This window comes from Pristiophorus japonicus, chromosome 10 (assembly GCF_044704955.1).
Source record: "Pristiophorus japonicus isolate sPriJap1 chromosome 10, sPriJap1.hap1, whole genome shotgun sequence".
In the NCBI taxonomy this organism is placed as follows: Eukaryota; Metazoa; Chordata; class Chondrichthyes; family Pristiophoridae; genus Pristiophorus; species Pristiophorus japonicus.
In genome coordinates, this window is record NC_091986.1 from 37,172,812 (window position 1) to 37,461,169 (window position 288,358).

Here is a 288,358-nt window from a genome sequence, read left to right on the forward strand (position 1 = left end):
ACATAATTAAAATTAATTGAAATTAAAGTTAATAAATATGTTCGAAAAAATATATATATTTCCCTTTTTTTTACCTTTGTAATTAGGGTTTAAAATAAGCTTACCTTAGTGGACAAGGTTTTTAATGTAAAAATGTGTTTTTAAATATTATTTTTATATGTTTGTTATATGTTTTTATATGTTTTAAAACTCTTATGCTGGTAAAAAGTAGGCTATGCTCCTACTTTTACAAGGCACAAGAATTTTGAGGACATTCGCTGGGCAAGAGATGGGCAAATAGCGCAATCTTGCCCATGCGAATGTCCTTGCTGCCGAGATGCGTGTGATCTTTCAAGCCAGAACTTGACAGATCGGAAAAGCTGGTTTTCAGCACATGCACATTGTGCCACCAAAAGCCGGATTTTGCGATGCCTTCCCGGGTCCGTATCCACTCCGTACAGACCCGGGGTGGCTGGAATTTCATGCCCAGTAATTCTGGTGCCATTGTCAGACATAGCGATATCATTTAATGACCTTTAAAACAGAGGGCAGGGACAATTTCATCTTTCATAATCACATTAGGTTATTAGCCATTCACACATTATCAGTTACCTCAGCTGTAAGTCCTAGAACATCTGCCATTAAGTTAAAAAGTTATTCCCCAGCCTGCCTGTCTATATCCAACCAAAGTGTCCAGCTGACAATTAGGAGAAAGGTGTTAGGAATTGCTTCTGTGATAATGCACTTGAAGTGACTATCTTATAACCAGGATTGTAAAGTATATTCTATCCAGCTTGAAACATCTCCTCACATTAAATGCAACCACCAATAAAGAATCCATAAATAATCCTGGGAGCAGGTCCATGCACCTCTTGTGTCAATACCGCTTCCTCCTCCTTCCCTGTACATTATGGCTCGCTCGGTGACGCCTCTTGATGCGCATCTTCCAGGATGTGTGCGTGGTGCACTGGTGCTTGCAAGTGTTGGTGAAAGGGACTCAGAGGTGAGAGTGCTAGCATTTAGCACTGCCATCATACATAAACAGCACTGTGTCCTTCTGATTCAGGAAGTCCAGTATAATCTTTCAGAGATACGAGAATGCTATAATTTTGTGCCCTATTCACCTTATTCGGTAAACAACTGACTTCTCAAATGGCTCATGAGTGACTTAATGAATTAGTGATAGAAGTTAATTACAATGTTTTCACCAGAAAGCTCCCTATGGTGCCAAACTGGCGGCAAGATGATTTAGCTGCTCTGTGAAGCCGTTGAAATGTGACCACAGAATATCTCATAGTTACCTTCCTTAACTTTAAGTATACAACTCCGAGAAATCCTTTTGTTGCATTAAAAAAGGTGTGAATATAATGTATCCCCCCCTCTATTCATTTTAAATTGATTATGATCTGTGTTGCAGACTTTGATCAATTTTTGTTGTTGCTGCAGTGTAAACAATTTCACTGATTGATCTCTGCTCACAAACAAAAATAAATCTTTCTCTGCTTCTTTTCAGCTTTCTTTAGCTCTTTTTGTTGCCTTCTCGCCTTCTGGTATGTCTCCAAATATTTTTTTCACCCCATGGCACTCAGATATATCTTTAATCAACTGCAGGGATTGTCTTCACACAAAACACTACTCCCTTGTTTGAATTCAATACAACCCTCTAAGCTCTCTGAGTTCCTCCTATTCTGACCTCTTGCGCATCCCTGATTTTAATCGCTCTGTGGGTTCCATGCAGCCGGTGAGCCAGCTTTTAAATAGAAAAACCACGCATGCATGGAATTTTGAATGGCCCGTGCAGCTCGTTAAAGGGGCTGAGCGGTCCAAAAAAAATTAGAGGGAATATTGCTCTCTACCTCTTTTTCCTCCTTTAAGGCAATTCTTAAAACCTACCTCTTCGCCCAAGCCTTTCGTCACCTGCCCTAATTTCTTCTTATGTGGCTAAGCGTTCAATGTTGTTTTATAGTGTTCCTGTGAAGCGCCTTCAGACGTTTTACTATGTTAAAGGCGTTATATAAATAAAATTATTGTTGTTTCACTCTCCCTCTTTCTTTAGCTCTTCCTGTTGCCTTTTCACCGACTGGTATGTCTCCTAATGTTTTTTCCCCATGATACTCATATGTATCTTTACTCATCTGTAGGGATCTTGGGCCCAAGTTTCCCTAAAAATAAATTATGGTGCTCACTTACCTGGATGCCCGTTTTTATTTGGTCCCTCAGCGCTGAAAATAAAACAACAAAGTCTCCTTCCACCATACGCACCTTCTGGCGCAACGCACAAAGAAAAAAAAATGTTTTAAACGCACAACGCATGCATGTTGCACATGCGCACAAAAAAAAAACTGTGCATGTGCTGTACAATGTATAAAAACAGCACGTGGGGACTGTGTGGATCACCATTGGAAATCCATCGGTGGCAGAGGTGGATTTGCAGTTAGGAAATACAGCTCGGATCGCGAGTTGGCTGCAATCGAAGGGCGCAGAGAAGGCAAAAGGGGCAGAGACCGAGCCGGAGAAGGGGAAGCAGTAAGGGTGAAGAGATTTCTCGCAGAAGAAATTGAGCCCCTGGTAGACTTCATTGCGAGTAGGTGGGAAGTTATTGAAAACAAGGGGAGCTTTGGTAAAAAGAAACTTAAACCCTCTGTACTCGCAAATGTTTGGGACCAGATCATGGTCGAGCCTAATGGAATGTCCATCAGCCCGAAAACCGGTGCACAGCTGAAAAAGAAGTGGCAGGACCTCGGACAAGCAGCGATTGTAAGTAATACGTTATATTTACACTTATTTGGGTTTTAAGCATATGTATATTTATGCACTGCAATATAATTTGCAAATGTGATGTGTGTGTGTGTGTGTTTTCAGAAGGTCCCTCTCTTTAAAAGTTTCATTTTCATTTTTGCAGAAGATGGTGTCACAGATCAACTGAGAATGGTTTCAAACTGGAGGAGGTCCATCAAGTAGGCTGCAACTTACAGCCGTGGAGCAGAGGATAGTGTCCATGATTAAATGTCACAGGGGAAGACCAACCATCAATGCGGAAGCTGGTCCCAGTTTCCCAATTGAGGGTAAGTCCTGCAAATGACACAGTCTGGGTTGGCTAAATATTACGTACTGCATGTACTGCCTATGCTTCTCAATACTGCTAACCTGCCATCTATCTTTTGTTTCGCAGAGGTTGAGCATCAGGAGGAGACAGAAGGTACACCTGAATTTGAAGGGAAGAATGTTCAGGAAACCGCCACTCCAGATATTCCAAATCACGAGAATGAGGGACGGTAGAAGACGTCAATGACGATGATGTGGTCACCTTGGATTTGGAGATAATGAACCCCTTGCACATTCCAAGCCCTCTCATGAGTGTGTCAAGTGATGGGGCTTTTCTAGGTGTGATGTCTGGGGCTCTGGGTCCAGGTGTGTCGCAGCAAGCCACACCTGCGAGACATCAAAGGAGGGTGCACTGTAGACCTGATGCAGAAAGAATGGATTCGGAGAACATAGGACATATTGTGGGGATGAGCGGGGAGAACATCCAACAATCACGCTTGCTCCTGAAAGCCATTGGTTGGGTGAGGGCAGTGTTAGGGGGTCTATCATCACAGTTGGAAAGATTTTCGGGACACTTGAGCGAGGTTGTAGCAGCAATAGGGGAGGCTAACCCAGGCTGTCATTGATGCGAGGAACACTTCTGCACCAAAATCAAGGGTTGATCCGAAGGCTGAGGATGATAATGAAGAGCATAGAAACATAGAAACATAGAAAATAGGTGCAGGAGTAGGCCATTCGGCCCTTCGAGCCTGCACCACAATTCAAAATGATCATGGCTGATCATGCAACTTCAGTACCCCATTCCTGCTTCCTCTCCATACCCCTTGATCCCTTTAGCTGTAAGGATCACATCCAACTCCTTTTTGAATATATCTAACTAACTGGCCTCAATAACTTTCTGTGGTAGAGAATTCCACAGGTTCACAATTCTCTGAGTGAAGAAATTTCTCCTCATCTCGGTCCTAAATGGCTTACCCCTTATCCTTAGACTGTGACCCCTGGTTCTGGACTTTCCCAACATCGGGAACATTCTTCCTGCATCTAACCTGTCCAATCCCGTCAGAATTTTATATGTTTCTATGAGATCCCCTCTCATTCTTCTAAATTCTAGTGAATATAAACCTAGTCAATCCAGTCTTTCCTCATATACCAGTCCTGCCATCCCTGGAAACAGTCTGGTGAACCTTCACTGCACTCCCTCAATAGCAAGAATGTCCTTCCTCAGATTAGGAGACCAAAACTGTACACAAGCCATACCTGCGAGGAATCAAAGGAGGGTGCACTGTAGACCTGATGCAGAAAGAATGGATTCAGAGAATATAGGACATCTTGAGGGGATGAGCGGGGAGAACATCCAACAATCGCAATTGCTCCTGAAAGCCATTGGTTGGGTGAGGGCAGTGTTAGGGGGACTATCATCACAGGTGGAAAGATTTTCGGGACACTTGAGCGAGGTCGTAGCGGCAATAGGGGGGCTAACCCAGGCTGTCATTGAAGCGAGGAACACTTCTGCACCAAAATCAAGGGCTGATCCTGAGGCTGAGGATGATAATGAAGAACAACTCGGGCCTGCCACAATGACACATTTTGGCTCTGTCCCTGTTGTAACCAGCAGCAAGAAATGCCGCAACAGAAAAAATCCGGATTAAACTTGTGTTTAAGGGTGCCAAGGAAGCAGAGGTCTACCGCCACGCGCGGAGTAGCGACATCTACTGGGGCAGGATTGGTGCACAGGGCTAAGGAGGAGGATTGATGGCTTGCTTGTTTGATTTTTGGTTGGTCTGGTTGATTGCTTTTTATAACGCTTGCCACTGCAATCATTAAAGTTTTAAAGGTACAAAGGTTTCAATATAAGTCGTGTTAAGCTAATTACCACTGCTGTACAAATGTTTAATAAACATATTTATTTTGAACTTTTAACCTGACTCCTGCACTTCATTTCTTAATGCTGAACTCAAATATATTGTAGGATAAACAGACACAACATGTAAAATGGCCTCAACCCTTGGAACATATTAGTTTAAATGACCCAGGGGCAGGTTCCACTCCTAAGGTGTTCATGGATCCTAACTTTTTCTGGGTCACTGATACATGCAAAGCAGGACCATGGTGCATGTATCAGTGACCCTGACCCAGTGTGAAAAGATCCATGAACAACTTTGTACAGGAACATGCAAATTAATATCCCCACAAATATATTGTTGTACATTATTGTCCACCTAAGCACTCCAACACTTTATTTAAACATGGTGTGTGGGTTTATTTAATAATAATGTAATTTATTAGAAATCACTGCTGCTTTTCCCTGAGCCTGGAGTGACTTGGATTGTCTTGTGTGTGTCGACCTTGAGCCAGGGACAGCAGCAGGGCCACGTGGGTGGAGGACCTTCGGCCTGGGATAGCAGCGGTTGCAGTCGAGGAGGAGAAACTGCAGAAGGCTGCCCTTGCTACTCACGTAGGAAATCTTCATTTTGCCAGCTTCTTTGCAAAAGCTGATGGATGTCTCGGAAGATGGGTTAACTTTGAAGAATTTGGGATCATGGAAAAAGGTGCAAATTATTTTTTTTTTATGGCCCGAATGCAGTTTGACATCGCAGGAGCAGTATTCTTTGTAAGTTTTCATTTAACATTTTTATTTTTATACTTAGGTACTGGTGATGCAGTATTTTATATTGTGCTGATGGTTAAAGGTTTAGTGAGGGAGTCCATTCGGCCGGGGATAGGAGCGGGCCAGTGAGGGTTTCTCCAACTGAAGGTCGGGTTTTTTCCTACGGTGATTATAGACTCTGCGTCGGGTTCAACATTTTCGTAGGGTGGAAATTTGGCCTTAAGGCCAGAAATGGCGCGGGAACCTTATTCACAGGTACATCAGTGTCAAGTTGCTGGTAGTACACGCCGGCGCCCCAACACTGGGGAATCTTTGAGCTGGCTTTCAGCGCCAAAAAAACTCACTGGACGCCGAATAAATGCCGCCCAGTGCTGGGGAAAATTGGGGCCATTGTCTCCACACAAAACCCTATTCCTGTGATAGAATTCAATTAAACTGCCACCCCACTACTTATTTTGCCCTTCCTTCCCTATCTCCCCCTGCACACCATGGTGCTGCCTTATTCTGGTGTTTTTTTTAATATATTGCACCTCGTTCACTCTGGTTTTTAAAAAAAATCTACAGTGCACTGTGTCTGACTGTGTAAGTGCAATTTCAAGTTTAAATAATTAAAGCCTTCCCTATCTCGCCTGCTAATGTTGTCACCAGGAGTATAAAGTTGCTTGTCCTGTCCAAACACAACCCATGTCTCCTTTATAGCTACTACATCATATATTTCCATAGTTTTTAATGTCTCCAAATGGAACTGTCCCCAGCAGTCACTCAAATGTTATGCGGTGGGGGGGGTATTCTGGACATGATCAGTGGGATGAGGTGTGGAGTCCAGGAAAAGGTAGGCCCAAGGTTTCCTGGACTTCTCGACAGATCTGGCAGCTGGGGAAGCCATCACTGCTCCATCCCATTCAGGTCTCCTAGTAATACATGCAGATCGGATACCAATGATATATTTTTTATTTGTTTATGGGATGTGGGTGTCACCAGCAAGGCCAGCATTTATTGCCCATCCCTAATTGCCCTCGAGAAGGTGGTGGTGAGCCACCATTTCAAAGGGCAGTTAAGAGTCAACCACATTGCTGTGGGTCTAGAGTCACATATAGGCCAGACCAGTTAAGGATGGCAGAGTTCCTTCTCTGAAGGACATTCGGGAAGCAGGTGGGGTTTTATGACAATCCAGTAGTTCTATGGTCACCATTACTGATGCTAGCTTTTTATTTCAGATTTTATTTAATTAACGGAATTTAAATTCCCCAGCTGCCGTGGTGGGATTTGAACTCACGTCTCCGGATCACCATTCCAGGTCTCTGGATTACTAGTTCGGTAACTTAACCACTATGATACAATATCATTGGACCCGATCTGCATATTTAAGTTAGGACCCTGCTACCTTCTTGCAGGAGTCCCTCTCACCTGCTCGATAGACCAGGTTAATATCACGACACGTCGGGAGGGCAGCGGGATCGGAGGAGGTAAGTAATTGCCCTCATTTTAACTCCCACCACTCTCTCCCCCCACTAACTGGGTCTGGTTTCCACCAGATGTGGGGGGGGAGGTTAAAATTGGAACAACTGTTCCGATCTTCTCTCCACAAATGTGATGCGCCCATTATTCTCTCTCTCCCCCGCTCTGCCCCTGGCAATCCCGTCCTCCTGCCACCAAAGCACTTCTCTCTTGGCTTCTTCCCTGCCTCTTCCTCCCTGAACACACTTCTCCCCTCTCTTTATGCCCCCGACTCTTGCTCTGAAGCTTCTGTCTCCTGATGCTGCTGCTAGTGAGTGATTGACACCACTGCCCACTGCGTGTGGGCATTGCGGAGTTTGCTGAGCGTGTACAGTGGCATCAGTCATCAAGGGCACGAACACCAGAAGGCCTAATCTTGAAGGTGGCGCTCAGCTCAGGGGCCTTGCCCACCTTCGTTGCTGTGTTGTGAGTGCGGACACATGAACTATGCCCCACTACGCAGACTGTTGGCATACATGCATAAATTGTGATGGTAAGTAGCATAGCATTGCACGTGATATCTTAACTGCGACTTTACTGATGAATTAACAAGGTTAAAGTAGCTTGTTTTGAATTGCAATTAAGTCAAATGCCCCTGAGATGCATCCAAGTACTTGAATGTTAGGGCCCCAATACATTGTGCCATCATACTACCACTCCTGGCACTAATCCTGAATAAGCTTGAAGTGAATAAAGATCATATTATGTACTACATGAAGTATAACTATTTATAGTAATCACAGTTTACAGGGTCTAAAAATGAACAGATGTTTACAGCTAAGGTGCAGTGTGTATTGGCTAGTGATGAATATTTTAATTAATTGAGTGTTCGGCAGCTTCAGAGTAGCCACTGTTAAAGTTTTGAGGCACTATCTTGCCATCTAAGACACTGGCATATAAGGACACTGTCACTAGATTACCAGCTATTAGATATCGATGTAACTATTTATACTGCACATTTTTTGACAGACAGGCGACAAGCTCTGCCTGGGGGGAGAGAGAGAGCGAGGCTGGGGGAGAGAACAAGGCTGGGAGGGAGAGAGGGAGAGGCTGGGGAAGAGAGAGGCTGTGGGGAGAGAGAGAGAGAGAGAGAGAGGCTGGGGGGAGAGAGAGAGAGGCTGGGGAAAGAGTATGAGACTGCGAGGGAGAGAGAGAGCGATGCTGGGGAGAGAAAGAGAGAGAGGCTGGGGGGAGAGAGAGAGAGGCTGGGGAAAGAGTATGAGACTGCGAGGGAGAGAGAGAGCGATGCTGGGGAGAGAAAGAGAGAGAGGCTGGGGGGAGAGAGAGAGAGGCTGGGGAAAGAGTATGAGACTGCGAGGGAGAGAGAGAGCGATGCTGGGGAGAGAAAGAGAGAGAGGCTGGGGGGAGAGAGACTGGGTGGGGAGAGAGAGAGAGAGGCTAGGTGAGAGGGGCTGGGAGGAGAGAGAGAGGCTGGGGGGAGAGAGAGACTGAGGGGAGAGAGAGAGAGAGAGAGAGACATGGGTGGGTGGGGGGTCGGAGGGGAGAGAAGGAACTCAGGTAAGATGGATCACGTTCTTCCAACCCACTACAAGGGACATCTTTGGAGTGGATGATATCCAAAAGTCACAACACTATCACTATTCACTTCATACCCAATAAGCCTGTTAACAATCCGTACACAATGCCCCATCTATGGTGGGAGGAGGAAGGTTGCAATTGTGCTGGGGTAAGGCAGTTTGGCTGGGGGAAGGCTGTACTTGGACTAGGGTAAGGCACTTTGGCTGGGGGAGGTATGTACTTGGACTGGGATAAGGTACTTCGGCTGGGGGAGGGATGTACTTGGACTGGGATAAGGTACTTTGCCCGGGGGAGGGATGTACTTGGACTGGGATAAGGTACTTCGGCTGGGGGAGGGATGTACTTGACTGGGATAAGGTACTTCGGCTGGGGGAGGGATGTACTTGGATGGAGTAAGGCACTTTGGCTGTGGGAGGGATGTATTTGGACTGGGGTAAGGCACTTTGGCTGGGGGAGGGATTTATTTGGACTGGGGTATGGGACGTTGTCTGGCCCTTGCAGTCTTCTGGGGAGCTCTGTTCTCTGTTGCTTCAGGAAGTCAAAGTGGGTCGAGTTACAATTTGCAAAGTCAGTGAGACCTTTGGAATGGGCGGTTCCAGTGACACATTCCTGTGAAACTTCAGGGTGTGCCTTATCCTCCAAGAGGACCAATCAGAAACAAAAGGTGGAGCATGTTGGCCATTTTGGCAGTACAAGTAAACACGTCCATTAGATATATCTGAACTGCCTCGCCCCTCCCTATCTCTGTAACCTCCTTCTGCGCTCCTCTAATTCTGGCCACTTGCGCATCCCGGATTTCCATCGCTGCACCATTGGCAGCCATGCCTTCAGCTGCCCAGGCCCTAAGTTCTGAAATTCTCTCACTAAACCTCTCCTTCTCTTTCTCTCTCCTCCTTTAAGATGCTCCTTGAAACCTCCCTCTTTGAGCAAGGTTTTGATCACCTGTCCTAATATCTCCTTATGTGGCTAGGTGTCAAATTTTGTTTAACAACGCATCTTATGACGTTTTACTACATTAAAGGCATTGTATAAGATGGAGTATAATGTTGGAAAGTGTAAGGTCATACACTTTGACAGAAAAATCAAAGAAGATGTTATTATTTAAATAGTGAAAGATTGCAAAGTGCTGTAGTACAGCGGGACCTGGGCGTACTTGTGCATGAAACACAAAAGGATGGTATGCAGGTACAGCAAGTGATCAGGAAGGCCAATGGAATCTTGGCCTTTATTGCAAAGGGGTTGGAGTAGAAAAGCAGTGAAGTCTTGCTACAGCTATACAGGGTATTGGTGAGGCCAGACCTGGAATACTGTGTGCAGTTTTGGTTTCCACATTTACAAAGGGATATACTTGTTTTGGAGGCAGTTCAGAGAAGGTTCACTAGGTTGATTCCGGAGATGAGGGGGTTGACTTATGAGTAAAGGTTGAGTAGGTTGGGCCTCTACTTATTGGAATTCAGAAGAATTAGAGGTGATCTTATCGAAACGTATAAGGTTATAAGGGGGTTTGACAAGGGCGATGCAAAGAGAATGTTTCCACTGATGGGGGAGACTAGAACTAGGGGCATAATCTTAGAATAAGGGGCTGCCCATTTAAAACTGAGATGAGGAGGAATTTTTTCTCACAGATGGTTGTAAATCTGTGGAATTCGCTGCCTCAGAGAGCTGTGGAAGCTGGGACATTGAATAAATTTAAAACAGAAATAGACAGTTTCTTAACTGATAAGGGAATAAGGGGTTATGGGGAGCGGGCAGGGAAGTGGAGCTGAGTCCATGATCAGATCAGCCATGATCCTATTGAATGGCGGAGCAGGCTCGAGGGGCCATATGGCCTACTCCTGTTTCCATTTCTTATGTTCTTATGTTCTTATAAATTTAAGTTGTTGTTGTTCTTCGTGTTCTTCAGAAATAAGATTTCCTCCTTGTGATTCAATGAGTAAATATTTTTCAGGGGTTGAGTGCATGCTGAGTTACTGACAAGAAGTGGTTGGACATCCTGGACTTGAAGTGTGTTTGCCCTTTCATGAAACCATGGCTGTTCTACTACATTCATAGAATTGCATAGAATATCCAGCACAGGAACAGGCCATTCAGCCCCAACAGTCCATGCCGGAGTTTATGCTCCACTCGAGTCTCCCCCCGTCTTTTCTCATCTCAGTCTATCAGCATAACCCTCTATTCCATTCTCCCTCAGACGCTTGTCTAGCCTCCCCTTAAATGTATCTAAACTATTTGCCTCAACCACTCCCTGTGGTAACGAGTTCCACATTCTCACCACTCTCTGGGTAAAGAAGTTTCTTCTGAATTCCCTATTGGATTTCTTGGTGACTATCTTATATTGATGGCCTCTAGTTTTGCTCTTCCCCACAAGTGGAAACATTCTCTTTGAATCTACTCTATCAAAAACTTCCATAATTTTAAAGACCTCTATTAGGTCACCCCTCAGCATTCTCTTTTCAAGAGAAAAGAGGCCCAGCCTATTCATCCTTTCCTACATGCATTGCCCACTTTTGCCATTTGAAAATATGATGCACTATGAGGATCTTTGTGAATGGAATAGTTAAAATATTGAAAGCCTGCTTTAAGTGTGTACTTCAATATTGTTTACAGGCAGTATTAATGATAAACTCCTGCAATTATTTATAGTCCTTTTTCCGCTGCTTTGCCTGACACCAATGATTCAACAACTACAACAGTAGCTTGCATTTATACAGCACCTTTAACATAGTAAAACGTCCCAAGGTGCCTCACAGGTGCATTATCAAACAAAATGTTGACACTGATCCACATAGGGGCGCATAACGACAGGCGACCGAAAGACTGGTCAAAGAGATAGGTTTTAAGTAGAGCATTTGGGGCCAAAATGTCCCCCTTTTTAAGTCCGAGGTGGTAACGGGGCGGTGCTGCCTTACCGACCGGGGGCAGGTGGCAGGGCCGATCCATCCGCAATTGATCCCGGGCCGGGGGTGGCGGAAACGGGTTTCTGCCGTGCCCCAATTTTCCGCCCCTGTTGGCTACGTCCTGGCCCCTTATTTCCCGGCAGTGACCCCTTTTCTGCCACGCGGGGGAAATTGCCCCAAATTGGCAGTCAGTGCCGCTGACAGATTCAAATTATCCTTCCAATTTCCCCCCCACAAAGACGGAGTGAGAAAAGAAAGACCCACATTTAAATAACGTCTTTCACAACCTCAGAATGTCCTAAAGCACCTTACAGCCAATGAAGTACTTTTTTGGAGTGTAGTCACTGATGTAATGTAGAAAATGCAGCAGCCAATTTGCAAACAGCAAGATCCCACAAACAGCAATGTGATAATGAACAAATAATCTGTTTTAGTGATGCTGGTTGAGGGATAAATATTGACTGGGACACCGGGGATAGTTCCCCTGCTCTTCTTCGAAATTGTGTCACTATGAGATCTTTTATGTCCACCTGAGAGAGCAGACGGGGCCTCGGTTTAACGTTGCATCCAAAAGACAGATGAGATGTAGGCATACTGGAGTCTGTTACCATTGGACAAAGGCAACCATCCACTACCTCATCCAAATGGTGACACTGGGTGTCAGCAGGATAGTCAGCTGGGACTATCACCACCGAGCCCAATCCTGGTCTAACACGGCAAGGGAGTACACATTGGGCTGGATTCTCGCAAGGTTTGCGCCCGGGTTTTCGCCGCGATTTGACCCTCCGTGACAAAAACCCAGTCGCAAAGTCCAGGCAGGGTCCTCGGGTACCTGTTTGCGGCAGCGCTTTCAAGTACCGTTGGGGAGAGGTGCGCCGATGTGCAACGACTCAGATTACATTTGCGTCCGAGTTTCGTCTCTCTCCTGACCCGTACGCCACGCCCAGAATAGCGACAGGTTAAACCTGTCAGTGCAGCTCTGCCAGCAGCAGTAAGTATGAAAACCTGTAAAAAAGGTAAGTTAAATGTTTAATTTTTAAACTTTTTTCTAACGATTACATAGTTAAGGGTCTTGTAAATGTTTTTGGATTATTTTTCGGAATTTATTTTTTCTTTTTTATCCCCCTTCCAAGGCCTCTCTCACAGCGCTCCCGGCCCCGGACTAAAGTTGCCGAAACTCGCGGATTGCACCGCAAACGCTCATGCAACGCCCCCCTTACCGATGATGTAAAGGCCGAAAGTTTGGGCCAAAAACCGTAGTGCAGCGAAAACCATAAGTTTCATGTATCGCTACTGCTTTCGCCGAAAAATCCCAAAAGCTGAAAATCCGTCCCGAAAAATGGTACAACACTGAAAAGTGCAGAGGAACAAAGGGACCTTGAAGTGCAGGTCTACAGATCCCTGAAGGTAGCAGGCCAGGTAGATAAGGTGGTTAAGAAGCCAGAAGGAATATTTGCCTTTATTAGTCAATGCATAGAATACAAGAGCAAGGAGGTGATGCTTCAACTCTGTAAAACACTGGTTATGCCGCAGCTGGAGTACTGTGTGCTGTTCTGGTCACCACATTACAGGAAAGATGTGATTGCACTGGAAAGGGTGCAGAGGAGATTTACTAGAATGTTGACCGGACTGGAGAATTTTGGCTATGAGGAAAGATTGGAGATGCTGGGTCTGTTTTCTTTGGAACAGAGGAAGCTGAGGGGAGACCTTATTGAGGTGTATAAAATTATGAGGGGCCTGGATAGAGTGGAAAGGAAGGACCTGTTTCCCTTGGCAGCTGGGTCAACAACCAGGGGGCATTGATTTAAAGTAATTGGGGGGAAGTTTAGAGGAGATATGAGGGGAAATTTCTTCACCCAGAGGCTGGTGGGAACTCACTGCCTGAAATGGTGGTAGCGGCAGAAAAACTCACCATATTTAAAAAATACTTTGATGTGCACTTAAAGTACCGTAACCTACAGGGCTACGGACCAAGACCTGGAAAGTGGGATTAGGCTGGATAGCTCTTGGTCGGCCGGCACAGATACAATGGGCCAAAATGCCCTCCTTCTGTGCTGTAAATTTCGATGATTCTATGATGATTGACACACACACAGGCTCTGATAGTGACAGGGGTGGGCTTTCTGAGCGGAGGGACAGAGTTTAGGTCACATTTACTCCACAGAGTCCGTCTTTTTTTAAAACCAAGCCCAGAAGTCAGCCTGATTTGACGACTTGGCTTGCAATTGGGCGGGGAACACTTAGTAGCAGGCCGGAACTGCAGGAGCAAATAAAGAGCCTGCTGTTGTGTCGGTGAGAACGTGGAGGTTTCTGATCCCCGACCCCGCGGGTGGGTCCGATTCCTGACCTCGGGAGGTCATTGGATGTGGAGAGTCTAATGGGGGAAGGGTGCAATGCCAGGGAAGCAGTTGAGGGCAAGCACTCCTGCTCCTCCTGGCCCACAAGCAGTGCTATAAAGGCACTTATCTTTTCACTGAAGTTGTCCTCACCTTCCTTGAGCTGTCAGTTTCCCCAGCCCCGGGAAACCCGGCCGCCAAGAGTTAAACCTGTAAACTAGGTTAAATGTGGGGCACCCAGGATCATTATAATATTTAAATAGACAACCTGCTTCCTGGGAGTAGGTTAGCTGCCTGCCCCTTGACCCGTCTCCATTAAACGGAGTCCATTTGGGGTCCATTTTTAGATTTAAAAATAATTTACATCTCACCTGACCCCAAACCACCCATTAAAATTACCCTCATAGTTTCCAGCAAGAGTCACTGTACAACCAACAGGGGTGAGGGATCTTTGGACATTTCTTCATAGTCCTGAGATATGTGGTAAATTATAATTCTCCCCATACCTCGCTTTCTAAGATAACCTAACTCAGGGATCAAATCTGTGACCTTCCAGCTGTTAATGGGTCAGAACCACAATAAATGGTGCGGTTCTGTATTGAGCTATCAGAGACCCATCTCCAACCATTTCAATGGCTTTATTAAACTATTTTGCTGCTATGGTTACGGTTGCACATTGTTTATTTTTACCGGCATGAATTGACAGCACCAAATATGATAATAATTTGGAGAGCGCTTACTTTTTCTCATGGCATAATCTATTTCTGATTGATATGTACTTATTTTTAATTTAATGCTACAGTACAAGCTTTGCATTTAAAAAAAATTGTATATGTATAATGCACTAACACCTTATCAAAACACCAGGGCTAATGTATGACACGTCAAATGTATGACACGTCAAAAGGCTGTTATTTTAAAACTTCTCAACCACTTTCTAGCTTTTAATTAAATAAAAGTAATTATTGTATCTAAATGCCAGTAAACGAATTAACAATTAAATAGTTCTAATGAGGCTTCAACATTGTAATAAGGTGTAAATAACTACACACGTTACAAGCAGTAAATGTCGACAAATAGTCTGGGGCAATTAACACTTGGAAATTGTATTGAAATCTTACTCAGATATAATAAATTGGGCATTTGAAGGCTTTGCTATATTACCTACAGCTTGCCGCAAGTATGGTATTTGGAGAATGAGTCCATAGCCTACAGTCCTGAACTTAATTTCCTTTTGCTGTTAAACTGCCTCATTATTCTTTGTTATATTTCTCCTCCACCACAGCCATTCATCTCACCTTCCATCAACACTGCAGATTAGGCCAGGTTCGGAGCCTCCAATACAAAGGAAAAATACTGCGGATGCTGGAAATCTGAGCTACAGAGTTAACATTTCAGGATGCTGCCCTCCTGTCAGAACTGGAAAAAGTTAGAGATGTAACAGAATTTAAGCAAATATAGAGGCAGGGAAAGTTGGGTCTAGGGGCGGGGAGGGGGATAAAGGCCAAAAAGGGAAGGTCTGTGACAGGGTGGATGGCAAGAGTGATTAATTGGCAAAAGGGATGAAGCTGCAAGGGAAAAAGGGGTGGTAATGAGACAAGTAAAGAAACCAAAATGGGTCTGGAGGAAAGAAAGAAAGATTTGGATTTATATAGCGCCTTTCACGACCACCGAACACTTCAAAGTGATTTACAGTCAATGAAGTACTTTTTGGAGTGTAGTCATTGTTGTAATGTGGGAAACACACAGCCAATTTGTGCACAGCAAGCTCCCACAAAAAGCAATGTGATAATGACCAGATAATCTGTTTTTCTTATGTTGTTTGAGGGATAAATATTGGCTACGACACTGGGGGTAACTCCCCTGCTCTTCTACGAAATAGTGCCATGGGATCTTCCACTTGGTTTAACATCTCATCCAGAAGACGCCACCTCCGACAGTGCAGCGCTCCCTCAGTACTGCACTGCAGTGTCAGCCTAGATTTATGTACTCAAGTCCCTGGAGTGGAACTTGAACCCATAACCTTCTGACTCAGAAGCGACTGAGCCACAGCTGACACAGCTGAAGAGGTGTAAATGGCACAACAAAATCATTATCAGCACCTGCTGTCCGAAAAAATGGGGATAGTGATTCTAATCTGAAATTGTTGAACTTGATGTTGGGTTTGGAATTGTTGGAACTTTCAGTGTCTGTAGGACTGATCTAGTCAATGGCCTGATTTGGAGGAGCTGAATGGTTGGGGCATCAGTGTCTATCTAGCAGAGCCACCCCAGTGCTGGTTGACTGATTCATGTGTCATCCAGCACTGGAAATTGTACTTGTCGCCCTAACTCCATTGTTATTGTTCCATTGCTATTCTTATAACGTACGGATTCAAAAATTGTGGTTGAAGAAGTGCATGAGAACCAATTAAAGTGAAGGGCCTGGCAGAACAACTCATGTATGCTCCCAAACTAGATATACTGGGGCCATGTGTTCTTGGATATGGATCTAACGGCTATTGTGCATTTCTACATTTCTGTCACCTTGCATTCTCAGATCCCCTTTAAATAAATATTTTGAGAATGTGCGTCTGATTGCAGATCAAAACCTGTTTAGGAGCCCATCAGATCAAATACAGTTGATTAAAAACTGACTGCAAAAGCTTCTATAGATATGTGAAGAAAAAAAGATTACTGACATGAATAGAGAACTGGTTGGCAGACAGAAAACAGAGAGTTGGAATAAACGGGTCCTTTTCAGAATGGCATGCAATGACTAGTGGGGTGCCGCAGGGCTCAGTGCTGGGATCCCAGCTATTTACAATATATATTAATGATTTAGATGAAGGAATTGAGTTAATATCTCCAAGTTTGCAGATGACACTAAGCTGGGTGGCGATGTGAGCTGTGAGGAGGACGCTAAGAGGCTGCAGGGTGACTTGGACAGGTTAGGTGAGTGGGCAAATGCATGGCAGATGCAGTATAATGTGGATAAATGTGAGGTTATTAATTTTGGTGGCAAAAACGTGAAGGCAGAATATTATCTAAATGGCGGCAGATTAGGAAAAGGGGAGGTACAACGAGACCTGGATGTCATGGTACATCAGTCAATGAAAGTTGGCATGCAGGTACAGCAGGCGGTGAAGAAGACAAATGGTATGTTGGCCTTCAGAGCTAGAGGATTTGAGTATAGGAGTAGGGAGGTCTTACTGCAGTTGTACAGGGCCTTGGTGAGGCTTCACCTGGAATATTGTGTTCAGTTTTGATCTCCTATCTGAGGAAGACATTCTTGCTATTGAGGGAGTGCAGCGAAGGTTCACCAGACTGATTCCTGGGATGGCATGACTGACATGAGGAGAGACTGGATCGACTGGGCCAGCATTCACTGGAGTTTAGAAGGATGAGAGGGGATCTCATAGAAACATATAAAATTCTGATGGGACTGGACAGGTTAGATGCAGGAAGAATGTTCCCGATGTTGGTGAAGTCCAGAACCAGGGGACACAGTCTAAGGATAAGGGGTAAACCAGTTAGGACTGAGATGAGGAGAAACTTCTTCACTCAGAGAGTTGTTAACCTGTGGAATTCTCTATCGCAGAGAGTTGTTGATGCCAGTTCCTTGTATATATTCAAAAGGAAGTTAGATATGGCCCTTCCGGCTAAAGGGATCAAGGGGTGTGAGAGAAAGCAGGAAAGGGATACTGAGGTGATGATCAGCCATGATCTTATTGAATGGTGGTGCAGGCTCGAAAGGACGAATGGCCTACTCCTGCACCTATTTTCTATGTTTCTGTGTTTCTATGATGTATCCATTAATGATGCTATGGAGTATTGGAGTCAGAATCACAGTCACAGATTTGAAGCCTCTTCTACCATGTCTAACCAATTCAATCATTATCTGGATCCATTGCACAAATCTTTCAGGGAGGCAGGGCAAGTTGATCAGGCTGTAAAAAAACGCATACAGAAACTTTGGCTTTATAAACAGAGGCATAGAGTCTAAAAGCATCAAAGTTATGCTAAATCTTTATAAAATGCTGGTTAGGCCCATGCTGGAATATGGTGTCCAATTCTGGGCACATCTCTTTTGGAAGGATTTCAAGACCTCAGAGAGGTGCAGAGGAGATTTACGAGTACCAAGGATGAGGGACTTCAGTTACGTGGACAGACTAGGGAAGCTGGGGTTGTTCTCCTTGGAGCAGAGAAGGGTAAGGGGAGATTTAATAGAGGTGTTCAAAATCAAGAAGGTTTTTGATAGAATAAATAAGGAAAAACTATTCAAAAGGCAGAAGGGTCTGTAACCCGAGGACTCATACATAAGGTGATTGGCAAAAGAAACAGAGATGATGTGTGGAATTTTTTTATACAGGAAGTGGGCTCCTTGTGTGCTGTATGATTGTATGATTGTAAGATTAATAGATGGTTTGGGCTATCGATTAAGAACAAAGAAGTAATATTTTTGTCTCGTATACCCATTTTACTTATTGTTCTTGATTTTTTTTTCTAACACTAAGGGCCTGAACTTGGTGGAAGCTAAGTTCCACCCAAGTGCTGCCCAAAGGACCGCTGAGATACCTGACGGTACTTTGGGCGGGAGTTTCATTGAAAAGTTGGAATGACCGCCTGGCAGCAAAAGAGCGACTTACGCCCTGATCCTGGGTGGCAGCGGGCAGGAGCTCCCAATCTAGGCTGCAAATGCAATCCTTGGCAAAGTACCGCCGAGGATTGAGTTGGGTCCAGGGAGGGGGGGAACACATAGAAATTAAAATTTACACAAAAAAAACACTGGAAAACCTTCAAGGGACCCCATCTACCTGAATTGCTGCAAAAAAAAAAATAAAAGAAATTTACTAAACTTTTTTTGCAGGTCTTCCCACTTACCACTGGAGTTATACCTGCCTCCACTCGCCAGTCCTTCCCCCTGCTGCCACCGACTCCCGCTTGGAGCAAACTGGCAGTTCGGTGGGTGGGAGGACACTTACGCACATTGCGTGCTAGCGGATATCAGCGGGCGGTTCCCAGTGATTTTCCCTCCACACTGGGAGGCTGCTACCAAACTGGCACCAAGGGGAGACCGCCCAGAAAAATCGGTGGCAGTGGGCGGAAGCAGGCAATGAGTCCACCAAGTTCGGGGACTTAGAGTAGTAGCTCTTGGAAGGGGGAAAAAGCATTTAAAGAAAGACAGAAAAAAAGAACTTGGAATTTTCATAGTGCCTTTCACGACCTCGGGAAGTCCCAAAGCGCTTCACAGACAATGAAGTACTTTTGAAATGTAGTCACTGGTGTAATGTAGGAAACAACTTTGTTGAAAGGAATATTTAGTGATGCATAGGTGGAATACGTAGAGCCGTGACATGTGTTGCTCATGTAGTAACGTCATAATGACCATCAGCACAAGGGTTTGACACGTAGTTATCTCATCAATATTGAAGAAAGAAAGAATGCTTTGGAATATATAACGCCTTTCATGACCATCGGACGTCTTGACAGAATGAGCGGCAGGGATACTGTAGCATACTAGTTATATTACTGGACGATTAATAATTTAGAGGCCTGGACTTGTGATCTGGAGACATGAGTTCAAATGCCACTACAGCAGCTGGGGAATTTAAATGTGACAATATTATTTGATGTTGGTTGAGGGATAAATATTGGCATGGGGAATTCCCCTCTTCTTCAAAACAAAAGCCATTTTAATGTCCATATAAGTTGCGAAGCATTTTGGGATGTCCTGAGGATGTAAAAGGCGCTACATGAATGCAAGTTATTTTTCTTCTTTTATAACTTCCTATAAACATTACCAGATTGCATTGGCATTGAAACAAAAGGGCAGAGTTCCCTCTTATCGTCTTGAGCATAAAGGATCATCTATGCGCAATGGACAACTGGACAAAAGGGTTTACATATATGCGACAGAGCCTGCTGGATTTTTTGTCCATTTAGATTAAAGGACAGAGAAAATAGACTTGCTCCTGCATAAATGTCAGTGAAATGTACCAAGCCTCATTTTTATATAATTACTACGCATTACATTATTGAATTGAAGCTCTCACGCAGAATGTGCAAGAACAGTTAATGTTAGTCAAGGCTCAGAGTTGTGTGATTTTTCTGGTGATATAGATTTGAAATCCATTTCAGCAGCTAACCTACCATACCTGATCTGGAAATACTTGAGACCAGGTGCATGCAATAGGAAAAGATTCCACTCCTAAATTCCAGGAACTCTCGCTTGTAAAGCACACAAGATTCGCCCCTCCCTCTCCAATCAATGCAGTCTTGAACATTTTTAGCTTTGCTTTATTTTAAAAATAAATGAAAACAATGATAACTCCACATAGAATGGACGGGATCAACAAATATATCACTGGCTCTGTCACTGCACTCACCTCTGTGTGTAAACATGTTAAAATATCTCTCAAGACACCTGATCATGATACTCGTGTCACTGTAATGCCTCGATTTTAAAATTTTCCTGCTTCTAATTAACTCTCTCCATTGCTTCGCCCTTCCCTATCTCTGTTACCTCCTCCAAACCTGCAACCATCCGAGATCTCTGCATCCCTCCAATTCTGGCCTCTTGTGCAGTCCCGATTTTCATTGCTCTACCATTGGCAGTCGGCATTCAGCTGCCTAGGTCCAAGCTCTGAAATGCCTTCCCTAAACCTCTCTACCCCTTTATCTCTCTCTCCCCCTGGAGTATTGTGTATAGTTTTGGTCTCCTTGCCTAAGGAAGGATATACTTGCCATAGAGGGAGCACAACAAAGGTTCACCAAGCTGATTCCTGGGATGGGGGATTGTCCTATGAGGAGAGATTGAGTAGACTAGGCTTATATTCTCTAAAGTTTAGAAGAATGAGAGGTGACCGCATTGAAACATACACAATTCTTACAGGGCTTGACAGGGTAGATGCAGTGAGGAGGTTTCCCCTGGCTGGGCAGTCTAGAACTAGGGGTCACAGTCTCAGAATAAGGGGTCAGGCATTTAGGGTTGAGATGAGGAGAAGTCTATTCACTCGGAGGGTGGTGAATCTTTGAAATTCTCTGCCCCAAAGTGCTGTGTAGGCTCAGTCATTGAGTACATTCAAGATAGAGATCGATAGATTTTTGGATATTAAGGGAATCAAGGGATATGGGGATCGGGCAGGAAAGTGGAGTTGAGGTAGAAGTTCAGCCATGATCTTATTGAATGGCGGAGCAGGCTCGAGGGGCCGTATGGCCTACTCCTGCTCCTGATTCTTATGTTCTTAAGACGCTCCTTAAAATATACCTCTTTAACCAAGCTTTTGGTCATCTGCCCTAATATCTCTTTATGTGGCTCAGTCTCAAATGATCTTTGATAATGCTCCTGTGATGCGCCTTGGGATATTTTATTATATTAAAGGCGCTATATAAAAACAAGTTGTTGTTGTTGCTCCAGCAACGTATTTACAGTCTTATCTCATATTTATTTTATGTTTTCATTCAAATATTTAACTCTAGGTTTCTTGCCATGAGGAATGATGAATTAGGGAAGTTTTCTATCATTGAGCTTGAAAGAAAATGCGATTACTGGGAAACAAACTGGGTGTTATTGCCAATTACATCTAGTCAAAATGCAGCTATTCAACATCATTTACTGTACCACAATAGCCACTGATAGCATCTGCTGCTGCTAATTTCTTACTTGCTCTAAAATATGCAATACAAGTAACACTGAGTGGCTCCTCCAATGAGCTCTGCTTCATTCAGATTAGGCAGTAGTTCCTGACTGTGCTTTCATAATGTGCTGACCTGTACTCTGAAAGAAAGCTGGCCAGAACCTGTCATTCAAGCTAGCATAAGCCTGCAGTATAAGATTTAACCTTTTACACTGCAATCTCAAGCCAAAATGCTGATCTGTTCATTGTGGCCTTTACGAAGGTAAACCTTCATCGAACATGTTTTAAGGACTAAGTTTTGTTTTCTCTGCTGCTATAGCACAGGGCAGATCAATGAAATATTAACTTGTTGAACATTCATTATAAGACCAAATGAACATAAGAATTAGGAGCTGGAGTAGGCTATATGAACTTTTGAACCTGTTTTGCCATTCAATAAGATCATGGCTGATCTTCTACCTTAACTCCACTTTCCTGTCCAATTGCCATATCTACTTGATTCCTCTAGAGTCCAAAAATCTATCTCTCTCAGCCTTGAATACACTGAACGACTGAGCATCCACAGCCCTCAGAGTGAAGTAATTTCTCCTCATCTCAGCCTTAAATGGCCGATCCCCTATCCTGAGACTTAGACCCCTAGTTCTAGACTCTCCAGCCAGGGGAAACAATCTCTCAGCATCTATATTAGCATTATATTGCTAATACACTAGCATTCTTCCTTCCAAATATTTTATAACTGTTCACACTTCTGCCCTAAATGATGCCACATTTTTCATTACCTAGTGACAGCGATGTAACTTAGAGGCTGACACCTGTATCTGCTGAGGCTTGTGTCTGTGTGATATTACTCCCAGTCTACCAACATATCGCTTCCTCCACACTAAAAATCAGTAAGTTCCTGAGTGATAACAAATATACATTTATGAGGTCTGTAAAATAATTTACATATTCAAGGTTGATCAATTGCTTCAACTGTGTGTTCGCCCTGTAATGATTCATTTTTTTAAAATTTGTTCACGGGATGTCTGTGTCGCAGGCAAGGCTAGCATTTATTGCCCATCCCTAATTGCCCTTGAGTGACTTGTTAGGCCATTTCAGAGGGCAGTTAAGAGTCAAACACATTGCTGTGGGTCTGGAATCAGATGGCTTAATCGTTCATCGATATTATGCATTTGCTATTCAGTGATAACACTCTGGTGAAGAGCCTTGCAAAGTATTACCTGGTTAAAGGCGCTATATAAATGTAAGTTGTTGTTGATTGTACCTCTGAAGTTGGCAGCACGATTCCAAAGCAAGTCATGCAGCTCTCCTGCGGTGAGTAATTATTATGTATCGAATAACTCCACGAGGCTAAGTACAGTGAGTTAGTTCAGGCATGACCTTACTCTAGTTTATTTATTCTCAAAGTGAGGATTCAACATGGCTGCCAACATTACATACACAACTTGCACTTGTCTGCCAGTGACCATTAGGACTCCAACAGTCGCGCCCTCCAGTGGCAGGTAAAACCCAGTTAACATACATAACATCATTCCCCCCAAAGTCCTTGGTACAGGTTGTATTTACAAGTTGAGACGGTCCGGGACCTTCCGCTCCCTGGTTGATCTTCTCAGTTTGAAACCAAGCTTGGGTGAGTTAATAGGACCATTGCTGCATTGCGGACCAGTCGGTCTGACGGGAATGTCGGGGATGGTAGGTTCATCTTCATCAATGACACAAGGGTCAACTGATGGTTGGATGTGTGTTGGTTGGTCGATGGTGATATCATCTTCAGTTTGTTCTGGGTTGTCTGTGAATCGCAGTTTGGTTTGGTCGATGTGCCTCTTGCACGTTTGGCCATTTAACAGTTTGACTACAAACACCCTGCTCCCCTCTTTGGCCAAAACCGTGCCAGCAACCCACTTTGGACCATGACCATAATTCAGGTCAAACACAGGGTCATGAACAGCAATGTCACTTGATACGGCCGTGCGATCGTGGTACTATTTCTGCCGTTGCCTTCTGGTTTCGACATGATCATTGAGATCCGGGTGTACAAGGGAAAGCCTGGTTTTGAGGCCTCTCTTCTTTAACAGCTTGGCAGGAGGGTCCCCGGTGAGCGAGTGCGGTCTCGTCCGGTAACTGAGCAGAATGCGGGACAGGCGGGTCTGTAGGGAGCCGTAAGTCACATGTTATAGGCTCTGCTTAATGGCTTGGACAGCCCGCTCCGCTTGACCATTAGACGCAGGTTTAACAGGGGCAGACCTGACATGCTTGATGCCATTACGGGTAATAAACTCGTGGAACTCCGAACTGGTGAAACACGGTCCGTTGTCGCTGATGGGCAGGCCATGGGTGGTGAACATGGCCTGGAGGCTTTCAATAGTGGCTGTGGATGTGCTGGATGACATGATTAGCATTCAATCCACTTGGAGTAAGCGTCCACTACCACTAAAAACATTTTGCCGAGAAAGGGACCGGCAAAGTCTATGTGGATCCTTGACCACGGCTTGGATGGCCATGACCACAGACTTCGCGGAGCCTCCACAGGTGCGTAACTCAGTTGCATGCAAGTGTTGCACTGATGCATGCATGACTCCAAGTCCGAGTCAATGCTGGGTCACCAAACGTGAGACCTGGCAATGGCCTTCACCATGACAATGTCTGGGTGGGTACTGTGTAAATCTCACACAAAGGTTTCCCTGCCTTTTTTTGGCATAACAACTCGATTACCCCATAACAGATAATCAGACTGAATGGACAATTCATCTTTGCAGCAGCTATAAGGCTTAATTTCATCCTGCATTTCCCTGGAATGGCAGACCAATTTCCATTTAGGACACACCTTTTTATGCTTGACAGTACAGGTTCCTGGTTGGTCCAGGTCCTAATTTGGCAAGCCATAATGGGTGACCCCTCGCTCTCGAAGGCATCCATGACCAGCAGCAAGTCTGCGGGCTGTGGCATCTCCACCCCGGTAGTGGGCAATGGTAGCCGGCTAAGCGCATCAGCACAGTTTTCAGTGCCTGGTCTGTGGCAGATGACATAATCATAAGCGGATAATGTCAGTGCCTATCTTTAGATGTGCAACAAGGCATTGGTGTTTATATCTTTGCTCATAATGAAATGAGCGGCTTGTGGTCTATTTCAAGCTCAAACCAAAACCCAAACAGCTTTTGGTGCATTTTCCTAACCCCAAATACGCATGCTAAAGCCTCTTTCTCTACCATACTATAGGCTCTTTCAGCCTTAGACAGAGCTCTGTATACGTATGCAACTGGTTGGAGTTTGCCTGATACATTGGCTTGCTGGAGCACACAACCGACCCCAGATGATGAGCCGTCGCAGGCCAGCACTAACCGCTTACATGGGTCATAGTGTACCAGTAATTTATTGGAAGAGGGCCTTTGAGACTGGCCTTCTCAAAGGCTCTGTCTTGAGACTTGCCCCAAACTCAGTTGTTACCCTTTCTCAGCAACATGTGCAAGGGCTCTAACAATGTGCTCAAACTAGGTAGAAAGTTACCGAAATAGTTGAGAAGACCCAGGAACGAACACAGCTGCGCCACACTCTGGGGTCTGGGTGCATTCTTGATGGCCTTATCTTCAAGTTCACCTGCTGCAATCTTTCTCCCCAATAATTCAACTTCTGGTGCCGTGAAAACGCACTTAGAGCGTTTTAGCCTGAGTCCCACTCTGTCCAGATGATGTAGAACCTCTTCCAGGTTGTGCAGTGTTCGGTGGCATCACGACCGGTGATCAGGATGTCATCTTGTAACACCACAGTTCTCGGGACGGACTTCAGCAAACTCTCCATGTTTCTCTGAAATATGGCTGCCCCTGAGCGAATTCCAAAAGGGCATCTGTGGTATAGAAACAGTTCTTTGTGCATGTTGATGCACGTCAGTTTTTTCGATGATTCGACCAGCTCCTGTGTCATGTAAACGGAGGTCAAGTCCAAAATGATGAACGACTTCCCCCCTGCAAGCATTGCAAACAGGTCGTTAGCCTTTGGTAACGGTTACTGATCCTGTATCGAGACTCGGTTGATTGTTACCTTGTAGTCACCGCAGATCCTGACCGTGCCATCACTTTTCAACACTGGGACAATTGGACTGGATCATTCGCTGAACTCGACTGGTGATATGATTCCTTGCTGTTGAAGTCTGTCCAGTTCGATCTCGACCTGCTCCCTCATCATCTACGGAACCGCCCGAGCCTTGTGATGGACGGTTCTTGCATCCGGACCTAGGTGAATCTGCACCTTGGCTCCCGTGAAGTTACCGATGCCTGGTTCGAACAATGAGGGAAACATGCTCAGCACTTGAGCACATGAAGTGTCATCCTCTGATGACAAGGCTTTAATATCATTCCAGTTCCATTTAATTTTCTCAAGCCATCTCCTGCCGAACAGCATTGGGCCTTGCCTGGAACGATCCACAACGATAAATCATGCACAGCTCCATCATACGATATCTTTACTGCCGCTCTGCCAATGACTGGTATGAGCTCTTTGGTGTAGGTAAGCAGCTTCGCATTGATTGAGCTCAGTTTAGATCTTTTTGCCTTAGTGTCCCACAGATTTTCGAAAGCCCTCTGGCTCATTATTGACTGACTTGCACGCGTGTCCAATTCCATGGATACTGGAACCCCATTTAATTTAACTTCCAGCATTATCGGAGGACTTTTGGTAAAAGAATGTACTCCATACACTTCTTCGTCCTGTACGGGATGGTAGAAAAGGAAGCGCTAGCATGTGTATATGCAGTAAAATAAATGCACCAGTACCTGTTTGGCAGGAAATTTGTGCTGGAGAGAGATCACAAACCCCTAACGTCCCTTTTGGCTGACAACGAGGCCAGAAATGCGAATGCATCGGCCCGCATACAGAGGTGGGTACTTACGTTAGCCGCCTATGACTACACAATTCGACACAGACCGGGCACTGAAAACTGTGCCGATGCACTCAGCAGGCTACCACTAGCCACCACTGAGGGGGCAGCTGAGCATGATGCTGAGATGGTCATGGTTGTTGAAGCTTTCTAAAGCGAAGGCTCACCTGTGACAGCCAGTCAGATTAAAGTCTGGACAAATAAAGACCCGCTACTGTCTTTAGTTAAGAAATGTGTCCTGAATGGGGACTGGGCAGCCACCTACAGGGCATGCCCTGAGGAGTTTAAACCTTTTCATAGGCGTAAGGATGAACTCTCAATTCAGGCCGATTGCCTACTGTGGGGAAGCTGAGTAGTCATGCCCCAGAGGGGCAGAGAGGTGTTTATCAGAGAACTTCACAATGAGCACCCGGGCATTGTCATGATGAAGACAATTGCCAGGTCACACGTTTGGTGAACCGGGATAGATGCAGATGTGTTCGCAGGTGCAACATATGTGCTCAGCTGGGCAATGCACCCAGGGAAGCCCCCTTTAGCCCCTGGTCCTGGCCCACCAAGCCATGGTCACGCATCCATGTGGACTACGCAGGTCCTGTCATGGGAAAAATGTTTTTGGTTGTAGTAGCTGCCTACTCCAAATGGATTGAGTATGCCATTTTAAATTCAAGCACAACCTCTGCCACGGTAGAAAGTCTACGGGCAATGTCCGCTGCCTATGGTCTACCGGATGTCTTGGTCAGCGATAATGGCCCGTGCTTCACAAGCACTGAATTCCAGGACTTCATGGCAGGCAATGGATCAACTATGTCAGAACGGCATGGTTCAAGCCAGCCTCAAACGGCCAGGCGGAACGAGCAGTGCAGATAATCAAATAGGGGATGCTCAGAATCTAAGGGGGTTCCCTACAAAGCCACTTATCGCGCCTCCTGTTGGCCAGTAGATCCCGACCACACTCGCTCACAGGGGTTCCACCCGCAGAGCTGCTAATGAAAAGGATGCTCAAAACCAGATTATCCCTTATACACCCTATTTTGAAAGAAATTGTTGAGAACAGGCGTCAGTCACAATGTGACCAGCATGACAGGAATGCGAGGGCGCGATGTATTGATGTCAATGACCCTGTTTTTGTCCTTAATTACGTTGCAGGGCCCAAATGACTTGCAGGCACTGTGATTGCCAAAGAGGGGAATAGGGTTTTGGTAGTTAAACTTACCAATGGACAAATCTGCCGCAAACACGTGGATCAAACTAAAAGGAGGTTCAGCAACCCCATAGAAGAAGCAGAGGAAGAACACGACGTAGCATTTACTCCAGCACAGGTGACCGAACACCGGAACCAAGTGGAGGAGAGCCCAGTCACTATGGGCAGTCCGGACAGGCCTGAGGCACCGCAAACAGCAGACACTCAGGCCAGTGCCGAACAACCGGAGCCCCAACTCAGGCGCTCTACACGGTAGCGTAAAACACCAGAGAAACTTAACCTGTGATCCCAATAAGACGTTTGGGGGGGAGGTGATGTCATGTATTCAACTGTCATTGTAACCCATGTATAAGCTGACCTAAGTTGTATACCTTGAGCACACTGACCACAGTGGGAGACACTCCTAACCTGGACTTTCCGGTATAAAAGGGGAAGCTCCACCCACTATCTGCCTCTTGAGGTCTTGGTAATAATGGTAACTGGTCACAGAGTGATCTTTTCTCAAGTATGGGCGTCATGTGCATTTATACTGTATAGTAAGGCCATATTAACCACAATCCAGCCCGCAATCCAGCTCCCTCCACGTCTCCGAGTTAAAAATCTGCACACAAAGTCAGAGATCAATATCATGCTGTTGCCCTATGTACCATGAGTGATGTAATACGAGAATCTGAGGGGGAGTGAATTACTGTGTAGAGAGGGTTAAATAGATGTTGTTTAGTATGCCTATTCAGCCCAAAGCAATCAAAGAAACCGTCGTAATAAATAACACAGCAATGCATCCATTTAATAGATGTTTTACCTTTCTTTTTGAGCTGTTGACTGTTGTGAATATCTTGAATTGGCTTCAATAGAGACAATACTGTGTGGTTTATTTACATGACAATTAGGATTTGCTACTTTTTTTTATAAGCCCATTTAGCCTGGAGCTTCATTGTCACTTGGTAGTCTCGCAGACCAACTTGGCAAGCTCAGCGCAAACATTCAGTTCAGATTAGCACCTGGTTTGCAATATTTACCATTCCTATTTTCGAGGCAACTTTATGCTGTAAGATTTGGGAGTGGGTGTGTGAAATTCATCGGTCCATCTTTTAACAATAATAGCTGAAGTTGTAGGATTTAAATAGGATTTTACATAATCTCCATTTAAATTATTAACCAGCAGACCTTTGACAGAACAAACCTGTATTGGAGCTTTATTTTCAGCTCAGATTTTTCCCTTCAATGAATTTGACTTCAAAGTTCCAAGTCTGCCAATATTATATTAAGATTATTGTAATCACATTGCAGCATAGTGATTTTTAAGGCCTGTGGATGCAACATTATAATCACATTGTAGAATAATCATTTTTTACAGCCTGTGGAAATGGCATTTTAATATAAATTCTATCCTTCAGTTCTAATGCCTTTCTAAACCATTGCAAAGGTAGCCTTCAGCTAATGGTCATCCACTTGATGTACTTTTTAATCCTCTTTTCTTTTCTCCAGTATGTGTCTTTTCCTCCTCTTGTCATCTTCTTCTTTCGTATGGTCATAGCAAAGCAAATAAAATGTCAATATCTAAGTCGGATATCCAGACCAAAGCTTCTGGTGTAACAGCGTGAATATCTTGTAGGCTGCCTGTGAATTTACTCTGAGCGCAGTGCTCAATGATGTGCCCCAGGGTCTGATTAGGAGATCCGCAGTCACTTGATGGGAATGCTTTAATCTTCCATCTATGGAGAAGGTGGCAGCATCTACCATGGCCGGTTCTGATGCTGTTGATGGTCGTCCACTGTTCGCGAGGAAGGTTTGATCTTTCAGGTTGTGCTGTGGGGTCCTCCATAAGGAATCCATTCTGTATGCCAGAGTTCTTCCAAGCATTTCGCCATCGGTCATCAAGACTGAGGGGAGATTGCTGAAGGGCTTCGGCGACAGCCCAAAATGGCCTTCTAGATTTGAGACAGGTTGGTGGTAGGTTGTTCAAGTCAGTCTGGATCGGCATGTCTTTGTTGGTGTAGCGGTTGTATTCTCTGGAAACTGCATATTCGCGGCGTAGGTATGGTGGTGCGATGTTTGCAAGCACATGCAGCCAAGATGCTGGTGGCGATAAAAGCATACCGGTAATAATTCTCATAGTAGAATTCAGCTGGACATCAACAGATTTGACCTGCGGACTTGATAGCCATGCCAGAGAGCAGTACCTTTCTTGTTAGGTTCACCCGTGGTACAAATTAGGGGAACAAAATGACTAAACATCCACCCTGCTTTGAAGTCTCTGCCAATGTCACTCATGAACCTGGTATCAGGAGAATGCGTATTGCTCCTGTGTGTTCTCTTCCCCTTGCTTCCTCTTCAGGAAGCAAAGACTAGCCTACCTGGGAGGGGAACTCAGCTTTGCAAAAACCATCACAAGGTAGTGCGAAAAATCTACCAATCTGCGGCATTGTATGTAAGTGAAATATAGGAATTCAATCACAGATAATTATTATCATAATTTAGTCAATCCATCAGATACTCATCCAATCTAACATAGGTTCTGGAAACTAAGAAAGAACTTGCATTTATATAGTGCCTTTCATGACCTCGTGATATCCCAAGATGCTTTACAGCCAATGAAGTAATTTTGAAATCATCATCATCATAGGCAGCCTCTCGGAATCGAGGAAGACTTGCTTCTACTCTTAGCATGAGTTCTTAGGTGGCTGAACAGTCCAATACGAGAGCCACAGTCCCTGTCACAGATGGGACAGATAGTCATTGAGGGACTGGTTTGCCGTATGCTCTTTCCGCAGCCTGCGCTTGATTTCTGCATGCTCTCGGCGACGAGACTAGAGGAACTCAGTGCCCTCCCGGATGCACTTCCTCCATTTAGGGCGGTCTTTGACCAGGGACTCCCAGGTGTCAGTGGGGATGTTGCACTTTACCAGGGAGGCTTTGAGGGAGTCCTTGTAACGTTTCCGCTGCCCACCTTTGGCTCGTTTGCCATGAAGGAGCTCCGAGTAGAGCACTTGCTTTAGGAGTCTCGTGTCTGGCATGCGAACTATGTGGCCTGCCCAGCGGAGCTGATCAAGTGTGGTCAGTGCTTCACTGCTGGGAATGTTAGCCTGGTCAAGGATGCTAATGTTGGTGCATCTGTCCTCCCAGGGGATATGGAGGATCTTGCGGAGACATCGTTGGTGTTATTTCTCCAGCGACTTGAGGTGTCTACTGTACATGGTCCGTGTTTCTGAGCCATACAGGAGGGCGGATATTACTACAGACCTGTAAACCACGAGCTTGGTGACAGTTTTGAGGGACTGGTCTTAAAACACTCTTCCTCAGGCAGCCGAAGGCTACACTGGCGGTGTTGGATCTCGTCGTCAATGCCTGCTCTTGTTGATAGGAGGCTCATGAGATAAGTGAAGTGGTCCATGTTGTTCTGGGCCGCGCCGTGGATCTTGATGACTGGGGGGCAGTGCTGTGTGGCAAGGAAAAGCTGCTACCCGCCACCACCTCAGTAAGACCCCAACATTGCACGAGGTAGAAAAAGCCATAAGAGAGCTAAAAAACAACAAGGCTACAGGAGCGTATGGAATCCCTGCTGAGGCACTGAAGTATGGCGGAGAGGCACTGTTGGCGCGAATACATGACCTCATCTCTCTCATCTGGAGGGAGGAGAGCATGCCGGGAGATCTTAGAGATACAGTGATCGTGAAATATAGTTACTGTTGTATCGTAATCTACCAGCGAGAGAGAGAAAAAGGAACAAAGTTTGTAGTAATGAACTACAACTCTGTTTTTTCCCCACACCCCACCACCCGCACTTTCCAAAAATCTCAAATTAACATTAAACACAAGTTAGATTTAAACCTAAGGAAAATCTTAAAACAACAAAGAGAATTAGACTTAAGGTTTAAAATCATTGGCAATTTATCTTTTTAAAATACTTATACCTGGTAGATTGAAGCTAAAAAATCACGTGAATATTTGTAACTTTATTGCAGATTTTGCTTCTTGACAAATGAGTGGTTCCAATGGGCCTATTGCGGAGAGTATAATGTAAACTTGCATGTAAACTGGGTGAAGAATAAGGATGTTAAGTGTATCTTCCACCACCCTGTGGCAGTTCTGAATTATTGCATACTGCACACCTCATTAAACCCGACCTAGTATAGTGACCACATTTTGCTTCTGTAGAGTGTAGTTAAAGTCGGTCATTATCCACCACTTTCCATTGATGCAAAAACAGTTTTGGATACACGCAAAATGGGAAGGATTCAAGTCAGCAACATGACTCCTGCATATTCTAAAAAGAGAAAAGAAAGACTTGTATTAATATTGTGCCTTTCATGAATTCAAGGTGCTTTTCAGCCAAAGAATTACTTCTTCAAGTGTCATTGCTGTTGTAATGTAGGAAAAGCAGCAGCCAATTTTGCACACAGTAAGGTCACATAAAGAACAATGAGATAATGGCCAATTAATTTGTTTCTGTGATTGTTATGTATTGATGTGTGTATCGTCCTGTATAATAAGCACAATGGTACACCACAGAGGGCGCTGTGGTGGGAGACCTGAAAGTACCTGCAAGAGGCAGTCTAAAAGGCTGACCACCACACCTGAGAGTCACTCTGGAGCTGTTCGATAAAGGACGATGGTCACAGCAGTTAGATTAACACCAGACCGTGTGGAGTCAGTGATTTGTGTGCTACATACACTACATTGGCGACAAGGAAGAGGACGAATTCCATGCGACCATGGCTACTCTGGGCTCGCTAAAGGATTTTACCGTGGGCAATGATTGGGAGGTCTTTACGGAAAGGCTCGAGTACTACTTCACAGCAAACGATCTGACGGAGGACACGAACACACTGAGAGAGAAGCGTAAGGCGATATTGCTCTCCAGTTGTGGCGATGAGGTTTACTCTCTCGTCAGGGATTTGCTGGCACCCGGGAGCGCCAGGGACAAGTCATACGAGGAGCTGACTTAACTCATTTGTGACCAGTTGAAACCGAAGGAGAGCATCCTCACGGCCAGATACAAATTTTACCATCACTGCAGACCCGAGGGCCAGGATGTCACCAAATATGCTGCGGACCTCAGGAGACTCGCGGCGCGTGTGATTTTGGCGCACACCTTGACGAGGCTTTGCGGGATATTTTCGTCATGGGGATTGGCCATGAGGGCCTCCTTCACAAGCTGCTAGCCACGGAACCCACAGTCACTCTGACAAAGGCCATCACCATCAGCCGGGCATATATGACCTCGACTTGCAGCACCAAACAAATGATCCACACAGTCTCGAACCCGGCAGGCACTGTCCACAGGATAGCACCCACCATGGACAAAACTGCAGAACATGGCTCTGCCCGGGGCAGAGAGCGCGGACTTCGGGGTCCTGGAACTCAGAGTCCGCTGAGGGGGGCCAATCAAGCAGCACCATGCTGGCGCTGTGGCGAAAGCCATGAGGCTCACCAGTGCAGGTTTGCGGAGTACACGTGCAATACCTGCCACCTGAAAGGCCACCTTCAGCGTATGTGTAAAAGAAATCGGACTTACCATGTGGCAGAGGAGATGGGGGATGATCCACTGTTCAGCGAGGAGCAGGCAGAAGAAGATGAGGTGTTGGGACTGTATACGTGCACCGACGATTCGCCCCAGTGATAATAGAAGTAAAAATCAACGGAGTCCCTGTGAGTATGGAAGTTGACACAGGCTCGGGTCCGTCGTTGATGAGTCAGAGAACTTTTGATAAACTGTGGATTAACCCAGCTGCACAACCCAAGCTGGTCCCGATCACGGTGAAGCTGTGTACCTACACCAGGGAACTAATACCTGTTCTTGGCAGAGCGGAGGTGCAGGTATCCCACGGGGATGAGGCACACGGTTTACCTTTGTGGGTCGTTGCAGGCGATGGGCCAACGCTCCTTGGCCGGAGGTGGATGGGGACTGGGAAGACTTCACCACTCCACAGGCTGCTGCTCCCCGGGGTGCTGCCGTGCCCCGGGTCCCCAGAGAGCAGCACTGACCGAGCTGGAGCTGCAGCCTCAATCCACCCACAGGTAAGCAGAGCAAGCCCCAGCCCCGGACCTCAAACCACAGAGATCCTGCAGAATTAGCCCCCACAGGCAAGCAGCCCTGCAGAGGCGGGCCGAGTGGGGGGGGGGGCGGTGAGCCGGCGGGGTGCTGCGGGCGGGGTGCGAGGGATCCAGGATGGCCGGCGGATCGGAGGGGCCCATGCAGATGGAAAGTCAGGCGGCGGCAGCAGCTGGAGGTCGACTGCCACGACGGCCACAGAGGAGGCCGCTACAGTGGCCGCCGGAGAAGCGACGACGACGGCCGCAGGAGAGACGGCAAGTCAGGGGGGAGCGGAGGGGAGCGGAGGCTGCGGCGGCGGAGGGCATCCGGAGTAGCGGAGAGCAAGATGGCGGCGACCTCATGTTCAGAGCAGCAGAGCATCAAAGATGGCGGCGCCCGAGGAGAAGTCTCGTGGAATCCTGCTGCATCAAAGATGGTGCCTTAAAAAGGAAATGCACCCGGGAATCTTAAAAGGGCCTTAGCACATGGTGGTCTCCACAAAGTGACTTCTGTAAGGCAAGAGCGAGTCTAAAATGAGCTATGTTGATGTGAGATGACGGATTTATAATAAGAATTAATATTTTAATGCTGAATGGTCACCGTGTTTGTCTAAAATAATGGATATGAAGTACAATTAATGATAAGAGCTAATAAGGAAATCAGGGATCCGTTACCAGTTAATAACTATTTAATGTAACTGCTCAGTGTACCCGCAACCCGTTGACGCAATATCTGTACCAGATAACATGTACCATACAAACGCACTGTCTATGCATACCTGCCTTCCGTTGGACAAACAATGTCGAGATCCCTGGCAACGGCTTCGGGACTGGGGGGGTGAAATGAGATGTTATGTATCGATGTGTGTATCGTTCTGCGTCCTGGGGGGGAAGTGAGATGTTATGTATCGATGTGTGTATCGTTCTGCGTCCTGGGGGGGAAGTGAGATGTTATGTATTGATGCGTGTATCGTCCTGGTACCTTAAATGTATAATAAGCACAATGGTACACCACAGAGGGCGCTGTGGTGGGAGACCTGAAAGTACCTGCAAGAGGCAGTATAAAAGGCTGACCACCAAACCTGAGAGTCACTCTGGAGCTGTTCAATAAAGGACGAAGGTCACATCAGTTAGATTAACACCAGACCATGTGAAGTCAATGATTTGTGTGCTACATACACTACAGTGATGTTGTTTGAGGGATACATGCAGGCCCAGGACACGGGGAGAACTCCCCTGCTCTTCTTCGAATAGCACTGTGGGATTTTTCATATATAAGATACAGCACAGAAACAGGTTATTCAGCATAACTAGTTTGTGCTGTTATACCACCCAAGAGTTTTAACATCTCGTCTGAAAAACGTCCCTTTCAACAGTGCTGCACTCCCACCATACTGTACTAAAGCAAGAGTTACCACACCACTGTCAGTTGTGGCTCAGTGGGTAACACTCTTGCCTCTGAGTCAGAAAGCTGTGGGTTCAAGTCCTGCTCCAGAGTCTTGAGCATATCACACTGCCACCCAACTTAGTGCCATCTGAAAATTTGGAGATACTACATTTAATCCCCTCGTCTAAATCATTAATGTACAATGTAAACAGCTGGGGCCCCAGCACAGAACCTTGCGGTACCCCACTAGTCACTGCCTGCCATTCTGAAAAGTACCCATTTACTCCTACTCTTTGCTTCCTGTCTGCCAACCAGTTCTCAATCCACGTCAGCACACTACCCCCAATCCCATGTGCTTTAACTTTGCACATTAATCTCTTGTGTGGGACCTTGTCGAAAGCCTTCTGAAAGTCCAAATATACCACATCAACTGGTTCTCCCTTGTCCACTCTACTGGAAACATCCTCAAAAAATTCCAGAAGATTTGTCAAGCATGATTTCCCTTTCACAAATCCATGCTGACTTGGACCTATCATGTCACCTCTTTCCAAATGCGCTGCTATGACATCCTTAATAATTGATTCCATAATTTTACCCACTACCGATGTCAGGCTGACCGGTCTATAATTCCCTGTTTTTTCTCTCCCTCCTTTTTTAAAAAGTGGGGTTACATTGGCTACCCTCCACTCCATTGGAACTGATCCAGAGTCGATGGAGTGTTGGAAAATGAGTGTCAATTACATCCGCTATTTCCATGGCCACCTCCTTAATTACTCTGGGATGCAGTCCATCAAGCCCTGGGGATTTATCAGCCTTCAATCCTATCAATTTCCCCTACACAATTTCCCGACTAATAAGGATTTCCCTCAGTTCCTCCTTCTTACTAGACCCTCTGACCCCTTTTATATCCGGAAGGTTGTTTGTGTCCTCCTTAGTGAATACCGAACCAGAGTACTTGTTCAATTGGTCTGCCATTTCTTTGTTCCTCATTATGACTTCCCCTGATTCTGACTGCAGGGGACCTACGTTTGTCTTTACTAACCTTTTTCTCTTTACATATCTATAGAAGCTTTTGCAGTCCATTTTAATGTTCCCTGCAAGCTTCCTCTCGTACTCTATTTTCCCTGCCCTAATCAAACTCTTTGTCCTCCTCTGCTGAGTTCTAAATTTCTCCCAGTCCCCGGGTTCGCTGCTATTTCTGGCCAATTTGTATGCCACTTCCTTGGTCTTAATACTATCCCTGATTTCCCTTGATAGCCACGGTTGAGCCACCTTCCCTTTTTTATTTTTACGCCAGACAGGAATGTACAATTGTTGTAGTTCATCCATGCGGTCTCTAAATGTCTGCCGTTACCCATCCACCGTCAACCCCTTAAGTATCATTCGTCAATCTATCCTAGCCAATTCACGCCTCATACCATCAAAGTTACCCTTCTTTAAGTTCTGGACCATGGTCTCTGAATTAAATGTTTCATTCTCCATCCTAATGTAGAATTCCACCATATTATGGTCACTCTTCCCCAAGGGGCTTCGCACAACGAGATTGCTAATTAATCCTCTCTCATTACACAACACCCAGTCTGAGATGCCCCCCCCCCCGACCCTAGTTGGTTCCTCGACATATTGGTCTGGAAAACTATCCCTTATGCACTCCAGGAAATCCCCCACCACCGTATTGCTTCCAGTTTGGTTCGCCCAATCTATATGCATATTAAAGTCACCCATTATAACTGCTGCACCTTTATTGCATGCAGCCCTAATTTCCTGTTTGATGCCCTCCCCAACATCACTACTACTGTTTCGAGGTCTGTACACAACTTCCACTAACGTTTTTTGCCCTTTGCTGTTCTGCAGCTCTACCCATATAGATTTCACATCATCCGAGCTAATGTCATTCCTAACTATTGCATTAATCTCCTCTTTAACCACCAATGCTACCCCACCTCCTTTTCCTTTTATTCTATCCTTCATGAATGTTGAATACCCTTGGATGTTGAGTTCCTAGCCCTGATCATCCTGGAGCCACGTCTCTGTAATCCCAATCACATCATATCTGTTAACATCTATTTGCACAGTTAATTCATTCACCTTATTACGGATACTCCTTGCATTAAGACACAAAGCCTTCAGGCTTGTTTTTTTAACACCCTTTGTCCTTTTAGAGTTATGATGTAGTGTGGCCCTTTTGGTTTCTTGCCTTTGATTACTCCGCCTTCCACTTTTGCTTTTTACCTTTCTACCATCTGTTTCTGACTCCATATTACTTCACCCTGTCTCGCTGCATAGGTTCCCATCCCCCTTCCATATTAGTTTAAACACTCCCGAACTGCATTGGCAAATGTTACCCCCAGGACATCAGTTCCAGTCCTGCCCAAGTGCAGACCGTCCCTTTTGTACAGGTCCCACTTTCACCAGAACTGGTTCCAATGTCCCAGGAATTTGAATCCCTCCCTCTTGCACCACTGCTCAAGCCATGTATTTAGTCTAACTATCCTGCTCCCTCTACTCTGATTAGCACGTGGCATTGGCAGCAATGCAGAGATTACTACCTTTGAGGTCCTACTTTTTAATTTAATTCCTAGCTCCCTAAATTCAGCTTGTAGGACCTCTTCCCACTTCTTATCTATATCGTTGGTACCTACATGTACCATGACAACTGGCTGTTCACCCTCCTTTTCCAGAATGCTAGATAATATCCTGTTACTTGGGCTTTGGCAGTTCAGTGTGAATTTTGAAAAGTACATGTGCAGTTGGTTCGGGGGATGATTTTAAAAATAGTGTTCTTTTTTTATTCATTCACGGATGTAGAATCGCTGGCAAGGCCAGCATTTATTGCCCATCCCTAAGTGCACTTGAGAAGGTGGTGGTGAGCTAACTTCTTGAACCGTTGCAATCTGTGTAGTGAAGGTGCTCCCACAGCACTGTTAGGGAGGGAGTTCCAAGATTTTGACCCAGCGACGATGAAGGAACGGCGATATATTTCCTTATCCTTCTAGGTGGTAGAGGTTCTGGGTTTGGGAGGTACTGCCGAAGAAGCCTTGGCAACTTGTAGATGGTACACACTGCAACCACGGTGTGCCGCTGATGGAGGGAGTGGATGTTTAAGGTGGTGGATGGGGAGCCAATCAATTGGACTGCTTTGTCCTGAATGGCATTGAGCTTCTTGAGTGATGTTGGAGCTGCACTCATCCAGGCAACTGGAGAGTGTTCCATCATACTTCTGACTTGCGCCTTGTAGATGGTTGGAAGACTTTGGGGAGTCAAGAGGTGAGACACTTGTCGCAGGATACCCAGCCTCTTGACCTGCTCTTGTAGCCACAGTGTTTATGTGGCTGGTCCAGTTAAGTTTCTAGCCAATGGTGTGAGATATTAGGAAGGTGCAGATGTTCCTCTCGCAATGTTAAAAATGAAACATCTAGAAGCATATCACTGTGCTTGCATGCGATGAGTGCAAAGTGCAACAAGCTGCTGCTACCAGCAGTATAACTTGAGTCTGCAGACTGAGGGCTGCACTTCCAGGGGCCGAAATTCAGGCCCACCAGAAACCTGGCGCACCTACTATCTTTTTGGTGCCATTACCGCCGTTATGTTTGCGACGGCCAGTCGATCGATTTTCACTAATTTACCGTCCGGCGGTAATGACTGTTGGGAATCGGGAGTTTGCAGCGGTGCGGATGGATTGATTGGAGTGGAGTAACCGAGGGGAAATTTACCCTTCTGGTAATTTGCAGCAAATGAGCTAGCTGCTCCCTGGCCTTAAAGGCCAGGGTTTGCAGTGAGGCCCTGAGGAGGGAAGGAGTTGTGTTGAGGGATGGCTGGTGCTGCTGGACCAAAAAGGACAAGTAGATTTTCGGATGCCGCGTTGGAGACCCTGATGCAGGCCGTGGAGGGAAGGAGGCGAGTTCTGTACCAGACACGGGGAGACCCACTCGCCTGGAAGAAGATTGGTGTGGACGTCTCCGGGACCTCCATTCATAACCGGACCGCCACGCAGTGCAGAAAACGGCTGAACGACATCATCCATCTGATGAAAGTGAAAACCTGTTCCACCAACTGCTGACCTTGCATCTGCGAGCCTCTCCTTCATCCATCTCTTATTTCCCACCTTCACTGTACAGTCACTGAAGCAGTCTTTCATTGCTGACACCTCTATATATATGTGTGGGTTTGTGCAATGGAGGCTCCCTCTCATCTCACAATTACAGCTGCATGTCAGGGACACACGTGCACTCATTTCTGATGCATCATCAGAGTGGTGCTCACCAACCATTCTATGTTTTGCAGGCCAAAATTGCATACAACAGGATGGAGCAAAGGAGGACTGGTGGTGGCGAGCCCCAGCTCCAAATCCTCAGACCCTTGGAGAAGAGGGCTGAGGCGCTCGTCGGGAGATATGGTGCCTTCCCTGTGACCATTGGTACTGGTGATGCCGATGTGGGTAAGTGACGTGCCTCCTTTAAAGCTATCACTCTCTGACTGCTCCAGCGCCTACTGTGCCTTTCCCTCTGAAAGTCTGTTAGTTGCAGCCTCCATGTGTCAATCCCCTACCTCCCCCTCTTGGCAGCTCTGCTCCCATTAATACTTGCAGATGAGAGGCCGAGTGGCAGCACAGGAGACAGTGAGGCATGACATGTGAGACCAGTGCCAGGCCTTGATGACACCCTTGAGGACATCAGTACCGAAATGCCTAATAACAGCATCGAGGACATTGAGGGCTCCAGCCTTGCTGACACCCTGGAGTGCACTCCATCTTTTGGGGACCTCAGTGATGAGAAAGAGGAAATGGAGGACACTGCCGGCAGCACCACGTCACTGCTTCCACCCACACGCGCAAGCTCAGATACTGGGAGAGCGTGGTCTGATCCAGTTCAGATTGTGCAGGGGTTTGCACTGGGTGTTGCACTGGGATGTAGAGGGCTGCAGCATGGTGACGGGGTTAGACAACCTCAGGTGCCATCTCTCCGGGGGGGGGAGTCCGCAACGGAGTTCTGCTGAGGAAGACTCAGACAAGCCCATCGATGTAGGGCTTATGAGAGAATGGTGGAGGACATGTATTCCCAGATGTTGGGGGCACTGACACGGGCGCCAGAGAGGCTGTCGGAAGTGATGAGGAGCGTGGAGGAGTCCGCCTCTCACATAGTCAACAGCTCTACGCATTCCATGGAGCCCATCATTGCCAGTGTGCAGGCGATGGTGGTCTCCCAGATTGTCTATGCAGATCCAGCTGTGGGACTGCAAACTGTAAGTGATGTGGCAGCTGATATTGCAACACAGGCGCGAGGGAACGAGTGTATCGATGCTGGTTTACAGAGGTTGGTGGCGGCCCTGGAAGCGCAGAATGGTCTTATGCACTCTGGGCAAAAGGCCATGGAGCAGCAAACTGCTGCCATGTCTGCTGGCTTAGACACTCAGGCTGCTCTCATGCAGTCCCCGCTCGATGCTCAGTCACCTCAGTGTTGCCTTTGCGGCTGGGTCCACCACGGGCTAGGGGGGACCTTCCGGTGTGGCACCACAGCCCCGACCTGAGCTCCCTCAGATTGGTGGTGCTGGTAATGTGCTGCCCCAAGTGAGTGACTCAGGCTCCTCGGGCCAGGATAAGGATGATGTGCTCCCTCAGGATTACAGCATTCCTGGCCCCAGGCCTGTCACTCCACCAGCGCCTCCATGCATGGCCTCGCTTGAGCCAAGCCAGATAGGACCCTCCCAGGAGGGTGTTGACCAGCCTGCAGCCGACCCTTCCAGGCTCAAAGCTGGACGAGGGTATCCGACAAGGACATCTGCAGCTTCCAGACAGGTAACACAGCAGCCTTCCCAGACCCATGAGGCAGCCACGGGGAAAAACTGAGGCGTAGTAGTAGAATAGGCACGCATTGAGAGGGGTTATAAAGAAATGAACAAGGGTGAGAAATGATGTTGTTGTGTAAGTTTTTTGGTCTGTTTTTTGTTCTGTTAGTTTTTTGCACTGATTTGGATGATATCATAAATCTTTATTTTTTGCACCTATATCTGGGCAGGTGTCTCATTTGAGAGTAGGCAATTATGTATAAAGGCACTCATTGGGATGGTGATGGAAAATAGAAGCTGAAGGGTCATGTGGGGATAAAATTGTGAATCGAGCAGCAATCAGAGATCTCTGCACCTCCGTTGCAGGGTTGGGATGGCGACGACGTCTCCTGGCTGGATGGCGAAGTGGATCCTAGTCCTCTTCCTCCATCTCCTCCTCCTCCTCAGGTGGTACTGCTGGCTCGACCTCCAGCGGCTGGCCCCTCATATGAAAACACGTTCAGGAGAGTATTGCAAAGCACCACCAGAGCGGTCCAGGCAAGGGAACCTCTGTTTGACGATCCCGATGCAGTTCTCGATGATGCACCTGGTCCCAGAATGAGCGTCATTGTAGGCATGCTCAGCCGCTGTCCTGGGGTTCCAAAGTGGAGTCAGCAGCCAGGTGGACAGGGGATATTCCTTCACCCCAGGCAGCCAACCACAATCCTGGTTTGGCCCGGTGAAGATGGTGGGCACACTGCTCTGGCTCAGGATGAAGGAATCGTGGCTGCTGCCTGGATACCTGGTATCAACTGCCAGGATCCTGTGTTGGTGGTCGCACACCAGCTGCACATTCAGGGAGTGGAATCCCTTTCTGTTCATAAAGAGTTCGGAATGATTCAGTGGCACCCTCAGGCCAACGTGTGTGCACTCGATGGCACCCTGCACCCTGAGGAACCCTGCAATCCTGACAAATCCGACCTGCCGCTCCACCTGCTTTTCCCTGGTCAACAGGAAGCAGAAATGTTGGACTCTTCTCTTATACAGAGCATCGGTCATCTGCCGGATGGAGCGATGGGGGGAGAATTGGGAGATGTTGGATATGTCTGCAGTTGCAGACTGGAAAAGGCCCGTTGCATAAAAGTTGAGAGCTATGGTGACCTTGGTCTCAATGGTGCGAGCTGTCCTGAACCTTGTGTGAGGTTGCAGATCTAGCCACAGGACATTGCACAGCTCCCTCAGTATGTCCTTTCTAAATCGCAGCCTTCGCAAACATTGCTCATCACTGAGCACCAGGAAGGAGAACTGTCGTTGGTACACCCTTTGATGGTAGGGCCTCCATCCCCCAGGTCTGGGCACCTCCAATGGCACCTGACTGATCGCCTTCTCCCTGTTTCTGCTGATGTTCGGGAGCCTCTGCAGGCTGCTGCTGGCAAGGCTCCAGGCCCAGTATCTGGTGCGGGGGGTCAGCGTACCTGACCCTCTTCCTCATGCCATCTTCCTGGCCACCCTCTCTACATGGAGGTCTGCGGCCTTCTGCAGGCACTTCTCCATATTGGGCAGCCATGACTGCTGGCTCCCTTTCCTGCTGCCTCTGTGCCCGTTGCTGATGGCGCCGCCTTCTCCTGCATGCTGCCCTGCCTCTCGCAATGTGCACAAGGCATTGCCCTGCCAACACCGAGCTCATTCTGTCTACAGGCTCGACCCTCACAAGCAGGCCTCTGTGGAGCAGAGTATGAGGCCCACAGGCCATGACTAATCAGTGAGAGTGAAAAAGTATTCTAAGCTCTCAAAAAGTTCTCAAAAGTCCACTGCAGGTTTAGTAAATGCTGCAGAGAAATCCGATAAAGTTTGCAAAAAAGTACCCGATCGCACAAAACCTCCGTTCTCCTCCTCTGGTGGTCTATTTGCAGCCCGGCAAAGTGCACCGACCCAAAAGGCTGGCAGAGGCACTGTCACAAAAAAAGCGTGTTTTTTTTATCCTGAAAATAGGTGGTGTGGCGGAACGGCAGCGGTGCGCACTTCAATGACATCATTACGACCGCAAGCTCCATATCTCAGCGTAAGCCTGGTGTTTGGGGTGGAAGTGGACACCGCCCCAAAAACTCCCGCGCCAAATATGGGTCACGGCGGCGAATCGACTGCAACGTGGAGGCCACTTGATTCCTCTGTATGGCCATCGCAAAACAGCGATAACGGGCCTTATCCGGACCTTGAATTTCGGCCCTCCGATATCAATCTCCTACCAGTAGGTGTATCATTGAAATAGTCAAAGTAGTAATTTCCAAACTAAGTTTTTGGGGAACATATAGATAGCAACTAAATCTCTAATATTAAGGACTGAATACATTGCTCCCAGGTGATGTGAAAACAATGATTTAGGCCGCAGTTATCTGGGTTATAATTTATTGAAAGACACCATGCAGTTGAATTTCCTGGGGCCTCTTCTTGCTGTACTGCCTGAACCCTGACAGAAACCACACTTAGGTGTGCAAATGGATTTGTCGCTGAACTTTTGATGAAGTTATGACAGGGCAGCGGGCAGATTCCTGAGATAATTCCCTCCCCTTGTGCACACATTGGCACACACTTTTCAATGAATTGTCAGGAGTTCCCCTTTCTGATGACCCTGGTGATGTTTCCTCCTCTCAGCAAGTCCAGGTTTTAGGTACTTTTCCATCGAGCAGCCTTGTGGCTCCTCACACTGCACTGTGGGAAGTAGGACGTTAGTTTGCACAACTGCAAGTTCTTAAATGATGGAAGATTTCTTCTGCTCACTATCTGTAGCAAAGTTTTCTGAAAATAGTGAACAAGGGGACTTCCACACTATAAGCCACCAATCTCAGCCATGTCATTGCAGGGAGGCTGCAAGTGCAGACCAACCATTTTGCCATAGGTCGGAGAGGTAACAGCAGGACTCTGGTGCACTCCCCAGCGTTGGGTTATACAACATGGCTCCATCTGTGCAAATAACTGTCAAAGAGAAGGTTGAGGGGTGACCTGGTAACGGTCTTTAAAAGTACAAAGTGGTTCAACGGGGGAGACGCGGGGAAGATTTTTCCACTTGTGCGGGTGTCCAAAGCTAGCGGCCATCAATTTCAGATAGTCACCAATAAATCCAATAAGGAATTCAGGAGAAACTTCTTTACCCAGAGGGTGGTGAGAATATGGAAATCGTTACCACAGGGAGTGGTTGAGGCGAATAGCATCGATGCATTTAAGAAAGAAAATCTTGCATTTACATAGCACCTTTCAAACCTCGGGATGTCCAAAACTAGATATGTACATGAGGGAACAAGAAATAGAAGCATATGATGATAGGGTGAGATGAAGTAAATAGGGTGGGAGGAAGCCCGTGTGGAGCAGAAACAATGGCATAGACCTGTTGAGGTGAATGACCTGTTTCTGTACTGTAAATTCTGTGGGCCCGAACTTGGTCAGAGTTCCGCCCACAGCCGCCGAGATTCCGCCCGAAAACATTTTTTTTCACAGATTCCTCAGGTACCACCCATCTGCCGCCCAGGTCCCACCCGGCAGGAGATTCCTCAGCGAACTACCGCCGGCGCAACTTGCTGCCGCCCGCCCATGCCGGAGGCTCAGAAACAGGCATTTTCCTGGTGCATGGCTCTCTAAGATCCTGCTCCCACCCACCAGAAGGACCGCTGGCAAAAGGCTGGTGTGAGCTGGCTGTGAATCGGACGGCAGGGAGAATCGCTCAGAGTGCTGCAGTGCTGCACATCCCGGGCAGTGTCCATATGCTGCACATCCCGGGTAGTGTCCATATGCTGCACATCCCGGGCAGTGTCCATATGCTGCACATCCCGGGTAGTGTCCATATGCTGCACATCCCAGGTAGTGTCCATATGCTGCACATCCCGGGTAGTGTCCATATGCTGCACATCCCGGGCAGTGTCCATATGCTGCACATCCCGGGTAGTGTCCATATGCTGCACATCCCGGGCAGTGTCCATATGCTGCACATCCCGGGCAGTGTCCATATGCTGCACATCCCGGGTAGTGTCCATATGCTGCACATCCCGGGCAGTGTCCATATGCTGCACATCCCGGGCAGTGCCCATATGCTGCACCATTATCACAGGCTCAGAATGAGTTATCTGATCGACCTTAAACTGCACAGAATGAGTTCAGACATGTAAAGGAAAAGTTCTCCGTTGAAGGGAAGGTGAGGTATAGGAAGCGGCAATGAGTTCCAAAAGATGGTAAAGGCTCAAGGGAGATGCCCTACAAGGGTTTTTAGACCATTGCCGGCAGAACAGAGTTATTGACAGAATGTGAGTGCACAGATGGGATGAGCTTCTGTCAGAGTAAAGAGGCAAAAACGAGAACATGTAATGCTCTGGCAGGTCGCAGCATGTGATAGTGAGAACTGCATCACCTCAAATATAGAAGACGGAAAAAGATATATAATGGACTGCAAGGTCACTGAGGAAGATGGGACTCCGCGATGATGGACCTAAGAAAAAGTGGACTGAAGTGGAAACCTTAATGTGTGCCCTGCAAGTAATGCAACTGTCTCTCATTGAATGGCAGCCTTCTTGCATTGGTGACCCTTACTTGTGTTGCAATCGCCTGATGACAGGACCCATTAAACAGTCGCATCGTATGTGGAGGGCAAGAGATTCCTCATACAGCAGTAAACCTGAAGGAGATTTGTATTTTTCTCAGAACGCACCCCAGATAATGTAAAACTGAGACACTGACCAAGAGTGGGTGAACAATATGACTGGATTGAATAGTGCAGCATGCCAAAGTGACAGAACATGCAATCCAACATATATACAGTTGTTCCGAGACCAGTAAAGTGACATTGACAACGACCAATGTTTGACAACAGCCATAACTTGATGAGGAATAAAGAACATATCCACCACCAAGACCCAACCCTCTACCCACTACCACCACCTCATGGCTTGCCACGAGCATCCCGGGTGAAGTCTTTATACCGGCGCTCCAGCTCACATACATGCTCCACCAGCTCATTATCATTGAACCAGGGAGCTCTGGGCTTGGCTCCATCAGACTTCTTGGAAGCTTTTTTTTGCACTCATTGTTACTTTCCTTGATGGGTGGCTGATGATGAATTTGTATCTCTCTCTCCAAAACTGTCCCCTCTCCAACTGGCAAGTGCAAGTGAGTACGCAGCTTTTATGAGCATGCACAGCTGTGCCATCAGCCCTAATCGCAGCAAAAGTGATGTCATCGTCCAGAGGAATCTAAAAAAAACAAGTCTTGCACAGTGTCTGCTGTGGCTCAGTGGGTGGCACGCTTGCTAGAAGGTCAGAAGGTCACGGTGTTCAGAGACTTGAGCACATAAATCTAGGCTGGCACTCCAGTGCACGGCCTGCGATGTTATCCGCGTTGAGAGACCTGCACCTAGCGCCAACCGCTCCCGCTCCTGCCTGCTGACTCCTGCCGACTGCCGCTACCACTGCCGCCACACAACTGTGGCGAAACTTGCTCCCGACTGGCCCCAACAGCAACGTGCGGCAAAAGGTATGTTCCGCCCTGGGACCGCCGAGAAATGGGCGGGCCTAAGTGTTGACCAAATTCGGGCCCAATGTAACTTACTAAACAAAAACATTAACACAGCAAAGCACATTTATCTTCCTCTCCATTTCTAGGGGATACATTAATTGAAGATCACTCTGGAATCGGGTTCCACCCCATAAAGGCTTAAATGTACCAGTTTGTTGCTAAAAAACAAATGATCTGATCATTAACACATTGCTATTTCTGGGAGTTTGCTGTGCGCAAATTGGCTGCCATGTTTCCAACAGGGAATTATAGACCGGTCAGCCTGACCTCAGTAGTGGGTAAAATAATGGAATCAATTATTAAGGATGTCATAGCAGCGCATTTGGAAAATGGTGACATGATAGGTCCAAGTCAGCATGGATTTGTGAAAGGGAAATCATGCTTGACAAATCTTCTGGAATTTTTTGAGGATGTTTCCAGTAAAGTGGACAAAGGAGAACCAGTTGATGTGGTATATTTGGACTTTCAGAAGGCTTTCGACAAGGTCCCTCACAGGAGATTAATGTGCAAAGTTAGAGCACATGGGATTGGGGGTAGTGTGCTGACGTGGATTGAGAACTGGTTGTCAGACAGGAAGCAAAGAGTAGGAGTAAATGGGTACTTTTCAGAATGGCAGGCAGTGACTAGTGGGGTACCGCAGGGTTCTGTGCTGGGGCCCCAGCTGTTTACATTGTACATTAATGATTTAGACGAGGGGATTAAATGTAGTATCCCCAAATTTGCGGATGACACTAAGTTGGGTGGCAGTGAGAGCTACGAGGAGGATGCTATGAGGTTGCAGAGTGACTTGGATAGGTTAGGTGAGTGGGCAAATGCGTGGCAGATGAAGTATAATGTGGATAAATGTGAGGTTATCCACTTTGGTGGTAAAAACAGAGAGACAGACTATTATCTGAATGGTGACTGATTAGGAAAAGGGGAGGTGCAACGAGACCTGGGTGTCATGGTACATCAGTCACTGAAGGTTGGCATGCAGGTACAGCAGGCGGTTAAGAAAGCAAATGGCATGTTGGCCTTCATAGCGAGGGGATTTGAGTACAGGGGCAGGGAGGTGTTGCTACAGTTGTACAGGGCCTTGGTGAGGCCACACCTGGAGTATTGTGTACAGTTTTGGTCTCCTAACTTGAGGAAGGATATTCTTGCTATTGAGGGAGTGCAGCGAAGATTCACCAGACTTCTTCCTGGGATGGTGGGACTGACCTATCAAGAAAGACTGGATCAACTGGGCTTGTATTCACTGGAGTTCAGAAGAGTGAGAGGGGACCTCATAGAAACGTTTAAAATTCTGACGGGTTTGGACAGGTTGGATGAAGGAAGAATGTTCCCAATGTTGGGGAAGTCCAGAACCAGGGGTCACAGTCTAAGGATAAGGGGTAAGCCATTTAGGACCGAGATGAGGAGAAACTTCTTCACCCAGAGAGTGGTGAACCTGTGGAATTCTCTACCACAGAAAGTAGTTGAGGCCAATTCACTAAATATATTCAAAAGGGAGTTAGATGAAGTCCTTAATACTCGGGGGATCAAGGGGTATGGCGAGAAAGCAGGAAGGGGGTACTGAAGTTTCATGTTCAGCCATGAACTCATTGAATGGCGGTGCAGGCTAGAAGGGCTGAATGGCCTGCTCCTGCACCTATTTTCTATGTTTCTATGTTTCTATTACAACAGTGACTACACTCCAAAAGTATTTCATTGGCTGTAAAGCGCTTTGAGATGTCCAATGGTTGTAAAAGGCGCTATATAAATGCAAGTCTTTTCTTTCTTTAGCTCCTACCCAACTCCTAATCTGCTGCCACATTCAACTGAGTTGCAGTTTACTGTTGCCATCCACCTGAGCTATAATCTTAACTTTATGTGTCAGCTGTGGCTCAGTGGTAGCACTCTTGCTAGGAGGTCAGAAGGTCATGGGTTCAAGGCCCACTCCAGAGTCTTGAGCACATAAATCTAGGCTGACACTCCAGTGCACTACTGAGGGAATGCTGCACTGTCGGAGGTGCCATATTTCAGATGAGACATTAAAACAAGGACCTGTCTGCTCTCTAAGGTGGATGTGAAAGATCCAATGGCACTCTTTCGAAGAAGAGCAGGGAAGCTTTCCCTGGTGTTGTTATGTATGAAGAAAGAGTCAAACTGTGAGCTCAAAGTAGAGTGTGACCTTAGTATTTTATTGCAGTTCTCCAGAGTGCCTCTCCAACCTGTGAGGCCTCCTTACATACCTGTGCTCCCAAGGGACTATGGGATCCCTTGGGACTCCAATGGATGAGCCCTCTGGTGGCTGTACAGAGTATATACACGTTACCGTATATAACACTCCCCCCCCCCCCCCCGCCAAAGTCAACAGTGTAACTATTTACAAGGTGAGTCGATCTGGGGCCCTTCTTGCCCTGGTTGATCGTCTTGGGGCAAATGCTGGTATTGGTGAATCATCTGTTGGGCCCTCGCTGAGCTGCTGTGCAGCTGGCCTTGCTGGGCTGCCTGGTGTGGTGAGTCCTGCAGGGCTGCTGTGGATGATGGGTTCTGCTTCGTGGTTAACCACTGTCTCGGTTGTCACTGGTGTGTGTGTTGAGGGGTCAAAGAAGGTAGGGTCCAAAGTGGGTTGCTCAGGATAGTCCGTGAATCTGAGTTTGATTTGGTCCAAGTGTTTCCAGTGAATAAGTCCATTTGAAAGTTTGACCTGAAACACCCTGCTCCCATCTTTGGCCACAAAAGTGCTGGGAAGCCACTTGGGACCTTGTCCATAATTCAATACAAATACAGGATCATTGATTTTTACTTCGCGTGACACATTTGCGCTATCATGGTTATGTATTTTGTTGAAGCTGCCTGCTCCCTACCTGTTCATGGAGATCAGAGTGAACTAACGAGAGCCTTGTCTTAAATGCCCTTTTCATGAGCAGTTCAGCAGGTGGAATCCTAGTGAGCGAGTGGGGTCTCATGCGGTAGCTAAGCAGGACTCAGGATAGGTGAGTCTGCAGTGAGCCTTCCGTTACCCTCTTCAAGCCCTGCTTGATAGTTTACACTGGTCTCTCTGCCTGACCATTGGATGCTGGTTTAAATGGGGCAGATGTGATATGTTTGACCCCGTTGCGGTTCATGAATTCTTTGAACTCGGCACTGGTAAAACATGGCCCGTTGTCGCTCACCAGGACATCGGGTAGCCCATGCATGGCAAACACGGCCTGCAGGCTTTCAGTGGTGGCAGCGGACGTGCTTGCCGACATTATCTCACATTCAATCCATTTGGAGTACGCATCTACAACCACAAGGAACATTTTACCCAAGAACAGGCCTGCATAGTCGACATGGACCCTAGACCACGGTTTGGAGGGCCAAGACCACAAACTTAGTGGTGCCTCCCTGAGTGCATTGCTTAACTGCAAGCATGTGTTACATTTGTGCACGCAGGACTCTAAGTCCGCATCGATACCGAGCCACCACGCGTGGGATCTGGCTATCGCTTTCATCATTACGATGCCTGGGTGGATGCTGTGGAGGTCATTGATGAAGGTGTCTCTGCCCTTCTTGGGAACCACTACCTGATTTCCCCACAGAAGGCAGTCTGTCTGTATAGAGATTTCATCTTTGCGCCGCTGGAATGGCTTTACCTCTTCCTGCATTTCCACTGGGACACTGGATCAGCTCCCGTGAAGCACACAGTTTTTGACTAGGGACAGGAGGGATCCTGACTCGTCCAGGTTCTAATCTGTTGGGCTGTGACAGGTGATTGCTCATCTCAAATGCTTCCATAACCATGACTAAATCTGCGGGCTGCGCCATTTCCACTTCGTGGTGGGCAATGGCAGCCTGCTGAGAGTTGCGGCACAGTTTTCTGTGGCGGATGGCGTAGTTTTATGCGGATAACGTGATGCGGGCCGATGCATTAGTATTTATCCCCTCACTCTCGGAAAACAGGGATATCAGTGGCTTATGGTCAGTTTCCAATTCAAATTTGAGCCTGAACAGGTATTGATGCATTTTCTTTACCCCATAGACACACGCTAATGCTTCTTTTTCAATCATGCTGTAGGCTCGCTCAGCCTTAGACAGACTCCTGGATGCATAATCAATCAGTTGCAATTTCCCAAAATCATTAGCTTGCTGCAATACACACCCAACGCCATATGATGACACATCACATGCTAGTACAAATGTTTACATGGATCATACAACACATGCAAGTTGTTTGAGCATAACAATTTTCTAGCTTTTACAAAGGCATTTTCTTGGCTTTTAGAAACATAGAAAATAGGTGCAGCAGTAGGCCATTCAGCCCTTCGAGCCTGCACCACCATTCAATAAGATCATGGCTGATCATTCACCTCAGTACCCCTTTCCTGCTTTCTCTCCATACCCCTTAATCCTTTTAGTCATAAGGGCCATATCTAACTCCCTCTTGAATATATCCAATGAACTGGCATCACAACTCTCTGCAGTAGGGAATTCCACAGGTTAACAACTCTCTGATTTGTGATATATTCACAGAACACAGCACACACAGCTTCCTAACATGGCAGGCAGCTCTCTCGGAAATCTCCGTGGTTCTATTTATTATTAACCCTGCACTTGCAGTACACAATACGTCCACATCCACAGTGTGGAGCTACAAACATGACAAGCTTACAGACATTACACTTCTCCCTCCTTAATGAAGAAGTTATTATAACGAACTTCATAAATAACACAGGATATAAACGTATTTTTTTCCATATTTACAAATTTATCATTAACATTTGTTTTCTGTTTCGAAGAGAATACCTTCACTCTCGAACAGAAACTTCCAAACACGGTGTCGAATCTAAACTCATTCGAGGCTCATCCTGAGGAGCATTTTCCTCCATGGAATTTCCTTGATTTTCATTTGAACTCACTCTAACTTCAGGCTCTTTGTTTTCCTGACTCGGACTCAGACTTTCATTCTGATTCTCTCCTGGATTTGTTTCCAGTACATTGGATTTAGGATTTGCTACTGGTATATCAAAACTATCTGAGTCAGAAATAATTGAATCATTCTCACCTTCAACTCCTTCCATGTCTGTAGGTAAAATATGATCAATATGAACGAACCTAACCTGTCCATTATCAAACACCTTTCCCAAATATGTGTGAGGACCAAATATCTTCACCACTCTTCCTGGTAACCACTTTAACCATTTATGGTGATGGTTCTTCACTCTCACCTTCTGGTTTAATTTCACACTTCTCTCTTTGGGGGACTCTGGGGAGGTACCAGTGGATTGGAAAGCAGCTAATGTAACGCCTCTGTTTTAAAAAGGGGGCAGACAAAAGGCAGGTAATTATAGGCCGGTTTGTTTAACATCTGTAGTGGGGAAAATGCTTGAAGCTATCATTAAGGAAGAAATAGCAGGTCATCTAGATAGGAATAGTGCAATCAAGTAGACGCAACATGGGTTAATGAAGGGGAAATCATGTTTAACTAATTTACTGGAATTCTTTAAGGATATATCGAGCATGGTGGATAGAGGTGTACTGATGGATGTGGTGTATTTAGATTTCCAAAAGGTATTCGATAAGGTGCCACACAAAAGGTTACTGCAGAAGATAAAGGTACGCAGAGTCAGAGGAAATGTATTAGCACCACACAATCTTACCTTACCATCGGACTTAGGTACAACAACAATGGGTGTAGCCCAATTACAAAGATCTATCTTACATATAATGTTCTCAGTCTCTAGTCTTTTGAGTTCTTGCTCAACTTTCTCCTTGAGTGCATATGGTACGGAACGTGGCTTGTAGTAAACCGATCTAGCGTCCTTCTGCACCCTGACACTTGCCTTGAAGCCTTGGATCGGACTGCCCGTTTCGCAGAACAGCTTCTGATACTTCTTGATAACCTCATCCGTTGATGAAAATCTCGCTTCCACACACAAAATCTCACTCCAATCCAGCTTCAGTGAGCTCAACCAATTTCTTCCTAGTAAGGCAGGCTTATCTCCTTTCACTACTATTAGAGACATGTTCTGAAATTGATCTTTATATTTCACCGGTACGGTGATACGACCTCCCACAGAAATTTTCTCTCCCAAGTAGCCCCGCAGCTCTATCTTGAATTTCTCCAGTTGGAAATCACGCAATTTATCATGGTATAGTGACTCTGGTACTACACTCTCGGATGCACCCGTGTCAATTTCCATTGATATCTTGAATCCCGCAACATCTATGATGCTTTTGATGCTTTCCAAATCGCTGTCCGTTAACCTCGTGCTCCTGATGACGTGTAACTCTAACATCTCCTCGTCCTGCTGTTGTTCTTCCATGCTATGCAGTCTCTTGGGATTTCTACTCATAGTGTTGAACGCTGGACTTATAGCTTTAAAAACTGGTTTACCCTTCAGTCGGCATGCCTTCGCAAGATGCCCAGTCTTTCTGCAGAAGAAACACTCTACCTTCACGTATGGACAACTTTGAGCAATGTGTTGTCCCAGGCACCTGTCGCACGACTTTGATGCTTTGTTAAAATTTCCACTTTCTGAGACTTTCAGCCATGTCCGTCTTTTACTTTGAACCTGCAGGTGATTTACCTCGGTTGACTGACGACCATAATCATTATTTAATTCTCGTGAATATTGTTCGTCCATGCCCATCAACCTCACTGTCTGACAAGCAATCTCAAAAGTCAAGTCATCCATCATCAATAACTTCCTTCTGATTGCATCATTTTTCACTCCACAAAGAAAACGATCCCATAATGCTCGGTTTTGAAAGTTTCCAAAATTACAGTGCATCGATAGCTTTTTTAATGCTACGATGTAAACACTGATATTTTCATCAGCCTTTTGATTCCGAATCCCAAAACGATAGCTTTCAGCAATTTCTCATGGTTTGGGGTTATAGTGCTGCTCCAGCTTTGTTAAAATCTCTTTAAGCGTTGTGTCCTTTGGCTCGTCAGGCACAAGCAGATTTACAAGAGTGTCATATAATGCCGGACCTGCCTCCGATAAGAAGATCGCTTTCATACATTCCAACACAGCCCCGGGTTCTGGACTGCATTGTCTGGAACTTCGATTATGTTATTTGCAAAGAAATACGATTCTAGCCGATCCACATATGCTTTAAAACATTCCCGGTCATGTCTATATTCACCCAAATGTCCTACTACACCTGCCATTTTATTTTTTCGCTGTTCACACCATGTGCTGTATTTTACCTCGGATTTTGTAGCTTTGTTCCAAAGACAGAAACTTCCACAGTCTCTCTATCGGTTGGCTGAATCCTTCACCAACAAAATTTAAGCTTTAAATCATCCAAAAAAAATCCCATCTCAATCGCCAAATGTGATATATTCACAGAGCACAGCACACACAGCTTCCTAACATGCCAGGCAGCTCTCTCGGAAGTCTCCGGAAATCTGCCTGGTTCTGTTTATTATTAACCCTGCACTTGCAGTACACAATACGTCCACATCCACAGTGTGGAGCTACAAACATTACAAGCTTACAGACATTACACGAATGAAGAAGTTTCTCCTCATCTCAGTCCTAAATGGCTTACCCCTTATCCTTAGACTGTGTCCCCTGGTTCTGGACTTTCCCAACATCGGGAACTTTCTTCCAGCATCTAAACTGTCCGGTCTCATCAGAATTTTATATGTTTCTATGAGATCCTCTCTCATCCTTCTAAACTCCAGTGAATACAGGCCCAGTCAATCCAGTCCCTCCTCATACGTCAATCCTGCCATCCCGGGAATTAGTCTGGTGAACCTTCGCTGCACTCCCTCAATAGCAAGAATGTCCTTCCTCAGGTTGGGAGACCAAAACTGAACACAATATTCCAGGTGAGGCCTCACCAAGTCCCTGTACAACTGTAGTAAGACCTCCCTGCTCCTATACACAAATCCCCTAGTTATGAAGGTCAACATACCATTTGCCTTCTTCATCGTCCCATAACCATTCGTCCCCTTTACGTAGTAATGCATGCAGTGGTTCTAACAGTATGCTGAGACCTGGTAAGAAGTTACCAAAGTAGTTCAGGAGTCCTAGAAACGACCGCAGCTCTGTCACATTCTGTGGTCTCGGTGCGTTCTTGATTGCCTCAGTCTTTGAATCGGTGGGCCTGATGCCGTCCGCCGCGACCCTCCTCCCCAGCAACTCCACTTCAGGTGCCAGGAAAACGCACTTCGAGCATTTTAACCTGAGCCCCATGAGGTTGACTCGACTAAGAACCTCCTCCAGGTTCTGCAGATACTTGACTGTGTCCCGACCTTTAACCAAGATGTCATCCTGGAAGACAACGGTGCACGGGACCGACTTCAGTAAGCTTTCCATGTTTCTATGGAATATCGCCGCCGCTGAATGAATTACAAACGGGCATCTGTTATAAATGAAGAGACCTTTGTGCATGTTGATGCAGGTGACGCTCTTCGATGATTCTTCAAGTTTCTGCGTCATGTAGGCTGAAGTCAAATCCAGCTTCATTAACGTCTTTCCTCCTGCCAGCGTTGCAAAGAGGTCGGCGGTCTTTGGTAGTGGGTATTGGTCCTGCAGGGAGAAATGATTGGTAGTTACTTTGTAATCGCCACATATTCTGATGGTGCCGTCTCCTTTGAGGATTGGGACAATTGGACTGGCCCATTCGTTGAATTCGATCGGTGAAATAATGCCCTTATTTGCAGCCAATTTAGCTTGATCTCTAGCCTTTCTCTCATCATGTATGGTACTGCTCTCGCCTTATGATGAATGGATCACGCCCCCGGAATTAGGTGGATCTGCACTTTCACTCCTTGGAATTTCCCAATGGCTGGTTCGAACAGCGAAGGGAACTTGTTTAAGAACTGGGCACACAAAGTGTCGTCAGCGGGCGATAGCGCTCGGACATCATCCCAATTCCAGCATATCTTTCCCAGCCAGCTCCTGCCAAGCAGCTTGGGACCATCGCCCGGTACCACCCAGAGTGCGAGCTTGTGCACTGCTCCATCATAGGAGACCTTTACGGTAGCACTGCCAATTATGGGAATCAGTTCCTTTGTGTAAGTTCTTAGTTTCATGCAACTTGGAGTTAAGACTGGCCTTGAGGCCTTGCTGCACCACAATTTTTCGAAAGTCTTTTTGCTCATGATGGACTGGCTTGCGACTGTGTCCAGCTCCATTGACACTGGCAGTCTATTTAGTTCCACATTCAGCTTGTGGTAAATGTGTGCACCCCATGTACCTCTGCCTCCTCGGTCTGAGGCTCTGGTTCTTCATGATCCGCCATGGATCTGTCCTCCACTGCAACATGGTGGTTTGCAGGATTAGCAGGATTTGCAGCTCGCCTGCACATACGTTGGAGGTGTCCATTTGTTCCACAGCCCAAGCAAACGTACCCTTCGAAGCGGCATGAATGGAAATGATGATCACCCCCGCAGCGCCAACAAGGTGTTAATGACCTTGCATTCATCACCCTTGATGGTGGACTCTGAGACATCTGCGGACGTGCAGCTGCAGGCATGTGTCACCTGCCCTGTATGTTGCGATTTGAAAACAACATCAATTTTTTAGCAATCCTTGTAGTAGCACTTGTTTGCTGAGAGACTTGCTTAGTATTGTCACTGGTGGCAATGAATGCCTGGGCTGTCACTATGGCCATACTCAAGGTTGGGGTCTCTGCAGTCAAAAGTTTGCGAAGTATGGTTTCATGGCCAATGCCAAGTACGAAAAAGTCTCTGAGCATGTGCTCCAAATGTCCTTCAAATTCACAATGTCCTGCAAAAGGCGTCTTAGCTCGGCAACATAACTCGCCATTTCGTGGCCTTCAGACCTTTTGTATGTGTAGAACCGGTACCTCGCCATCAGAATGATTTCCTTTGGGTTCTAATGCGTCTGGACCAGTGTGCACAAATCATCGTACAATTTCTTCGTGGGTTTCGTTGGAGTAAGCAGATTATTCATAAAGCCATACGTTGTTGCCCCGCAGACGGTGAGGAGAATTGCCCTTCGTTTGGCCGCGTTCTCTTCTCCATGCAGCTCGTTGGCTACAAAGTATTGGTCGAGTCGCTCCACAAAGGTTTCCCAATCACCTCCCTCTGAGAATTTCTCCATGATGCCCACTGTTCGCTGCATCTTTGGGTTCGCTATCTGTATCTTGTTGCCAGTTGTTATGTATGAAGAAAGAGTCAGACTGAGTACTGTGAGCTTAAAGTAGAGTGTGACTGTCGTCTTTTATTGCAGGTCTCCAGAGTGCCTCTCCAACCTGTGAGGCCTCCTTAAATACCTGTGCTCCCAAGGGATTATGGGATCCCTTGGCACTCCAGTGGATGAGCCCTCTGGTGGCTTACAGAGTATATGCAAGTTTATATATATAACAGGTGTCCTGGCTAATATTTATCCCTTAATCAACATAACAAAGCAGATGTTCTGGTCATTATTACGCTGCAGTTTGTGGGAGTTGCTGTGCGCAAATTGGCTGTCACATTACAACAGTACTACACTCTAAAAGTACTTTATTGGCTGTAAAGAGCTTTGAGACATACAATTGTCATGAAAGGCGCTATATAAATGCAAGTCTTTCTTTTTTATTTTTATCTATTACACAGATGGTGAAGAAAAACCTGTCCAGTCAAATCTCCATGATCTCTGAGAGCCTTTACCACAATAATTTCTAACGTAATTAAGAAATCACATTCAAGTTATGTGTCGAGGGGTTTGCTATTTTTTTATTCATTCACGGGATGTGGGCATCGCTGGCGAGGCCAGCATTTATTGCTCATCACTAATTGCCCTTGAGAAGTGATGGAGAGCCGCATTCTTGAACCACTGCAATCCGTGTGGTGAAGGTTCTCCCAAAGTGATGTTCGGGAGGGAGCTCCAGGATTTTGACCCAGCGATGATGAAGGAACGGCAATATATTTCCAAGTCAGAAACAGAGAAACATAGAAAATAGGTGCAGGAGTAGGCCAATCGGCCCTTCAAGCCTGCACCGCCATTCAATAAAATCATGGCTGATCATTTCTCAGTACCCCTTTCCTGCTTTCTCTCCATACCCCTTGATCCCCTTAGCCGTAACGGCCATATCTAACTCCCTCTTGAATATATCCAATGAACTGGCATCAACAACTCTCTGCGGCAGGGAATTCCACAGGTTAACAACCCTCTGAGTGAAGAAGTTTCTCCTCATCTTAGTCCTAAATGGCCTACCTCTTATCCTGAGAATATGTCCCCTGGTTCTGGACTTCCCCAACATCAGGAACATTCTTCCCGCATCTAACCTGTCCAGTTCCATCAGAATCTTATACATTTCGATGAGATCCCCTCTCATCCTTCTAAACTCCAGTGAATAAAGGCCCAGTTGATCTAGTCTCTCCTCAAATGACAATGCATCCATCCCTGGAATCAGTCTGGTGAACCTTCGCTGCACTACCTCAATAGCAAGAACGTCCTTCCTCAGATTAGGAGACCAAAACTGAACACAATATTCCAGGTGAGGCCTCACTAAGGCCCTGCACAACTGCAGTAAGACCTCCCTGCTCCTATATTCAAATCCCCTAGCTATGAAGGCCAACACACCATTTGCCTTCTTCACCGCCTGCTGTACCTGTATGCCAACTTTCAGTGACTGATGAACCATGACACCCAGGTCTCGTTGCACCTCCCCTTTTCTTAATCTGCTGCCATTCAGGTAATATTCTGCCTTCGTGTTTTTGCCCCCAAAATGGATAACCTCACATTTATCCACATTATACTGCATCTGCCTGCATTTGCCCACTCACCTAACCTGTCCAAATCACCCTGCAACTTCTTAGCATCCTCCTCACAGCTCCCACCGCCACCCAGTTTAGTGTCATCTGCAAACTTGGTGATATTACACTCAATTCCTTCATCTAAATCGTTAATGTATTTTGTAAAGAGCTGGGGTCCTAGCACTGAGCCCTGCGGCACTCCACTAGTCACTGCCTGCCATTCTGAAAAGGAACTGTTTATCCCATCTCTCTGCTTCCTGTCTGCCAACCAGTTCTCTATCCACGTCAGTACATTACACCCAATACCATGTGCTTTGATTTTGCACACCAATCTCTTGTGCGGGACCTTGTCAAAAGCCTTTTGAAAGTCCAAATACACCACATCCACAGATTCTCCCTTGTCCACTCTGCTAGTTACATCCTCAAAAAATTCCAGAAGGTTCGTCAAGCATAATTTCCCTTTATAAATCCATGCTGACTTGGTCCGATCCTGTCACTGCTTTCCAAATGCGCTGCTATTTCATCCTTAATGATTGATTCCAACATTTTCCCCACTACTGATGTCAGGCTAACCAGTCTATAATTACCAGTTTTCTCTTTCTCTCCTTTTTTAAAAAGTGGTGTTACATTAGCTACCCTCCAATCCATTGGAATTGATCCAAATTCGATCGACTGTTGGAAAATGATCACCAATGCATCCACTATAGGGCCACTTCCATAAGTACTCTGGGATGCAGACTATCAGGCCCCGGGAATTTATGGACCTTCAATCCCATCAATTTTCCTAACACAATTTCCCACCTAATAAGGATATCTTTCAGTTCCTCCTTCTCAGGATGGTGTGTGACTTGGAGGGGAGTTTGCAGGTGATGGTGTTCCCATGCGCCTGCTGCTCTTGTCCTTCTAAGTGGTAGAGGTCGCGGGTTTGGGAGGTGTTGCTGAAGAAACCTTAGCAAATTGCTGCAGTGCATCTTGTAGGTGGTACACACTGCAGCCGTGGTGCACTGGTGGTGGAGGGAATGAATGTATAAGATGGTGGATGGGGTGACAATCAAGTCGGCTGCTTTGTCCTGGATGGTGTTGAGCTTCTTGAGTGTTGTTGGTGTTGCACTAGGCAAGTGGAGAGTATTCCATCACACTCCTGACTTGTGCCTTGTAGATGGTGGCAAGGCTTTGGGGAACTAGGCGGTGAGTCACTTGCCACTGAATGCCCAGTCTCTGACCTGCTCTTGTTGCCACAGTTTTTTTTTGGCTGGCCCAGTTAATTTTCTGGTCAATGATGACCAACAGGATGTTGAAGGTGGGGGTTCGGTGATTCTAATACCGTTCAACGTCAAGGGTTAGACTCTCTCTTCTTGGAGATGGTCATTGCTTGGCACTTGTGTGGTGTGAATGTTACTTGCCACTTATCAGCCCAAGTCTGAATGTTGTCCAGAAAGAGGATGCCTTTTAGAACCACCTGTGAATTACAGGACACAATTCAATTCAACAGCAACAACATGCCTTTATATAGCACCTTTACCGCAGTAAAAGATCCCAAGGCACTTGTATTCAGACAAAATTTGACAGCATGCAATACTGTTTCTGGCTTTTAACTAATGATGCTGGAGATACTAAAAGCTCTGACTCAACCCAGATTCTGGGAATTTCTTCATCTCATATCTTCAATACTCCCCCAAGCTGTTCTTACACATCAGAAATGGGGGATGTGCATCAAACATCAGGCACTGACCAAGACAAAGAGATTTGCTGTTTGAAAAACAAAACAGTGTCAAGCCTCGTTGGCAACTGAGGTAATGTGTCTCTATTCATCCCCAACAGCCTCCTGCTGAGATCTAATTACAGCATCACTTTGGAATTGTGACCAGCACTGAATACTTGAATAATCATAACCGTATATATTTAGTCATTCACTCCTGACAATGATTTTTCATAATTGCTTAAGATCATATGTACAGTATGCTGTTGATATCATGTCCAGAAATGGTAAAAATGTAATTTTTGAAACATTTGCTGCCAGAAATTAAAATTATACCTTAATGCACCATATGTTTATTGGACCAGTAATCCAGAGGCCTGGATTAATAATCTGGAGACGTGAGTTCAAATCCCATCACGGCAGCTGGGGAATTTAATAATTAACAATTAAATAAATCTGGAATAAAAAGCTAGTATCAGTATTGATGACCATGAAACTACTGGATTGTTGGAAACACCCAACTGGTTCACTAATTTCCTTTAGGGAAGGAAATCTACCGTCCTTACCTCATCTGGCCTAACATCATCATCATCATCATCATAGGCAGTCCCTCGGAATCGAGGAAGACTTGCTTCCACTCTAAAAATAAGTCCTTAGGTGGCTGAACAGTCCAATATGAGAACCACAGTCCCTATCACAGGTGGGACAGATAGTCTTTGAGGGAAAGGGTGGGTGGGATTGGTTTGCCGCATGCTCTTTCTGCTGCCTGTGCTTGATTTTTGTATGCTCTCAGCGATGAGACTCGAAGTGCTCAGCGCCCTCCCGGATGCACTTCCTCCACTTAGGGCAATATTTGGCCAGGGACTCCCATGGACTCCCAGTGGGGATGTTGCACTTTATCGGGGAGGCTTTGAGGGTGTCATTGTCACGTTTTCTCTGCCCATCTTTGGCTCGGTTGCCGTGAAGGAGTTCCGAGTAGAGCGCTTGCTTTGGGAGTCTCGTGTCTGACATGCGAACAATGTGGCCAGCCCAGTGGAGCTGATCAAGTGTAGTCAGTGCTTTAATGCTGGGGATGTTGGCCTTGTCGAGGACGCTAACGTTGGTGCGTCTGTCCTCCCAGGGGATTTGCAGGATCTTGCGGAGACATCGATGGTGATATTTCTCCAGCGACTTGAGGTGTTTACTGTACATGGTCCATGTCTCTAAGCCATACAGGAGGGCGGGTATTACTACAGCCCTGTAGACCATGAGCTTGGTGGCAGATGTGAGGCTATATGTGACTCCAGACCCACAGCAACGTGGTTGACTCTTAACTGCCCTCTGAAATGGCCTAGCAAGCCACTCAGTTGTACCAAACAGCTACAACAAAATCAGCACTATGGGAGTACCTTCACCACATGGACTGCAGTACTACAAGATGGCAGCTCACCACCACCTTCTCCAGGGCAATTTGGGATGGGCAATAAATGCTGGCTTTGCCAGCGATGCCCACATCCCATGAATGAATAAAAAAAATCTCACGAGTAGCGATGTCTAGCTTTGTCTCCACTGTGTCTGTAATCCAGGGCAGGCTGAGCTCACATGGACTACCTTCATGTTTGTGATAGGCATTTTGCTGTTGATTATTAAGTTCAGAAGTTTCTTGAAAGACAAGACAAGCGGCAACTTCATGACATTTACAGCTCAGCCTACATGCTGTGCTGCACATTGTTCAGAAACACCACGTTGCACATCATCATAGCAGCGTCCATTCTCAAACCTGCTCAATCACATTCCGCCTTGGCTACACTGTAACAGCTCTGTTAGACTCACGTGCTTGAAAAAAAGTGGATATGTGTGTGTGATGTCACCACATTGTGCAGTGCACAGTAATGGCAGCACTGAGCACCTTTCAGCACCATTCAAGCTCGCCAGAGAGACGGTGTAAGTGTTGCAATCGGTCTCCAGTTTCTTAAGCAGGACAAGTTTGGCTTCCTCCTGTCGTAGCTCTTTCTTTAACTGCTTGCTGATTCTCTCTCATTCTTCTGGGGTGCTTTTCATAATAGCATCCATATTTGCATTTTCTTGGAGAAGTAAGGAAACAATCGGGTTAGGTTTTTGCTCCTTGTGATAACTCAATGAGTGATTCTGAAATGTATGAACAATGGGTAATGTCAGGGCAGGATTATCCTCAATTGAGACATCTTCCGTTGTCAAAACCCACTGCCAGTATGCTCCCAAATAAAGAAAAACCATTTGACCGAAATGCTGAAATGAGGGCCATATCCTCATAGAACCATGTACCTAATTCAGTGAGTTCCGCTGCAAAGCATGCATTGGCCAAGAACAGGATTGTTCCTGGTTATGATGGTAAAATATCTTAAGAATATTAACTGGCTAGACTTACTTACTGGTTAGGTTACTAACTGGCTAGACTTAATAACTGATTAGTTTACTAACTAGCTATGCTTACTAATTGGTTAGGGTTATTAACTGATTAGTTTATTAACTGGCTAGGCTCACTAACTGGTGAGGTGACTAACTAGCTAGGCTTACTAACTAGTTAGGTTACTAACTAGCTAGACTTACTAACTGGTTAGACTTTCAAATGAAGGATGGTCGATTGAAGAGATGCAAAAGGCATCCAGCAGCCTGGATTTGACCCCCTAAAAGAGTCAACAAGATAAAATATATAGAATAGAGTACTAATCGACTGCAGCATTTTAGTGTTGATTATTCACACAATCTACAGGCCTTCAAGTAATTTCAAAATGGACTAGATTGATCAAATATATTACACTTCTTTATTGCACATTTGAGATTGATTTAGCACAGCCAGTGTTTCTATTGTTGCCTCTTCAAAAAGAACACGGGCTACATGTCTGGAAGATGTACTACTTTATTTTATATCCAATCAATATGGGCAGCCACAAGGGACACATTTTGCATGATTTAAATAGTGCGACAGATGTGTTATGCTTAGCCAGAATATTTCTGATTTATATACTGAAGACAATAAGTCAACTGTTCCTGTCTGACCATCAACAGAGGCAGTTGGATTTGTTGGCTGGAATTACCGAGTCATTGTGAACTACATTACCTCAAGGTAAAGGAGTAATTTGTGTTGGCGGATTATACACCACCCATTACAACAACAGCAGCAACAATCTGCATTTATATAGCGTCTTCAAGATAGTAAAACGTCCCATGGAGCGTAATCAGATAACCTTTTGCACCGAGCCACATAATGAGTTATTAGGGCAGGTGACCAAAAGCTTGGTCAAAGTGATAGTTTTTAAGGAGTGTCGTAAAGGAGGAGAGAGAGGTAGAGATGCGGAAAGGTTAAGGGGGGGATGGGGAATTCCAGAGCTTAGGGCCCAGGCAGTTGAAAGCATAACACAATCTCCCAAAAGTGTAGTACTGCCAATGAATATATTTACTGTATTTGCTTTGGTTGGCTGGATGTCCATCATGCAGGAAAGCCTGTCATGTAATCCAGAATCTTCAAACCAAACTAGTGAGTATTCCACACAAGTAGAATTTTGAATTGCTCAATATGGAGTGCTTACTCCAAGTTTCCATTTTTAATGGTCAGCTGTTTTCAATTATTAAATTTTCAGCAAAAGAGGACCAGAGATATCTGGAATCAACCAGAATTTGTGTCCTTAAACTATGCTTTTCCACTTGATGTAATAAGCAGGCAGTGTAATCCATCTTACCTATTTGCAGTTATATACACAACTTAGTATAATATGACTTGGGCACCGGCTTAGTCCATGGAGCAGGGGGCTAAGTTCTTTCTGTGGATAATTTTATCCAAAATGGCAGCATGAAAGAAAGATTTGCATCTATATCAAGAATTCAAAGTACTTTTAATACTTTGAAATAGCGTTATTGCAGCAAATGAGCCAATGTGAAAATGAAATTTCTGATTTTGTATTCGTGATAAAGTTATTGACAGGAAGAATCTTGTACCCCTGTCTTGTACTGATGAGTTCCTAGTGAGACTCTTTTAACAATGAGTTAAAATATGATTAGAGACCATAATGGTGAACATTCTTCCCAAAAGGTATAGCAATCAAACTGGCAACTTTCAATGTATTGGGCCTACTGTGCATTTTACAGGTAATGCGGAGTGGTGGGGGGGATGCGACACTCATCTCAACTAAATGTGTTGTTGCACTCATTTACTATATAGCAAAATATTAAACTATTATAAGAATTTTGAATACAAAATTATGCAACTACACAGCAGGCCCATAGGAAAATAAAAATGATCACTTCCTGCGGTTGCTCATTGCCGGAACTGGAAAACTGAAGAATCCCCTTGTAAAACCAATAAAAAAGGAGGGAAGAACAATCTCTCTTAGGTAATCCACCAGAGTCGAGGATGACTTGCTTCCACATTAAGATGAGTTCTAAGGGGACTGATGAGACCAATGCGGGATCTACAGTCTCTGTCACAGGTGGGGCAGACGGTGGTTGGAGAGACGGGTGGATGGGGTGCTTGATTTGTCGTAACTCTTCCGCTTTTTGTGCTTGGCTTCCACGTACTCCCGGTGAAGAGACTCGAGATGTTCGGTGCCTTCTCGGATGCTCCTCCTCCACTTTGAGCGGTCTTGGGCCAGGGATTCCAGAGAGTCGGTGGGGATGTTGCATTTTTTTCAAGGAGGCTTTGAGGATGTCCTTGAAGCATTTTCTCTGCCCTCCAGGGGCTCACCTTCCGTGACTTTGCTTGGAATAGAGTGCTTGTTTTGGGAGTCTAGCATCGGGCATACGGACAATGTGACCCACCCACTGGAGCTGTTCGAGTGTGGTCAATGCCTCGATGCTGGGGATATTGGCCTGAGAGAGAACACTGATGTTGGTAGGCCTATCCTGCCAATGAATTTGCAGGATTTTGTGGAGGCAGCATTGATGGTACTTCCCAAGTGCATTGCGGTGCTTGCTGTATATAGTCCATGTCTTTGAAACATATAGGAGGGTAGGTATCACTACTGCTCTGTAGACCATAAGCTTGGTGCCAGGTTTAACATCCTGGTCTTCGAACACTCCTTTCCTCAGGCGGCCAAAGTCTGCACTGGAACACTGAAGGTGGTGTTGGACTTTGTCATCTATGTCTGCCCTTGCTGATAGTAGGCTCCCAAGGTATGGGAAGTGATCCACATTGTCCAAAGTCTCATCGTGGATCTTGATAACTGGGGAGCAGAACTGTGTGGCGGGGGCAGGTTGGTAGAGGACATTTGTTTTACTGATGTTTAATGTAAGGACTAGACTCTCGTACACTTCAGTGAAGGTCAACGATGGTTTGGAGTTCAGACTCCAAGTGTGCGCAAACGCAAGTGTCATCTGCATATTGTAATTCAATGGCAGAGGTTGGGGAAACCTTGGATCTGGACTGCAGGCGTCGGAGGTTGAACAATTTCCCGCTCGTCCTGTAGATTAACTCCATTCCAACAGGGAGCTTGTAAAGGGTGAAATGAACCATTGTAGCGAGGAGGATTGAGAAGAGCATTGGTGCGATGACACAGCCTTGTTTGATCCCAGTCTGCACGTGTATTGGGTCTATGGTGTACCTGTTGACCTGTTGGTAAGAATCACAGCTTGCATGTCATCGTGAAGCAGGAGGAGGATGATGAAGAATTTTTGAGGAGAGCCGAATTTGAGAAGGACACTCCATAATCCCTCGTGGTTGACAGAGTCGAAGGCATTTGTGAGGCAAAGAAAGCCACGTACAGATGTTGATGCTGCTCCCTACATTTTTCTTGGATTTGTCGAGTGATGAAGAAATATAAGTAATAGTTAAGAATACAGATACTCTTTTTACAAAAAGGTAACTCGTAACATAACTGGCACTCCAGAGGGAGTGCTGGGGTGTGTGTATTCTTTGATAAGACATTGAACCAGCTTCCTTCCACTTGTTCTGATGTAACATTTCAGATTTCAGAAAGAAAGACTTGCATTTATATAGCACCTTTCATGGTGCTTTTCAGCCAATGAAATACTTTTTTTGAAGTGCAACTACAGTTGTAATGCAGGAAATGCAGCAGCCAATTTACAAATATTGGTAATAATCTGCTTTAGTGATGTTGGTTGAGGGATAAATATTGGCCAGGGCACTGGCGATAACTTCCTTGTTCTTCTTTGAAATAGTGCTACAGGAACTTTTACGTCCACCTGAGAGGGCAGACGGGGCCTCTGTCAGTGCAGCGCTCCCTCAGTACTACACTGGGAGTGTCGGCCTAGATTTTTTGCACTCAAGTCTCTGGAGTGGGACTTGAACCCACCACCAACTGACTCAGAGGCAAGGGTGCTACAAACTGAGAGACTGGCTGACACACGCCTAATATCTTGGGAGTTCCTACATTACTTGGCATCAATTCAACTCCATGGCATTATTCGAAGATAAGCAGGGAATTAGTTAAATGTCCTAGCTGATGTTCAATTCCTCAATCAACACTGCCACAAACAGATTCATTGTCATGTCACTCATCGCGCTGATAGTGGGATTTTGCTCTGTGCAGAGGAGCTGCTGCATTTGCCCACATGGCAGTAGTCACTGCACTTCCAAGAAAAGCCCAGTGCTCTGAGACATTTCTGATAGCCTTTACTATTAGCTTCTGAACAAATTCGAGCAATGTCACGATTTCAAACTTGTTCTACGAGTCTTTTCACCAAGGTGAACACAGGAAAATGTACAGAAAATCTATCTGGGAAGTACAGGAATAAATCCATATCATACTATATCTGATGGCATCATCTTTCTGAATGTTACTTTTATGGAGATGACATCAGAACTGCGAACAGATGGTACTCTCATAAAAAATTGTAACTCTACAATCTGCGCATCAATTTAGTTCCCATTTAGAATTAAAATTTGCTTCTAATTTTTATCAATTTAATTTTAATTACTTGCCTAACATGCAGTGCAAACACACCAAATGATGAGGAGCCATGAGATATAAAATGTAGCAGGGCGGGATATAAATCTTAGCTTCGGCATCCTCTGTGTGTACAGGAGTAGCCTGATCATGAATTGGGAGAATTGGACATAGCAATAGAAAAGGCTTGCTTTGCAATGACAAATGCGTTAGAACACATTTTGCAACATACATTCTCTCAGCTTCCAGCAGGTTGAAATAGAGAGACCAGATACGTCCGTGCTCTCTGAAAAGATTTTCAAATTAATTTGTAGCCGTGTTATTCTTTAGTTTGGTTATACGCGTATGTTTTGATCTTTTAATCTCCTTTACTACATTGGATTACATGGGATAAACAGCACAGAAACAGGCCATTCGGCCCAACCAGTCCATGCTGGTGTTTATGCTCCACTTGAGCCTCCTCCCGTCTTTCCTCATCTAAATCTATCAGCATAACCCTCTATTCCCTTCTCCCTCATATGCTTCTTTACCCTCCCCTTAAATGCATCTTTACTATTCACTTCAACCACTCCCTGTGGTAGCAAGTTCCACATTCTCACCACTCTTTAGGTAAATAAGTTTCTTCTGAATTCACGATTGGATTTCTTGATGACTATCTTATACTGATGGCCTCTAGTTTTGCTCTTCCCCACAAGTGGAAACACTCTCTCTGTATCCACTCTATCAAAACCTTTCATAATGTTAAAGACCTCTATTAGGTCACCCCTCAGCCTTCTTTTTCAAGAGACAAGAGATCCAGCCTGTTCATCCTTTCCTGATATGTATACCCTCGCACTTCTGGTATCATCCTTGTACATTTTCTCTGCACCCTCTCCAGTGCTTCTATATCCTTTTTGTAAAATGGCGACCAGAACTGTTAACAGTACTCCCTGGGGCCGAAAGTGTACATAGTACTCCATGGGGCTGAAATTGGTCGTTGCATAAGGTCTGCCCATTTCGCGGCGGTATGTCGGTGGCGCGTCGTTTCACACCGCCGGCATAATGCCGAGACCGAAGAGGATAAAATTGGTCAAAATTTTTTCGGCGCTATGTTGGCAGTATGTCAGCGGTCTGCAGCGGGAGGTATGTATCCTAGTAGTCGAACCAGATCGACCTTCTATTCAATGGGTGGTGCAGCACTGACTGCGCATGCGCAAATTTTTAATTTCCGCTTATTTTACAGAAGCGTTTTACCTGCGATTTCAGGGGTCAGGGGTCACCCGCGCATGTGCAGTGAGTTGAAGAGGAGGGAGAGAGAGTAAAAAGCAAGCTAGTCGATGGCCAGTTACTTGAAAAATACACAGCAAATTGCAAATATATTCCTAACAACTAATAATTCTTCAGTTTGAAGATTAAGAAGAGATATTTTACAAAGCAAAAATCATAAAATAGAAAGATTATGGCAATGTTAAAAAATAAATCAAAGCGCAGGAGCATCGAGAAGTGCGGGAGGTTGAGGGTGCCCGCCTTTGATGAGACGGAGTTACCTGTCCTTCTGGAGCATATAACAGAGAGGTACTCTAAGCTAACGAAGGGTGGTCGTGGAAAGCCCCCCCCAAAGGAGTACAACTGAATATGGGACAACATCGGGAGGCTGTGACCTCCACAAGTACCATGGTATGCACCGAGGAAAGGTGCAGTAAGAGATGGAACGACCTGCTGAGGGTAGCAAGAGTAAGTAATGATTTTATTTATGCAGCCACCCATGTGCCATGTACCATGTAAATGTAGGTTCAGTGTCACACGGATGATTTTATTTATCTTAAGGTTACGGCGTATTTGTGCTTTTCAGGCAATGACAAGAAGATCAATGCAGTGTTTTTTTTATGAGTGTGTGTGTGTGTGTGTGTGTGTGTGTGTGCTTGCGATGTTAAATGGATTAAAGGTTTTAACTTTGATTTACTTTACTTTCTGCAGAAGAAGACATATGCAGTAGCAGCCGACCAGCGGCGCACAGGGGGAGAACCCACAACCCAGGAGCCTCACTGACATTGAGATCTGTGCTCTGTCCCTGGTCGGGGATAGCAATCGTGCCACCACCAGCATTGGAGCTGACCCACTCACACAGGATGGTAAGTTGAATAAAATGCAGTCTGTGTTGCGGTCCTATCATGTCATGTAATGTAACTGTAACTGTAATGTTGGCCTGATGTAATGTAAGTTTATTGCACTGTAATGTTGGCCTCGTGATGTACTGCAATGTTGGGGGCATGTAACGTAATGCATAAATGTATTGTCTGTCTGCGATATGTAATGCAGTAATGCAGCAGTGGTGGACATTTAAGTAAGACTGCGATAAGTCACTGTACTATGTATTCATGTAATCCTGACTCCTCCCCTGGTGCAAAGCTTTTTTAAATGTTGTTTTGTACTTCCAGACTCAGATGATTCAGACCACAGCGACACAGAGAGACCAGACGAGAGACCCACTGCTCCACCTCTGGTGTCACCCAGCCTTCTCCCGACTTCACCCCTGGCAGACATGATGAAGACGAAGAGGAAGAGGAAGAGGAAGAGCCGCTGATCCTGGAGCCAGTGGAGGTGGAGGTGGGGATGGAGATGAAGGAGGATACACCAGTTCCATGTTGGCCAGCTGGAGCAACCTCCACCATGGAGTCTGTATTCAGGGGAAATCCCCCATTGCTCCTCTGATTCTGCGGGACCAAGCCGTGCGCAGCAAGGCACCCCCAGTGTTGCAGCGCCTTTGCCGCAGCGACAGAGGTTGGTGCAGGAAAGGTTGTTTGCTGCACGTCAGATAGGCGCGTACCAGGACATGGTGCGTCTGTCACAGGCCAGTGTCAACATAGGTCGAGAGCTACTCAAGGCCATGACTACAATTCCCACAAACATCGCGGCTCTATCAGAGAGGCAATCGGAAGAAAGGTTGCGTATGATCACCGCGATGGAGCGAACCACCGACGCCATCAAAGCCATGCGGCAATCAACGAGATCGGGACCTGGCGCGGAACTGCTCTGTGCCATTTTAGTCAGGTCGACAGCACCTGAGGGTGGGGAGCTGCCAGCAGATTCCAGCCCTGAAGCCTCGCCTTCCACATTGCGAGTTTCTCCTGAGGTCCCATTTATTGCGCCTGCAATGTCTGAACCCCAACGACAGCAACAGCTCGCGAGGTGCACTGCTGTGCACCGGCTTGGTATCATCCACAGGGAGGTCTGGGCTCAGGGGCAGTGGGAAAGGGAAAGCAGGAGTAAAAATGGGGGGAATAGTCCCAAGGGTGGTGTAGCATGCATGCGTGGACAGGGTAGAGGTCATGGCCGAGGAAAGTAAAGCGTTTTTTTGTTGTAATTGAAGTTTGATTTGTAAAAGTTTATTAAAGTGGTTAAAGTTTTGTTAAAGTTATTATTAAAGTTATTACCTTTATTTTATAATTATAAGTTTTACAAAGTTTTAAAATTGTTGCATATTTTTTACATTTTTACATAAACGTTTGAATTGAATTTAAGCACTTGTAGAGTGTCAAACTCTTGGGGTAACATTCATCAGGTTCCCAAAATGCAGCTCTCCACATTCATTTATGAGCTGCTGACGTAATAATTTTACAGTGGCATACACTCCGCATGCCCTCCACTGTGGTGTGGTGTGGGAGGGCGTGGGGGGGGCGGGGGGGTGTGGTGCCATGAATTCATCTGGAAGCTCCTCCTCATTCCCCTCCCCCTCATTGTCCTCTTCTTCCTCCTCCGTCTCCTGCACTCTCTCCTCAGGTGGTCCCGCAGCCCCCTGTGGCAATTCCTGTGACCGCATGATTGCTAAATTATGCAACATGCAGCACACCACTGTGAACTGAGCAACCTGCTCAGGGTAGTATTGCATCCTGCCTCCCAAGTGGTCCAAGCATCGAAACATAGAAACATAGAAACATAGATAATAGGTGCAGGAGTAGGCCATTCGGCCCTTCTAGCCTGCACCGCCATTCAATGAGTTCATGGCTGAACATTCAACTTCAGTACCCCATTCCTGCTTTCTCGCCATACCCCTTGATCCCCCTAGCAGTAAGGACCTCATCTAACTCCTTTTTGAATATATTTAGTGAATTGGCCTCAACAACTTTCTGTGGTAGAGAATTCCACAGGTTCACCACTCTCTGGGTGAAGAAGTTCCTCCGCATCTCGGTCCTAAATGGCTTACCCCTTATCCTTAGACTGTGACCCCTGGTTCTGGACTTCCCCAACATTGGGAACATTCTTCCTGCATCTAACCTGTCTAACCCCGTCAGAATTTTATATGTTTCTATGAGGTCCCCTCTCATTCTTCTGAACTCCAGTGAATACAAGCCCAGTTGATCCAGTCTTTCTTGATAGGTCAGTCCCGCCATCCCGGGAATCAGTCTGGTGAATCTTCGCTGCACTCCCTCAATAGCAAGAATGTCCTTCCTCAGGTTAGGAGACCAAAACTGTACACAATACTCCAGGTGTGGCCTCACCAATGCCCTGTACAACTGTAGTAACACCTCCCTGCCCCTGTACTCAAATCCCCTTGCTATGAAGGCCAACATGCCATTTGCTTTCTTAACCGCCTGCTGCACCTGCATGCCAACCTTCAATGACTGATGTACCATGACACCCAGGTCTCTTTGCACCTCCCCTTTTCCTAATCTGTCACCATTCAGATAATAGTCTGTCTCTCTGTTTTTACCACCAAAGTGGATAACCTCACATTTATCCACATTATACTTCATCTGCCATGCATTTGCCCACTCACCTAACCTATCCAAGTCGCTCTGCAGCCTCACAGCATCCTCCTCGCAGCTCACACTGCCACCCAACTTAGTGTCATCCGCAAATTTGGAGATACTACATTTAATCCCCTCATCTAAATCATTAATGTACAGTGCAAACAGCTGGGGCCCCAGCACAGAACCTTGCGGTACCCCACTAGTCACTGCCTGCCATTCTGAAAAGTACCCATTTACTCCTACTCTTTGCTTCCTGTCTGACAACCAGTTCTCAATCCATGTCAGTACACTACCCCCAATCCCATGTGCTCTAACTTTGCACATCAATCTCTTGTGTGGGACCTTGTCGAACGCCTTCTGAAAGTCCAAATATACCACATCAACTGGTTCTCCCTTATCCACTCTACTGGAAACATCCTCAAAAAATTCCAGAAGTTTTGTCAAGCATGATTTCCCTTTCACAAATCCATGCTGACTTGGACCTATCATGTCACCTCTTTCCAAATGCACTGCTATGACATCCTTAATAATTGATTCCATCATTTTACCCACTACCGATGTCAGGCTGACCGGTCTATAATTCCCTGTTTTCTCTCTCCCTCCTTTTTTAAAAAGTGGGGTTACATTGGCTACCCTCCACTCCATAGGAACTGATCCAGAGTCAATGGAATGTTGGAAAATGACTGTCAACGCATCCACTATTTCCAAGGCCACCTCCTTAAGTACTCTGGGATGCAGTCCATCAGGCCCTGGGGATTTATCGGCCTTCAATCCCATCAATTTTCCCAACACAATTTCCCGGCTAATAAGGATTTCCCTCAGTTCCTCCTCCTTACTATAACCGGAAGGTTGTTCGTGTCCTCCTTCGTGAATACCGTACCAAAGTACTTGTTCAATTGGTCCGCCATTTCTTTGTTCCCCGTTATGACTTCCCCTGATTCTGACTGCAGGGGACCTACGTTTGTCTTTACTAACCTTTTTCTCTTTACATATCTATAGAAACTTTTGCAATCCGTCTTAATGTTCCCTGCAAGCTTCTTCTCATACTCCATTTTCCCTGCCCTAATCAAACCCTTTGTCCTCCTCTGCTGAGTTCTAAATTTCTCCCGGTCCCCAGGTTCGCTGCTATTTCTGGCCAATTTGTATGCCACTTCCTTGGCTTTAATACTATCCCTGATTTCCCTTGATAGCCACGGTTGAGCCACCTTCCCTTTTTTATTTCTATGCCAGACAGGAATGTACAATTGTTGTAGTTCATCCATGCGGTCTCTAAATGTCTGCCATTGCCCATCCACAGTCAACCCCTTAAGTATCATTCGCCAATCCATCTCAGCCAATTCACGCCTCATACCTTCAAAGTTAGCCTTCTTTAAGTTCTGGACCATGGTCTCTGAATTAACTGTTTCATTCTCCATCCTAATGCAGAATTCCACCATATTATGGTCACTCTTCCCCAAGGGGCCTCGCACAACGAGATTGCTAATTAATCCTTTCTCATTACATAACACCCAGTCTAAGATGGCCTCCCCCCTAGTTGGTTCCTCGACATATTGGTCTAAAAAACCATCCCTTATGCACTCCAGAAAATCCTCCTCCACCGTATTGCTTCCAGTTTGGTTAGCCCAATCTATGTGCATATTAAAGTCACCCATTATAACTGCTGCACCTTTATTGCACGCACCCCTAATTTCCTGTTTGATGCCCTCCCCAACATCACTACTACTGTTTGGAGGTCTGTACACAACTCCCACTAACGTTTTTTGCCCTTTGGTGTTCTGCAGCTCTACCCATATAGATTCCACATCATCCAAGCTAATGTCCTTCCTAACTATTGCCTTAATCTCCTCCTTAACCAGCAATGCTACCCCACCTCCTTTTCCTTTTATTCTATCCTTCCTGAATGTTGAATACCCCTGGATGTTGAGTTCCCAGCCCTGCTCATCCTGGAGCCACGTCTCTGTAATCCCAATCACATCATATTTGTTAACATCTATTTGCACAGTTAATTCATCCACCTTATTGCGGATACTCCTTGCATTAAGACACAAAGCCTTTAGGCTTGTTTTTTTAACACCCTCTGTCCTTTTAGAATTTTGCTGTACAATGGCCCTTTTTGTTCTTTGCCTTGGGTTTCTCTGCCCTCCACTTTTCCTCATCTCCTTTCTGTCTTTTGTTTTTGCCTCCTTTTTGTTTCCCTCTATCTCCCTGCATTGGTTCCCATCCCCCTGCCATATTAGTTTAACTCCTCCCCAACAGCACTAGCAAACACTCCCCCGAGGACATTGGTTCCGATTCTGCCCAGGTGCAGACCGTCCGGATTGTACTGGTCCCACCTCCCCCAGAACCGGTTCCAATGCCCCAGGAATTTGAATCCCTCCCTGCTGCACCATTGCTCAAGCCACGTATTCATCTGAGCTATCCTGCGATTCCTACTCTGACTAGCACGTGGCACTGGTAGCAATCCCGAGATTACTACTTTTGAGGTCCTACTTTTTAATTTAGCTCCTAGCTCCTTAAATTCATTTCGTAGGAACTCATCCCTTTTTTTACCTATGTCATTGGTACCAACGTGCACCACGACAACTGGCTGTTCTCCCTCCCTTTTTAGAATGTCCTGCACACGCTCCGAGACATCCTTGACCCTTGCACCAGGGAGGCAACATACCATCCTGGAGTCTCGGTTGCGGCCGCAGAAACGCCTATCTATTCCCCTTACAATTGAATCCCCTATCACTATCGCTCGCCCACTCTTTTTCCTGCCCTCCTGTGCTTCAGCACTTCAGTTGTCTTTTCGATAATATTACGTGTGGCTATATGGCTCTTATTATATTGTTGTTCGGCTTCTGTCTGAGGGTTCCGCAGGGGGGGTCAAGAGCCAGGTGGTGAGGCCGTACCCTTTGTCCCCCAGCAGCCAGCATTTACCTTGTGGCTCAGAATTCAACAGGTCAGACACAGTGTTCTCATGCAAGATGTGCGCATCATGGATGCTCCCTGGAAAGTTGGCATTCACTGCCGTTATGCGCTGTGTATGGTTGCAGACGAGCTGCACGTTGAGGGAGTGGAAACTCTTATGTAATGGTGCTTGCAGGGCAATATGGGTACAGTCAACAGCACCTTGCACCTTGGGGAAGTCGGCAATGTGTGCAAATCCCAAAGCCCTGTCACTCTGAGCCTCCCTGATCATTGGGAAGTTTATAAATTCCATCCGACATTCATACAGTGTTTCGGTTACCTGTCGAATACACCGATGAGTAGCGTGCTGAGAAATACAGCATATGTCCCCAGATGATGCCTGAAAAGAGCCAAATGCATAAAAGGAAAGTGCCGCAGTCACCTTCATTTCGACAGAGAGTGCAGTAATGTTGGTGGTACTGGGCTGCAGGTCTGCCTTAATGAGCTGGAAAATCTCATCGACCACCTCTTTTCGGAAGCGCATCCTTCGAACACACTGTCGATCGGTCAGGTCCAAGTATGAACGCTTCTCCCTGAAAATCCTTTAGGGGTAAGGCCTCCTCCTCCTCATCAGTCTGCAGTCCATTACCCTTATAACTCTGCTCAATAAACCTTCTCACATCTGAATCCTCCATTAGACAGGTTGTCAGCAATACAGGCTGAGATAGTACAGGCCCCATTCTTTTTAAATCTCCACAATATATTTTGATTAAAAAAATATAAATAAAATGCCTTCTATTTTAGTAAGTTACTCAGTAACAATAAAAATACATTTTCCAATCTAAATCGCACTGTAAAATCACTGTTCACCTCAGAAATACAACGGTGCTGCTTTTGCTGACAGTTCCCGATTTCCAAAATGGCAGCTCCGAGCACTACCACCCATTCCCGCCCACTTAACATCATATAAAACTACCGTTTCCAGGGCGGTATGCAGTTCCAGTGGTATGTCGGCGGAATGCGATGAGAAATGGACTTTTTGGGCGGTTTGCGGGCGGTCCTGCACAGTGGACGGTGTGCATACCGCTTGGCAGTATGTCAATGATGAATTTTCCACCGAGCGGTATGTCGGCGATATGTAGCCGTTTTTTGACCAAAATCGCATTTTTGAGTGATACACCGGCGGTACGCGAGTGCTAGGGGGCGGTATGTCAACCAATTTTGGGCCCTAAGTGTGGGTCTAACCAATATTTGATATAGGTTTAGCACAACTTCCCTACTTTTCAATTTTATCCCTCTAGAAATCCCTGCTGCTTGGTTTGCTTATTTTATGGCCTTGCTAACGTGTACTTAATTAATATTTATTCCAAATTCTTATATAACATAAGCTTTATTTCTGAGATCTTAAATGGGATCAAAAGAAATGTCAGTTTTCAGTAAATGATCTTGAGTCAACTTCTATATTTTATCAAGTTACATACCTGGTATCCTGCAAGGTCGATATAACACTTCACAGCCTAATATCTTGGGAGTTGCTGCTTTACTTGGCATCAATTTGCAAGATCAGCTGAAACAGTTGCCAGAAAGTTAGAATCTCCATAGAGGACAAACCATGCTAGATTTCCATATCACAACAGTGACTGCACTTCAAAAAATACTTTATTGACTGTAAAACGCTTTGGGAAGCCCTGACATCGTGAAAGGTGCTATATAAATGCAAGTCTTACTTTATGAATGTCAGTCAGTGAATGGCAGGCAATAACCCAATCATAGGGTTCTGTTGAATAGTAAAATGTTTACACTTTGTTATTACATTCCGCAATTCCACCTAAACTTCTCGATTCGATCACTAACATGTAAAAAGAAAAAAAGACTTGCATTTATAAAACGCCTTTCACGACCACCGGACGTCTCAAAGCACTTTACAGCCAATGAATTACGTTTGAAGTGTAGTCACTGTTCGCATAGCTGACACTGACATGTAATCCACAAATATTCATCCTTTATTACTGTACAGGTACACGTCTCGAATCCGGCTGTCCGAAAACTGGAATTGTCCAAAAAGCAGACATTTTTGAGACAGCGAAGATGGCAACATCAGGTGGTGAGGGACGAGGAAACCAGTAAAAACTGGTATAAAGATGCAGTGCCAGGGGTCCGCGGGTGGTGAGATTTGGCGTGACTTGGCAGGCAGCGAGGAGCAGCGTGAATCGACAAGCAGAGAGGATTGGTGGATCGGCGGGCGGCAAGGAGCACCAACAGCAATGTCGGAAATCCGTATTAATCCGAAAACCGGCACGGTCATGGTCCCGAGATTGCCAGATTGCAGACGTTGGGCCCGAAATTCAGTACCACTGGAAAGCTGGTGCTTCCCCCCACCTTTTTGTGGCCATTAGCGCAGAAATTGTTTCGTGGTTGGGCCACCCCATATTCAGCTCCAAAAATGAACAAATGGGTTCCAGCGCGAATGAACCCTTCCAAAATGGATTTTTCAGCGGTGTGGCCGTCTTAATTTAAGCGTTATCACCAGTGAGAAATTCAGCATGCAGGTAAGGGTTTCTAACGCCAGTTGCTCGCTGGTCTTTTTAAAGGTCAAGGTTTGCAGCAAGGCCCTGAGGGGAGAAGGAGTTTGGAAGGATGGCTGATGTAATAGGTGCAGGGAAAGCCAACAGGTTCACTGATATGGAGCTGGAGACACTGATGTACAGTGCGGAGGACAGAAGAAGAATACTTGTTCCTGAAATGGGGAGACCTGGCAGATCGCCAGTACATAATGCATGGAGGGAGATTGCAGGGGAGGTGTCAGGCACCTCCATATATGTGAGAACTCACCCTCCCAGGAGGGTGCTGGCCATTCTGCACCCCGGCCCTTCCAGGGTGGCGATGGGTCGACACCTCCTAGCTCTGTGGCGATGGGGATCCTCCTCCTCCTCAGGTGGTACTGCTGGTTCGACCTCCAACGTCTGTCCCCTCATGGTGGCCAGGTTGTGCAACATGCAGCAGACCACGACGATTATGGAGACCCGTTGAGTAGAGTACTGCAAGGTGCCACCAGAGCAGTCCAGGCACCGGAATCTCTGCTTAAGGATGTCTATGCACTGCTCGATGATGCACCCGGTGGTACAATGAGAGTCATTGTTTGCATGCTCTGGCGCTGTCCTGGGATTCCGCAGAGGAGTGAGCAGCCAAGTGGACAGGGGATATCCCTTGACCCCAAGCAGCTAATCGCAATGCTGATTCGGGCTGGTCAAGACGGCGGGCACACTGGTCTAGTGCAGAATGAACAAATCATGGCTGCTGCCTCCCTTGCCCACTGCCTCTATATACATTTCTGATGGCGACGCCTTCTCCTGCGTGCTGCCCTGCTTCTGACCAGGTGTACCAGGTGTCGCCCTCCCAACACTCCTCCCATCCTCAGGGTGAACACTGCCAAGCAGGTCTCTGCAGCCCACAGGCCTCCAATAAAGTCAGACCTGAAAATTGTACAAAAGTCTGTGCATACCTCTGAGCAGCACTCAGCAGATTGAATGGAGCTAAAAACAATTAATAAAACTATATGAAAAGATAAATACAGTGGATGATGTAATCTGAAATAAAATCACTATCAATTAATAAAACATGAAAAGATAAATACAGTGGATGATGTAATCTGAAATAAAAACACTAAAATTAATAAAACTATTTCCCTACCAAATGGCCCCGATCACGGCAACACTCCAGCGGTGTGGCGTTCGAGCACTGCATCGAATACCTTGCAGGGGCACTGCTGGGAAAAGTCTTACTTTTTTGCAGCTGAAAATCGCTGTCCTAGACGCTTTTCAGCGGCCCACACACTGCAGAGCCCATCGCTAGAAAATTACCTTTACAGCGGCTTCACCGCGCCATTCCCAGCGGAAGTGCACACCGCTCAAATCCCACGTGAGCTGAATATGGCTCGGGGAGGGAAAAGTACCCGACCGCGGCAGCCGGTCAATTTTTTTGATCGATCGCCCAAACTCCGCGGTAGTTGTCCCTTCGGGGATGTTGAATTTCGGGCCTGCAGCGTCTACATATTGATTACTACTCAATAGGTTTGCAATGATTACATCATTCTCATTAATGCTTCTGCTGCAGATATATTTGAATGTTAACCACAATGGATATTACTTTGGTTCAACTGTTAAAAAAACATTCCTCTTGTGTCTTTCACAACCTCAGAACATCCCAAAGCATTTTACGGCCAATGAAGTATGTTTGAAGTGTAATCACTGTTGTAATGTAGGAAACGCGGCAGCCAATTTATACACAGCAAGCTCCCACAAACTGTTTGCCTTCTTGCTGCTGGTTAGCAGATCAGCCATGGCTCAGTGGGTAGCACCCTTGCCAGAAGGCTACTGGGTTCATCATCCTACTGAGAGACTCGTGCAAAAAATCTAGGCTGACACTCCCAGTGCAGCGTTGAGGGAATGGAGAAGATGTCCTTCAGATGGTGGATGGTCAGCATACATATTATAGTAGTGTTCCTTCCTTATTGTGTTTTTTGTGTTTTCCTACATAACAGCAGTTGTTGAATTTCAGTGTAATTCACTGTATGGAAGCACTATAAATAAGCTGCTATTCAAATGCAGGTTGTAATTTAACAGACAAGAGATCCAACAGTAAGTTGCATTTATATAGCGCTTTTAATGAAATAAAACATTCCAGAGGAGGGTTATCAAATACAATTTGATGTTGAGCCACATAAGGAGATTTCAGGACAGGTGATTAAAAGCTTAGTCAAAGAGGTGGGTTTTAAGGAGTATCTTAAAGGAGGAGAGAGAAGTAGAGAGGCGGCAAAGTTTAGGGAGGGAATTCCAGAGCTTTGGGCCTCGGCAACTGAAGGCACGGCCGCCAATAGTGGAGTGAAGAAAATCGGTAATGTGCAATAGGCCTGAATTGGAGGAGCACAGACATCTCGGGGGGCTGTAGGGTTGGAGGAAGTTACAGCGATGGGAAGGGACAAGGCCATGGAGGAATTGGAAAACAAGAGTTTTAAATCAGTGTGAACATAAAATTGTTCACGAACCAGTGCAATCGAGCAGTGCAATAAAACATAATACTATTTTGTTTACATTAAAAAGTATTCCTTAATGTATTTAAGAGCGGTAACTTGGTGCAGTTTTATTAACACAGCAGAAAATGGGTTTCTCACAAAATACAAGTCATTTTTATTCAGAATGTCTAGTCCATCACTTATGAGTAACCTGATTTTAAATATTTTAAAATGACTTAAAAAAACCCAATACAGAACCATTAACTAGTTTCATTGGTGTACCGTAGTCAGTTTTTTAATAAATTAAATCTTTCTTAATATTTAAAATCATTTAAAACATTCCTACTGGTGCTTTTGCTCCCCCACCCCCAAACATAGTCTTAATTTTGATTATCATTTTGATCTGGGGTGTGGCCAGTATCGTGGGCGGGGCCGGCTTTGGGCACGATGGTTTTTCAACCAGTGTTACAGAGTACGGAAACTAGATTTAAAATTCCGCCATCTTTTGCGCTAGTTTGGCCACTTTCAGGTGAGTTGCGCTGGAAGAGTCTACGCAAACAAACAGCAACCAGAATGTACATAGATACAATATGCCTTTCATAGTGTATAGCAGCCCTGTGCCTGGCTTTATTACTTCATTACCTTGAGAGTTCATTGAGATTGTGTGCCTGATCTCGGCTGATGACAAAGCTGCAGGTTTATAATGAAGGCTCCCTTTCCCCTGCCCCCAAGCCAGCTCACACACTGAGCGGGCAGCAGTAAATTACTTGCTTGACATATGTGCTGACTTTTGATTTTCAGTTTAACTCTGCTGGAAGATTTATGTGAGATGCTGTTTTTTACCAGCCTCCTGCTTGGCAGCCCCTGATAAGAACCAAAGAAAAGAGGTAAAACCTTTAACAGTAAAAACCTGATTGGATTAAATCGCTCCCTGCCACTTGTGCTGGCCCAGTTATTGCATTGTGTTGAAGGTGCACAGCAAATGTAGATCTGGAGAAAGAAAATGAGGCAAACAAGTGCTCATTTATCGTAGGAAAACTAGAGAATTGCCAAGCTGAATCGGGATAAGCGATCAGCTTATTTTGTTTTGAAAGTCATAGGAACTGGAGTAGGCTATTCAACCACTCGAGCCAGTTCCGCTATTCAACGAGATAATGGCTGATCTGTAACTTAACTCCATTTTCCTATCTTGGTTTTGAAAGAAAGTCTTGCAGTTATATAGCACCTTTCATGACCACCGGACGGTCCAAAATGCTTTACAATTAATGAGTTTTTTTGATGTGTAGTCACCGTTGTAATGTGCGAAACGCGGCAGACAATTTTCACAAAGCAAGCTCCCACAAATAGCAATATGATCGAGATATCTGCGCTGCTCTAATTCTGTCCTCTTGGGCTGTTGGATGTTGGTTTTCCACTCTACTTTGACTCATAGACCTCGGAAATTATAGGAAGGGCTCCACGTAAAGCAAAGTTTAGGCTTAAACCCAACTGTTTGTTTATTGCATAAAAAACAACCAAAAATTTCAGAACAAGACTTCTTAGTGATTGATGAAAGACATACAATCACCCATCCAGTCAGTTGCTGCTGTTGTCGATTGTAGGCTCATGGAGCTAGGGAAGATATTGGGTCCCAGCTACTTGCTTCTCTCCTCCTTGTGTTTCCTTCTCGTCTCTTTCTTGGTCTTCTTTCCGTTGTTCCCCTTCGTGGTCATTGTTCCTTTGACCTGTTGTTCTGAGTCCTTTTACTTCTGTGAGCTCCTTCATATATATTCACTTGATTATATGTCTCCTGCTGGGCTGCTTTCAGTTAATGCGTCTGGATGAGTCTCGATGGCTGTGATGATGGGTCTGGATCTGTTTGGATGGCCACAATTCGCACCTCGTTCTGTGCAGGGAATCAGCAGGCCAAAAGATAACTCCTTATCTTTTGTGCTCCGCTATCCAAAAATGCATGCCTTGAGGGATCTTTTGTGGTCCTGGATTTTCACAGACTTGTAGTTTCCATGGGGAACTGTTTTTTCCCCTCTGGCCAATTAATCCATGGGCTTCTCTGCTTGATTTTATCAAAACCCTTTGTCTCGATGTTAATCAGGTCTCGCTCCTGACCGCAGAAATTGCATTAATCAGTTATGAGTCACCACCTGCACCAGGCTGGCACACTTTCTCCTGCCCAATAGTCCCACAGGTTTTTTTAAAACCGTTTTAGTCTGTGGCCTCTTGCTGTGCCTTGATCATGAAACGTGTAACCCTTACACTTCCTCCTTTAATGCCTTTGTTATAAACTCAGAGACATTACTTTAGGTGGCTTCTTCTTCTTTACCTTGAGTCTTCTTGGGTGTATTGCAGTCTTCAGTCAAATCTCCACATTACATTCTTTTTACAACAAAATAACATTTGGCCTTAATCCATCTGACTTAAGTTTATACTTTTACAAACACTTTGGCCTTGGTTCATTTAAATAACCCTTCAAGATTCCCTTCCCTTGTCTTTTGCTTTAATTTACAGGACAAGACGAATAGATACAACACTATTATTAACTGTACAATTACTAACAAGTGTGATACAATTCAAACCCAGGGGGATCACAATATTGACTCCCACATCTCACCGTGGAGGGGCAATCATTTCCTCGATTTCCTCCCTTACTTTTTCGTTCTTTTGGTATAACGTGTAATAATGTTTGTGGGACAGTTTGATGTTCTTCAAAAGTTCAGTCAGATGTTCGGGTAACAGTGGGATATCGTATCCAAAACGCGATATATACCCCTGGAGGTTCGGTAAAGTATCGTTGACTGCAATACTGATATGTTTGTAGTCTGAGATAGGAATTATCCTTTCTTGTGCTACTTGTGTCCCTACCTGGGCTTTGAAGCAAAATGTAGAATCTTTCACTGGGCACCAAGTGTCCTGGTGTACTCTGTACCGACTTTCGCTGGTGGTGACACAGTATGTCCCGTTCCCCTTGTACACAACCTGGGGCGGGACATGGTTGTGAGCCGTCACTTCCAAGATACAGCTTATAGGTTGCCCGTCCCCGTACTTGAACCCACATACCAGCGGGTTGAAAGGATTCAGATGATAGGGGCAAAATACCACATGTGTACCTCCTCTCTGACATCCCTTCAGACTAGCATCGGTTATTCAGTCTCCCAATTTCACCACATACCGAGGGGTTTTATGATGTTTAACATGTACCACATTCCGAATTACCCCAATATTTTCCACCCGGTATACCGGTACGGGATGTTGTGACTGATCCAACACCGGTATTCTAAGCACTATCCCCATTATAGACTGTTTACTCTGACCACAGTTAACCAGAACTGGGTACGCTTCGGAGGTTGACCATAGCTGGTACGAATTCAGGAGGTTATTGTCGACACTCAAAGCTTTTAGGTGCTTGTTACTGACCCATGATGGTACATGACCTTGTTTTAAATCCTCTAAAATACTGCGTTCTTCATTTAACAACCAAGCTCTGTGCATGACACACACGTCATTTTGAGCAGCCTGATCGGATGTGTTTCTATCCTCCTTTAATAAAGCATTAATGGTCTGAGCAAGTGTCTCCATTTCAGCTATCATCTCCTTCAAATCGATTGTCATTACCTGGTCTTCCTGTAGTTTGTGACCCTCTATGTCACTACCTTCCCCCGGTATTTTCTTTAACTGGTCCCTTAAGGTATTTACTTGGACTTGCAACTGCGCGTTGTCTACACAATTGACCAGTGATGTCCCTGTATTAAACGCTGCAGCCACGTCAGTCATCAGTCCCCTTTTTCGTCTCCCCCAGCCCGTCTGGCTTATTGGTTTGCAGACTTCCCCCTAACTTTCATCCCCGTAATTCTTCTGATAGAATTGCTTAAACATTTCTCTTAACAATCATTCAGATAACTTTTCCGTTTCTGTTGGGCACCAGCGGGCTAATTGTAACTCTGTTAAATTCAGAATAACTGACGCTACTTCATAATACACAGTGTGATACAACATTTTCCCTCATGGGATTAACACCAGCCCATTCTTAGGTCTGGGTGTTCGAACAGAACATGGAACTTCTTGGTTTGGAATCTCCAGCATTTTAGGGAGAGGTTTCAATCTTCTCGCGATCAGCTCGGTTGCAGTGACTGCTTTTGAAGGGTTCAAGGTCACACAAGAATCAAAACCCTGCTTCAAATTCATATCCGACCCAAAATCCTGCCATTGTTGTTTAAAAACAATCGCCACACCTCCCCTGCACTTGTGGATTGATCCAACCACACAGACATAAAACCTGTTATGTAATGATGTGTGTATCGTCCCAGTACCTTAAATGTAATGTAAGCACTATGCCACAACACAGAGGGCGCTGTGGTGGGAAACCCTGGTAGTACCTGCAACAGGTGCTATATAAGGCTGACCACCACACCTGAGAGGCACTCTGGAGCTGAACAATAAAGGACGAAGGTCACAGCAGTTAGATTTACACCAGACCGTGTGGAGTCAGTGATTTGTGTGCTACATACACCACATTGGCAACGAGGAAGAACTCCACACAACCATGGCTACTCTGGGCTCGCTAAAGGATTTTACCGTGGGCAATGATTAGGAGCCCTTTACGGAAAGGCTCGAGTACTACTTCACAGCAAACGACCTGACGGAGGACACATACGCACTGAGAGAAAAGCGTAAGGCGATATTGCTCTCCAGTTGTGGAGATGAGGTTTACTGTCTCGTCAGGGATTTGCTGGCACCTGGGAGCGCCAGGGACAAGTCATACGAGGAGCTGACTGAACTCATTCGTGACCAGTTGAAACCGAAGGAGAGCATCCTCACTAACAGATACAAATTTTACCATCACTGCAGGCCCGAGGGCCAGGATATCACCAAATATGCTGCAGACCTCAGGAGACTCGCGGCGCCGTGTGATTTTGGCGTACACCTTGACGAGGCATTGCGGGACGTTTTCGGCATGGAGATTGGCCACGAGGGCCTCCTTCACAAGCTGTTAGCCACGGAACCCACAGTCACTCTGACAAAGGCCATCGCCATCAGCCGGGCATATATGACCTCGACTTGCAGCACCAAGCAAATAATCCACACAGTCTCGAACCCGGCAGGCACTGTTCACAGGATAGCGCCCACCATGGACAAAACTGCAGAACGTGGCTCTGCCCGGGGCAGAGATCACGGACCTCAGGATCCTGGAACTCAGAGTCCGCTGAGGGGGGCCAATCAAGCAGCACCATGCTGGCGCTGTGAAGGAAGCTATGGGGCTCACTGGTGCAGGTTTGCGGAGTACGCGTGCAATACCTGCCACCTGAAAGGCCACCTTCAGCGTATGTGTAAAAGAAATCAGACTCACCATGTGGCTGAGGAGATGGGGGATGATCTACTGTTCAGCGAGGAGCAGGTAGAAGATGATGAGGTGTTGGGACTGTACACGTGTACTGATGATTCGCCCCCAGTGATAAGGGAAGTAAAAATCAACGGAGTCCCTGTGAGTATGGAAGTGGACACGGGCTCGGGTCCGTCGTTGATGACTCGGAGAACTTTTGATAAACTGTGGATTAACCCAGCTGCATGACCCAAGCTGGTCCCGGCGAAGCTGCGTACCTACACCAGGGAACTGATACATGTTCTTGGCAGAGCGGAGGTGCAGGTATCCCACGGGGACGAGACGCACGCTTTACCTTTGTGGGTCGTTGCAGGCGATGGGCCGACTCTCCTCGGCCGGAGGTGAATGGGGACGGTCCGTGGGAGCTGGGAAGAACTCACCACTCCACAGGCTGCTGCTCCCCGGGGTGCTGCCGTGTCCCGGGTCCCCAGAGAGCAACACCGACCGAGCTGGAGCTGCAGCCTCAATCCACCCACAGGCAAGCAGAGCAAGCCCCAGCCCCGGACCTCACACCGAGATCCTGCAGCCTCAGCCCCCACAGGCAAGCCCCAGGCCTGGACGTCACACCGAGATCCTGCTGCCTCAGCCCCCACAGGCAAGCAGCCCTGCACAGAGGGGCCTAGTGAGGGGGGGAATGAGCCGGCAGGGTGCGAGGGATCCAGGATGGCCGGCGGTTCGGAAGAGCCCCGCCGAGGAGCTGTTAGCGTTGGGCGGCAGCAACAGCTGGAGGTCGGCGGCTACGGAGGCCGCAGGGGACGCGGCAAGTGCGGCCGCTGGAGAGGCCACGACGGCCACAGGAGAGGCGGAAAGTCAGGTGGCAGCGGAGGGGAGCGGAGGCTGCGACGGCAGAGGGCATCCGGAGCGGCGGAGAAGAAGATGGCGGCGGCATCGTGTCGGAGCAGCAGAGCATCAAAGATGGCGGCGCCCAAGGAGAAGCCTCGTGGAATCCTCCTGCATCAAAGATGGCGCCTTAAAAAGGAAATGCACCCGGGAGTCTTAAAAGGGCCTTACCAAGAGGTGGTCCCCACAAAGGACTTCTGTAAGGCAGAGCGTGTCTAAAATGAGCTATGTTAATGTGAGATAGTGAATTTATAATCAGAATTACTTTTTTAATGCTGAATGGCCACTGTATTTGTGTAAAATAATGGATGAGGTACAATTAATGATAACGGCTAACAAGGAAATCAAGGATCCGTTACCAGTCAATAACCAGTTAATGTACCAGATAATATGTACCATACTAATGCACTGTCTATGCCCACCTGCCTTCCATTGGACAAGTGTGATGTTATGTAATGATGTGTGTATCGTCCCAGTACCTTAACTGTAATGTAAGCACTATGCCACAACACAGAGGGCGCTGTGGTGGGAAACCCTGGTAGTACCTGCAACAGGTGCTATATAAGGCTGACCACCACACCTGAGAGGCACTCTGGAGCTGAACAATAAAGGACGAAGGTCACAGCAGTTAGATTTACACCAGACCGTGTGGAGTCAGTGATTTGTGTGCTACATACACCACAAAACCCTTGTTCCTTCTTCCACCATTTCTCCCAACACAATTTCGCCCTTTCTTTTGCTACTGTGGTCCGCCTGTTTGAACTATTACCCAATTTCTCCAATTCTGTGGATGTATTGATTTTCCTCCTGTCTGTTTTCCGTAACCACCACCACCCTCCCATGGGGGTACTTCCTTTACATTCCAGACAAACTCGTCTACCCTCATACACCCGTACCTTTCTAGTCACGATGTTTACCCTTGGGCAGGATACTGATACCTCCCCAAGTTTACCCTCGGTTTGTCTGGAGTACTTGGTCGAATTTGACCCTAACCACCCTGTCCAACTCTCAGTGTGAGCACAGGCGTTTGTGCCCTTGTTGCTCCGTATTGCTCCCCCTTGAGTTACAGTGAGGCCCTGTTCCTCCCATACACCTGTATGTAAGGAATGTCTCGGTGTCTCCCTAATCTCCCCATCCTACTATAATCAGGGCCACCCACATGCTCATCCACAATGTCCACCTCATCTCGTATCCTTGGCTCAATTTGCTTCTATAAAGACAAAATGAAAAAATAACCCTGTTCTGTGAGGGATCTCCCCCTCACAGGTCCTTCTTCAGTTATACACATATGTACATCTACATGATTTAGATCACTGCTTTTCTCTTCCTTTATCCCAATGGTTGGGCTTTCGGAGATCCAGGGGTGGAGATGGAGGAGATGCAAGGACACCCTCGGTCGCGGCACCCAACCACTCCATCATAATGTTCCGTCCCTTACGTTTCCATCATCATCATTCCACAGCATGGGTGGATGGCTTACTTTAATCAAACTCATTGCGGTTCCTTGGGCCTTGGCCCACTTTTTATTTTTCTCTCCGGGGTTGTACAGCTTACTGAAATCACTTTATTTATTTTGGCAGCTGGATCGCATCGACCATATGGCTTGCCTTGTCTACTATATTATATGGTCCTTTTTACAATGGGTCAAATGCCCCTACTCTGGCATAATTCCTGATCCCCCTACCCTCCATTTCTGTGTAACCTGGGGTTCCAGCAGCAGTTTATTCTGTTGATGCTGCCTACCCATATTGTTAGCTGCTTCCCAATGCAGCCCCTTCAGAGTATCGTACAGATCTCTGACAAACCTCACCCATGTAACCTCTTTAATCTGTGTTTCGGTCAGGCTGGCGCTGATATATGAGTCGTAGTCCTCATCAATCTCCCTGTCATTAGCGCATACAGGAAGTGTCCCATACTTTTAGAGAGACTGGCTCGGTGATTCATCAGTAATAGGGGGAGGATCTCATCCCATTTCTTTGGGGTGTCTCCTATCGCCTTCCTAAGCCTCTCTTTTAAGGTCTGGTTTGTCCTCTCTACTGGACCTGACGATTGGGAGTTATATACCACATGCAATTTTCCCTGTATTCTTAACAGCTTTAGGATGGCCTGCATGACCACTCTGGTGAAATGACTTCCTTGATCTATTTCTGCTATCAGGGACAGTCCCCATTGAGAAAATACTTCTCACACTAGAATTTTTGCTGTGACTAATGCGGTGGTCTCCCTACAAGGAAAAGCTTCTGCCCATTTTGTGAAAAGATCTACTAACACCAGGCAATATTTATTGCCTCTGCCTGAGGTGGGCAGTGGCCCAATGAAATCTATTTGCATAGACTGCCATGGCCCCTTTACCCTCCTCCTGTGTCCCAACGGAGTCTTCCTCTGATGGGGTCTGGATTGTTTCTGGCCCTGGATATCCAGTCCCTGGACACCCATGAGCTAGCTGCAAGAATTCTTCCCTGCACTGCCCAGGCACGATCCAATTGTTTCCTTTAAATAGCATTCCCTGTCTTACTGCTATTTCTGCAGCTCCTAAAGGTGCCGCTACAAGTTTCCCATTTAACTTGTCCCTAATCACTACTCCAAGGTCGCATCTTGTAGCTGAGCCTGTTTAAAATCAGGCGGCAATGATACTTCTTTGGGCCCCTCGCTACCTGTTACAGCCATGATTGTCAACAGTGATATGGGTCCCAAGGTGTCCCTTGTCCTGTCCCTGTTTTGGCCAATGTGTCAGCTTTCTCATTCCCTTCCCACTTGGGTTCTGTCTTGGAGTGCGCTTTGACCTTTTGGATGTATTAATCCTTCTGGTCCCTGCCTGTGACGTCCAGAATGACTTTTAACAAAGGAGCTGTCACCAATGGCTTCCCGTCTAAGGACTTAAACCTTCGCCTAGCCCATATTGCGAAATACTCTGTACAAGATTTACAAGTGAACATGGAGTCCAAACATATCGTATCAGGAGTTGGAAATTCACTAGGTAGTGTGACCACATACGCTACGGCTGCCAGTTCGGCCTGCTGTGCACTTAAAGTGTTGGGGAGCTTATGCCCTATTCTGTCCCTGCCTCTGGATCGCCAGTCCTGCAGCCTGTTTTTCTCTTTCTGTTCGACACTGAACTAGACCCATCTACATAAATGTCTCTGCCTGTCGGATGTTCCCCTGCTCTGAATCCCACATCTACATCCCACACTCCTTCCACTGAACACACATGAGCTGCTCCCAGGATATGCCAGTTTCGGGGCTAGCTTTGGTTCGCCTAGCAATTCTACCTTCAGGTCTAACTGAGTAAGCAACACTTTCCAGGGGGCAATCCTGTTACTGTTTACTGTCCCATCTTTCATCCTACCGTCCAGTAACATTTGTGTTGGGGTGTGACAGGTCAGTAGAGTCACTGTAGCTAACCTTGTGAATGACCAAAAATGTTTTACTGCCCAAAGAGTTACTATAGATCTCGCTCGCAATTCAAAAAGATCTTTTCTACTTCTGTGAGAACTCGGGAGGCATAGGCCACCAGTCTCAGCTTGCCATGTTGCTCCTGGAGTAACACTGCACTCAAACTGTCCCCAGTAGCTGCTGCCTCCAGACTAAAGTCCTGGTCCCCATTTATTGCTCCCAACGCTGGTGTCATCTGCAACACCTCCTTTAAATGAATGAAAGTTTCCTGACAACTTTCACTCTATTCCCACTCTATTCCTTTCCGCAACAAAGGAGCTGCCGTGGCTGCATATTATTCAGTAAATTCCCTGCAGTAATCCGTTATTCCCAGAAAAGACCTTACCCCAGACATGTCCTTAGGAACTGGTAGCTCCTGGACTGCCTTTCTCTTAGCTCCATCTATAGCTCTCTTTCCTGCTCTAATGGTCAATCCTAGAAACTGCACCTTCTCTTGGCCGACTTGGGATTTCTTCAGTTTCGTTTAAAAACTGATTCTTTTAACAAATGCAACAATTCATTCAATCATGACCCATGGTCCTCCACACTTTCGGAGAATAACAACAGGTCATCCACATATTGGACCAACCGATCTGGCTAACCAAAACATATTAATATCTCGGCCATACTCTGGTGAAAGATTGAGGGACTGTTGTGAAACCCTTGTGGAAGACATGTCCAGGTGGACTGCTGACCCTTAAAGGTAAATGTAACTTTATACTGGTCCTCCCGTCTCAGGGGAATGGACCAAAACATCTTTGAAATATCCAGCATGGTAAAAGTTGTTGTGGCAGCAGGGATACTCCCTATCAAATCTGCTACCACTGCTACCGTGAGTGCACAAGCTGGAATATTTTTATTCAGGACTCGGTAATCTACCGTGGCCCTCCATGAGTTATCGGGCTTCTTTACTGGCTATTGGGGCGAATTTACATGTGTGGCTATGGTTCTTAACACAACTTGCTCCACCAGGGAATTTATAGCAGTTTCTAAATCCATTTCTGCTTCCCGGGAAAATTATACTGTTTCTGGGGCCGTGTCATCGGGTCTCCGTCTATCTTCACCTTTAGCCCAGTTACTCTCCCACAATCATGCTTGTGCATTGCAAATGTATCTATATTCTCCCGTACATGCCCTTGATACCTGGCCGGAACGTTATTGACTAATCTCTCTAATTCATGACTCCCTTTTGGCTTCATCGTGCAGGTGCTGCCTTTAATCTGTACTGTTCCTGGGAATCACTACGATCTCACCTATCCTATCTGCACCAACTGCCCCCCATCGACAATTTGTAATGTCTGTAAGCTTGTAATGTTTGTAGCTCCACACTGTGGATGTGGACGTATTGTGTACTGCAAGTGCAGGGTTAATAATAAACAGAACCAGGCAGATTTCCGGAGTCTTCCAAGAGAGCTGCCTGCCATGTTAGGAAGCTGTGTGTGTTGTGCTCTGTGAATATATCACATTTGGCGACGGAAGATGTGATTTTTTTCGGATGATTTAAAGCTTAAATTTTGTTGGTGAAGGATTCAGCCAGCCGACAGAGAGACTTTGGAAGTTTCTGTCTTTGGAAAAAAGCTACAAAATCCAAGGTAAAATACAGCACACGGTGTGAACAGCTAGAGATTAAAATGGCAGGTGTATTGGGAAATTTGGGTGACTATAGACATGACCGGGAACGTTTTAAAGCATATGTGGATCGGCTAGAAATGTATTTCATTGCAAATAACATAATCGAAGTTCCAGACAATGCAGTCCAGAACCGGGCTGTGTTGGAACGTAAGAAAGCGATCTTCTTATCGGAGGCAGGTCCAGCATTATATGACACTCATATAAATCTGCTTGTGCCTGACGAGCCAAAGGACACAACACTAAAAGAGATTTTAATGAAGCTGGAGCAGCACTATAACCCCAAAGCTTTAGAAATTGCTGAAAGCTATCGTTTCGGAATTCGGAATCAAAAGGCTGATGAGAGTATCAGTCATTATACCGTAAACCAGTTTCTAGAGGGTAATGTCCCCTATACATTACCGAATATAGAAGATTTGTTCACAACACTGACAGGTGGTCAGATCTTCTCAAAACTGGATCTTCTGAATGCCTACTTACAGCTTGAACTAGATGAGGAGTCCAAGTTATGTTTGAATATAAATACTCATCTAGGCCTATATCAATTTAATAGGCTACCGTTTGGAGTGTCTTTTTCCCCTGCCATATTCCAAGGGGTGATGAACCAGATTTTACAAGGTATTGAAGGTTAGTCTATTATTTGGATGACATACTAATTTCAGCACCAAATAGGCAAATTCATAATAACATATTGAATGAAGTCCTCAAACGGCTAGAGAAGCACAGAGTACGAGTGTCTGCTCGTAGGTGTGAGTTATTTAAAAACTCAGTAGAGTACTTAGAGTACAGAATGGACAAAGGTGGTTTACATCCCAATATGCAAAAATTGGATGCAATTAGAAATGCACCCAATCCCAGGAATGTCACTGAACTTCGTTCATTCTTGGGTCTTTTGAACTATTATGGGAAGTTCCTACCAAATTTGGCTACAGTATTACATCCACTGAATGAACTTTTGAAAAAACAGGTCCATTGGAGGTGGTCAAAAGAATGCGATACAGCATTCAAGGAGTGTAAAAGAAAATTGGTAGAGAGCACCATGTTAGTTCATTATGACATATCTAAGGAGATTAAGCTAGCATGTGATGCCTCTCCATATAGAGTTGGGGCAGTAATCTCTCATGTATTAAGTAGTGGGGAGGAGAGACCAATTGCTTATGCTTCACGCACTCTCAGTGCCAGTGAGATTAATCATGCCCAAATTGAAAGGGAAGCTTTGGCATTCATTTTTGGGGTCAAGAAGTTTCACAAATATTTGTATAGTCGTAAGTTTACCATCATTATGGACCATAAGCCCCTAACAGCAATCCTCCATCCAAAGTCCCCAGTTCCAACATTAGCTGCAGCCCAAATGCAGAGATGGGCTTTGATTTTGTCAACATATACATATGATATTGAATACAGACGATCAGCTGATCACAGTAATGCTGATGCAATGCCTAGATTGCCTTCCCCATCACAAGTTACACCCGATAGGAAAGAAGTGTTTTATTTTTCATATATTGATGAACTGCAAGTCACAGCTGAAGAGATTGGTAGAGCAATCAAACGTGACCCAGTGATGTCAAAGGTGTATGATTATATTGCAAATGGATGGCCAAACCAGGTAACAGACAAAGATACACATCCATTCTTCATTTGTCAGAATGAATTATCAGTCGATAAAGATTGTATCATGTGGGGTGCAAGAGTGGTTATACCAAATAAATTCAGGTCCAAATTATTAGGAGACCTCCATGACCAGCACCTGGGAATGTGCTTGACCAAGAGTTTTGCACGCGATTATTTATGGTGGCCAGGTCTTGATAAAGATATAGAGTACATTGTGAGTCAGTGTACGACATGTCAATCGGTAAACAAGCAACCACCACCAGTACCATTACAGCCATGGAAATGGCCTCCCAGGGTGTGGCAACGGCTATATATTGATTTTGCTGAGTTAGAAGGACAACAATTGTTCATTGTGATTGATAGCCATTTGAAGTGTTTCCAATGTGTAAAATAACAAGTAAAACATTGGATATTTTACGAAAATTATTTTCTTCATTTGGCCTCCCTGAAGAAATTGTTTCAGATAATGGACCACAATTTCGTTCAGAAGAATTTGCACAATTCATGAGCAAAAATGTTGTGAAACATACCAAGGTTCCACCATACCATCCTGCTTTGAATGGTGCAGCAGAGCACACTGTGCAAATTGTAAAAAGTGCCCTCATAAAACAAATGTTAGATCCTAATCCAAGGAAACGACAGTTGTCATTGGATCACAAATTGGCTAATTTTTTGATTACATATCGAAATACTCCTCATACAACTACTGGTAGAACATCAGCAGCGTTGTTTCTCAAATGACAGCCACGAACCAGATTCTCGTTGTTAAAGCCAAATTTGGCACAGTCCGTAGAAGAGACACAATAAGACAGAAAGAGAATCATGATAAAGGTAGAGTAAAAGAGAGAAGTGTGAAATTAAACCAGAAGGTGAGAGTGAAGTACCATCACCATAAATGGTTACAGTGGTTACCAGGGAGAGTGGTGAAGATATGTGGTCCTCGCACATATTTGGTAAAGATGTTTGATAATGGACAGGTTAGGTTTGTTCATATTGATCATATTTTACCTGCAGACATGGAAGGAGTTGAAGGTGGGAATGATTCAATTATTTCTGACTCATCAGATAGCAAATCCTAAATCCAATGTACTGGAAACAAATCCAGGAGAGAATCAGAATGAAAGTCTGAGTCCGAGTCAGGAAAACAAAGAGCCTGAAGTTAGAGTGAGTTCAAATGAAAATCAAGGAAATTCCGTGGAGGAAAAGTTCCTCAGGATGAGCCTCGAATGAGTGTGAAATCAACACCATGTTTGGAAGGTTCTGTTCAAGAGCGAAAATATCCTCTTTGAAACAGAAAACAAGTGGTCAAGTTAAATTTGTAAATAAGGAAAAAAAAATAAGTTTATATCCTGTGTTATGTATAAACATGAAAGTTATGTATGATGTTTGTTATAATGGCTTCTTCATTAAGGAGGGAGAAGTGTAATGTCTGTAAGCTTGTAATGTTTGTAGTGCCACACTGTGGATGTGGACGTATTGTGTACTGCAAGTGTAGGGTTAATAATAAACAGAACGAGGCAGATTTCTGGAGACTTCCGAGAGAGCTGCCTGCCATGTTAGGAAGCTGTGTGTGCTGTGTTCTGTGAATATATCACACAATTGTTCTTCATATCCACTATGGCGTGGTGTGCCAACATGTAGTCAGCCCCGAGAAGTCCCGAACCAGGCTGTTCCCTCTTCATTAAAATGCATTCCCACTTTGTTGTGTTAGCTCCTAATTCTATGGTTAAAGATTTTGACACTGCCCCAGTCTGTTCGTTACCTATAAAGCCTGCCAGTGTAAATGGGACTCCGCTCAACCACAGGGAATTGGTCGGATTCGGTGAGTGGACAATCGTGCTAGAAGCTCCTGTATCTACCAGATACCTTTCCCTAATGGTTTCCATCTTTACATCTACACATGGCTTGTCCCACTCATCGTAGGTGAGTGGACACAAGTACTCTGGCTGGGTGCAACGTCAAAGTGGAAGTGCTGACGCATTGGGTCGCTTTTCACCCACTGCTGCGTCCAGCTTTCCTCCACCCTTGCCCATAACCTACTGTAATGTGGCCACTAAAACCTGTACTGGGTCGTCGGCTGGCTTCCTTTGGCTCTTCTCTGCCTCAGCACTTTCGCAAACTGGCGTCACTCCACTCGAGAGCCTACAATCCTTGCTCCAGTGTCCCAACTTCCCACCCTCTGGATCGACCCACATTACCTCCCTCTTGTCTCCATTCTGTCTTTGCCCTAACATCTCTTACTTCGTGCACTTTCCCTTTTTGTTTCTCCACTTCCCCTTGTCTGGAATTAAATACTAGAGTCAATCTTCTCAATACACCTGCCTCAGTATTTTGGAGATGGTCTGCGTCAAACCATGCTTCGACCTTTGCTCTGAGCCTTGGTAAACTCTTAGCCATTATGGTTCTCAGCCAATAGTTTCTGGGTTCCCCTAGTAAACCTGCCCGTATCAGATTTCCTCCAGTGGCCCTTAAATAAATAGGCCACAGTCTATCTGCAAACATATCGGGTGATTCGTTTACTTGCTGCCTAGTCTGTTCTACCTGCCAGAATGGACGACCTTGACAGTACCCTAACATTGCCAAGATTTCCTCCTTTAAGCCCTGTGGGGTCCCTCCACCTAACTTGGTGGTTGTTGACAAACTCTGATATAGCTTCCCTTCCAGGGAGAGCAGTGTTAACTTCAAGATCTCCTCCTCGATGCAGTTATTGATACCCCCTATCTGCTCTATGTTGGCAAAATGAACGAAGGCAACCGCTCCTTGCTTTAATTTTGCCATACCCGTCAGCATCTCCTGCAGTTGAAGCGGCGTGTATGGTATCACATAATCGCTCTGTAATGGTGCTGGACCACCATTTGGTGGGGGTGGACTGAATTTCTGCTGTCTTAGGGGACACATCGGTCTCGGGGGTTCCGGTGCCTCGGGAGCCGGCCGATGCTCACTATACTGGGGCCCATCGTCTGGTTCCTTCACCTCTGGGTCCCAAACTTCCTCGCCTTCCCCGGGTGCCAGAAGACAAACCATCCCTTTGGACCCGTCTCACTCTGCCATTCACTGGCGGATCTCTTCTTTACAAGGTCCGTGATCTGCTCTCTCGTAACCTAGTTTCTGTGCTACCTGATATGCTACTTTTATCTTTTTTAGCTGTTCTTCTGCTTCTTTGGCCCTCTCTAAGTGCCTTTCACTCTGCTCGATGTAAACCTGCTGCTGCCTTTTTCACTCGGTCACCTGACATTGCAAATATTCGAGGTGATTACACGCCATTTCTTCTTTAATACTTTGGTCTTGCTTTTCTCTATTCAAATGGCTTAGCTCACCTTTTAATTCCCTACTCTCATCCTCCAGCTATCCTACATTTTCCCTTAACAGTTGCATTTGCTTCTCCAGGCACATGAGCCAAATCGCCTTCTCTTTTGATCCTTTGTGGTTACTAATAACCATCCACTCTGCCGCTTTTTCCTGCAGATCCCCAGAGTGTAGCATTTCTCATGCCCATGGCTGCCAAATGTCCAATTTGTTGTATATATATGCAGCTACCTTTGTCATGAATCCTACATGTTTACTGCTGGTACTATTACACATGATGTACCACCAGAGCGCACTGCAGTGGGAGACTTGTAGGTTACCTGTACAGGTGTGCTAGGCCTAGTATAAAAGGCAGACCACCATGTGTGATCCTCACTCTGGAGTTACAAATAAAGGACTAAGGTCACTTCAGTTCACGTGCAACACATTGCCTCATGGAGTCATTATCAGCGCATCTAAAGAAATAACAATTGCTATTGAGTTTACAGACCTTCACGCGAAAATGGCTAACTTTGGTACGTTGCAGCAGTTCGCCGATGGTGATGATTGGGATGCCTTTGTGGAAATGCTCAACCATTTCTTCACAGCAAACGACCTGGCAGCCGACAATCCGGCCACACTGGCTGATAAGCGCAGAGCTATCCTGCTAACCAGTTGTGGGCCCACCGTCTATGGCCTCGTCAGGGACTTGCTGGCACCAGCGAAGACAACGACCAAGACGTACGAGGAGCTAGTAATGCTGATCCAAGAACAACTCAAGTCCAAAGAGAGCATCCTCACAGCCAGACACCGGTTTTATAGACACCGACGGCCCGAAGGCCAGGAATTTGCAAAATATGCTGCAGACCTCAGGAGGCTGGCAGCACCGTGTGATTTCGGCGACCACCTCACCAAAGCGCTGTGGGATATCTTTGTCATTAGAATTGGCCATGAGAGCCTTCTTCATAAGCTACTATCTGCGGATACCACAGTCACACTGCAGAAGGCCATCACCGTGAGCCAGACATTCATGACCTTGACCTGAGGCTCTCGGCGGATGACTCATCCTCAGGACTCAAACCCGACAAGTACTGTACACAGAATGGCGCCTTTTAGAGGCTGGACTGTAGAACGTGAATCTTCTCAGGGGAGAGAGAACAGGTCCCCGAGTCCCTTAACTCAGAGTCGGCGAGGGGGACTAACCAATGCAGAGAGCAAAATTCACCAGAAACCCCCCCTGTGTTTGGGCTTATTCGAAAGGAAATTTAATTTGGGACTATCTACCAAAAAGTTTGGAACTCTAAAGTGCTTATGGAAGAAACTACAAACTTTAATAGAATTATGAACTTTTACAAGACAAATTCAAGCCTGTGGGCGGACCGAGGGAACAAAAGAAGCCCACTTGATTATTGGAACTGTCTGGGTGTGAGGACTGAGGTAACCTGTCTGGAAGAATGGGTATTTGGAAATCTTCCTCCACAAGCGACATTACCATCACAAATCACCCAGAGGTGGATCCGCATCAACATGGGCCTGGACAAACCATTTCAGCATATACATCACAAAGAGGTCCAATCCAGCCTGTATGCGAAAGACATTGCAATTGCCAAACTAATATTTCCATCAGGAAACAGTTTTCGAACATCAACCCACCCAAGACATATCAACTTTAACGAGCCCGACAAAATATTACAAAGAAGAACCAAGCCCGCCAAAATTATACAAAGGATTGTGAACAGATTGGGCGGCAAGATTAGAACACTGAAATCATATAACTGGCCATTGTTTTCAACAGAGGTTCGACGAAGAGAGAGAGAGGAGAGAGGTGGTTGCTACTACCTCATCAAGACAAGGAGAAAAGCCAATGGGACAGTTGTAAAACTAACTTCTCCAGCCTCGAAGTCTTGAAGTCCCGAAGGAAGGAAGAACATCACCATCTATCATTAACTATCAAAACTAGTGGGGTACCGCAAGGTTCTGTGCTGGGGCCCCAGCTGTTTACACTGTACATTAATGATTTAGATGAGGGGATTAAATGTAGTATCTCCAAATTTGCGGATGACACTAAGTTGGGTGGCAGTGTGAGCTGCGAGGAGGATGCTGTGAGGCTGCAGAGCGACTTGGATAGGTTAGGTGAGTGGGCAAATACATGGCAGATGAAGTATAATGTGGATAAATGTGAGGTTATCCACTTTGGTGGTAAAAACAGAGAGACAGACTATTATCTGAATGGTGACAGATTAGGAAAAGGGGAGGTGCAAAGAGATCTGGGTGTCATGGTACATCAGTCATTGAAGGTTGGCATGCAGGTGCAGCAGGCGGTTAAGAAAGCAAATGGCATGTTGGCCTTCATAGCAAGGGGATTTGAGTACAGGGGCAGGGAGGTGTTGCTACAGTTGTACAGGGCATTGGTGAGGCCACACCTGGAGTATTGTGTACAGTTTTGGTCTCCTAACCTGAGGAAGGACATTCTTGCTATTGAGGGAGTGCAGCGAAGGTTCACCAGACTGATTCCCGGGATGGCGGGACTGACCTATCAAGAAAGACTGGATCAACTGGGCTTGTATTCACTGGAGTTCAGAAGAATGAGAGGGGACCTCATAGAAACATTTAAAATTCTGACGGGGTTAGACAGGTTAGATGCAGGAAGAATGTTCCCAATGTTGGGGAAGTCCAGAACCAGAGGTCACAGTCTAAGGATAAGGGGTAAGCCATTTAGGACCGAGATGCGGAGGAACTTCTTCACCCAGAGAGTGGTGAACTTGTGGAATTCTCTACCACAGAAAGTTGTTGAGGCCAATTCACTAAATATATTCAAAAAGGAGTTAGATGAGGTCCTTACTACTAGGGGGATCAAGGGGTATGGCGAGAAAGCAGGAATGGGGTACTGAAGTTGAATGTTCAGCCATGAACTCATTGAATGGCGGTGCAGGCTAGAAGGGCCGAATGGCCTACTCCTGCACCTATTTTCTATGTTTCTATGTTTCTAAAAGGATTGGTAAGCATAAGTCCCTGCCTGCCCTAGAGTCTAACCTAGCTAGAATTAGGTATTGGGAGGTGGGAGGTATAATTTTACTGCAAGCCCCCTTGAATGTGTAGTGTATGGTACTTTATTAGAGTGATTATAAGTTTGACCTTGTACCTTTTCTTCTATTGTTCTTTATTAGAATGATTGTAAGTTTGGCCATGTATTTTCTTACTCGAGTAATAAGCCTGTATTACCCTGACTATAATAAAACCAAAGTTTGTTGCATCAAACCAGCGTCCTCTGCACTTTTGTCACCCCCCACCCCCAAGTAAATCCAGAGTGCAGAACCCAAGGGAGGGGGAGCGATTTGAAACCACTCAAGTTGGTCAGAAGGGAACCTGAGCAGCTCAAAGAGACCACACACCACACACATCACCCCCCCCTTACACCGAGTAGCTCCATGCTGGTGTTGCGGAGGGAATCACAGGGCTCACCAGTGCCATTTTAAAGACTATGTGTGTAACGGCTGCAGCACAAAGGGCCACCTCCAGCGAATGTGTAAAATAAATATGACTCACTGTGTTGATGGAGTCAGCAGATGGCCATGAATCCAGGTGGATTGTGAAATGATAGTCAGAGAGGCAGCTCAGCCCCACAATGAGGTATATGGCATGTTTACCTACACCACCGAATGTTCTCTGTTGAGGATGGAAGTCACGGATAAATGGCATTCCAGTCTTCATGGAAGTGGACACGGGGGTGAGCCAGTCAGTAATGAATCAAGAAGCATTTGAGACGCTATGGGTCAATCAAGCTGAACGACCCAAGTTGGTCCCGGTTCAGGCAAAGCTGCGCACCTACACCAATTAACTTATCCCAGTCGTTGTTAGTGCAGATGTAAAGGTACTCCATGACGGCACGGTGCACAAGTTACCCCTGTGGATTGTTGCAGGTGATGGAGCAACGCTACTCGGACGAAGGTGGATGGAGAAGATCCATTGGAGTTGGGAAGATTTTATCCCTCCAGCGATCGACGTCCCCCACGCTCAGAGGTAAAGCAAGCCCTCACCTGAGGTTGGATCCGGCACGATAGAGCAGGCCAGCAGAGCACCCGAGGCACAGACCACTCAGCACGACTGCGTGGAGATGATCAAGCTGTGACGACCCGAATACACCTTCCAAGCTCCAGTGGCAGGACTCCGGAGGAAGAAAATCGGATCCAAAGGTGACTTCCCAGCCTTGGTGGCAGAACCCGGGGAGAAGAGGACCACCACAGTCAACATCGTGCATGGAAGAAAGATGGCGCCCAAACCACGAGGTGAGGTGCTGAAGAAAAAGATGGCGGCGGCCAGACCACGAGGAGCAGCGCTGATGGAGCAACATGTGGCACCAAACGGAGAAGAGGATTGGGGTAAAGATAGCAAGGTTCTCTTAAAGGAGGCCTGCAACCCACCACACTTAAAGGGACAGTTGCACATTCTCAATCAATGTAATAGCAAGTGTGAGTTCGATGCAAAATATATAATTGATGATCAGAGTTGTGTACATGCAATAAGCAAAGAAAAGTCGCGCAATTGCGATCGGAGCTACAGGTTATTTACAATGAATAATGAAACATTGTGCAATGTAGGATTTCAGCTGCATTTAGTCAATGCAGGGAGCACACAGGTCCAGCGAGCTACCCAAAGCTGTAGCCTACATCCCTGGGACCAGAGTGATGCATCACAGTGTGTGGCCACAAGCAGCTAATACATACAAGCTGCAGGGCAAGCGATCTCAAGAGGGCAACGGCACCGCTAGCGATATCCTGCTCCTGATCGGCTCCACCTCTCAGGCACCCGATGGCACCAACCACCACGAGCCTGAAAGAGCAAACTGCACTAAGGTGCAGCCCCCAGACCCTATTGCCGCCAAGGCCATACCCGGGAAGGTTCACCCGCAACGGTTCTCCCAAATGGGACCGTGACCAACCAGGGTCCCAAACCAAATAACGCCCAGGCAAGCGAGTCAGCAGTTCCCTGTGCACTGCTAGATGACTGCTCCTCAGGGAGCAGCAGCGACCCAGGGTGAAAGGAGAGGACAGGGAGGTCGCAGGCATCCGTGAACCTGCCTGACGCTAGGAGCAATACCAAAAGCCTCGCGAGCAGGCAACTTGAGCCAACCGGGTTCCCACTGCCAGCACTGGGCACCGCGCCACCACCAGACTGCAGGGACACCATCCAGCAGTTCTGGCACTAGCTTGTCCTCACGCACCGGTGCTGACCCCAGCACTGACTCCAAGTGTATATCACGTATGTACCTCACCAGTCAAATGTACTTGCCTCACAACGGTAGCACGATCGTAATGCTGTAAGTGCAAATTTTTCTTTTTGGACCTGAATGTATATGAATGTAATGAGCCACCGGCACAAATGTGTCGGTGGGCGGGAAGGGCGGGGGGAGAGAATGGAGTGGTCATGGATGCACAAAAAGAAACCACCAGCACCTCGACTGCCAAGGAAACACCATCCACTCACCCAAGATGGAAACGACCCTCCAAGGGTCAACCAGATAGCGCTAAGCCCAGAGCACAGTCAATGCATGAAGGCAATTTGCACTAAGGACTTAGGGGAGAGTGATGTCATGTATCCTACATGTTTACTGCTGGTACTATTACACATGATGTACCACCAGAGCGCACTGTAAGTTACCTGTACAGCTGTGCCAGGCCTAGTATAAAAGGCAGGCCACCAGGTGTGATCCTCACTCTCGAGTTACAAATAAAGGAATAAGGTCACTACAGTTTAAGTGCAACACATTACCTCGTGGAGTCATTATCAGAGCATAATAACATTAGCCTCCATGGACTTCCTACGACTACTCTTAGCCGCTGGCTCTACCGCATTTTGCTGCGGTGGATTCATTACCAGTGCCTCTGGCTGAGAAATGATCCCTGACTACCTTGGTCTCCCCTGATTCCACCTCGCAGTGACCTGTGGTTACTGTTACTCAGGCTTCTCTCTGTGGCTACGCTAGTCGACCCGAAATTACTCGAGCCTATCCGAGACTGTTTATCTCCTCCGGTTGCCCTCGACACCCTTAAGATTACCTCACCCTTCTCTGTGACTGCACCAGTCAACTTGAGCTTACTCCAGCCTACCCGAAACTGTTTCTCTTCTCCGGTTGCCCTGGCCATCCGTGAGATTACTTCTTGCCGTCTGAGACCCCTTCACAGACTACCCACAATGCCTTTTCTCTGTGGCTACCCTAGTTAACCCAAGATTACTGCAGCCTACCCAAGACTGTCTCCCTCCTCTGGTTTCCCTAGCCACCCTTGAGATTACTTCGGTCTCCCTGAGACCCCTTCGCAGACTACCTGCAATTATTTTAGCTGACCGGAGATTTAACCAAACCTCCCCAGCGTTTCTTGCCCTTGATTTGTGTCCATGATCCTATTCCAAACTCCGAGGTCCTGCCACGGTCAACATTTTACCTCGGGTGTTCATTTTCCACTCTGATTCATAGACCTCGGGAATTACAGGAAGGACTCCACGTAATGCAAAGTTTAGGCTTAACTCAACTGTTAGTTTTATTGCATAAAATAATCAAAAAATTACAAAACAAGACTTCTTAGAGATTGATTGAAGACATACAATCACCCATTCAGCCAGTTGTTGCTGTTGTCGACTGTTGGCTCGTGGAGCTAGGGAAGATGTTGGGTCCCAGCTGTTTGCTTCTCTCCTCCTGCTTGTGTTTCCTTTTTGTCATCTCTCTCTTTTCGTTGTTCACCTTCGGGGTCGTTGTTCCTTTGACCTGTTGTTCTGCGGGATTGTTCTGAGTTCTTTTACTTCTGTGAGCCCCTTCATATATATCCACTCGATTATTTGTCTCCTGCTGGGCTGCGTCTGGATGAGTCTCGATGGCTGTGATGATGGGTCTGGATCTGTTTGGATGGCCACAATTCACACCTTGTTCTGTGCACAGAATCAGCAGGGCCAAAGATAACTCCTTGGGCTAGAACTTGCACTTTTTGCATGCTTAACGGCCACTTAACACCCATTTTACCTCTGAAATGACGTATAACGCCCATATATCGCCCACTTAGCCACAAAATGGAAACTGACACCCATTTTAGGAAACTTATCACCGAGCATTACTTTCCCCATGTGCTTAACGCCAGAAAAAAAATATTACTGCCCGCCCACTTATTTTGGGCGGAATCATCAGAATGGGTGAAATCAACGCCCATAATATCACCCAGCGTTAATTTCCACCCAGAATTAACGCCGAGATTCAATATTAACGCCTGCCCACGTTTTTTTTGTCCTGAAGTGCATATTTACCAAAACTAACGCCCAGCAGGTCGGCAAGCGTCAATTTCACCACCTCGCACATATATCGCCCACAATATCGCTTGCCCAAAAAAACGGCCACAAAAAGTGGAACTGTTATGAATCAACGCTAGTGGTGTAGCTGGCAATTTTTAAATCCCACTCTTACATGAGGAGCTGATATCAAAAAGATTTGCCTGAAAAAGCATTGATGTGAGTGACATCGCTGATGCACTGCGGTGTGTGTGCAGCTCAGACATCAATGGTGCCCATCACCTTGTTAAAGTTTACGTTGATTCATGTTAAGTTGTATTTAACACTTTCACGTTAAGGAATCACCAGTGTGTAACAGTGCAGCTATCTGAGACAATGCGCAACAAGGTTATGTTCAATAATGAAAATGTTATACCAACATTGGTCTGAAATCATAAGCATCACAGGCAATAACGCCCAACCCCCGCCCACACCCCACTTTTTCCACCATTGACATCAATCACATGTTCCACATGTCCAGCAACACAGAATACAAAGGCAAAGCAAGAGCGTGGGCCTCAGCCCCCATACATTGCAATAAATTGCATACACACAGATGGAGATATAACACAGCCATCACCTATGCACTGCATCTCACTTTCCTTCCCCCCTCCCCTTCTTCTCCCCACCTCTACCCCTTCCCCTCCTCGCTCCAAGGCGCCTGGCTGAAGAGCTCCTCAGGCAGTGCCTCATTGGGGGGAATGAAGGCAGATGCAGCGGTTGCAGGGTACGGGAGCAGGGGGGTGCTGAAGGAGCAACATTCTGTGATGCAGAAGCAGGATCTTGGTCCTTGCTCTCATCTGTCATTGACAATGTTGGTGCAGAACCTAGGGGTGGTGTGCCGTGCTCGGGAACCACTGAGAGGCCTGTGGCAGCAGTGTTCCTGGCTATCGCATCCAGGGGCTCCGCCATCCGCAGAATGTACTCGGTCATGGTGTCGGAGATGGTGGCCAGCTGTCAGGATATGCTCCCCAATGCTTTGATGAGCTGTTCATCAATGTCTACAGTTCTCCTGGACAGCTGTACCATATCTCCGCTGTCATGTGGCTCACATGGCACAGACCTGCCGTGTCCACGAGGCCTCCGCGGGGTTGCCGCCGTCCTGGGGACAAATGGGGTACCCTGTGGTGAGGTGCTTGGGCCTGGTACCTCCAGAATGGAGGCAGGAATGACCAGAGGACCACGAGATGGCCTTGGGGTGGAATGGCTTCTGGAGCGTGGCGATGGAAGTTCCTCGAAGTCCGCGCTCTCATCCATGGAGAGCAGACCCAGCAGATTGATGGTCGAGAATCGGACCTCCTCAGCACCAGATGTAGTAGGATTATCCGCCGATTCCTGCACTGCGCCCCCACCTTCTGGCCTCTGTGGTCTTGTCTTGGGACGCGCTGCTGGCTGAGCTGAAAAACACAAATGCGGTTTAGAGGAAAAGTGGGTGCTAGGGTGACAAGGTCAGTCCAGCGTTACACACAGCATATGCACAACAAAAGCACCACCGCTCTCAAAATCATTGCGGACATCACATTTCATGACCATCAACACATTTGCATTCCAATGATTTTCATGAGGTCATCATTATTCATATGACAATTTAAAAAATCATCTATCATATATGATTGTTCGGATATGAGTGGGTATGGTATGTATTGACTTTAGATCATACAATGGTGCAAGCTTTACTCACGTGGCATCAATTCAGGGTCTGCAGATGCATCCATGGCTGCCCGGGTGTGGTTCCCCACGAGTGCGAACACATGCTCCTCCATGTCACTGATGTCGCTGGGGACTGTTGGCCCCCCGACCCGTTTGCTTCTGCACAGACCTCATCGTCGCTAGCTTCATCTGTAAAAGGTGACAGGACGACATGGCATGAGAGCATTGCGTGATATCATTGCTAGGTACTGTCACAGACACTGATACAACACACATAACCGACAGATATAATCATGATTATTATGATAACTATCATTGTTTACCTAAAGATATACACTGTGACTGCAGGCTTTGACTACAACATTCCCAGTAAAAGTGAAAGACCTCACATCTGCTGATAGTCACTCATGACTGTTACAAATCAAATTATATAAATACATAAGTACATGTAAATCAATGTAATATTTACTCTTACAGATCCCACAAGGTTGTTTCATTGTGTGCAGCATTGGTTGCCCTCATGCACCTCGTTGGTCGTCGACGAGACCATCTCTGCTATCTCGGTCCATATCTTCTGGTATGCCTTTGGGGTGGGCTTCTCACGCCCTCCCTGTGTCAAATCATCCCAGCTTAACTCGACCTCCTGCAGGATGGTAGCATTTGCCTCGTCCGAGAACCTCCTGGCTCTTTTGCGCCCTCCAATATGCTCCTCTCCCACCTCACTGCTCTCTCCTGCGTCAGTCTCCACAGCGTGCTGTGATGCCTCCTCCTCTCTCTCCATTATAGGCCAAATTCGGTCAAATATGTGGCTGGTAACATCTACTTTTTGTTTGCCTACCTGCTGTGTAGCTCTAAAGTCTCCCTCCTTCCTCCCAAAGCAGCCACACCACACCCAGCCATGCCTTCAGTCCCCCTGAGCTCCCTCTCTCGCTGTCTTCTCTTCTGCGCATGTCATGATGACCCTTTGACCTCTAGAATCGCGGGAATCGAGCATTGCCATGCCATTGCTAAGGACGGCCACACTTTACAGCAGAAGGTCTAAAAAATTTGACGCTAACGCCCATTTTATATCGCTAGCAGTAACACACATTTTCAAAAGTGGAAACTCGGTGCTTTGAGAATGGGCGAGAAGCCGGTGATCTGAAAACCCTTTTTTAAAGCCCACGCCAGAAATATCACCCATTTTTGGGCAATAACCTCAAAAGTGCAGGTTCTAGCCCCTTATCGAAAAATGCACGCCTTGTGGGATCCTTTGTGGTCCTGGATTTTCGCAGACTTGTAGTCTCCATAGGGAACAGTTTGTTCCCCTCTGGCCAATTAATCCGTGGACTTCTCTGCTTGATTGTATCAAACCCTTTGTCTCGATGTTAATCAGGTCTCGCTCCTGACCGCAGAAATTGCATTAATCAGTTATGAGTCACCACCTGCCTCAGGCTGGCACTCTTTCTCCCGCCCAACAGTCCCACAGGTTTTCTTTTAAACCATTTTAGTCTGTGGCCTCTTGCTGTGCCTTGATCACAAAACGTGTAACCCTTTCAGATCATCACTGCTTATAATTGCTCAAATATTGGTGGCCATGCCTTCTGTTTCCTAGGCCCTAAGTGCTGGGATTTCATGCCTAAAACTCTCCTCCTCTTTACATCTGTTTCCTCCTTTATGACGCTCCTTAGAACCTACCTCTTTGACTAAGCTTTTGGTCACCTGCCCTAATTTCTCCTTATGTGGCTCAGTGTCAATTTTTTTGTCTCATAATACTCCTGTGAAGTGTCTTGGGATGTTTTATTACATTTAAGACGCAATAGAAACACAAGTTGTTAGTGTTGGATAATGACCAGATAATCTGTTTTAGTGATGTTGATTGACGGATGAATATTGGCCAGGACAATGGGGATAACTCCCCTGCCTCATACTCTTACTGAACAGAAATCTATCAGTCTTAGTTTTAAAGTTTTCAATTGGCCCCCATTTTCAATTGGCCCCCATTTTCAATTGGCCCCCATTTTATATCGCTAGCAGTAACACACATTTTCAAAAGTGGAAACTAGGTGCTTTGAGAATGGGCGAGAAGCCAGTGATCTGAAAACCCTTTTTTAAATAACTTTTTGTGGGGAGAGAATTCCAGATTTCCACCACCCTCTGTATGAAGAAGTGCTTCCTGCCATCACCCCTGAATGGCCTAGCTCTAATTTTAAGGTTATGCATTGTTCTGGACTCCCCCCACCAGAGGAAATAGTTTATTGATATCTCCCCTTTTAACTCCTATAATCATCCTGACCAGCTCAATTAGATCACCCCTGGTTGATGCAGCCCGTTTTCATAATTTTATCCCTTTAAGCCAAAAAATCATTCAGGTCAAATGAGATTTTCCTCAAATTTGGATTTGACTTTGCAGGTCTGTCATTTTCATCCTCTGAAGCCAATTCTGAATATGAATATTAAAATCAAATTATGCAAGTGAAGAGTGGCACATTTTGTGGAATTCTACCTATTTCCAGTTGAACATTTTGGTTTCTAACCTCCTTCCCGTCCACGAGATATTGTGTAATGTGTGCATCTGTGAGTATGCTTACAGATTTAGAATCATAGAATCATAGAAGTTTACAGCACAGAAGGAGGCCATTTTGGCCCATCGTGTCCGTGCCGGCCAACAAGAGGCTATCCAGCCGAATTCCACTTTCCAGCTCTAGGTCCGTAACCCTGCAGGTTATGGCACTTCAAGTGCACATCCATGTACTTTTTAAATGTTGTGAGGGTCTCTGCCTCTACCACCCTTTCAGGCTGCGAGCTCCAGACCCCCATAACCCTCTGTGTAAAGAAATGTCCCCTCAAATCCCCTTTAAGTTTCTATCAATTATTTTACATTTATGCCCCCTGGTTGTTGACCCCTCTGCTAAGGGAAATAGGCACTTTATATCAGGCCCCTCATAATTTTATACACCTCAATGAGGTCTCCCCTCAGCCTCCTCTGTTCCAAGGAAAACAAATCCAGTCTATCCAATTTGTCCTCATAGCTAAGATTCTCCATTCCCAGCAACATCCTCATAAATCTCCTCTGTACCCTGTCCAGTGCAATCACGTTCTTCCTGTAATGTAGTGACCAGAACTGCACACAGTACTCAAGCTGTGGCCGAACCAGTGTTTTATGCAGTTCAAGCATAACCCCCTGCTCTTGTATTCTTTGCCTCGGCTAATAAAGATAAGCATTCCGTATGCCTTCTTAACCACCTTATCTACCTGGCCTGATACATTCAGGGATCTGTGGACATGCACTTCAAAGTCCCTTTGTTCCTCGACACTTCTCAATGTCCTACCATTTAATGTGTATTCCCTTTCCTTGTTAGCCTTCTCCAAATGCCTTACCTCACACTTCTCTGGATTAAATTCTATTTGTCACTGTTCTGCCTACCTGACCAGTTGATTGATATCTTCCTGCAGTACGTAGCTTTCTTCTTCATTATCAACCACACAACTGATTTTAGTATCATCTGCAAACTTCTTAATCATACCCCCTCTATTCAAGTCTAGATCATTGATGTATATCACAAAAAGCAATGGACCTAGTACTGAGCCCCGTGGAACATCCTTCCAGTCACACCCATCAACCATTACCCTTTGCTTCCTGCCTTTGAGCCAATTTTGGATCCAACTTGCCACTTTGCCCTGGATCCTATGGGCTGGAGAGCTGTTGCATTGTGAGTGGCTTAGCCAGTCATGTGATGTCCACAGGACTCAATGAAACCCCAGTCAGTTGGATCTAGGTCCTCTATGATGAGGTATGCAGTTGTGAGCTTCTTGGTTGAACTGGTAATGTGTACTTTGATTGTTAAAGCTTTGTTAATAAACCGACTAGTTCTTAATAGCAATGTGTTGCCATAAATTCTTAAGCAAAGAAGCCATGAAGCAAATACATTACACATTGCCTCAAAATATCTCAGAATTTCCAAATCAGTTTCAGCTGATTGAGCTGCAGATAATGGATACACTTTCTCGGGTCATGGTAGATTGTAAATCATTCAGTACTCTACAGATTGCATACTTTGCTGATCTGATAAAGTTAATGTATTTGAATCTTAAGTAAGCAGGGGTAACATGGGATCATTGGGTATTTATTTTTAGGTTTAGTTCCAAATGCCATTTTGATGCAGTAACTTTTTCTAAAATTAGGTTCCGGGTACAGCTGGGTGTAAAAGTATTGCTTCAGTACCCAGCCAAGTGTGTGAGAAATGGATTGTCCAGTGGAATTCCAGGAGCGTGTCTTTGATTTTCAGTCTCATTTCTTTTTATAATTGGGGAATTGAAAAATAGATAAATACTTGGGAATTTAGTACAATGCTATTGGTTGTAAGTAATGGTAGATATCACTAACTACTGAGAATGTACAGCGGAGAAACCGGCCATTTGGCCCAACTGGTCTGTGCCAGCATCTATGATCCACACGAATCTCCTCCCACCCCTCTTCATCTCACCCGAGCATATGAACATACGAACATATGAAACATACGAAAAATGAGGGACAGGTAAAGACCATCTGGTCCATCCAGCCTGCCCACACAATTGCGATACCTTATGTATCACAACATATACACTCTACCCCACCTGAAACAATGGGAGAGGCAAAAAAACAGATTAAAAATTCAGGCCAATTTGGGAAAGAAAATTTGGGAAATTCCTCTCTGACCCATCTAGGCAATCGAAACTAGTCCAGGAGATTACTCTGGCCATTAAATTCCCTGCAGTACCTACCTTCTGTAAGAGGTGATCTCCGCCGCAGCCATAAACAAATCCAGCTTTTGCTTGAAGGAATTCAGTGAGTCTGCATCCACCACATGAGAGGGCAGCTTGTTCTAGAGGTCTACTATTCTCTGGGAAAAGAACCACTTCCTGACATCTAACCCTTATCCAACTTAAATTTGAGTCCCTTGGTCCTGCCTAACCTATTTAATTGAAATAGACGGTCATCTGAAACATTGTCTATTCCCTTAATTATCTTATAAACCTCAATCATATCCCCCTAAGTATACGCTGCTCTAAGGTAAAGAGTTCCAACTCTTTTAACCTATCTTGATAACTAAGATGCTTTAGACTTGGAATTAGTGTGGTGGCCCACTTCTGCACCTTTTCCAGACCCTCAATGTCACCCATCATGTGAGGAGACCAAAACTGGACACAGTATTCCAAGTGAGGCCTGACTAAGATCTTGTACAAGGACAAGACAGTACGCCTCGTCTTATATACAATTGTCCTATGGATACGCCCCAACACCGTATTTGCTCTAGCTATCGCTGCACGGCATTGCTCATGTACCATTAAGGATGTATGCACTAGAATGCCTAAATCTCTTTTTATCTCCACCATCTTTAATGCCTTTCCCTAGAGGATATACGAATGTTGAGGTTTTAACCTGCCCACATGCATAACACTAAACTTATCTAAGTTATACATAATTTTCCAGTCTTGAGCCCAGACTCCCAACACATAAAGATCTGCCTGTATCAGACGAGCCTCTTCTACAGTTCTCGCACAGATCTAGGTATTATAACCTTCATCATAACCTTCTATTCCTTTCTCCCTCATGTACTTATCTAACTTACCTTGTAAAAGCATCTATGTTATTCGCCTCAATCACTCCATGTGGTAGAGAGTTTAACACTAGAACTGTTCCTCAAATGCCTAGTCGCAGCTCTCCATATTGCTCTGAGGTTCAAAGGAGCTATTCTTCAAGACTGACTTTCTCTGTTAAATATTTAAGTGGTTGCAGACCTTGCAGATGAATGGGATATTACTAACAACCCGGTCATCAAAATCCATGGCCCGGCTTTGGACAACGTGGACCACTTTCCATATCCCGGGAGCCTACTATCAGCAAGGGAAGACATTGAAGACGACATCAAACACCACCTCCAGTGTGCCAGCGCAGCCTTCGGTCACCTGAGGAAGAGAGTGTTTGAAGACCAGGACCTCAAATCTGGCACCAAGCTCGTGGTCTACAGGGCAGTAGTAATGCCCATGCTCCTATATGGCTCAGAGACATGGACTATATACAGAAGACATCTCAAAGCGCTGGAGAAGTACCACCAGCGCTGCCTCCGCAAGGTCCTGCAAATCCATTGGGAGAATAATCGCACCAATGTCAGTGTTCTCGCTGAGTTCAACATCCCCAGCATCGAAGCACTGACCACTCTCGACCAGCTCTGTTGGGCGGGCTACATCGTCTACATGTCCGAAACGAGATTCCCTAAGCAAGCACTCTACCGGGAACTCCGACATGGTAAGCGAGTCCCACGTGGGCAGAGGAAACGTTTCAAGGACACCCTCAAAGCCTCCTTGATAAAGTGCAGCATCTCCACCGGCACCTGGGAATCCCTGGCCCAAGACTGCCCAAAGTGGAGGAAGAGTATCCGGGAGGGCACTGAGCATCTTGAGTCTCATCGCCGAGAGCATGCAGAAAGCAAGCGCAGGCAGCGGAAGGAGCGTGCGGCAAACCAGGCTCCATACCCACCCTTTCCTTCAACCACTGTCTGTCCCACCTGTGACAGAGACTGTAATTCCTGCATTGGACTGTTCAGCCACTTGAGAACTCACTTCTAGAGTGGAAGCAAGTCTTCCTCGATTTCGAGGGACTGCCTACGATGATGACGATGATTACAAACGCCAATATTGGTGGTTTCTAGAATCGTGAAGGTAATTCCATTAGTTTGGAACTGCACATTCTGATTTCCAAAGTTGGACGTTACATTGTAACGTATGTCTGAGTATAATTGTTTGTTGATATTCACCCATTACTTCTGTGTTCGCTGATCGACATTGGCTGCAGGTCCGGCCACGCCTCAAATTTAAGATTAACATTCTTGTTTTTAAATCTCTGCATGGTTTCACCTCTCCCTTCTCTGTAACCTCCTCCAGCCTTACAATTTTTTGAGATCTCTGTGCTCCTCTAATTCTGCCCTCTTGAGCATCCTTAATTATAATCGCTCAACCATTGGTGGCCATGCCTTCTGCTGTCTGGGCCCTAAGCTCTGGAATTCCCTCCCTAAACCTCTCTGCTTCTCTAACTCTCTCTCCTACTTTAAGACACTCTTTAAAACCTACCTCTTTGACCAAGCTTTTGGTCACCTGTCCTAATATCTCCTTATGCGGCTCGGTGTCAAATATGTTTGATAATGGTCTTGTGAAACCGACTTGGGACTATTTACTAAAGGCGCTATATAAATGCAAGTTGTTGTTGAGAAGTTACGAGAAAAGATTCCGATTTCTTGCACCTCAATAAAATACACCATGTCCTGTGGTTGGGTAAGTATTCCATGGGCAATGTAGGCTCAGAGTGGAATCAGCTTGGATTATGACTGCAGAAGCAGTGGTGGATGTGAAGCTACAAAATGAATCATTGCATTCATTTACAGATAATAACTTTGATTCCTGTTTGAGTACTCTACCTAATTTGTGACTGCCAATGACACTGTACACTCCAAACCTCACAGTGACCTGCTTGTAATCAAAAAGTAACCAGACGATTCATAAGAGCAAGAGGTGACTATAGTATAAAGCAAATAGCTGTCAGAGGCTCCCCCACTCTACTCTTCTCTCTACCTCTGGGATTCATGATGGTTACACTTGGCCGAACACTGAACCCTCGACCGTAGCTTGTGCAGCGAGGTGGCTGTTCAGCAGAAAGAGAGAGAGAGAGATGAATAAAACATCTTTTTCTAACTCTTGCATATTTGGAGATCAGAGTCTGTTGTTATGGTAACCTCTGTGGTTTGGGGAGGTGCCAAACATTCCCAGGCTTGGAGAACCACCGTGAGCTTTCTGTACGAGGTTGCAGGACATTGCTTTGTTTTCAGGGGAGTGGATTGTGTGATGTGGTCAGACCATTCCAATATGTGGGAATGTTTCATCCATTTAGTACTGAATCCCTACCAACAGGTATCCTGTGTCAGTTTACTTCCTGTGAACCTTGACCATAAGTATCTCCTTTGGTTCATTAATCGCTCATTACAGTTTCAAAGCTACTCCACCGTACCAACTTATTTCAGGGCCTCCATTTTGAGTTGGACACCATTTTAAAATAAATGGGGGAAATTGCGTAGCGCCCCTTTTCGGGGCGGTAACAGCCACAAGTTGGGATTTCCTGCGGCAGCCGAGGAGGTCCCACTCCGCAACCTAAATTCGGGTTACCTCCCCCGAGAGCAAGTGGAGCGCAAAATAACATGCTCCACTTGCTCCTTGGGGTGCAAGCGGGGCCGAAGGAATCGGAGAGGGGTGCAGCGCTACGCACTGGGACGTATAGAGCTGCAGCGTAAAGGGCCCTCCTCTTCATTAAAGGGGAGGGCTAAGCTATTGACTCTGAAGGTCCCGACCTGGACCACCGGCGAGCAGGGCGCCGGGGCAACAGGCCGGAGTGCTGGGCTGCAAGATCGCGGCAATGGGCCGCGACAGGTAAGTCGGACGATTTTTTTTAAAGCGCCACCTCCCCATTAAATTTTGCCCCGCGAGCGGCCTACTGCCTGGTATGCACTCCCTTAAGCTGCGGTTATTATTGCCGGCCCATTGGCGCGGGGCGCTACCGGTTACCACTGCCGCTCAACTCCCGCGGTGGTGCCGTGCCCCGGCAATAAGGCATTAACATCCCATGGGGGTTCAAACAGGAGGCGCAAACAACCCAAATTGCTCCTCCTAAATCTCTCCAACTACATTAAGGTGGACAGAAATGTTTTGTGAGTGAGCGGGGTCAGCGCAAGTGTAACTGAAAGGGTAACGTGCGACGATTTCGAGGTGGGCGACTGGGTGAAGTCATCAAAACCCAGGTCGCCCTTTGGAGCGTGGGCAGGAACATCGCGGGGCCCAGGTACAGTGGAGGAGCGGGGAATTCGGAGCGGAGGAGCGGCGAGAGATCGTGGCGGAGGTACGGCAAGTTGTTGAGGTGGAGGAGCAATGAGAGGTTGTGGCTGAGATCCGGCGAGTGATCATTGCAGAGGTTTGGCGAATGTTTGATGCGGAGGTGCGGCAAATGTTTTTGTGGCGGAGGAGTGGCGAGAGATTGTGGCGGAGATGCGGCGAGTGTTTCTGGCAGAGGAGCGGCGAGAGATTGTGGTGGAGGAGCGATGAGAGATCGTGGCGGAGAAGCCGCAAATGTTTATGGCGGAGGAGCGGCGAGAGATTGTGACGGAGAAGCGGTGCGAAATTGTGGCAGAGTTGCGGTGAATGTTTGTCGCGGAGGCAAATGAGGGTACGCGGCCCAGAAGAGCCAAGGGCCCAGGGGCAGCACAGGCCAGCCCACACTGCGATATGTGCACGCACTAGGTCCTTGCAGCAAAGCAGGTCTCTAGTCATCCTGGTTAACCCTTGCCACTGGATAAAGTCCTAGCTCTGTCAAGCCCTTGTGGTGGCTGATGTGCAACGGTCACCACATGTTAAAAAAGTCCATGCACAGTCATCTTCTACCCCTTCAATTAGAGTTCAGGACTGGAACATCGGGTCCTTCATTGAAACATCTGTGAACTCATGTGGAAGCAAGTCATCCTCGTTCGAGGGACCGCTTATGATGATGAACTGAAATAACTAACAATGCTAATAAAACTCAATTTTCGCAAAAGTTTGTTTGAACATTTTTGAAAATATAGTTTACAACAACAACACCAATTTGTATTTATATAGTGCCCTTTTCACAGTAAAACGTCTCAAGGTGCTTCACAGGTGTGTTTTTAGATTGAATGTTGAAACAAATATAAAAAAAGAGTTGAAAGACTTGCACTTATACAATGTTTTTCACAAACTCAGGACGTGCCAAAATGTTTTACAGCCAATGAAATACTTTTGAAGTGTAGTCACTGTTGTAATGTGGGAAACATGGGAGCGAATTTGCGCACAGCAAGCTCCTACAAACAGCACAGCGATAATGACCAGATAATCTGTTTTAGTGATGTTGATTGAGGGATAAATATTGGCCCAGGACACTGGGGATAACTCTCCTGCTGTTCTTGTAAATAGTGCCATGGGATCTTTTACGTCTGGCTGAGAGGGCAGACAGGATCTCAGTTTAACATCTCCGAAAGGCAGAGGATTCCCACGTCATGTTTCCCACCAGGAGCTTCTATTGACTCTAAAAGATCTGCCTCATCTGAAATAAAAGGAAAAGATTTGGACAACTTCATTTTCTCCAGTTAATGAGGAACCAAAATGTATATCTCGAAATGCTGTCCAGATCAATTATTTTACAGCAGGTTAGGATCAGTATAATGATAAAACTGATCAAGCATGACAGTCAGACAGTCAGACAGCGAGGTGAGTTTATTGGTGAACTGATTTCTACACTTTCCTCAAAGGCTGAGCCCAGCTTTTGATAAATGGCTTTGCCTTGTTTCATTTGGGCACAACTTTTAAGACCTTGACCCCATCTATCCCTCCGAACCTTGATTAACATTCAAGATATTGTACTTGAGTCAATATGAACACAGTACTGTGTCTAAGTACATTAATGTGTTTTAAAACAAAATAATAATCTAGAATTCGTTGAATAGAATTCAAAGATAATTACCCTGTACCCCTAGCTACATAACAATAACACATTAAAGCAGAGTACTATTTAAATATTCATGTTTCACAATTATTTAATTGAGCTGTAAATAATAGCACAGTCGAGACCTGTTATTTTCATACTTCGTTTTAACTTAATTTGATAATTATCATAAAATTACTGTTTCATTTTCTCCCTCTCTCAAATTGTGCATAAACCTTCAGTGCAATAAAACAGAATTACTTACAACCCATTAAAGGCATCATTATATCTATCGCCAATAAGGACTCATACCCAGAGCCATTTCTTCATTCCAAACAGCTTGTGAACTATAAACCGTACATCAATTGCAGTGGATTTAATAATGGTAAGGGCTGACCACACAATATACCCCATTGTGTCTCAGAAACTGTAGATAGCAAGATAATCATGGAATTCTGCAATTTAGAAGATGAGGGATCATGAGCTTATAAAGTTATGAAATACCAATTATTCCCAGTTGGACTAGCCCCCAGTATCCTCTCAGAATGCGCTGTCTTATCAAAATTAGGATTTTTCTGTATATTGCTCTTCTTTCTCCTGCATTCCCTTAATAACTTTCCTTTCACTTAATAATTTCTCTGTGCAAGATCAGAAAAAAAGAAAGACTTGGATTTATATAGCGCCTTTCACGACCACCAGATGTCACAAAGCGCTTTACAGCCAATGAAGTACTTTTGAAGTGAAGTCACTATTGTAATGTGGGAAACACGATAGTCAAGTTGCGCACAGCAAGCTCCCACAAACAGCAATGTGATAATAACCAGATAATCTGTTTTTTTTGTTACCTTAATTGAGGGATAAATATTGACCAGGGAACCGAGGATAAATCTCCTGCTCTTCTTTGAAATAGTGCCATGGGATATTTTACGTCCACTTGAGAGGGCAGATGGGGTCTTGGTTTAACGTCTCATCTAAAAGGCAGGAAGACAGCAAGAAAAATATAGGAAACAATGAAACTATTAAGGTATTTTTTTTGCGCTGAGCCAGTTCCTAGAAGGATGCCAGGAATGTGATGTTTTAGTTATGAAGAAATGCTCAGAAGGTAACGGGGTAAAAATGCATCTGGGACCTTTCATGGCACTAGGCAGGCAGCGCGTGAGTAAACAAGGTGGCCCTGGACAAGAGGACCACCCAAAATTGGGCCTCATCCAAACAATGTGGGCAAACTGCGCCCACGTGCACCTACTGCTAGCAGAAGCCCTCAGATAAGTGGCAGGGAGGTGGGAGGACAGCGGGTGCGATGGGGGAGGGGCAGGGAGGGCCGATCACGGAAGGTAATGGCCGTCAGGAGTGCTGTGGAGTCGAGGACCACTCCTGCTCCTCCTGGCTCCACGTCAATTTCAAACAAAAATAAGCATACCTTTATAATGGTGGCCGCTTGCAAGGCTAGATCCACACATGAAAAATCTTGAGGCTTGCTACCTGCTCTGCAAAGGGCGGCTCGATTTTACATAGAGGTCCGAAAACAGGTATATTAGGTCCCTTATTAGGCTATGTAAGGGGTCTAATGCCTGCTTTAGGTAGTCACCCCGGACGCCTGAAAATCATCCAAGGCCAATATGGCATTGGATGTTTTTCAGGGCATAGCCAGTGAAATTGGTCTTTTTTGCCCTCATTTTCTGTTCAGAAAAAGAGAACAATGATGAACAATTTCTATCCTGTTGTTTTTTTTTGTACTGGAACAGAGAAGGTTAAAGGGGATGTAACTGAGATTGTCAAAATCCTGGGAGGTTATGAGAAGCTAAGTGATGAATGATTGTTTCCACTGTTTTGGCAAATTGGTAATTAGGAAGCATAGGCTTCAGGATTGTAGTATATTTGCTTCATAGGATCGTTGCTTAAGAATTCATAGCTACACATTTGCTGCAAAGAAATAGCTGGTTTATTAGCAAATGTTTAACAATCAAACTGAACTCTACCAGTTCATCCACCAGCCTCAGAACTGCACACCTCATTGTGGAGAACCTGAACTCAATTAACTGGGGTTTTATTGAGTCTTGTGAATATCCCGTGACTGGCTCAGGTACTCACAATGCAACAGCTCCACAACTCTTTTGGGGTTAACAAAATTAAACATGAAATCAAGTGCCCCCCGATCTGGGGGACACTCCAAACACTTTTCACATGCCCTTTTTTTTTAGTGATTTTTGTGGGTTTTTTTGGGCACTAAAATCATAATTTTTCGAGTGCCCCCTATAAAAGGGGAGGGGAACACTAAAAACCCGGCAATTAAAACAAATTAAACTTTAAAACATATAAAATCAAATTAAAATTTGGTTGCCGGGGGTGACAATGCACTCCAGTCCCTCCAGCGCCCACCTCTCGCGGAAGGCCGCGAGCGTACCGGTGGACACCGCGTGCTCCATCTCCAAGGACACCCTGGCCCGGATGTAGGCGTGGAAGAGAGGCAGGCAGTCGGGCTGAATGACCCCCTCGACCGCCCGCTGCTTGGACCGGCTGATGGTACCCTTGGCCGTGCCCAGGAGCAGTCCTACGAGGAGGCCCTCGGACCTACCCGCTCCCCTCCGCACAGGGTGCCCAAATATCAGGAATGTGGGACTGACGTGCAACCAGAAATTAAGGAGCAGGCAACAGCTCCACAAGATTATGGGCATTCTCACAGGTGCATAAATTACAAGTTTTTTTTTGACTGGCAGCTATGGGTGCTGATGGGATGGGAGATGTGCATTGACAGTAGGGAGGGGTGACTGACAGTTATAGGCATGGACAGTAGAGCAGAGATTGCCAGATTACATGGTTAGTAGTGCTGATGGAGGTTCTTCACCTCAAACAATATTGTGTAAGAAGTTGATGGACCTGAATTCAGATTTATATATTACAGTGAATCATCATAGGCAGTCCCTTGGAATCGAGGAAGACTTGCTTCCACTCTTAAAATGAGTCATTAGGTGGCTGAACAGTCCAATATGAGAGCCACAGTCCCTGTCACAGGTGGGACAGATAGTCGTTGAGGGGAAGGGAGGGTGGGACAGATTTGCTGCACGCTCTTTCCGCTGCCTGTGCTTGATTTCTGCATGCTCTCGGCGATGAGACTCGAGGTGCTCAGCGCCCTCCCGGATGCACTTCCTCCACTTAGGGCGATCTTTAGCCAGGGACTCCAGGTGTCGGTGGGGATGTTGCGCTTTATCAGGGAGGCTTTGAGGGTGTCCTTGTAATGTTTCTGCTGCCCACCTTTGGCTTGTTTGCCGTGAAGGAGTTCTGAGTAGAGCACTTGCTTTGGGAGTCGCGTGTCTGACATGTGGACAATGTGGCCTGCCCAGTGGAGCTGATCAAGTGTGGTCAGTGCTTCAATGCTGGGGATGTTGGCCTGATCAAGGACTTTAATGTTGGTGCGTCTGTCCTCCCAGGGGATTTGTAGGATCTTGCGGAGACATCGTTGGTGGTATTTCTCCAGCGACTTGAGGTGTCTATTGTACATGGTCCATGTCTCTGAGCCATACAGGAGGGCTGGTATTTCTACAGCCCTGTACACCATGAGCTTGGTGGCAGATTTGAGAGCCTAGTCTTCGAACAGTCTTTTCCTCAGGCGGCCGAAGGTTGCACTGGCGCACTGGAGGCGGTGTTGAATCTTGTCATCAATGTCTGCTCTCTTGTTGATAAGAGGCTCCCGAGGTATGGGAAATGATCCAGTGATGCAGTGATCGTGACCATCTTTAAAAAAGGGGACAAGTCCAACTGCGGTAACTACAGAGGAATCTCCCTGCTATCAGCCACTGGGAAAGTTGTCGCTCGAGTCCTCCTCAACCGTCTTCTCCCTGTGGCTGAGGAGCTCCTCCCAGAGTCACAGTGTGGATTTCGTTCCCTATGAGGCACAATGGACATGATTTTTGCAACGTGACAGCTCCAGGAAAAATGCAAGGAACAGCGCCAGCCTTCATACATGGCCTTCTTCAACCTTACAAAGGCCTTTGACACTGTTAACCGCAAGGGTCTATGGAATGTCCTCCTCTATTTCGGCTGCCCCCAAAAGTTCGTCAACATCCTCCGCCTGCTCCACGACGACATGCAGGCCATGATCCTTCTTAACGGATCCATTACAGACCCAATCCACGTCCGGACCGGGGTCAAACAGGGCTGCGTTACAGTGAAACACACAGACGGAATGCACACTAATATAAAGTAGATAGAGTGCATGTAGGGGAGTATGACAGTTAAATGTCACGCTGTCATTACCTCCTTCTTCCGTGGATCCTTCTTGCGTGGTGGCCCCGACCTGCGTGAGAGCACCAGTGGCCGTTCGGGGCCATAAAAGGAGTGGCGAGCAGCCTCGGGAGCAGTGTGGTGGCATACTACTTCACGGAGCAGCGTGAGCTGGTGCAGGAGGGTGACGGCAGCGAAGAATGATGTCATCAAGGTCCAGGTTGGTGATTGGAGTGTGGGCAGGTACAGCAGGAGCGGCAAGGTCGGGCTGAAGGAGCGGCGAGAGAACGTAGAGCGATGTGACCGGGACCCGGGAGAGGCGTGAGTTCAGGGTCAGTAGAGGCGAGGTCCCAGGGGCAGCACGGGCCAGCCCACACTGCGATATGTGCGCGCACTAAGCCCGTGCAGCAGAGCAGGTCTCCAGGCGTCGCCACTGGACCAAGACCTAGCTCTGTCAAGCCCGTGTGGTGGCTGGTGTGCAACGGCCACCACACGTTAAAAAAATTCACGGACAGGCATCTTCCACCCTTCAAGATGTAGTTTTGTATCTGGAATATTGGGTCCTTCATTGAAAAACCTGTGAACGCATCCTTTTTTGGCGTGGAAGCAAGTCATCCTCGTTTTGAGGGACTGCCTATGATGATGACATTACAAGGATTGCCACGAGAAGAACAAAGGAAGCAATCAGAAGACACTCTTTTGCACAGACAGTTATTAATACACGGAATGCTTTAGCTCAGGTGCGAGTGAGGCAGAGACCATGTGTGGGGTTTTCTGCTTGTGTCTACCAGTCTCCAATTTTCCACCCATTCACTTTAATGGTTGGCGAGTGCAGGTGCAGAAAACTCCAGCAAATCACCTAAGTTTAATGGCTGCATATAGTGACACCACATGTTCTGGCCAGAATGGAGATGCCTGGTTAATTCACCTGTCAATCATGCCTGGAGACCAAACTCCTGCAAGTGACTGGGATTGATTTTATGCACATCATTTATATTATGTAACTATCCTCCACTCACTGCATTTTGCTGGACAAATCTCCATGCTTTTCTCGGGAGATGTTGCTGTTGTTTCGCTTATGAGTTCTGTTTGCTGTAGTTCGTAGAGATTAGAAACATAGAAACATAGAGCCCTTCCAGCAATTTCTCGTGGCAATCCTTGTAATGTCATTCAGCCCTTCTAGCCTGCACCACCATTCAATGAGTTCATGGCTGAACATGAAACTTCAGTACCTCCTTCCTGCTTTCTCGCCATACCCCTTGATCCCCTGAGTAGTAAGGACTTCATCTAACTCTCTTTTGAATATATTTAGTGAATTGGTCTCAACTACTTTCTGTGGTAGAGAATTCCACAGGTTCACCACTCTCCCAAGAAGTTTCTCCTCATCTCGGTCTTAAATGGCTTACCCCTTATCCTTAGACCCCTGGTTCTGGACTCTTTTTAAATAGACTCTGTAGACTGTTTGGGGTAGTGCGCTGTTTAAATAGACTCTACTCTGAAATAGATTGTTTGCTTTGAGTCCTGCCGTAAGTCCCGCCCCACCTCCAACTCATTGGCTAACAGTGTGACCCATTGGCTGACACATTTGTGTCAATAGGCACTCTGCATTTTAATTGGAAAGTATTTGAGAAGAATGTAAAAAGGATTCTGGGAGCTAGCATTGGCAATGGTGCAATGGCTGAAGAACCCTCCTGTGCAGTAATTTCTATGATTCTATCCTAATCTTCAGAATTATGGAACATAATGAGTGGAACATTTCTTAGAATCACACAGCACAGAAGGAGGCCATTTGGCCCATCGTGCCTGTAGTGGCTTATTGAAAGAGCTATACAATTCATCCCATTCCCTTGCTCTTTCCCCATAGCCCATTCCCCTTCAAATATTTTACCAATTCCCTTTTGAAAGTTACTATTGAATCTGCTTCCACTGCCCTTTCCGGCAGTGCGTTCCAGATCATAACAACTCGCTGCATTAAAAAAAATCTCTTCATCTCCCCTCTGGTTCATCTGCCAATTACTTTAAATCTGTGTCCTTTGGTTACTGACCCTCCTGCCAATGGAAACTGTTTCTCCCTATCGACTCTATCAAAAACCCTTCACATTTTGAACACCTCTATTGACTCTCCCCTCAACCTTCTCTGCTTGAAGGAGAACAATCTTAGTTTCTCTAGTCTCTCTACCGAAATGAAGTCCCTCATCATTTCTTCATCAATATTTTTCTTCAAATAAGAAAATAAATTGTATTGTTATAGCTCCATAAATGATCTCAGAACTTCCCAAAGCACAGCAATGAAGTACTTCAGAATTGGTCTCATTTGCAATGTAGGAAACTTAGCAGTCAATTTCAGTGTTTATTTTCCCAAAATGCATTAGAGAAAGAGGGGATTTAATTTAAGTGAGTGATTTTTCTAGATGATCATTCGCTAGATATTTGCTAAATATTAGCGCATTTGTGCTTTCTGCTGATTCGTGTTCTCGGCAGTATCACTTGTTTCACTTCATGCTGTTTTTACTTTTAATTGCTCTTACTTTAGTCATTCTTTTCAATAGTTTGGGTTTGTTAATATTTACATATTTGTGAAAGAAAACCATTTTTTGGCAACTGTATGGCATTGGAATTGTACAAAACAAATTACTTTTATTTTTACCAAACCCCATCCCAGCGCCCTGTATTACTGACTGTATCTCTACTGATGTTAATCCAACTCCCTCACACAGTCACTGCATAACCCCTTACCCAGCACCCTGTATTACTGACTGTATCTCTACTGATGTTAATCCAGTTCCCTCACATTGTCACTGAGCAACCCCTCTCCCAGCACCCTGTGTTACTGACTAACATTGCGATATGTGTGCGTGCTAGGTCTGTACAGCAGAGCAGATCTCCAGTCGTCCTGGTTAATCCTTGCCACTGAACCAAGACCTAGCTCTCTCAAGCCTGTGTGGTGGCTGGTATGCAATGGTCACCACACATTAAAAACATTCACACACAGGCATCTTCCATCCCCTCAATTGGAGTTCAGGACTGGAACATCGGGTCCTTCATTGAAACACCTGCGAACTCGTGGAAGCAAGCCATCCTCATTCGAGGGACCGCCTTTGATGACTGATGTTAATCCAGCTCCCTCGCATTCACTCAGTAACACATCCCCCAGCACCCTGTGTTACTGACTGTCCAATTACTGCTGTTAATCTAGCTCCTCACACAGTCATCCTCCCCCAGCATCTCTGAGATCTCCTGGCATGATCTTCTCCTTCCAGATAAGAGAGATGAGGTAATGGATCCGCACTAGTAGTGCTTCTCCACCATATTTTAGTGCTTCGGCGGGGATTCCATCTGCTCCTGATGACTTGTTGTTCTTCAGTTGTCGGATGGCCTTTTTAACCTCGTGCTGGGCTGGGGTTGTGCTGAGATGGTGGCGGGTGGGATGCTGTGGGATGGAGTCGAGGACACTCACGTAGAAAACAGAGCCTCGGTTGAGGAGAGCCTCGAAGTGTTCCTTCAAGCAGGCACTGACTGCCTCTCTCTCCTTGATGAGCAACTCTCCGTTCTTGGCCAGTAGTGGGGTAGGGCCTTGGGTGCTTGGGCCGTAGATTGTCTTGATTGCGCTGAAGAATTCTCACATGTCGTGGTTGTCGGCTAGCTGCTGGATTTCTTGAGCTTTCTTACCCACCGTCTGTTCTTTAGGTCACAGGTTTTATGTTGGATCTCGGCCTTCAGACATCTGCAGAGCTGCTTTCTTGCCCTCGAGTTGTGTTGCTGCTTCCAGTCCAAGAATGCCTTGCGCTTGCGACATATTCGTTTCTGGATCTCCTGGTCGTTCTCGTCCAACCAGTCTTGGTGTTTCCTGATCGAGTGACCGAGCGTCTCTTCGCAGGTACTGATTATGGAAGCCTGAGGGCAGACCAAGCGTTGTGGACACTCTGTGTCTCTGGGTCACTGGGAATCGTCAGGTTGGTAGTGAGGCGCTGGCTGAATAGGGCTTTTATAGCAGGATCTTTGAGTGCATCGGCGTTGATTTTCCTGCGGCATTGTTTCTGTTGTTGTTGCTGATTTGGGGCAATGTTGATAGTAATGACAGAGTGAATTAGGTGGTGGTCCGTTCAGCAGTCGTCAGCTCCTGTCATGGTGGAGAAGCACTACTGGTGCGGATCCATTATCTCATCTCTCATATCTGCTGATGCGCACGTCTTTGTGGTCCCTTGCTCGGACGATGATATAGTCTAGCAGATGCCACAGCTTGGAGCGAGGGTGTTGCCATGGAGCTTTATATTTGTCCTTCTGACAGAACACGGTATTAATTATGACGAGGCCGTGTTCTAAGCATTTCGACAGGAGGAGGGTGCCATTGGAGTTGACTTTCCCTACCCCCACTCTGCCGATTACACCTCCCCTGATGTCAGTGTCATTTCCGACGCAGTAATCATGACCATCTTCAAGAACATAAGAACATAAGAAATAGGAGCAGGAGTAGGCTGGACAGCCCCTCAAGCCTGCTCCGCCATTTAATACGATCATGGCTGATCCGAAGTGGACTCAGCTCCACTTCCCTGCCCGCTCCCCATAACCCCTTATTCCCTTATCGTTTAAGAAACTGTCTATTTCTGTCTTAAATTTATTCAATGTCCCAGCTTCCACAGCTCTCTGAGGCAATGAATTCCACAGATTTACAACCCGCTGAGAGAAGAAATTTCTCCTCATCTCAGTTTTAAATGGGCGGCCCCTTATTCTAAGATTATGCCTTCTAGTTCCAATCTCCCCTATCAGTGGAAACATCCACTCTGCATCCACCTTGTCAAGCCCCCTCATAATCTTATACGTTTCGATAAGATCACCTCTCATTCTTCTGAATTCCAATGAGTAGTCAACCTTTCCTCATAAGTCAACCCACTCATCTCCGGAATCAACCTAGTGAACCTTCTCTGAACTGCCTCCAAAGCAAGTATATCCTTTCGTAAATATGGAAACCAAAACTGCACGCAGTATTCCAGGTGTGGCCTCACCAATACCCTGTATAACTGTAGCAAGACTCCCTGCTTTTATATTCCATCCCCTTTGCAATAAAAGCCAAGATTCCATTTGCCTTCCTGATCACTTGCTGCACCTGCATGCTAACTTTTTGTGTTTCATGCACAAGTACCCCCAGGTCCCGCTGTTCTGCAGAACTTTGCAATCTTTCTTCATTTAAATAATAACTTCCTCTTTGATTTTTTTCTGCCAAAGTGCATGACCTCACACTTTCCAACATTATATTCCATCTGCCAAATTTTTGCCCATTCACTTAGCCTGTCTATGTCCTTTTGCAGATTTTTTGCGTCCTCACACATTGCTTTTCCTCCCATCTTTGTATCGTCAGCAAACTTGGCTATGTTACACTCAGTCCCTTCTTTCAAGTCGTTAATATAGATTGTAAATAGTTTGGGTCCCAGCACTGATCACTGATCCCTGATACACCCCATTAGTTACTGATTGCCAACCCGAGAATGAATTTATCCCGACTCTCTGTTTTCTGTTCATAGTCCAATTCTCTATCCATGCTAATATATTACCCCCAACCCTGTGAACTTTTATCTTGTGCAGTAACCTTTTATGTGGCACCTTGTCAAATGCCTTCTGGAAGTCCAAAAACACCACATCCACTGGTTCCCCTTTATCCACCATGTTCGTTACATCCTCAAAGAATTCCAGCAAATTTGTCAAACATGACTTCCCCTTCATAAATCCTTGCTGACTCTGCCTGACCAAATTTTGCTTTTCCAAATGTCCTGCTACTGCTTCTTTAATAATGGACTCCAAAATGTTCCAAACCACAGATGTTAGGCTAACAGGTCTATAGTTTCATGCTTTTTGTCTGCCTACTTTTTTAGATAGGGGCTTTTTAAAGAAAGGTGACAAGTCTGACTGCGATAACTACAGATAAATCTCCCTGCTGTTGACCACTGGGAAAGTCATCTCAAGAATCCTCCTGAATCGTCTTGTTCCTGTGGCTGAAAAACTCCTCCCAGAGATGCTATGCAGATTCCGCCCACTAAGGGACACAATGGACATGATCTTCACCACGTGGCAGACACATGAGAAATGCAGGAAACAGCACCAACCCCTTCTTCGACCTCACAAAAGCCTTCGACACTATCAACCATGAGGGATTATGGAGCGTCCTCCTCAGATTTGGCTGCCCTCAAAATTTTTTCAGCATTCTGCGCTTGCTCCACGATGACATGCAAGCCGTGATCTTGACCAATGGATCCACCAGACCCATTCCACATTCGGACCAGGGTCAAGCAAGTCTGTGTCATCGCACCAACGCTCTTCTTGATCTTCCTTGCTGCAATGTTCCATCTCACCCTCGATAAGCTCCCCGCTGGAGTGGAGCTGAATTACAGGACAAACAGAAATCTGTTCAACCTCTGCCGCCAGATCCAAGGTCATCCCATCCTCTGTCATCGAACTACAGTATGCAAACTGTAAAGTCCTGACCCTGCAGTACAGACTTATACGAGGCATATGCTGAAGTCAAAGTCACTCTGGACTTGCACGGTTATTTCACAGCTCTCCAGTGCCAACTTGCCTGAGACCTGCCTTTATATACCTGCAAGTGCACCCCTGGTGGTAAAGTATGCTTGTGGTTACAGGTCATATCTAGTTACAGTCATGTATAGCATGGTAAGATACAGTTATATACAGTCGTGTGAGATACATGACATCACCCTCCCCCAAGGTCTTATTGTCTTTATAGATTCAGTCTCTCAAGTGGTCTACGCTCTCGCGTGGAGCGTCTTAGTTGTGGTTCAGTTGTTTGCCTTGGTGCCTGTTTCTCTTTTGGTGTGATTGCTGGTATCTTGTCTGGACTGTCTGTTTCGTTCAGTATGATTGCTGATATCTCGCCTGGGCTGTCTGTTGAGATAGCCCTTTCCTCAGATTGTTCCCCCTGTCTGTCCACCAGGTGTGGTGTGAGTTCTGCATTGTAGTCTGCCTCTGGTTCTTCACTGTTGTTGGGGAATCTACTTTTGACTTAGTCGACATGTCTTTGGCAGGTTTGGCCATTGTCCATTTGTATAACCAGTAGCCTGCTTCCTTCCTTGCCTGTTACTGTCCCTGCAAGCCATTTGGGACCCCTGCCATAGTTTAGCTGAAACACTTTGTCCCCTAACCAGTTCCACCTCCCCCTCGAATTTCAGTTGTGGTACTCAGTTACCTTCCGGAGCTTTGCCTCAACAATTTCATGCATGTCTGTGAGGATTAACGAGAGCCTAGTCTTTAAGGTCCGTTTCATCAATAGTTGCGTGGGGTTCCCCAGTCAACGAATGTGGACGAGATCTGTATGCCAGCAGCAGTCGTGACAGGCGGCTCTGCAGCGTGGTATTTTAAGCATGCCTTGTTTAATGATTTGCACTGCTCGCTCCGCCTGGCCATTGGAGGCCGGCTTGAACGGTGCCGTCTTAACGTGATTTATACCGTGGTCAACTATAAAATCTTGAAATTCTGCGCTGGTGAAGCACGGACTATTATCACTGACCAATATGTCAGGAATTCCCTGCATTGCAAACATGGTTCTAAGGCTCGCCACAATGGTGGAGGTGGTGCTCGAGTTTAAAATGGTGCACTCGATCCACTTTGAAAATGCATCGACGACTATGAGGAACATTTTGTCCATGAATGGGCCCGCATAGTCGACATGCATCCGCGATCACAGTTTGGTGGGCCAGGCCCAGGGGCTTAGAGGGGCCTCCCTGGGGGCATTACTGAGTTGGGCACAAATGGTGCACCAACGGACGCAGAGCTCCAAGTCCGCGTCAATGCCAGGCCACCAGATGTGGGATCTGGCTATGGCCTTCATAAGGACGATCCCCGGGTGCTCGCGGTGGAGCTCCCGGACAAATGCCTTTCTGCCTCGCAAGGGCATAACTACTCGGCTGCCCACATCAGGCAGTCTGCCTGTAGTGATAATTCATGCATGCGCCTATTGAAAGGTTTGATCTCCTCGGGGCAGGCATCGTGAGCCTCTGCCCAGTCACCAGTTAAAACACATCTTTTGACTCAGGATAACGTGGGGTCGCTGGTCGTCCAGGCTCTGATTTGGCGAACCATCATGGGCGATTCAAAGGCATTGATTGCCATGACCATCTCACAGTCCTGTTCGTCGGACCCTTCCGTGGTTGCCAGGGGTAGCCTGCTGAGCGCGTCGGCACAGTTGTCTGTGCCTTATTGTGCAGTCGTAAGACACCAGCATGAGTGCCCACCGCTGAATGCGCGCCGAGGCATTGGCGTTTATTGCCTTGCACTCGGATAGCAGGGACGTGAGGGGTTTGTGGTCGGTTTCTAATGCGAATTTGGCCCCGAAAAGGTATTGGTGCATCTTTTTGACACCGTACACGCACGCGAGCGCCTCCTTTTCAATGATACCATACCCGCGCTCCGCCCGCAAAAGTGACCTGGAGGCATAAGCAATGGGTTGCAATTTACCCGCATTATTGATATGCTGTAAAACGCACCCGACCCCGTACGCTGACGCATCACATGTAAGAACTAGCTTTTTACCTGGGTCAAAAAAGGCTAAAACACTCTTGGAACATAGAAGGTTGCGTGCGTTATTGAAGGCGCGTTCTTGGGCGCCCCCCAAAACCATTCGCACCCCTTTCTGAGTAGCACGTGGAGAGGCTCCATCAGCGCACTCAAGTTCTGCATAAAGTTCCCAAAGTAATTGAGTAACCGAGAAAGGCATGCAGTTCCGAGACATTCCGGAGCCTGGGTGCCAGACGAATTGCTTCAGTTTTGGATTCTGTTGGGCGGATTCCATCAGCGGCAATCCTTCGGCCCAAAAATTCAACCTCGGGCACAAGAAACAGACACTTGGATTTCTGAACTCTTCGGCCTACCCGACCCAATCGACTTAGTACTTCCTCCTATGTCATCCTGAAACACAACCGTCCCCGGGATGGACTTGAGCAGACTCTCCACGTTGCGCTGGAATATAGCAGCTGCCTACCTGATGCCAAATGGGCATAGATTGTACATAAAAAGGCCTCGATGTGTGTTGATGGTGGTGAGTAGCTTAGACTCTTCGGTCAGTTCTTGCGTCATATACGCAGATGTGACATCTAGTTTAGAAAAAAAAAATTTCCAGCCAAAGTGGCAAATAGGTCCTCCGCTCTGGGCAGCGGGTATTGGTAGAATTGTAATCCCCACAGATTCGTACGGATCCATCAGGCTTCATGACGGGGACGATGGGACTTGCCCAGTCGCTAAATTCCACGGGTGAGATAATGCCTTCCCGCAGAAGCCGGTCCAGTTCGTGTTCAATCTTTTCCCTCATCACATAAGGCACAGCTCTAGCCTTGTGATGGACTGGTCTGGCATCCTGTGTGATGTAGATATTAACTTTAGCCCCTTTGAAGATGCCCACACCTGGCTGAAAGAGATGTTCAAAACGACTTAGAACTGTTGAGCAGGAGGTCCGTTCCTCTGACGACATGGCGTGAACATCATCCCATTTCCAATTTAGTTTTGCCAGCCAGCTTCTCCCCAACAGTGCTGGGAGATCCCCGGGGACAATCCACAGGGGAAGTCGGTTCACCGTCCCTTTGTGTGTGACTGAGAGCATGGCGCTGCCAAGGACTGGGATGATTTCTTTGGTATAGGTTCTTAGTTTGGTATCGATCCTTGTGAGTTTTGGTCTGTTTGCTTTTGTGCGGCCACAGCTGTTCAAATTGTTGGACGCTCATGAGAGATTGACTAGCTCCCGTGACCAGTTCCATGTTGACGGGTATCCCGTTGAGTTGGACCCTCATCATTATTGGAGGCGTCTTGTTGTAAGAATAGTGGGCTTTGATCATGTTGACCCGCTGTACCTTGGTGTCCCGGGCACTGTCCCCACCGTCTTCTGGTACGCTTTCCGACCCTTCCGATTCGTATACCAGCCGAGCTGCTGTTTTTCTGCACATGCGAGCCAGATGCCCTGTCTAGTTGCAGTTTCTGCAAACAGCATGCTGAAATCGACACCCCCTTGTTGAGTGCCTTCCCCTACATCTCCAGCACAGACCGCTTCCATTGTTTCCGAAGGATGAGCTGCGTCTGGCTGACCTCGCTTGAATTTCTCTCACTCTGTGGTTGATTGCTCGCATTGTGGGTTGATGAGGTGTGAACGGCCGTTCATGTGGCCCTTGATGGCTTCTGGTGCCACTGCCTGCTGTTGAAGGCCTGCTCTCCTGCCTTTGTCTGTATGTGGGGGTAGCAGCTTGTTTCACGCTGTGAACCCCTTGTTCCGATGTTTCGTTAGTTGTCGTACCCGCAGTATAGATCAACCTCGTTTCTTCTTCTCCTGCCAAGAATGTCTGTGCGACCCGTGCTGCTGCCTCTAAGGTCAAGTTCTTGGTCTCTATACGCTTTCGGAATATGCCTGCGTGGCCTATTCCTTCAATAAAAAAGTCTCTCAGTATTTCTCTCATTAGTTCATCGGAGAACTCACATAAACTAGCCAGCCTCCGAAGTTCCGCCACAAAGTCGGGTATGCTCTGGCCCACACAGCGTCTGTAGTTGTAGAACCTGTGTCTGGCCATGTGTAGGCTGCTCGCTGGCTTCAGGTGGTCTCTCACCAGTGTGCTCAACTCCTCAAACGACTTGCTTGCTGGTTTCTCGGGTGCCAGCAGGTCCTTCATTAAGGCGTATGTTTTCGAGCCACAGCTGGTCAAGAGATGGGCTCTTCTCTTGTCTGCCTTATCATCGCCCAACCAGTCTTTGGTTACAAAGCTTTGCTGGAGCCTTTCAATAAAGTCCTCCCAATTGTCTCCAGCATTGTACTTCTTATCTGAGCTGTTGGTAGCCATTCAGTGGATTCTGTGATCCCGTAACTCGTCGCCACTGTAAAGTCCTGACCCTGCAGTACAGACTTACATGAGGCATATGCTGAAGTCAAGGTCCCTCTGGATCTGCACCTTTATTTCACAGCTCTCGAGTGCCACACTTGCCTCAGACCTGCCTTTATATACCTGTGTGGGATGAGGTATGCAGTGACTCCTGCAAGTGCACCCCTGGTGGTAAAGTATGCTTGTGGTTACAGGTCATATCTAGTTACAGTCATGTATAGCATGGTAAGATACAGTAGTGTGAGATACATGACACAGACGATGCCTGCGTCTGTGCACACTCAGAGGCCAAACTCCAAGCCATCGTCAACACCTTCACCGAGGCATACGAAAGTATGGGCCTTACACTAAACATCCGTAAGACAAAGTTCCTCACAGCACTGTCCCCTTGGTTATCAAAATCCATGACAGGGCCTTGGACAATGTGGAACATTTTTCATGCCTCGGGAGCTTATTGTCAACAAAGGCAGACATCGGTGAAGAGGTCCAACACTGCCATCAGTGTGCCAATGTGCCTTCAGTCGCCTGAGGAAGAGAGTATTTGAAGACCACGACCTCAAACCCGGCACAAAGCTCACGGTCTACAGAGCAGTGGTGATATCCGCCCTCCTATATGACACAGAGATATGGACTATATAAAGCAGGCACCTCAAAACACTGGAGAAGTACCACCACTGCCTCCGCAAGATCCTGCAAATCCATTGGCAGGATAGGCGCGCCAACGTCCGTGTCCTCGCTCAGGCCAATATCCCCAGCATCGAAGCATTGACCACGCTCGATCAGCTCCACTGGACGGGTTACATCACCCGCATGCCTGATACGAGGCTCCAAAACAAGCACTCTACTCGGAGCTCCGACACGGCAAGCGAGCCCCAGGTGGGCAAAGGAAACACTTCAAGGGCACCCTCAAAGCCTCCTTGAAAAAATGTAACATCCCCACCGACACCTGGGAATCCCTGGCCCATGACTGCCCAAAATGGAGGAAAAGCATCCAGGAAGGTACTGAACACCTCGAGTCTCTTCGCCGAGAGCAAGCTGAAGCCAAGCGTCGACAGCGGAAGGAGCGCACGGCAAACCAGGCACCCCCACTCACCCCGTTCCTTCAACCACCGTCTGCCCCACCTGTGACAGAGACTGTAGGTCCCGTGTTGGACTCTTCAGTCACCTGAAAACTCATTTCTAGTGTGGAGGCAAGTCATCCTCGACTCCGAGGGACTGCCTATGATGATGATGATGATGTATGATGGTGGTGTCACTAACTATCTCCACTGATGTTAATCCAGTTCCCTCACACTGTCACTCAATACCCTCGCCCCCCCCCCACCCCCTCAGCGCCCTGTATCACTAACTGTATCTCTACTGATGTTAATCCAGTTCCCTCACACTGTCACTGAGTAACCTCATCCCCCAGCATCCTGTGTCACTGTCTTTGTATCTCTACTGATGTTAATTCAGCTCCCTCACATTTTCACTCAGTGACCCCTCTCCCAGCGTTCTATGTTATTGACTGTATCTCTACTGTTGGCCACTGTCTCATCAAATATTCCCAGTCTTAAATGACAAAGGTTAGATGCAGACTGTATCTCCCTCCAGATTGACGTAATTAAAAGTTAAAGTCATAGATGCATTTACGGGGAAGCTAGAAATGTTCTTGTAGGAGAAAGGAACAGAAGGTTATGTTGATAGGGTGATATGAAGTAGAGTGGGAGGAGGCTCATCTGGAGCATAAACACCAGCATGGACTTGTTGGGCCGAATGGCCTGTTTATGTATAATTTGCTGAAAATGCCGATTCAAATTCTCTCTACTGAGCTCCAGTGTGACTTTTTTTTCCCTTTGCCACAGCAGTGTCCTTGAGAGAGTGATTGGCAGTGCATGACTATGTTTAAAAAAAACCCTGTGAAACACACACACAAACTCTGAAACCTGACTATACCTGACGTGAGCGATATTGGGAAGTGGATGACTCGCTCACATAATTTGAATGTCTGCAGGCCCAGCCATACTGGATTACTCTGAGGGAGAGGTTGAGTCCTTGACTGAGATTAACATTGAACTCAGCGTGATTCACTGCCTTTGGGGTTCCCACAGGAGATTCACTTGTACCCAGACGTGAAGCATCTTATTAACCTTCTTCACTTTGTTGCGTGTCATTGCAATTCAGTCATCTGGTGAAAGGCCTATGTGATCTGCCTGGATCCAGGAACTCTGTAAATTGGTTCAGTCAGAGATTTATATGCATTCTCTGATTAAATCAGGCTAAATTTTTCCAGGTTTGGTTTGATTCCCCTTCCCGAGAGTATTGTCTGACATGACATGCTTATTCAGAGGAAATGGTTATACATTTCCTGCCAGTTCCAATGACAGGCCACTGCAGGAGTTGGTTGATCTTGGCAATCTATGTTGATAGCCTTTCTTTTCCATAGTTGGTGCAGTGACTCCTTGATCCCTGTGCCCCGATGCCTTTATTTTCCTGTTTTTATCATTCATCCGGGATGTGGGGGTCGCAGGCAAGGCCAGCATTTATTGCCCATCACTCATTGCCCTCGAGAAGGTGACAGTGAGCCACCTTCTTGAACCACATGGTGAAGGTTCTCCCACAGTGCTGTTAGGGAGGGAGTTCCAGGATTTTGATCCAGCGATGACGATAACGATCTTACTCATACCTTGCACAATGATGGCCAGCTTTTAACAAGCTTATGTTGTACTAAAATTAAAAAAAACAGAAAATGATGGAAACACTCAGCATCAATGGAGAGAGAAACAGAGTTAACGTTTCAGGTCAATGACCCTTCCAATAACAGAAAATAAAACTATTGATTCTGCTGGTTGTTATATATGTAAACTTGTATATACTCTATACAGCCATCAGAGGGCTCATCCACTGGAGTCCCAAGGGATCCCATAATCCCTTGGAAGCACAGGTATTTAAGAAGGCCTCACAGGTTGGAGAGGCACTCTGGAGACCTGCAGTAAAAGACTAAAGTCACACTTCACTTTGAGCTCACAGTACTCAGTCTGACTCTTTCTTCATACATAACAATTGGCGACGAGATACAGATAGCGAACCCAAAGATGCAGCGAACAGTGGGCATCGTGGAGAAATTCTCGGAGGGAGATGATTGGGAAATTTTTGTGGAGCAACTCGACCAATACTTCATAGCCAATGAACTGGATGGCGAAGAGAATGCTGCCAAACGAAGGGCGATCCTCCTCACCGTCTGCGGGGCACCAACGTATGGCCTCACGAAAAATCTGCTTACTCCAGCGAAACCCACGGACAAATTGTATGATGATTTGTGCACACTGGTCCGGGAGCATTTGAACCAGAAGGAAAGCGTTCTGATGGCGTGGTACCGGTTCTACACCTACAAAAGATCTGAAGGCCAGGAAGTGGCGAGTTATGTCGCCGAGCTAAGACGCCTTGCAGGACATTGCGAATTTGAAGGACATTTGGAGCACATGCTCAGAGACTTTTTCGTACTTGGCGTTGGCCACGAAACCATACTTTGCAAACTTTTGACTGTAGAGACCCCAACCTTGAGTAAAGCCATAGCGATAGCCCAGGCGTTTATTGCCACCAATGACAATACCAAGCAATCTCTCAGCACATGAGTGCTGCTACAAATACTGTGAACAAAGTGATGTTATTTTCAAATCGCAACATACAGGACAGGCCACACATGCCTGCAGCTGCACGTCCGCAGATGTCTCAGAGTCCACCATCAAAGGTGATGAATGCAAGGCCATTAACACCTTGTTGGCGCTGCGGGGGTGATCATCATTTCCATTCATGCCGCTTCAAAGGGTGCGTTTGCAAGGGCTGTGCAACAATGGGACACCTCCAATGAGAATGCAGGCGAACTGCAAATCCTGTTAATCCTGCAACCCAACATGTTGTAGAGGAGGACAGATCCACAGTGGATAACGATGAACCAGAGTCTCAGACTGAGGAGGTAGAGGTACATGGGGTGCACACATTTACCACAAAGTGTCCCCGATAATGCTGAATGTGGAACTAAATGGACTCCTGGTGTCAATGGAGCTGGACACGGGCGCGAACCAGTCCATCATGAGCGAATAGACTTTCGAAAAATTGTGGTGCAGCAAGGCCTCAAGATTTAGTCATGGCCATGGAAGCATTTGAGAGTGAGCAATCACCTGTCACAGCCTGACAGATTAGAACCTGGATGAGCCAGGACACCTTACTGTCCCGAGTCAAAAGCTGTGTGCTTCACAGGAGCTGGTCCAGTGTCCCAGTGGAAATGCAGGAAGAGATAGAGCCGTTCCAGCGGCGCAAAGATGAAATGTCTATACATGCAGACTGCCTTCTGTGGGTAATGGTTCCCAAGAAGGGCAGAGACACCTTCATCTGTGACCTCCACAGCACCCACCCAGGCATCGTAATGATGAAAGCGATCGCAAGATCCCACGTGTGGTAGCCCGGTATCGATGTGGACTTAGAGTCCTGTGTGCACAGATGCAACACATGCTCGCAGTTAAGTAATGCATCCAGGGAGGCGCCACTAAGTTTATGGTCTTGGCCCTCCAAACGGTGGTCTAGGGTCCATATCGAATATGCAGACCCGTTCTTGGGTAAAATGTTCCTTGTGGTTGTAGATGTGTAGTCCAAATGGATTGAATGTGAGATAATGTCGGCAAGCACGTCCGCTGCCACCACTGAAAGCCTGCGGGCCATGTTTGCCATGCACGGGCTACCCGATGTTCTGGTGAGCAACAATGGGCCATGTTTTACCAGTGCCGAGTTCAAAGAATTCATGACCTGCAACGGGATCAAACATGTCACATCTGCCCTATTTAAACCAGCATCCAATGGTCAGGCAGAGAGAGCAGTGCAAACCATCAAGCAGGGCTTGAAGAGGGTAATGGAAGGCTCACTGCAGACTTGCCTATCCCGCATCCTGCTTAGCTACCGCACGAGTCCCCACTCACTCATTGGGATTCCACCTGCTGAACTGCTCATGAAAAGGGCACTTAAGACAAGGCTCTCGTTAGTTCACCCTGATCTAAATGAACAGGTAGAGAGCAGGCGGCTTCAACAAAGTACATACCATAATAGCATAAATGTGTCACGCGAGGTTGAAGTCAATGATCCTGTATTTGTATTGAATTATGGAAAAGGTCCCAAGTGGCTTCCCGGCACTGTTGTGGCCAAGAGGAGAGCAGGGTGTTTCGGGTCAAACTTTCAAATGGACTCATTCACCGGAAACACTTGGACCAAATCAAACTCAGATTTACGGACTATCCTGAGCAACCCACTTTGGATCCTACCTTCTTTGACCCCCCAACATACACACCAGTGGCAACCGACACCGCGGTTGACCATGAAGCAGAACCCATCATCCACAGTGACCCAGCAGGACTCGTCACATCAGGCAGCCCAGCAAGGCCAGCTGCACAGCAATCCAGCGAGGCCCAACAGACGATTCACCAATACCAGCATTTGCCCCGAGACGAGGGCAAGAAGGGCCCTAGATCAACTCACCTTGTAAATAGTTACACTCTTGACTTTGCGGGGAGGTGGTGAGTGTTGTTATATATGTACACTTGTATATACTATGTACAGCCACCAGGGGCTCATCCACTGGAGTCCCAAGGGATCCCATAATCCCTTGGGAGCACAGGTATTTAAGGAGGTCTCACAGGTTGGAGAGGCACTCTGGAGACCTGCAATAAAAGACTAAGGTCACACTTCACTTTGAGCTCACAGTGTTCAGTCTGACTCTTTCTTCATACATAACACTGGTAGTCACACTTTCCCCGTCTCCCGCAAACATTTTGGAAATATCTGAAGTCGGAATTTCGGTTTGACTTAACTCAGTCTAAAGTACAATTATTTCAGCAGTTAGATGAAGAGCTACTTCAAGGTTTGAACGCCGTGACTCAGACATTGCTGTAACATTTGTACGATATCACTTAAAAATGATGCCATTCCGAAATATGAGTGCTTTAAATGTTACTTACATTTGATAGGATCTTGAAGTTGTGGCTTTTTTCAATAATCTCGATTTCCAGAGTTCGATGAATTCTTTCTGTTCCTGCCTCTGTGCTTGCTTCACAACTGTTAAATCCTCAACCTCTACCAGTTCTGACGAAGGGTCATCGACCTCAAACGTTAACTCTGTTTCTCTCTCCACAGATGCTGCCTGAGCATTTTCAGCACTTTTACTTTTTATTTCAGATTTCCAGCCTCTGCAGCATTTTGCTTTGTGTTTATGTTGTACGACCACTGGTCAAATTCCCGGTGATGATACCCTCTACCCTTCTCTCCGCAATCTCACTTTCTTTGAGATTGATGAAGGGCAACTCTACTGCTGCTGCTGTGACTGTAGACTTTTGTTAGTCATCCTTGTATCTATTCCTGACATTGTTGATGGAACCTGCTGCCCTATGTTTCGACGCATTCTTCCCTGTTCCCTTTATTTCCTGCTTGTTTGTTTAGTATTCTGTAAAAAACAGTTAAAATGAGACTGATTCAAAAGATGAAAAATCAAGTAGGAAATATTTGTCATAATGCTGCCATTAGCAGTCTGTCGACAAGTGTGGACAAACGCGTCTCAGTGGATGAATATATGGTCACTCAGCTTTGGGGCTTAATGATGGGCCTTTCAAATATTACGGGCGAGATATGAGAATAAGTTATCAGATTGTAACACATACATTATTAATTACTCTCCTTATAAAACAGTAATTCAGGGCAAGATGGCACTTCACCGCCAACCCCCTTCCAGAATCACCCTATTTTCAGTCTAAAGTTTAATGCCAAAGCAGAATTATCACCACAAAGACTTCTACCTAAATTGCCTTATAAATAATATATTGGTGACATTTTGTTTTACAATTTCATGGTGGGAGTGACGAGATTACAACTTCTGGCATAGCAGAATAGCTAATCTGTGAAAGGCTCACCCTTTTTTTAATCTTCCGTTGACCCTCACATTTCGAATCTGATGATGCGGTAATGGCAATGTTTTTTTTTCCCCGAGTAAATAATGAAAGAATGATGTGCTCTGTGCAAGCAGGCACAGACAGGGACATCGACATAGCCACAAACACACACACACCAAAGGAAAACAATGAATAATGTAAAGAACACATCTCGCAAACAAAACCTTGCTATCTCACTCTCCAATTTGTACAGGAGTTTTAAATGCGTCTGTGGATCCTTCTCTATTCCCAGACTCCCACTTTTCATGCGGAGGAGTTAATGGGGTTATAATCTCGTAATTAAACCAGATAATTTTAATTTCTCCAATGACACTTTATTATGATAATCTTGTTAAGATTGTAGTGTTCATTTGTAGCTGCATATTACAATTTGGCTTGCATGGATGTCTTTATAGCTACCAAGCCACTAAATAATTAAACAGTCAGGAAAATAGTGGTTGCAAAGACTTGCTGTTTACGAGGAAGAAAGTCATTTTTTACCCTGCATGAATCTATTAAGGGACGCAGCCAGCAAAGACATCGCATATTTATCTTAAGTCGCCAAAGAGAAGATTAAGCTTCATTAACTGAACCTTTAATTTCCGAGTTAATTAATAAACTTTTGTTTGGAACCAACTTAGATTGTACACGAATGACACAATTTGACAAACAAGTGGAGGAAAAACACAAAATAAACCTCATTAGTTCTAAATGAAAGGAATGGTATTGATACTTGGCTCCAAAGGTCTTGGGCACATATATGCTTGAGTGAAATCGTCTGGCAGCAGTGGGTAAACTGTATTGTACCTTAGCTGGTAGTTGGTGTTTGAGGATTTTATTATTGGAAATATAATACATAAGTTCGACTTTCATGATCTACTGGCTTTTTAAAGCATGTATACTATGTTTGTATGTAGAATGGTGCTTCACTTAGAATTACATAGCGAAATCACTTTAACTTTTATTTCAGAAGCATTCTGTTTTCTTTTCAAATAGATTTTCAAGACAAGATTCGTTTTTGCTTCTGGGTTATTGATCACACTTGCCTGTTTAAATGCAGCATGCCTTTATGTTAAGTGTGTGGACACTAAGAGCAGAAAGAGATGCCTTATTACCTCAAGACATGACTATTCCAGTGCTCTCCTGGCTGGTCTGCATCCTCCGTGAACTTGAGCTTGTCCAAAACTCTGCTGCTCGAATCCTAACACGCACCAAGTCCCGTTCACCCCTCACGTCTGTGCTTGTTGACCGACATTGGCTCCCGGTCCGTTAATACCTCGATTTTAAAATTTTCATCTCTGTGTTCAAATCCCTCTATGCCCACGCTCCGACCTGTCTCTGTAACTACTTCCAGCTCTACAACCGTCCGAGATCCAGGATTTATGAAAGGGAAATCATGCTTGACAAATCTTCGAGAATTTTTTGAGGATGTAACTAATAGAGTGGACAAGGGAGAACCAGTGGATTTGGTGTATTTGGACTTTCAAAAGGCTTTTGACAAGGTTCCACGCAAGAGATTAGTGTGCAAAATTAAAGCACATGGTATTGGGGGTAATGTACTGATGTGGATAGAGAACTGATTGGCAGACAGGAAGCCGAGAGTCGGGATAAATGGGTCCTTTTCAGAATGCCAGGCAGTGACTAGTGGGGTGCCGCAGGGCTCAGTGCTGGGACCCCAGCTATTTACAATATACATTAATGATTTTGATGAGGGAATTGAGTGTAATATCTCCAAGTTTGCAAATGACACTAAACTGGGTGGCGTTGTGAGCTGCGAGGAGGATGCTAAGAGGCTGCAGAGTGACTTGGGCAGGTTAGGTGAGTGGGCAAATGCATGGCAGATGCAGTATAATGTGGATAAATGTGAGGTTATCCACTTTGGGGGCAAAAACACAAAGGCAGAATATTATCTGAATAGTGGCAGATTAGGAAAAGGGGAGGTGCAACGAGACATGATGTCATGTTACATCAGTCATTGAAAGTTGGCATGCAGGTACAGCAGGCGGTGAAAAAGGCAAATGGTATGTTGGCCTTCATAACTAGGGGTTTTGAGTATAGAAGCAGGAAGGTCTTACTGCAGTTGTACAGGGCCTTGGTGAGGCTTCACCTGGAATATTGTGTTCAATTTTGGTCTCCTAATCTGAGGAAGGACGTTCTTGCTATTGAAGGAGTGCAGCAGAGGTTCACCAGACTGATTTCCGGGATGGCTGGTCTGACATATGAGGGGAGACTGGATCGACTGGGCCTTTATTCATGAGAGTTTAGAAGGATGAGAGGAGATCTCATAGAAACATATAAAATTCTGATGGACGGGACAGGTTAGATGCAGGAAGAATGTTCCCGATGTTGGGGAAGTCCAGAACCAGGGTACACAGTCTAAGGAAAAGGAGTAAGTCATTTAGGGCTGAGATGAGGAGAAACTTCTTCAATCAGAGAGTTTTTAACCTGTGGAATTCCTGACCGCAGAGAGTTATTGATGCCAGTTCATTGGATATATTCAAGATGTGGCCCTTATGGCTAAAGGGATCAAGGGGTATGAAGAGAAAGCAGGAAAGGGGTATTGAGGTGAAAGATCAGCCATGATCTTATTGAAAGATTGTGCAGGCTCGAAGGGCCTACTCCTGCACCTATTTTCTATGTTTCTATGGGGTCAAGTTTCGGCCCGCGCCTTGAACGGCGCAGCCCCAACCTAGACACCCGATTTTCACACCTAAAAGGGCGACAGAAAAATACCTCTTAATTCTCTGGCTCCTTGCTGGTCCCTGGGAGCTCGGTGCGGCGCGCAGACAGCAGCGGGGAGCGGAGCCACAGAGTCGCGCCGATTCTGCAAGTGGAGGGGGCGGGGCTAAGTTAAATGAGGCAACGTCGTGCCGGCAGCCCTGCGCATGCACGTTGGAGCGCGCGCATGCAAAGTAGCCCAGAAACATTGGCACTCGGCCATTTTTAAAGGGATTTAAAGAAAAGTGTTGCTTTGTCTCGTGTACCCCTGGGATTGAATTTTGGTGATTTTTTTTGTGTCTGTAGGAGTGCTTTTAGCAGTACTGTTAAATAAATCACCTGCTGAAATCACTGAGTGCTGCTTTTCACTGCTAAACTTCCAGAACAGGTGCTGCATAGGTGCATGCAAATTAAGAACTGTGTTTTGAAAAATAAGAGTGTCAATTCAATACAGCAATGGAACAACGTCCACCAAGAACAAAAAATTTCTTGCATGAGGAAGTGGAGATATTGGGGCCAAGTTTCGGCCTGAGTTGCTCCTGTTTTTTGGAGCAACTGGTTTAGAATAGAGTATCTTAGAAATTGCAATTCTCGGCATTTAGTTTGCTCCAGTTCTAGTCATTTAGAACAGTTTCACTTTGGAACAGATATTTTTTTCAAAAGGGGGCATGTCCGGCCACTTATGCACGTTTTGAATGTTTAGGCTGTGAAAACTTACACCAAACTAACTTAGAATGGAGTAAGTGTAGATTTTTGTACGCTCAGAAAAACCTGTCTACACTTAGAAAATCAGGCGTAGGTTACAAATCAGGCATAGGGAATGGGGGGGCGGGGAGGGGGGTTTAAAGAGAAGTTTACAAACATTAAGCACTTCAGTTTTACAAATAAAGAGCCATCATCAATAATAAATGATAAAAACATCAATAAATCAATCAAAAAAAATTAATAAGAAATAATTTTTTTTTTTTAAAAATCAATAAATAAAACATTTTCTACTTACCGACTGCAGCACCGGGAGCCCTCCAACAGCGTGCTGGGATGCCCCCCCGCCCCCCCCAGTGTGTCTCTGTCAGTGTCTCTATCTCTCTGTCTGTCTGTCTGTGTGTGTCTCTCACTCTGTCAGTCAGCGTCTGTGTTTCTGACAGCGAGGGGAGAGGGAGGAGGGGGGTAGAGGGAGAGGGGGGAGGTAGAGGGAAAGAGGGGGGCAGGGGGAGGGGAGGGAGGGAGAGAGGGGAGGAGAGGGGGGGAGGAGAGAAGGGTGAGAAGAGAAAGAAAAGGGGGGGAGAGGGGGAAGGAGAAGGGGGGGAGGAAGGAGAAGGGTGGGGGGGAAGGAGAAGGGAGAGGGAGGCTGAACGGGCCGGGCCCGGTCGGACCCAAGACTTCGGGCGGGACCCGTCCCCAGCACCGGATTTACAGGTAGGTGGTGTTGGATCGGGTCGGGTCCAGGGTCGGGAGCGCGGGTTGGGTCGGGTCGGCGGGGCGGAGGGAGGTCGGGTCGGGTCGGGTCCGGTCCAGGTGGGGGGGGGTGGGGGGTCGGGAGCACGGGTCGGGTCGGGGGTGGGGGGGGGGGGAGGGAGCGCGGGTCAGGTCCGGGGGTCGGGGGTGGGTGGGGTGGGAGGGAGGTCGGGTCGATTCGTGTCGGGGGCAGGGGGAGGGAGGTCAGGTTGGGTCGGATCCGGTCCGGGTGTGTGGTGGGGGGGGGGGGGGTTTGGGAGCGCGAGTCGGTTCGGGGGTGTGGTGGGAGGGAGGTCGGGTTGGGTCGGGTTGGGTCAACGGGGGGGAGGGAGAGGGTGGTCAGGTCGGGGAGGGGGGCGGGATCGCGGGTCCGGTGCGGGAGGGGAGAGGGGGGAAGCGGGAGTCGAGCCGGAAGCGGGAGTAGTCCCAGTGAGCCCATTCGGCCAGGGCTAGGGGCTGCGTGCTTCGGGCCCTTCCCACACAGTTTTGAGCGCCTGGAGCTACTGCACATGCGCGCCCACTGTAGCGCGCATGTGCAGAGGTCTCTGCACTGTTTTCAGCGCAGGGACCGAGCTCCGCCCCCCACAGCTCGTGCTGCACCGCGCCCAGCTCCAGAGAACCTGCAGGGAGCCGGAGAATAGTTAAGTTTTTTTTAGGCGCACTTTGTGGCGCAAAAAATGGCCGTCCAGGTCGGGGCTGTGCCATTCTAGGTGCGGCCCAAAACTTGGGACCATTATATTAGTCAACGTCATTGAGCAGAGATGTTAGGAGCTAGATACCAGCAACAGAGGTCGCATAAAAGTGCCACCTAAAGAAATGAAGAAACGCTGGAACCAAGTTGCAGAAGATTACTGCGCAGTGATGCATACCATGAGATCTGGATGCCAGTGTAAAAAGAAATGGCGCGACCTTGGTCAAGTAGTTATTGTAAGTAATATTTTCCATTTTTAATGTAATCATAATTGTAATGTGACTATCTGTATGTCCCACCCTGCAGAAAGACGCACTCAGTAAAATGTTATATTTTACTCTTTGTAGAAGAAATTGGTCGACAACAAAAGGGAAGCAACTTGAACAGGAGGAGACATGCCCAATCTGCATGCACTGACACCCTTGGAACAGAGGGTAGCTGCTATGATGAATCGTACATGGAGAAAAGCAATCAGTACAGCACAAGCTGGGCCCGCACGTGAGGAAGAGGGTAAGCCCTGAAAATGCATCGTGGCCCTTCAAATCAACCTGCTGCCTGGTCTGTTATGTGTGAGAGTACTCATGCCACCCATCCTGCCCCCTCCCTTGCTGTTAAACATTTGACTGTACTGATGTATTTTGCAGAACATGATGATGATGATGATGATGATGATGATGATGCTGCTGCCAACCCTGAGGATCCTGAAGATGCAGAACAAGAACCAGTACAACCAGATGCGGACGATCCAGACTGGATGATGGTGGCGATGACTGAAATGGCTACAGGGGAGAGCTTCCAAATTAATGTTTATGAGCCCCCATTAAAGGGCATCAGAGTTTCAAACCCCTTCATAGGTTCTGGTTCCACCTTCCATGGTTTTGATTCTGACATTGCAGGTCCCAGTGATGCTGGTGATATAATGGAGCAGTTTACACCCATTCACCCACCATCCCAGCCCACGGCTCGCACTCGAGTGCTGTCGTCTGGAGCACCAAGCGGCCCACCGTCCCAGCCCACGCCTCTCTCTCTAGTACTGCCGTCTGGAATACCGAGCATCCCACCGTTCCAGCCCGCACCTCCCTGTGTAGTGGTGCCGTTTGGAACACCGAGCGTCCCACCATCCGTGCCCGCGCCTCCCAGTGTAGTGGTGCCACGCGGCAGACCCAGGCAGAGGAGAAGGAGATTGGAGACACGCTCTCCTGAGATGTAGCATGCAACAGATGCGACTCAGGTTGTGGCATTGGATATGGAGACCAATGAGCTTACCTGATCATTCATCGGTAGCGTCAGTGCAGTGCGTGAAGAGGTGACGGTACTGACAGGAGAAATAGCAATAATGACACGGGAACTTAGGGAGGGAATGTCCGAGGGAGTGCAATCGACGGCACAGACCATCAGGGAGGGCATGTAAGTGGCGGCACAGGCCATCATGGAGGTAGCTGCTGCAATAAGGGCACACAGCCCCATCAATCAAATGACACCCTCATGAAGAAGTGAACATTCACTGAGATGTGGATGACACATGGTTGCAGCCTTTCTTTGCTGCTTTTGTTCTTGTTCTTGATGTAGCTCTAGTAACGTTTTTCAAATTTAAATTGTTTTGTAAGTTTTGTAACTTTACAACTTATAAGTGATCTTAGGGTTTTTAAGTGATCTTATAGTGTAAATGCTCTCACTTTTGTAACTTATTTAATTTTGCATCTAAAAAGTGATCTTGAAGTTGAAGTGATCTTAAGAGTATAAGATTTTTAACATTGAAATTGTTTTGTAAATTTTGTAACTTTACAAGTTTATAAATGATCTTAAAGTTTTTAAGTGATCTTCAAGAGTCATATTAAAAAGTAAAGTTTGATACAACAAATATTTTATTACAGTGACGTTAACTTTTCAATAAAATATTTTTTCATTAAAACTGTTTCATGTTCCATTAACACAACACAACGTAGGAACAACTGCAAAGAATAAACATGTCCATATGCAAAAGTGGTCGCAGAGCCCTCAGGCATCAGTAGTTGAAGTGTTCACGGATGAGCTGCTGGCGCAAGGCTCGAGCAATCGTTAAAGGATGGACGGCCCTCCTCCGACCTCGTGCTCTGGCCTCAGGCACTTGCATGCTTTCCTGATGGTCGTCATCATCCACATCCTGCTCTTCTGTAATACTATCATCATGCACTGGACACTCACATGGGTCTTCTGATTCCACTACCAGCTCCTGCTGCCTCATGATGGCTAAGTTATGGAGCATGCAGCACAAAACAATGAAGTGACCGACAATCTGAGCAGCGTATTGCAAGTGGCCTCCGGAATGGTCCAGACATTGGAAACGCTGTTTCAATATGCCAATGGTCCTCTCAATGATGCTGCGCATCGCAATGTGCGCCATGTTGTATTGACGGTCAGCTTTTGTCCGTGTCACGCGTAGGGGCGTCATGAGCCAGGTGGTCAGGCCATACCCTTTGTCTCCCAGTAGCCAGCTCTGCCCTTCTGGCTGCTGCTAAAACATGTCAGATATAACGCTGTCGCGTAGGATGAACGCATAATGGGTGCTACCAGGGTATCTCGCATCGACTGACATGATGCATTGCTTATCGTCACACACGAACTGCACATTGATGGAGTGGAAACCTTTTCTATTCCTCTACTGCTCGGAATCCTCCACAGGTGCTCGCAAGGCTATGTGGGTACAATCAATACAGCCCTGTACCTTTGGGAAGCCGGCAAACCTGAAGAAGCCCACAGCCCTCTCATGGATCGCTTGTGCGGACCTTGGGAAATTGATGAAGTCATTCCTCCGTGCATACAGTGCAGCCGTGACCTGGTAAATGCAGGCATGTATTGCACGTTGAGAAATGGCACACACATCTCCAGTTGTAGCCTAAAACAATCCCGAGGCATAGAAGGCAAGTGCAGCTGTTACCTTCACTTCAACAGACAAGACAGTTGGCGTTCTGCTTCTGGGCTGCAAATCTGCTCTCAGCATATCACAGATCTCAGCGACAACTTCTCTGCGGAAATGCAGCCGTTTGACACAATCAGCTTCGATCATGTCCAGTTACGAGCGCCTGGCTCGATATTGCCGACGTGGGTAAGGTCTCCTGCCCATCAGCCTATGGGCTATGATGTTCCTGATGTGGTGAGCTCTAATCAATTCTCTCCTGTGCAGTGAATTTCTGGCGAACCATTGCATAATCCGTGGTGTTGACAATGCAGCACCCATTCTGCAAATTTTAAGTTTCAACCTGGCTATCTGGCTGCCTCTCCCTGTCCCTGACCAAATGGCCTCAGTCTTCCTCGCAGCTCGAAGGCTGCTTGCTGTTTCTTCGGCTGCCGTCGAGCCACTGACGCCGTCCCTGTCTCCTACATGGACGGAAGGCCTGCCTGAAGCACCGCAGCTCGAAGTCTGCTGCTGCTTCTCACAGGTAGGAATATTCAATATTTTGTCTTTGCTTTGTTTATAATTTTTTAGTCAGGATGGCTCTTTATTTGTATAAGTAAGACTGTTGAATGCTTGTAGAATTTAATTAATTCCCTTCCCCCCCCCCACCACCCCCCTCGTTCCCTACGCCTGATTTGTAACCTATGCCTGATTTGTAAAGTGTAGGCAAGGTTTTTCTGAGCATACAAAAATCTACACTTACTCCATTCTAAGTTAGTTTCAAAACAGGCGTAAGTGGCCGGACACGCCCCCTTTTGAAAAAAAAAATCTGTTCCAAAATGAAACTGTTCTAACTGACTAGAACTGGAGCAACCTAAATGCCGAAAATTGCAATTTCTAAGATACTCCATTCTAAACCAGTTGCTCCAAAAAATAGGAGCAACTCAGGCTAAAACTTGATCCTTATATTTGCCTGCGCTCCTCCAATTCTGGACTCTTGCGCATTCCTGATTTTCATCACTTCACAATTGGCGGCAGTGCCTTCAGCTGCCTGGGCCCTAACCTTTGGAATTCCCTCCCTAAATTTCTGTCTCTCTCCCTCTCTTTTCTCCTTTAATACGCTCCTTAAAATCTATCTCTTTGAACAAGCTTTTGGTCATCTGCCCTAATATCTCCTTATATGGTTTGGCGCCAAATTTTGTTTTTAATAACGCTCCTTTGACACATTATATTGCATTAAAGGCACTATATAGAAACATAGAAACATAGAAAATAGGTGCAGGAGCAGGCCATTCAGCCCTTCTAGCCTGCACCGCCATTCAATGAGTTCATGGCTGAACATGAAACTTCAGTACCCCCTTCCTGCTTTCTCGCCATAACCCTTGATCCCCCGAGTAGTAAGGACTTCATCTAACTCCCTTTTGAATATATTTAGTGAATTGGCCTCAACTACTTTCTGTGGTAGAGAATTCCACAGGTTCACCACTCTCTGGGTGAAGAAGTTTCTCCTCATCTCGGTCCTAAATGGCTTACCCCTTATCCTCAGACTGTGACCCCTGGTTCTGGACTTCCCCAACATTGGGAACATTCTTTCTGCATCTAACCTGTCTAAACCCGTCAGAATTTTAAACGTTTCTATGAGGTCCCCTCTCATTCTTCTGAACTCCAGTGAATACAAGCCCAGTTGATCCAATCTTTCTTGATAGGTCAGTCCCGCCATCCCGGGAATCAGTCTGGTGAACCTTCGCTGCACTCCCTCAATAGCAAGAATGTCCTTCCTCAAGTTAGGAGACCAAAACTGTACACAATACTCCAGGTGTGGCCTCACCAAGGCCCTGTACAACTGTAGCAACACCTCCCTGCCCCTGTATTCAAATCCCCTCGCTATGAAGGCCAACATGCCATTTGCTTTCTTAACCGCCTGCTGTACCTGCATGCCAACCTTCAATGACTGATGTACCATGACACCCAGGTCTCTTTGCACCTTCCCTTTTCCTAATCTGTCACCATTCAGATAATAGTCTGTCTCTCTGTTTTTACCACCAAAGTGGATAACCTCACATTTATCCACATTATACTTCATCTGCCATGCATTTGCCCACTCACCTAACCTATCCAAGTCACTCTGCAGCCTAATAGCATCCTCCTCGCAGCTCACACTGCCACCCAACTTAGTATCATCCGCAAATTTGGAGATACTGCATTTAATCCCCTCGTCTAAATCATTAATGTACAATGTAAACAGCTGGGGCCCCAGCACAGAACCTTGCGGCACTCCACTAGTCACTGCCTGCCATTCTGAAAAGTACCCGTTTACTCCTACTCTTTGCTTCCTGTCTGACAACCAGTTCTCAATCCACGTCAGCACACTACCCCCAATCCCATGTGCTTTAACTTTGCACATTAATCTCTTGTGTGGGACCTTGTCGAAAGCCTTCTGAAAGTCCAAATATACCACATCAACTGGTTCTCCTTTGTCCACTTTACTGGAAACATCCTCAAAAAATTCCAGAAGATTTGTCAAGCATGATTTCCCTTTCACAAATCCATGCTGACTTGGACCTATCATGTCACCATTTTCCAGATGCACTGCTATGACATCCTTAATAATTGATTCCATCATTTTACCCACTACTGAGGTCAGGCTGACCGGTCTATAATTCCCTGTTTTCTCTCTCCCTCCTTTTTTAAAAAGTGGGGTTACATTGGCTACCCTCCACTCCATAGGAACTGATCCAGAGTCAATGGAATGTTGGAAAATGACTGTCAATGCATCCGCTATTTCCAAGGCCACCTCCTTAAGTACTCTAGGATGCAGTCCATCAGGCCCTGGGGATTTATCGGCCTTCAATCCCATCAATTTCCCCAACACAATTTCCCGACTAATAAAGATTTCCCTCAGTTCCTCTTCCTTACTAGACCCTCTGACCCCTTTTATATCCGGAAGGTTGTTTGTATCCTCCTTAGTGAATACCGAACCAAAGTACTTGTTCAATTGGTCCGCCATTTCTTTGTTCCCCGTTATGACTTCCCCTGATTCTGACTGCAGGGGACCTACGTTTGTCTTCACCAACCTTTTTCTCTTTACATACCTATAGAAACTTTTGCAATCCGCCTTAATGTTCCCTGCAAGCTTCTTCTCGTACTCCATTTTCCCTGTCCTAATCAAACCCTTTGTCCTCCTCTGCTGAGTTCTAAATACAAGTTGTTGTTGTTAACTGCATCGAACAAACCTATACTTGGGGAAAGAGCGTAGGAGTAGGACCAACTGTATTGCTCTTTGAAGGGGCCAATGGGCCGAATGTCCTCCTTCTGTGCTGTATTATTGCATGATTCTATGATTCTATACTTGTAGCATCGTTTGATTTCTTATAACAATGTTAAATAGCAAACAGTGTACACATTTTTATCTGGGACATCAAAGTGTTGATTTAGACAGCTAAAGAGTTAAAGAGCGGGATGTCAGGAGACATAAGTGTACAGTTGTTTTGAAACCGGGTTTCTAAAAAAAAAATGGTTAGGTGATGATGACGTGCTGACAGAGCTGCGATGTGAAAGATAGCAGCAGGCAGATCAAGGCTACCCCAATTTACACATGAAATATCATCTTCGACAGGCTCGAGAGCAGGATATCATATAAGCTTGTCAAAATTGATGCTCAGTCTAGAAATCACAGTGGACTCCCATCTGTTTCCCACCATCTTTGCCGTTACTGAACTAGCAGCATCCCTCAGCAGCAACAACACATCAGAAGTAAATTCTGTAAACAGGAATCTCATCCTACAAGATACCAATGCATAGTGGCATGTAGCTTTTAAAACTGAAAGTTATCAGGGAACTGGAGAGCGTGGTCACCTTGCTGACGCTTGGAAATAAAATCTCACATATTTTGGCTCTCTTGCCGAGCTTCATATTTTCACTTGAAATATTAATGTTCTACCTACATAGGGGTCACTGTGTGCATAAACAAACATTTATTTTTTAAATACACTGACGGGCATGGCTCGAAGTGAGTCAGAATGTTTGTTGTTTTATAACCATAGGAGTGTAAACAGCAAAATGTGACAAAGGAATGAAAAATTTCAACTTATACAGCGCCTTTCATGACTTTGGGACATCCCCAGAGCCTCATGCAGCCACTACAGTTTATTTGAAGCGTAGTCACTGTTGGAATGCAGGAATTCTAAAAAGAGTTATGATGGGGAAAGTGTTATGGGAAATAAGTGCAACATTTACAGAAGAACATGCAGTATGCAAGATCTTTTGTTATAATTCGTTCACGGAAAGTGGGTGTCGTTGGCAAGGCCAGCATTTATTCCCCATCTCTAGTTACCCTTGAGAAGGTGGTGGTGAGCTGCATTCTTGAACCGCTGCAGTCCGTGTGGTGAAGGCGCTCCCACAGTGCTGTTAGGGAGGGAGTTCCAGGATTCTGACCCAGCGATGATGAAGGCGATACATTTCCAAGTCAGGATGTTGTGTAACTTGGAGGGGAACTTGCAGGTAGTGGTGTTCCCATGCACCTGCTGCCCTTGTCCTTCTAAGTGGTAGAAGTCCCGGGTTTAGCAGGTGCTGCTGAAGAAGCCTTGGCGAGTTGCTGCATTGCATCTTGTAGATGGTACACACTGCAGCCACGGTACACCGGTGGGGGAGGGAGTGAATGTTAAAGGTGGTGGATGGGGTGCCAAACAAGAGACTGCTTTGTCCTGGATGGTGTCGAGGTTCTTGAATGTTGTTGGAGCTGCACTCATCCAGGCAAGTGGAGAGTATTCCATCACACGTGTGCCTTGTAGATGGTGGAAAGGCTCTGGGGAGTCAGGCGGTGAGACACTTGCTGCAGAATAGCCAGCCTCTGACCCGCTCTTGTTGCCACAGTATTCATGTGGCTGGTCCAGTTAAGTTTCTGGTCAATGATGACCCTCAGGATGTTGATGGTGGGGACTTTGGCAATGGCAATACTGTTCAATGTCAAGGGGCGGTGTTTAGAGTCTCTCTTGTTGGTGATAGTCATTGCCTGGCACTTATGTGGCAAGAATGTTATTGCCACCTATCAGCTCAAGTCTGAATGTCATCCAGGTTTTGCTGTATGTGGGCACGGACTGTGTCATTATCTGAGTAGTTGCAAGTGGAACTGAACGCTGTGCAATCACCAGGGAACATCCCCACTTCTGACCTTATGATGATGGGAAGGTCATTGATGATGTGGCTGAAGATGGTTGGGCCGAGGACACTGACCTGAGGAACTCCTGCAGCAATGTCCTGGGGCTGAAATGATTGGCCTCCAACAACCACAACCATCCTTCTGCTTTTGTGCTAGGTATGACTCAAGCCAGTGAAGAGTTTTTCCCCTGATTCCCATTGATTTCAATTTTACTAGGGTTCCTTGATGCCACACTTGGTCAAATGCTGCCTTGAAGTCAAAGGCAGTCACTCCCACTTCTCCTCTGGATGAGGTCTGGAGCTGACTGATCTTGATGGAATCCAAACTGAGCATCGGTGAGCTGGTTATTGGTGAGTAAGTGCCGCTTCAGATACTATCGAGGATACTTTCCTTCACTTTGCTGATGATTGAGACTGATGGGGCGGTAATTGGCCAGATTGGATTTGTCCTGCTTTTTGTGGACAGGACATACCTGGGCAGTTTTCCACACTGTCGGGTAGATGCCAATGTTGTATCTATACTGGAACAGATTGACTAGATGCGCGTCTAGTTCTGGAGCACAAGTCTTCAGCACAACAGCCGGGATGTTGTCGGGGCCCATCGCCTTTGCTGTTTCCAGTGTGCTCAGCCGTTTCTTGATATCACGTGGAGCGAATCGAATTAGCTGAAGACTGCCTTCTGTGATGGTGGGGCCTCAGGAGTAGGTCAATATGGATCATCCACTTGGCACTTCAGGCTGAAGATGTTTGCAAATGCTTCAGCTTTGTCTTTTGCACTTGCGTGCTGCGCTCCACCATCATTGAGGATGGGGATATTTAAGAGTCTCCTCCTCCCGTTAGTTGTTTAGTTGTCCACCACCATTTACGACTGGATGTGGCAGGACCATTAATACATTACAGATTTACATTAGCACTCCACACAGTGATCAGGAAATTGATATGTTGAGGTAGATTTTATCTTTTAACATCGGGTGGAATACTGGCAGTAGTAGCAGATCATCTGCCCATTATATACCCTGACTTTAGTGGAAAGAAAACTTGGAGGTGTGGGGGAGGGGCACTATAGCAAGTGGCTAATCCACTCCTTTCTGCTCAATGCTGAAAGTTAAAATCTCGCCCAAAATGTAATTTAAAGAATATTTAAGCAGCACTAAGCCACTACTAATTATTAGGGCTAAACTGTATTACAATCTTAAGTGACCTGATTTGGACTAGTTCAGTTTGACTTTTCAAATACCTGAAGTTCATCTACAATAGCGGCATCTTGTATTTATATAAAGTAGTAAAGTATCCAAAGGCGTGTTCTAAGACAAAAAAAATTGACACCGAGCCACATACAGTAAAATTAGGGCAGATGACCAAAAGCTTGGTTAAAGAGGTAGGTTTTAAGGAGCGTCTTAAAGGAGGAAAGACAGGTAGAGAGGCAATGAGTTTTAGGGAGGGAATTCTAGAGCTTAGGGCCTAGGCAACTGAAGGCACAGCCGCCAATGGTTGAGCGATTCAAATCAGCTACTCAGCTTTTTGCCGTGTCTTGAGAAGAAGTTGCTGACAATATATCTTTGATGCTTTCTGTATCCTGGCGAGGCTCCCGTCTGGCATCCAACCCTTGACTTTCTAATGTGAGGCAGCTGCTCCCTACTGTTGTAACAGTGTTGGAGGATGGAAGGGATCTGCTGGCTTACTGGAAGTCTTTAAGCCCTGCTGTTCAGCTGTGTAGAACATCCAAACCTGCTGGTGTTATGCGGAGTACTGGGCCACTGGCCATATAATAAGAGTCGGGGAAAGACAGGTTATTGTATCTTTGATGGCCTAATTGTGGTCCTTTACATCCCCTAATAACGTCATGGAGAAGGTGCTTCTATATCGCTCTATGAATGCAGAAACCTGAATTTATTCAGGATTATGCTTTTGCTTCATGACTATTTAGATCTAAGGTCCAAAGGCCAAGCCAAGTAACACTGGGCATCTTCAAGCAAATGATAAATTGGCTGTTAAAAAAAATGCATTTGCTCCAATAATGATTTTTATTGTTACTTATAATCTGCAATCAAATGAAAGAAAATTAATGACAAAGGAACTATGTGACTATGATACTTCAAAAGTCAAGCACACAACTTCCAATTTTACATCATGTTAGCCTCATTCAAAAAAAAGTCCAAATTGCAGTGCATCCCTGTAATACCACTTTCACCCTTTTAACAGCTCACAAACCTCCTCTCAAGCACTTAGAGTAAATTTGTAACTGTGACAACCTCAACTGTTTGCAAAGGTGGGAACGGATCAAAGTGAAATATTCCACATTTGTCATTGAGTTTCTTAGGATAGAATGAAAGCAAGATTTCTAAAAGAGATCTAGGGCTAGAACCTCCACTTTTGTGCTTATCGCCCAAAAATGGGCGTTATTTCTGGCGTGGGTGTTAAAAAAGGGTTTTGTAGATCGCTGGCTTCTCGCCCATTCTCAAAACACCTAGTTTCCATTTTTGAAAATGGGCGTTACCGCGAGCAATACCAAATGGGTGGTAGCATTACATTTTTTTGACCTTCTGCCGTAAAGTATGGCCGTCCTTAGCAACGGCATGGCAACGCTCGATTCCCGCGATTCAGGAGGTCAAAGGAGACAGAGCGAGAGGGAGCTCAGAAGCACTGAAAGCATGTGTGGCTGTGGTGTGTGCTTGTCTGGCTGTTGTGGGAGACACGACGGAGATTGACCAGTTGCAAAAAGCCTACTAAGCACCAAGAATATAGTTGGCACCGAGTTTTGGTTCAAAAAATAAAATATAACATGGAAGGGATGGAGGAGGCCCTGGAGCTCGTAGCCAGAAACACTGGTGGCAGAGGGCTCCCAGTGGACCCGGAGCACGGCACTGCACCCCAAGGTGCCGCATCCCCATTGCCAACCACACAAGAGCCAGCAACAACATCTTGCTTCTGGCTCAGAGTACATTCCCATCTTTGAACTGTCCTCCCCCATATCCATCCAAGCAGCGCTTCGGCCGTTACCTCCCCCCCACCAATCCCCCCAATGAAGCATCACCTGAGGACCTCCTCGGTCAGGCGGCTTGGAGTCAGGGGGGAAAGGGGAAGGGGTAGAGGTGGAGAGGAGAAGCGGGGCATGGGGTTGGGGGGAGGGTTGGTTTGTACAGAAATACTGATGATTTCAGACTAATGTTCGGTTTAAATGTTTTTTATTTAACAAAACCTTGTAGCGCATTGGCTCAGATAGCTGCACCATTACAGGCTGGTGATTTCTTAACATCAAAGGATATAATCACACTTAACTTCAATCAACTTAAAATTTAACTATCAACAAGGTGATGCCCACAATTGATATATCACCTCCACAGCCAGCAGTGTGTCAGCCTTGCAAATAACAGCAACGTTCCTTCAGGCAAAGTGATCATTGATGAGCTGCTGATGTAAGGCTCTTGCAGCTATCATGCCACCACGGGCCCTTTCATGCTGTCTACAGAGGGGCGGGGGCATGGCTTCAGCATCAGCCTGATTGTCTGGCCCGAGGTCAGCATCTGCCTCCTCATCCTTCTCTTCCTTTCTCTGGTAAGGTGGAATGCCAGACTCATCAGGCAATTCTTGTACCCTCCTGATAGCCAAGTTGTGCAGCATGGAGCACAGCACCACAAATTTAGCTACCTGCTCAGGGTGGTATTGGAGCTCGCCTCCTGAGTGGTGCAGGCATCTAAAGCACTGCTTCAGCACTCCAATTATTTTCTCCACAAAATTGCGAGTTGCTCTGTGGATCTTGTTGTATTGCCTCTCGGCCTCGGTGTGGATGTCACGCAGGGGGGTCATCAGCCAGGTGGCGAAGCCATATCCTTTGTTGTCAAGCATCCAGCATTGACCTTGTGGCTGATTGTTAAACAAGTCAGATACAGTGCTCTCACGCAAGATGTGTGCACCATGGATGCTGTTCGGAAATTGAGCATTCACTGCCAGTGTAATTTGCTGGTGGTCGACAACCAGTTGGACATTCAGGGAGTGGAATCGCTTGCGGTTCCTGAAAACCTCTGCATCCTGAAAAGGTGCCCGCATCGCAATGTGCACAGAGTCTATTGCTCCCTGCACCTTGGGGAAGTTTGCAATTCGGGAGAATCCTAGAGCCCTCTCATTCTGTGCCTCCCTGGTCATAGGGAAGCTGATCAAGTCCCTCCTGCGTGCGTACAGGGCTTTAGTGACCTGTCTAATGCAGCGATGTGTGGCATGCTGAGAAAGTCCGCAAATGTCTCCAGCTGTGGCCTGAAAAGAACCCGAGGCATAGAACGACAGTGCCGCAGTGACTTTGACCTCGACAGACAGTGCAGTACTGATGGTGCTGGCAGGCTGCAGATCTGCCCTTATCAGCTGGCATACCTCAGTGATAACCTCTTTGTGGAAGCGCAGTCTCCGAAGGCAGGTGGTGTCAGGCAAGTCGAGGTAAGAATGCTTCTCCTTGTACTTGCGGGGGTTGTAACGTCTAGTCCTCCTCATCTGTCTGTCACGTCTCACATTGGGGCACATAATGCAGTGGAGCGTTCCTTCAGCGATGTCGAGTCTGCTGCATGTAATTGGTCAGCAAGAGAGGGTGAGAAAGGACAGGCCCCATTGCAGAACTCTCTGGTTTCCACCGACTGCTTACAAACAAGGAATGTCCTGATGAAGACATTTCCTCAATTCCAATCGGTCACAGTATGGTCAAAATATTTTCACAGATGTTCACATCAACTCCAACGACCTGCAGAGTACATCCGAACTCCGCTGAGGTTGAAGCACAGCAGCCTTTTAAAGGACGCGACATGTGATCTAGAACATGGCGCCCATAACGCTGTGATTAGTTCCGGTTAGTTCCACTTTTTGTGGGCGTTTTTTTGGGCGAGTGACATTGTGGGCGATATGTGTGCAAGTTGGTGAAATTGAGGCTGAACGATCTCATGGCTGCTAGTTTCAATAAATATGCGCTTTACGACAAAAAAAAGTGGACGGGCATTAATATTGAATCTCGGCGTTAAATCCGTGCGGAAAGTAACGCTGGCCGATATTATGGGTGTCGAATTCAGCCATTCTGTTGATTCTGCCCAAAAAAAATGGGCGGGTGGTAATATTTTTTCCTGGTGTTAAGCACATGGGGAAAGTAATGCTCGGTGATAAGTTTCCAAAAAATGCCCACCAGTTTCCATTTTGTGCCAAAATGGGTGATATCTGGGCGTTATTCGTCATTTCAGCGGTAAAATGGGTGTTAAGTGGGAGTTAAGCATGCAAAAAAAATGGAGGTTCTAGCCCCTAGACTTTAAATAACGATACTTCGAACAATGCAGAATCCTCCAAAAGCTAAAATTGGACCATGTTCTTGGCTTACATTCACACCTACATTTCATCCAGCACGTCAGTTTCACAGGGTTTGAACCACTCGGAGAGAGAGATAGAATTCCTGTTGGAAGGATATTACTATTCTACTCAAATGTTTTTCCTTGTGGATGAGGCTCCAATGACTGCATTTCTAGAGCTGACTGTGAGCTTGGAACATCTTACCTTCTTGATTACAACATCCTGCATTTATACAGAGCCTTTAACATAGTAAAACGACCCAAAGTGCTTCACAGGAGCATTAGCAAACCAAGTTTGGCACCAAGCCACATGAGGAGATATTAGGACAGGTGACCTAGAGGTAAGTTTAAGGAGCATCTTAAAGGAAGAAAGAGAGGTGGAAATATTTAGGGAGGGAATTCCAGAACTTAGGGCCAGGCAGCTGAAGGCACGGCCGCCCATGGTGGAGCGACGAAAATCAGGATTCTCAAGAGGCCAGAATTTAAGGAGTGGAGGGCAATGTTCCCCCTAATTTTCTTTTGGGCCCCTTTAAGAGGCTGTATGGTCAATTCACAATGTTGCTCAATTTAAAATTGGGAAACCTGCTCCCAAACTGCACAGGACCAGTAGAGAGTTGCACGGAAGCGCAACTTGGAGTGAGCATTGGCGCAAAGATCTAGGAGAGCTGGCGGAGGTTACAGAGCTATGGAGGGACGAGCCCATAGTGAGATTTGAAAACAAGGATGAGACTTTTATAATCGAGCCGTTACCGGACCGGGAGCCAATGTAGGTCAGCGATCCACAGGGGTGATGGGTGAATGGAACTTGGTGTGAGTTAGGATACGGGCAGCAATGTTTTTGCTGAGCACAAGTTTATGGAGAGGAAGATATGCTGATTGCAGAGACAAGTTCAGGAGACAAATGATAAAATGCAGAGATCAGATTATTTTTTGAACATTCCAACAGTTAAATGTACGATTTGCCACAACCCTTATGCAGTCACATCCAACAGCGGGTGCAGCTCTATTGCTGACAAACCTTGCTTACCAAATCTCGTTACAACCAAGAAGAAATGGTCAATGTCAGTTTACTTTCTACTGAAAGAATCCACCAAAACTTGCATCTTTGTGTGTTCCAGTTGGTGAGGTGCATAGAAGGGTCGATTTCAATCACGGGCTCCCTTCAAATTTGTTGCTTTACTATTAGATGGGTCTGACGCAGATACATTTTTAGCATCGAGCCAATTATTATTGAAAATCAATGTGAGGTTGTGCAAAATGGAAACAGAATGCTGTGAGGTGCATCCTTCGATTCATGATGGTGGAGCGTTTCAAATTAACAGGCACATAATTTATTTATTGCAGAAGTAACAGTGCTGTAATAAAAATGATGGCAATTACTAGTAATAAGGACAATTGTCAATAATGCAAATTCTGTGCCTGATCTGTATTTTTCTTGTAATGAATTAATCCCACATAATAATGACACAATAACATTGTCATTATTTTTCCTGTGGTGATAGTCCTCATGTGGATACTGGTGATCAAAATGCACTACCATATTGATCATTCAAATGACCGTTTTCACAGCGATAATTAGGAAATTTGCTCTTCATTATCTGAATACTCTTTACTAGCACCTTTTCCTTTATGATGCTTCATACTGTGCACCAGTCTGTGCTAAATTTTCCAATTTGCCTCAATAGAACAGGTCTGTTACAATCAGCATGGACCTGTGGGAAGAGATCGTTGCGAACAGTTCTCACAGCTTTTTCCTTGTTCATTTGTGTTAAATACAATTCAATTGTTGTATTTTTTTTGTTTTGTTTTGTTTCATGTTTCTGAGACCATAAGAATTAGGAGCAGACAGAGGCCATTCAGCCCCTCGATCATGGCTGATTTTCCAACTCAAATCCCGTGATAGCCCTATTCATTGATTCTGCGAGAGTCCAAGGTGCCTAAATTGCCCCTCTGAGAAAAGCCGATTTGCACCTCAAACCAGCGGCCACACTGCTGAGTCCAGTGGCCGCTGAGCTCCTGTCAAATGGCCGCTGATATCGGTATTCCCCATACGCGGTCTTGAAGCAGTCTACAACTCCGCACCTCTTCCGCTTCAGTTTCACAACGGTGAGTGACAGGACTCTTAAGTACGTCATCACTCCGCGCGTCGCCGAGATCCCGGGAAGGAAGCGAGATTTCCCCTTTCGAAGTCGTGCGGCCGTTTAGTGGTGCAAAGAGTTGCTTTTTTCCGGTGATGCATCGCCACTGGAGCCTCTTAAAGGCTTGTTGACTTTACAGAATTTTGTGCCGGCGACTTTTTGACGTTGTTAGACTTGCAGTGCAAGGCTTCTTCAGTGTGCACCATTTGCCGAGTGCTGGAGGGACCTACCAGCTGCAGATGAGAGAGGCTACTTTGAGAAAACTGTGCTTGGGAAGGTCTTGAGATGAGAGCAGTGCTTGCGGGCCAATGCCTCCTGCGCATTGTGCATGCCGCCGACGCTTAGAGGGGGCAAGGGATTTCAGAGGCAGCAGGCAAGAGCCGCAGGCATCATTGCGGAGCATGTTGGAGAGGACCAGGGAGATGGCCACAGAGGGCTGGCACACGAGCAAGGGCCTCTCCCAAGGACGAGAGTCAGGTTCGCCGACCCCCTCCAGCAGATAATGGGCGAGCAGCCCAGGAGGCAGCCTGCAGTGGAGCCAGATACTCGGCAGCGCCAGCCTGCAAAATTGAAGGAGGCACAACTGCAGCAGGGAGCAGCCGATGAGTCACCTCTCATAGCAAGGCGGCCAGACAGAAGTGGGGGTGAAAGGGCATATCGCGGAAGGGTCTTCCACCAAAAATTTGCGTACACTGATATGACTGATGATCAGTGCCTGCACAGACTGAGATTCCACTTAAGCCTGCATCTGCCTATTTCCATGGCCCAACCTATGAGCCCTCTCACACATCATTCCCGCACACTGTCATGAGAGACCTGATCACAAATTCCAAACACTAAATAAAGATTTATTGCAACCCAAACACTTACATTATCCATTATCACTCTGATCCAACTCCTTCTTACCCCTCTTATGCAGACTATCATTACAGTACGTCACAGTGTCTCCCCTGTGGCTGCCTTATGGCGTTGGGAAGGCAGCTGTGTGTGTGTAGAGGAAGCTGCAGATGTCCTTCTCGGATGCTCCCGACCAGCTCTGGCCTTGGAAGGGCCAGCTGAAGAGTGGGCTGCATCCTCCTGTGTGCCTTCATTCGGAAGTGGCTGGGGCGAAGCCATGCCTGTCAACAATTGTGCAACAGCATCTATCGGCTCAGGACTGCTGTGAGCCACAGAGGCAACATCAGTCTCCTCCTCTGAGGAGCCATAGCCACTCCCCCGGGGCAAGACTCCACCTCCCACACCAAGCTGCTAGACCACAGGTCAGCGGGGTGGTGGAACTCTAAGGCCCCTGATGGACCATTGTGGACATAGCCGCAATGGCAGCAGTCAGATGTCGCTTAGCCTCCAGCTGACACTGCATGAAAGCAGCCACACTCTGGAAGCCATCAGAGGCTCCGTGCCCTGTTGCCCAGAGTGCATGAGAGCATTCTGTACTTCCAGGGCAGCGGCCTGCCTGTGCAAAGAAAGTTCAAGACTGTGGTGTCCCTGAACCGTACTACAAACTCACACAAGGCATGTACTGCAGACACAATCACGAGGTGGCCTTCCTTTATTCCCAGGACCAAGGAGCGCTGACCCTGGGTGAGACCTCCACTTTTATACCTGGAAACCCAGGTGAGGAGTGTCTCCCGCAAGTTCACCCGCTGTGGTCAGAGTGTGCATTTCTAGGGTATAAGTACAGTGTACAGGAGTTGCATGATGGTTACATACATGACATCACCTCCCCCCTTAAGTCTTTTTCTTTCAGAGGTTAAGTCTGTCAGGTGGTCGGCGCTCTCTCGTGGAGCGCTGCAGTTGTGGCTCTGGTGGCTGAGCCTTGGCACGCGTCTCTGTCACCTGAGGTGATTCTGGCCTGTCCGGGCTGGCCGCAGGAACTGTGCATGCTGAGGGCTGTCTTTGTTGCTCGTCCACTGGCAGTGGTGTGGGTGCCATCTCATGCTTTTCTTCAAGTTCCTCCGTGTCAATGCTGAACCTTTTCTTTACTTGGTCCAAGTGTTTGCGGCATATCTGCCCATTGTTTAGTCTGACCACTATGACCGTATTCCCTTCTTTGCCAATTACTGTGCCCTCAAGCCACTTGGGTCCCAAAGCATGGTTAAGAACAAATACCGGGTCATCCATTTCTACACACCTCTTCCTTGAGTTTCGATCATGGAACTTGGTTTGAGACTGGCGCTTGTGCTCAACAATGTCTGCCAGGGCTGGGTGAATGAGGGACAGCCGCGTTTTAAGCGTGCATTTCATGAGGAGTTCCGCTGACGGGACTCCCATGAGCAAGTGTGGGCGGGACGTGTAGGCCAGCAGGAGGCGCGATAGGCGGTAGTGAAGGGAGGGTCCTTGGATGCGTAGCATGCCCTGTTTTATGACTTGGACCGCACGTTCCGCCTGGCCATTGGAAGCCGGCTTGAACGGCGCTGTCCAGACGTGTTTGATACCATTGCCCGACATAAACTCCTGGAATTCATAGCTGGTGAAACACGGGCCATTGTCGCTGACCAGGATGTCCGACAAGCTGTGGGTCGCGAAAACCGTACGCAGACTTTCCACAGTGATAGATGTCATGCACGAATTTAATATGCTGCACTCGATCCATTTCGAGTATGCATCGACAACGATCAGGAACATTTTCCCCATGAACGGGCCCACATAGTCTATGTGAATACGTGACAATGGCCTGGTGGGCCAGGGCCACATGCTGAGCGGGACTTCCCTGGGGGCATTGCCCAACTGGGCACACGTCGTGTACCTGCGAACCCAGTGTTCCAGGTCTGAGTCAATCCCCGGCCACCATACATGTGACCGGGCAATGGCCTTCATTACCACGATGCCAGGGTGCTCGCTGTGGAGTTCCCTGATAAACATTTCCCTGCCTTTCTGGGGCATGACTACTCAGCTGCCCCATAGCAGGCAGTCGGCTTGGATGGAGAGCTCATCCATCTGTCTCTGAAATGGTCTGACCTCCTCGGGGCATGCCCTGTGTGCGGGCGCCCAATCCCCAGTCAGGACGCATTTCTTTATCATGGATAGGAGGGGGTCTCTGTTGGTTCAGAGTTTGATCTGGCAGGTGTGATGGGGGAGCCTGCGGTGTCAAAAGCCTCAACGACCATGACCATCTCAGCGCTTTGCTCCGCTGCCCCCTCGGTCGTAGCCAGTGGGAGCCTGCTGAGCGCGTCAGCGCAATTTTCGGTGCCTGGCCAGTGCAGTATGGTGTAGTCATACGCAGCCAGTGTGAGAGCCTATCGCTGTATGCGAGCTGACGCATTGGCATTGACAGCCTTGCTGTTGGACAACAGGGATGTTAACGGCTTGTGGTCCGTCTCTCGCTCGAACCATCTACTGAAAAGGTACTGGTGCATCTTTTCACACCGTAAACATGAGCGAATGCTTCCTTTTCGACCATGCTGTATCCACGCTCTGCCTGGGAGAGTGACCTGGAAAGATAAGCCACCGGTTGCAGTCGGCTGTCGTCATTACCCTGCTGCAACACACACCCAATCCCGTAGGACGATGCATCGCACATTAAAACTAGTTTTTTACAGGGGTCATACAAAGTCAGCAGTTTGTTAGAACACAGCAGGTTCCTCGCCTTATTGAAAGCCCATTCTTGACAGTCCCCCCAAAGCCATTCACAACCTTTATGGAGGAGCATGTGTAACGACCCCAACAATGTGCTTAAGTTCGGCAGAAAATTACCGAAATAGTTCAAAAGTCCCAGGCATGATCGCAACTCCAACATGTTGCCGGGCCTGGGCGCCCGGCAGATCACCTCCGTTTTAATTCGGTGGGCCGGATCCTGTCTGCGGCAACCCTCCTGCCCAAAAACTCGACCTCTGGGGCCAAAAACACACACTTGGCCTTTTTTAGCCGCAAGCCTCCCCGGTCCAGTCGGCGTAGCACCTCCTCCAGGTTGCGGAGATGTTCCTCGGTGTCTCGACCCGATAAATAATTCCTTGTGCGTCGTGATGGTGGTCAGAAGCTTGGATTTTTCTGCCAGTTCCTGAGTCATATAGGCCGAAGTGAGGTCCAGCTTCATGAACAGCTTGCCACCTGCCAGCATGGCAAAAAGTTCCTCCGCTCTCGGAAGTGGGTATTGGTCTTGCAGCGACACTCGGTTGATGGTGGCTTTGTAGTCGCCACAAATCCTGACTGAGCCATCTGCTTTAAGGACAGGAATGATGGGACTTGCCCAGTCGCTAAATTCAACCGCCAAAATTATGCCCACTCCGAGCAGCCTATCCAATTCACTTTCAATTTTCTCACGCATCACATACGGCACCATTCTGGCTTTGTGATGCACTGGTCTGGCGTCTGGAGTGATGCGTATCACTACTTTAGTGCCCTTGAACGTTCCAACACTGAGTTGAAACAGTGACCCGAATTTTTGTAGGACCTGTGAGCATGAACGTCACTCCACAGATGAAATCGCGTGCACATCCCCCCATTTCCAATTCATCTCGGCTAGCCAACTCCTCCCCAAGAGCGCGGGGCCATTTCCCGGGACGATCCAGAGTGGCAGCCGGTTCTGTGATCCATTATGTGTTACCACCAAGTTTGCACTGCCTAGCACCGGGATGATCTCTTTGGTGTACGTCCGTAGCTGCGTGTCAATGCATTCCAGCTTGTGCCTGCTAGCTCTGTGTGGCCATAGTCTCTCAAATTGTTGGGCACTCATAAGTGACTGGCTGGCTCCCGTATCCAGCTCCATGCGCACCGGGATGCCATTCAATAAAACTTTCATCATCATGGGTGGCGTTTTAGTGTATGAGCTGTGGACATCAGCCACATGAACCCACTGAACTTCAGCATCCATGGCTTTTCCCCAGGCATCATTCTAAAAAGGGAGGGAGAACAGCCAATTGTCGTGGTGCAAATTGGTACCAACGACATAGGTAAAAAAAGGGATGAAGTGCTACGAAACGAATTTAAGGAGCTAGGAGGTAAATTAAAAAGTAGGATCTCAAAAGTAGTAATCTCTGGATTGCTACAAGTACCACGTGCTAGTCAAAGTAGGAATCGCAGGAGAGCACAGATGAATACGTGGCTTGAGCAGTGGTGCAGCAGGGAGGGATTCAAATTCCTGGGGCTTTGGAACTGATTCTGGGGGAGATGGGACCAGTACAAACCGGACGGTCTGCACCTGGGCAGGACCGGAACCAATGTCCTAGGGGGATTGTTTGCTAGTACTGTTGGGGAGAAGTTAAACTAATATGGCAGGGGGATGGGAACCAATGGAGGAGACAGAGGGAAACAAAAAGGAGATAAAAGCAAAAAACAGAAAGGAGATGAGAAAAAGTGGAGGGCAGAGAAACGCGAGACAAAGAACAAAAAGGGCCACTGTACAACAAAATTCTAAAAGGACAAAGGGTGTTAAAAAAACAAGCCTGAAGGCTTTGTGTCTTAATGCAAGGAGTATCCGTAATAAGCTGGATGAATTAACTGTGCAAATCGATGTTAACAAATATGATGTGATTGGGATTACGGAGACGTGGCTCCAGGATGATCAGGGCTGGGAACTCAACATCCAGGGGTATTCAACATTCAGGAAGGATAGAATAAAAGGAAAAGGAGGTGGGGTAGCATTGCTGGTTAAAGAGGAGATTAATACAATAATTAGGAATGACATTAGCTTGAATGATGTGGAATCTATATGGGTAGAGCTGCAGAACACCAAAGGGCAAAAAACGTTAGTGGGAGTTGTGAACAGACCTCCAAACGGTAGTAATGATGTTGGGGAGGGCATCAAACAGGAAATTATGGGTGCATGCAATAAAGGTGCAGCAGTTATAATGGGTGACTTTAATATGCACATAGATTGGGCTAACCAAACTGGAAGCAATACGGTGGAGGAGGATTTCCTGGAGTGCATAAGGGGATGGTTTTCTAGACCAATATATCGAGGAACCAACTCGGGGAGAGGCTATCTTAGACTTGGTGTTGTGTAATGAGAGAGGATTAATTAGCAATCTCGTTGTGCGAGGCATTTTGGGGAAGAGTGACCATAATATGGTGGAATTCTGCATTAGGATGGAGAATGAAACAGTTAATTCAGAGACCATGTTCCAGAACTTAAAGAAGGGTAACTTTGAAGGTATGAGGCGTGAATTGGCTAGGATTGATTGGCGAATCATACTTGAGGGGTTGACTGTGGATGGGCAATGGCAGACATTTAGAGACCGCATGCATGAACTACAACAATTGAACATTCCTGTCTGGCATAAAAACAAAAAAGCGAAGGTGGCTCAACCGTGGCTATCAAGGGAAATCAGGGATATTATTAAAGCCAAGGAAGTGGCATACAAATTGGCCAGAAATAGCAGCCAACCCGGAGACTGGGAGAAATTTAGAACTCAGCAGAGGAGGACAAAGGGTTTGATTAGGGCAGGAAAATAGAGTACGAGAGGAAGCTTGCAGGGAACATTAAGACGGATTGCAAAAGTTTCTATAGATACGTAAAGAGAAAAAGGTTAGTAAAGACAAATGTAGGTCTCCTGCAGTCAGAATCAGGGGAAGTCATAACGGGGAACAAAGAAATGGCGGACCAATTGAACAAGTACTTTGGTTCAGTATTCACTAAGGAGGACACTAACAACATTCCGGATATAAGAAGGGTCAGAGGGTCTAGTAAGGAGGAGGAACTGAGGGAAATCCTTATTAGTCGGGAAATTGTGTTGGGGAAATTGATGGGATTGAAGGCCAATAAATCTCCAGGGCCTGATGGACTGCATCCCAGAGTACTTAAGGAGGTGGCCTTGGAAATAGCAGATGCATTGACAGTTATTTTCCAACATTCCATTGACTCTGGATCAGTTCCTATCGAGTGGAGGGTAGCCAATGTAACCCCACTTTTTAAAAAAGGAGGGAGAGAGAAAACAGCCTGACATCGATAATGGGTAAGATGATGGAATCAATTATTAAGGATGTCATAGCAGCGCATTTGGAAAGAGGTGATATGATAGGTCCAAGTCAGCATGGATTTGTGAAAGGGAAATCATGCTTGACAAATCTTCTGGAATTTTTTGAGGATGTTTCCAGTAGAGTGGACAAGGGAGAACCATTTGATGTGGCATATTTGGACTTTCAGAAGGCTTTCGACAAGGTTCCACACAAGAGATTAATGTGCAAAGTTAAAGCACATGGGACTGGGGGTAGTGTGCTGACATGGATTGAGAAATGGTTGTCAGACAGGAAGCAAATAGTAGGAGTAAATGGGTACTTTTCAGAATGGCAGGCGGTGACTAGTGGGGTACCGCAAGGTTCTGTGCTGGGGCCCCAGCTGCTTACACTGTATATTAATGATTTAGACGAGGGGATTAAATGTAGTATCTCCAAATTTGCGGACGACACTAAGTTGGGTGGCAGTGTGAGCTGCGAGGAGGATGCTATGAGGCTGCACAGCGACTTGGATAGGTTAGGTGAGTGGGCAAATGCATGGCAGATGAAGTATAATGTGGATAAATGTGAGGTTGTCCACTTTGGTGGTAAAAACAGAGAGACAGACTATTATCTGAATGGTGACAGATTAGGAAAAGGGGAGGTGAAACGAGACCTGGGTGTCATGGTACATCAGTCATTGAAGGTTGGCATGCAAGTACAGCATGCGGTTAAGAAAGAAAATGGCATGTTGGCCTTCATAGCGAGGGGATTTGAGTACAGGGGCAGGGAGGTGTTGCTACAGTTGTACAGGGCCTTGGTGAGGCCACACCTGGAGTATTGTGTACAGTTTTGGTCTCCTAACCTGAGGAAGGACATTCTTGTTATTGAGGGAGTGCAGCGAAGGTTCACCAGACTGATTCCCGGGATGGCGGGACTGACCTATCAAGAAAGACAGAATCAACTGGGCTTGTATTCACTGGAGTTCAGAAGAATGAGAGGGGACCTTATAGAAATGTTTAAAATTCTGATGGGTTTAGACAGGTTCGATGCAGGAAGAATGTCCACAAATGTTGGGGAAGTCCAGAACCAGGGGTCACAGTCTAAGGATAAGGGGTAAGCCATTTAGGACCGAGATGAGGAGAAATCTCTTCACCCAGAGAGTGGTGAACCTGTGGAATTCTCTACCACAGAAAGTTGTTGAGGCCAATTCACTAAATATATTCAAAAATGAGTTAGATGTAGTCCTTTGTACTAGGGGGATCAAGGGGTATGGCAAGAAAGCAGGAATGGGGTACTGAAGTTGCATGTTCAGCTATGAACTCATTGAATGGCGGTGCAGGCTAGAAGGGCCGAATGGCCTACTCCTGCACCTATTTTCTATGTTTCGATGTTTCTAGCATCCTACATTGCAGACTCCTCGTCTGGTTCCTCTGTCTCGCAGATTAGCCTTGCCACAGTCTTTTTACACATCCTGGCCAAGTATCCACTGACGTTACAAATCCTACAGATATTTTGATGGAACCTGCTGTTTTTCGCAGTATGTCTACCCCCCGCATCTCCAGCATGAGCTGAGATTGTTGTTAACAAAGGGACTGTTACCAGGCATTCCTCTCTGATTGCCCATTTGGTTGTTTCTAAGCACTCTGATGGTGGGTGTTAATGGTCCCATCGCGGGACGCATTGTTCCTCGTGATGGCGTGAATTGCCGATTCCCTTTTTCATTGTCCCTGTTGCGGGCCCGCCCTAAAGTCTATTGTTGCCTGGGTGGTTTCGAAATGCCTTTGCCTGCCTGTGGGGTCCCTAGCCGCGTTCACAATGTTAATTCCCTGGTCCATCACCACATTGGGACCAGGGCTGCGCACGTAAATGAGCTTGGTCTCCTCTTCCCCTGCCATGAAGGTCTGAGCTATCAATGCCGTCCCTTCTAAAGTCAAGTTCTTGGCCTCTATGAGCTTCCTGAAAATCCCGGCATGATTAATGCCCTCAATGAAAGAGTCCCTTAACATCTCTCCCCTGCAGGCGTCTGTGAACTTACAGAGACTGGCCAAGCGCCGCAGGTCCGCAACGAAGTCCGAGATGTATTGTCCCTCCCGACGCCGGTGTATGTAAAACCGGTGCCGGGCCATGTGTATGCTACTCGCCAGCTTGAGATGCTCACTGATCAGCTGGCTGAGCTCTTCAAAAGTCTTGTCCGCTAGCTTTTGGGGTGCGAGCAGGTCTTTCATCAGTGCATATGTCTGTGGTCCACAGCTGGTCAGTAGATGCGCCCTCTGCTTGTCAGCCGCTGTCGCTCCCAGCCAGTCCTTCGTGACAAAGCTCTGCTGGAGTCTTTCCACGAAGTCGTCCCATTCCTCACCCACACAGTAACGTTCCTCTGGACTACCGGTGGCCATCCTCGTGGTTCGGTGATTCCCATTTCTCGTCGCCAAATGTGGTGTCCTTGCACCGTACTACAAACTCACACGAGGCATGTACTGCATACACAATCACTACGTGACCTTCCTTTATTCCCAGAACCAAGGAGTGCTGACCTTGGGTGGGACCTCCCCTTTTATATCTGGAAACCCAGGTGAGGAGTGTCTCCCACAAGTTCACCCCCTGTGGTCAGGGTGTGCATTTCTAGGGTATAATACAGTGTACAGGAGTTGCATGAAGGTTTCAGTTACATGAAGATTACCGTTACATGATGGTTACATACATGACAAAGACGAACTGAATTCACAACTGCAAAACGTGCCCTTTAAGAAGGCCAGGGAGCAGCTGCATTGTAAGCATGATGGTTTTGCATCAACTGGATAGCAGGGGAATTTCTCAGTGCAAACACCACACAGCAGCCACACCATTGAAAACAGCCATTGCCACCGGGAATTAAGACTCTGCTCCATTTATGACAAAGAAAAGGGCAATTTCGATCTTATTACCACCGCAATCATATCAATGGTAACGGACAGCCAACGGTGGTGTGACTACCCCGTTTCGGGCCCCAAGGATCTATTGCTCTCAGTCTTGAATATTCTCAACGACTGAGAATTCTAAACATTCACCACTTTCTGATGAAGAAGTTCCTCCTCATCTCAGTCCTAAATGACCAACCTCTTATTCTGAGACTTTGACCCCTAGTTCTAGGCTCCCCAGCCAGGAGGAACATCCTCCCAGCACTTACCTTGTCAAGTCTCTCATGAATTATATACATTTCAATCAGATCAGCTCTTATTTTTCTAAACTCTACGGAATATAGGCCTAGTCTAATTCGGCAACCTGTGCTACAGCCCGGTTGAGTTTCCTTTCCATTCGACAAGGAATCAAGTCCGGGAACTGTGGCTGATTTTCCCCCATCACCAGCTCAGGATTAGTCTTAGACCGTATGGTTCAGTTACACACAGTGAGGAGTACATTAACAAACTGAGCTTTTGGAGCAGCTTAACACACTCTACTGGCTTACAACACTTCTTACAACATTGCATTCCATTCCTTTTGACTTGCATTTCGATCAGAAAATAAAATAGTTTTATGTTGCAGAATGTTCATTGCAGGTCTGTCAGGGTCAGAAGCAAATACACAGCTTAATTATTTGGATGTATATTGTTTTTTAGAATTGGAAGCCGGAAGATAAACCAGCTCATTAATCAGAATCAGGTCAGAATCAGATCTTGTTTTTTCTCTTGGCACACGCAGTCCTCTAAAGAAAGAAAGAACAGCACTTCCCTCAGTACCGTACTGGCGTGTCAGCCTAGCTTTTGTGTGGAGGCATGGGTGCTACCCACTGAGCCACATTGATGTCTGGAGTTTCGAACACAGTTCTGACATGCGGGGAGTGGGGGCAGGGGGGTCGAGTTCAGAACCTGGGGATGCGGTCTCTGTTTCCTTTTTCAGGTACTGATGTACCTCCTCAGTGTCTTCAATCATTTCTTCATTTTAGATTTTCAGCATATTATGTATGTTAATGTGTGTACTGTAACACTAGAGCACTGAATGTACCTTCACACTGTATACACCATACCTGTACCACCAGAGGGTGCTACTGGTGGAGACCTAAGAGTCACCTGCACACTGCAGGTAACCAAGTATAAAAGGGAACTCACCTCTTGGTGTTCTCACTCAAGGAGCTGCAATAAATGGACTTCGGTCACTACAGTTCAAGTACTATACCCTTACCTCATGGAGTCGTTATTAGAGTGCTTACATGCACAACTGGCGACGAGGTTACGAATTTCCATGCACAATATATCTAACCTAAGCAACTTCCAACAATTCGCTGATGGAGAAGATTGGGATGCCTTTGTGGAAAGGCTCGAACACTTTTTCATCACGAACGACCTGGCTGGATGCACACCGACCTCGCTGGCTGATAAGCGCAGAGCCATCCTGCTCAGCAGTTGTGGGCCCAATGTCCATGGCCTCATCAGGGACCTGCTAGCCCCAGTGAAGACCACAACCAAGACTTGTGCAGAGCTTGTAACCATAATACAAGAAGAACTCAAACCTAAAGAGAGCATCCTCACAGCCAGACACCGGTTCTACACCCACCGGCGGCCCGAAGGCCAAGAAATTGCTAAATATGCTGCAGACCTGAGAAGATTGGCTGCACCATGTGATTTTGGTGACCACTTCACCGAAGCACTAAGCGACATTTTCGTATTGGAATCGGCCACGAGGGCCTCCTCCATAAGCTGCTCTCTGCAAACACTACGGTTAACCTGCAGAAGGCAATCAAAGTGAGCCAGACATTCATGATTTCGATCTGCGACTCCAAGAGCATGATGACTCACCCCCAGGACTCTAACCCGACAAGTACAGTGAACCGAATGGTGCCTTTCAGAGGCAAGGTTGCTGCCCCGAGTCCTGCAACCCTGAGTCCGCCACATGGGGCCAACCGGCTAGCCCCATGCTGGCGCTGTGGAGGAAACCACAGGGTCCACCAGTGGCGATAAAAAGACTATACCTGCAAAGGCTGTAACACTAAAGGTCATCCCCAGCGAATGTGTAGAAGAAATTTTACTCACCGGGTTGCTGATGAGTTGGCTGGTCACCCGGGCTCCAGCGCTGATGAAGACGAAGTGGCTCAGCTTCTGGAAGAGGTGTATGGAGTGTATACCTGCTCCACCGAGAGTTCCCTGTGGAAAATGGAAATAGAAATCAACAGTGTTCCAGTCTCGATGGAGATCGACACGGGGGCGAGCCAATCGCTGATGAATCAGACGGACTTCGAGAAACTCCAGGACAATCCTGCCAAACGACCCAAAATGTTCCCAATCCAGGTGAAGCTGCTCACTTACACAAAAGGCACCATCCCAGTCGTTGGCAGCGTGGATGTCCAGGTGTCCCATGGCGGGGTGATGCACAAACTTCCTTTGTGGATCGTTGCCAATGATGGTCCAATGCTGCTGGGAAGAACATGGATGAAGCAAATCCAAATCGGTGGGAGCGGAAAGAGCCTCCAGGCCCCGGCGATCGATGTCCTACATGACCCCAAACTTGGATCCATCGCAGCACCTGGAAAGCCTACCGTCCAGCTCGATTGCATGGCGACGACACAGACTGCACAACTCAACGGTGAGATGATCCAACCTGAATGACCAGACCTCACCTTCCAGGCTCCAGTGACAGGACTCCGAGGGAAGAAGATCGGCGCAGAAGGTAGATTCCCGGTTTCCGCAGAAGGATCATCGCAGCCTACTTAATGGAGAGAAAAAAAGATGGTGCCCGCACCGCAAGGTGAAGCACCTGAAATCAAGATGGCCGCGACCAGACGACAAGAAGCAGCGTTGAGGGAGCAACACTTGACGCTGAGCAGCGAACAGGATTGGGGTAAAGATTGCAAGGCCTCTTAAAGGAGACCGGCAAACTAAAACAATTAAAGGGACAGTTCCACTCTTGGTACAGCAATGCCGGGGACACTAATGATAAAGATGTAATTAATTAATGTAAGTATATAAATGTACTGTTGAACGGTGATGTCAGTAATGCTAATGAGAAAAATGTAACTAACAAAGGCAGGTATCCAAATGTAACCTTGCACAGAGATGCTGATAGTACACAGGAAAGTGTTGTAATGGACAAATGTGAAAGTGTAAAGACAAATAACAATGTCGAGTCGGCTGGTTGCAGTCGGAGCCAATGTATCATGTATGCTAAGGATCAAATGAGAAATGATGCCGGGTTCTACATGTACACCAGCAATGCCAAAGGCAACCCCCCATGGGAAATACCTAGGTCCAGCGGGCTACCCAATCATGTAGCCTGCGCCTCTGGGACCAATGTGATGCTCAGGGAGGGTGGTCACACACACACAGTGGGGGCATACCCACTGCAGGGCCAATGATCAATGGACTGCACAACCACCACCATTGGCAACCTGCCCCAGATCGGCCCTACCCCTCCTGGCCACCAGGGCCAGCACCGGGAGCAAGAGGCCAGTACCCTCCAGCTTTCCTGGCGGGACCTGGGATGACCAGACTTCCACCACCACGAAGGGCAGCAGGGTAACCCTGCAGCCCTCAATGGAGGACAGGGAGGCCACACCACCCTGTGGCTCTGCCCACCACTAAATGTCCTCACGCACCAATATGATGCTCCACCACTGCTGAATTCAAAAACAGTAACATAACCAACCAGATTCCTTCCTCACTCTACATGTATGCCAATGCAGGTGTTGAGCCACACACATGGCCTATGTATTGGAGGGGGAGGGGGGGAAATGGATGTATGTAGCCCTGAACACATGGATCACACCCAGAACCCACACAACCCTCACTAAAACCTCTCAAGTCAAAGGCCAGAGAACACAGTGCAAAAGCCTGTGGCACAAGACTAACGGGGGGAATGTTTTTATGTATGTTAATGTGTGTACTGTAACACTAGACCACTGAATATACCTTCACACTGTATACACCATACCTGTACCACCAGAGGGTGCTACTGCAGGTAACCAAGTGTAAAAGGGAGCTCACCTCTTGGTGTCTTCACTCGAGGAACTGCAATAAATGGACTAAGGTCACTACAGTTCAAGTACTATACACTTACCTCGTGGAGTCGTTATTAGAGTGCTTACATACACCACACAGCATATGTAATTTATCTTTTTATATTCTTGTCTGTTTAATTCACCTCCATTTTGGAAAGTTTTATTGGTATATTTTCAATGCCTTTTCACTGCCTTGCTTACCTATTTTCATACCCGCCTATTGTGCATCATTCACGAGATCTCACCTCTTTCCTCTTTCTAGATTTTCAAGAAGCCAATTACTTTGCAGGTCAGACTGTCACTCTATGTTACGAGCCAACACTCCTGACTGTTGATGATGACTTCTTGTTCTGTCCCCGCTTTCAATTTTTTCAACCTTATTTAGGGTTTAACTTCCAGTTTCTAGATCTGATGAAGGACTCACACACAAAATGTTACTCTGTCTTTTCTCTTTCAGATGCTTCAGAGCTGCTGGTAAATTAGGGCTCAGCCATAGCTCAGTTGGTAGCACTCTGGGTCCAGAAGTTTGTGGGCTCAAGTCCCACTCCAGAGACCTGAACATGAAATCGAGGCCTGACACTCCAATGCAGTACCGAGGGAGTGCTGCACTGTTGGAGGTGCCGACTTTCAGATGAGATGTTAAACCGAGATGCCGTCTGTTCTCTCTGGTGGCCGTGGATGATCCAGTGGTTACAAGTTTGAAGAAGAGCAGGGGAGTTCTCCCCGGTCTCTTGGCCAATATTTATCTCTCAACCAACATCACTAAAACAGATTATCTGGTCATTATCAAATTGCTGTTTGTGGGAACTTGCTGTGTGCAAGTTGGCTGCTACATTTCGTACATTGCAACAGTGACTATACTTCAAATTAGCTATAAAGTGTTTTTGGGCAACCTGGGGTCTTTAGTTCTTAATTGACCGAATTTTCTGGTTTTTTGATTTTGGATATTTCCAGGTATTGGTTGTCATCTATCTGGGTTGGTAACAAAAGCATATAACAAGCCGTGAGGAAGAAATACACCAGAGCTTCTGATAGGAGAAATGGTTAATACATGATTAGCAGTTAACGCTGCATGCACAAATCTGGTCATAGCTCATGAACGCAACCTCTTTATCTTCACAAAAAAAGCTGCATGTTGGAGCGCTGAGGTGCTCCATTAAGCTGCTGACTGCAATGGTCTCATGTAATGCCATGAACTGTACCCGCCTGAGCTTGAAGTGGGAATTAGATTTTGGAAAGGAATATGCATCCACCAAGAGAGCAGCCATTAATTTTGAATGAACTGCAAAATTGAGCAAGCTTTGTGAAAGCTTTAATTAGCATCGCTAAAATGGTTTCCTTAGGATGTTCAATGAGACATGCATATGGTTTAAATGTGTTAATTCTACAACAGAACAAATGCAATAAATCATCCTTTACACGGACTGAAGGGAATAAGAGGGCATTTTCTAACATATTCGTAACGCAGTTGTATTAATATTCAAGTAACTATAAAGAATGATGCTCTCATATAAATTAAGTTACATACTGAATGAAATGTGCCTGTCAAAGCCTCAGGGATTTGTAGCTACCAGTGCATCTGCCAGGAATTTTCAACATTGAATTCAATCATTTAAAGGGGGCGTGTAATAAAATGAGGGTGCAAGTTTCTTTCATGGACAAAATCAACTTGCTCTATAAACAGCTGCAAATTATCAATACATCATCAGTGATGTGTTGATGTAAAGCATTTTGAGATAACCGGTGATCATGAAAGGCGCTATGTAAATCCAAGTCTTTCTTTATTTCTTTCTTAGGCAAGGAGACTTGCCGTCTTTACCTGATCCGTTCTACATGTGACTCCAGTCATGCACCAATGTGGTTAACTCTTAACTGCCCTAGTAACATGCAGCACTAGAACAAGGCCCACCATCATCTTCTCAAGGGCAACCAAGAGTGCGCATTACATGCCAACCTTGCCAATGACGTGCAGCAGCTTGAACATCCTTATTTCATTCCATTTTGTAGTTTATTGCATTCAGAGAGTTGCAATAAAACCAGTTTTAGTCAATTTTTGTTCAAGTTTATGTCTGCAGTGATGGAAACTTTTCCAGTGAAGTTTTATTATTCTTCTCTCAATTCTTATCTTCATTAGGACAAGCATTGGCAGTGCCAAGGAAGAGATCTTTCTTCCCACTTTGCAGCCAGTGTCAGCTCTCCCAGTGTCAGGTTTAGCACAGTACAAATACAGAGTGATATCCAAGTTGTGTCTGCAGAGGTGACATGAGAGATTGGACACAGTCTCATTTTGGCGATCTTATTCTGCCAGTTTATTCTAGTTTTTATACTCTAGTTTCTTCCAAAACATGAGGCACATGTGCAATTAGTCATGCATAACTTTCCTACTATTTTAAAATAAAAGCATTCTTTTGCATCTGAGTGTCACTGGCAAAGCTGGCATTTATTGTCCAACCTGATTGCCCTTGAGAAGGATATGGTGGATCTTCTTCTAGAGCTGCATGTCACCAGGGTAGTTCAGAGTCAACTACATTGGTGCAGAACTGGTGTCACAAATAGAACAGATCAGGTAAAGATGGCAATTCTCCTTGTCGCAGAAAGAAATACTTGGATTTATATAACACCTTTCATGACCATCAGTTGTTTCAAAGCGCTATTACATAGAAACACAGAAATATAGAAAATAGGTGCAGGAGTAGGCCATTCGGCCCTTCGAGCCTGCACCACCATTCAATGAGTTCATGGCTGCACATGCAACTTCAGTACCCCATTCCTGCTTTCTCGCCATACCCCTTGATCCTCCTAGTAGTAAGGACGACATTGAACTCCTTTTCGAATATATTTAGTGAATTGGCCTCAACAACTTTCTGTGGTAGAGAATTCCACAGGTTCACCACTCTCTGGGTGAAGAAGTTTCTCCTCATCTCGGTCCTAAATGGCTTACTCCTTATCCTTAGACTGTGACCCCTGGTTCTGGACTTCCCCAACATTGGGAACATTCTTCCTGCATCTAACCTGTCTAAACCCATCAGAATTTTAAACGTTTCTATGTGATCCCCTCTCATTCTTCTGAACTCCAGTGAATACAAGCCCAGTTGATTCTGTCTTTCTTGATATGTCAGTCCCGCCATCCCGGGAATCAGTCTGGTGAACCTTCGCTGCACTCCCTCAATAGCAAGAATGTCCTTCCTCAAGTTAGGAGACTAAAACTGAACACAATATTCAAGGTGTGGCCTCACCAAGGCCCTGTACAACTGTAATAACACCTCCCTGCCCCTGTATTCAAATCCCCTCGCTATGAAGGCCAACATGCCATTTGCTTTCTTAACTGCATGCTGTACCTGCATGCCAACCTTCAATGACTGATGTACCATGACACCCAGGTCTCGTTGCACCTTCCCTTTTCCTAATCTATCACCATTCAGATAATAGTCTGTCTCTCTGTTTTTACCACCAAAGTGGATAACCTCACATTTATCCACATTATACTACATCTGCCATGCATTTGCCCACTCACCTAACCTATCCAAGTCACTCTGCAGCCTCATAGTATCCTCCTCGCAGCTCACACTACCACCCAACTTAGTGTCATCCGCATATTTGGAGATATTACATTGAATTTCCTCATCTAAATCATTGCAGCCAATGAAGTACATTTGGAGTGTAGTTACTGTTGTAACATAGGAATGGGTGTCTGCAAACAGATTGGTGTTTTTACATCACCCTGACAGCTTCATGGTCACTTTTAAAGCTTTTAATTCTCCCCCCTCCCAAATTGTTTTTTTTAATTCTGAATTAAATTGAATTCAAATTTTCAAACTGCCATGGTCGGATTTGAACTCGCATTCTCTGGATTACTAGTCCAGTAATATAACCACTATACTACTGTAGCTCTGTGGTAGTGCAGCTGTTGGAGCTAACTGTTGGTGTGTAACCTGTTTTATTCACCATCAATCTCTTCACCAACAGAATTGTGAATCTTGCAGTGAAAGTAGATAGAGCAGAATCATTGCACAGCATGACACCACAATTTTAGGGCAATATGCCAGACTTCAATTGTTACCTTTGATTTGAGACAGTGCTACTTCAATATTGAGCAATTGAGTCTTAGTGATAGAATCATAGAAGGGTTACAGCACGGAAGAAGGCCATTCGGCCCGTCAAGCCTGTGTCGACTCTCAGCTAGACACCCTGCCCTTTCTCCTTAGGCCTACAATTTTTTTCTCTTTTGATACTTATCCAGCTCCCTTTTGAAAGATAAGATTGAGCCTGCCTCCACCACCCTTTCTGGCAGGGCATTCCAGATCCCAAGCACTCGCTGCGTAAAAATACTTTTTCTCACATCGCCTTTGGTTCTTTTGCCAATCACCTTAGATCTGTGTCCTCTGGTTCTCGACCCTGCTGCCAATGGGAAAATTTTCCCTCTGTCTACTCTGTCCAGCCCCCTCATGATCTTGAACACATCTATCAAAACACTCTTAAGCTTCTGTGCTCTAAAGATAACCCCGGCTTCTCCAGTCTATCTACGTAACTGAAGTCCTTCATTCCTGGAATCAGTCTTCTGAATCTTTTCTGCACCTTCTCTAAATCCTTCCTAAAGTGTGGTGCCCAGAATTGGACACCGTACTCCAGTTGGGGCCGAACCAATGTTTTATATAGGTTGATCATAATATCCACATTTTTGTACTCTATACCTCAATTTATGAAGCCCAGGATCTCATGTCTTTTTAACTGCTTTCTCAACCTGCCCTGCCATCTTCAACAATTTGTGCACACATATCTCCTACAATTGAACAAAGAGTAGATTCGCTCTGTGACATCCATAAATTTTGTGCAAAAATATCCTAATATGAAACTGACAGAAATGTCCTTTGCAACACTCCATCAATGTGCTTCAGTCGCTGTCTCAAACGAGTTCCAGCTACACAAGTGTGATACTTCCATTACATGTACATCACCCAATAGCTCTTAAGTGAGAAGAGAAATTTAGTAATAATTAGTGCTGAGTTTATGGGAAGTCTTGTAATATGAGCCAACACCCATATTTATCTGGGCTAAGACTGTCAAAGTCTGGATGCTGTGTTACGATTCGCTTTAGGAACAGCGAGTGTTCACAACACTCTGTTTAGGACCCTTTGCAGACAGCAGTAATGTTTGTCCCATTAGTCTGGCCTAGGTTCAAACCCATGATGGAGGTGCAAACTTTCCTGAGTCAGAAGGACATGGGTTCCCAATCCAACGACTTGAGCACAAAATCCATGCAGACATGTCAGTACTGAGGGAGTACTGCACTGTCCAGAGGTGCTGTCTTTCAGATGAGGCATTAAACCGAGGACCTGTCTGCCTGCTCAGGTAAAAGTTCTCATTGTACTATTTCAAAGAAGAGCAGGGGAGTTATTATTGGTATCTTGGACAATATTTATCCCTCAACCAACATCACTAAAACATATTATCTAGTTAATATCTCATTGCTGTTTGTAGGACCTTGCTGAGTGTAAATTGGCTGCTGCGTTTCCTACATTACCGCAGTAACTGCACTTCAAAAGTACTTCATTGGTTGTAAAGCACATTAGGTCATCCTGAGGTCATGAACGTCGTTATATAGATGCAAGTCTTTCTTTTTATATAAAAAAAAGAAAACTGTACTAAGCCAAAACATGCACATAGTCCTCTTATCAAACAAGAGGACTCACCTTATAGCTCACCTCGCTATATAAACTTTATGAAGTGTCTTACTGGATACTTTTCCATTGTTGCAGCTCACCTTTAGAGAGTGCATAATTTGAAATGTATTTTTAGAAAAACTGAAATTGCAATTTGATAAATATTCCCTGCTTTGCATTCATCCTCTTTCTGACATTTGCTTACTTTTTCTGTTCATTTTTTTTTTGCTGTACATATTTGAAACTAAGCATATTTTCCATACAAAATGTAACATGGAAAAACATAAGATTTAATTTACTTTGAATTACAAAGTATACATTAAACCAGGTGTTACAAATTTTGCAAGATATAACTGCACGGGTTCAACATATCAGGACGTTCTCATTGGCTGACCCCCATGTACCTTATGATCAGGAATCTTTTCCTGCTTAGTATCTAGTTATATGACAGCATGACCTGGGATTGTATCCGGAAGTCCCCCTGTGTACTGTATCCTGTGATCTATGTGTGTTTCTCCTGTTTTCTCGAAGAAGGACCAATAAACACTCTAGTAAGATGAGATCAATTGTAAATCCAAAAAATAACGGGTCTATATTTACATGAAGCGTCATTAATGTAATGTATTTGCTTCATGGGTTCTTTGCTTGACAATTCATAGCAACACATTGCTATTAAGAACTAGTTGGTTTATTAACAGAGGATTAAAAATCAAACTACATATTACCAGTTCATCCACTAGGCTAAGAACTGCATACCTCATCGTGGATGACCTAGACCCAACTGACTGGGGTTTTATTGAGTCTTGTAAACATCACATGACTGGCTAAACCACTCACAAAAACCTGTGAGCATACTCACAGGTGCATACATTGAAACAATGAGGTTCACCCATTTTCTATTTTAATGAAGCTTCAAAAATGAAAAATTAAGCTCACTATAAGTTCTAGGAACAGCACCTCATCTTTCACTTAGGTTCTTTATAGCCTTCTGGAATCAACATCATGTTCAACAATTTCAAACCATAACCCTTGCCCCTATTTTTTTTTCTTTTTGTTCTGTTTTTTTCTTTTTCCCATGGCAGCTGTTGATGATTCTGCCATCTCCATTTACATCCAATCTAGATTCAACTTTTGTTTCTGAACTTGTCCCATTATCATCTCCATTTGCCTTGCACCGTCATCCCTTTTGTCTCTCAATCTCTCCTGCCTTCCGCTCAACCACAGACCCTCCATTTTGTTCTTTCCACCCCTCCCCCCTGCCACTACACTTGCTTAAAAACCTGTTATCTCTCTAACTTTTTGCAGTTCTGATGAAGGGTCATCGACCTAAAATGTTAACTCTTGTTTCTCTCTCCACAGATGCTGAGTATTTCCAGCATTTTCTGTTTTTATATTAAAAAATAAATTACTTGATATGGTCTTACTTTACAAATCAGTATTACTGACTGACTGCTACTCACATAGGAATTGATGTTTCTCTGTCTCACTCTCTGTCTCTGTTTCAGATGCAAACCTTCTACTTTTTCCACACAGAGAGAATAAGCCAAAAGCCTAACCTCAGCATACCCCCAGTTCTCTATGTCAAAATGAATGGGAACAAAAATGGGGCATTTTCGGTAATGGGTGGCTGATCTGCAATGCCCATGCAGTAAGCTGAAAATCTGCTCCCAGGTTAATTGTTGTATCTCTATCATAATCCTGGCTAAGACCATGGGCTGGATTTTTGGTTCTGCTCATTTTGGAGTAGGTAACGGCGGCGGTACGGTAAAGTTTGCGCCCAGGACAGTTTGCACCTCAGTCAGCAAAATTCATCAGCTGGGCCCTGAGTGTGGGGTGGAGCGCTAAGGGAGGCATCACACTTCTCTCTTAGGGCGCTAGGCCGGCTGAGCAATTGAAAATCCTGAGCTAAACAGTCGGCCTTGAAGTGCCCTAAGAGAGGCCTGGGGGGGAAAAATCATGAAAAATAAACACCAAAAACATTCCCAATAAATAACTCATGTCACCACAACATAAATCACAAATTAAAAAAAAAACACTTACCTGAGGTCGACATTACTTATCTCACTGCAGCCACCACAGCTTGGACTGCCAGCTTTCATAGGCGGTCCCGGCAGGACGCTCTATGGAGCGATATGGATTGGGCAGTAGCCAAAAATCGAGCCGGTGTCGTAACCAGGGGTGTTGCACACCGGTTCGCCTCTTGCGGGCGGTAATGCTCCATGTCCCGTCGAACGTCCCAGCGGGGTGCTGGCAGCTGGCTACCCACCCAAAAGTGCTTACCGCCACCATTGTTGCCCCTCCAGGGCACTAACAGGGGCGGCAGAAGACCAAAAATCCAGCCCCATGACTTGTTTGCTTTTTTCCTTAAGTTCTTGTCAAATATGTCTATGGTGACACTAGTCCAAGCAAAGATAGATATTATAATTTGTAGAGGTGGAGGTGTCTCTCTACTAGTGCTGGTGCAGACTGCAGTAATGATAGATGTAGAATTGGTTTATTGTGGGATAAATGCTGTAGTTGGATCCTGGATTGGCCAGTTTCTATCACAGCGGGGGATTATTAAAGTAAAAAACTGTGATAATCATATCTCCAGTGTCAGTGGTTTACTAAAGTTCATGGACATGGGCTTCAATCAGAAAAAATTGCAGCATTGTTTGCTAGTTATTCACCTTGCATGAAAAATTTGTGTGATAAAGTGTTTACTATGTGAAAAACAGAAATAAAGCACATAAGAATATAAGAACTAGGAGAAGGAATAGGCCAGTCGGCCCCTTGCACCTGCTCCACCATTCAATAAGATCATGGCTTATCTTCGACCTCAACTCCACCTCCCCTATGACTTGATTCCCTTAACATCTAAAAATCTCTCTATCTCTATCTTGAACATACTCAACAATAGAGCCCTCTGGGGAAGAGAATTCCAAAGATTCACCACCCTCTGAGTGAAGAAATGTCTCCTCATCTCAGTCCTAAATGGCCAACCCATCTGAGACTCTAATCCATGGTTCTAGGCTCTCCAGCCAGGGGAAACATCCTCCCTGCATCTACCCTGTCAAACCCTATAAGAATCGTGTATGTTTCAATAAGATCACCTCTCATTCTTCTAAACTCGAGGGAATATAGGCCTAGTCTTCTCAATCTCTCCTCATAGAACAATCCCCCCATCCCTGTAATTAGTCTGGTGAACCTTTGTTGCACTCCCTCTAAGGCAAATATATCCTTATTTAGGTAAGGAGACTAAAACTGTACACAATACTCCAGGTACGGTCTCACCAGTGGCCTATATAATTGCAGTCAGTAACACCTACATTACGCGTGAGCATGGCTCAGATGGTACCATTTTCACTTCTGAGTCAATGGTTCTGAGTTCAAACCCCTCTGCAGAGTAAAGCACTTAATGTAGGCTGACCGTCCAGTGGAGTACTGAGGCAGTGCTGCATTCTCAAGAGTTGCCGCCGGTTGAATGGGACGATGGACTGTGAACTTTTCCTGTCTTTTTCAGGTGGATGTGAAAGATCCCATGGTACAATTTGAAGATGAGCAGGGAGTTCTCCCAATGTCTCCCAACATTCCTCCTTCAACCAGCAGCATCCAAAACTAATTATCTGGTCGCTCATCCATTTTCTGTTTGTGTGACCTTGCTGCGTGCAAATTGGCTGTCGTGTTTGCCGAGATAACAACTGTGATTCATTTCATTGTAATCCATCCATTGTAAAGTGCTTTGCGACATCTGGAGAAATGTGCTATAGAAATGAAAGCTTTTTTTTTTCTTCAGTTCACGCGATATATTTTTGGTCAGTAATGTCTAGGAGAAACAAATTGTGTTCCTCGCTGTGCCATTGCCTGTGAACATAACTCAACTGCTCTTGGTTAATGTATCAGTAGCAAACTTGAAAAGCATTAAAAGCATTCCAAACATCGTGAAGTTTGAAGTGACCTTTTTCAAATGACATTCCATTTTAAGAGTAGTTTCGCATATTTGCTGCCTTGGGCAGCACCAGAGAATTGACAGTCTAGTTAAATGAAGGAATACAATATCATCAAATGCCCAGTAGGCATAAAGCTGTTGAAAATTTAGCCTATGTGTTTTACGCCATCAAAGCCCATTTGCGCCCATCCCCAGTGAACTGGAGCATTAATAAAGTACCTTGGTCTCATTGCACAGCAGTGCAATTTCCTGTACATTTTGTATCATAATCAGTGAATATAATTTACAGGGACCGGTCACATATCATTACCTTAACAAATATTAAAACTACTGTCCTTTCGCACAAGGGATGGCTTTGACATTTGAAATCATAGCTGGAAATGAAGACATTTAATATTTTAGTAAGGCAAAGGCTGAAATGGTCTCCTAACTACCGTAAAGAGATTACAGTCAGAAATATTTCCTTGGGATAATATTACCGAGACATATTCATTTATCTATGAGAGGAAGCTCAATAAAGTGATCCCTTCTCTATAGGTGGTAGACAATGCAATTAATTTATTCACAGCATTAAAACGAATCAAATCTTATTCTGGAGATTACTGGAAAGCCAACCTGCCTCAGTGCAAGCTGAGCAGGCTTTTATCACTCACAGGTTCTATGCTGCAGCTTCTACAAATAATAGTCTGGTAAAATACCATTAAAGAAATATTATCAACAAAAATATTGGCCCAGAATTTGCAGTCGGAGACTTCCCACAGGCAGATGCCTCCAATCTCAAAAATTTCGACAAAAGTATTTGGTGGCCCGAGAGGTTTGGAGACTTCTGGTCCTGGGCTACTTCGCGAAGGTCTCCCTTGAGGCCTATGTATCCCAGTAGCTTCATATGCATCCCTGGAATCTCATGGGCTGGCCCAATCAGAGTAGCGGGATCCCCATTCATACTAAATGGTGTGCTCCGTATATACGGAATCACCATAAGTATGAATGGGAATACCCTCAAAAACACAGAAACACTGAAAATTACTTTTTTTTTAAATCACATATTTCAAGTTAATAAAAATTATTTAAAACAAACATTTAACATTTGAAAAATATTTTAAAGGGTCTAAAAATAAACTTACCTTATTTAACAGGATGATGAATGTTTAAATTATTTTTTTTAATGTATTTTTCTGTTGTAAGAATTTGAAGGACATTCGCTGGGCAGGAGACGGGCAAATAGCCCAACTCTCCGCCCGCGTTGGCGCTTTGGAGGATTCTTGACAGATCTCAAGTTCCGGGTTTAGGCACATGCACTTCGCATAGCTAAACCCGGAACTTACGGGGCCCCTATGGTCGGGTGTGCAGTACGGGAATGTAAGGCCTCTACCTGAGGCACCTGCGCAGCCAGTGCCGATGAGCCCCATGCGGGAACAAAGGTTTGTGCTGTCTGAACAGGACGACCAACCAGGGGTGTTGCAAAGTGATTATGTGATCCCCTATAACACGACCCAGCTAAAAGAAATGCTTCAAGAAGTACCGAAGCTGGGGGGTAAGGGGCGATCCTGAGCAGAGGTTTCAGGAGATTAAGGTGGTGCAGAGAAAGATTGTGAAACAGAATGGGCAGAAGGAATGGGCGGAATCCAAAAAGAGCTTCAAAGGGTTTGAAGATAAGATAGGAATTCAGAGAAGAATTGTGTTTGCTGTATCTTTATGGTCTGGAAATGTGTTACGTCAATTGTTTAAAAGATGGAAGAAAAAGAAGCAGATGTTTGGGGAGTGGAAGAATTTTCGTTTGTCTGAAAGTCTGTCTAGAGGAGTTCAAAATACGTCACATGAGACGGCTATGAATGATACGTGTATAATGTTGAGTTCTTGGATATATCAAGACACACAGACCAATTTGGATAGGATGGCTAAGGGAAGGGTCCCAATCAGACAAACACTTATTGTTATGTTTTTAATACTCTTTTGAATGACCCCACGAGGTCAAGTATTGTATTTGAGCTGTTGTGACCTTAGTCCCATTTATTGTAACACCAGAGTGAGGCACAAGCATGGTGGGCAGCCTCTTATACTGGGCCCTGTACACCTATGCAGGTGACCCTCAGGCCTCCCGCCGCAGTGCCCTCTGGTGGCACACCTTATGTGACTATACAGTTAGTATACATGGTCTACATACATGACATCACTTCCCCCCAAGTCTTTAATGCAAATTGACTCGTACATTGACGGTGACCTGGGCTTTGCTCTTCCTGGTTGACCATTGGAGGGTCACTTCTAGCTTGGGTGGGTTGGTAGTGAGATTTGTTGCCAGTGGAGGTAGGTCCCAGTGGTTTCTGCTTGTGAGTCCATGACTACTCCATTCTCCCCCACACAGAGATCAGGCTAATGGCCCGTTACATGCAAGTTGCATTCAGGTTAATCACATGGGTTTTACATTTATATCTTGGTACATTTGTTTGGTGGACTACAGTTGCGTTTCTTTTTGTGTGGTACATTTACATGATCAGTACAGGTATATCAGTACAGGTACACAAGGATAGTCTAGTTCCAGTACGGCCAGATGAGATCCGGGTCGTCTGGTGGCGGTGCAGCGCCCCATGCTAGTGGGTCTGTGGGCGAGGTGAGCTCATTTTGCTCGAGTTGCTGGAGCTCAGGGCTCTTGTCGTTACTCCTAGTGTCGGGCAGGCCCAAAGACAACTGGTGTGTCTGTGACCTCCGCATCCTTTTCGTTTGCACAGTGTCGCTGCTGCTCCCTGGGAAGCGGTCTGAGCGAGTGAGCGTTTCATCTAAGCGACAGTGGGGCTGCCTCGTCTTGTCTAGCAGTTCGCAGGGGACTGCTGACTCGCTTTCCTTGAGGGTACCATTGTGAGCACTCTCTAGTTTGGGATCCTGGCTGGTCCAGGTCCCGTTTGGAGGAGCTGTTGCGGGTGACCCTTCGCTCTTGGGCATTGCCGTGATGGCAAGTGGGTTTGTGGGCTGCGCCTTTTCCACCCGGGTGATGGGCGATGGTAGCCGCTGCGAGCATAGGCGCAGTTTAGTGTTTCTGGCCCGTGGCGGTTCATGCCATCAAGTGTCTGCAATGTTAAACTGATCTCAGGAAGGGTATCACTACCGGTGCCTCTGCTCTCCAGGCATCGTTTACTCTGCGACTTGTCTACTTCTATCAGCTGTGGGGACACTTTATGATACATTGTTCTGGTCCTGGGGATGCAGGCTACAGCATTGGGTAGCCTGCTGGACCTGTATACGACCGTTAGGTGTTCACCCACTACATTGGCTGATTGCAATTTGCACCCGACATCGCTCAACAACATTTTGCTCGTTACAGCTGGACTTTTACATTGGTTACCAATTTCAAGCAGTTCCTTGAAAAATGGCAGGTTGCTGGCCTCCTTTAAAATGGCCTTACTACTTTTACCTTGTCTTCCTTGCGTGGAACCACGTGTCTTGGCTCCATTAGCGCTGCACCTCATGGTTTGGACGCCATCTTTTCCCTGTCCATGATGTCGACTGCCGCGATCTTCTTTCCCAGGGATTCTGCCACAGAAGCTAGGATGGTGCCCTCGGATCCAATCTTCCTCCGCAGGAGTCCTGCCACTGAAACCAGGAAAGTGACTTCGGGTCGTCTCGGCCAGATCATCACGACACAGTCGTGATAAGCGGTCTGTGCCTCGGCGACTGTGTGGATCTGCACTCTGGTGCCTGGTCCCACTGAAGGTGGGGGCTTGCTCTGCCTCTGAGCATGGGGGACGTCGATCGCTGGAGGGATGAAGTCTTCCCAGTTCCAATGAATCTTCCCCATCCATCTTCTTCCAAGTAGGATTGGTCCATCACCTGAAACAATCCACAATGGTAAATTGTGCACCGCGCCATCATGGGATACACTTACATCCGCACCACCAACAACTGATATCAGTTCCTTGGTGTAGGTGCGCAGCTTTGCCTGAACCAGGACCAGCTTGGGTCATTCATCATGATCGTTCCATAGCCTCTCAAAGGCTTCCTGGCTCATTACTGACTGACTCGCCCCCGTGTCCACTTCCATGAAGACTGGAATGCAATTTATCTCGAATTCCATTATCACTGGAGGACAATCTGTGGTGCAGGTATATACTCCAAACACTTCGTCCTGGAACTGAGCTGCCTCTCTAGCCATCTCCTCGTAATCCACGCTGGATTCACAGCCATCTGCTGACTCCTCTTCCATATGGTGAGTCACAGCTCTTTTGCACATTTGCTGGAGATGGCCCATTGTGCTGCAGCCTTTGCACACATAGTCTCTGAACCGACACTGATGAGCCCTGTGATTACCTCCGCAATGCCAGCATGGTGCTACTCGACTTACATTTGCACCCCTGGGCAGATTCAGAGTTAAAGGACTCGGGGGCCTGTACTCTCTGCCCTGGGCAGATTCACGTTCAACAGTTCTGCCTGTGAAAGGCGCCATTCTATTTACAGTACTTGCCAGGGTTCAATCCTGAGAGTGAGTCATCATCTGCTTGGAGCTGCATCTTGAGGTCATGAACATAAGAACTTAAGAACATAAGAATTAGGAACAGGAGTAGGCCATCTAGCCCCTCGAGCCTGCTCCGCCATTCAATAAGATTATGGCTGATCTGGCCGTGGACTCAGCTCCACTTACCTGCCCTCTCCCCGTAACCCTTAATTCCCTTATTGGTTAAAAATCTATCGATCTGTGACTTGAATACATTCAATGAGCTAGCCTCAACTGCTTCCTTGGGCAGAGAATTCCACAGATTCACAACCCTCTGGGAGAAGAAATTCCTTCTCAACTCGGTTTTAAATTGGCTCCCCCGTATTTTGAAGCTGTGCCCCCTAGTTCTAGTCTCCCCTACCAGTGGAAACAACCTCTCTGCCTCTATCTTGTCTATCCCTTCCATTATTTTAAATGTTTCTATAAGATCACCCCTCATCCTTCTGAACTTCAACGAGTAAAGACCCAGTCTACTCAATCTATCATCATAAGGTAACCCCCTCATCTCTGGAATCAGCCTCGTGAATCGTCTCTGTACCCCCTGCAAAGCCAGTATATCCTTCCTTAAGTCAGGTGACCAAAACTGCACGCAGTACTCCAGGTGCGGCCTTACCAATACCCTATACAGTTGCAGTAGGACCTCCCTGCTTTTGTACTCCATCCCTCTCACAATGAAGGTCAACATTCCATTCGCCTTCCTGATTACCTGCTGCACCTGCAAACTAACTTTTTGGGATTCATGCACAAGGACCCCCAGGTCCCTCTGCACCGCAGCATGTTGTAATTTCTCCCCATTCAAATAATATTACCTTTTACTGTTTTTTTTCCCAAGGTGGATGACCTCCCACTTTCCGACATTGTATTCCATCAGCCAAACCTTAGCCCATTCGTTTAACCTATCCAAATCTCTTTGCAGCCTCTCTGTGTCCTCTACACAAACTGCTTTCCCACTAATCTTTGTGTCATCTGCAAATTTTGTTACACTACACTCTGTCCCCTCTTCCAGGTCATCTATGTATATTGTAAACAGTTGTGGTCCCAGCACCGATCCCTGTGGCACACCACTAACCACCGATTTCCACCCCGAAAAGGACCCATTTATCCCGACTCTCTGCTTTCTGTTCGCCAGCCAATTCTCTATCCATGCTAATACATTTCCTCTGACTCCGTGTACCACTATCTTCTGCAGTAACCTTTTGTGTGGCACCTTATCGAATGCCTTTTGGAAATCTAAATACACCACATCCATCGGTACACCTCTATCCACCATGCTCGTTATATCCTCAAAGAATTCCAGTAAATTAGTTAAACATGATTTCCCCTTCATGAATCCATGCTGCGTCTGCTTGATTGCACTATTCCTTTCTAGATGTCCCGCTATTTCTTCCTTAATGATAGTTTCAAGCATTTTCCCCACTACAGATGTTAAACTAACTGGCCTATGGTTACCTGCCTTTGGTCTGCCCCCTTTTTTAAACAGAGGCGTTACATTAGCTGCTTTCCAATCCGCTGGTACCTCCCCAGAGTCCAGAGAATTTTGGTAGATTATAACGAATGCATCTGCTATAACTTCCGCCATCTCTTTGCTGGCTGATGCTGATGGCCTTCTGCAGAGTGACGGTGGTTTCGGCAGACAGTAGCCTGTGAAGAAGGGCCTCATAACTGATGCCAATTATGAAGACGTCCCGCAACGCATCGGCGAGGGATGCACTGAATTCACACAGTCCTGCCAGACTCCTGAGGTTGGCAGTGTACTTCGCGATTTCCTGGCCCTCGGGGCGTTGGTGTGTATAAAATCGATGCCTTGCCATGAGGAAGCTCTCCTTCGGTTTGAGTTCGTCCCGAATTAGCACTTTCAGCTCCTCGTATGACTTGGTCATTGTTTTCTCTGGTGCAAGCAAATCCCTGACGAGGCCGTAGACTGCGGGCCCACAGCTGGTCAACAGGATAGCTCTGCTCTTATTTGCCAGTGTGGCCGGATCATCGCCTACCAGGTCGTTTGCTACGAAATATTGGTCGAGCCGCTCCGTAAAGGCTTCCCAATCTTCACACTCTGACTTTTCTAATGCACCAATATTAGTCATTTTTGCGTGAAAGTTTGTAATCTCGTCGCCAGTTGTTATGTCTTTAACATTCTTATGAATGACTCCACAAGGTCTAGTATTGTACTTGAGCTGTTGTGACCTTAGTCCCATTTATTTTAACTCCAGAGTGAGGCACAAGCATGGTGGGCAGCCTTTTATACTGGGCCCTGCACACCTATGTAGGTGACCCTTAGGTCTCCCACTGCAGTGCCCTCTGGTGGCACACCTTATGTGACTACGCAGTTAATATACATGGTCTACATACATGACACTTATAGGCAGCCCAATGGTATGAGTTTAACCTCACGACATGTCTGTTAAGAAATCTCGCAGTTGTGCATGTAGCCCCTCATGAATGTAATGATACCAGTGATGATGTCTCATGGGGATAGTTATCCGGATGACGATAATAACTGAACCATGGGTCCTGACAAGGGTATACATGGTGCATAATATTGGTTTTAGCCGAGATGGAATTGTGTTCAAGGATGCCAATCCACCTAAGTATGTGATAAAACAAAATTAATTCTTGAATCCAGTTGATTTGGATCTATGTAAAGTCCAGGGGTCGACTGCGATGTGTATGTATGACGTGCTTATGAACAACGAGACTATGTGTGGTTTTAATGTTACACGGAATTGTCTAACAAAAACGGCACACACTATTGGTACAGGCAGTGCAATGTTACCACTTGGAATTTACGGAATGGGACTATATGTATTAAACCTCAATGAGTGCTGAAAATTGGCGATAAAACCCTCCAGATTGGTGCAGCAATCTATGCATATTACTGCATATTCTATGAATGGTTAGGGGATTATCTCTCTAAATTTGGAGATGAGTTACCTTGGTTTAATGAAAAGTTGTCAGAATTGGTGACTTGGATCTAAGAGGTGCTGAAAGTGTTCCAGGTAATCAAGATAAAGAATAAATAAAACAAAGAGTAATCCTATCAATATTAGATGACACACCCAGCTGGTGGAGTGGCTACTAAATTTAGGGATGGATAGAATTGAAGTGGCCCCATGGCTGAGATTATGTTGATGTGGGTGCAGGTAGCATGTATCATTTTGCTAATGACGGAATGGATATTGCGAGTTCAAGCAGCAGCAACGGCAGTTGGCTTTTTCTAAGGTTATAGAAGTATGGTTACTTAATGAGAATGTGCCATAATATGTATTTGTATATACTCTAATATATATTTGTACATAATTTAATATGTATTTGTATGTATCCTTTACTTATATTGGGCCTGTTATGTATGGAGAAAGAGTCAGACTGAACACTGTGAGCTCAAAGTAAAGTGTGACCTGAGTCTTTTATTGCAGGTTTCCAGAGTACCTCTCCAACCTGTGAGGCCTCCTTAAATACCTGTGCTCCCAAGGGATTATGGGTTCCCTTGGGACTCCAGGGGATGAGCCCTCTTGTGGCTGTACAGAGTAAATATAAGTTTCCCCAACCCCTTTTTCCAGTGCATTTACCCGAGATACGCCGACTTTCTGCTCCTAAATCGGCGCCGAAAATTAGCTCCTTATTCTCCCCGTTCCATGGACCTTTCCTAGGGCTTGGCAGGGTGTGGCAATCACAGAGGAGGGGCGGAGCTACAACCCTGCGCTGAAAACAGTGCCGGCAGCTGCGTGCATGCGCAGTAGCTCCTCGCCCTCCCAGCACATACCGATGCTCGCCGCCCCTATCCCTGGCCGAAGGGATGACCACACAGCCGATGTTCGCCATCCTGGTTCGAATGGCCTGCTGCAAAGGCCGACCACTGCCCTTCCGCACTCACCCCAGTTCAGTGTGTGCATGGTTTGTGCCGATGGAAGCTTGCCGGGGAGCCCGGGGGAGCAGGAGCAGGAGCAGGAGCTGGAGGAGCCCGGGGGAGCAGGAGCTGGAGGAGCTCAGGGGAGCAGGAACAGGAGCTGGAGGAGCCCAGGGGAGCAGGAGCAGGAGTTGGAGGAACCCAGGGGAGCAGGAGCAGGAGCTGGAGGAGCCCAGGGGAGCAGGAGCAGGAGCTGGAGGAGCCCGGGGGAGCAGGAGCCGGAGCTGGAGGAGCCCGGGGGAGCAGGAGCTGGAGGACCCCGGGGGAGCAGGAGCTGGAGGAGCCCAGGGGAGCAGGAGCAGGAGTTGGAGGAACCCAGGGGAGCAGGAACAGGAGCTGGAGGAGCCCAGGGGAGCAGGAGCAGGAGTTGGAGGAACCCAGGGGAGCAGGAGCAGGAGCTGGAGGAGCCCAGGGGAGCAGGAGCAGGAGCTGGAGGAGCCCGGGGGAGCAGGAGCCGGAGCTGGAGGAGCCCGGGGGAGCAGGAGCTGGAGGACCCCGGGGGAGCAGGAGCTGGAGGAGCCCAGGGGAGCAGGAGCAGGAGCTGGAGGAGCCTGGGGGAGCAGGAGCCGGAGCTGGAGGAGCACAGGGGAGCAGGAGCTGGAGGAGCTCGGGGGAGCAGGGACCGGAGCTGGAGGAGCCCAGGGGAGCAGGAGCCGGAGCTGGAGGAGCCCAGGGGAGCAGGAGCAGGACCTGGAGGAGCCCAGGGGAGCAGGAGCAGGAGCTGGAGGAGCTCGGGGGAGCAGGAGCAGGAGCTGGAGGAGCTCGGGGGAGCAGGGGCCGGAGCTGGAGGAGCCCAGGGGAGCAGGAGCAGGAGCTGGAGAAATCCGGGAGAGCAGGAGCTGGAAGAGCCCGGGGGAGCAGGAGCAGGAACTGGACCCGGGTCCCAGCTCGCTGTACAGACACTCAGTCCACTTCATCCTTGATGTACTCTCCGCTGCCAGAGTCTGGCCATCTGTTCCAGGAGTTGAGCCGCTGGACTGCCTCTTCCCTCTGTGGGAGCAGAACCTGGAGCTCCGTGCGAGATGTCCACCATTCTGACCTGAGCACTGATCTGCTAGAGGTTCTCCAGTAACTGGCTGGTCTTCCTGCTCAGAGCCCCGATTGCCACGTCCTCTGCCTTCATCTCCTTGGTCACCCGGGCAGCCTTTAGTTGGTTGTTCTCGTTCTTGAGTTGTTTGACAGAGAGTCGGAGAGCCTTGATGTGATGCAGCAGTAATGGCGAGTCCCTGATCTGCACTGGGCCGGAACCCTCAAAAACATGCACTGCCTCGGAGATCTCGTCTGCTGCTTGTTGCGAGCCTCCCGCCCATAGTCCTGGCCAAAGGGCTTGCCGTGCATGCTGCAGTCAGTGAGGTAGGACTTTCTATTTTTCAGAAATTGATTTATTTTTCATTTATTATTGATGATGATTTTTATGCTTCATTAATGTAGTTGTGAAGGTGCTTAATGCTTTGCAAAATCCTCTCACTTCCTTCCCCCCCCCCTACCCCCTCCCCTGCCTGCCGCCTCCCCCCCCCCCCCTCACCATCTCTGGCTACCTGCATTGATTTCTTAATTCACCACAAGGTTTTTTCAGAGTGGACACATGGCCTCATACACTGGCCTAAGTTAGTTTGGAGTAACTTTTTGCTGGCTAAATTTGCTTAAATAGCCAAAACAGGCATAAGTGGCTGGTAACGCCCCCTTCAAAAAAATACTAAACTAAAAAAAAAACCTAACGAACTCACTTACACTGGAGCAAATTAAATGGGGAGAATTGCGATTTTTAAGTTACTCCAAAAAAATCTAGTTGCTCAAACAAAAACAGAGCAACCTCTGGGGAAACTTGGGCCCATGGTATGTAAAGAGTTGGTTGGATTATATGCATCATCTTGCAGTGCTATGTCTACATGTTTGGTGTGCAAAGAGCTGGCTGAGTTGTGTATGTCTTTTCGGAGTACAATGGAAATGTCTACTAATATAGGTACATGAGAGACATTTAAGGGAAGACTGAAAGCTTGTGGGAGAAGAACATCATCTGTAAAATGTTTGAAGGGAAATTCTCGAGGATGGGCATTCCTACTCCAAGCAGTTTGTAATTCAAACAGAAAGTCTAACAGAACTGAGTAAAGTTTGAATTGAAACAGGAAGGGACATTGACTGACATTTGAGTTGGACAATCAGCGAAATGGTCAAATTATCGCTGGTCAAACACAACTGAATATCTGGCTGCTGCAGTTTTTTGAAACTATAAAACACAGGAGATAAAGGAAATTATTCTCTTGAGCTTGGAAAAGGAGACCAGAAGAGAAATCTTGGAAGACAGCCGGTCGAACACGTGGAAGGTATATTCAGATGGATTGAGCACACATTGAATTATACTGAGCCAGTTTGGTATAGTTATTGCTGAGAAAGATTGTGCATAACCAGTTAACTTAGGGGCATATGCAAAGTTTAAATTTGTTTTTAATTGTGTGTAACTGGTTAACTTAGAGGCGTATATATTGCGAAGGAAAATTTATTTTAGTTGTATGTAACTGGCTAACTAGAGGCATAGATATTGCAAAAGATTGAATCTGAAATCGGTAAGCTAGAGAATTTGTAGTTCAGTTTGATTTTAAAACCTGTACCCGGTCGTGTTGAACTTGGAACTTACGTCATTTTAAATCTTTTTAATAAAGTTCATTATATTGGAAAATCTCAGTGTTCTTATAAGTCTTGGTGTTCGAAACCCATGGTAAAAAGTCTTACAAATGTCACCGACAAATAAATTATGCTAGTTATTAAAATTTTAATTGGATGTCACTGAAAGAAAAATAATTATTCTGCAGCTGATGAGGAAGAATCACAAGAGAAGTTGTTCTCACAGATGATTCTTAAAGTAACTGAAACTGGATCTCATTCTTAAAGGCCTTATTTAATTCAGCAAAGGTGAGGCACATTCTTAGGTTATAGGTACCTGAAGATATGTACATTGAAGCCAGCATATTTTAAAATAAAGCAAATGAGAAATACTGAAATGTTTTCTATCATCAAGGACATGTAATATGATTGGCTGCATGTAGGTTCTTGAAAATGTATTGATAACTTACATTTGACTCACTTCACTAATTGTGTGTTTAATCATGATCCCAAAGATCATGGTTATTTCCTTTGCTGGAATTATACATTATCCTTCTGGTGATACTTTTATAATGTAGACCTTTTGAAGCCCTAGATTCCAAAGTATTAATCATAGGCTGTTCAGTAATGGAGAATTGCAAAATACTAGTGATGAGATGTAAAGAGTAATTCTTCTTCCAAAGTGAACTGGGTTGAGATACTCGGGGAAACAATCATGAAGGTTTTTCAAATTCACAACAACTTACATTTGTATTGTTGTCTTTAACAAGGTGCTTCACAGAAGGGATAATGAGACAAAAATGGATGCCGTGCCAAAGGAGCAGATAGAGGCACGGCTAAAAGCTTGGTCAAAGAGATGGGTTTTGAGGAGAGTCTTAATCGAGGAAAGGGAGCTGGAGAGATATATGGAGGGAAATCCAGAGCTTAGGGTCTAGGTGGATAAAGACACGACCACCAAATGGTGGAGTAGAGAGAGGCTAGGGGGCGGTGGGGTGCACATGAGGACAGAGTTGGATAAATGCGAAGTTCTTGGTGGGTTTGGCTGCAGGAAGTTACAGAGATATGAGGGACGACCCCATGAAGGTATTTTTAACACGAGAATGAAAATTTGAAATTTGAGGCATTGTGGAACTGGGATCACAGGGGTGATGGTTGAGCAGGCCTTCATGTAGAATAAGATACAGGCAGCTGAGTTTCAGATGAAGTGAGGTTAATGGAGGGTGGAGGCTGGGCGGTCAGCCTGGAGAGCTTTGGAATAGTTGGATCTGGAGGTGAAAAAGGCATTAACAATGAAGGGGTTAAATGTTAGATCAGTGGCTTAACTGACTAGCTGGCTGATGTAATAAAGGAGAAGTCTGGAAAAACAAAGACCATTGCTGACAGTTGAAAAAAGCATATTAAACTATGATTGGGGGAATGAAAGAAGACAATGAGGCCATACATTGAACAACGCACCGCCAATCAAGGACATGCGATCAATGCTTGGAAGCAGGGCAAATGACATAAACAAGATGTGTTTCGCGAAGATGTGGTTAAGTGTACGTAAATTGGATAAAAAATAAAGAGTAGAACAATGGTTGATGTGGAAACAGGACAAATAGGATAAATAAGATGTGTTTTGTGGAGATGTGATTAAGTGTACATGACTTGGACAATTATTTGTCTAAGTCCTGAAGAAGTATGATTGTTTATAAGCCAACTGCTCGAGTGTAAAAATTAGACTCTCGTCTCAGCTGCCGCTGAGAGCCTCTCCCTGCATGTGCTTGAATAAAGATTGCTTGAAACCAGTACACACTCATCTCCGTCTGCATTGGGGTAGAAAGAAAACCCCCAAAATCTTGGCATAGTCGGCAGGATTCTTGAAGAACACAGTCGAAACGACAACCATTATGGGGTCGCAAAGCGGGTGAGTACCTGATTCTACCACCCATAGTTAGGTGCGGACACCCAGAGTGGTTGGGCGGTGAGACTGCCGAGAATCTGAACAGGAGACCAGCCGGTACTGGAGTGACCTCTGTGCAGTAGAACTGCAACCAGCCGTAGGTAGCCAGAACTGTGTTGAGGCAGGAAGGTCCTAGTTACTGTAAAGACAGGTTAGAGGAATAGGACATGGGGATGGGAGGGGGAGATTAGGGTCCATAACTAAATTCATAGCAGAGAAAAATAACAAACTGATTGAGAAAATGAAAAAGAAAGGCTGGAGTCCGGCCAGGCAAAGGGAGTGGTGGAGCGTCCAGAGTAAGGGTAAGGAAGAAAAAGGAATAATCCTAATTATTAGTAGCTACTTGGGACGTAGTAAAAATGTAAGAAGTCAGATGGAAAAGAGACAAAATAGGATCAGTGCTGTACAGGTGCCAGGCCCGAGATTTAGACCACCAGACGATAATGACGATGTTGACTGGGGTGAATTAGAGAAGGAAGCCACAGAATATGACAGACAGGACGATGATGGAGGTTGGGGATCCCCACCTAAATATGACACAGAGGGACCAGCGGCCCCGACACAGCCCGAAACCAGGACGAAGGGCACAATGGCCATGGCCAATAATATAACCGAACAATAATGTATAGGGCAGGGGCAGGCTCAGACTACAGTACGATATGTCCCGTTCACCCCGGCTGAAAAAGAAATGGTGACAAGGGATCTCCCAAAAACCTAAGGTGTACCATGCAAACACCAATTTTTAGTATAAACTAGAGGAGATGATAGATGTGCATTCACTCCACCCAGAAGATATACTCATTCTTGTAAAATCAAACGTACCACGATAGACATGGCTGCAGATGCACCACTTAAGTCACTAGCGGACGATGGATGCAAACGCAGGGAATGAACAACGGGGGGAAATATAATCATTTTAAAGGAATAATAAAAGAAGGGTGAGGCAAGGCCCGATTTAATTGGTCGGTGATCGTGGGATTAACCCAGAATAGGTGCGAAAGTGCCCATGAATAGACAGAGCGAAAATAAACCACCTACTGCGATTTCTCGGTATTAGATGGCCCGGGCAGAAATTATGCGATGTTCCTAAAAATGTTAAAGGAGGGTTTGAGCCCCAATCACCAGAAGGTCCATGAGTTAGGACTGCCAGTGGGAACAAATGATGACAAGATCGTTGAGTGGGCCACAGAGGTCGATACAAAGGGAAGGAAAGACAGAACGTCAGGGACCTGCAACTTATCAGGGTCTTGGAAATGGAGGAGTAGAGGGACAGCTGAGGTTTCCGGGAATAGGGGATCGAGTGATTGTCCTGCCCACAAAACCAGGCTAGCACCTCGCTGGCAAGAGCCTTATGAGGTCCTGATGACCAGCGATACTTGTACATGTGTGGATATGAAAGGAAAGGGCTGGTGGAAACACTGGATGCAGATCAAGAAGTATGGAGCACAAAAACTAATGAGGATGACCGGCGTCCATTATGGTCCGTCTTTGCAGGATCGCAATATCCGTAGTGTTACTGATATGCCTGGCCACTGTGACCACAGAAGGAGCCACATCGGTCGACCGAAGGGAGTAACAGGGCCTGTATGTCAGGAGCTTGAGCGATGTCAGTTGCGATCTGAAACGTGGGGCGTTAACTGTCACGGTTGATAAAACAGTGTATTGAAATTGTAGCTCCGGGTTAATGGGCGTAAGCATATCTGACAACAAGCCAGGCGATACAAGGGATAGGGGTAACACGGGGATGGTTGTTAAATGGACAAACCTGAGCACGGTATACTTCGTGAAGATGAGTGATGAGACATTGACATGTGTACAGGGAGGAACCTGGTAGATGACATAGCCACTGCTTACAGTGTAGGGACATCTACAGTTAATTCCCTGGATGTAGTGGAAATCGATAGCAAGGTGAAACGTCTAACATCGAAACTAAGGGACCTCATGTTAAAGGCAAATAAGTTGGAGGGACAACAGGGACAGACCGGGGAAGACTTGGCTAAAACCCTATTAGAGTCCGTGCAAGTTTTGGAAAACCATGTCCATACCGTTAACCACATCGCCGCCACCCTGCATAACGTAACCAATCAGGCCTCTAGGGAGCGAAGGTGCATGGCATATGGTGCATAGCTAGTGGGGGAGATGCGACATAATCTAGCACACCTCCACAATGGAGATGTGCTGGATTGGACTACGGATAGTGCACTGCAAGACTGGGTGCCAGAGTGCGGCAATTGGTCTTCATGCACCCTACAAGGACATAAGAGGCTACCCGATAATTAAGCATTGTGTTACCACTCACCTGAGGCTGATAGGAATGGTATTAGCTGTACCCAGCCTGCAGGAATGTGAATCCAAGCCCCTCTATGAGAATGTCGGGATCATAAGAGATGGCAATTGACTCAGATATCACCATGCACCCAGTTATGCAACCCAGAAAGGTTCCTTCTTGACGGGGATCTCGCTAGAGGGACGCAGAGAAAGGGCGAGTAACATAGTCTGCCCACATCCTGTGGGGACGGGGCCAGGAGCCATGTGCGGCTACAACACCACCCTAAACTGTACCCTTGAAATTTCCAGTGCCCGCCATGAGCCGATGCGAGCAGCACACCGGGGAAAAGGATAATACTGTGTGACCGTCAGTGAATCTCAATACCAATATGGTAACATCCAATGCCCAGTGACAAACTCAAGTTTCTTCTTCCACCCCCGGGCCTCAACAATGATCTGACATGCAACCGTAACCTACCTACGGTCACACCATGAGAAACAGGTGAGTCCAACTGAGGACCTGAAGGACAGCATGCTCAAATATGTACTCCCTGAGGGGAAGGACATCCCAAAGCTAACAGAACACCTGCTGGAACTGAGGAAAGCTGCCAGGGCAATAATTAAGCAATATCATTGAATTGAACAAGAGGTCAAACAACTAGGGAAGGATGTGGAGGCCAAGCTGGAAGATGCCTCATAGTGGCGGACACTTTGGGATTGGAGTATTAGGGTGGACATTCACCCCTGGATCAGAATTGCATCCCATGTATTGGTGGTGGTGCAGTTGTCAATTGTCATCATACTTATGTATGAGTATTGTACTCGATGTTAATAACGCCAAAACCGAATCATTCCTGAAACCATTGTTAAAACACAATACAGATTGGGAGAGAAGCAGGGAATGTTAGAAGTAGTTTAATAGGCACACCCATGCGAATCCAACCACCTGCCTGACCAGCAGTGACGGGGCAAGGAGCACGGGCAGCTGAAGTTAGTTGGCCATCTTGGGCTAACACCAAGGGCCAAAAGGGGGGACTGAATGGGTTAAAAGTTAGATCAGTGGATTAACTGACTAGCTGGCTGATGTAATCAAGGAGAAGTCTGGAAAAATAAAGACCATTGCTGACAGTTGAAAAAAACATATTAAACGAAGATTGGGGGAATGAAAGAAGGCAAGGAGGCCATGCATTGAACAATGGGCTGCCAATCTCAGACGTGCAATCAATGCTTGGAAACAGGGCAAATGAGATAAACAAGATGTGTTTTGCGAAGATGTGGTTAAGTGTACGTAAATTGGATAAAAGCTAAAGAGTAGAACAAAAATAGATGTGGAAACAGGAAAAATGAGATAAACAAGATGTGTTCTGTGGCGATGTGATTAAGTGTACGTGACTTGGACAATTAATTATCAAGTGCCGAAGATGTAAGGTTGTATATAAGCCAACCGCTCAAAAATTAGACTCTCGTCTCAGCTGTGATTGAGAACCTGTTCCGGCATGTGCTTGAAGAAATATCGCTTGAAACCAGTACACACTCATCTCCGTCTGCTTTGGGGCAGAGAGAAAACCTCCAACAATTACAACAACAAGTTGGATTTATATATCGCCTTTAACATAGTAAAACATTCCAAGGCGCTTCACAGGAATATTATAAGACAAAAAATTTGACACCAAGCCACCCAAGGAGAAATTAGGGCAGATAACTAAAAGCTTGGTCAAAGAGATAGGTTTTAAGGAGCGTCTTAAAGGAGGAAAATGAGGTAGAGGGGTGGAGAGGTTTAGGCAACCTAGAGCTTAAAAAAATACTTGCATTTATATAGCACCTTTCACGACCAATAGATGCCCCAAAGTGATTTACAGCCAATGAAGTCCTTTTTGGAGTGTAGTCACAGTTGTAATGTAGGTAACTTATTGCCTCGGTCCTAGCTTATGGCCCAGGCAACTGAAGGCATGGTCACCAATGGTTGAGCGATTATATCAACTTGGATAAGAACAGGTCCGGTGGATATTCATAGCGGCCTGGAAATCCCGGCCTACCCGGGTCCGTATGGAATGTGTACGGACCCAGGAAGGGATTGCAAAAGCCGCTTTTCATCACACAATGCACCTGCGCTGAAAACCGGCTTTTCTGATCTGGAGCTGGACAGATCCAACGCATATCAGGAGCGAGATTTACCCATAGCTTGCCCAGCAAATGTCCTCAAAACTCTTGCGTCTGATGAAAAACAGGCGCATAGCCTACTGTTACAGGCCTAAGAGTTTTAAAACACACTTAAGACATAATAAAATAAAATTTAAAAAACACATATTTTTTAAAACCTTGCCCACTGCATTAAATTTATTTTAAAGCATAATTTAAAAATCTTTTTTAAACAGCGGAATTTTTTTTTTGTAATACATAATTAACTTTAATTTAAATTATGTAGTGTATTTTTTCTATTTTTAATAATGTTTTATGTGTTTGGGAGGGTTTTTCATTCATAATAATCGGAACTCCAACTTATGGAGTTCCGATTATTATGAATGAGTATATACTTTACCGTGATTGGCTGCCCAGAGCCATGTGACTGCAGCTCCAGCCTGCGCACGTCCTGACGTGCACGCGCTGCGAAGGGCAGTCAGTGAAGGCTTCAGGACCGGGATCTAGCGTGGGCGCAACAACTTTGGGTAAGTGCGCTTCTTTTTTCAAGAATCCAGTCGAACACCTGCGTGAAGGAGAAACCGGGATTTCTGGGCTAACATGTCCCATTGTTAAACATATTTAAAAGTATTGTGGTTTAATGCTTAGTGTAGGTTTTTCCTCAGAAGATACGAACTAAGGTTAACAGGTAAACAGATGGCTGCCTTTATCATCAAACAGTTGGGACTCCTCTAAGAATCACTTTCTGCAACTGACAAACAATATCACCTCAATAGACTAATGAAAATAAACACAATTGTGAATGGTTTGATATGGAGGTCCAAGGGAAGTGTATAAATAATCAGCTTTTCATACCGTTAACCCAGTCTTCGCATTCAATTCCTGCCTGCACATCTGACCATCTGATCTTAATTCTATTTAAGATACAGCCTGTTCCATTAAATATTATGCATGCTCGTGAATCACCCATTCTGGTGTTGATGGCAATTTAGAGGGGATAACATTTTATAAGGAAACTAACGGGGCAAGGAGATTAATTTTAATCTGAAAGATTTAGTGTGCTAATTTATAAAAGAAATAGAATTAAAGATTTTATTTAAAATCTGAGTGAACTACATCTATCCAAGTGCTGGACAACGAGAGTGGGGTGCTAGTGAATGAATAATATATTTGAATTTAATATTTAGACATGATACATTAGATATAGATGATGAGAGAAATGTTGGAATTTTGAGTTACTTAGTGTTAAAGCAGTAAATTTAAGAAAATAAACCTCGTAAAATAATTTTTGTTATTAAAAAAGGATTAAAAATTAAAATTGCAAGCTTTGGTTTTATGAAACAGTAAGTATATATTTTTATATATAAAAAGCTATTAAAACTAAAAATCTGGAACTTCATTTAAGGAACACTAAATTGAGAAATTAAACCTGGGCAAATGTAACTTGTACATAAAAGTGGATTAAAAATAACAATTAGCAACTGAATTTACTGAAAGAAAATTAAAATTGCATTGTTCCACTATTGGCGCCTGTGCCTTCAGCTGCAAGGTTGGGAAGCTGGCCAGGAGAGCACTGGAATAGTCAGAGAGTCAGAGATCAAGGAAAAGCAATTCTTAATTAAAATGAGATGGCCAGCAAAACAACTTTTAAATCAAAACAGATAAGGGGTAGAGTTTCTGCTAGTTTGCGCTAGTTTTACCAGCGCAAAATAGGTGAAATTAGCCGAACCAGCGCAAGACATTGGGGAATTTGAAACGTGAGTTACGACAAGCATAAATCGAGTTTCTGCGGTCTTTAATGAAGGTTTAAAGATCATTTCGCCCTCAGATCAAAAAACGTGGATGTCGAGCTTCCGCTGATTGCGCACTTTGGCGGCCCTTCGAGGAGGCTCTTCGCATTGAGCTGCTTATTAATGCATCAGGCACTAGTTAGCAGGTTTTTTAAAGATTTTACATATTACCAACTTTTAATTTACTTAGAAACTGACTAATGTGCACCAATGAAACTAGTAAATGGTTCAGTATAGCATTTTTAAAATTAATTTTCAGTTATTTAAAACCGGGTTACTGGACACTCTGCTGTATTAATAAAACTGCACCCGGTTACCATTCTTAAGTACGTGAAGGAATATTTTTTAAGGCAAGGACAAAAAGAAACAATCATGCTCTAACACACTGCCCAATTGTGTTGGTTCATTGCAGATTTTACGTTTGTGATTAGGCAAATGAGTTTGGGCAGAAACGTGAACCTTGACTTCAGTTTGTAAAGCCAGTACAATCTCACGCAAGAGTTGTGCCCAGTTTCCTCATTGCGCCCAAAGCGGAAACTCTATTCATAATGAATCAAATTAATGAAGAAAGTTATAATATATTAGTCATTATGGTATATAATGTCAAGGCAGAATGCCAGTTGTGCTCTGTAGCTCCATCTAGTGCAAGAGGTGGACTTGAGCTTACTGGTGTGACTGGAACCATGACAGCTAATAACTGCTCACTTAACAATGGGACAATCTTTTGAAGGTGCACCTAGAGGCACGATAAGGAATTATGACAGCCGAATCTTGACATTTGATAGAGTAGATTGGGAGAAACTGTTTCCACTGGCAGCAGAGTCAATAACCAGAGGACACAGTTTCAAGGTAATTGGCAAAAGAGCCAGGGGGAGATCAGGAGAATTTATTTTACAGCTTGAGTTGTTATGATCTGGAATACACTGCCTGAAAAGGTGGAGGATGCGGATGCAATCGTTTGAAAAGAAAAGATTTGCAGGGTTGTGGGGAAAGAGCTAGGAAAGAAAGATTTGCATTTGTATGGCACCTTTCATGACCTCAGGACATCCCAAAGTGCTGCATAGCCAAGTGTAATTGAAGTGTCATCATCATAGGCGGTCCCTCGTATCGAGGATGATTTGCTTCCACGCCAAAAAGGGATGTTTCAATGAAGGACCTAATATTCCAGGTTCCGAATTACATATTGAAGGGTGGTAGATGCCTGTGCATGGATTTTCTTAACGTGTGGTGGCTGTTGCACACCAGGCTTGACAGAGCTAGGTCTTGGTCCAGTGGCAAGGCTTAATCAAGATGACTGGGGACCAGCTCTGCTTCACGGACCTAGTGCGCACACATATCGCAGTGTGGGCTGGCCCATGCTGCCCCAAGGACCTTTGCCTCTTCTGGCCCCCGAACTCACGCCTCTCCTTGGCTCCGATTAAGTCGCTCCACGATCATTCGCCACTCCTGTGCACCAACATCGCCGCTCCTGCTGTGCCTGCCCATTCTCCAATCAGCGACCTGTACCTTGGTCATGTCCAATTCAGTCGTCCTCTTCACAGCCATCGCTCTCCAACATGCGCTGTACTTTGCAGGTCAGGGCCATCATGCCGAATGCCGGGTCGGGCCACACGCCCAAAGTGTAGTCACTGTTGTAATGTAGTAAATGCGGCAGCCAATTTGTGCTCAGCAAAGTCCCACAAACAGCAATGAGATAATGACCAGGTATTCTGTTGTAGCGGTGTTGGTTGAGGGATAAATGTTGGTCAGGACTCCACTGATAACTCCCCTGCTCTTCTTCAAAATAGTGTCATGTGATCTCTAACGTCCAGCTGTGAGAGCAGAAGGGGCCTCGGTTTAATGCCTCATCCGGAATTTGGCACCTCTGCCAGTGTGGCACTCCTTCTGCACTGCAATGGAGTGTCAGCCTAGATTTTTGTGCTCAAGTCTCAGAAGTGGGAATTAAACCCCAAACCTTCTGACTCAGAGGCGAGAGTGTTACTAAATGGTTCTCAGCTGACACCTGGGAGGCAGCAGAGTGGGACTGATTGTATAGCTCTTTCAAAGAGCTGGCGCAGGCATGATGCGCCTGAATGGCCTCCTTCTGTGCTGTACGAATCTACAATTCTTTGATTTTAACATGGGTGAGCTCCATAAGAGACACGTACCTATCTGCACAATGAGAGCATGACATGTACCAATTCTAAAATAATGTAGCTATGAATTAGCCATTGTGTGGAGTGAAATTGTCCGATGCACTATTAATACTACATCTGCCCAGATTGGATCACAATCTATTGGGTGTATTTGAGAAAGCAACTAAGTTATTGATGAGGATAGTCCAATAGTTTTCATTTACTCATACCTTAAAAACCCTTTCACAAAATGCCCCATGTGAGACTAGCAGGAAAGGTCACAGCTAATGAAATAGATGAGAAATTGTTTAGAAAGATTAAAAATTGTCTCAATGACACAAGGGTTTTGATTAATAGAAAATGCTGTGCTGGGGAAAAAGTAATCAATTGTATTCTGCAGGGATCTATTCTGGGACCTTTGTTATTCACATAGAACGTACAGCACAGAAACAGGCCAGTCGGCCTGACTGGTCTATGCCAGTGTTTATGCTCAACACGAGCCTCCGACCACACTACTTCATCTAGCCCTATCAGCATATCCTTCTATTCCTTTCTCCCTCATAGACTTATCTAGCTACCCCTTTGATACGTTATAATGTTTATAAGTAACATGAAATAGGGTATCTGGCAAGTGTTGATAAATAAAGATGACACAAAGAAAGAAAGATTTTCATTTCGATAGCATCTTTCATGGCCACCGGACGTCCCAAATTACTTTACAGTCAATTAAGTACTTTTTGGAGTATAGTTACTGTTGTAATGTAGGAAATGCGGCAGCTAATTTGTGTACAGCAAGCTTCCACAGCAGCAATGTGATAATGATCAGATGATCTGGTTTAGTGATGCTGATTGAGGGATAAATATTGGTCAAGATACCAGGGATATATGCCCTGCTCTTCTTCGAAATAGTGCCGTGGGATATTTTACATCCACCTGAAAGAGCAGACGGGTCCTCGGTCTAATGTCTCAACCGAAAGATGGCACTTCCGACAGTGCAGCACTCCCGCAGTACTGCACTGGAGTTTCAGCCTAGATTTTTGTGCTCAAGTCTCTGGAATGGGACCTAAGTGTTGTTAAATAATGATGACACAAAGAAGGAAAGAAATACTTGCATCTATATAGCATCTTTCATGACCTCTGCACGTCCCAAACCGTTTTACAGCCAATAAAACGACCCAAACCCACACCCTTCTGACTCAGGGGCAAGGATGCTACCCACTGAGCCATGGCTGAGAAACCGATCTGGGTAGGTAATGAGTAAAAAGGAGATTGATTATCTTCAGAGAGACTCGAACCAATTAACTTGTTGAGCTGAGTAATTTTTGTATGGATAAAAGTAGGATATTTCATTCAGGAACAGGTAACAGTAAACGTGTGTATAACTTGAAAAGGGCTCCGCCTGAAAGAGTGTAAACAGGACAAGGATTTGTAAGTGTGACCATTGACATACACATTTATACCCTCACAATGAGAATTCTACTTTTTTCACACAAGCCACATATGCAGCATTTTTCATTACCAGTCAATCTTTTGAAATTCGGGATGAAATCAATTGCTGATTAACACATGCCCAAAATGCATAAAAAATGGTTGAGACATTGCCATCCTGATAATGTATGTCACATCTACTTAGTCCCAGGGATATTGGGCCCAAATTTGGCCTTCCGTTTTTTTCGGCGCGTTTACATGAGGTGCGCCGACTTCCTGCGCGCAAAACGGCGCCAAAAAGATGTCCCCGTATTCTGGCCCCTCTGCCGGCTCTCCCGGGGCTTGAAGTGGTGTGGCGAGTCCATTGGGGGGGGGTGGAGCTAGGGCCCTACACCTAAAAGAGTGCCGGCAGCTGTCCGCATGCGCAGTAGAGCGTTCGCGCATGCGCAGTAACTCCTACCATGATTGTGATGATGCGTGCCTGCAGCGTGGGACCCGACGCATCCCACCCCTATCCTGGGCCAAGTGGCCTGCCGCACAGGCCAGCCGCTGCCTTCCTGTGCTGAGAGTTACAAGAAACAGGTTGGTACGGGGAGACTTTTGATCGGGAGGGGAAGAGTTTTGATCGGGGTGGGGTGGGAGGAGGAAGGAAGAGAGTATCTTTTAATGATTTAGAAAATGTCTCTGTCAATTGCACAATGCAACTGTCTGTTAAGAGGTGAGAATGACCAAAGAAAACTTTCCTTCGGTTTGGCCTCTCAGTACCAGCAAATATCTGGTCGTGGCTTTTGTTTTGGTAGTAATCATGACTTAGGTCAATTTTTTTTAAATCCCAACAATTCTTAGTAAACAACTGCATGGATGCCCGTAGATACCCTATTGGAAACATTCCATCAGCACCCACGGGTGCCTTATTGGGGAGTAACTGCATGGGCATCCTCAGATACCTTGTGTAAGTGACCATCATTCATTCATGTGTAAGCCCGAGTCTTGCCAATCGGAGAAAGGCAGACTATGTGACTATGAGGGACATCACAGCCTGTTCCACTTTCACCTAACCTCTACACATAGAACACTTCCAGCAGGCTCAATGGATAGCGACCAGGAGCTGGAACCCCAGTTGATTTTCCACTCCCTAACCCGATGACAACAAGGCCAGCTGTATTACTCCTATCATTGCACCACCCACGGTCACTACCTCATGATGGTGTGATGACACAAGATAACAACTTGCATTACTATAACCCTGCTAGCAAGATATTTGATTCATAAATGGTTTTATGAAACCCTTTGTTTTCTGATATAAATGATATTAAAAAGTGCATATTTTTTGAAGCTTTATATAGTGGAATGTGTAAATTATGCAAAAGTTACAGTACAAGATCTGTATTAGTTGTTATGAAGGTGTTTAGTGCTATGCACAGTCCTCTCCGCTTCCCTTCCCCCCCTGTCTCTAGCTACCTGCGCTGATTTCTTAACTCTCCGCAAGGGTTTTCTGTGCGGCCACAAGTGGCCACATACACTGGCCTAAGTTAGTTTGGAGTAACTATTAGCTGTCCAAACTGGCTTAAATGGCCAAAACAGGCATAGATGGCTGGTAATGCCCCCTTTTGAAAAAAAAATAAACAAAAAAAAATCCTAACTAACTCACTTACACTGGTGCAAATTGAATGTGCAGAATGGGAATTTTTAAGAGACTCCAGAAAAATCAAGTTGCTCCAAAAAAAACGGAGCAACTCCTGGGCAAATTTCGGCCCAATATAAGGGGCATGGGCAATGGTTAGAAATTACTCTATTATTCCTAACGTTAAAAATGACTACAATAACAACTTACATTTATATAGCACCTTTAACGTAACAAAACATCCCCTTGCCAGACATGAGACTCCCTGAGCAATTGCTCTATGCGGACCTCCTTCATGGCAAACGAGCCAAAGGTGGGCAGTGGAAACTTAACAAGGACACCCTCAAAGCCTCCCTGGTGAAGTGCGACATCACCACTGACACCTGGGAGACCCTGGCCGAAGACCGCCCTAGGTGGAGAAAGTGCATCCAGGAGGGCGTTGAGCTCTTCGAAACGCAACGCTGTGAGCGTGAAGAGGTCAGGCGCAGGCAGCGGACGGAGCGTGGGGTAAAGCACCCCCCCCCTTCCCCCGACGAATATCTATCCCACCTGTGACAGGGTCTGTGGCTCTCGTGTTGGACTGTTCAGCCACTAAATAACTCACTTTAGGAGTCGAAGCAAGTCTTCCTCGATTCCGAGGGACTGCCGATGATGATGACGTCCCCAGGTGCGTCACAAGCAAAATTTGACTGAGCCACATAAGGAGATATTAGGACAGGTAACCAAAAGCTTGTTCAAAAAGGTTTTAAGGAGCCTCTTAAAGGAGGAAAGGCGGGTAGAGAAGCGACGAGGTTTAGGGAGGGAATTGCAGAACTTAGGGCTTAGGCAGCTGATGGCACGGCCGCCAATGGTGGAGTGGTGACAATTGGGGATGCGCAAGAGCCAGAATTAGAAGAAGGCAGAGATCTTGGAGGGTTGTAAGCCTGGAGAAGGACTACGCCTTAACTTATATTTAGAACATGGACGTGTTCTAACACACAGAGCAATTCTATCTCATAACGCTCAAACAAATGGTAGCATAATTTTTATGTTACTGGTCTAGTAATCCAAGGCCTGGACTAATAATCTGGAGACGTGAGTTGAAATCCTACCACGGCAGCTGGGAGAAATGTAATTTCAGTTAATTAAACAAATTTAGAAGTAAAAAGCTAGTATCAGTAATGGCGATCATGAAACTATTGGATTGCCGTTAGAAAAAACTGGTTCACTAATGTCCTTTTAGGGAAGGAAATCTGACATCTTTACCCTGTCTAGCCTATATGTAACTTGAGACCCACAGTAATGTGGTTGACTCTTAACTGCCTTCTAAAATTTCCGTAGTACTAAACTGCTGTGAAAAAGTCAGCACTGTGGGAGTACCTTCACCACACGGACTGCAGCGGTTCAAGAAGACGGCTCACCGCCACCTTCTCAAGGGCAATTAAGGATAGACAATAAATGCTGGCCTTGCCAGCAATGCTCACATCCCATGAACGAATAAAAAAAAATAGGACAAGCGTTTAAATGTAACCATAGTATACAGAGCACTCAGTCAGTCGTGTGACCTCCAGAGTTTGTGCAGAGCCAATTATTTCTCTTGAATAGTAATGTACAAAAAGAGTAAAGAGGTTTGGGTGAAGTATGACCCCATAAAAATTAACCGACTTGATCAAAAAGCATCTGCTGTGCTTTTCAAGTATTTTCTGCTTTTATTTCAGATTTCTGGGACTCTCAATTTTCTTTGTCCCTCTACCTTCAGATTAAATTTCACTAATGTACATTTTGTTTTCAAGAAATACTTGAATTTCTATTGCGCCATGACCTCAGAACATCACAGAGCACTTTACAACCAATGAAGTATTTTTTGAAGTGTAGTCACTATTATAATGTAGGAAATGCGGCAGCCAATATGCGCTCAGCCAGGTCCCACAAACAGCAATGTGATAATAACCAGGTATTCTGTTTTAGGTTGGTTGAATGATAAATATTGGCCAGGACACTGGAGAAAACTCCTTTGCTCTTGTTTAAAATAGTGCCATGCGATCTTTAACATCCACCTGAGAGGGGAGACGGAGCCTCGGTTTTAACGTCTCATCTGAAAGACGGCACCTCCGACAGTGCAGCACTCCCTCAGCACTGCACTGCAGGGTCAGCCTAGATTTTTGTGCACAAATCTCTGGAGTAGGACTTGAACCCACAACTTTCTGATTAAGAGGCAAGAAAACTATGCACTGAGCCACAGCGCACACATTTTATGAAAAATTAACCTGCAATAAAATTTGAAATATTTGGGCAGATCAGTTTGCGTTGCAGGAAAGAATCCCACTCTAACCTTGGGGCACACCAGCCTGGGAATTACTGTGAGAGAGGTGATTTTCTGAAACCTTCTCACATACGTGCCAAATTCTTCTCCCTGTTGTTTGACTGCAACTGTTAAACCTTTTATTTTGACTGGCTTAATCCTTCCATTAAAGTAGCAGAGGGGGAAATCTGGAACAAACATGTCTGTGCAATGATGGTAATCTCCAGGCTACGTGTTCAAAGATTGGTTTGCATACTTAGAATTACAGGTTGAGAGTCCGAAATCCGGACATCATGCTGATCCGTGGAGGGGTCATCCGGAATCCGGAAAATGTTCCGAACACCAAACACTTTTTAAAACGGCAATAGCGGTAGTTTTTTGCCAAAAATACTGCTAATCACTCCGCTGTTTTTTAAAGGTGTGAGTTGGGCCTAGGGAGGGGGAAAACACCCCCAAACATATTCCAAAAAACAAAAAATAAAAATTCACAAAACATTCACAGAACCCTTACTTACTAAATATGAAAAAGAATTAAAAAATAAAAACTTTAACTTACCTTTTTTGCAAGTCTTCAAAGCAAGTTTTTCCAGGCCGTCGATGCTGCCACCTCCGGACCCGCTGACCCTCCGGTGTCCCAGACCCTCGGCCGACCCTCCGCCGCCTCGGACCCTCCACCGACCATCTGCGGCCTCGGACCCTCCGCCGACCCTCCACTGCCCCGGACCCTCCGCCGACCCTCCACTGCCCCGGACGCTCCGCCGACTCTCCGTCGCCTCGGACACTCCGCCGACCCTTCACTACCCCGGACCCTCCGCCGACCCTCCACTGCCCCGGACATCCGCCGACCCTCCACTGCCCCGGACCCTCTGCCAACCCTCCGTCACCTCGGACCCTCCACCGACCCTCCACTGCCCCGGACCCTCTGCCAACCCTCCGTCACCTCGGACCCTCCACCGACCCTCCACTGCCCCGGACCCTCTGCCAACCCTCCGTCACCTCGGACCCTCCACCGACCCTCCACTGCCCCGGACCCCCCACCGACCCTCCACTGCCCCGGACCCTCCGCCAACCCTCCGTCACCTCGGACCCTCCACCGACCCTCCACTGCCCCGGACCCCCCACCGACCCTCCACTGCCCCGGACCCTCCGCCAACCCTCCGTCACCTCGGACCCTCCACCGACCCTTCACTACCCCGGACCCTCCACCGATCCTCCACTGCCCCGGACCCTCTGCCAACCCTCCATCACCTCGGACCCTCCACCGACCCTCCACTGCCACGGACCCTCTGCCAACCCTCCGTCACCTCGGACCCTCCACCGACCCTCCACTGCCCCGGACCCTCCACCGACCCTCCACTGCCCCGGACCCTCTGCCAACCCTCCGTCACCTCGGACCCTCTGCCAACCCTCCGTCACCTCGGACCCTCCACCGACCCTCCACTGCCCCGGACCCTCTGCCAACCCTCCGTCACCTCGGACCCTCCACCGACCCTCCACTGCCCCGGACCCTCTGCCAACCCTCCGTCACCTCGGACCCTCCACCGACCCTCCACTGCCCCGGACCCTCTGCCAACCCTCCGTCACCTCGGACCCTCCACCGACCCTCCACTGCCCCGGACCCTCCGCCGACCCTCCACTGCCCCGGACCCTCCACCGACTCTCCGTCGCCTCGGACCCTCCGCTGAACCTTCACTACCCCGGACCCTCCACCGACCCTCCACTGCCCCGGACCCTCTGCCAACCCTCCGTCACCTCGGACCCTCCACCGACCCTCCACTGCCCCGGACCCTCTGCCAACCCTCCGTCACCTCGGACCCTCCACCGACCCTCCACTGCCCCGGACCCCCCACCGACCCTCCACTGCCCCGGACCCTCCGCCAACCCTCCGTCACCTCGGACCCTCCACCGACCCTTCACTACCCCGGACCCTCCACCGATCCTCCACTGCCCCGGACCCTCTGCCAACCCTCCATCACCTCGGACCCTCCACCGACCCTCCACTGCCCCGGACCCTCTGCCAACCCTCCGTCACCTCGGACCCTCCACCGACCCTCCACTGCCCCGGACCCTCCACCGACCCTCCACTGCCCCGGACCCTCTGCCAACCCTCCGTCACCACGGACCCTCTGCCAACCCTCCGTCACCTCGGACCCTCCACCGACCCTCCACTGCCCCGGACCCTCTGCCAACCCTCCGTCACCTCGGACCCTCCACCGACCCTCCACTGCCCCGGACCCTCTGCCAACCCTCCGTCACCTCGGACCCTCCACCGACCCTCCACTGCCCCGGACCCTCCGCCGACCCTCCACTGCCCCGGACCCTCCACCGACTCTCCGTCGCCTCGGACCCTCCGCTGAACCTTCACTACCCCGGACCCTCCACCGACCCTCCACTGCCCCGGACCCTCTGCCAACCCTCCGTCACCTCGGACCCTCCACCGGCCCTTCACTGCCCCGGACACTCCACCGACCCTCCACTGCCCCGGACCCTCCGCTAACCCTCTGTCGCCTCGGACCCTCCGCCGACCCTTCACTGCCCCGGACCCTCTGCCAACCCTCCGTCACCTCGGACCCTCCACCGACCCTCCACTGCCCCGGACCCTCTGCCAACCCTCCGTCACCTCGGACCCTCCACCGACCCTCCACTGCCCCGGACCCTCTGCCAACCCTCCGTCACCTCGGACCCTCCACCGACCCTCCACTGCCCCGGACCCCCCACCGACCCTCCACTGCCCCGGACCCTCCGCCAACCCTCCGTCACCTCGGACCCTCCACCGACCCTTCACTACCCCGGACCCTCCACCGATCCTCCACTGCCCCGGACCCTCTGCCAACCCTCCATCACCTCGGACCCTCCACCGACCCTCCACTGCCCCGGACCCTCTGCCAACCCTCCGTCACCTCGGACCCTCCACCGACCCTCCACTGCCCCGGACCCTCCACCGACCCTCCACTGCCCCGGACCCTCTGCCAACCCTCCGTCACCTCGGACCCTCTGCCAACCCTCCGTCACCTCGGACCCTCCACCGACCCTCCACTGCCCCGGACCCTCTGCAAACCCTCCGTCACCTCGGACCCTCCACCGACCCTCCACTGCCCCGGACCCTCTGCCAACCCTCCGTCACCTCGGACCCTCCACCGACCCTCCACTGCCCCGGACCCTCTGCCAACCCTCCGTCACCTCGGACCCTCCACCGACCCTCCACTGCCCCGGACCCTCCGCCGACCCTCCACTGCCCCGGACCCTCCACCGACTCTCCGTCGCCTCGGACCCTCCGCTGAACCTTCACTACCCCGGACCCTCCACCGACCCTCCACTGCCCCGGACCCTCTGCCAACCCTCCGTCACCTCGGACCCTCCACCGGCCCTTCACTGCCCCGGACACTCCACCGACCCTCCACTGCCCCGGACCCTCCGCTAACCCTCTGTCGCCTCGGACCCTCCGCCGACCCTTCACTGCCCCGGACCCTCTGCCAACCCTCCGTCACCTCGGACCCTCCACCGACCCTCCACTGCCCCGGACCCTCTGCCAACCCTTCGTCACCTCGGATCCTCCGCCGGCCCTTCACTGCCCCGGACCCTCTGCCAACCCTCTGTCACCTCGGACCCTCCACCGGCCCTTCACTGCCCCAGACCCTCTTCCAACCCTCCATCACCTCGGACCCTCTGCTGACCCTCCACTGCCCCGGACCCTCCACCGACCCTCCACTGCCCCGGACCCTCCGCCAACCCTCCATTGCCTCGGACCCTCCGCCAACCCTCCACTTCCCCGGACCCTCCGCCAACCCTCTGTCGCCTCGAACCCTCCGCCGATCCTCCTCTGCCCTGGACCCTCCGCCAACCCTCCGTCGCCTCGAACCCTCTGCTGACCTTCCATCGCCTCGGATCCTCCGCCGACCCTCCACTGCCCCGGACCCTCCGCCAACCCTCCGTCGCCTCGAACTCTCCACCGATCCACCACTGCCCTGGACCCTCCGTCAACCCTCCGTCACCTCGAACCCTCTGCTGACCCTCCATCGCCTCGGACCTTCCGCCGACCCTCCACTGCCCCGGACCCTCTGCCAATCCTCCATCACCTCGGACCCTCTGCTGACCCTCCACTGCCCCGGACCCTCCGCCAACCCTCCACTGCCCCGGACCCTCCGCCGACCCTCCACTGCCCCGGACCCTCCACCGACCCTCCACTGCCCCGGACCCTCCGCCAACCCTCCATCGCCTCGGACCCTCCGCCGACCCTCCACTGCCCTGGACCCTCCGCCAACCCTCCGTCACCTCGGACCCTCCGTCAACCCTCCACTGGCCTGGACCCTCTGCCAACCCTCCGCCATCCCGAACCCTCCCCCCCTCCCCCCGCCACAGCACCCTTACCTCGGCCAAACCGTTTCCAGATTCAGGATGTTGGAAAGACGTTCCGAAATCCGGAAATACACGAAATCCGGAACAGCCTTTGTCCCGAGGTTTCCGGATTTCGAACGCTCTACCTGTAGTAGGAATATTTTCTAAGCAATTAATCAAGCTTGATTAAAAAATAATATTGTTATATTTTTGCTCTGAAAAAACAATGACATATTCCCAAACATTCTTGCTGTAGTCTTGCCAAAACGTGCACATAAATGGCCATTAACAATGAATTAGATATACAAATTCACAAGATAATCTGAGGCCTAAATGGCCTGTTTTGCTATAATAACACAGTTATATCTTTTTTATCACTGTGTTGATGTTATTTTAAGTGTACAAGAACCTTGTGTCTATTATGATAAGCTTACTTATGAGATATTTTTCATATTACATTAAATTAGTCATATAATTTGTGTGGGAAATTGAAGTTCAAAGAGCACCTCTGTGAATTCCAAACCTACTGGTACATTCTCCGCAGCACTAATGATTTTCATTAAATTCTCAGCAGATAAAATCCATCTCCAAAAACTAATAATCTTCTTAAATCCACTGAGCCACAAATTGCTCATTAGAGTAAATTTTCAAAGATCATTACCTTTATCATAGATTTTTCTTCCCAATTTTCCAAATCTTCCGATCTACTCGAACCTTTAATAAGAATGGGCCCGCTGATTCAAGTGAGTGGTTCTCATAATGTGCGAATAAACAGCACAGTCACTTACTGCATAGGTCATTGTCCAATATCAATAAACCCATCCATTGTGTTGCCTGCTACTGTTAATGTTTCCTGAAGGTAGGTAACATTTCCTTTAAGATATGGAAATAATTTCTGTGGGAATAGGATCTGAATTACACTGAAGAAAAGGTTGAAGTCCCATTGAAAATCACCCATGGTTGCAAACAAGATGCAATCATGCATTAAAAAAGGGAAAATAACACAACTCTGTGGTTGATCAAGGGAAGTTTTTTATTATTTATTCCCAGGATGTGGGCATTGCTGGCAAGGCCAGCATTTATTACCCATCCCTAGTTGACCTTGAGAAGGAGGTGGTGAGCCGCCTTCTTGAAACGCTGCAGTCCATCGTAGCAGGTTTTTTTGGTACAACTGAAGGACCTGCTTGGCCATTTCAGAGGACAGTTAACACATTGCTGTGCATCTGGAGTCATATATAGGCCAGACCGGGTAAGGACAGCAGATTTCCTTCCCGAAAGAACGTTATTGCACCAGATGGGTTTTTATAACAATCAGATAGCTTCCATTACTGATACTAGTTTTTTTATTCCAGATGTATTTAATTAACTGGATTTAAATTCCCCAGCTGCTATGGTGGGATTTAAACTCATGTCCCTGGATCATTAGTCCAGGCGTTTGGATTACTAGTCCAGTAACAAAACCACTATGCTACTGTACCTTGTTATGTGGGTTATGTGATGTGTTAAGGATTAGCCTTGCATTGAGCTCCTGATTTTCGGCATCTGGGGAAGGCTAAATTGTTTTCCATGAGGTGAGTGAAAGGGAGGCAGGAGAAGAAGTTATCATGTGTAGGAGGAGGATGTCTAGGCTGAGGAATAACATGTGGCAGTTAGAAAAGCGGGGGGGAACATGGTTAACAAATGAGGCATTCAAATGATATTTAAAATTCGGAAAATGGTCCACGTTGTCCAAGGCTGAGCCATGGATTTTGATGACCGGGGGGGCAGTGCTGCATGACGGGGTCAGGTTGGTGGAAGACCATTGCCTCACTGATGTTTAGTGTAAGGCCTATGCTTTCGTACACTTCGGTGAAGATGTTGATGATGGGTTGGAGTTCGGCCTTGGAAAACGTGGACCATTTTCCATACCTCGGGAGCCTACTATCAGCAAGGGCAGACATCCAAGTCACCCTGAAGCCTCTTAGCATCCTCCTCACAGCTCACACCGCCACCCAGTTTAGTGTCATCCGCAAACTTGGAGATATTACACTCAATTCCTTCATCTAAATCGTTAATGTATATTGTAAAGAGCTGGGGTCCCAGCATTGAGCCCTACGGCACTCCACTAGTTACTGCCTGCCATTCTGAAAAGGACACATTTATCCCGACTCTCTGCTTCCTGTCTGCCAACCAGTTTTCTATCCATGTCAGTACATTACCCCCAATGCCATGTGCTTTGATTTTGCACACCAATCTCTTGTGCGGGACCTTGTCAAAAGCCTTTTCAAAGTCCAAATACATCACATCCACTGGTTCTCCCTTGTCCACTCTGCTAGTTACATCCTCAAAAAGTTCCAAAAGATTCATCAAGCATGATTTCCCTTTCATAAATCCATGCTGACTTGGTCCAATCCTGTCACTGCTTTCCAAATGCACTGCTATTTCATCCTTAATGATTGATTCCATTATTTTCCCCACTACTGATGTCAGGCTAACTGGTCTATAATTACGTGTTTTCTCTCACCCTCCTTTTTTAAAAAGTGGTGTTATATTAGCTACCCTCCAGTCCATAGGAACTGATCCGGAGTCAATAGACTTTTGGAAAATGATCACCAATGCATCCACTATTTCTCGGGCCACTTCCTTAAGTACTCTGGGATGCAGACTATCAGGTCCCAGGGATTTATCGGCCTTCAATCCCATCAATTTCCCTAACACAATTTGCTGCCTAATAAGGATATCCTTCAATTCCTCCTTCTCACTAGACCTACTGTCCCCTAGTACAATCGGAAGGTTATTTGTGTCTTAATTTGAAGTATTTGTTCAATTGGTCTGCAATTTCTTTGTTCCCCATTATAAATTCACCTGAATCCGACTGCAAGGGACCTACGTTTGTCTTCACTAATCTTTTTCTCTTCACATATTTATAAAAGCTTTTGCAGTCAGTTTTTATGTTCCCTGCAAGCTTCCTCTCGTATTCTATTTTCCCCCTCTTAATTAAACCCTTAGCCTTCCTCTGTTGAATTCTAAATTTCTCCCAGTCCTCAGGCTTGTTGCATTTTCTAGCCAAGTTATATGCCTCTTCCTTGGCTTTAATACTATCCTTAATTTCCCTTGTTAGCCATGGTTGAGCTACCTTCTCCATTTTATTTATACTCCAGACAGGGATGTACAATTGCTGAAGTTCATCCATGTGATCTTTAAATGTTTGCCATTGCTTATCCACCGTCAACCCTTTAAGTATCCTTGGCCAGTCTATTCTAGCCAATTCACGCCTCATACCATCGAAGTTACCTTTCCTTAAGTTCAGTACCCTATTTTCTGAATTAACTGTGTCACTCTCCATCTTAATAAAGAATTCTACCATATTATGGTCACTCTTCCCCAAGGGGCCACGCTCAACAAGATTGCTAATTAGTCCTTCTCATTACACATCATCCAGTCTAGGATGGCCAGCTCTTTAGTTGGTTCCTCGACATATTGGCCGAGAAAACCATCTAGGAGCAGGAAATCCTCCTCCACCGCATTGCTACCAATTGGTTAGCCCAATCAATATGTAGATTAAAGTCGCCCATTATAACTGCTGTACCTTTATTGCATGCATCCCTTATTTCTTGTTTGATGCTGTCTTGTTTGGTGGTCTGTACACAACTCCAACTAACGTTTCCTGCCCTTTGGAATTCCGCAGCTCCACCCATACCGATTCCAAATCATCCAGGCTAATGTCCCTCCTTATTATTGCATTATTTTCCTCTTTAACCAGCAATGCCACCCCGCCTCCTTTTCCTTTCTGTCTATCCTTCCTAAATGCTGAATACCCTTGGATGTTGAGTTCGTAGCCTTGGTCACCCTGGAGCCATGTTTCCGTGATGCCAATGACATCATACCCGTTAACTGCTATCTGCGCAGTTAATTCATCCACCTTATTCCGAATACTCCTCGCATTGAGGCACAGAGCCTTCAGGCTTGTCTTTTTAATACACTTTGCCCCTTTAGAATTTTGCTGTAATTTGGCCCTTTTTGTTTTTTGCCTTGGGTTTCTCTGCCCTCCACTGTTACTATTCTCCTTTCTATCTTTTGCTTCTGACTCCATTGTATTTCCCTCTGTCTCCCTGCATAGGTTCCCATCCCCCTGCCATATTAGTTTAACTCTTGCCCAACAGCACTAGCAAACACTCCCTCTAGGACCTTGGTTCCGGTCCTGCCCAGGTGCAGACCGTTCGGTTTATACTGTTCCCACCTCCCCCAGATCCAGTTCCAATGCCCCAGGAATTTGAATCCCTCCCTTCTGCACCACTGCTCAAGCCACATATTCATCTGAGCTATCCTGCGATTCCTACTCTGACTAGCACGTGGCACTGGTAGCCATCCTGAGATTACTAATTTGAGGTCGTACTTTTAAATGTAACTCCTAGCTCCCTAAATTGGTCTCGGAGGACCTCATCCCATTTTTTACCTAGATTGTTGGTACCTATATGCACCACGACAACTGGCTGTTCACCCTCCCTTTTCAGAATGTCCTGCACCCGCTCCGAGAAATCCTTGACCCTTGCATCAGGGAGGCAACATACCATCCTAGAGTCTCGGTTGCGGCTCCAGAAACAACTATCTGTTCACCTTATAATTGAATCCCCTATCACTATTGCTCTCCCACTCTTTTTCCTGCCCTCCTGTGCAGCAGAGCCAGCCACGGTGCCATGAACTTGGCTGCTGCTTCTCTCCACTGATGAGTCATCCCCCTCAACAGTACTCAAAGCGGTGTATCTGTTTTGCAGGGGGATGACCACAGAGGATCCCTGCACTCCCATCCTTGCACTGCTCTTCCTGTTGGTCTTCCATTTCCTATCTGGCTGTGGACCCTTTACCTGCAGTAAGACCAAACTCACTAAAGTGCTATTCACATCATTCTCAGCATCGTGCATGCTTCAGAGTGAATCCACCCGCATCTCCAGTTCCGCAATGCGGTCCATCAGGAGCTGGAGGTGCATACACTTCCCGCACACGTAGTCGTCAGGGATACCGGAAGCATCCCTGACTTCCCACATCTTACAGGAGGAGCATAACACGTGTCCGAGCTCTCCTGCCATGACTTAACCCTTATATTAACTTAATTTGGCAACAACAATGCTAAATGTTACTTACTGATAAAGAAAAGAAAAAAGAAAAGCTACTTACCAATCACCAGCTAATCACTTATCTCCTTGACTGTGACGTCACCTTTCGATTTCTTTCTATTTTTTTGCCTTCCTGCTGCAGCTGCACCAGTAGGCCTCCTCGATGCTGGGCCTTAAGTAGACCGCCTTGATTTCCCCGCTCCACCTCGCACCAACTCCCGAACCTCACCGATGCTGGGCCTTAAGTAGGCTGCCTCGATCTCCCCACTCTGCCTCTTGCCGACTCCCAAGCCTCACCGATGCTGGGCCTTAAGTAGGCCACCTCGATCTCCCCACTCTGCCTCTCTCCGACTTGGGCCTCAGTGCTTGGGCCTCAGCTTTCCATACCAATGACTTAGATGAGGGGACCGAGTGTAATATATCCAACTTTGCGAATGATACAAAGCTAGCTGGTATAGTAAGCTGTGAGGAGGATGTAAAGAGATATAGGGATATAGACCAGTTGTGAGTGGGCAAGAAGGTGGGAGATGGAGAATAATGTGTGGTGTGAAATTATCCATTTTGGTAGGAAGAATGGAAAAGAAGACTATTAAAAAACATTGGAGAGACTAGTAAATGTTGGGATTCAAAGAGATTTGGGGGTCCTTGTACACAAATCATAGAAAGTTAACGTGCAGGTACAACAAGCAATTAGAAAGGTAAATGTTATGTTAGCCCTTATTGCAAGGAGGTTGGAGTATACGAGTACGTCTTGCTTCAATTATGTAGAGCTTTGGTGACAGCACACCTGGAGTACTGTGTGCAGTTTTGGACTCCTTACCTAAGGAAGGATATACTTGCCTTAGAGCGGGTGCAACAACGGTTCATTAGATTGATTCCTGGGATGAGTAGTTGCCCTATGAGGAGAGATTGTGTAGAATGGGCCTATGTTCTCTGGAGTGTAGAAGAATGAGAAGTCATCTCATTGAAATGTGTAAAATTCTTAGAGGACTTGACAGGGTAGATGCTGAGTGGTTGTTTCCCTTGGCTAGAGAGTCTGGAACTTGGGATAATCAGACTCAATTTTCCCCAATTATCTGTGCTGTTTTTTTTGGCGTGTGCCATTTTTATTGGAGTAAATAAAAATCTCCAATTTTCCCCAAAGTTTCTGTGCCAGTGTAATTCAGTTGGGTGGGATTTTTTAGCTTACCTTTTTTTTGCGACATGATGTCTGCGCCAGTTTCTCACATTTAAGCAAGTTTGGCCAAATTAAATTTTTCCTAGGATGGTGTATGTGATCACTCCCAAAAAACCTTCTGGGCACTTAAAAAAAATCAGCGCACATTACAACATCGGTGCAGAAAGGCGCCATTGCTTTTAGCCAAAGTTTTGGAGGGAGTCAAGAAGGCAAAGAAAATGCATCATAAATCTTAATTGTTTCAAAGTCAAAAGGGAGAAATTGGAAGTCTAATGCAATTCTTTAATTTTTAATTTTTTTCAAAGTACCTCCCGATCACCGAACATCTCCTCACTGGGCTCGAGGGTTGGAGTGTCGGCCGGCAGAATTGCTCCCTCGCCCGGATACAGGGGCTCGGGGCTTGGCTTCAAAAGTAGCCCGAGGGGGGTGGGGTGGAAGCCGAACTGAACTGCTAGCCACTTATATAAGGGATAAGAACCCTTAGGCTATACAGCAGCTTCTGAAGAAGCCCGGGGGGAGGGGGCGGTGAAAGCCAAGCCCCTGTGTCCGGGCGATGGAGCGGTTCTGCCCCAAATGTCTTCATTGAATGCCTAGCTTCCTATTCTAAGCAACATTATTGCACATATGCAGACCAGGGTGTGGTCCATACCAGGGCATGCACCTTGGAGAGAGAGAGGAAAGAAGGTGTGAGTGCTTTGTCCTGCTGTTTTGAATTATTGCAAAGCTACAATTAAATTATGGGGGCAATATTGACAATGCCATACCATGTGCAAGCCTTCTGCGTGATGGTGCTGCGGAGAAGATTGATTCAGCATCATCACCTGAGGAACCTCAGAACACATAGGATGATGGGCAGGAAGTCTTACCCACATCGGGTATATTGAGACAGGCTTTCATACCTGCACCTGATTAATGCAGATTATGTGAGAAGGCTGTATTTCCGCAAAGAAGTTTCAACCAAGATCTGTGAGTTAATAAAAGCAGACCTGCACCCTAGAAGCGTCAGGAGAACTGCTTTGTCAGTTGAAGTAAAGCTTACAGTTGCACTTTCATTTTATGCATCTGGGTCATTCAAAGCCACAACTAGGGATGTGTGAGCCATTTCTCAACATGCAACACATATCTGCATTCGGCAGGTGACTGCTGCACTATATGCCTGGAGGAATGATTACATAAATTTCCCCATGACCGCCCAGGCAATGCGTGACAGGGCTGTGGGCTTCTCCAGGATTGCTGGCTTCCCAAAGGTACAGAGCTGCGTTGATTGTACCCACATCGCCTTGCGAGTACCTTTGGAGGATTCCAAGATGTACAGGAACAGAAAAGGCTTCCACTCCGTGAATGTGCAGCTCGTCTGTGATGACATGCATCGCATCATGGCAGTTGATGCGAGATACCCTGGAAGCACCCATGATGCTTTCATTCTACGCGACAGTGTTATATCTGCCATGTTTCAGTAGCAGCCAGAAGGGCAGAGCTGGTTGCTGGGGGACAAAGGGTACGACCTCGCCACTATGCTCATGACGCCCCGATGCGTAATCCGGATGGAAGCTGACAGGGAATACAACATGTCGCACAGCATAATAGAGAGGACCATTGGCATCTTGAAGCAGCCTTTCCAATGCATGGACCATTCTGAAGGCTACTTGCAATATTTCCCTGAGATTGTCGGTCAGTTCACTGATGTCTGCTGCATGCTGCACAACTTATCCATCATGAGGCAGTAGCAGCTGGTAGGAGAAGACCCACCTGAGATGAGAGTGGCTGATGATGAGGAGGAAGATGCAGATGACGAGGAGGAGGATGGGCCGTCATGCCCCTTTAATGATTGCTCGAGCCTTGCGCCAGCAGTTCATCCGTGAACGCTTTGCTGCCTGAAGGCTCAGCGGCAACTATTCCAAATGGAACATGTTTACAGTTTGGACCTGTTCTGTAATGTGTTGTTTCAATGGAACAAATAATGTAAATGATTATTCTTTAGTTCAAAAAGTTGTGTTAATAATGGAATAAATAATGTAAATGATTCAGTTATAATTTAAAATATATTTTATTCAAAAGTTTAACACATAACTTAAAAAAAATATTCTTGACTCAAACTTTAAAGTATTCAGTTAAGATCACTTGCAAACTTTCAGATCACTTACAAATTTTTAAACTTGCAAATTTACATCACTTACAAAAAACTTTTAATTTGAAAACAGTTACAACAGCAACAACAATAATAATAACAACAACAGCAACAACAATAGCAGCAGCAAGCAAAGGCTGCATCCATCTCTCCTCCACCTTATTCTCAGACCGCCCGCTGCGCTGGGGCTTGGTGACTTCACCCCTGCCTGCAGGCAGTGGCACAGCGTTTCTCGGGTTGGTACCAAGCTTATTCTTTCGAGTATCTCGGTAATGCGCACTTCTTAATGGGGGGCATGGGCAGGCGGTAATGTGAACATTGTCAGGGTGAACATTGTCAGGGTGAACATTGTCAGAGTGAACATTGTCAGGGTGAACATTGTCAGAGTGAGCATTGTCAGAATGAACATTGTCAGGGTGAACATTGTCAGGGTGAACATTGTCAGAGTGAGCATTGTCAGAATGAACATTGTCAGGGTGAACATTGTCAGGGTGAACATTGTCAGAGTGAGCATTGTCAGAATGAACATTGTCAGGGTGAACATTGTCAGGGTGAACATTTTTGTGGCGGCGTGCAAAGGTGTGACCCGGCATTCGGTGCGGTGGCCCGACCTGCAAGGACCATCAGCAGGTCAGGGCCTTCAAAGGTGCGGCGTGCAGAGGCATACTACTTCAAGGTCCAGAAGAGGCGAGGGCCCAGTGGCAGCATGGGCAGCCCACACTGCAATATGTGTGCGCACTAGGTCCTTGCAGCAGAACTGGTCTCCAGTCGTCTTGGTTAATCCTTGCCATTGGACCAAGACCTAGCTCTGTCAAGCCCGTGTAGTGGCTCGTGTGCCACGGCCACCACATGTTAAAAGAAATCCATGCACAGGCATCTTCCACCCTTCAGTATGCAGTTTGGGACCTGGAATATTAGGTCCTTCATTGAAAGACCTGTGAACTCATCCCTTTATGGCATGGAAGCAAGTTATCCTCAATATGAGGGACCGCCTATGATGATGATGATGGAAGGCCCGGCTTGGGCCTCTTCAGAGGTTCGTCTTGGGTTGGAGTGGGAGTGTCAGCTGATTCCGTCAATGGCTGCGGGTCTGGGTGGGTTCCCTTATTGTGGCAGCTACCTCTGACATTCCCTCCCTCATGTGTCTGGACAGCGTCTCAACTACTTGTGACATTCCCTCCCTAATGTCACCGACAGTGCATCAGCTACCTCTGACATTCCCTCCCTCATGTGCCCGGACAGCGTCTCAACTACCTGCGACATTCCCGCCCTCATGTTCACCAACAGTGTATCAGCTACCTGCGACATTCCCTCCATCATGTGCGCGAACAGTGTTCCCATTGTTACTTCTCCCGACAGTCCCAATACCTCATCACCCACCCCACCGATGGTGTCCAGGAGTGATCGCGTAAGGTCAATGCTCTCCCCACTCATTGCCATCATCTGAACCACATCTGTTACACCCTGCACCTCAGGAGAGTGTTGTCAAGCTCTCCTTCCCTTCCTCACCCTGGGTGTGGCTCGCTGCATCACACTGGGACCTGCAGCCTTTGACTGTGTGAAACAATGAAATGTTCCAACACTCGAACCACTCAGGAAAGGGGCTGGCGCCTCAATGGGCGTCACCAACACCTCCTCCAGAGTGAGTACGACAGTGAGGGCTTCATCCTCCCCCTCCCCCTCTCACTCAACCCCATGCTCTTGCTCTGGAAGGTCAGATTGGAAGATGTTTTTCTCCTCAGGCTCTTTCGTGTTGGCATCTTTTTCTGCATCGCTTCAGCCTCATCAGAGTTGGCCTCTCAAGTTCTGCAAATTATAACAGAACAAATGGTTAGCAGCAGAGAAGGAGCAGGGTGGCATGAGTCGGCTCACACAACGCAGGCAGCTGGCTGATTTGAAGGACCACGATGAATGATAGCACATTGCATCAACCGAAACGTAGCTGACGGAGACATCCCCATGAACCGAAGCATGGCTAGCCTGCGCAGTACTTAACATTTAACAAAGCCAGACTGTGGAATTTGCAGGACTTACTGTCTCCCTCGAGTGTGGGTCCAGCTTGTGCAATGGTGGATGCTTTTCTCCAGGCAGGACCCATCAAAGCAGCGACCCTGTCTTCCTCGGATGAAAGTGGCTGCAGATCTTCCATAGCCTTCTCCCACACTCGTCACTAATAAATCCAATAAGGAACTCAGGAGAAAGTTCTTTGTTCAGAGAGTGGCGACAATGTGGAACTCGATACCACAGCAGTAGTTGTGGCGAATTACATTGATGCATTTAAAGGGAAGTTAGAGAAGTGCATGAGGGAAAAAGGAATAAAAAGAAAGACTTGCATTTTATGGAGCACCTTTCACGACCACTGGACGTCCCAAAACACTTTACAGTCAATTAAGTTTTTTTTGGAATGTAGCTTCTGCTGTAATGTGGGAAACATGGCAGCAATTTGTGCACAGCAAGTTCCCACAAAGAGCAATGTGATAATGACCAGATAATCTGTTTTAGTGATGTTGATTGAGGGATAAATATTGGTCAGGGCACCGGGGATAACTCCACTGCTCTTCTTCACAATAGTGCCGTGGTATCTTTTACATCCACCGGAGAGGGCAGACAGGGCCTCAGTTTAACAACTCATCCGAAAGACAGTGCAGCACTCTCTCAGCACTGCACTGGAGTGTCAGCCTAGATTTTGTGCTCAAGTTTCTGGAGTGGGCCCTTGAACCCACAACCTTCTGACTCAGAGCTAAGGAGGCTACCCACTGAGCCACTGGCTGACACATGATACATATGCTGATTGGGTAAGATGAACTAAGGTGGGAGGAGGCTCGTGTGGTGGACAATCACTGGCAATGCAGACCAGTTCAGCCGAATGGCCTGTTTCTGTGCTGTAAATGCTATGGAATATAGATATTTCACGCTTTTTAAATGGCCTATACCTGTAATTACTAGTTCCCCCAGCCCCACAACACATTGCTCCCATGTTACATGGGAGTTGTGCTCAATAAATGCCAGTGATTAGGTAAATAAGCTGATCATGTGACTAATGGCAGGGTCAGCACTGAAGAGGATTGTTGGGCAGAATTGCCTTCTCTAGGTATAGACAGTCCAGTGTATTTTCACGCCGATATATTTGTTGGGGAGTTTGTTGTGGGCACTCGAAATTGGTTACTGCATATGAACGTAGAAACAGGAATAGGCCATTGTGCGTCCTGAGCCTGTTCCACCATTCAATGAGATCATTGCTGATCTGCAACCTAACTCCATATACCCACCTTTGCCCCATATCCTTTAATACCTTTGGTGAACATAAAATCTAACAATCTCCGATTTAAAATTAACAATTGATCTCGCATCAATGCCCTTTGCAGAAGAGAGTTCCAAATTTCTACCACCCTTTGGGCCCAAATTTCCCCAGGAGTTGCTCCGATTTTTTTGGAGCAACTAGATTTTTTTGGAGTAACTTAAAAATCGCAATTCTCCCCATTTATTTTGCTCCAGTGCAAGTGAGTCAGTTAGTTTTTTTTTGAGTTTAGTTTTTTTTTTCAGAAGGGGGCGTTACCAGCCACTTACGCCTGTTTTGGCCATTTAAGCAAGTTTATCCAGCTAAAAGTTACTCCAATCTAACTTAGGCCAGCGTATGAGGCCACTTGTGTCCGCTCAGAAAAACCTTGCGGTGAATTAAGAAATCAGCGCAGGTAGCCAGAGATAGGGGGGGGAGGGAAGTGAGAGGATTCTGAAGCACTAAACACCTCCACAACATCAGCACGACATCACATCATTTTCAGCACAACACCTTTACAATATCATCAATAGTAAATGAAAAATAAATAAATCAGTAAAAAATAAAAAGTCCTACCTTGCCGACTGCAACACGCACCGGCTAGCCCTTCGGCCAGGCTCGGGGCGGCAGGCTCATTACGGCAGCAGCACATCAAGGCTCTCTGACTCTAAAGACTGCCCCGATGCGGGCCGAGTTGACAGCTCTCCCCCCAATGCAGTCTCTCCAGACCAAAATGAGCAAGGTGGGTCAGCAGACGAGAGTCGTGTTAGAGCTGACGGTCACCAGAAAATGGTTGCACAGAGAAGACGTTTCGATCGGCTTGAGACAGGGACGGCCCTGGCATGCTTGGTCTTTTCGTTCAGCTGGTCTGCAGTTGGATGACGGGCAGAGAGAGATAGAGTTGTCCTGGCTTGATAAAACAAAAGCCTTGCCCTCGTCTTTCTGCTGCCTACTGCCGCTCCACACCGTACGCCCCCGCTGCTTGTTGGCCCTGCGTGATCTTGGCCTGCGGCCCTTCTTTCGACTTCTGTCTCGTCCAGTCTGTGTGCCTGTCCACGGTGAGCCGCTCTCTCTCTCCATTCCTCCCGCTGTTTTCGCCCACTGCTCGTCCGGACCAGCAATGGGCTTGCCACCGTCTTGCAACATTACACTGCAGTCGAATTAAAGGTAGCTTCTGCGGGCTCACGTGTTGCCTGGCGGCTTGTCTTCGGGACCTCGGCGAACGGCCACCGTGAGCTCCGCAGGGACTGAACCGGTGATGCAGGCCCGGCTTTCTTTCCCCACGTGGTGACACTTTGGTTGCTCTAGTCATTCTCCCTTTACTTGTGGGATAGTCTACTTTACGGGCAGTCTGTGTTGGTGCAATTGAACCTATTTCACACCCCTATTTTGATCCTCATCTTTCTCCAAGTAACACAAACAGAGTAAATCCCCATATCAATAATTTTGATTTTTTAGCAATGATGAGATCTTGCTCCAAGGGATAAAAAAAAAGCTCCCAAAATTAAACATTCAGATTTCATGAATCTAATTTTAGAGTCCACTTTCATATGTGCTCCGAGTAAGCTGGTCTCCCTTGAGGCAATTCCTTCTATAATGATGGTTACCTTGTTAATGTTGAGTTTAATATTAAAATGAAGTGCCTGTATTTTTTGTGCAGAACTCATTGGTGTTCCAGTGAGGGATCTCTGCCCAATTACCTGTTCCACCAGCCATGGCAACTGGAAAATCATCCTGTAAAATCTTTCAGGAAAAGTACATTCGAGATGCTTGGAAACTAATCGTGTAGAACTTGAATGAATAGAACATAAAAAGTTCTGATGGTCTTCGTAACAGAACCAAATGAAAAAAAAAATGAAAACCAGTTCAAGAATTTATATTGGAATGATAAGACAGTTGAAATTTACATTGTTTTTAAATGTCTATGAACCAGGAGATGCTGGTTACAGTTTACAGTTATAGAAGCATTGATAATTACACACAAGAACATCAGAAGTAAACATTAAAAATACTCTCTCCTAGGACCACTTTGTCACTGGGCCACAGATGTATATGATCTGATAATCTACTGCTTGTCCAATAGCACTACAGCAAATGCAATACATTACAGTTCAATCACACCTGCCTCCAGAGGAGTTCTCAACTCAAGTCGAGAAAAAAGTGCACAGGATCAAGGCCACTTGTGTAACTCAGTGCTGCTTAATTTTGAGGCACTGAATACCATCATCTGAAGTGTGGCTTAGACATAGCGTCTACCCTTTAAAAACTGTTGCTGGCTGTTCATTTTTCCATATTCCCGTCTCCAGCCTTTACGAGGGCCAAGGAGGAGCAGAGGGCCGACGTGGTGTGTGTGGGCAAAGTAACGGTGCCCTGCGCTGCCGGTGAGGGGCAGGTTCACTGTATTGTGCTGCTCCAAGATCAGCTCCATGATCTGTACAGCCGCCTCATCTCCGAGGCCCCCTGACCCAGGCCTGTGTCTGTGAATCTCACATGCTCTAATCCAATCAGTCGCTGGCTTCCTCAGGCCACGGACACCTATTGCACTAACCTCGCCAAATCCTAACCACTGCCGCATCACTTCCATTGCTGCCTCCGGACCCCGAGCCCAGCTGGGATAGAGCCCTGTGTATACACACTCTCATCTGTCGGGAGTTAACCCTCGCAGCTCAGGGTGCCACGGACGGTTGCCCCGGGTCACCCCACCCAACGTGACCCGGTTGTTATATCCTCAGCTCCTGCATTCTGAGATCAGACTCGGTCAGTCACACAACTACTCAGCTCACAGCCCCCTCCTTATACTTTACACATTCCTTTCATCTGACTTGTTATGGCAGTATGGGGTCAGGGGTCAGGGGGGGGGGTCAAGGGTGCGGGGTCGAGAAATATTTGCACCTGTGAACACCCTATTCTCCTCGCTGCATTCTCCAGTGCCGAACCACTCCCCCCCCCCCCCCGAAACAATACTCTCTTCCAACCGCCCCCCACGCAACCCATCGCTCCCTGTGCCCCTCCTCATTACCCCACCCCCAACACCACTCTCCACCCCCCGGCCCCCCCGATCACCCAACCCCTCGCAACAAGCAGCAGGAAAGATCTCCAAGGCACGATACGCCACACCGGCAAGCCCCTCGGTCAGGGCTAGGGGTGGGATGCACGCAATACTGAAGGGGGGAGGGATGTTTATTTTTTGCAGTTGTTCCTAAATGTTGTGTGGTGCGAATGGAACATGATTCAGTTTAAATGTAAAATATGTTTTATTGAAAAGTTTGCAATGTACTTCACTTTAGTGCAATAAAATAATTCTTGTATCAAACTTTACTTTATTATGACTCTTTAAGATCACTTATAAACTTGTAAATTTGCAAAACTTAGTAAATAATTTCAATTTAAAAAAAGTTACACTGTAAGATTACGTAAAAACTTTTAGATCACTTGTTAGTTGTAAATTTAAACAACTTATAAAATCTGAGATAATTTACACTCTAAGATCACTTAAAAAGTCTAAGATCACTTATAAAGTTATAAAGTTACAAAACTTACCAAACAATTTAAAATTGAAAACAATTACAACAGTAAAATCAACATCAACAACAACAACAGCAGCAAAGAAACATAGAAACATAGAAAATAGGTGCAGGAGTAGGCCATTCGGCCCTTCGAGCCTGCACCACAATTCAATAAGATCATGGCTGATCATTCCCTCAGTAGCCCTTTCCTGCTTTCTCTCCATACCCCTTGATTCCCTTAGCCGTAAGGGCCATATCTTACTCCCTCTTGAATATATCCAATGAACTGGCATCAACAACTCTCTGCGGCAGGGAATTCCACAGGATAACAACTCTCTGAGTGAAGAAGTTTCTCCTCATCTCAGTCCTAAATGGCCTACCCCTTATCCGAAGACTATGTCCCCTGGTTCTGGACTTCCCCAACATCGGGAACATTCTTCCCGCATCTAACCTGTCCAGCCCCGTCAGAATCTTATACGTTTCTATGAGATCCCCTCTCATCCTTCTAAACTCCAGTGAATAAAGGCCCAGTTGATCCAGTCTCTCCTCATACGTCAGTCCAGCCATCCCTGGAATTAGTCTGGTGAACCTTCGCTGCACTCCCACAATAGCAAGAACGTCTTTCCTCAGATTAGGAGACCAAAACTGAACACAATATTCCAGGTGAGGCCTCACTAAGGCAGTAAGACCTCCCTGCTCCTCTACTCAAATCCCCTAGCTATGAAGGCCAACATACCATTTGCCTTCTTGACTACCTGTTGTACCTGCATGTCAACCTTCAATGACTGATGAACCATGACACGCAGGTCTCGTTGCACCTCCCCTTTTCCTAATCTGTCGCCATTCAGATAATATTCTGCATTCATGTATTTGCCCCCAAAATGGATAACCTCACATTTATTCACATTATACTGCATCTGCCATGCATTTGCCCACTCACCTAGCCTGTCCAAGTCACCCTGCAGCCTCTTAGCGTCCCCCTCACAGCTCACACCGCCATCCAGTTTAGTGTCATTTGCAAACTTGGAGACATTACACTCAATTCCTTCATCCAAATCATTAATGTATATTGTAAAGAGCTGGAATCCCAGCACTGAGCCCTGCGGCACTCCACTAGTCACTGCCTGCCATTCTGAAAAGGACCCGTTTATCCTGACTCTCTGCTTCCTGTCTGCCAACCAGTTCTCTGTCCACATCAGTACATTACCCCCAATACCATGCGCTTTGACTTTGCACACCAATCTCTTGTGTGGGACCTTGTCAAAAGCCTTTTGAAAGTCCAAATACACCACATCCACTGGTTCACCTTTGTCCACTCTGCTAGGTACATCCTCAAAAAATTCCAGAAGATTCGTCAAGCATGATTTCCCTTTCATAAATCCATGCTGACTTGGACCGATCCTGTCACTGCTTTCCAAATGCCCTGCTATTTGATCCTTAATGATTGATTCCAACATTTTCCCCACTACTGATGTCAGGCTAACCAGTGTATAATTACCCATTTTCTCGCTCCCTCCTTTTTTAAAAAGTGGTGTTACATTAGCTACCCTCCAGTCCATAGGAACTGATCCAGAGTCGATAGACTGTTGGAAAATGATCACCAATGCATCCACTATTTCTTGGGCCACTTCCTTAAGTACTCTGGGATGCAGACTATCAGGCCCCAGGGATTTATCAACCTTCAATCCCATCAATTTCCCTAACACAATTTCCCGTCTAATAAGGATATCCCTCAGTTCCTGCTTCTCACTAGACCCACTGTCCCCTAGTACATTCAAAAGGTTATTCTTGTCTTCCTTCGTGAAGACAGAACCAAAGTATTTGTTCAATTGGTCTGCCATTTCTTTGTTCCCCATTATAAATTCACCTGAATCCGACTGCAAGGGACCTACATTTGTCTTCACTAATCTTTTTCTCGTCACATATTTATAGAAGCTTTTGCAGTCAGTTTTTATGTTCCCTGCAAGCTTCCTCTCGTACTCTATTTTCCCCCTCTGAATTAAACTCTTAGTTCTCCTCTGTTGAATTCTAAATTTCTCCCAGTCCTCAGGTTTGTTACTTTTTCTAGCCAATTCATATGCCTCTTCCTTGGTTTTAACACTATCCTTAATTTCTCTTGTTAGCCACGGTTGAGCCACCTTCCCCGTTTTATTTTTACTCCACACAGGGATGTACAATTGCTGAAGTTCATCCATGTGATCTTTAAATGTTTGCCATTGCTTATCCACCGTCAACCCTGTAAGTATCCTTGGCCAGTCTATTCTAGCCAATTCACGCCTCATACCGTCGAAATTCCCTTTCCTTAAGTTCAGGACCCTAGTTTCCGAATTAACTGTGTCACTCTCCATCTTAATAAAGAATTCTACCATATTATGGTCGCTCTTCCTCAAGGGGCCTCGCACAACAAGATTGCTAATTAGTTCCTTCTCATTACACATCACCCAGTCTAGGATGGCCAGCTCTCCAGTTCGTTCCTCGACATATTGGTCGAGAAAACCATCCCTAATACAGTCCAGAAAGAAAGGCTGCACCCATCTCTCATCTGCATCTCGGTGAATGTGCACATCCTCATGGGGGTGGAGGGGTTGGGTCCTGGCTTGGGTCTCGACAGAGGCTGATGCGGGGATTGCAGTGGGAGTGGCATTTGATTGGCTGGGCTGTGTGCCCTTATTGCAGTAGCTAACTCCCTGATGGCCTGTGCCATCATTTGCGCTGCCTCTGACAATCCCGCGTTCAGTTCCCATGTCATTACTGCTATTTCTCCCGACAGTGCCGTTAACTCATCACCCACCCCACTAACGGTGCCCATGGGTGCTCGGGTAAAGGCATTGGTCTCCACACCCAATGCCATAACTTCAAGCACATCTGTTACACGCTCCTGCAGCTCAGGAGAGCCTGGTCGGATTCTCCTTCCCCTCGTCTTGGGTCTGCCTCGCGGCACCCCTCCAGTGCGAGATGCAGGGTGGGACGGTGGGGCCCTGGGTGTTCCAAGCTGCGTTCCACCACCACTGGGACCCGCTTCCTCCGACAGTGGGGCTCTGGGTGTTCCAAGCTGCATTCCACCACCACCACTGGGACCCGCAACCTCGGAACCTGTGAAACCATGGAATGTCGCATCAGAACTTAAAGCACTATGCAAGGATGGGGAGGGGATGAAACCATGGAATGTTGGACCATAACTCATGGAAGTGTCTGGCAGACTGAGACCCTGCATTATGGACTGATCCATATTACAATCAACATTCTCCCCTGAACACATATCCATGTCCCCCTCCATCCATGCCCCCCTCCTCCCCCCTCCCCGCTTTGGTCTGGATCGCATGCATCTGAATCTTCTTCTGGATCTTCAGGATCTTCAGGATTGGCATCATGTTCTGCAAAATATAACAAAACAGTCAAATGGCTTGCAGCACAGGAGGGGGCAGGATGGGTGACATGAGTAGTCTCACACATAGCAGGCCAGGCAGCAGGTTGATTTGAAGGGCCACGATGCATTTTCAGGACTTACCCTATCCCTCGCGTGTGGGCCCAGCTTGTGCTGTACTGATTGTTTTTCTCCAGGTGCCGAATCATCAAAGCAGCGACTCTCAGTTCCAAGGGTGTCAGTTGGTGCAGATTTGGCGGTCCTCCTCCTGTTCGAGTTCTTTCCCTTTTGTTGTGGGACAATTTCTTCTGCAAAGATGAAAATATAACTTTTTAGAGAGGGTGTCTGTCTGCTGGGTGGGATATATACAGATGGTCACATTTACAAATGCAATTCCATTGAAAAATGAAAATATTACTTACACTAACTACTTGATCAAAGTCCTGCCATTTCTTTTAACACTGGCCTCCGGATCTTGTGGTATTCACCATTGCGCAGTAATCTTCGGCAACTAGGTTCAAGCGTTTCTTCATTTCTTTGGGTAGCACTTTTGTGTGACATCTGTTGCTGGTATCCAGCTCCTGCCATCTGTTCTCAGTGACATTAACTAGTATCTCCACTTCTTCATGCAAAAAATTCTTCGTTCTTGGTGCACGATGTTGCATTGCTGTATTGAATTTACACTCAGTGATTTTTCAAAACACACAGTCCTTACCTTGCATGGACCTATGCAGCTTCTCTTTCCACTCCTTCAGGCACCCAAACATCACTGAGCTTGCTTTACCTTGAAATATGGCCAATTGCCAATGTTGCTGACCCACTGAACGTGCTTTACCTTTAAATGGGCGATTGCCAATGTTGCTGATCCATTGCGCATGTGCGTACACTCCAACGCGTATGCGCAACGCTGCCGGCAATCAAAAACACGCTGGGACCTAGCCCCGCCCCCTGCCGGCTGTGTTGATCCAGCACTGCACTAGCTCCGTCCCCCACAGCTTTTGCTGCGCAAAGCCACGGGCCTGCAACGTTCCAGGAGCGGTGAGAATTACAAGGTTAGTTTTCAGCGCGGTTTTTATCCTACAAAGTCGACGCACCTCACGGAGGTGCACTGTTTTAAGTGGAGGAGGAAAATTGGGCCCATTGTGTGTAGAACTGTTTCTTAATTTCACTCCTGAAAGTTCTGGCTCTAATTTTTAGACTATGTCCCCCAGTCCTAGCCTCCCTAACCAGTGGAAATAGTTTCTCTCTGTCTACCCTATCTGTTCCCCTTAATATCTTGAAAACTTCGATCAAATCAAATTCTAGGGAATACAACCTTAATTTGTGTAATCACTCCTCATAAGTTAACTCTTGGACTCCCGGTGTCATTCTGGTAAACCTACGCTGCACACCCTCCAAGGCCAATATGGTGTGGTGTCCAGAACAATGCTGAACAACCTCTGTCTTCCTTGTATCTCTGCAAAGGGAAGTGAAAATACACAATGAAGCCAGCTGGATCATATAGTTGATTATGGCCAGACATGTATCTTTTGGTAATCAGTTGCCAAGTCCTTCCAGCATTGTTGACCAGGCCATCATTTGTTTATCTCTGTCAAGGAGCCTGTGACCAGGTTCTCACAGTCATAGAATCATAGAGGTTTACAGCACAGAAGGAGGCCATTCGCCCATTGTGTCTGCGCCGGCTGGCAAAGAGCTATCCAACCTAATCCCATTTTCCAGCTCTTAGTCCGTAGCCTTGTAGGTTACGGCACTTCAAGTGCATATCCAAGTTCTTTTTAAATGTGATGAGCGTTTCTGCCTCTACCACCCTTTCAGGCAGTAACATCTTATTATACCCTAAAGCGATGTGGATTGTGTGGCTGGTAGATTATCAGAGAGTGTGCCTTTGAAACCTATTCGGGAATCTGAGCTTTATTTAATTATGAAAGATATCCTTTTGGCTTGCATTTGCTTCAGTTTGGACTTTACAACAAAGATGAGGTATAACTGTTGCTTCGCATCAAAGTTTCTCACATGAATCTCTGCTCACTTAGCATCGAATGAGCTGGGTGAGTGGAACTCTCTGTGAGTATTCAAGTTCAAATGTATGAAGCAAAGAAAGACTTACATTTATATAGCACTTTTCATGACCTCAGGGCATCTCAAAGTGCTTCACAGTAAATGAAGTACTGTTGTAATGTAGGAAACGCGGCAGCCAATTTGCATACAAGGTCCCACAAACAGCAATGAAATTAATGAACACATAATCTGTTTTAATGATGTTAGTTGAGGGACAGGGGAGACAATATTGGCCAGGACAAGGGCAAACTCCTCTGTTCTTCTTCAAAATACTGATCTTTTACATCCACGTGAGAGAATAGACAGGGCTTTGGTTTTACTACTCATCCAATAGATGGCACCTTCAACAGTGCAGCGCTCCCTCAGTACTGACACTGGGAGTGTCAGCCTACATTTTGTGCTCAAGTTTCCAGAGTGGGTCTTGAACCGACAACCTTCTGATTGAGAGATGACATTGCATCATATGCAGGTCCAATGCTAAAGTGTAATACTACAGAGAACAGCAAGAGTGAGATGTTTTATTGTGTTACAGATTTTACAAAGCACTGACTTATCCGGCTATTGTTGTTTGGATTTTTCTTGTTCCAGCTTTATTTTTTTAATAAACCTTGTCCACACTTTTCAGCCTGACATATACAGGGTGCCATCATCGACGGTCCCTCAAACGAGGATGATTTGCTTCCACATGAGTTCACAGATGTTTCAATGAAGGACCAGATGTTTCAGTCCAGAACTCCAACTGAGGGAGTGGAAGATGCCTGTGCGTGGATTTTTTTAACGTGTGGTGACCGTTGCACATCAGCCACCACATGGGCTTGACAGAGCTAGGCCTTTATCCAGTGACAAGGCTTAACCAGGACGACTGGAGACCTGCTCTGCTGCGCGGACCTAGTGCGCACACATATCGCAGTGTGGGCAGGTCCGTGCTGCCCCTGGGCTCTCGGCTCTTCTGGGCCCCGTACCCTCATTTGTTGCACCTCCGCCACGATCTCCCGCCGCACCTCCGCAACAAACATTCGTCGAACCTCCGTCACGATCACCCACCAAATCTCAACCACAATCCCTCATCACTCCTCCACCCCAATCACTCGTCACAAGTCCGCCATGACCTTCCCGCTCCTCTGCTTTACCAGGGCCCTGACGATGTTCCTGCCCACGCTTCAAACAGCGATCTGGATCCTGATGACATCACCCAGTCATCCACCTCGAAGCCGTCACATATTTGTGTCAGCTCATGCTGGAAGCTGTATGCTCCAGCTCTTTTTATAGCCCCGACCTGCAGAGATGTTCTCTTGTAACATTGTTGTGAAGCGCCTTGGGACATTTTACTGAAGGTGCTATATAAATAAATAAAAGTTATTATTATTAATAAAATGTTTGATTCAGGTTTCCCTTAAGTATCTTTAGTCATCGAGCATCACTCAGTAATGCTGGTTCATCAATGATCTTCCCTCCATCATAAGGTCAGAAGTGGGGATGTTCGATGATGATTGCACAGGTTTCAGCTCCATTTGCAACTCTTCAACTAATGAAACAGTCCATACCTGCATGCAGCAAGACCTGGATAACATTCAGGCATGAGCTGATGTGACGAGTAACATTTGCGCCACACAAGGACCAGGCAATGACTATTTCCAACAAGAGAAAGTCTAAGTACCTCTATTTGACTTTCAATGGCATTACCATCAATGAATTTGCCCACCATCAACATCCTGGGGGGTCACCATTGATCAGAAACCTAACTCGACCAGCCACATAATTACTGTGGCTACAAGAGCAGGTCAGAGGCTGGGTATTCTGTGGCGAGTGACTCACCTCCCGACTCCCCAAAGCCTTTCCACCATCTACAAGGCACAAATCAGGAGTGTGATGGAATACTCTCCACTTGCCTGGATGAGTGCAGCTCCAACAGCACTCAAGAAGCTCGGCACCATCCAAGACAAAGCAGCCCGCCTGATCGAAACCCATATACCACCCGAAATATTCACTCCCTCCATGACCAGCGCAACGTGTACCATCTACAAGATGCACTGCAGCAACACGCCAAGGCTTCTTCAACAGCATTTTCCAAATTAGTGACCTCTACCACCTAAAAGGACAAGGACAGCAGGCACATAGGAACACTATTAGGGCCAAGTCACACACCACCCTGACTGGAAGTATTGCCGTTCCTTCGTCGTCGCTGGGTCAAAATCCTGGAGCTCCCTACCTCACAACACTGTGGAAGTACTTCACCACACGAACTGCAGCGGTTCAAAGCGGTGGCTCACCACCACCTTCTCAAGGTCAATAAATGCTGGCCTTGCCAGCGATGCCCACATCCCATGAATGAATTTAAAAAATGGATCAATGCATCATTATACCATTGAAAACAGAGGATGTGTTATATCTATATATACACCATAAGAACCAGAGAGTTATTCGTTGGTGAGTTAGAGAGGTCAGGGAATTTGCAGTGAAAACCTCAGCAGTACCATTCACATTGTAGCCCACACTTCCACTTTACTTCATATGCATCCCCGATTTTCATCTTTCTACCATTGGCAGCTGTGTCTTCAGCTTCCTAGGCCATAAGGTCTGGAATTCCTTTCCTAGAGCTCTCCACCTCTCTACCTTTCTTTCCTACATCAAGACACTCCTTAAAGCCTACGGGGGAGAAATGTGCCTGCTTTGCAGCTCCCGTTAGCGCCTTTTGTTGGCGGTAATGGGCCACTAAAGGGTTACCGACAGAGCGTGGCTAATTCACTGATGCGCAAGAACTCCCCTGGTGGTTTTGCACTGGTGCTAACACTTACCACCTCGTTCTATTGTGCCCCATAGATTGTGACATCATGCGGTGTGCAGCGCTTGCTACCGCCCCGAATGTGATATTCATTCCCGCCTTCTGCAGCATCGCCGGGTGTCAGCAATGGCAGCAACAGGAGGCTTTGTCACCTTGGATGGCCACTTGGGGAGAGATATTTAAAGGCAGTGGTGGTCAGGTAGGGCAGACTTTATTCTTCGCACCAGTCTGATTTTTGACGACGCATTCCTGTGCAACTCCTCAGCCCTCCACACACTTAGAGTGCTTGGGGCTGTAATGCAAGTCGCACAGCTTCCGTGGCCCCACAAAAATAGATGGAAGAATCTTCCAACCCAGCATTGGCCCTTCCCTTCAAGTGAGGGAAGGAGCCTCTGATGCTGCAGCACTGCACTGAAAATTCTTCAGCACTCTGCCGCTACTGCCCCCCTCACACATTTTAGCGCTCTAAGAGAACTGGTATTGCTTACATAAGCACATAAGAAATAGGAGCAGGAGTAGGCCATTGGCCCCTCGAGCCTGCTATGCCACTTAATAAGATCATGGCTGCTCTGATCTTGGGCTCAACTCCACTTCGCTGCCCGCTCCTCATAACCCTTCATTCCCTTATCGTTCAAAAATCTGTCTATCTCCACCTTAAATATATTCAATGACCCAGCCTCCACAGCTCTTTTGAGCAGAGAATTCTACAGATTTACGACTCTCTGAGAAGAAATTTCTCCTCATCTCAGTTCTAATGGGTGAACCCTTATTCTTAAACTATTGCTCTAGATCTGGATTCCCCCATGAGTGGAACCATCCTCTCTGCATCTACCTTGTCGAGCCCCCTCACAATCTTATATGTTTCAATAAGATCATCTCTCATTCTTCTGAATTCTAATGAGTAGAGGCCCAATCTACTTAACCTTTCCTCATAAGTCAACCCCCTCATCCCCAGAATCAACCTAGTGAATCTTCTCTGAACTGCCTCCAATCCAAGTATATCCTTCCTTAAATAAGGTGACCAAAACTGTATGCAGTACTCTAGGTGTGATCTTACCAATACCCTGTACAGTTGTAGCAGAACTTTCCTGCTTTTATACTCCATCCCCCTTGCAATAAAGGCCAACATTCCATTTGCCTTCCTAATTACTTGCTGTACCTGTATACTAACTTTTTGTGTTTCATGCACAGGACCCCCAGGTCCCTCTGTACTGCAGCATTTTGTAATCTCTCTCCATTTAAATAATAATTTTATTTTTTATTTTTCCGGCCAAAGTGGGTAACCTCACACTTTCTCACATTATACTCCATCTGCCAAATGTTTGTCTACTCACTTAGCTTTTCTATATTCCTTTGCTGATTCTTTGTGTCCTCGTCACAATTTGCATTCCCACCCATCTTTATATCATTAGCAAACTTGGCTACATTACATTCGGTCCCTTCATCCAAGCCATTAATATAGATTGTAATTAGTTGAGGCCCCAGCAACGATTCCTGTGGCACCCCACTAGTTACCGTTTGCCAACCGGAAAATTACCCATTTATCCTGACTCTGTTTTCTGTTAGTTAGCCAATCCTCTATCTATGCTAATATATTACCCCCAATGCCATGAGCTCGTATCTTGTGTGGTATCCTTTTATGTGGCAACTTATCGAATGCCTTCTGGAAATCCAAATACACCACATCCACTGGCTCCCCCTTATCTATCCTGCTCATTACATCCTCAAAGAAATCCTGCAAATTTGTCAAACATGATTTCCCTTTCATAAAACCATGCTGACTCTGCTTGACTGCATTATGCTTTTCCAAATGCCTGTTGCTGCTTCCTTAATAATGGACTTCAGCGTTTTCCCAATGACAGATGTTGGGCTAACTTGTCTATAGTTTCTTGCTTTCTGGTCTCCCTCTTTTTTAAATAGGGGCATTACATTTGCCCCTATTTCCATTCTGCTGGGATCTCTCCAGAATCCAGGGAATTCTGGTAGATTGCAACCAATGCATCCACCATCTCTGCAGCCACATCTTTTAAAACCCTAGGATGCAGGCCAACAGGTCTAGAGGACGTGTCCAAAGTTAGTCCCATTATTTTATCGAGTACTACTTCTTTAGTGATAGTGATTGTTTTAAGTCCCCCCTTCCTCTAGCCTCTTGATTATCTATAATTGGAATGTTTTTATTGCCTTCTACCATGATGTCCGATACAAAATATTTATTTAAAGTCTCTGCCATTTCCCTGTTCACCGTTATTAATTCCCCCGCCTCATCCTCTAAGGGACCATTGTTTTCTTTAGCTACTCTCATCCTTTTTATATACCTGTAGAAGCTTTTACTATCTGTTTTTATATTTCTTGTTCGCTTACTCTCATAATCCATCTTCTCTCTCATTATTTTTTTAGTCGCCCTTTGCTGGTTTTTAAAAATTTCCCAATTCTTTGGCCGCCCACTAATTTTGGCAACATTGTATGACATTGTTTTTAATATGATACCATCCTTTACTTCCTTAGTTTGCCAGGGATGGTGCTCCCTTCTCTTAAAGTCTTTCCTTCTCACTGGAATATACTTTTGTTGAGAGTTATGAAATATCTCCTTAAATGTCTGCCACTGCTTATCAACCGTCTAAGTGGTTTCCCTTAGGTGTTTTCGACGCACCCCCACGTTACAATAGTTCTAGACCTGGGAGCGATTACTGTACTGAACAGATGAATGAGTCTTTGACAAATACCTCGGTCTCAACCGGCAATGCTTTTATTAAAGCTACCCCAACACAGCAAAACAAGTAAACACAGTGACGATGTATTACAATACAATAATATAATACCCTGGCGTGTCTAAACTGCACCTATCGTGAAGTACCCAATGTCTAAACCATCTGCTCGGATCCACAATGTAAGCCCCTATGGTCCTTGCAGCAAAACCTTCCCACTAATAACCCTTACAAAGGCTTGGTTGGGAGAACCCACTACACCTCCTCACACAATGGCTGTGATCTTAAATATGTGTGGGCAGGGATGATGCTCATCAATTCGTTGGCTTAGTCGCTGCTTCTCCTGGTGAAAACATGTCTCTTCTGGTTCTGTACTGGTTTCTTCTCTCCATCCCACACGGAGTGCTCCGTTCTTGTAGAGGCGAAGCAAGCGAGAGTAAAGAGAGAGAGAGAGATGTGGCCACACGGCCCGTTTTATATCCAAAAACTGTTTGCCTTTTCTGACCCAATAAAGTTTTTCCTTGTTTCGAGTAACCTGTTTGTTTGCCTTTTCTGGCCCAATAAAGTTTTCCTTGTTTCGAGGCTTCCTGTTTTGAGTCCAGTGATGGGTTTTCGCTTCCAACCGGTCTGGGGCTTAATGGCTTTATATTGTTCTGGTTTCCCGCCTCTCGGGGTTATCTCATCCAGGTAATAGCTTGATCACTGATCAGTTCATCAGATCTAACTCTGACGAGTTCACATGCTTAACAATGGACCCTCCATTTGCTCATTACTTGTGGAGGGTTGCCTTATCCTGGCCATTGTCTTCTCAGATCACCCCTACCCATCAGGTGTGGATTTCAAGTACAACATGGAAAAGTACCTGAGCCCCTCCCACAAAGAGGCTTCCAGTTTTTTTCTGCGGTGAGAAAATATTAAAACACAATGTCCAGATAATGTCCAACAATCCTCGGGGAGCTGATGCCTACAACCGTCTTACTCTTTAATGTATTTTCCCAGTCCACTTTAGCCAACTCTGTCTTCATATCTTTTAATCACTTTGATTTAGCACTCCTTTTCCCTCTTGGAGTGCTAAAGCTGAAGTTCCTGGGACGAAAAAAGGAGTATCGCCTGGCGATACTTTTCTCACTTCTCAAAAGTTACCGGCCCTAACGGGGCGCAATGGAATTTCTACCCCTACATCTTCAACCAAGCTTTTGTTCACTGGTCTTAATATCTCCTTATGTGACTCAGTGTCAAATTTTGTGAAGCACCATGGGACATTTCACTACATTAAAGGTGCTGGGGTAGAGTTTTCTCTCGGTTGTGTTAGTTCGCTAAAGATCGCGTAATTTCAAGCTGAAGTTGCGTCCGGTGCAAATTGAGGTTCCGCGATCTTTTGCGCTGGTTTAAAAATCATCGCGCAGGAAGCCAGCAAAACTGGCCCCGCCCCCAGGTCAAATTACTCACCATTATTTTCGGCACAAGGACACTAATAGGAACATTTTGAAAGTTTCTAAATTAAAAAAAAATTAATTTACTAAGAAACTGACTACTGTACACCAATGAAACTAATTCTGTAGTTTTTTTAAGTATTTTTCAGTGATTAAAATTAGGTTACTCACAGATGGAAGACACAACTTATTTTTTGTGATAAACCCATTTTCAGCGGTATTAATAAAACTGTACCAGGTTACCACCAATGTGCCCTTTAACTGAGTGCGTGGCTCATTCAATTTTTTGCAAATGCAAAATTATTCTGTCACTCAAGGCAATGAATGGTCTGCACAGGACCTCTAGAGCACTGCATAAGATTACATAGGATTACATAGGATAAACAGCACAGAGACACGCCATTCGGCCAAACCAGTCCATGCCGGTGTTTATGCTCCACTCGAGCCTCCTCCTATCATTCCTTATCTAAATCCATCAACAAAACCCTCTTTTCCTTTCTCACTCATATGCTTCTCTAGCCTCCCCTTAAATGCATCTATACTATTCACTTCAACCACTCCCTGTGGTAGCGAGTTCCACATTCTCACCACTCTCTGGGTAAAGAAGTTTCTTCTGAATTCCCTATTGGATTTCTTGGTGACTATCTTATATTGATGGCCTCTAGTTATGTTCTTCCCCACAAGTGGAAACATTCTTTCTGTATCCACTCAATCAAAACCTTTCATAATTGCAAAGACCTCTATTAGGTCACCCCTCAGCATTCTTTTTTTCAAGAGAAAAGAGACCCAGCCTGTTCATCCTTTCCTGATAGGTATATCTTCGCATTTCTGGTATCATCGCATGGCCACACAGCTTAACAGGAGCATTGATCACCACTCTTAAATATATCAAGAAAACTTTTTTAACGCAAGATAAAAAAAATACAATTATGTTCTAAAATGCTGACTGATCACTCTAGTGCATGGAAGATTTTGCATTCAGTGATATACAAATGAGTTTCGATGGAAACTTAAGCAAAAAGTTCAATCCGGAAAATTTGCGCAATTTGCGCAAGGATTGCCAATTGCGCCCCACGCGGAAACTCTCCCCATTTGTATAAATGCAAGGGGTTGTTGCTGTTATAAGTTCATATTGTGGTCAGCCTTGGCTCAGTGGGTAGCACACTCGCCGCTGAGCCTGAACATTGTGGTTACAAGTTCCACTCCAGGAACATGAGCACATAAATCTAGGCTGGCACTCAGTGCAGTGTTGAGGGAGTGTTGGACTGTTGTCGGTGTTGAATTTTGGATAAAACATTAAACCGAGGTCCTGTCTGCCCTCTCAATTGGACGTAAAAGATCCCATGGCACTATTTCAAACAAGAGCAGGGGAGTTATCCTTGGTATCCTGGCCAATATCTATCCCTCAAGCAACATAACAAAACCAAACAAATTAGCTGTTTGTGGGAGCTTGCTTGTGTGAAAACTGGCTGCTGAGTTTCCTACATTACAACAGTAACTATACTCAAAAAGTACTTCATTGGCTGTAAAGCGCATTGAGACATCTGGTAGTCAGGACAGGCGCTATATAAATCCAAGTCTTTCTTTTGTGTTTGCCTGAGAAGGTGATCCTTTGCATTGGTACAAGTAAAAGTATCTGGAGTCCGCCAGTATTGTAACAAGAGGCAACACAGGCTAATAAATTAATTTTCCCGGCAGTCTGCCTTTTTCAGAGTTTGTGCTCCCAGTGGGCGAGCCACAGCCACCGTCAGCTCACACTGTGAATACAGGTGTGTGCAACGCAATTGTCCGACCGATTAATGAAATGATCGGGAAATCATATACTGTGTGCTCTCGAGTTCACAACATGCTGTCAGTGAAGAACACAGGGAACAGAAGGTGAAAAAATGCAGTATCAGCGGTGGCTCAGTGCGTAGCGCATTTGCTTCTGAGTTCAGAAAGTTGTGAGTTCAAGTCCCACTCCAAGGATTAGAAGAATGTAAATCTAGGCTGGGAGTGCTGCATTGTCAGATGAAGTGTTAAACTGAGGCCATGTCTGCTCTCTCAGGTGGATGTAAAAAAGAATCCCATGGTCTCATTTTGAAGAAGACTTCTCCCCAGCTTCCTGGCCAATATTTATCCCTCACTCAACATAACAAAATAAAGATTATTTGGTCATTATCACATTGCTGTTTATGGGAGCTTGCTTTGTGCAAAGTGACGACCACGTTTCTCACATTACCACAGTGACTACTCTCCAAAAAGTACTTCATTAGCTGTAAAGCGCTTTGAGATGTCCGGTGGTCGTGAAAGGCGCTTTATGATTGCAAGTCTTTCTTTCTATGTATTTTTGCGCAATGTGTTGACAAAAAGGGACTCAATTAATAATATCTTGCTCGAGAGCACTGTGCATTGCTCTGTTTTTGTAATAATGAGTTTGACATCCCGTCGATGCATATCCCTACCACCTTCTCACATAGCACCACAGATACGTCCTTCCAGTCGCTTTCGATATCGGGTCCTCATCTTTTGATAGCAGAAGTGCCGCAGCTTTTCCAGTTCTGGCAACAACAGAACAAGGTGTGATTCTTCTCACTTACGATATCTGACAAGCGGTAAGATCTCAAAATACGTCTCACTTTTGATGAGGATTACATTCTCCGTTCCACCAAAGTAACCTATTCGGGTCCGTATTCCTGCAAGCAAAACAACAGAGAAAACAGACCATAGGCTCTTCCACTAACATATCAGCACTGGAAAATTGAAAGGAACATGCGTGCAAATGTCACTGTGTGAACTATTAGTGCAAGCGTGCGAAGAACCTCAAAACCGCAAATATTGAGAACACACAGCACAGAATGTGTAAATCAAATGACATTTTCTGATGTTCCGAGTGTGCCATCCTTTCATGAAACCTGCAAACTGAGAGATTCCGATAAAGTATTGCACCCAAAACACGAGCGTATCTTTTCTTTTTACAGACGCTGATAGGCTGGCTGTGTATTTCCAGCACTTTCTGTTTTTTTGCATCCGATCTCCAGCAATTTGCAGGCTCGTTTCTTTCCCCATTTTTATTTATGTTGTAAACTTTGCTTCCTTTCATTTCTAGGTCAGTATTTGCTGTCACAATAGTGAAAAGCCAACGGCGCTCACCGTTAGTTATGCGTAATTGGTACAGAAATTTCAGGCCAGGGCAGGTGCGCGGTTAAGCGCGGATTTTCAAATTCCGTGAAAACAGTATCTCACTGTCTGCCTCACCATTGATATTCATTGAACGGTGTGAGGTTGCTCTATTTGTGCAGTCATCATAGGCAGTCCCTCGGATTCGAGGAAGACTCGCTTCCACTCTTAGCATGAGTTCTTAGATGGCTGAACAGTCCAATACGAGAACCACAGTCTCTGCCGCAGGTGGGACAGATAGTTATTGAGGGAAAGGGTGGATAGGACTGGTTTGCCGCACGCTCCTTCCGCTGCCTGCACTTGCTCTCGGCGATGATACTCGAGGAGCTCAGCGTCCTCCCAAATGTACTTCCTCCACTTAGGGCGGTCTATGGCCAGGGATTCCCAGGTGTCAGTGGGGATGTTGCACTTTATCAGGGAGGCTTTGAGGGTGTCCTTGTAACGTTTCCTCTGCCCGCCTTTGGCTTGTTTGCCGTGGACGAGTTCCGAGTAGAGCACTTGCGTTGGGAGTCTCATGTCTGGCATGCGAACTATGTGGCCTGCCCAGCGGAGCTGATCAAGTGATCAGTGCTTCAATGCTGGGGATGTTGGCCTGGATGAGGACGCTAATGTTTATGCGTTTGTCCTCCCAGAGGATTTGCAGGATCTTGCAGAGGCATCGCTAGTGGTATTTCTCCAGCGACTTGAGGTGACTACTGTACACGGTCCATGTCTCTGAGCCATACAGGAGACCGGGTATTACTACGGCCCTGTAGACCATGAGCTTGATGACAGTTTTGAGGGACTGGTCTTCAAACATTTTTTTCCTCAGGCGGCCGAAGGCTGCACTGGCACACTGGAGACGGTGTTGGATCTCATCATCAATGCCTGCTCTTGTTGATAGGAGGCTCCCGAGATAGGGGAAGTGGTCTACGTTGTCCAGGGCCACGCCGTGGATCTTGATGTCTGGGGTCAGTGCTGTGTGGCAAGGACAGGCTGGTGGAGGACCTTTGTCTTACTAATGATTAGCCTAAGGCCCAGTAAATAGGAACTAAACAACAATAACAACTTTTATTTATATTGCGCCTTTAACATAGTAAGACAGCCCAAGGCGCTTAATATTAAACTCACCACAGATCTTTACGGCTAGTAATTACAAGCGTAAGTACACTTTTAATGATGTGATAAGTGTTAATTATCACATAAATAATTGCAAATCAACCTCGCTGGCATTGAAAATTAAGACTGGCGTTTCACTCCTTCAGGTTGTGAGTTATTTTAGGAGATTTAAAAAATGTCAAATATTACATTTAAACAAAATATTTTTTTACTTTTCCTTCCTGGCTCTTTTTACTCTCTCTTAATCCAGTCTCTCTTTATTCCTCTTTCTATATCTGATTTGGCATTGAATACACCTCCTTCAATTCACCCTCCTTCTCAGTCCTTGGGAGATTAATTTCTCAATCCTTCAATCTGATGGGTTACGGAGATACTCTGTTCACTCAGGTCCCAGAGGCCCTGTTGCCCTCGCTATGCCACTATCAGATCACACTTTCAGCAACTCAGTAGGTACACATTTTTTGAGCTGAAGGGTACAGGGGCAAGTCAAATTAGCGACAGTCACGTTTAGATGCCCCGCCACAGCAGAATCTATCCTGTGATTTGTTGGTGATAGAAAAATTAGTTCAGTGATTCAATTGACAGCTTCCAAAGGAATATACACAGGAACCCAACATTTAAAAGAAAATTTGATCGATTTGGTCAAGTCATGTATATATACATTTATTTTTGCAGGGCAATGTTATACAGCAAAGTGATACATGACAATTGCCTTCTTTCTTCTTTCGTATGGTAGTAGCAAAGCAAATCAATATCTAAGTTCGATATTCAGGCCAAAGCTTTTGGCTGTACAGCTGCCTGCGAATTTCCTCTGAGGGCAGTACTCAATGATGTGCTCCATGATCTAATTAGGAGCTCCACAGTCACATGATGGAGAAGCTTTCATCTTCCACCTATGGAGAAGGTTACAGCATCTACCATGACCGGTTCTGAGGCGGTTGATAGTTGTCCATTGTTTGCGAGGAAGATTTGATCCTCCAAGTTGCACTGTGGGGTCCTCTATAAGGAATCCATTCCGTATATCTCAATTCTTCCAAGCATTTCGCCATCAGTCATCAAGGCTGAGGGGAGATCGCTGAAGGAATTCGGCGACGGTCCAAAATGGCCTTCTAGATTTGAGATGGGTTGGTGGTAGGTTGTTCAAGTCGGCCTGGATTGGCATGTCTTTGCTGGTGCAGCAGTTGTATTCTCTGGAGATTGCATATTCATGGCATAGGTGTGGTGGTGCAATGTTTGCAAACACAGGCAGCCAAGGTGTTGGTGACGATAAAAGCAGGACGTCAATGGACTTGATATGTGTACTTGATAAGCCAAAGCAGAGAGCAGTACTCCACTGTAGAGTACACCATGACCGTGATGAGGAATAGCACCAGCTATTGCCATCAAATATGCTTAGGTCATGCATGGTGTGGCCAGATGCAAAGAAGATTAGTTTTTATTCTGCCCTAACAATATGGCTTACCACAGTCTCAGTAAAGTACATGTCAATCCACCTTTGTGAATCGTGTTGCGTTTGAATAACAGCCATCGCTGTGGCCTTCAAAAGTGACTTGCCAAGTGAGTGCCAACTATTGATAGTTTGATTCTCTCATGGTCTATAGAAACCAAATTGAGGTTTCCTTCAACTGGTAGAGATTTAACAACAACTTGCATTTATATAGCACCTTTAACACAGTAAAATGTCCCAAGATGCTTCACAGCAGCGTTACCAGACAAAGATTTGACATCGAGCCATGTGAGGAGATACTAACCCAAGTGACCAAAAGTTTGGTCAAAGAGGTAGGTTTTAAGGAGCAACTTAAAGGAGGAAAGAGAGAGGTAGCAAAGCACAGAGGTATAGAGAGGGAATTTAAAAAAAAAAATCCTTGATGGGATGTTGGCATTGCTGGCAAGGCCAGCATTTATTGCCCTGCTTAGTTGCCTTTGAGAAGATGGCAGTGAGCCGCCTTCGTGTACTGCTGCAGTCTATGCAGTGAAGGGACTCCCGCCTTGCTCTTAGGGAGGGAGTTCCAGGATTTTGACCCCAGCGCCAATGAAGGAACAGTGATATATTTCCAAGTCAGGATTATGTGTGACTTGGAGGGGAACTTGGAGGTGGTGTTGCTCCCATGCGCCTGCTGCCCTCGTCCTTCTAGGTGGTAGAGGTGCTGCCGAAGAAGCCTTGGCGGGTTGATGCAGTGTATCTTGTAGATGCTACACACTGCAGCCACGGTGCGCTGGTGGTGGAGGGAGGTGCATGTTTAAGGTGCTGGCAATCAAGTGGGCTGCTTTGTCCTGGATGGTGCCGAGCTTCTTGAGTGTTGTTGGAGCTGCACTCATCCAGGTAAGTGGAGAGTATTCCATCACACTCCTGGCCTTAGGGCCTAGAAGGCTGAAAGCACAGCCGCCGAAGGCAAAGGCAATTGGGTGCGCACTAGAGGTCAGAATGCTGTGTAAAGTGCTAGAAATACGAGCTCCCAATTCACGTGTTGGAGGCAACCTTGAGGACCTACTGAAATTGGACGCCAGGATGACCCAGGAAAGCATAGATTCTTGCTGGTGGCCGGCATTGGCGGATCTGCCGAGGTCACTTGAAGTCACTGCCAGCTGCACGAGCTCCCTGCTTCAGGGGCTGGATGTCCAGGCAAACCTCAAAACTAACCCCATCAATCATCAATGAAATTGAATCCCAGATCTCAGTGTTAAGAGGATAATGTACCTGTGCACTTTGCCATTTAGTCTTCTCTAAATTGATGGCCAGAGCAGCAATGACTAGCTGTGTTCAGAAGGTGACTGAGGCTTCGTTACAGTTCGTTCAGTTCTACAAAATGAACAAATGTCAGTGCATTGAGAAGTTCGATATTATTGCTGGGTTTTCAGAAGCGCAGGGTGTGCTTGACTGTACGGATATTGATATCCGTCTTTCTGGGTGAGACGTTGAAACGAGGCCCCGCCTGCCCTCTCAGGAAAAGATGCCACAGCACTATTTAAAGTAGAATAGAGGAGTTCTTTCCAGTGTTCCGGGGCCACTATTCATCTGTCATTACCTGGCCCTTATCACATTGATGTTTATGGGAGCTTGCTGTGCGCAAATTGGCTGCCTTGTTTCCTACATTACAACAGCCACTGCAATTCAAAAAGTACCTCTTCAGCTGTAAAGCGTTTGGGAGGTCTTGAGGTTGTGAAAGGCGCTATAGAAATGCAAGTTCTTTCTTTTTTACAGCCACCCTCTGAAAATTCTCTGGCCACATCAACAGTAAGGGCATGGTTCTGAATGTGTAGTCTGTGGAATATTAGTGAGTTGAGCTCTGCAGATTTCCCTTATTCAATGCAATTCAACCCAGCGTTGTTTGAAGAGGATGATTGTATTAACAGGTTGGTTCTTAAGTGGTCGAGGTGATGGTCCAAAACACTGGCTGACATCAGTTCAAATCCCGCAGATGTGAAGCGACATATCAATCAAACATGCAAGCTCCTCAGGTCAGTTGGAGAGTGTATCTTTGGAAAGCTGAAGTTGAGCTGGCCGTGTCTGGAAATGTCTTATTACATTCGACTGCGAAAGTGTCCTACTCCACACTGACAAGGATTGAATTCATGTCATGGCAGCGGAGAATGCAGAATTTCAATGCCCTGCCCCGGGGTTCGATGACCAGATACTTGTGCAATATAAAGGGCAGAAAACAGGTCCTGTATTTTTCTTAAGTGAAGAGGTGACCTTTTATATACTGCTTACAGTTTTCATAACAGTCATGGTTAGGTTAATGAATCTGTTCATGAATTATATGCAATAGCTACATCACAGCCTAAACATATTGGCCCGGATTTTCCGGGGCCTATGACCGTGTGCGCGGTCGTAAGTGCCCCACAAGTTCTGAGTTTCCGTATGCGATACCTATACGCGAAAACCCAGCACTTGCGATCTAGTCCAGTCTCTGCTTTACAGAATGCGCAGGAAATGGACATTGGCTGGTACAGGGTTGGGCTATTTGCCCAACGACTACCCAGCAAATACCCACAAATCTCTTACGCCTGGTAAAAAGCAAGCATTGGGCATTCTTTTACCAGCATAAGAGTTTAAATAAATATATATTTTAAATTATTTAAACATTCAAAAACTTTTAAAATGAGTTTACGTTATTTTTGGCCCTTTAAGAATGTTTACATTTTTTTAAATACATTTTTGTTTTAATTGTTTAATAAATTGTATTTTAATTAATTTTGAACATGTGATGATTTTTATTTATTTAAGTGGGGTGAAAGTGTTTTTTTAAGGGGATTCCTAATCATGCTTATGGGCATGTAAATGCAATCCCCATAGCATAACAGGAATCCCCCTTTGTGATTGGTTGGCTGGCCCACGTGATCCCAGGGACGCATGCGAATGGCCTGCGCCCATGGGATATGTAGGCCTTTACGCTGATGTATGCCTGGAGGCCCAGGACCGCAAGACTCCAAAGGTCTCTCGGCACCAGGTACCTTTCTTGCAGTTTAGAGGCAATTGCCTGCGGGAAGCCTCCGACCTCAACTTCCAGCCCATTATCTAAGCTCTTACAGACCTTTAAAATAACAAGTTCACAGAAAGAATGAAATACCAAATTGTAATGAATGAAATGTGTGTTTGTGTAAAGTTAGTGTTGCGGAGGTTCCGTTCTTGTAAGCAAAGATGTGATTGCACCAGAGAAGGTACTGCGGAGATTTATGAGAATGTTGCCTGGACTGGACAACTTTAGCTATGAGGAAAGATTGGATAGGCTGGGGTTGTTTTCCTTGGAATAGAAGAGGCTGAGGGGAGATTTAATTGAGGTGTATAAAATTATGAGGGGACTAGATAGAGTTGATAGGGAAGACCTATTTCCCTTAGCAGAGGGGTCAACAACCAGGGGCATAGATTTAAAATAATTGTTAGGAGGTTTAGAGAGGATTTGAGGGGAATATTTTTCATCCAGGGGGTCTGTAACTCACTGCCTGAAAGGGTGGTAGAGGCAGAATCCCTCATCACATTTAAAAAGTACTTGGATGTGCACTTGAAGTGCCGTAACCTACAGGGCTACGGGCCAAGAGTTGGATAGTGGGATCCAGCTGTGTAGCTCTTTTTAGGCCGGCATGGACATGATGGGCCAAATGGCTTCCTTCGGTGCGGTAAATTTCTATGATTTTATGATTCTAATTCTAGAATTTATTTTCACCAGTTTCACAGCAACGATTGGCACAGTAAACACCCTGTCAGAACAGTGCCGGACGAGTACCTGTATCAGCAGTTGGATGCTCAATTTGTGGGTGTGAATAATTAAAACAGCAGCAGTGCTAACTGATGTTTGTGAATCATGGCAAGAAAAGTCTTTTCCCTAGAAAGGTCACAGAGGGTCGTGGAGCAGTCATAATGCTTGAACCATCTACCCCGATGCACTGCATTTCACCTAATCTACCATCCAATGCTCCTAGTTAAGAATTCCTCCGAGCGCTATGTTCATGTACGTGGGCAACTTTATGCCTTTACCACTCCCTGCCTAAGCAAAGCTTCAGGAGCACATATCAGGGCTAACTGATATTATTTCAGTGTCTGCATTAGTTCCTCTTCAATAGATCTGCTGACCTTTAGTCGTTGGCTTCTGTTTGTGTTTTTAATACATTCTGAAATCGATAAAAGTATTCAGCTTGCTTGAAATCCTTCACACATTCATCTGGGGAGTTCAGGATCATAGAATCATAGAATGGTTACAGCACGGAAGAGAGCCATTCTGCCCATCGAGCCCGTGCCGACTCTCAGCTAGTCCCACACCCCTGCTGTTTCCCCTTGGAGTTGCAAAGTCTTTTCCTTCAGATACTTATCCAGCTCCCTTTTGAAAAATACAATTGAGCCTGCCTCCTACACCCTTTCAGGCAGTGCATTCCAGATCTTAACCACTCGCTGTGTACAAAAGTTTTTACTTGCGTCGCCTTTGTTTCTTTTGCCAGTCACCTTAAATCTGTGTCCTCTGGTACTCGATTCTTCTGCCAATGAGAATAGTTTCCTTCTACCAACTCCGACCAGACCCCTCATGATTTTGAACACCTCGATCAAATCTCCTCTCAATCTGCTCTGCTTCAAGGAGAAAAACCCCAGCCTCTCCAGTCTATCAACGTAACTGAAGTCTCTCATTCCTAGAATCATTCTCGTGAATCTTTTCTGCACCTTCTCTAAGGCCTTCACATTCTTTAATGATGTACATATGGCCTTGAATTTCCTGAAAACTTGTGTGTGAAACAACAGTGTAGGTACTGTGTAATGCTGATTTTCATTGGATATATTCAAGAGGGAGTTAGATATGACCCTTACGGCTAAGGGGATCAAGGGGTATGGAGAGAAAGCAGGAAAGGGGTACTGAGGGAATGATCAGCCATGATCTTATTGAATGGCGGTGCAGGCTCGAAGGACCGAATGGCCTACTCCTGCACCTATTTTCTATGTTTCTATGTTTCAACGCTGCAGATGGAGGAAATTTGGGCGTAAGTGACTTACATCCATTTTTTCCAATACATCTGAGTTTTCTCGATCTTTGGTGCCTAATCATTCAAAGCTCTGTTGAAACCCTCCACCACCCATTAACATAGATGTTAGGAGGTGCTTCTTTTCCCAAAGAATAGTGGTCCTTTGGAACAGGCTGCCATTTTGTGTGCTGGATGCTGATTCATTGAATTCCTTCAAGCGAGAGCTGGAGCTGTTTCTGGCTGGGGTGACGATCACCTCGCCAGAGTGATCACCTGGACTAGTTTCATAGTTTCAATCAGCTAGATGAGTCGGAGAGGTGTTTCCCAGATTTTTTTCCCCCCCAAATTGGCATGAGTTTTATCTAATTCTTCACCTCTCCCAGGAGATCACATGGGCCATAATTTTCAGAAAGTATGGGCATGTGCGAGGTGCGTGCAAGTTCCAGGTTTTCGCACATAAGCGCATGTGCAAAAACCCAGAACTTGCGATCTGTCAAGAATTTTTTGTCAACATTTTGGCGTAACTTGCCAGTACTGCCAGAGATTCTGGCTCATGGGGTTTTAATCAATATTTTGAATTAAGAGAGGTGTCTTCACCACCTTTCCACCATCACCTCCAGGAGAAAATCCGGGAAGCAGTGGGAGCCGCCAGAAAGGATCCCTGGCTTATTTTCCTCTTGCATCCATCCTCGCTAATGTCTGAAAATAGGTGGGTAAAAGGATACATAATGTATTTCTTTACTATTTTGGAAAAAAAATCTTTAGTTTTATAGGGCTATAGAATTCAAAAGTAGTGAAGTTGTGTTAAACTTATATAGGACCAAAGATCAGGCTGCACTTAAGAGTACTGTTCACAGTTCTGGTCTCCATAGTACAGGTTGAACCTCCATTATCCAGCACCATATAACGAGGGATTTTGCCGGATATGGGGAGGTCACGTGTTTGGGTGGACTGCGCCTTTAAGTGCTGTTGCTGGGGTAAGTGTGTGTGTGTGTGTGTGTGTGTGTGTGTGTGTGGGCCGATTGGCTGGTCCAACTGTCAGTCAGTCAGCCAATCAGTGTACAGGGGGCTAAGAAGTTTCGGGCCTCAAAGAGTCGGCGGGCCCTGAAGAATTGGCAGGCCCCGAAGAGCCGGCGGACCCCGAAGTGTTGGCGGGCTGGCGAGCCTAGAAGAGTCAGCGGGCCCCGAAGAGTTGGTGGGCCTAGAAGAGTCAGCCCAACCCCCCCCCTCCCCGGAGGGAGCGCTGTGGGGAGGAACGGCCGGCCCGAGGACTGTGGCTGCAGGAGTTTACAGCAGGGCGACTAGGAGGAGGCAGCTGATTGAGGAGGAAGATTATATTGGTGAGTAGGATTTTGACGGTCGCGTTCTGCGCATGCGCCACCCGGCGGCCGGGAATGGTCCCAGACGAGGGGTGGTGCCGGATAAGGGAGTCCCGGATAAGAGAGGTTCAACCTGTATTAAAAAGGACATAGAAGCATTGAAGAAAGTGCCAAAAGGATTTACAGGGATGGTGCCAGAACTGAGAGATTACAGCTATCGGGAAAGATTGAAGAGGTTGGGGCTTTTTCTTTAGAAAAGAGAAGACTAATCGGAGGTCATTAAAATTATGAAAGGTTTGGATCGGGTAGATGTGGAGAGAATGTCTCCACTTGTGGGAGAATATAAAACTAGGGGCCATAAATACAAAATAGTCAATAATAAATCCGATAGGGAAATACGGAGAACTTCCTTTACACAGAGGGTGGATAGAATGTGGAACTCGTTACCGCAGGAAGTGATTGAGGCAAATAGCATAGATGCTTTCAAAAGGAAACTAGAACGTACATGAGGGAAAAGGGAATAGAAAGAGATGTGAAAGGCTGAGATGAGGGAAAGGAATGGGAGGAGATCCGCATGGAGTATAAACACTGTTGCAGACTAATTGGGTTAAATGACCTGTTTCTGTGCTGTATATTCTAAGATAGCTAGCAAAATAAGCGTCAGGCAAATTAGTAGAATTTTTTTTTATTTGGCGAGTTGTTACAATCTGCAATGTAGTACCTGAAGCAAATTCAACAGTAACTTTCACAATGGAATTGGATATATACCGGAAAAGGAGAAATGTGTAAGTCTATGGGGAAAGAACAGGGGAGTGGGGCTAATTGGATAGCTCTTTCAAAGAACTGGGCTGAATGTGCTGTATTATTCTATGAATCTATGAATCTATATTCTATGCAAATTCTCTGTAATTGTCCCTAGTATTTCATGGTAAATTGTCACTTGAGGGTATATCCATGAAACATGTAGGAAGGACACTAGGTTTTGTGGCAAGTGCATTGACCTGCCAATTAAACGCAGAATGAAAAAATTGAGTATGGATCAGTGACCACAATTCGCCACAAGAGTGAGTTGACATTCTAACAGAACACAAGGTCACAATTGACCAGGGAGGAACAGAAACTTGGAAGATGAGTCACCCTGGCCTCAGGATAGTATCTAATCAAGGTCTACAAAGGCTGGAATTTTACCAGCACTGAGAGGACGGGATCGGAGGCGTGTCCGAATAATATGAAATGATTACCAGTGGGCCGGGAACCCATTGTCAACCCATCTCCACACTAGTGTTGGGTATGTCAGTACTGAACAGACCCGACACCCAGCGGTGAGGGGAGCCAAATTAGATGAAGAGCTTGTTAACTATTGAAACTATTTTAAGCTCACCTTTAGATTTTAAGAGAGTGAAGTTCAGTATTGCCCCGTTTGGGGTTGGTAACATTTGGGAGGCTTGAGACTTAGCGCCAAGCGCTGAAGTTCTGGCCCTCTCCAAAAATTTGAGTTACCACCCCCGGAGTGAAAAGGAGCTAAATCAAACACTTCCTTCCTGGGGCGGTAACAGGGTGCATACCTCAGTAGCCGTGCAGTGCTGCCGCGTCCAAGAGGCCTTTTCCTCACTTAAAGCGAAGGGCCTACACTGCCGACCCTGCAAAGTAGAGGGACCTACCTGGACCACCATGGAGTTTTGGTTCTCATTTCTAATTGGCCACCTCGCCTTTAATCATCGTCTCGGTAGCGGCTGGCTGCCCAATCTGCGCCTGCTGCAGCGGTCAGTATTTTCGCCCGGTGCAGCTGCAGGGGGCAAAAGCCAATTTCGGGGCTGGGGCGCTAACAGGACGTTGTGTGCGGCGATGATGTCACGATCTCCAGGCGCTGCCGTTAAACTTCTGGCCAATAAGGCGGGAGTTGTTGCCAGCACCGCGAAAGGCATTTGCACCCCGTTAGTGGGGGCGCTAGTTGGAGACACAAATGCAGCAAATATCTAGCTCCAAAAGTTCACCAACAGATTATCCGCTGCTTGGGGATCATGTAAGGTCAGGAGGTCGGGTGTTGTGTCAGCATGGGATCATTTCTTAACTTGACAGCTATTGAATGGCGGTGCAGGCTCGAAGGGCCGAATGGCCTACTCCTGCACCTATTTTCTATGTTTCTATGTTTCAACGCTGCAGATGGAGGAAATTTGGGCGTAAGTGACTTACATCCAATTTTTCCAATACATCTGAGTTTTCTCGATCTTTGGTGCCTAATCATTCAAAGCTCTGTTGAAATCCTCCACCACCCATTAACATAGATGCTAGGAGGTGCTTCTTTTCCCAAAGAATTGTGGTCCTTTGGAACAGGCTGCCATCTGATTCATTGAATTCCTTCAAGCGAGAGCTGGAGCTGTTTCTGGCTGAGGTGACGATCACCTCACCAGAGTGATCTCCTGGACTAGTTTCATAGTTTGCATTCACTGCTCTCAGAGCTGCAATACATCCCTGGTCATGATCATATTCCTTCCATTATACAATAACAATGCCAACTTGTATTTATATCGCACCTTTAACATAGTGAAATGTCCCAAGCCACTTCACAGGAGAGTTATGAAATCGAAAATTTGACACCAAGCCGCATAAGGAGAAATTAGAGCATGTGAGCAAAAGCTTGGTCAAAGAGGTATGTTCTAAGGAGCGTCTTGAAAGAGAACAGCGAGGTAGAGAGGGGGAGAGGTTTAGGCTGGAAATTTCAGAGCTTAGGGCCGAGGTAACAGATGGCACGGTCACCAATGGTTGAGCGATTATAATCAGGGATGCTTAAGAGGGCAGAATTAGAGGATCGCAGACATCTTAGGGGGTTATGGGGCTGGAGGAGATTACAGAGATAGAGAGGGGCGAGGCTATTGAGGGATTCGAGATATATGCATGGAACTTACAATTTTCCTTGGCTATGTCATCAAAACTCCTGGTCCATCTTTCCTTCTCCTTGGAAGTTTGTTCATGTTCACAAAATACGTTCAAAATCATGAGGGGTCTGGACAGAGTAGCTGGAGAGAAACGTTCCCATTGGTGGAAGGGCCGAGAACTTCAGATTTAAGGTGATTGGCAAAAGAACTAAAGGCAATGTAAGAAAAAACTTTTCGACACAGCGAGTGGTTAAGTTCTGAAATGCACTGCCTGAAAGGATGGTGGAGGCAGACTCAATCTTATCTATCAAAAGGAATTTGGATAAGTATCTGAAGGAAAAGAATTTTCAGGGCTATGGGGGAAGACACTGGAGTGGGACCAGCTGAGAGTTGGCGTGAATGGCCTGCTTCCATGCTGTAACCATTCTATGATTTTATGATTCTACATAAGAAGAGTTATCTCTTTAACCTCTTATTGTCAGCCACGGCTCAATGGGTAGCACTCTTGCCTCTGAGACGAATATCATGTATTCAAGACCCACTACAGAGACTTGAGCATGTGATCGAGGCTAATGCTTCAGTGCAGTGCTGAGGCAGTGCTGCACTATCGGAGGTGCCATCTTTTGGATGAGATGTTAAACCGAGGCCCTGTCTGCTCTCTCAGGTAGACGTAAAAGATCCCATGGCACTATTTCAAAGAAAAGCAGAGGAAGTTATTCCCGGTGTCTAGGCCTATATTCATCCCTCAACTTACATCTCTTAAAAAAACAAGTTATCTGGTCATTGTCGCATTGCTTTTTGTGGGACCTTTCTGTACATACATTGGCTGCCGTGTTTCCTACATTACAGGAAAGATGTGACTGCACTAGTGGGGGTACAGAGGAGATGTACGGGGATGTTGCCTGGACTGGGGAGTGTTAGCTCTGAGGAAAGATTACATAGGCCACTGAGCACAGTCATTAATGGAGAGCATGGAAAGCACAATAAATATTGCCACATCACATTAAGGAAAAAGCTCTTGCTGACTCCATCTTGAGCACAGATTTAGATGTCAGCAGTTTGCAAGTCTTTTCTGCAACCTTGGAAGCCATACTCACCACATTGCTAGTAACTATCACAACATTGACAGATTGGTCCTCTGATCTCAACTTGACCTGCCATCTATTATATCAGCATGGGAGTCGCTTATACTGTCTCAACTTGGTCCTCAGAATCGAACCAGGATGAGCCCCACAACCATCAGAAGCAGCAAGCACACCAGCAGCAACAGCAATACCACCACCAATCTTCTCCTCAATGACCATGATGCTCCACAGGTCAGAGGGCATCAGCACAGGGCTGCACCATGCCCGAAGCGATACCCTCAACACAGGGGTATACAGGCAGAGGATGAGCTTCCTCAACATGACTGAGCAGCAGTGCCAAAGGAGGCTCGGACTATCGCGTCAGGTCATCACAGATATTTTCACATTGCTGGAGCAAGACCTGCAGCCCAGAGGACCTGATAGACACATCTTACCAGTGGCTGTCAAAGTCAGCAGCGCCCTCAACTTCCTCTCCTTAAGTTCTTTCCAGGGATCTGCAGCAGATATTTGCAGCATCTCTCATTCGGCTGCCCACAGATGCATCATACAGGTCACCGATACTTTGTCAGCCAACTATATGAACTTTGCCACCGATGAATCCAGTGTTACTGAGCATGCATTCGGTTTTGCCATTCTGGCTGGCTTCCGACAGGTGCCGGGCATCATCGAGTGCACACATGTGGCCAGCAGGACACCCCCACATCTCCCAGGAGCATTTGTCAACTGCAAGGACTTTCACTCTATCAATGTGCAGCTGATCTGCAATGATAGGAAGATCATCATGCATGTGTGTGCCAAATACCTCGGCAACTCTTTCATCCTGCACCAGTCCACCCACCCTCAGCTCTTCACATGCCAAACACACTTACCGGCTGGTGGAGACAAAGACTACTTGGAGACAAAGGCTATCCACTGAAGACGTGGCTCATAGCACCACTGTGGAGGCCGAGGAGCATTATAATGAACATGTCCACCAGATGTGTCATTGAGCAAACAATAGGTATACTCAAGATATGCTTCAGATGCCTTGACAGATCTGGAGGAGCCCTTCAGTACACACCAGCCAGGGTCTCCAGAATCGTCATTGTTTGCTGCGCGCTGCACAACATAGCACAGCAGCGAGGATTAGAGCTGCAGGAGGAGCAAGGTGCAGAGTGCACAGCCTCTTCAGAGGAAGAGGAGGAGGAGCAAGAGCATTGTTCTTATGTTCTTATAACTTCCGGATTTCATCTACTCCAATGATGTCACTTGTCTCACATGCACCGAGCTTTCCAAGAAATCGGTGTAAAGGGGGTAGGGTTGGAAGAACGTGATCCGTCTTTCCTGAGTTCCCTCTCTCTCCCCTCCGATATCCTTTCCCCATCCCTTCTCTCTCCCCCAGTCTCTCCCTCCCTCCCCAGTCTCTATCTCTCACCCCCAGTCTCTCCCTTCCCGTCCGTTTCTCTCTCTCTCCCCCCAGTATCTCCCCCTCCATCTCTCTCCCCCCAGTTTCTCTCCCTCACCCCCCAGTCTCTCTCTCTCCCTCCCCAGTCTCTCTCTCTCTCCCTCCCCAGTCTCTCTCTCTTCCCTCCCCCCCAGTCTCTCTCTCTACCCCCCAGCCTCTCTCTCTTCCTCCCCAGTCTCTCTCCCTCACCAGTCTCTCTCTCCCTCCCCAGTCTCTCTCCCTCCCCAGTCTCTCTCTCTCCCTCCCCAGTCTCTCACTACCTCTGAGATTTTCTCTCCCACAGAAGGCTGCGAAAATGTTCGTGTAGATAATCACAGCAATATTTTGGGAAAAAGTTAAAATCAGCAAAGCAACTTGATCGGCAGCAGCACAGCAGTTCTGGGCTCCTCACGATACAGACCCCACTTCTGGTTTTGGGTTCGACGAGTCTGTGCATGCGTGGAACAGGGGCGGGGGTGGGGGCGGAGTCTGGGATGGTCGTGCGCAGAAGGACACACTAAAAACCGTTGCATATAATCACACCATTCAGAAATCTACACTGAACCACTCTGCCTCCTGGGTATTCATGTGCCAAAAACTTATGCAAAACACATTAAACATTATGTTGTCCATTAGCTTAGCTCAAAACATGAGCATTCCAACATTTATACTTGACCTGTTTGGGACAGGATGCAATTAAAAAGTCACTTATTCCACATGTCTCTACCAGGATCTCTTTTTATCAAAAGCTTGGTCCTCATTCAAATTTATTTTTAATTACTCCGCTGATTTTCTTTCCACTCATTTTCACCCCAGAAAGCAATGGACTCACTTTGGCTTCACCGATCACCTAGCTTACAGTAACAATTCATAACTACATCAAGTACTATCTAGAATTGGGCATTGTGAAGCAAGAAAAAATGAAGAAAAGAGCTTGTTCATGACCTCAGGATATCTTCAGCGTTCAGCGCTTTACCACCAATTGATTATTTTTGAAATGTAGTCACTGTTAGCTAGGTAAACACAGCAATCAATTTCCTACAAAATGCCCAGTTAATCCATTTTGATTGGGAGATAAATGTTGTCCAGGACACCAAGAGAACTCTCTTGTGCTTTCAATATTGTATTTCATGTATTGTCAAACTCAAGGGATATGGAGATTGGATGGGAAAGTTGAGCTGAAGTTGATGATCAGCCATGATCTTATTGAATGGCGGAGCAGGCTCGAGGGGCCGTATGGCCTACTCCTGCTCCTATTTCTTAAATTCTTATGTTCTTATGTTGTTCATCAGCTGGAAGATGAGGAGGAGTAGGAGGAACCTGAGGTCCAGATCCCACCACCAATGGAGCACATTGCTGCCCGGGAGGCCAGTGATGGCCTCATCATGGTCACATTTACTTCACTTCCTGCATTACACCAAAACGGCTGCCATATGCTGTGCCAAATTCCCCCCCCCCCCCCCCCCCGCAACCCCAAACAACACTATAAAGCATCCCTACAATGATGAAACCATTGCTTTCACACTGACCCCCACTGCTGGAGGTTGTGTTATATCTCACCATTCACTTCAACTCACAAAGCCATTTCCAAAGTAATAGACAAAAATGGGCATGACCACAAAGTGGTGACGATAAATACTTTTATATGTGCCATAACAGTGATGGAACCTCAACATAACAGTGATGGAACCTCAACATTGACACTTCTTTATACACCCATGTGTTTACCCTTGTGCATCTACTTTTGTGTCATTTTTCTTTTACACCTGCTTCTACGAGGTGCATCCTCTGTGGCTTCTGCAGAGATAGAGGCAGACTGCTCACTTCCCTGCTGCGAATGCTTTGGCACTTTTGGCGGATGTCCTCTGGGACTTGGAGCCTGTGAGGGCCCGGCCAAAGTCTGCTCCTCCTGTGACTGTGCAGGGCGGACATGTCACTGCCATCAAAGAAAGCTGCTTCCATTGGTTTTCTTTTCCGCCAAATATTTTTATTCTGCTCAATAATTCTTACTATCTGCTTATCTCCCACGATATTCTGCCCGCAGACTTATATTTCGGCTTGTCTCTCCATCTCCCTTTTATCTCTCTTTTTGTCTTTCACTCTTTTTCTCTCCTGAGATCAAGAATGGTGCTCTTTATTTCATTTCATTTTACAACTTCCTTTATACATGATCACTGAAAAAGCATTTTCCATAGTCAGACCCAGCCCACTATAATCAGAAACCCCTTATACCTGGAAAAGACACAAGAAAAAAAAAGCTTTTAAAAATATAGCTCACTTCTGGCCTCCAACCTTTCTTGTCTTTGTTTTATTGACTACAGTTAGTATCCTCAGAGCATTCCTTACTTCCTTATAAGCGTTCTTTCATCCTGCATGATTTTCTCCTCCCTGAATCTCCACTGCAGTGAAATTAAGCCTTATTGCTCAGTCTCCTGTGTACTTAGAAACTCAAAATTGTGGAACTTATACCAAAAGCCTCTCTCTTTTGTCCCTTTAATAACCTTATGGATTTAAAAACCCAAATTTGTTATGAACTACTTTTTGATTTACCTTGTCTTGTCTTTTGCTCTTTTCAACTTTGGCAGTGTTAGGACCCTTGACCCTGGTTTCTCTCCTTTTAAAAGAAAAATGAAATGGTGCATATATAAATCCCTTGATGTTGCTCTTTTGCTGTGACTATCTGCTCATCTCCCACAACCTACTGCCCTCAGACTTGTATTTTGGCTTGTCTCTCCACCTCTCTTTCTTTTTGTCTTTCACTCTTTTTCTCTCAATCTTTCCTTCCCCATAAATACATCTTTTTACTTGATGTCTCCCACACTGTGCAATTTACTCACGTGGTCTCTATCTTCCTGCGTGTCTATCACTGTCTCCTTTTTCCTCTCACTTACAGTAGAGACTAGAGACTCAAAGCTTCGACCCTCTGTTAGGCAAGGAAAGCATCTTCTCTTCATGGGTATGAAGGCATGCCTCTTCATTCAAACATCTTTGGAAGAGTATGTGCACCAGAGAATCACCAGTCAAATAACAGAACTGGTAAGTGTTGAAAGGGTGGGTTCTTTATTTGATCACTATGTGTTGGTGATATTGTAAACATGCCAGGAATATTTTCCATATTCATTATTTCGAGCAAAATCTTGAAAGCATTCGAAAAAAATATAGGTTGATGGCAGGGCGTCTTCCTATGCCTATGTTGTTCTTAATATTCAATAACCAGAAAATATATTCTTACCACAAGACTGCTTTCATCGCCATCTGGAAAAGTACCCCTTAACTTGCCTTCAACAGCCAGCATTGCTCTGCTTATAACTGCCTTCTTTTCTAACCTTTGTATGATTTCGTTAGGGATAGCCAACAGAGGAATTCTGCGGCCGCAACCGAGACTCCAGGATGGTATGTTGCCTCCCTGGTGCAAGGGTCAAGGATGTCTCGGAGCGGGTGCAGGACAGTCTGAAAAGGGAGGGTGAACAGTCAGTTGTCGTGGTGCACATTGGTACCAACGATATAGGTAAAAAAAGGGATGAGGTCCTACGAGATGAATTTCAGGAGCTAGGAGCTAAATTAAAATGTAGGACCTCAAAAGTAGTAATCTCAGGATTGCTACCAGTGCCATGTGCTAGTCAGAGTAGGAATCGCAGGATAGCTCAGATGAATACGTGGCTTGAGCAGTGGTGCAGCAGGGAGGGATTCAAATTCCTGGGGCATTGGAACCGGTTCTGGGGGAGGTGGGACCAGTACAAACCAGACGGTCTGTACCTGGGCAGGACCGTAACCAATGTCCAAGGGGGAGTGTTTGCTAGTGCTGTTGGGGAGGAGTTAAACTAATGTGGCAGGGGGATGGGAACCAATGCAGGGAGACAGAGGGAAACAAAAAGGAGACAAAAGCAAAAGACAGAAAGGAGATGAGTAAAAGTGGAGGGCAGAGAAACCCAAGGCAAAAAACAAAAAGGGCCATTGAATGTAAAGGGGCTGCAGGAGGGGTCAAAACTAAAAATCATGGATTGAAAACTCGTATTAAAACACTCTACCTAAACGCACGCAGCATTCGAAATAAAGTACATGAGTTGACAGCACAAATCATTACAAATGGGTATGATTTGGTGGCCATTACAGAAACATGGTTGCAGGGTGGCCAAGACTGGGAATTAAACATACAGGGGTATCTGATGATTCGGAAAGGTAGACAAGAAGGGAAAGGAGGTGGGGTAGCTCTGTTAATAAAGGATGATATCAGGGCAGTTGTGAGAGACGATTTTGGCTCTAATGAACAAAATGTTGAATCATTGTGGGTGGAGATTAGAGATAGTAAGGGGAAAAAGTCACTGGTCGGCATACTTTATAGGCCCCCAAATAATAACTTCACGGTGGGGCGGGCAATAATCAAGGAAATAATGGAGGCAAGTGAAAAAGGAACGGCAGTAATCATGGAGGATTTTAACCTACATATCGATTGGTCAAATCAAATCGCACGGGGTAGCCTGGAGGAGGAATTCATAGAATGCATACGGGATTGTTTCTTAGAACAGTATGTTACAGAACCTACAAGGGAGCAAGCTATCTTAGATCTGGTTCTGTGTAATGAGACAGGAACAATAAACGATCTCCTAGTAAAAGATCCTCTCGGAATGAATGATCACAGTATGGTTGAATTTGTAATACAGATTGAGGGTGAGGAAGTAGTGTCTCAAACGAGCATACTATGCTTAAAGAAAGGGGACTACAGTGGGATGAGGGCAGAGTTGGCTAAAGTAGACTGGAAACACAGACTAAACAGTGGCACAATTGAGGAACAGTGGAGGACTTTTAAGGAGCTCTTTCATAGTGCTCAACAAAAATATATTCCAATTAAAAAGAAGGGCAGTAAGAGAAGGGATAACCAGCCGTGGATAACCAGGGAAATTAAGGAGAGTATCAAATTAAAAACCAATGCGTATAAGGTGGCCAAGGTTAGTGGGAAAATAGAAGATTGGGAAAATTTTAAACGACAGCACAGAATGACTAAGAAAGCAATAAAGAAAGGAAAGATAGATTACGAAGGTAAACTTGCGCAAAACATAAAAACAGATAGTAAAAGCTTTTACAGATATATAAAATGGAAAAGTGTGACTAAAGTAAATGTTGGTCCCTTAGAAGATGAGAAGGGGGATTTAATAATGGCAAATGTGGAAATGGCTGAGACCTAAAACAATTATTTTGCTTCGGTCTTCACAGTGGAAGACACAGAAACCATGCCAGAAATTGCTGGTCACGGGAATGTGGGAAGGGAGGACCTGGAGACAATCACTATCACTAGGAGGGTAGTGCTGGATAGGCTAATGGGACTCAAGGTAGACAAGTCCACTGGTCCTGATGAAATGCATCCCAGGGTATTAAAAGAGATGGCGGAAGTTATAGCAGATGCATTCGTTATAATCTACCAAAATTCTTTGGACTCTGGGGAGGTACCAGCGGATTGGAAAGCAGCTAATGTAACGCCTCTGTTTAAAAAAAGGGGGCAGACAAAAGGCAGGTAACTATAGGCCGGTTAGTTTAACATCTGTAGTGGGGAAAATGCTTGAAACTATCATGAAGGAAGAAATAGCGGGACATCTAGATAGGAATAGTGCAATCAAGCAGACGCAGCATGAATTCATGAAGAGGAAATCATGTTTAACTAATTTACTGGAATTCTTTGAGGATATAACGAGCATGGTGGATAGAGGTGTACCGATGGATGTGGTGTATTTAGATTTTCAAAAGGCATTCGATAAGGTGCCACACAAAAAGTTACTGCAGAAGATAAAGGTACGCGGGGTCAGTGGAAATGTATTAGCACGGATAGAGAATTGGCTGGCGAACAGAAAGCAGAGTCGGGATAAATGGGTCCTTTTCGGGTTGGAAATCGGTGGTTAGTGGTGTGCCACATGGATCGGTGCTGGAACCACAACTGTTTACAATATAGATAGATGACCTGGAAGAGGGGACAGAGTGTAGTGTAACAAAATTTGCAGATGACACAAAGATTAGTGGGAAAGCGGCTTGTGTAGAGGACACAGAGAGGCTGCAAAGAGATTTAGATATGTTAAGCGAATGGGCTAAGGTTTGGCAGATGGAATACAATGTCGGAAAGTGTGAGGTCATCCACCTTGGGGAAAAAAAACAAAAAACGGGAATACTATTTGAATGGGGAGAAATTACAACATGCTGCGATGCAGAGGGACCTGGGGGTCCTTGTGCATGAATCCCAAAAAGTTAGTTTGTAGGTGCAGCAGGTAATCAGGAAGGCGAATGGAATGTTGGCCTTCATTGCGAGAGGGATGGAGTACAAAAGCAGGGAGGTCCTGCTGCACCTGTACAGGGTATTGGTGAGGCCGCACCTGGAGTACTGCGTGCAGTTTTGGTCGCCTTTTTTAAGGAAGGATATACTGGCTTTGGAGGGGGTACAGAGACGATTCACTAGGTTGATTCCGGAGATGAGGGGGTTACCTTATGATGATAGATTGAGTAGACTAGGTCTTTACTCGTTGGAGTTCAGAAGGATGAGGGGTGATCTTATAGAAACATTTAAAATAATGAAAGGGATAGACAAGATAGAGGCAGAGAGGTTGTTTCCACTGGTCAGGGAGACTAGAACTAGGGGGCACAGCCTCAAAATACGGGGGAGCCAATTTAAACCCAAGTTGAGAAGGAATTTCTTCTCCCAGAGGGTTGTGAATCTGTGGAATTCTCTGCCCAAGGAAGCAGTTGAGGCTAGCTCATTGAATGTATTCAAGTCACAGATAGATAGATTTTTAACTAATAAGGGAATTAAGGGTTACGGGGAGCGGGCGGATAAGTGGAGCTGAGTCCACGGCCAGATCAGCCATGATCTTGTTGAATGGTGGAGCAGGCTCGAGGGGCTAGATGGCCTACTCCTGTTCAAAATTCTTATGTTCTTATGTTCATGTACACATTCACAATGTCACAGAATCCAGAGGCAATGGGCTGGATCTTGCTGGAAAAATATTAATGCACAAATCAACCGGCAATTTCAGGGATGAGGAGATATGCCGTGGATTATGAATCTCCAAAACTTGCTGCTCGATTTGCATTTGCTTTGCACAAACAACATCTCTGCCTCAACTTCCTCGTTATTTTTAACAACTTGCTGATTTGAACATTAATTGTCCAATAAACTTGCCGCAGAAAGTTAGGGCTGGCTTTTAACAGCATAAGAACCTTTTTAATGACATGTAGGGCCCAATCTTTTTGGAGTAAGTTGGTTTTTGTGGGGTAAGTTGAAAAACGCCATTTTCCCCAATAAACTTACTCCAGAGTCACATAGTTAGGTAGGATTTTTTTTGGTTGAGTTTTTTTTCCAAAAGAGGGCATTCCCAGACACTTATGCCAGTTTTGGCCATTTATGCCACTTTGGCCAGCTAAAGCTTACTCCAAATCGACTTAGGTCAGCGTATGTGGCCAGCTCTGAAAAACGTTGTGGGCAGTGAAGAAAGCAGCGCACATTAGTACATCGGTGGACATTAGGGCAGGGATAGGGGAGGGAAGGGAACCGGAGAGGACCTCAAACTAAACAACTAAGCACCAAACATTGCAAGGAAATCAAACAATTAAAATACTAATAGAAATCAAGTCAATCCTACCGCGATCTTTAAAGCCAGCCCGGGAAGGCAACGGGCCGGCCTGTACGTGAGGCCATTCAGTCTGGGATAGGGGAGGGAAGACGCGCACCGGGAGTCCAGTCGTCCAGGGCTAGGGCTGCAAATGAACGGGAGGGGGGGAGGGGGGTATGCAGAAGCAGAGCGATGGAATGCGGCATCGGTGGGTGTGGGTTGGTGGGGGGGTAGCAAAATGCTGGCCTCGATATCACCGAGGGAGGGAGGTCCGCGAAGCAGAGCGAGCGAACGCGGCATTGATGTGGGGGTGGGGCGGGGGAGGAAGAGAGCGAGATGCTGGCCTCGACATTACCGGGGAAGCTGGGGGGGTGAGGGTGGAGAGGAGGGAGGGATATCACAAGACCCGGGAGGGGGGAGGTGGAGAGGAGAGGACAAAGGACCTTTGGGTGTGGTCCATCTGGAGAGAGGGGGAGAACTGCAAACCTGTGCTGTGCTGCCTGCTTTGACCTTCTTTGAAAGTTTAACTTTAAGTATGGGGGCAATACTTACAATGCCATATCTTTTGCGAGTGTTCTGCATCATTGTGCTATGTAGGAGACAATTGATTAGAGCTCATCACATCAAAGCCTCAGAGCCCATAGTCTGCTGGGCAGAAGGGCTTACCCACCTCGGCAATTACGAGTCAGGCGTGAGTGTTGCAGAGTGTGTCAGAAGGCTGCGTTTCTGCAGAGAAGTTGTCCGTGAGATCTGTGACTTGCTGAGACCAGACCTACAGCCGAGAAGCAGCAGGTGGACTGCTTTATCAGTTGAAGTGAAGGTTACAGCTGCACTTTCCTTCTATGCCACCGGATCGTTTCAATCTACAATTGGGGATGTGTGTACCATCTCTCAGCAAGCAATACATGTCTCCATTCACCAGGTCACAGCTGCACTGTATACGTGGAGGAATGACTTCATCAAGTTCCCAATGACCACCCAAGCAATGTATGAGCGGACTGTGGGGTCGCTGGCTTCTCAAAGGTACAGGGCTGCATTGATTGTACACACATCGCCTTGCGAGCACCTTTGGAGGATGCCGAGATGTACAGGAATAGAAAAGGCTTCCACTCCATTAATGTGCAGCTCGTGTGTGATGACATGCATCGCATCATGTCAGTCCATGCAAGATACCCTGCCAGCACCCATGATGCGTTCATCCTACGTGACAGCTTTATATCTGAAATGTTTGAGCAGCAGCCAGAAGGGAAGAACTGGCTACTGGGAGACAAAGGGTACGGCCTCACCACCTGGCTCATGACGCCCCTACGCGTAACCCGGACGGAAGCTGACCCGGAATGCAACATGTCGCACATTGCGATGCGCAGCATCATAGAGAGGACCATTGGCATGTTTCTGATGCCTGGCACATTTCTGATGCTTGGACCATTCCGGAGGCTACTTGTAATACTCCCCTGAGATTGTCAGTCAGTTCACTGTTGTGTGCTGCATGCTGTATAACTTAGCCATCATGAGGCAGCAACACTTGGTAGTGGAAGAAGACCCACCTGAGGTGAGAGTGGCTCATGATGATGATGTGGAAGATGCAGGTAACGAGCAGGAGGATGATGATGAGGACGATGATGATGAGGACAATGATGATGAGGACAATGATGATGAGGATGATGGTGACGAGGATGAGGAAACCATGCAAGTGACTGAGAACGGAGCAGGACATCGGAGGAGGGCGGGCCATCGTGCCCCCTTAACAATTGCTCGAGCCTTGCATCAGCAGCTCATCCGTGAATGCTTTGCTGATGACTGAGGGCTCAGCGACAACTATTCCGCATGGACATGTTTGTTTTTTGGAGCTGTTCCTAATCTTGTGTTGTGTTAATGGAACATGATTCAGTTTTAATGTAAAATATATTTTATGCAAAACTTTGCAATGTACTTAACTTTAGTGTAATAAAAATATTCTTGTATCAAACTTTACGCTTTAAGATTACTAATAAATGTGTATCATTTCATAACTTACAACAAAAATCCAATTTGAGAATATTTATACTGTAAGATCGCTTAAGTGTTAAGATCAACTATACACTTGTAAAGTTACATAACTTATTGTGATATCTTCACAGAGCACAGCGCACACAGCTACTAATATGGTAGGCAACTCTCTCGGAAGCCTCTGGAATCTGCCTGGTTGTTTTTTAATTCACTATGCAGTTGCAGTACACAATACGTCCACATCCACAAGGTGGAGCTGCAAACATTACAAGCTCACAGACATGACATTTCTCCCTCCTTAATGAAGAAATTATTACAACAAACATCATACATAACTTTCATTTTTAAACATAACACAGAATATAAACTTATTTTTTCCCATATTTACAAATTTAACTTTACCACTTGTTTTCTGTTTCGAAGAGGATACCTTCACTCTCGAACAGAACCTTCCAAACCTGGTGTCGAATCTAAACTCATTCAAGGCTCATCCTGAGGAACGTTTTCCTCCACGGAATTTCCTTGATTTTCATTTGAACTCACTCTAACTTCAGGCTCTTTGTTTTCCTGACTCGGACTCAGACTTTCATTCTGATTCTCTCCTGGATTTGTTTCCAGTACATTGGATTTAGGATTTGCTACTGGTGTATCAAAACTATCTGATGAGTCAGAAATAATTGAATCATTCCCACCTTCAACTCCTTCCCTGTCTGTAGGTAATATATAAAAAATATGAACAAACCTAACCTGTTCATTATCAAACATCTTTCCCAAATATGTGCGAGGCCCACATATCTTCACCACTCTTCCTGGTAACCACTTTAACTATTTATGGTGATGGTTCTTCACTCTCACCTTCTGGTTTAATTTCACACTTCTCTCTTTTACTCTACCTTTACCATGATTCTCTTTCTGTCTTAATTGTGTCTCTTCTACGGACTGTGCCAAATTTGGCTTTAACAACGAGAATCTGGTTCGTGGCTGTCGTTTGAGAAACAACTCTGCTGGCGTTCTGCCTGTAGTTGTATGAAGAGTATTTCGATATGTAATGAAAAAACTGGCCAATTTGTGATCCAATGACAACTGTCATTTCCTTGGATTTGGATCTAACATTTGTTTTATGAGGGCACGTTTTACAATTTGTACAGTGCGCTCTGCTGCACCATTCGAAGCAGGATGGTATGGTGGAACCTTGGTATGTGTCACACCACTTTTGCTCGTGAATTGTGCAAATTCTTCTGAACGAAATTGTGGTCCATTATCCGAAACAATCTTTTCAGGGAGGCCAAATGCAGAAAATAATTTTCGTAAAATGTCCAATGTTTTACTTGTTGTTATTTTCCACATTGGAAACACCTCAACTCACTTCGAATGGCTATCAATCACAATGAACAATTGTCCTTCTAACTCAGCAAAATCAATATGAAGCCTTTGCCACACCCTGGGAGGACATTTCCATGGCTGTAATGATATTGGTGGGGGTTGCTTGCTTACCGATTGACATGTTGTACACTGACTCACGATGTGCTCTATATCTTTATCAAGACCTGGCCACCATAAATAACTGCGTACAAAACTCTTGGTTAAGCACATTCCCAGGTGCTGGTCATGGAGGTCTCCTAATAATTTGGACCTGAATTTATTTGGTATAACCATTCTTGCACCCCACATGATAAAATCTTTATCGACTGATAATTCATTCCTACGAATGAAGAATGGATGTGTATCTTTGACTGTTACGTGGTTTAGCCATCCATTTGTAATATACTCATACACCTTTGACATCACTGGGTCACGTTTGGTTGCTTTACTAATCTATTCAGCTGTTGATATGTCCTTACTATACAGTATAAATGCACACGAGGCCAATACTTGAGAGAAGGTCACTCAATTATTATCAAGACCTCAAGTGATGAAGGTGGGTGGAGCTTCCCCTTTTATACCTGAAAGTCCAGGTTAGGAGTGTCTCCCACAAGTTCGCCCCTTGTAGTCAATGTTCTCAAGGTGTACAACTTAGGTCAGCTTATACATGGGTTACAATGATAGTTGAATACATGACATCACCTCCCCCACAAAAGTCTTATTGGGATCACAGGTTAAGTCTCTCTGGTGGTTTACGATCCCTTGTGGAGTGCCTGAGTTGGGGCTCCGGTTGTTGGACGCTGGCCTGAATGTCTGCTGTTTGCGGTGCCTCAGACCTGTCCAGAATGCCCACAGTGACTGGGCTCTCCTCCACTTGGTTCCGGTGTTCAGTCACCTGTGGTGGAGTAAACTCTACGTCGTGTTCTTCCTCTGCTTCTTCTATGGGGTTGCTGAAGCTCCTTTTAGTTTGATCAACGTGTTTGCGGCAGATTTGTCCATTGGTAAGTTTAACTACCAAAACCCTATTCCGCTCTTTGGCAATCACAGTGCCTGCAAGCCATTTGGGCCCTGCAGCATAATTAAGGACAAAAATAGGTCATTGATATCAATACATCGCGCCCTCGCATTCCTGTCATGGTAGTCACATTGTGACTGACGCCTGTTCTCAACAATTTCTTTTATAGTAGGATGTATAAGGGATAACCTGGTTTTGAGCGTCCTTGTCATTAGCAGCTCTGCGAGTGGAACCCCTGTGAGTGAGTGTGGTCGGGATCTATTGGCCAACAGGAGGCGTGATAAGCAGCTTTGTAAGGAACACCCTTGGATTCTGAGCATCCCCTGTTTGATTATCTGGACTGCACGTTCCGCCTGGACGTTTGAGGCCGGCTTGAACGGTGCCGTTCTGACGTGGTTGATTGCATTGCCTGCCATGAAGTCCTGGAATTCAGTGCTTGTGAAGCACGGGCCATTGTCGCTGACCAAGACATCCGGTAGACCATGGGTGGTGAACATTGCCCGTAGACTTTCTACCGTGGCAGAGGATGTGCTTGAATTTAAAATAGCACACTCAATCCATTTGGAGTAGGCGTCTACTACAACCAAAAACATTTTTCCCATGAAAGGACCTGCGTAGTCCACATGGATGCGTGACCATGGTTTGGCGGGCCAGGACCAGGGGCTAAGGGGGGCTTCCCTGGGCGCATTGCCCAGCTGAGCACAGGTGTTGCACCTGCGAACACAAAGTTCCACGTCTGCATCTATCCCTGGCCACCAAACGTGTGGCCTTCATCATGACAGTGCCTGGGTGCTCATTTTGAAGTTCTCTGGTAAACACCTCTCTGCCAATCTGGGGCATGACTACTTGGCTTCCCCGCAGTAGGCAATCGGCCTGAATTGAGAGTTCATCCTCGCGCCTATGCAACTATTTAAATTCCTCAGGGCAAGCCCCATACGTGGCTGCCCAGTCCCCATTCAGGACACATTTCTTAACTAAAGACAGTAGCGGGTCTTTATTTTCCAGACTTTAATCTGACGGCCTTCACTTTCGAAAGCTTCAACAGCCATGACCATCTCAGCATCATGCTCAGTTGCCCCCTCAGTGGTGGCTAGTGGGAGCCTACTGAGTGCATCGGCGCAGTTTTTAGTGCCCGGTCTGTGCCGAATTGTGTTTTCATAGGCGTCTAACGTAAGTGCCCACCTCTGTATGCGGGCCGATGCATTTGCATTTATGGCCTTGTTGTCGGCCAAAAGGGACGTTAAGGGTTTGTGATCTGTCTCCAGCTCAAATTTCTTGTCAAACAGGTACTGGTGCATTTTTTTACTGCATATACACATGCTAGCACGTCCTTTTATATCATCCCAGAACCCCTTTCTGCCTGGGACAGACTTCTGGAAGCATAAGCTACCGGCTGTAACTGACCATTGGCATTCACTTGCTGCAACACACACCCGACCCCATAGGACGACGCATCGCACCTTAACACGGGTCATATAACTTTAACAGTTTGTTGGAGCATAACAAATTGCGTGCTCTATCAAAAGCCCTTTCCTGGCTGTCCCCCCAGACCCAATCGCGACCTTTACATTGGAACAGGTGTGGCGGCTCTAACAGTGTGCTCAATTTGAGAAGAAAGTTACCAAAATAGTTCAGGAGCCCCAGGAACGAATGCAGCTCCGTCGTGTCGCGGGATCTGGGTGCTCTCTGGATCGCTTCCGTTTTGAACGCAGTAGGTCTGATCCCGTCTGCTGTTACCCTCCTCCCCAGGAATTCTACCTCTGGAGCTAAGAAGACGCAGTTCGCCTTTTTCAGTCGCAGCCCTACCCGGTCCAGTCTGCTTAGCACCTCCTCCAGGTTGTGCAGGTGTTCTTCAGTATCGCGACCCGTGATGAGGATGTCTTCTAGAAAAAACACCGTCCTTGGAATCGACTTGAGGAGGCTTTCCATATTTCGCTGAACGTTTGTGGCGGCCGAACGAATCCCGAACGGACATCTGTTGTACTCAAACAACCCCTTGTGTGCCGTGATGGTGGTCAGCTTCTTTGACTCACTCACCAGCTCCTGGGTCATGTAAGCTGAGGTCAGGTCTAATTTTGTGAAAAGTTTGCCAACGGACAGCGTCGCAAAGAGGTCCTCCACTCTCCGTAGTGGGTTCTGGTCTTGGAGTGACACCCGATTGATGGTGGCCTTGTAATTGCCACATATCCTGACCGACCATCCGCCTTGAGCACTGGCACGATCGGGCTCGCCCAGTCATTGAATTCGACTGGCGAGATGATGCCTTCCCGCAGCAGGCGGTCCGATTCGCATTCTATCTTTTCCCGCATCACGTACGACACCACTCTGGCCTTGTGGTGTACTGGCCTGGCGTCTGGGTTGATGTGGATCACTACCATGGCCCCCATGAAAGTGCCGAAGTCAGGTTGAAATAATGAGTCAAATTTGTCGAGGACCTGTGAGCATGATACTTGCTCCACAGAAGAAATTGCATTGACATCGCCCCATTTCCAGTTCATGACAGCAAGCCAACTACTCCCCAGTAGTGCAGGACCGTCTCCCGAGACAATCCAGAGTGGCAATCTGTTCTCCGAAGCTTTGTGGGTCACGACTACCGTGCCCTGCCTCGCACCGGAATGATCTCCTTTGTATATGTCCTTAGCTCTGTCAATTAGCAATAATTCTAGCCTCCTGGCCTTGGACACCCACAATCTTTCAAACTGTTTGATACTCATCAGGGACTGGCTGGTCCCGTGTCTAGCTCCATTAATACTGGGATGCCATTGAGGAGCAGTTTCATCATTATCGGTGGCGTCCTGGTATATGAGCTGTATATGTGCTCCACATGAACTCACTAAAGTTCAGATTTCCCCCAGTGCTCATTTGCCCTCGTAGGGCTTACATCGGGCCCATTCTCCTCGTACATCAACCTGGCTGCAGGCTTCCTGCACATACGCGCCAAGTGACCACTGACGTTGCAGTTTCTGCAGGTATATTGCTGATATCTGCAAGCTCTGGCTGGGTGTTTGCCTCCACACCTCCAGCATGTGCTGGAGGACCCGTTGTTGGAAACAAAAGGTCCATTACCTCTGACTGTCTCTGTGACTCTCCTTAAGCGCACCATTAACAGGTGTTGATGGCCCCATTACTGGCCGCATTGTCCATTACGATGGCATGAATCGCCATTCAGCTAGCCATTGTCTCTGTTGAATTCCCCCTTTGGGTTCGACTACATGCTGGGGCATGTCCAATTGACCTTGTCTGCCTGGAGAACTGTGTGCCGCGTTAACAATGTTGACTCCCTGGTCGTTTGCCGCATTAGAGCCAAGATTTTTGTCATACATCATTCTGGTTTCTTCCTCCCCTGAGATAAATGTATGGGCTATCCGAGCCGCTGCTTTCAAGGTCAAGTCTTTGGTCTCAATCAGTTTCCTGAAAACCCCAGCGTGCCCGATGCCCTCAATAAAAAAGTCTCGCAGCATCTGCGCACTGCATGCATCTGGGAACTTACAGAGGCTCGCCAGTCGTTGGAGATTTTCCACGAAGTCTGGAACGCTTTGCCCTCTCGCTGCCGGTGCGTGTAAAATCGGTGTTTCGCTTTGTGCATGCTGCTCGCCGGTTTAAGGTGTTCCCCGATCAACTTACTGAGCTCTTCGAATGTCTTGTTCGCTGCTTCTCTGGCGCTAGAGGGTCCTTCATCAGGGAGTACGTTCTGGATCCACAAACCGTGAGGAGATGCGTTTGTCGGTCGAATCCTGTCCCAACCACTCCTGAGTGACAAAACTTCGCGGTACTCTCTCAATAAAGTCAGCCCAATTATCACCAACACAGTACCTCTCTTCTGTGCTGCACGTTGCCATGCTCGCGTGGTTTAAATCCCAGCTTCTCGTCGCCAATGATATGTCCTTACTATACAGTATAAATGCACACGAGGCCCATACTTGAGAGAAGGTCACTCTGTGACCAGTTACCTTTATTGCCAATACCTCAAGTGATGAAGGTGGGTGGAGCTTCCCCTTTTATACCTGAATGTCCAGGTTAGGAGTGTCTCCCACAAGTTCGCCCCTTGTGGTCAATGTTCTCAAGGTGTACAACTTAGGTCAGCTTATACATGGGTTACAATGATAGTTGAATATATGACAGCTGTGACTGACAGTTCATCAAAGTATGAAAAATCAAATACATCTTCCCTGTGGGGTGTAACTTGTGATGGGGAAGACAATCTAGACATTGCATCAGCATTACTGTGATCAGCTGATAGTCTGTATTCAATATCATATGTATATGCTGACAAAATCAAAGCCCATCTCTGCATTCGAGCTGCAGCTAATGTTGGAACTGGGGACTTTGGATGGAGGATTGCTCTTAGGGGCTTATGGTCCGTAACGATGGTAAACTTACGACCATACAAGTATTTGTGAAACTTCTTGACCCCAAAAATTAATGCCACAGCTTCCCTTTGAAATTGTGCTTAATTACTATCACTGGCACTGAGATTGCGTGAAGCAAAAGCAATTGGTCTCTCCTCCCCACAACTTAATACATGAGAGATTACTGCCCCAACTCCATACGGAGAGGCATCACATGCTAGCTTAATCTCCTTAGATATGTCATAGTGAACTAACATAGTGCTCTCTACCAATTTCCTTTTACATTCCTTGAATGCTGTATCGCATTCTTTTGACCACTTCCAATGGACCTGTTTTTTCAAAAGTTCATTCAGTGGATGTAATACTGTAGCCAAATTTGGTAGGAACTTCCCATAATAGTTCAAAAGACCCAAGAATGAACGAAGTTCAGTGACATTCCGGGGTGTGGGTGCATTTCTAGTTGCATCCAATCTTTCCATGGTTGGATTTAAACCATCTTTGTCTACTCGGTACCCTAAGTACTCCACTGAGTTTTTAAATAACTCACACTTACGAGCAGACACTCGTACTCTGTGCTTCTCTAGCCATTTGAGGACTTCATTCAATATGTTATTATGAATTTGCCTATTTGGTGCTGAAATTAGTATGTCATCCAAATAACATACCACCCCTTCAATACCTTGCAAAATCTGGTTCATCACCTCTTGGAATATGGCAGCGGCGGAAGACACTTCAAACGGTAGCCTATTAAATTGATATAGGCCTAGATGAGTATTTATAGTCAAACATGACTTGAACTCTTCAAGCTGTAAGTAGACATTTGTAAGATCCAGTTTTGAGAAGATTTGACCACCTGTCAGTGTTGTGAACAAATCTTCTATATTCGGCAATGTATTGGGGACATTACCCTCTAGAACCTGGTTTACAGTTACTTTATAATCACCACACAATCTTACCTTCCCATCAGACTTAGGTACAACAACAATAGGTTACATTACATCGATCTATCTTGCAAATAATGTTCTCAGTCTCTAGCCTTTTGAGCTCTTGCTCAACTTTCTCCTTGAGTGCATCTGGTACAGAACGTGGCTTGTCGTAAACTGATCTAGCGTCCTTCTGTACCCTGACACTCGCCTTGAAGCCTTGGATCAGACTGCCCGTTTCGCAGAACACTTTCGGATACTTCTTGATAACCTCATCCGTTGATGAAAATCTTGCTTCCACACAGAAAATCTTACTCCAATCCAGCTTCAGTGAGCTCAATCAATTTCTCCCTTGTAAGGCAGGCTTGTCTCCTTTCACTACTATTAGAGGCAAGTTCTGAAATTGATTTTTATATTTCACCGGTACGGTGATACGACCTACCACAGGCATTTTCTCTCCCGAGTAGCCTCGCAGCTCTATCTTGGATTTCTCCAGTTGGAAATCACGCAATTTGTCGAGCTACAACGACTCCGGTACTACACTCACGGATACACCCGTGTCACTTTCCACTGGTATCTTGCATCCCGCAACGTCTATGTGGATTTTGATGCTTTCCGAATCGCTGTCCGTTAACCTCGTGCTCCTGATGACGTGTAACTCTAACATCTCCTCATCCTGTTGTTGTTCTTCCATACTATGTAGTCTCTTGGGATTTCTACTCATAGCTTTGAACGCTGGACTCATAGCTTTAAAAGCTGGTTTACCCTTCAGTCGGCATGTCTTCGCAAGATGCCCAGTCTTTCTGCAGAAGAAACAGTCTGCCTTCACGTATGGACAACTTTGAGCAATGTGTTGTCCCAGGCACCTATTGCACGACTTCGATGCTCTGGTAGAATTTCCAGTTTCTGAGACTTTGGGCCCCCACCAACTTTTACTTTGAACCTGCAGGTGATTTACCTCGGTTGACTGACGACCGTAATTATTATTTAATTCTCGGGAATATTGTTCAGCCATTACCATCGACCTCGCTGTCTGACAAGCAATCTCAAAAGTCAAGTCATCCATCGTCAATAACTTCCTTCTGATCACATCATTTTTCACCCCACAAACAAAACGATCCTGTAATGCTCGGTTTTGACAGTTTCCAACATTACAGTGCATCGATAGCTTTTTTAATGCTACGATGTAATCACTGATACTGAAATCAGTCTTTTGATTCCGAATCCCAAAACAACAGCTTTCAGCAATTTCTAACAGTTTGGGGTTGGAGTGCTGATCCAGCTTCATTAAAATCTCTTTAAGCGTTATGTCCTTTGGCTCTTCAGGCACAAGCAGATTTACAAGGGTTTCCTATAATTCCAGACCCTCCTCCGATAAGAAGATCGTTCTCTTACGTTCCAACACAGCCCGGTTCTGGGCTGCATTGTCTGGATCTTTGATTATGTTATTTGCAGTGAAATACATTTCTAGCCGATCCACATCCACTTTAAAACGTTCCCGGTCGTGTCTATATTCCCCCAAATGTCCGATTACACCTGGCATTTTAATCTCTAGCTGTTCACACGGTGTGCTGTATTTTACCTCGGATTTTGTAGCTTTTTTCCAAAGACAGAAACTTCCAAAGTCTCTCTGTCGTCCTTCCCCAACAAAATTTCAGCTTTAAATCATCGGAAAAATCCCATCTCGCCGCCAAATGTGATATCTCCACAGAGCACAGCACAACAGCTCCTAACATGGCAGGCAGCTCTCTCAGAAGCTTCTGGAATCTGCCTGGTTCTGTTTATTTATTCACTATTAAGTTGCAGTACACAATACGTCCACATCCACAGTGTGGAGCTACAAACATTAGAAGCTTACAGACATTACACTTACAAAAAACATCCAATGTCAGAACATTTACACTCTAAGCTCACTTAAACTTTAAGCTCACTTACAAACTTGTAAAGTTACATAACTTACAAAAAACATCCAATGTGAGAACAGTTAGAACAGTGAGTGAAGTGACATAAACAACAAAAGCAACAGCAGCAGTAAAAAAAGGCTGCACCGTCTCTCATCCCCCTTAGTCTAAGGCCGCCCGCAGCGTTTGGTCTAGGCCTCTCCACCATCCCTGCCCGCAGGCGGGGGCGCAGTGTTTCTGGGGTACACACCAAGATTCTTCTTTCTAACATCTCGGCTAATGGGCACCTCTTGAGGGTGGGGGGGTGTCAACGTCATGTGGCAAATTGGAGGGCCCAGTCGGCAAGTTGGAGAGCGCGGCCTTGGCCTGTTCAGAGCTTGGTGCAGGGATTGGAGTGGGAGTGGCAGTTGATTCTGTCAATGGGCACTGGATCTGGGCATGTTCCCCTATTGCAGCAGCTAACTCACACATACCCTCCCTCATGCAACCGGACAGTGTCTCAGTGGTCTGAAAAATGCCCTCCCTCATTGCCTTGGTCATTGCAACTTTCGTCCTTTGACATTCCATCCCTCATGGCCACCATTCCTTCACTGATGGACACTATTCCCTCACTGATGTTAGCGGATATGGTTCCCATTTCCCGTACCATTACTGTAACTTCTCCCGACAGTCCCGCTACCTCCTCACTCACGCCAGTTATGGTGTCCAGGAGTGATAGGGTAAGGTCAATGCTCTCCCCACCTAATGCCATGATCTGAACCACATCTGTTGCATCCTGCATCTCAGGAGAGCGTGGTCCATGTCTCCTTCCCCTCCCCCAGGATCTGGCTCACAGCATCCCACCAGGAGGCGCAGGCTGGGACATTGGGACCCTGGGTGTTCCCTGCTGATTTGCACCAACACCAGCACCACCACCACTGGGACCTGTAAACTCAGAAGGTGGGGCCATGGCTGTGCAATGCTGTGGCACAACACCACCTCCACCACCACCACCACTAGAACCCGCATCCTCGGATGCTGGGAAACCATAGAATGTCGAACCACTAATCACGGAAAGGCCTGGCAAGTCAGATATGTTGACCTCCTCAAGATTCAGTCGAACACTACTATCATCGAACTCTTCCCTCATCCACTCAAAGTGTCCCTCACGCTGGAGGGTTAATCTCCTCTTCAGGCTCGTCCATGTCTGAATCTTGATTTGGATCATCAGGAGGATTGTCCTCAAGTTCTGCAACCTATAACAGAACAGTCAAATGGTCAGCAGTAGAGGAGGGGGCAGGATGGGTGGCATGAGTAGGCTCATACATAGCAGGCCAGGCAACAGGTTGATTTGAAGGGCCACGATGAATTTTCATGACTTACCCACTCCCTCGCGTGTGGGTCCAGCTTGTGCAGTGCTGATGGTTTTTCTCCAGGCAGGACCCATCAAAGCAGCGACCCTCTCTTCCAAGGGTGTCAGTGGCTGCAGATTTGTCGGTCCTCCTCCTGTTCGAGTTGTTTCCCTTTTGTTGTGGGACAGTTTCTTCTGCAAAGATTAAAATGCAACTTTTTAGAGAGGGTGTCTTTCTGCTGGGTGGGACATATACAGCTGGTCGCATTTACAATTGAAATTGCATAGAATAAATGGAAATATTACTTACACTAACTACTTGACCAAGTTCCTGCCTATTCTTTTTACACTGGCCTCTTGCTGTTCACCAATCCGCAGAATTCTTCTGCAACTTGGTTCCGGCATTTCTTCATCTCTTTGGGTGGCACTTTTGTGTGACCTGTGCTGGTATCCAGGTGCTGCCATCTGTTCTCAATGACAGTAACTAGTGACTCGATTTCGTCATGCAAGAAATTCTTTGTTCTTGGTGTACTTGCGGCATTATTGCTGCAGCTGCTCTGAGACACTTACAGCACTTTTGCAATGTTCTGAGACACTTTTCCACTGCACTTAGTCAAACTGTGATTTTTCAAAACACACAGTCCTCTGAGACACTAACAGCACTTTTGCAATGCTCTGAGACACTTAACAGCAATATTGCAATGATCCCAAACACAGTCCTTAATTTGCATACAAACAGCACCTCTCTCATTTTTACAGGCATACAGCAGTTAATTTCAGGAAACAACACAGGCAGGACACTGCTGCTTGTATTCACAGTTAATTCGGTTCAGAGCTCTCCTTCTGGCATGAAATCAAAAGCAACTGCGATGAACTTTAAAAGTGGCCGAGTACCAAGTTTCGGTGCTACTGAGCATGCGCACACATCGGACCCGACACCACTGCACATGCGCGCAGCTGCCGGCACTGGTTTCTGTGCTGGGCTGTTGCTCCGGCCCCCACTGCACTACGTATGCCATGCTGGGACACCGGAGACTCGGCAGAGCGGGCAGGATGGGGCCACTTTTTTTCGGCGCTGTTTCCAGCGCGAAAAGTCAGCGCATTTAGGGTAAGTGCGTCAAAAAAAGGGGTTGGGGAAAATTGGACCCAATAATTGTTGATGCAATGCCAATCAATCTCTCCAGCCCAGAAAGTGAACAATTTCAACTGTTCAATCTCATTCCTGCATGTAGTCAATTGTTGTTAGAGATTTTTTTTAAATGTAAAATTTTAACTTTTTTCTTACTTTTCCTTTCCGTCTGTCTTTTCTTTCCTAATCCAATCTTTCTTTCCCTCTCTATTTCTCTTTCTGTACCTGATTTGCCTCTAACTCACCCGATTTCCTTCTCCATTTTTCCTGTTTCTTTCTCAATCCTTAAATCTCATGGGTTAAGGAGATAGACTGTTGATCCCATCGTTCACTGAGGTCCCAGTTGCCCCGTAGCCCTCGCCGTGCCATTATCAGCTCGCACTTCCGACAAGTTACACGAAAAAAGTTCTTCGAGCTAAAGGGTGTAGAAAACGTTGACCTAACTGAGCGCCTGGTGCGATGCCTCACTCCAGCAAGATCCAGCCTATTACTACTTCCCCAGTGTTAGCGGGGATGTTAGAACTTGTGGGGTAGGTTCGACAAACTTGTGCTCTCGCATCTGTCTTTCTGCCGATCTGCTGAGAATGTGAATGACCTCACTGTGATCATCAATGCCACTGTGTGGGTTGTTAACGTGACAGTTTTCTGGGAGAATTCCTAGTGGATTTTCCTGTCTGTGACAGGGCGTGTATAGAAATGCCAGTCTCTAGAAATCAATAAATTGTACAACAGAACACAAAATATACTCTGCAGGCAATAATTAATAAATTGATGTTACTATAATCAAGACACAAGTTTGCCTTTAATGATTAAGATAAATGTTGTCTTTATTACATGGGATTATGGATTTTGGGGATTGCACATTCTATCTTTCGTCTGTGAAAACTGAAAAATAGCAGCCTTGAAGAGAATACTAGGCACATAAACTAGAAATTACTGTTGGCAATATCAGCGAACAACTGTTTAACACATTCAAATAACATTTGTCTGTCCAATGATAATACCTCTGCCTCTCTTAAACTAGCAGGTGCAGGAAAGTAATATGATTGATTCTGCCGTACCCTTACATGATTAGCTCCCCTATGGTGATTCTGTACTGACAATGGACTCCTCCAACAGACCAAGGTTGTGCAGCACATTTTGCGTGATATTCTGCAGTACAGGCACATGGGTTTGATGCTCCATTGGTATTCTTTTTTGTTTTGAAAGCAGGTCCTGTGAGAATTGTGTCCTAAAGACCTCTGACAACTCTGGATCATGTGGCTGTCATGATCACTTCTCTCAATCTCCTTTTCTCCTTGCAACCTGAACTCTGCATGTCAGCTGATATCCCTATCACTAGTCTGAAGCCCCCAGAAACTTGTCTCTGGGCTGGGGCTTGGAAGTGATGTTAATGAATGACCGTATGCGTCATTTTGTCTGGACAGGGCAGAAGCCGGACTGGGAGGGTTTCTTTTCTTCCACTTCATCAGGCGCAGCAGGCTACGTTTCATCAGGATGGAGGACAGAGTAACAGAAATTAACATGAAGCTATTTTACAGTGAGCTATGTAGGATCCGTTCCTCCCCCAATGGTAAAAATGGTACTATTGAATATAAAAACTCAGAACTGCATCACAGCTTGCAAAAAGAGCTGGGTAGGAAAGGGTTAATTCTTACATTTCAGCCAAACCATCAGATATCATGAAGGACTATGATACAGGATACCTGCCATCGACCTAAATCATCAGACAATGGCAGCAGAAGAGAGACATTTACACCTTCAATGGTTTCCTGTCTGAAAAGATACAGGAACATTCATATATTCATTTTACCTTAAGGGGTTACATTGTTTAAAAAACATACCCTGGACCATGGCTTCAGAAAGGCTGGTATCAGGGTAGGCCTAGACAATGGACTGGACCCTGAGCCATTTTGATATGAATGCTACTAGAAACCAACAATTAAGTCACCTTGGGAAGGTTACTTTGTAAAGGACCTCACCCTACAGACAGACGGGGCCAAAGTAATCATGGACAATGAACTAAAATGAGGAACAATTAGCCATCAAGAGTTCACATTTGATGCGGCTATCGTGTTAAATCTTTTCCAAGATTGCAATTTGGTTTTTGGTATAAAAAAGACCCATTTTCGAAGGCAAAGGGCTCAGCAGTACAGAAGCAGTACAGGAACAGGAGCAGAGGCCAGCCAGTCTTCGGGACACAAGCTGCAACCAAAGAAAGGGCCTACAGTCAACCTCAGAAGACAGCCGAGGAACTGATGATTGTATGTTTTGTTCCAGCCAAATCATAGAAGGGCTTTGTGATTTGGGTCGGGGTAACTTTATAGGTAACAGTCAAATCGCGAACAAGTTTAACTGTGTCAAATTGTGCCAATGCAAATGATCTTTTCGTAGGGGTTTGTATTCTGGGTTTGTTAGTCCCACAAAGATCGCAGTGATTTATACTGGGGAAGTAGTTGTGTGTATGTTCAATAAAATGAACGAATCTTGGTTGCCAAAAACCCTGTGCCATGTGTAATTTTGCACTTTATAAATCCTGACATCAAGAACTGTGTAACGGGGGACTCGGCATTTAGTAACCCTTACAGCTACAATGAATCTTCAAGAGTGCAATGCAATTGACATAGCCTAGCCGAGGGCACATATTGTCAGAGATGTTTCATCTGTGTGCAAACCTATTGTTGCCACCAAGCTCTCCATCTCAAACTGCTTTTGCCACTGGGTGTCCGATAACACTGATAGCCAGTCAACTCACCTACATGTAAACCCATCCCAATAGGCTTCTTTTTCGTATTATGTGCTGCCTTTCCATGCAACACAAATGCAAGCTGAAGGTTAAATGTCAGTCCCATTTTGTTCCTGTGGAGATTCAGAAGTAGATCCTGTGACTTTGTGTACTCTCTCCCTTTGCTCTGTGTCATTATGTGTCTGTAAACTGGCCCTTCCCAGCTCCCTCCACCATGTTCAGGAAGGTTCATTATTAGGACACTCAGAGACCTGGCCGTGACTGTTTCAGTGGGAGGCTTGTGGAGTGATATTACTGTCCAGTAGAGTATCGATCAATTAACGACACTGCCCCATGAGCAGTGGTGTTTTACAGTGCCTGCACTGGCAGCACAAGCAGGACTCAGATATTGATTGTGCCACGAGGACAACATAAAAGGTGGTGCATGGAGGACCATTAATCGGGTGTGTGGTGCACTTACCTTGCCTATTCTGGCCAAATTATTGCATTTTTTCCAGTATTGAGTTGCTAATCTGTGTGTTCTCAAGGTGGTATTTACTGCTTCAGCCACCTCCCTCCATTGTACTCTCACAGTGGCATGAAATGATCTCTTTCCCCAGTGTGCCCCTCCCCCTTGGCTCTCAAGGGGGCAGACAAAAGGCAGGTAACTATAGGCCGGTTAGTTTAACATCTGTAGTGGGGAAAATGCTTGAAACTATCATTAAGGAAGAAATATTGGGATATCTAGATAGGAATAGTGCAATCAAGCAGACGCAGCATGGATTCATGAAGGGGAAATCATGTTTAACTAATTTACTGGAATTTTTTGAGGATATAACGAGCATGATGGATAGAGGTGTACCGATGGATGTGGTGTATTTAGATTTCCAAAAGGCATTCGATAAGGTGCCACACAAAAGGTTACTGCAGAAGATAGAGGTGTGCGGAGTCAGAGGAAATGTATTAGCATGGATAGAGAATTGGCTGGCGAACAGAAAGCAGAGAGTCGGGATAAATGGGTCCTTTTCGGGGTGGAAATCGGTGGTTAGTGGTGTGCCACAGGGATCAGTGCTGGAACCACAACTGTTTACAATATATATAGATGATCTGGAAGAGGGGACAGAGTGTAGTGTAACAAAATTTGCAGATGACACTAAGATTAGTGGGAAAGCGGGTTGTGTAGAGGACACAGAGATTCTGCAAAGAAATTTGGATAGGTTAAGTGAATGGGCTAAGGTTTGGCAGATGGAATACAATGTATGAAAGTGTGAGGTCATCCACCTTGGGAAAAAAAACAGTAAAAGGGAATATTATTTGAATGTGGAGAAATTACAACATGCTGCGGTGCAGAGGGACCTGGCGGTCCTTGTGCATGAAACTCTTTTAGAGTCTACCTACAAAACATAAAACATTAAAACGTGCCACCCGACCTGGGTGGCACACCAGACATTTACAAGGCCCTTTTTTTCCTTTTTTTGGTTTTTTTTTGTGGTTTTTTTGTGGTTTTTTTTGGCACTAAAATCACAATTTTCCAGTGCCCCCTATAAAAGGGAAGGGGACACTAAAAGCACCGGCAATTAAAACAAATTAAACTTAAAAACGTAAAATCAAATTAAAATTTGGTTGCCGGGCGTGATGATGCACTCCAGTCCCTCCGGTGCCCACCTCTCGCGGAAGGCTGCGAGTGTACCGGTGGACACCGCGTGCTCCATCTCCAAGGACACTCTGGACCGGATGTAAGAGCGGAAGAGAGGCAGGCAGTCAGGTTGAACGACCCCCTCGACCGCCCGCTGCCTGGACCGGTCCTTGTGCATGAATCCCAAAAAAAGTTAGTTTGCAGGTGCAGCAGGTAATCAGGAAGGCGAATGCAATGTTGGCCTTCATTGTGAGAGGGATGGAGTACAAAAGCAGGGAGGTCCTGCTGCAACTGTATAGGGTATTGGTAAGGCCGCACCTGGAGTACTGCATGCAGTTTTGGTCACCTTACTTAAGGAAGGATATACTGGTTTTGGAAGGGATACAGAGACGATTCACTAGGCTGATTCCGGAGATGAGGGGGTTAACCTATGATGATAGATTGAGTAGACTGGGTCTTTACTCATTGGAGTTCAGAAGGATGAGGGGTGATCTTATAGAAACATTTAAAATAATGAAAGGGATAGACAAGATAGAGGCGGAGAGGTTGTTTCCATTGGTGGGGGAGACTAGAACTAGGGGGCACAGCCTCAAAATACGGGGGAGCCAATTTAAAACCGAGTTGAGAAAGAATGTCTTCTCCCAGAGGGTTGTGAATCTGTGGAATTCTCTGCCCAAGGAAGCAGTTGAGGCTAGCTCATTGAATGTATTCAAGTCACAGATAGATAGATTTTTAACCAATAAGGGAATTAAGGGTTATGGGGAGCGGGCGGGTAAGTGGAGCTGAGTCCACGGCCAGATCAGCCATGATCTTGTTGAATGGCAGAGCAGGCTCGAGGGGCTAGATGGCCTACTCCTGTTCCTAATTCTTATCTTCTTATGTTTTTATGTTCTCATTAAATTCAGCAGTACTTCCATCTCAGCATTGGTGAAGCTGGAAGTTCTCTTCTTGCTACAAGTCTTCTCGCTGCAGCTCTGTTCCTATGATGCAATTGCAGCCATTTCCCATTTAAACTGCTACAGCCCTTTATGTCCCATAGCAGTATGCCAATTTCCAAACCTCCATGGGAGCATGCAGCCAACCCCAGGCAAGTCTCAATTGGGAGCCAAGTAAAACAGGTGCAGCCGGACGGATGCCAGGAAATCTATCGGGATCAACAATGGGGTCACTGGTGGGTGGAAGTGCACATCTAACAACAGAAGGCACATCAGAAAATCTAGGGCCACACCATCTTTCCTTATTGCAGTCAACAAAAACAGATGAAATTTGAAGCAAATTGTCTCTGATTATCAATCAGCTGCATTAGAAAATGTGAACATTCTAATTCTTAACAGCATTTAAATGCAGTGATAGAAAAAGGGGCAAAACACTCAATGGAGGGTCCAGCGTAACTCCCAGGGAGAAAGTGGAAATCACTGTTTCTCTTAAGGCTCCTATTGGACTCACACTGCAGTTATGATGGGAGCCTTGACATCATTACAAGGGAGAAAAGCATCAAAGACTGCAAGTTGTAATGATCTACAACAACTTGCATTTATAGAGCATCTTTCACGTAGTAAAAACATCCCAAGGAGTGTTATCAGACAAAATTTGACACCGAGCTGCATAACAGGATATTAGGACAAGCGACCAAAAGCTTGGTCAAAGAAGTAGGTTTTAAGGAGCATCTTGAAGGAGGAGAGAGAGACAGAGAGGTTTGGGGAATGAATTCCAGAGCTTCGGGCCTAGGCAGCTGAAGGCACGGCCGCCAATGGTGGAGCGATCAGGGTGCATGCAGGAAGATAACGGCCCAGAAATGGTGGTCGGAAGCTTCCCGCGGGCGGATGCCTCCGACCTGAAAAACTTCTACGAAAGTACCTGGTGGTTCGGGAGGAGCCTGCGATTCCAGTGGGGAGGCCTTCTCTTCTCGCGCTGCGAAGCGCGCTCCCGTCCTCCAGGTTCCCACGCAGAAGGTACAGTCACATGTGACTGCTCAGCCAATCAGGTACAATATTCCACAGCTTTCTCATTAATAGCAATGGGAACTCCGCATCTACGAGTTCTCATTGCTGTTAATGAGATAAAAAACAAACACACTAAACACCACAATAAAAAATTAAAAATACACCTCACATAATTAAAATTAATTGAAATTAAAGTTAATAAATGCCTTAGAAAAAAATATATTTTTCCAATTTTTTTTAAAGTTTTGTATTTAGGGTTAAAAATAAATTTACCTTAGCGGGCAGGGTTTTTAAACAATAAAATGTGTTTTTTAAATTTAATTTAATTATATTTTTGTATGTTTTAAAACTCTTACCAACTCTTAACAGCTTTTATCAGGCACAAGAGTTTTGAGGACATTTGCTGGGCAAGATATGGGTAAATACGGCAATCTTGCCCTTGCAAATATCCTTGCTCCTGATATGCGTTGGATCTGTCAAGCTTGACAGATCGGAAAAGTCGGTTTTCAGCGCATGCATGTTGTGCGCTGAAAACCGGCTTTTGCGATGCCTTCCCGGGTCAGTAGACACTCAGTAAGGACCCGGGGAGGCCGGGATTTCCAGGCCAATGAGTTTGAAGAAGCTAGCATTGCCAAAGAAGAGGAGAAATATAGAGAGAGAAAAGAATCAGCTCTGACTACACCATGAACTGGGTTGACTTTCACATGTCCGTTTTGTGGTAACATATGTCTCTCTCAGATCGGTTTACGAAGCCCTCTAAATGCTCACCAAAGAAACAACCTTAGTCGATTATCGAGGTAATTGTTCACAAAGTTATTGCGACAGACGGGTTTCATAGATGTGTCTCTTCAAGATGTGAGCGATACAAAACGAAACATTAGGTCCCTGATGATACCAATTGACAGTTTGACACATTAGACTGGCATCAGCGTCCTGATCTAAGTTTCTCTGCACTGAGAGCACACATTGCCTTGTCAAATGATGTTTATAACCACATAATTCCATTTATCAATTGAGCCAGTCACTCCAGTACAGATCAGATACAATAGAAAATATGGTTTTCACGTAGAATTTAATAACGATTCCTGTTGTGGTGCAAGGCATGGAAGAATTACATGAATACTTGTGGTGGTTTCTTAATACCTTGTCGTAACTTATGTCCCTTTTCAAAATATATTTATTTTAAAATTGTTAAATAATATAGCGATAAGTGACTTTTATAATGTGAATTAAGGGCCAAGTCCACTCAAGGGTAATGTGTTGAAAGGTCAGAAAATGCACAGCTGGGATGAATAGGAATGGCCAGGCACTGCATTGTAAGTCTCTGGTGATGTTATTAATAGCCATTATCATGATTTGATAAGTGCGCAAGGGAAATGAAAGGGTAATGCACTCTGTAGCACCATGTTGTCTCCCTACTATAAACTAATTATATAGAGACTGATACGAGGGAAGTGAGTAGAAAATGAATCGAGCAGACAAAAATCACTAAATATTGTCTGACCTTTACTTTAATAAGGACAGAGTTGCGTTGACTGTATTGCTTTTGTGACAAGGGTTTTTTTTTAATTCGGGGTTATGCTAGAAACGAATTCCATCTACCTATATATTTATTAACATGATAATGCTCCCACCTTTATCAACACACATATATGCACACACATGCAAACAATTACCAATCATGACATATCAAAAAAGATCATTACCGTCAGACCAGTCACAGCTTTCTGCTATATTGGATGACTTACCATAGCACACTTTCCAAGCCACAGTTATTTAATTTATGTTTACACCTGCCAGACATAATTTTCTGCTTTTTTTTGAATAATTGCAATTGACAAACACATGGCCGTGAAAAGTGTGAGTGACAAATGTGAAATTGATTAGGTTCACATTTGGACAGTTGAAATTCAAGGACGTAAATTGAATCATTTAACATACTGGCACAAAAAAATCATTGCTCTTAAATAAGTATAATTCATTCCTATTCATTTCGATGGGAATTCCAGCATTCATTTGAGGGGCTGTTTTATCCGATGCCCAATATTGAACAAACTGGGAAATCTCCCCAGGCATGAATGAAAGGTTATGCTTTTGCAAGGGAAGGAGGGGCCTGGGTGTATTCTGGGGTGTAGAAGTGGGGGGAAAGTCCAAATATCACTTGAAAAAAGTTGGAAAGAAATTTGCAATGGGACAACTCAGAAAGAATGCAGGATGAAGGGACCGAGTGTAACATAGTCAAGTTTGTTGACGATACAAAGATGGGAGGAAAAGCAATGTGTGAGGAGGACAATAAAAACCTGCAAAAGGACATAGACAGGCTAAGTGAGTGAGAAAACATTTGGCAGATGGAGTATAATGTTAGAAAGTGTGAGGTCATTCACTTTGGCAGAAAAATCGAAGAGCAAGTTATGATATAAATGGAGAAAAATTGCAAAGTGCTGAAATACAACGGGACCTGGGCTTCCTGGTGCATGAAACATAAAAGGTTAGTATAAGGTACAGCACATGATCAGGAAGGCCAATGGAATCATGGCCTTTATTGCAAAGGAGATGGAGTATAAAAGCAGGGAAGTCTTGCTATGGTTATACAGGGTATTGATGAAGCCATAAGAAAGGATATACTTGCTTTGAAGGCAGTTCAGAGAAGGTTCACGAGGTTGATTCCGGAGATGAGGGGGTTGACCTATGAGGAAAGGTTGAGTAGGTTGGGCCTCTAATCATTGAAATTCAGAAGAATGAGGTGATCTTATCGAAACGTATAAGATTATGAAGGGGTTTGGCAGGGTGGATGCAGAGAGGATGTTTCCACTGATAGGGGAGACTAGAACTAGGGGGCATAATCTTAGAATAAGGAGCCGCACATTTAAAACTGAGATGAGGAGAAATTTCTTCTCTCAGAGGGTTGTAAATCTGTGGAATTCGCTGCCTCAGAGAGCTGTGGAAGCTGGGTCATTGAATAAATTTAAGACAGAGAGAGACAGTTTCTTAGCTGATAAGGTAATAATGGGTTATGGAGAGCGGGCAGGGAAATGGAGCTGAGTCCATGATCGGATCAGCCATGATCGTAGTAAATGGCGGAGCAGACTCGAGGGGCCGTATTGCCTACTCCTGCTCCTATTTCTTATGTTCTTATGTTTCTTTACTTGTCCCATTATCACCCCCTTTTGCCTCGCACCATCATCCCTTCTGTCATTTAGTGGGCAAAATTGTCCCTTTTTGTTATATATGAGTAAAGAGTTGGATTAGATACTGTGAGCTCAAGGTAAAGTGTGACCTTAGTCTTTTATTGCAGGTCTCCAGAGTGCCTCTCCAGCCTTTGAGGCCTCCTTAAGTACCTGTGCTACCAAGGGATTGTGGGATCCCTTGGGACTCCAGGGGATGAGCTGTCTGGTGGCTGTACAAGTTATATACAAGTTGACATACAAACCAACACTGCCGCCTCCTCCCCCCACCCGCCCCAAAGTCAACAGTGTAACTATTTTCAAGGTGAGTCGATCTGGGGCCTTTCTTTCCCTGGTTGATCGTCTCGGTGCAAATGCTGGTTTTGGTGAATCATTTGTTGCGCCCTCGTTAGGCTGCTGTGCAGCTGGCCTTGCTGTGCTGCCTGGTGTGGTGAGTCCTGCTGGGCTGCTCCGGGTGATGGGTTCTGCTTCTTGGCCAACCGCTGTGTCGGTTGCCACTGGTGTGTATGTTGGGGGGTCAATAAAGGTAGGGTCCAAAGTGGGTTGCTCAGGATAATCCGTGAATCTGAGTTTGATTTGGTTCAAGTGTTTCCGGTGAATGAGTCCATTTGAAAGTTTGACCCGAAACAACCTGTTCCCCTCTTTGGCCATGACAGTGCCGAGAAGCCACTTGGGACCTTGTCCATAAATTAATACAAATACAGGATCATTGATTTCAATTTTGCGTGACACATTTACGCTATCATAATATGCACTTTGTTGAAGCCGCCTGCTCTCTACCTGTTCATGTAGATCAGGGTGAACTAACGAGAGCCTTGTC